At 34.8% G+C, this 280716-nt stretch overlaps 7 protein-coding genes across 9 annotated transcripts; 6 read left to right on the top strand and 1 right to left on the bottom strand.

Moving 5' to 3' along the window:
- Positions 1 to 24586: 24586 nt before the first annotated feature.
- On the top strand, positions 24587 to 33478 carry LOC128243621 (uncharacterized). Of its 2 annotated transcripts, none has more exons than XM_052961501.1 (3): positions 24587 to 24749; positions 28332 to 28445; positions 32640 to 33478. In XM_052961501.1, the coding sequence occupies exons 2-3, from the start codon at positions 28346 to 28348 to the stop codon at positions 32966 to 32968; spliced, it is 429 nt and encodes a 142-aa protein (XP_052817461.1). In that variant the 5' UTR covers positions 24587 to 24749; positions 28332 to 28345; the 3' UTR covers positions 32969 to 33478. The 2 variants fall into 2 exon arrangements, with proteins under 2 accessions (XP_052817461.1, XP_052817469.1); XM_052961509.1 differs by having other exon boundaries at positions 24748 to 24760.
- A 40282-nt stretch (positions 33479 to 73760) lies between these two features.
- Positions 73761 to 102815, top strand: LOC128219318 (uncharacterized). The gene is made up of 10 exons (XM_052927130.1): positions 73761 to 74089; positions 89147 to 89267; positions 92110 to 92435; positions 94440 to 94675; positions 95379 to 95594; positions 95810 to 95930; positions 97565 to 97861; positions 98374 to 98398; positions 99462 to 99486; positions 101478 to 102815. The coding sequence occupies exons 1-10, from the start codon at positions 74023 to 74025 to the stop codon at positions 101769 to 101771; spliced, it is 1728 nt and encodes a 575-aa protein (XP_052783090.1). The 5' UTR covers positions 73761 to 74022; the 3' UTR covers positions 101772 to 102815.
- Positions 102816 to 109463: 6648 nt separating this feature from the next.
- On the bottom strand, positions 109464 to 110623 carry LOC128245889 (turripeptide Ici9.1-like). Its single transcript, XM_052964112.1, has 3 exons — positions 110538 to 110623; positions 110300 to 110395; positions 109464 to 109622 (listed from the first exon to the last, which is right to left on the bottom strand). Exons 1-3 carry the CDS (start codon positions 110584 to 110586, stop codon positions 109510 to 109512), a joined length of 258 nt encoding a protein of 85 aa, XP_052820072.1. The 5' UTR covers positions 110587 to 110623; the 3' UTR covers positions 109464 to 109509.
- Positions 110624 to 138521: 27898 nt separating this feature from the next.
- Positions 138522 to 183294, top strand: LOC128218125 (netrin-1-like). Its single transcript, XM_052925679.1, has 6 exons — positions 138522 to 140413; positions 173209 to 173397; positions 176483 to 176638; positions 177093 to 177143; positions 179926 to 179997; positions 180266 to 183294. Exons 1-6 carry the CDS (start codon positions 139399 to 139401, stop codon positions 180607 to 180609), a joined length of 1827 nt encoding a protein of 608 aa, XP_052781639.1. The 5' UTR covers positions 138522 to 139398; the 3' UTR covers positions 180610 to 183294.
- A 2745-nt stretch (positions 183295 to 186039) lies between these two features.
- On the top strand, positions 186040 to 237685 carry LOC128205760 (uncharacterized). Its single transcript, XM_052907696.1, has 13 exons — positions 186040 to 186263; positions 192854 to 192929; positions 208949 to 209061; positions 209912 to 210036; positions 212467 to 212583; positions 218371 to 218422; positions 220903 to 220986; positions 221415 to 221491; positions 223281 to 223332; positions 232049 to 232132; positions 232559 to 232635; positions 237457 to 237616; positions 237661 to 237685. The coding sequence occupies exons 1-13, from the start codon at positions 186040 to 186042 to the stop codon at positions 237683 to 237685; spliced, it is 1266 nt and encodes a 421-aa protein (XP_052763656.1).
- A 35-nt stretch (positions 237686 to 237720) lies between these two features.
- LOC128203696 (uncharacterized) lies at positions 237721 to 240568 on the top strand. The gene is made up of 3 exons (XM_052905225.1): positions 237721 to 237821; positions 239970 to 240023; positions 240325 to 240568. Exons 1-3 carry the CDS (start codon positions 237729 to 237731, stop codon positions 240547 to 240549), a joined length of 372 nt encoding a protein of 123 aa, XP_052761185.1. The 5' UTR covers positions 237721 to 237728; the 3' UTR covers positions 240550 to 240568.
- A 3823-nt stretch (positions 240569 to 244391) lies between these two features.
- On the top strand, positions 244392 to 265414 carry LOC128222999 (transmembrane protein 104-like). 2 transcript variants are annotated; one of them, XM_052932236.1, is made up of 9 exons: positions 244392 to 244530; positions 247671 to 247792; positions 248847 to 248934; positions 252590 to 252617; positions 254952 to 255007; positions 255878 to 256008; positions 261555 to 261675; positions 263612 to 263705; positions 264095 to 265414. In XM_052932236.1, the coding sequence occupies exons 1-9, from the start codon at positions 244483 to 244485 to the stop codon at positions 264856 to 264858; spliced, it is 1452 nt and encodes a 483-aa protein (XP_052788196.1). In that variant the 5' UTR covers positions 244392 to 244482; the 3' UTR covers positions 264859 to 265414. The 2 variants fall into 2 exon arrangements, with proteins under 2 accessions (XP_052788196.1, XP_052788190.1); XM_052932230.1 differs by lacking the exon at positions 252590 to 252617 and adding an exon at positions 251381 to 251429.
- The last annotated feature ends 15302 nt before the right edge of the window (positions 265415 to 280716 follow it).

Here is a 280716-nt window from a genome sequence, read left to right as displayed (position 1 = left end):
TAAGGCAGGTTATTAAGAAATACTGTGGAATGTATTTCCCAACAATTTTGTTTTAAAAAGATGGTGTATACCTTTGTTACAGAAGGACAGTTTCATGAAATATGTTTTACGAGTACCAATATTATCAATTGATGACCGCTTCTTTATGAAGTAAACTTAACGAGTCCACAGCAATAAAAATTCAACAATTATTTTTCAATATGTGTGTTAATTGAAGGTCAACCTGATCTTTGTAATAAGAAGTTTTCTCAAGGCTGAGTGATAAATATAAAAAAACTATCAGTTAACACTAGCCTGGATGAAATTATCAAGTTACATGAAGTGAACAATTATCTATGCCCCAGCCAGCAGAAATAAAACCTTAACAAACATAGCTGTAAAAGTTAATTTTATTTTATTGCAACCATTGTCAAAAACTTTCTATAAACGTTAGCTGCGATATTATTAAAAGAGAAATCATAAATACTCTGAAATGCATCTTCAACATCAATTATATTGAAACAAAAGCAATAGCGGTGTTTTTTGGCTTTTCTAAAAGAGTGAATACAAAGTGGGTGTATAAAAAGTCGTAATGTTAGTATCTATTTTTATTTTCGCAATATACCAGGTATCTAAACAATTTTCGTATTCTTCATTGGTCTAATACAAATCTAAGAAACCATAACATTAACTCGTTTTATTTTTATTTTTTTACAATTAAATACCTTTTACGGCCATGATGACATTTGCATGCAACGCACAAAAACACAACAACACAAAACAAATTTTAAATGTGGATTTTCAAATGAATGTATTCCTCGAATGGTCAATATTGCGCCGTACAAAAGCGTTCGGTGATGCTATTGATTCGAGCATAAACGTATACTTAGAAATAATAATGAAATAGGTAAGTACTGATATTCTCACCCATTGAATTTGGTGATTTTTAAAATACAATATAAATGCGTTTTACAAGCTTGTAGAATAAATCATTTGCCGTTTTACAAAAGTTATTGCCAATATTGTTATTCAACGGTGTCATTCAATTTATGCTGGAAGTTGTTTGTGACCTAAAAATCCTTGATAAACGAGTTTTTTTGTATATAGTGTGTATGCACTATAAAGTTTGTGGAGTTTTGTGCTGTTCTTCCATGTTTCTTGTTTGTGATATTTTTTTGTTTTTGTGTTCTATGTCTTTGACTTTTACTTGGTGCTATTTAACCGGGTTTTTGTTTAAACTTTTGGCTTCTGAGCGTGTTTCTGTAGTTGTTCACATTAGTTGTGTATGTAATGTTTTCAGAGTGCATTAAACGTTTCAAGAAAAACCTAAGAGCGTTAAAGCCTAAGTGAGTAAGTTAAGCAAATCCGGATGCTTTGATTAGCATGGGAATATCCTGTGCAGATCGAGATCCGCTGTTTCCCATTTGGGATTTGCAGTTTTATTCCAGTAATGCATATGTCTGCAGAAAATAATGGATCACGCAAAAACACCATTTCAATCTGATTTAAAGAACTTAATAAATTGGATTGGAGTTGCGAATTTCAAAATAACAAATCCGTAGGCAACGATTTTAAATCAAGGAAATAAATTGATTAAATTGCTTTCATATGCAAATGTAGTTACAGAAAATATAAAATTGCAATACTACGGAGACCCATCATAAAGCATGAGTTAAGTCATTTATTAATAATAACGGCCGTAGCATTCGACCTTCACGGAATCGTTCCATGCACATAAATATCTACTGTCTCAGAAATTAGGTCGGATTCTTTAAATGCTGCTTTCAATCTTACAATTGTCTTTCTTTTTGGTTTTATTTAAAGCATTCATAATAATTCTTTCAGTGGTTATGATTTTTGCATTTAAGCAAACATGTGCGTAATTTAAATCTCGAATAACCACGCATAATCATATATTTTCTCTGGTGACATTGAGTAAGGTAACTTGAGTAGGAATGCGTTAATTTGGTCACTTATTTCCGTTGACGTCTCCATAAAGTTGGATACGAACACATTTTCAATAACCTTTTAATTCTTAAATACAACATGAACTGCATCAATTCCTTATACTAATACTGCAATATCATAGATTCAATTAAGTCAATATTATGTTGTCCTATGTCCCATGGTATTTTAGCAAGCAACAAGGATAAAAAATTAAAACGGAAAAAGGAAGACAAATATATCATATCGGTTAATTTTGATTTGACAGTTCAACCAGTAGGTCTGGTCAATAGAAACAAAACAATATCACTATACCTTACAGCAAGGAAAGAGCTACATCAATTTTAACATACTGGGCTAAAAATATTGATGAAAAACTCGAAAATATCACCGTACTTGACAATATTTTGCTTGAAAGATCCATCTGTAAGACAATCTGGGTTGGTTTTTTCGGTACAAAATAAGTAGTGACTCTTGAAAATTATGCTGCTTAATACGCCTAGTAGTAATTGTCAATATCGAAAGCATGTAAAACAATGATATCACTTATTTGATTTTGCGATGCCATAGGACCACTCTTGCAACCAGTTTACTGGATTGCAGCGACACAACTTTAGTAAAACTTGTATCGAAAGTATATGAAAAAATGATATCACTTATTTGATTTTGTGATGCCATAGGACCATTCTTTCAACACTTTACGTTTCTTGTAGTCATCGCGGTATTGCATAAGAAGAAGCAGCAAACATTTACATATTGCAATACAAAGACATGAAGCTTAACATGAAATATTAGGACAGAGTCATGATATGCACATATTATATCGTTTGCCACAATCTCCTTCAAGAGGCCTACAGTATAATTATTTATTATTCTCCGTCTGAATCATTTTTAACATCACTTTGCATCTAGAAATGAACCCGAGTTGGCAATGTTAAACATGTAAAGATAGAACTCGCAATCAATCCTTGATTCGATTCTAAGATCTCCTACACCTCCTTGATGTTTCTATAACGAATGTCGCTCACTATCATGACTGCGATTTAAACATTAAGTAAAGAAAAATAGTATTGCACATGTACATGCTCTCTTAGTTATGCTTATACATCTATATCTAAAGTTAACCTTTTGACATCAGAGACGTTTGGCCCAAATTATCATCTATATAGTATCATTTAAGTGTGCACCTTAAAGCTCGGGGCTGAGACAAATGCAGAAACATCTGCATTGTTGTTTATAACTTCTTTACTGTTTGCTCTCCGACAAAAGAGAAATTTGGTTATCACTAATGACTGTCTACTGCCAGACAAATTTTACTGATCGGTCGATGTTCAATCCCTTTGAGGTTTCACAAAGCCAAAAGTCTATAGTTTAGTTCAAAGTATTTCTTTATGAGGTATTAAATTTCCAATTTGCATTATGTTTTATATGTTCAGTCAGATTGTTGCATGAGTGTTGTGATAACACATCGAAAATAAAGAATGCTAAAATGAGTGTAAAATGTTAAAACATTGAAATGATGTAGATTATATTACCAGCTGTTTAATGTGATACTCTTATTCAAAATCAATACATACACATGTATAACAAACATCAATTTTGACTGATAAACCTTTAAGTGCTCACTAAATAATTCATTTATGGAAATAATTACTGATAACAAGATTGTAACTGGTATTTTATAGCAGAAAACACTAAAACATTAAAAGATTGGTGAATGCTAAAAGATTTACTGTGGTCTACTATAGTCTCAAAAGATAAAAATACTGTGCATTATGCTCATTTCTTTCAAATTAAACTCGGTATCCTTCATAAGAAACATTATTTTTGACATTTATTCATCCATTTAGAATATTAAAACAATATTATTAATTGTGATAAATTTGAATTGGCAGTTACAGTGCATCTTTAATAACAAGCAGCGAAAGTACTAGAAAAATTGTCAAGAGAACAGTATGTTGTAGTTGTTTATTGCATTATATACTGCTGACTCATTTATATATTCCTAAACACGTAAGTTTTATTTGTTTAATCTTTCTCTTTCAATATCAGTGGTTAGTTTATACTTTTTTAATCAACAAGCCGGATTTTTCAACAAGAGATTATGTTGGAAAAAAGGAATATTGCAACATTAGATTGTAAGTGAAGTGTATAAAATGTAAAAAGCGGTGTTTGATTTTGCATTTGCAGGGTTTAATTTTAATGATTAAGGTACGTTGTTATAAGGGCATTATGAATGAATACTTTGAATAGTGGACTAACAAATATCGTGTTTGAGACATTTCCGCCCATAGAAACTGGTCTTTTTCACGGTAATTATAATTTTTGAACAATCATGGACTTCCTTTAGCACTATCTGTAACGTTTAAGTATTTACTACTGCTCGCGGTAAAACAATACAACAAATACGGCCACAGAGATAGTCCATGATTTAATATATAGCTTACGTGTCATATTTGCTGTAAATTAAGCCGTATTACTGTATTAATAAACAACACAGGAACAGCGGAAAAGGCATGAAACCCAATAACATAAACATATTGTCATTTTCTCGCATGTTCAAAAGTTAATTCTTGAATCTTGCAAGTTAATCTTACACTGTTAAGAAAACTAATTTAACAAGTATTGATGATTTCTCGTACTTAATCAGTAATGCTGCAGTAAGCAAAAATTGATCTGTGGAATGCATTTTCATGAAAAAGCCTTATAAAAGTTCGTCCATAAGAAATAAAGTCCTGAGTTTGCTGTTTTCTATTTCTTTTAGGTTTAGATGATTGACCACGCTAAAATGTCATTTCAAAAGCAACTAGTTAATTCGATTGACAGTATTAAACATTTTAGCATGCAATTGTCCATCTAAAATAAAAAAAAAGAATCAAAATCGTTATTCAGTTAGCACTTGGTTTTATTCCCGATGGAAATGCACGTGTAAAGAAAATAAACAAACTTGATGAAAAGTTGCAATTGATAGAACACTGTCATCTAGCAAATAATAAATAATTAAAGCGTCACACAATTCGATCTTGATTAAAAGTAACATGTTATCAAGAAATTTAGATCATTTTAATTAATTTGCATGGCTAATTTTAAGCTATTTGTGTTTTACACATCAGATTCGTATTTTCAGTGAAAATAGCAAGCCTGAAAAATTCCGTCAGGCACCAAGGCCCAAGCCCTCATGCATGATCAGTCACGCAACAACGCAACACCTCATATTTATATTATTTTGAATTTTAAATCCGGTTTCCGCTCGTGCATTCGGGCTGGATTTTTAAAGATTATGACAGTAATATTAGTCAGTTGGCCACTAAACACAAGTGTCCATTAAATAAGCTTTACGCGTGATACAATTAAGTATGTGCTAAATCTCGTAAGGCAGTACGTTCTTGCAAAATTGGTATGTTTTTATTGCTAATTGACATATTGAACTATTTAACATATTACACAATAGTTTAGAGATCAGGGGTCGTTTCTTTATGAATAATACGGGCTATTTCGTACCTAGGGTGTATTCCCTGAGTACAAAATATATGCTAGGATTTTTTATTGAACAAGCCCAAAAGTTTCTAGCAATTTCCTTGATTTTAGGACACAAGCATTTTCTGATATTACTTTGTAGTCCAGAACTCTGCAGAAACACATAAATGCCTGTGTATACAAATACAGTAATTGTGTTATTACCTTCATTATACCGATTGATCTCGGACCAAAGACAAATTAAGTTTACAATTGTGTCGTCCGCCAGACAAGTAGTATATATCGGACATTTTGTACGTTTCAATTCACAACAGTAAAACAGTAACTATAACGTTTTCTTTGCCATTTCTTTATATAATATTCATTTGCATCATAATGCATTGCTTTTTTTGGCACCCATTATCACTTCATGTTGTCTGCCCTATAATCAAAACGATTATAATTTATGATGGATATTTTTTCAAGTACAAATGCCCCAGCTTTAGTCGTATTTCACATAATCACTTAGAAATAATGAACTATTCTGAAAACCAAAAATGAATAACTATACGGTGTGCTTTAGAAAATTTAAATAGCGTTAAAAATGTCCCCTTGTCAGCAAAATGTTTACAGATAACTACACGGTGAGCTGAAGGTATTTAAAGCTGCACTCTCACAGATTTACAATTTTTATGACTAGCATATTTTTGCGTTAATATCTGCAAACCAATGATATAAGATTGCTGACAAAAGATCAGATCGTAGATTTTCATATTTCCGTTCGAAAATTAATTTTTATGGCTTAAAACGTTACTAACGGTTTAAGAAAATGCATAAAACATCAATTTTTGAGCTCAAATGTAAAAATCTGCGATCATATTTTTTGTCAGCAGTCTTATATCACTGGTAAATGGATTTTCACCAGCTTTAAGGAGTGTTACAAATGTTCCTTTGTAAGCAGAATATTACAGAAAGGAACACTATAATTATGACCTCAACGTTTCAAAATACACATTGCTTTATCCAATAGATACATATTTGATTATCCAATAAACTTGAATTTATTTTAGAGATTAACACGTTTTTTTTTCAAAATTGTGTTGGTATTGGATACTCTTATAACAAAACTGTGTACAGACACTTCGTACTAGCAGGAATTAGTTATCTATGCCGATATTTGCGTGGACTGTCATTTTATAGAGAATATCAACAGCAAGAATGATCCTAAACGATATAATCTATACACGTACTAATGAAAGAAGATTCCACAGATCATTTCATGCTAACTGAAGCATTTCAGTTTCAGTCAAAGAAAACATCAACAATTGTAATATATTTCTTAACAAGGCAGACTTTGAGAAAACAGCCATAAATTGTCGGCGCTCTGTCAGACGACAGTAAATGTTACTTTTGCTTCATGATATTGGTGGTTTTGTCTCTGAAACGTGTAAACTTACACGCTTTTAAGGTTTCTGATACAGTTTATTGGACATGTCGAACACAATATCACTACATCCGTTAACATGATAATGAAGAATACAAGATAATAGCTATAGCGGTTTTATTATAGCTTTAGCTATGTTATTCCTTTCTCTTTACTGGTGTTGATATATCCTTGACAGATCTTTACTGTTAATAACATGGTTAGGCGATTCATTTCTTAAATGGACTCTTTAAAGGATTGCCAAATAGCCACTCTCGTAACATATAGTTCCTAGACTGAATGCAATATTAAAAAGTAGTAGACGTAAAACCATATTTTCAGAAGCTTGCACCATGCACGAATTTTGTATAATTATCAAAAACAGTCTTTGAATACCTCAACTTTGAACAGTGTAACTAGGGCAATTGGGATAAAACCATAGAGTATAAAAATGCTGTTTCATACATATAATACCAATTTGTATTTTTTTCATTTTCTTCTGTTGCGTATTGGATGTCCTATTTCTTTTTTTTGTTTTTAAGATAGGTGTTATAGATCAAATCATAACGACATATAATAAACAATCATTTGTCTCGTAGTAAAAGGTAATGAAATTGTTGTCACCGACCAGCTTACTCAAAATACGCTGCCCTGCTCTTCCCTGTATTTCTCATATAATCGCACTTGTTACTGTAGCTTTTACGTTTGTTTTGGTATTATTCAGCACACCCGTGAATTCTGTTTACACAAAGGCCTCATAAATTGCTGGCAATTGTCACACTAGTGATTTCTTTCGCTTCATTATATTGCAAGTGAAATAATTTATAGGCATTAAAAGCGGAAAAAGATGCTTTTTGTACTTTCAAGCTTCAATTTTAGTAGAAACAACGTCTTGAACAAACACAATCAAGAAAATGATAATCAATTTCAAGTTCTTCTTTAAGAACCTTGGTGTTTGAGTACATCGTAATTAATTTAAAAACAAATCATGCTTCATTGGGTTCATTACAGAACTGAGAGGGCTGTGGTAAAGTACACAACATTTACGTTATATGGCCTTGACGTTTCCAAAGACAAATTTCTATGATTTAAACAACCATTCAACAATGTTATATTTGGTTTTTAAATTCCTTTATATATTATGTTATGGTATTTCACCCATTTTCAAAACAACTGCATGCGATATGTTGTATTCAATGTATATTTCCAGCGAACGCAAGGCCAATGGGCAAGACTAGATATACTTACAGCAATACGATATAGTGCAATCTCTAATGCCTATGTGTCAAAAACAAGAGTAAAAATTGAGATCTGATTGAAAACGCTTAACAATTGTTAAGTAATGCAATTTAACAATATCGATAGCAAACCCGTTTAGAAAAAAAAATACAAATCAAAGCTATACAATCTAGATATAACATTATCATCAAAAGCAAGACGAACGATCCAATCTAAGTTAGGGTTTTCAATTAGGAATCGTGTCCGTCATAGAATTAATAATTAATTATTTTTTTATTAAAATTACTTCGACGTTAACATATTTATAACTTCAAATCATACATGTTTCATAACTCTGTTTCTTAAAATATTTTTGTATAAAATTGTGTATGACAATGCGTGTGGTTTATAAACTGCCCGATAACAAACTAAATTCCTAAATGATTTTATAAGAGTTTTTACTGGCCGTGCAAAAAAAGGTAAGCTCGAGATATAAATTGTAATTTTGAAATTCAAGATAGATTACAATCATTCAGATTTTAATTCGTTGGTACCAGATGTAACTGCAAGCGAATAAAATCTTGCACTTCGGTTAGACTGCTATTTAAACTTGTCCGTTTACATTGATGTGCTCTTATTTCCCTGTTAATGGTTGTAGAATATGGATGCGTTATTACTGAAATAAATTTGGTCAATAATTCAATATGGAACGGGGAATATGTTTGTGGAATCGTTACAACTTTTATGTCATCAAGGAGCATTATTATATTTAGGTTTAACACATTTTAAATGCTTAGATTTAACTATTTGTATTTAGACTGTTGATTAACAAAACGACTTATGTTTCAGCAATGCTTACCAACAGTAGAGCCTAGCCACTTGCAGTATTGTCACGAGGAGTTTTAACAGAGTTGTAGTTATATCTGCTTCCACGACTTTACAGTGTCGTTTTCTTATAACAATCGCGTGAGTAACACAGTTCAAAGACGACAATTCTAAGACTGAAATAAAGACATTTCGTGCATGGTTTCGGAATTGTAGTTTTACCTCTACTGCTTACTACGTTCTACAGCTTTATTCGGGTTGGGAAATATTTTTTTCCGAAAGTGGCTATTTTGTCATCTATGATAGAGTCTCTTAAAAATGAGTCACTTAAATATATAAGCCATAGTCGATAACTGTCAACGCTTATAATAGACCAGAATAAAAAAAAACTAGAACAAAACAACTATTGTCGTTAGCGGATGTAATGATATCGTATTCAGCATTGCCAATAAACTGTATAAGACACCGTAAAAGTGCGGAAGTTAACAAGCGCAAAGACAAACCGCAATATCATGAAACCACAGTTGCATTTACTGTCATCTTACTAAGCACTTGTATTTCAAACTCGGCTGAGTAAGGTAATCTATAAAATATATTGATGTTTTCTTGATACTTAAAAATGCAACTGTAGGCAAACATTGACCTATTTAATATTCTTTTGTAAGTAGGCAAATCTCGATGGTATTATTCGGGACTATTCTTGTTTTTGATAAATTCTCCAAAAAGACAGTAATCGCACATGCTACCGGCAAATTTAAATTGTTTTATCCTATGCAGAGCGCTATTTGTGTTATTTTTAATACAATATAAAAAAGCATATGTCTGGAAAACATGATAGAACACGCTGAAACATCATTTCAACCCAGTATAAAAATGTGTTTTGACATGATCAATACCATACAGTGTCTCGATTATTAAAAAGCCTCCCTGATGCAAATGTATGTGCAGTGTAGAAGATGAACAGCCCGTGTCATATAGCCAGCGAGAAGCCTATAATAAATCATACATGGACGTGAAATACATTATTTGTGCTAAGGTGACACGTTTATTTGCTGTCCGGGATCACAAACTGTGCATGGCTCGTTTTAACCATATATTCGCCTGTCATTATGACCTAAAGCATTCATATTAATTATTTGAAAGTTTGAGATGTTCAAACCTAGCGCAATAATAACTAACCAAATGCCGATTTTTTTTATTATTTTTTTTTTGCTCACTTGATAGTCACCAGGTAAACCAAGCTGGTCTATTAAAATGTGGAAACAACTGTTTAAGCAGTGCTAAATATTAAGAATGATAGTAGGCTAACCAAAACCTTATCCAATTTGATTGGTCAGTTATTCTCAAAACACTGGAAGAATCTATTAAACAAGCGTAACGTATAATATACACGGAATTTCGCTTCGGAAAATAAGACAAACTAACAATTATAGGGTCATTCTTGAAATAACTTTGCTGTTAAACGTTTTACTAAGTAAGAACACGTTATGGGTCAATTTTCGAAGATAAATGTTGAACATTATGCACAGATGTTTAATCGTTTGATATTTTTGTATGTCACTGGTCAACGTTCTTGTTCTATATAGTCTTGTCCACCATGTCAATATGTTCTAAAAACCCAATGGTGGGAAATGTATGGGGTGTTTATTTTCTTCTGAAATGTCGCCCCTCCAGGAATTACTCCAAATGCTTCACAAAAAATTACGCGATCAAAGTGGTCCTTTATACATATGAAATAGACTATAATGGTGGTATTATACTCGCTGTTTTTCATACTCCTTTAATCTTTGGATATCAATGAAAGTATAAATTTGCACATAGCCAACAAATTACGGATGAGTTTGGATATTTTTATATGATGTGATGATTTTAAAGATATTTACGCGTCCTTTGTTCAAAGGTGACATGCTTTATTTATTGATAGCAATTTGTATTTCTACTTTTGCAACTTTTATTGATAGATCTAATACGTGTTGACCGTAAGATTGTTTCTATAATAAATATAGTTTAAGTTTATTTCTAAATACCGTCATTAAACATATCAGAAAAAGGAGGCATGTTTGGTATCCAAGAGCATGCTCATGTTTTATCCAATCACGTGATCTTGTAACTCTCAAGACGTTGAACTATATTTCTCGCTATTTCTCCTTTAATCGCTCTCGTTCGGTATTGCACTTTTTTTTTTTAATCAGCAGACCGGTTTGGTCTGTTTGCACAAAGGACTCGTTAATATCTGGGAAAACCTCATATGAAAGTGATTCATTTCGCTTCATTTTATTTCAAGTGAAATTAATTCGGCACATAAATTGCGGATGCATGCTAATGTGTGCTTCCGTATTTCTGAGCTTCGAATTCAATAGAGAGAAAAACGAATTAAACAAACCTGTGCAAAATCTTATAAAATATGTATTTTTTATAAAACAAATGTGCTGTGCAAAAGAAAATAAAGCGACAAAACAAGATGAAGTGCATTTTAACTGAATGATTAAGATAAATGACTGGTTGGCGTGTTGTAATCTATATTCATCGAGTTTATTGCAGTTTCCTCAACAGCGGCACACCACACTATTTTATTGTTTACTCAAACATTCCATGATGTAAATTCCATGAACGTGTGAACACAACTGTATGCGGCACCATAAGTCAGTAAAGGACAACACAAGTATCCTGAGAAAATCATGATCAGTAAAGTAATTAACTAAGATGTGTGTTAAGATTCCATTTAAGTACTTTACTTTGCTATCACTTTGCATATATACTCCGATGGCAAGTGTTTGTTCTCAAAAGTTAAAGATAATTGTATATATAAGGGTGTATAGGTGGCACATGAGAGGACAGTAAAACTATGCAGTTTATAAAAACATTCGATTACACTTAATCTCAAGGTTTTACGGGCTTAGGGTTTTCTCTATACAAAGAAAATTGGTACTCAAAAAATGCTGATCATCTTATTTTCAAAGTCGTCTTAAATTTGTAGGAATAGCGGAAAGTTTGATATTTATTAAAGGATGTGGCCATGTTAGGTTTTTAAGGGTCATAACCTCTCTTATGAGCAAACATAATTGGTTGCTTTGTTTGTCAACATATCGAAAATGCTTTCTTTGTTTCATCTGTGATAAAACATACCATAAACAACGAAAGGTATTATACATATATGACAATCTTGTTGACCGGACTTACTGGATCATTAGTCATTCAAGCTCGATAATGGTTAAGACGCCATGGAGTTTAATGGTGAATTAAGTAAGTATTTGGTAAACACACAAATCATGTTATCACTGGCTTTACACCGTTAAAGATGCACATGCACTCCCAAGTAAGATTTATCACAATTAATAATATTTGTTTTAATATTCCCAAAAGAACGAATAAATGTCGAAAACAATGGTTTTTAATTTGAAAGAAATGTGCATAAAACAAGGTTGTTCTACCTTAGGAGACTATAGCAGATCACAGTAAATCCTTTAGCATTCATCATTTAATATTTTTGCGCTTTCTGCTATTAAATAGACGATTACAATCTTGTTATCAGTAGTTTTTCATTAATGCATTATTTAGAAAGTAGTTAAAGGTTTATCAGTCAAAACAGATGTTTGTTACACATGTGTATGCATTGTTTTTAAATAAGAGTGTCATTTTTAAGCCAAGCGATTTTGGTGTTGATATATTCGTTCTCTTATACTCAATTTTTTTCCGATAATTTATCATAGACTGCAAATGGTTTGTACTGTCTACGTAATGCTGTAATTTTTAGGGAAAGCTAACATGTTAAGAGTATCTTTTAACCTACGTATGGTAATGATATGACCGAATTTATAATATATTGTTTTAGCAGTGAGGAAAAGTGTTTTCATATATTACTTTTTGCAAAACATATTGATGCAAAGTTTTGCCTTTCAAAACTTCTAACTCTTATTATGTAAGGTATTATGTAACATGTTCAAACTTCAAGTCTTTATTATTTCGTGTTGTTGTTGTTGTTGTTTTTTTCAGATCAAAATGGTGACGACATTTTTCTATTTCCTATAGAAACTTAAGGATCCCAAGATCCATGTTAATCAATATTCCCTTAATGTTAGTCTAATTAAAATGTCAAACGGAACATCAGGTGTGTATTTATACCTATTTGTCAATTTTCCTACCAAGCATTATGGCTGTGTTTTTTTTTATTTTGATCTAAATGAGATACAGGGTTTTCAAACCATTATTTACCATGCTAAATGCCAGTGTGATGTAAAACGAAACATCAGGTGCAAGAAAAACTTATCAATGGTAAAACGTCTAAATGACTATCTACGACCTTCGGTTACTTTGTCATAATCAATGTTTGCAAATGATCTTGGGTCGATCTTTTTATCCGTACCAAAAGCACATGAGCTGTACTGATGTGCTAGCTCTGTTAGTTCACATATTTGTACATGATTATTTCTTTGAAATATGTAGACGCTAAAGACCACAACATATATTGTTTTCATACTACAATAGCATTTCTTTATAACTGTGTTCCTAAGGAAAAATTGATCACAAGAACACCTAACAAGAAACACAAGTAAAAACTTATATCACAAAAATTTAAGAGATATCAGCCGGTATTCATTCTGTGGGTCATTGTATGATAGCTGTTTGTGTATGCTTCTTTAATGATTCTGATTTTACAAAGCGTTCTTAATGATAAATAATACCAAAAAAAAAGTGTACGAACTGTTTTAATTTCCTCAACAAAAAATTGATTGGAATGGCCTGACCGATTATAGCTCGACTGATGATTTTAAAAAAAATGCAATCCTTAAAAAATACTTAGACCCAATATATCAAATATTGGGTCTAAGTATTTTTTCATCAGTCGAGCTATAATCGGTCAGGCCATTCCAATCAATTCTTTGTTGAGGAAATTAAAACAGTTCGTACACTTTTGCGGTTTATAGGGAACAAAAGCTGTATTTGAATGGTGTAAAAGTACTAAGAATAAATAAAAATGAATGCCACTTATTCTGCTGAACCTTCGTTGTGTGAAATAGATTTTTTAATGACAATCGTTTTTAGCGTGAATAAAATTCAATTTATACGTTTTTCTACCACAGCAGTTTTTATATTTTTAGAAAAACGCCCACCTTGACATCAACATTCGATTGCAAGATTATGCAGTCGATTGGTGTTGATCTCAATCGTTGACGATCGATGGTCGAAAATACTTGGTTTTCATTTCCCAAACATGGAAAAACATTTTCAGCTCCTTAGGGATCACTCGACTAGCCCTTACTTTCTTTTGTCTTTTTGTTTGGAGTAAACATAAATATTAAAACACTTTATTTATTTTCCAGTGACGCTGAAATTAAATATTCAAAAACTCAAGTAGAAAGCATGCGTTTTTGGTAACATTCGTAGGAACGTGGAACAAAACCCAGAGCCCGTGAACGAGAAGAAGACAGTAATTGTGCTATGCTTTTCACCGTTACTCCTCATTACTAAACCGTAAGATCGCAGACAAAAGAGACATTTAGTTTATAACATTCTTCAGCCAGACAAATTTTAGATAATATTATTTATTTTGCTTTGGGATTTTTTAAAGCTAGAAATTTACTGTTAATGACATTTATGAAATGCTACATTTGTACAAATTATATTCCTTTATGGGATATAATGTTTTCCTTTTAAATACCTGATAAGTAAGTATGTTTTAAAACTATGTACATATCTTTTCAGAAACTTAAATAGAACCATTAAAACTTTCAATAATCATAGCCCTTCTTTTTAATCACTAAATATACACACTAATGCTATTAAGTTCTGGATATATAGTCACGGTTTACACTGTGACCTTTTTTATTCCCAATATTTTGGATTAAATATTTTGTTTTTCTGAGAGAACATAATTATGCAAGGAATATGCAAAAGGATTGTAGTAAAGGATTGCACTGAAAGGAGATAAACGACTTAAAAAACCCTTTCCCAAATGTTTCCCCTTGTGATATATTTAATCTCTACAAATTTTTCCGTTAATCCCGCTGTAAATTTCCGTTTTTGTTTCTCTTCAATTAACAAACCCGTTAAGTCTGTTTGCACAAAGGAATCGTAAATTGCTTGATTTTTTTAACTTGAAAGTGATTTAGTTTGCTTCATTAGATTGCAAGTAAAATGGGTTATGCCCAAGGCATTACAATGAAGGTATTTTTGCATTTGCAGAGTTGCAACTATATTTAACCATTACGTGCTGGTCAAACAAATCAGGCAAAATGATCATAAACAATTTAATGGGACAAATAACGCGAGTAATATTTTCTGAAAGGAAGATCCTTCACATATACTTACTACACCGACATCCAAAACTCGCAAACGGCAGTCTCGAATGATATAGACTGTTTTTTGAATGACTTGGATTACAACGATTTCTATCTTCAGTCAGGCAAATAGATACTTTCATTTTTGATCGGGGGAGGGGGTTCAAAACCAGAAAGTTACGTTGTATGTAATTTATGATATGGTAGTCATTTGAAGAACTTTGATGACTTTTTAAGAATAGTATGATGTCTTTTCAAATTAATCAGTTATCTTTGTAGTGATACCAGGCTTCCATTTTATTGCATACACAAACCAGTTTTAAAGTATTTTATCGTCAATATTTTAGTTTAGAAATCAACATATAATTCTAAACTTGAAACGTTAAGGAAATTGTAGCACTCACTTTTAAATCAAAAAAGTAATAGTTTAAGGTCTAGTTCTGAAGTCACGCAAAACCATGTGACTTGTCTTTTCTCAATGAGCTGTTTTAATTATACTGTGTTTGTGAAAGAACGTAATTATGCAGATCAAATGCAAAATTAAGAGATGGAATGAATTAAAACAAACAACTCATAAAAGCTCTTTCCGGAATCATTTACTAAGGTGCTGAAGTTTCGTTGTAGTTCTGCCTTAATCCCACTGGTCGCTGTGCATTTCCGTTTACAATCAACAAACCCGCTAAGTGTGTTTGCACAAAGGACACGTACATTGCTTGGTATTTTAACTTGCATGTATTTATATGGCCTCATACGATTGCAAGTTAAATTAATTACACACGTGACACACATATGAAGGTATTTTTGTATCTGCATGGTTTCAATTCAATACAAACTACGCTGTGGACAAACGAGAATGCGCAAATGACCAGAAACAATTAAACGAATAGAATGCTGAATGCGCAAATGATATGATAAGAATCAATACATTATGGAAGAGAGATCCTTTGAAAGCATTTCAAACCGCGATTTCTCTTCGCAAGCTTTGGATGTTGGATGTCATAAGTAAATAAAAGGATCATGCGAGATAATAAGCTTATTTTAGCCATATATTCAATACTGTAAGCTCACATTATGTGCTAAAAGTCAAACCATTGGCGCATGATTTATACAGTAACGATAATGGTAGCCAGACATGTATTGCTGTTGGACAGCATACACTACTGGTACAATCGACACGACGATTTGACCCAACCTGTTCAGAATTATATCCTTATATGGATCTCTACCATTTTGGTATGGCTTTAAACTGCATAATAGTGTTAACATTTGATATCATAGGAATCGAAAATTACAGAATTAAACATGGCAATTAGATATTAGAAAACATTTATGGCTTTAAACAGGGTTATCCGCTGGAACAGATGTATTCCAGTAAAGCATAACTCTGGAAAGCATGGCGGACCACGCTAGTAATAATATGTCTACCAAATTTTAAAGTTAATTGAAGTCATATAATACATTAATGGACACACTTATACTTCGTTTCGCGATTCTTTCGTTAGAAAACAGTCTCACATAACCTCTTAATTCACTTAGTCATGTAAATGCTATCCTGATGCAAATGTACGTGAATAACATGAACAAAAAGTAACATAAATAGAAGAACAATAAGCCTGCGTCATTCAGCCAGCATTAATTACATTAGAATCAAAACATGGTAAAAAAATCCGATATTTATGCAAACGTCACAGAAATTGTTTTTTTGCATGGCTGGTTTTAACACTATATTCCCTTATCTCTTCATTTAAAGCATTCACATGAACCATTTCTTACGTTTTGATGTTGTGATTTAACAAAAAGATGAAAAGCTTAATCGCCGAAAAATAAATTGCAGTCGCTGGTATTTTCTAAAAGGTTGTGAAACATTTTCTGACTTAAATGCTGACGATAATTATCCAATATCATCGCCAAGCTGTAGGAACGGAACTTTCTTGCATTGACGATTAGACACAAAAACTGAAAGTGTCCGTTCAAAATGCGTGACTTTATATGAAACACATGGAATTGTGTTTAAGACGAACGAGACATTTATGTACTACGAAGAAACAGCTCTGTTCAAAAATATTTTGGCATTGAAGGAAACCTTGTGTGTCGTTTATAGTAAAGACCTTTTGTGCATAATACACAAACATAAACTCGTTCTTTTTATTTTATGTCATAAGTCAATTGAGTAGTTCACTATTGCCCTGTACATACACGTCATTGTGTTCTCGAAAGTCAATGGTAAAGACGGTTTTCAGTGTTGAACATTTCACATATAAAATGTATTTGTGCTTCTGAAATGTCACTCCTCCGGGAATTACTTCAAATGGTTTCACAACAGTTTACGCGACATCGGAATACATTTATACATTAAAAAAGAAAAATGAAGTAAATATGTGATTTATATCCTTGTTATTTCTTATTACTGAACCGTTGATATCAGAGAAAATCAAAGCGCGAGGCGCTGAAAGACTATCTGCGGGCAAATATGTGAGAGTTGCAAATTTTATTTGAACTATGGGAATGGGTGAATGGCACATAAATAAAAGTGAAAAATGTGCCGAGAGCACTTGTGCCCACACTCGGCGAGGAAACGAACATATCTATATCTTTATGGCGTCTTGTGTCATTTTGTTTTTGTAAATGTCACTTCAATCGCGTAATCCCCTAACCCCATGTATTTAGTGTAGTAAAAAAGAAAAGTTATCTTTGTTTTAATTTTGCAACGAAATGTTGCCTTCCAACGTAGCATATATGACGTAATTTATCACGTAGTATGCACACACTGTCTCAATCATCAACTATCTTTCTGTTTTTTTTCTTTATCGTTACGTCCCACTTGTCTTGATGTCATGATAATGTCATATGATCATCACGTCTTCAAAACATCATTGATGAAATACAGAAGGTCTTTAAAGATAAATTCATATCAATTAATTTGATGGGCCCAATTTCAGGGCTTAAATTTGAACGATCGTCACTTCCCCAGAACTGTTAAAATGTGGTTAGAGGAATTTGGTGGTCATCCCGGAAAACTTGACATGATTGAAAATGATTTGGGGCGTTTTAGGTTCATATTTTTTTCTCCAGCATTTGAAATAAACTTTCACTTCACAAGTTTATTCAAATCCTATTTTTTTGCATGGAATGCTACCAATACAGCACTGTTTTCCAGCGATTGGAAATAATTATTTAGTAAAACAAGATCAAACCGTTATGGTTGTGTTTGATAGGAAACAATGCGTACAATGTGTTACAACAGTACTGAATCAAAACTGTTTATTTGAGAGCTCAGCGTGTTTGTAAGTATCGTCGGCAGAGAAAATACAATGCCAGTAATAATACATTCTCTGATGACCATATCTAATATAACCTCGCGTTTTACCTTTAAGCAAAAGGCTGTTATGCATGGTGATATTCTCGTATAAATGCACATACGCATTCCAGTTGTGTGTGCTTGTTGTCGTTGTTTTTTAATAATGTGCAATATCAAAACTACAAAGACAAACAATCCTGTACCAATAATCCCCTTAAGAGCTGAAATATGTCCATATGAACTGATTTCCAATTCTGAATGACTTAATTGCTAGGCTCTACTCTGGCTTATAGAGCCATCTGCTTCTTCCAGAACATCCTTTTGGAGAATGAACTTGATACTAGACATAACGTATGGTTTCCTAACTTACATTCTAAAGAATTATAAAAGTATTGTTTCATTCAATAGATGGCTTGTATGAGTTGTGGCGTATAAATTAAGATTCTACTGAATAAAACACAACATGGATGGGTAAAATAGTCTTGTGATTAAATAGTACATTGCGACATAACTTCCATAGCTTTACCTACATACTGTTTGGAACTTGAAACAGGTGGCATAATACATGACCATTAATCTTCTTCATTGTTCCAATATATAGACTGTATTCAAGCGTACAAAAAACGTGTCATAAATTGCGATACTGGCGCTTAACAAACACTCCACTTAAATGCATAATTGATATGTATACGTAAAGCTAAATTGATGTAGTGCAATGCAATTGAATACAAAAATATATTGCTGTCAGCGGAGCTACTGTGACATTTCAATGATTTTTCACATTTTATATTAATTTCGATTTAAATAGTGTAGTATACAAGCATAGCAACGAACATAATGTTTGAAATTGTTTAGTTGTGGTACACCTAAGACTGTAAAGTCGCCCAGCTAGCTTTGTGTAAGATGGCCCCAAGGTAACGCAGGACGTTCTTAAATACCACTTTGGAAAATGCCTGTGTTTTTGTAATAATTTGTTTTAAAATGGTTTACATACAACTGCAATTACTTTTAAAGTAAATCCCATCACAGGTCATTTAACTGCAAACTACTTTATATCCAATGCAATTTTATTTAGTCCACATGCATAAAAATATATATATCTTCACGAAAATAATATATTTGGCTTAAAGCTATCAAATATATTTCTTGTATTATGAACCAATGAGTGTTAAAACTAATGCGTATCACTTTATTTTTAAATAATCATTGACTAAAACAAACAAGACCCTTTCAACGTACACATCATATGCATATGAATAACATGTTTACCACTTACTGTGAGGGTTAGCGTTAAGTAAATGAGAAACGACTCCTCACCTCTCTTCAGTTAAGCACGTTATGTTATCCGTGCGAGAATGGCAGAATACGACTTGATAATTGAAATACACAGTGAATGTTGAAGGTGACATACAGTAATATTTGCCCTAATTAGTACTCGCTAACAAGTGTGATAAGAGCTTCTCTTTTGTGTGTGCATACTTAACTATACATACTAGAATAGTAATACTAATAGTTATCATATTATTCGAGGGGAAATATACAGCTACTTTCAGTGTTAATTTTCTGGAATAATTATATGCTTGACGAGACGGACTTCCGGTTTGCAGACTGTAATAGGATATCTTCATGAACTGTATGCATTCGGTAATACATAGATTGCTGTAAATATACGGTAATTCTACCGAAAATTTGGATTCACGGGATTAATGATTTTATTTTTCCCAAAATGAAAAATCGCGGGAATCTTGCTGTTAATGATATGGTTTGTATCAGAACCCAGATACAACGCTGGATATTAAAACCTAACCATAATACTGTTTTAAGTATGAACAAGTTCACAACAAAAAAACCTTCTAACACCTGCTCGAAAAGTAGATGTCAACCATTAAACATAGTTTCAATCAAATTTCGCAAGTTTTTAGATCAGAAAAGCTATTTCACGAGCTAGTGGTTGTGTTGTATGGTTTGGTGATTTCTTGTGTGTTTTGATTTTGTGCTGAGTCAATATGGCCCCGTTCCAGCAAATACATTTAAACCTTTGTATCGGTTTTAAAAGTTTTAATTTAAGTTTTCTTTCTGTAAAATGAGTTAGCAAATAAATAAAAAACGATCTTTTTGAACATAGGATTCTATGATTGCAAATGTATGAACCGATATTCAAATTCATTTACAGTTCATATTAACATTATGACTCGCAAATCATTATTATTGATCCATTATATTTGATAAAATTAGTACAATAGGTAGTATATTTAATGCTAGTGTATGCAAATGCAGATTAGACACGTGTTTGGGTTACATTGTTATTTTAACTGTTAGTTTAAAAAGCATTTATTGTCAATAATGTCGCCTTTATGTAAGCTAATTCACTCAAGTATTCTCTGTAGGCTGCTTTGTATGTGCAATATATTTTATAATTTTATTCTTAGATATAAAATATTATTGTGCAGTTTCTCCTGAATTATAAAATTTACTGCTGTTTGCCAATAAACTATTTAAAAGAATAATTTTTAATTTAACACACTCAGTTTATCCTGAAATTTAAAAATGGCGAATGTGTTGTGTTTCAGTGATTTTTCTCTTGCTTAGTGTTTGTTTGGCCTTAAATAATTTGCCTTTAAACAAGGATCTTGGTACAAGGTTAGGCTACTGGGCTTGTCCTTGTAGTAACAACTGTTTGTTTTTAATCCCAATGTTGAAAGGTGTCTTTCTGTCAACAAAGCGGTTGTATGATAAGACCAAACCAGGGGTACGTACACTTCCTTATGCTCTTTTTAAAACAGACACCTGTACAACACGGTTTATTCCTAGATATGAAGATTGCATCCCAAGAGACTTCTTACCAATATCATTATTATTATTATTATTATTATTATTATTATTATTATTATTATTATTATTATTATTATTATTATCATTATTATTATTATTATTATTATTATTATTATTATTATTATTATTATTATTATTATTAATAATAATAATTATTATTATATCATAATTTAACTTATACAAAAGAAAAGAAACAGCGTGTACGTAGTATAAAAATGTATGTTCTGGTCCGCAGATAATAAAAAACTTATTGCACAGACTGTTAAAGAGTTGCAGGCAAACTGCAGGCTTATATAATGTTCTTAGTGCAACAAGATGAACACTTTTTGTATGAGCTATAATATATGTATACCATTATTGTAATAGTATGTTCACATTATCCACAAAAACAAGAGCTTGAAGGTCAATTTAAAATTTAAATTTAGTAAAATACATTTTCAAAACGATCCAGAATGAAAAGTTCAATGCAACAACGATTAACAGTCAAACCTTTTAGTGCTCGAACAAATACAAATGATTAAATGAGTAGTTCAGACAGTACACCAACTGCAACGACAATCTATGCTACGACTTGTAATAATTGTGATGTAGCTAATGCAAGGCACTGTTTGTTTCCCAACACCCAAACTGATTTTCCAGCAGAAAGATGAAGCTCGTACATGCTCGAAAATGTGATCTACAGACGGATCATGCGACACTTACAAATGACAGTAATTCAGTGGAGCGTAAAAAACATGCAGATGAAATCTTATTCATACAAAATTCAAATGCTGGCAAATCTAGTGGTAGTATGAGATAATTATATATCACAATACCAAATGAAAACCAAACGCTGCAAAACGAGTCAAGAATTATTCTTTATAATTCTATATCAGAGAAGAAACTCTTCAAATGTAAAATCATTATTATCCAATGCTTTTCCATAGCATTTGATTGGTCCCATCATTAGTCCGAATTGTGTGGGCTTCATTGTGGTGTTCGCTCTCATTCCCTGTAATTTGTCAGGCTTTTGAAACATTAGCGGATAATTGACAAACAAGCGCCTTTAATTGAAGTAACGTGGTTTCCAAATTAAGATTTACTAAACTTTTGAACACCTTTATAGCAAAGTCATCTCCTCCCTTCATCCCTCTTGCCGAATATTGTGTTGATTTAGTTGATTTAGTATTTACACGACTAAAGCAATGCACGTTAAAATGTTAAGACTAATAGTATGTTAAATTTTGTAAAATGGGATTTAAAATCCTTTAACTTTAGTTTTCTAGTGTATCATTGTTTTCACCAACGAGGAAACATATTGATTGAAAGGTTGATGAGGATGAAATTACTTGGTTCAACGTTAATCATGTAAACGTGAAATATTTGAAGATGTGTTTGGCTGCTGTGGTTTTTCCTGTAGAATTCATTGATATTTTATAGTTTCCGAAACATGTCACATATTTATATGACATATTTGCGTTTGTTGTGAACGCATTATGCATGGAGATTAACAATGAACATGGAACTTGCTATTTAATGCCTGCAAAGCCAAAAATGAGGTCTGCAGCTGCCGATATTATATTATTTGTTCGGTTTACGAGCAATTGAAATGACAGAGGAAGACCTGTTTACTTGCAAAATGAATAAAAAAAGCAACAAAAGCACATTCAGTGTCTGGTTGGCTTTATAGCCAAGGCGAAGCAAACTGAAAGAGATATATTTTCCACTAGACCACTTTTACCCGCGTCGCACAACACAAATTTGCTAGTTGCAACTTCATAAACATTATATAGACGTATAGGGTCCGCCTCTTACGAGACATATATAAAAGGCGATGTTTCCAACAGAACTGGTATGTTCTAGGTTGACTGCATTCAGGGCAAAATGCTATGGCTTCAGATAGTCTACAGACAAAAAGAATGTTGCAGGCAAACAGTTGGAAAGCATAACTACCTCTACCACAGGCAAACAGCTTTCAGTAAAGTCAAAGTGTAAGAGAAGCATGACTTTTTCAAATACATGGAAAAGAGCTTTTAAAGTGCATGAAGTGTAGGGAGAAGCATAGATAGCCCCACCACATGCTTCAAGAATGTTTTTAGTGACAGAGGAACATAACTATCTAAACCACATGGGAAAGTAACAACATACCAATATTGGGTTTCTAGCTCAACTATACTTCAAAATTGTTCAAAATTGTCCTGAAATACAACAGATAAAAATTCTTAATAACATACACAAATCACAAATTATGACATCCTGTTAAAACTATATAAATGAATATGTTTCACTAGGGTTTGAGACTTACAACAGTTATCATATGTAAAATCAAATTCAATGCAAAAACAGTTCCTAGCAGTACAGCAATTGACTTATAAATATTATGCTCTCTCTTTATGTCCATTGACCTCAAATCACGCACGGTCTAGAGAAAACCTCTCCTTTATAATTTCTCGCATACAGGTCATGTGTATCGGTTCACGTCAGCAGTCTTGAAAACAAATTCAAACCCCCATGGAATATCAATAACTCAAATTTACGCAACAAAATATTTTGATTTATTGTATAACTTAATTACAATTTAAATTAAGAAAAACATCAAAAAAGAGCGAAATGAAATCACCTGTTATTTTATATTTATAAACCATTTTTTTTAAATAACAATGTATTTATAATCAACCTTTTCAATGTACGGTGCGTCATAGGTCATGGAAGCAGAAAACAACACGCACAAGCGATCCTAGACAAGCTGATATATTGTCATTGATGAAAGGTATGATAGATAAAAAGATGACAGAGACGCAACAAGATATACAATACGCAATAAATCCAAAATAAATACTGTTAAACCGTTTGTTAATTAATGTTTGGGTTGCTTCTATGGAATGCTGGATTTTACTCTCAGTCAAAGTTCATCTAAAATATTTTCCAGCAGTTTTTAAACTGACTCTCCTGAAATGTATCTTCTTGACTCCAATTGTTCCAGGCCAATAGTCTCAAGTTCCTCAGAGCAGAAGAAATTCATAGGCAGCAGATACAACATCAATGGCTGGAGGCGCAAGCTTTATCTCCAACTGGTAATTATATGCGTTCGAACAAACCAGCACATCAGTTTTCTCAGATTGCTCCCGTATTTGGGCGAAGCCAGCAAGTGTCCCCGGTTTGCAAGAGGCTTAAAACAATCTGACAGGCTTGTATTGATCGCTGCTTAAGGCGAATGGGGAGAAGCGCTTGAAGACATACTAGATATTATGTTTTGTGTTGCAGAAGCTGTAATACTATCGATAGATGAGCATCGTTGGTGAAAGCGGAACCGACACTTAAACCGGTCCTCGGTCTGAGTTGTATTGGCTGGGATGGACTTGCAGGAATGTACAGGATTCCTTAGAAGACATGGAGAGCTCGGTTGAGAAGGAATTAATCATTTGCTCTTAAGAAACAATTGGATGATGACATTGCTACGTGTGGCAACGATAAAAAAGGACATGTGCAATTAAAAGGACTAATACAAGACCAAACGGTGAGATTGATGTTAGTAAAATATATTTATCTTTTTAATTTTTAATTTAAAAATAAAGACGACTTTTTTAGAAAAATCATTTTAAGACTTCAAATCTATGAACGTCAGGACAATATTTTTTAATTCATTCATACTACATTAAGTATGACGTTTGTATATGTTGGTGTATAATTCGTTTTGCTTGTGGTTGATACATATGCCTCGGTACTAACAGATTTTTTTTCAAAAATGCCATTTTTGTCGCATATTTTTCTTCTGCGCTTTAAAACCTGAAAAATAAATGATGTAATAAGTGTATCGTGTGGAATGACTTAACTGAATCTCAATTCAAAGCCCTTTTATTCCGTTTAATTAAATTTGTGCCTTTTCCGTTCAATCAAAGACCATGATGGTACATTTAAGGTAGGACAACCCTAATGGGCACCATTTCAAACTATGATCAGATTGATAATTTCTTAATGTGTATCATTTCCTGAATTCAAAAACAAAATTTAAAAGAAATTTACCGAATAATAACAATTTTATTCAAATTTGAAATACCCTACCCCCATTTCAGAATTGTCGATAAAACGACATCACCCTAGAGACAAGATCAATCTTTTTTTCATTTATTTTTTCAACATTTTGGTAATAATTTGGTATCAGAGTAACAAGAAATATATTTGCTTTCAGATATAGTACATTATTGATGACATCACCAACAAATATAATCATACTGTACTGAAATAGCCATATGGTATTTCAATTCTAACATACTGTTTTGGCCGCGTAAAATTGGAACATCGATGTTTAAAAGCAAAAATAACAAGTTCTAGAAATACTCATGACCTGTTCTTTATAAATAATTATCTTTAATCTTTTGGCAACATTCTGCAAAAAAAATCAAAATGTTTTACCGTCTCATTTAAAAAACAAAGTTTGTAATTCCCAACCCCATACTTCATCCATGCCTGCAAGTTATGAAATTTTCACAGAAGCTAATATGTATGTGTAAAAATGTATTTAATTACTTTTAAATGAAAATGCAAAATAAACTTTTGTACAAAAAATACTAACTAATAAAAAAAATAAGAAAAAAATATTAAACAATTATTTGTGCCTCTGGCTGGATTCGAATCCTATATTTTGAACTCCCTTGAATTCCCAAAAGATTTGTAGTCCTGTGCTTTTCAACATAAGCTAAAGCATTAAAATTGAAGAGTTTCAACTGGAGGTTTTCATTATGGGTGTGTTACCTTAAAAGACGCTGCGGTATAAAGCGATGCATCAAAGGCTTTTAAAGTACAGATCAACCAAGTGATTACCAGAAATAAAGAGACAGACATTAAATCAATTGTCGTCTGTAGACTTCCTATGATTTATCTTGTCTTTATGTTCTTATGTATGAGTCACATATCAAGTCTGAGAAAACACTTGTATAAGCTTCCTTCCCTATACTGTTGGTTTCGAAAACAGCGACTGGACTCGCTTTTTCTATGCGCTTGTTTGGCTTATTTCATTGCTCTGGCGTATTTCCATGATATATGTGAAAATTGAACTATTATTTCCTAAACATTGCCAATTTGGTTAACATTGGGATATTTATCTACACTACCTTATTGACTAAATTGTTTGTATATTATAGATATGTACAACTACAATTACAAAACTAATATAAAATGCCGTACACATTTTTCATTTTTTGAACCAGTTTTTTTATAAAATCGATGCCTATAAATCGATTGCAATCGAACCTTTACGCTTATGTCAAAACTACTTACCATTTATGCCCAAACAAGATGATATCAAATGCAATTATTTGAATTCCCTATTGAAAAAGACTTCACAAATTTCAGGGAAGCCAGCCATACATGTCTTTTTCGTCTAGTCAATGATTAATGGATTTCCATCCAAATCTAAATCCGTTATCGTATAAAAATTCCACTAAAGTCTGTTTAATTATTTAAACAATGGTTCTTATGAAGGATACCGAGTTTAATTTGAAAGAAAGGTGCAGAAAACACAGGGTTACATGTCAGAATAAATGTACTCTTCTGCCGGAGCAGGGAGCGGTCAGTAAATGAACACCAAATCAGTACAGATTGTATTAAACCTGTGGCTTTCTTTAAATCTCCGACAGAAGGAAATTGTTCTTATTGACATCACAAAAAAGTCAGTGCATAATTTGAATAACAAAATATTTATGAATATGTATGTTATGCAAAGCAAGTTTTTATGGAAATCGAGGACATTTAAAACCCGTAATAGAAGAAATAAGTCATTTAGCCCGGTATGAAGTCTCACTTTTTCCGGCGTTATATTTTTTCTATCATTACATTCTTTTTTTATTCATTTAGGAGATTACATCCAATCTGGACACCCAATGTCACGAAGTAAAAAGAAATCAATATTTAAGGGAGATGGAGTCTATTTTTTAAAGGGACTGTACACCAGATTGGCACCAAAAAAAGTTTTTTTCTGTAACAAATCTCAGGACATCTATCTAATAGAATGTGTTACGCTTTGATATTATAATTGTAAAAAAAAGTACCAAAATGTAAAAATAAAATATGTTCGAACTCGTGTCGCCAAATTTGCAGTCCAGCAACGTATCCACTGAGCCACGACGGCTTACTCTAATTGGGTGATATAATTAAGCTACACCTACCTCGGTAATATCACGTGATAACACCGACTAGCCAATCACGCATAAAGAATGAATTCTACCTGGTAGACATACCCAGTATTCTTTTTTAATGGAAAAATACGAAATAACTGCTAAACTTAAATAAATTGTAAACTATGTGGTACTTCAGTTAGTAAGTTTCAATGCATTGTACACATCGATGCCAAGTTTATGTCAGTTTTCGACAATTTTCTTTTTATTTCGCTATTTTATCATATCATACCATTTAAGGTAAATGTCATCCTTGCAATAATTTAACGTATGGATAACTAATAGGTAGTTCCTTATGATGCTGGTGCAGAAAAACACGTTCTGGGGATGTGTACTTTGCAAGACAAAATTTCCTACACCTTCAACAACCGTTTCGAGTTTCCTTGCCTTAGTTTTTTTTACATTCCCTTGTTTTAATTACTAAATACATTTCCAATATATTTCCTACATAAAAGGTGGAATATTTTAGGCATCTAATACTGATGGGAACGTCAAGAATAAAAATAAACGATTTTTCTTACATGGACATTTAATTATCTTTTAAGGTAGAAAAGAAATGAGGCATCCTCGGAACGTTCTAAATTCAAATTGAAAACAGTTAGCTCAAGGGCTGCTAGCGAATTGTTTTGTCATCTTACATTAAATATACTGAAGAAAATACTTGAACTACAAAAGTATTATTTAATCGCTGTTCTTGGCTTATTTAATCATTTTTGAGACGTATTTATTTCGTGTCTAAGACAAACTATTAAAAAGGGAAAAGGAAAAGCATACCCTCGTCCAGAACATATTGACAATGTATATACCTGGTAACACTAACACTATTATTCAGGGGCACTTTTGTTATGACCCCACACAATGAAAATCCCCTCAGCATTTAAAACATACATTTCATATTTTCTAAAACATTTGAAACTGTGTTTCAGGTATATACCTCAAAATGGTGCAGTTATTTTACTACGAGACACGAGGGAAATGTTGCAAGAAGTTTTTGAACCATGAAGGAGTCCCGACAAAGGTTCATTTGTTCCCATACGAAGGTTTTTATTTTAGTTTTACCTATACAATCAGAACGTATCAGAACCTGGTTTAGTTCATTTCTCTGTGTCTGTTTATCGTACTTCTATGTTTCGCTTACCATTTTCATATAAGTATCCTAACATCACGGATATTGTTCCAAAGTTAAAATATCGATTCGGAAAATTCTTTGGTTTAACATTATTTCAATAAGTTACTTAACTTACTTACGTCTTAAAATAGCATGATCCGACACATGCTATTGAATAAACTATTGCAAATGAAATTCCAAATAGTTCAATTATTTTGAAGGTACAGTATTGAAATAGTGTGTTTCTTTTTTTTGTTACACCCTTTGTTTTATTCCAATGTCTTAAATAAACGATGGAAACAACAACGAAATACATAAATATTTATTCAAATACACATACATAAGAGTTTTCATATATTTAAAGAAACATTTCTTAGTTTTGTTGTGGACTCACAGATAGTTATAACCGAAACGTATCGTTTGTTTTAAGTACATGTATGATAGCCCATTGTTTAGTTGTAAAATAACGTTACAACGATTTTGAACTCGCTACAGTCGATTGTTTGCTTTATTACACTGAACATTGACACTTATTTCAATAAACAGTGAACGACATTATGTGACGTTGTTTGTCCCTCGTCAAAATGTATGGAGCTTTATTGAAAAACAGTCAATATTTGTATGAAAAACTACAGAAACAAGCTCAGTAGCCGAAACAAAAATTAAAACCTTAGAGAGAAATTTAAGCCAAACCGGACGGCTTTGACTGTCATTGGGAGATCCGGTGCAGGTTATGATCTGCTGTTTTTTCATGAGAGCATAACTCAATGGACCAAGCAAATCATCGCATTATGTATTTATTATTATAATTGGAATACTATATTTCAAAATAATAAAACCGTAGGCAACGATTATATCTTTCTTATAAATGTAATATGCACTTAGCAATCGAATCGCTCTTGCGATACTAATGTACGTGCAGAAAACAAATAATATTCCAAAAATGAAGTTGCAGTACTAGGAAAATCATCCATCAAGCATGCGTTAAGTTCATTGTAAATAATTAATGGCCAAAACATTCGATCTTTATGGAGTCGTTGCACGCGAATATGCTGTCGTAGAAATTAGAATTGTGATAACTGACCTCGCAAGGCTTGGTTAAACGTCGCATGTGTCTTTTTTTCCAATTAAAAAATATGCCTATTCTAAATCTCGAATATGCACGCATGATACTGATGCTATACCATACGATATTAGGTAAAGTTACTGAATAAGGTTTAAAATGATTACTTGTTTCCTTTAACGACACGTTCCATGGTATTTTGTATCATATAATACTTGTTTGTAGTTTAATAAAGTGGTTTTTGAGCGATATCCTACCCAGAAATGTATAGCAGTTATGAGATTCTAGCGCTTAATGTAATAACAAGAAAAAAATATTGTATTTGCACAGAAAGTGTGTCTGATATTATTTTCAAAAAATGAACAAATGGTGTGATTGAGGCATTTACACATTTATTGAGTTATTTAAGATGTTCCATTTGTTATCAGGGAAATTTTTCCGATCATAGTTGTTCATATCTCTATTATCTTTCAATGTAACAAAGTTCAATTAATATGAACTCGAGATGTATTTAAGGATTCCAAAGGTCCGCTCTTTCAACAGTTTCGTTCGCTTTTAACAACACCCATTTAGAAACCACTCACATTATTTCATCATGTATAGCTAAGAACAATCACTCAAGCGGTTCAGGCCATTATATGACAATGAATTGTGATTGAATATTCATGTATCTTAAGTTAAACTCTACCTTGGAAATTATTTTAATTCCAATGCTTATCTACATTTGTTTTATTTACGCGTAATCAGCAGTCTTTTCGTGAGGGGCGTCCCACTGTAGCGCCGAAATGAAATATAAAAGGGTGTTGTTTAAAACATTAATAAAAATATCAATCGAAACCAAAAATAAGCATAAAGGAAAAAGATGATCAAATATTTCTTTGGCAATTAAAAGATAGTATTTAATTTTAAAGATCAAGAAATACTATATAGCAAATTCGTAAAATAACATGATCGACACTCGCGAATATTGTTTCATCTATTGTTTCATCTATGACACACGTGAAATGAAAAGAAAATACACTGAATTCAATTAATATCCTCAATATATCAAACATCAACTGCATCTGCAATACCACTTAAAGCAGCAGAGCGCGGCACTAATTGCCAAAAATAGTATCCACAATGACGGTCCAACATATTTATCGAAACCCATTGAAGTTCAATATGGTGGTATATTCAACGGTTAATTTAAGTAACCGACAGTTTTTAATGCCACTCTTAGTCATGCCAAAACAAACCAATGATATCATAAAAAAAACAAAAACAAATCAAGTATTCTCTAAACGCACCCGAATCATGATATTTTCTTTATAACCATACAAGAAGATGTTCTTATCATTCTTTCTTACACATCTGTTCCCTATATATAAATGTTTATAAATGGTCTAAAGTCTGGGAGTGTATACGTACTATTCAAAGACAAAATTGCATTTTTTTAAAACCTTCCAAGGGAGCTTTTTTCTATGGCTTGTTGATGGCAGAATATTCCGCATGTCGCTTTTTGCTAGCTGGAGCATAACTGATATGAACAAGAACACATAAATTCTTTCTAGGAATTACTGAACATTGAAGTGTTTAAGAAAAACAGCCATAAATAGTCTGCGCTTTGAATGATGATAGTTGACATTACTTAGGATTCATTTTAATTATTTGAGCAGTTGTCTGTAATCGTTTGACTTTTGATATTACTTACACGGTAAAACGGTATATTGTATATGTTATTGGAATATTTTCATACATTGCCAGGACCTCAAAAACATCTCGCATTAACAATATGAACAAAGGTCAACGACAAACCGCGCCAATAAGTACTGGTTGTTTCATACCGGTTTATGAGCTGATGTTGTTTTGTACTACTATATTGTTATTCATTGGAAATTGTTAAAAAGCTTCAAGCGTTATGAAAGGGCATGGCTGAAGATTGGTAAACTCGTTGAATAAAAGCTTACATCAAGTTATCAAAAAATGTCATTTCTACACATCTTGCATCAGATTATCCAAATACTGTCATTTCTTTACATCTTGAATGACGATAACTTGACTTGGTTCTACGCTACGTAAATGTCAAATATCCTATCCAAATTCAGTTCGAGACACCATTGATTGCTCGACTCACGTATGTTTAACTTTTGTTACTTAATGTAAATTTCTAGAAACTTTGCTTAATGTTAGATTTTTATTGTATGAATCTATAAGAATGCTTGTTCAGTTTTGATAATTGGTTACCCATTTATTATTGTTTGGTTGCCAAATTAGATTGCGTTTATCGTATTATCAAAACTACCATCTACGTGAGGGTTGTCTGTATATATGGTTAACAAAGCACAGATAGAACACGGTATACATTATAAGGCCAAACAACTTAACAGATAATGTGCTGGACAAGATATATTGAAGACCTTTAATACATATGTATATGAAAACTACAGAAAAAAATCTAGCTGTACAGTTTTCGAATGTTTAAACATATTTCAACAGTTTCAATAACACGTAATAGAAAAAAATCACAAACACAAACCAGAAACACTGCGATACGTTTATTTGACGGGCATATGTAACTCAAACATTGCAATAATAGCTCACAGTAACACTCACCAAGTCAAAAAAAACGTGTGTACGATGGGATTAAATCTTTACTATGACGTGTGCATCTTACGTTGAAACGGTGCTAATAATATCTATATGAGGTTTTCAAATATCACAATGTCACCCTTTTGAAAACTGATTCTGACCATGTGCCCTTTATATTTACCAAAAATCACATTACTGTCTGGTTTTGCATTGCATACATATAAACGACCTTAAAATTATATAGGCAGTTAAATATTGATTAAAGAAATCACGAGAAACGTTGCTTATAAAATTCTTATTCTCTTGTACCCAATGAGAGTTTCGTTTGGAGAGCGTTGATAGCAGTTAATATTAAAGTTATATTCTTAAATGATCACACCATGCTAAACTTTAAGGAACCAAAGCACTTGATCCTTTTAAGGAAAATCTGAAATATTTCAGTTTGAAAATACATTGTTTTATCGTGAGGTGGTGGGGTTTTGTCTTTTTCAGGATGGGCACAACCAGCAATGACGTCATATTGGCTGCTGAAAACTTATTGGTGGAGTAAATCACGTGTTAAAATCACAGAAGTAACTGGATCGCAAACGCATGAAGTAAAGGGGAAAATTCGGTGCATCAAAAATGGTTCTATTGTAATTTCCGGTAAAATCAAAGACAAAACAAACAGCGACTACAGAATGTATCTCACATCGAATGTTGATAGTGCTGATTTCCAACTTGGTTATTGTGTTACAGGAACACTTGAAAGGGGACGGAAGAAGTCAGAAAAGGGACTAAGTCTGACACATTATGCCATGATTAAACGAAGAGGGTACTAATATTGTAATTACAATACTGTGGGATCGTGTCGGTGGTGTTTGCTTTAATGCTTAATGGTATAATTGTTAAATTTGAATGTTCAATACCTTATTTGATAAAATTTAATGTTAAACGGAATATATATACATTGATGTTTAACATATTTTATTATGTTTATTATTTTGTTTATGTTTATACTGTTTGTTATCAGTAGTGTGCGTTGACACTGCCCTACATTGAGATTGCTTTCATTTAGCTGTGAATTATTGTTGGGTTTGTTTTCGATACATATACTTTATGTTTGTGTGACCATCTACGGATGACATAAATGGCTGAATATCTTTTTTTAAACATTGCTGTTTATACATTGGTTTATTTTGCTTTTACGGTTTGATTTGTAAATATATGTGGGTTAATAAGTGTTTTTCTATTTGCTGAAATGCGGTAAAATGCGATACAAAATATAGCAATGAAAATCAGACAAGGAAACAACTTTTTTTGTTATTGCCCTTTGAAGTTTATTTGTTGGATCAAAGTCTTTCATTGTACGTTCAAATATATTCATGAAAAATGTTTGTATCTAAAGAAATGTTCAAGAAAAGATGAATAAATACTTGCTTACAGTCTGTTTTATTTTGAATAAAATACAATAAATTGTTATTATACATTTTTATAAAACAAAAAAAGTATACTTAAGGTTATGACAGCTGATGAAATCTGAATTAAATTGCTTTCTTAAACAAACTGGCGAACTAACTTTCAATGGAATTGATCCATTTCAACCCCTAAAAGCCAAGCATAGCTTCTCTGCATTTTACTTCGAGTAAGACCCTTACAAATTGCTGTTATAAAATAACATATTTTCTAAACACCATTAGATATAAACCATCGACATAGCTATTACTTTATAAGTACTAGACAAGGAACAATGTTCAGTCCATTAATTAGTATCGGTCATTAATTGCGACCCGTGTTACACATATATTACTAGCAGAACATAATATGGTGATCACTAGCTTGGCATTGGTATCTTCAACGTTATCTATATAAATTAATTATTTTGTTTTAGCATTAGCATTTACCAAACGCAAACTAAATAATCGGATACTCACACACGATAGTTACATTTCAATGCACAAAATGTATTAGATTCGATCGATTTTAGATTTTCTTCGTTGAATATTAACAATGCATTAAAATATAACTATTATGTTTCGATAAACGCATCTGCAAATAAGGTTGACGTTTGAATGGGTAACTTCTGGTTTAAAAGCGGAGTCATTTCAGTATACAACTATACACATGATTAAAAAAACAAGGAGTTTAACTGATTCAAATATGTAATCCACATTGATAATTTAAAACCGGGGTTTCCGTGACAGTGCAGTATCTACTGTTTTTCGTTCAGAGGTTTAGAAAATTGATCATGCAAAAAGACCATTTCAACAATGAGTAAAAACTAAAATTGGATGAACGGTCTGTATCATGAAACACTGGAAATGTTGTTAGCGTGCAGGATCCTATCTTAAATCTATAGAAAATAGCCTAATATTCCTCATAATTAATTAAGTAGTTAAATTGATTTTCCAATGCAACTGCACGTGCAGAAAATGAACAAAACGATGTATGAAATTGCAACGGAAGAGAAACAGTCAAGCAACATGAGTGAAGTCCATTATACATAATTAAAGCGCCACAAACATCGAGTGTTTTGCAAACGTAACACATATATACGCAGAAATTACGATCGGGGTCATTAATTTTGCATGGATAGTTTCAAGCGGTAATGTGTCTTGCACAACGAATAGTCATTTTCGGGGAATATGGCCGTGCCCATTCAACCCTTTTAAGATGAGTCAGGTAGTAATGTGTTAAAAAAAATTATGATTATATATAGGTTATGAAAAATAAATTATGCATATGATAGAGAGCAATATAATTCTGTAACTGCAAATATAAATACAAAACTATAAAAAACATCTTAGGAAAGCGCCGTTTTAAAGGGACTATTGGACGCCCACTTAAATGGTATGCATCATTACGTGAGTATACTCTACACGCGTTTTGATGAAATGTTCAAAAATGCGTTTCCAACGTCAATTTTTTGCAGCAGTGGTATAATATTGTTTAAAATATGTCCTAGGAACAAAACATGATGAAACAGGACCTAAGTCATAAAACGATTTCAATGATTATAGGAAGCATGTATTTTCCGATTATCTTTTTGTAGCCAGGAACCTCGAACAATCCACACTAGATCTAACGGAGAAGGCAAATGCAGTCATTACCCTCACTGAAATTTATAATCACGGAATCGTTTGGTCTCCCCATAAAGAGAAATTAGGTTTACAGTTATGAGTGTGTGTTTTTTCTCTATAATTTTATGACATTCTTTGGCACAAAAATCATAATACAAAAACTAAAAATAATGCAAATATAGCACCAGCTATTTAGACTTAAATATTAAGATCTGAGTCTTTCTTTACTTGTTATCACGTGGTTTATTCTAAATGTGTAGACTGTTATGTCTTGATATTTCACTTTAATCCCTCTTGCTGTGCATTTTTATTGTTTTCTTTAATGAACAAAAGTTTAATCTGTATTCCCAAAGGATTCATATTATTCAGGAATTATGTTACATGAATTTTGTATTTTGCAGGATTTCAAGTCAATCTAATCAATCTAGTACAAACTACGTGCTTGACAATTCAAACACAAAGGAAAATACACAAGTCAAACAAATGCGTGCATAATATAAAACGATATGATAATCAGAGATGATTCTTAAACTAGTGACATTCACATCAAAACAATGTATGGCAAGTTATTTAACATATTAAAATAAAGTATGCAATATTGTCAACGATTTAGACATAGGTTCTCCTCGTATTGTATCGTTTTATGAATCAATTAAACTATATTGGTCAAATACCGGAAGTAAGAACATGACATTATGACTGCATCCTCTAGAAAGAGGATTTCGAAAATTGGTGTAAAAAAGGAAAGCAAAATCGGCCTGCGTCAATCAGCCTGACTCAAACCCATTAAAAATGTTAATGGTTATAACATTTTATCTTTATGCAAACGTGACACTTACATAAAAAATATGTTGTTGCAGGAATTAAGATCGGGATCATCAACTTTGCATTGTTGGTAACAACACTTACATTTCGAGGGGTTAACACGAAAAGGTTCGATGTGATATTGAACAAGGAGAAGTTAAACATATATCGCTTTCGCTCATAGATTTGTTTCGTCCTCATGATATTTGATCTTAAGGAAGCATATTCATTATTTCTCAGGTTTGTATGAATACACGATCTGCTTAATCGTCGATTATTCACGTCAGATTGTTTAGTTTATTGCGCTGAACGTAAGTAAATCGATTGCTTGTTTTGCCTATTTTTGTTGTTAAAATATTGTTAGACGTAAATTGCAGACGATGCCTACATGACCCTCCGTCGAGCGTCACATCTTGCTTTACACAAACAACACGTTAGCATGCATGTGATTCCATTTTATAGCATTGCCATCAAAGGATAATATATTGAACTAATAGCTTGTTTTTGGCATGTAAATGAAGACATATAGTTGCATTTTGCAGGGTATTAAAAACATTTTCACCAAGGTCGACATTTGTTAGCAGTATCGATTCGTTAACCCTTCAATATTTACTAGAACAGTCCATTGAAAAGCATGGCTTGTGATAAACACGGAATCTTGCTAACGTAGACTCTGCCATTTAAAATTCACGGGAGAACACTAGATTTGCTTTAAAAGAAATACGTTCAACTTCAACTTGGACAAAAACACAAAGTGTGGTCGATTTAGGCAAGACATATTGTTCAAATTTATAATCTCAAGTTATAAATTTACTACTCTGTAGTTATCTTTTGTCTTGTCCTTGAATTAGGTTGACCTAACCTTAGCGCCAAGAGTAAATGGTAAAGTACCTTTGCCGTGTTGCAATATGCGTAAATGGGGTGTTATGTGTGTATTCTTTCTCAAACGTTACTTTAAACATAGTTCACAATAGTGTACGGGACCAATGAACACATTAAATTATGGCATTTAACATACAAAATAGAACCAAATGCAGTAATTGAGTTATTATCTCCGCTGTAATTAATATTCAGTTCATCGTAGATATTCGAGAAAATAGGAAAATAATTTGCAATTATGATTATATTCAGCCAAAAATATTGCTGCCGTCGGCAACTTTTTTATGATTCATTTTGCTTTTCACAAAGCTAGGAAGCGACATTTAAGGTAAATGTAATTTCTCATAAACTTACGATACTCATTTGTAGTATACCAATTTGTATTTCATTTTTGGCATCTTCTTCTATTGCATCTTCGATGTCTTAATCTATTTTTCAAGCATTGTTTCGCGTATAACTATGCTATTTTTAAAAAATGCTTTTGTAGCAACCATTATCACGTGGTCTGCTGATATGATGACCTTCTTTTCACCATATATCTTCTTTAATGGCATTGCTTTTGGGGCGTTGTAATTTGGTTAATCAGCAAAGCCGCTTGGACTGTTCCAACAAAAGAATCGTTAATTTCTGAAACATTGCTAGTGCTGCATTATATTTCAAGTGAAATGAATTAGACGCAAACAATATTGATGAAGGAGTTTTTTGTATCTGCAGGCAAGACGTTTTATAGAAACAACGTATTGAACAAACACGTGCAAGGTGCAACTGATCATCAATCGTGTTTTTCTGCTTGAGCTACTGCTTAGAACGTTAAAACAAAACGTAACGAGACCATAGAAATAAGAACAGAGATTATCAACCTGATCTTTGTAAAAAGTAGTTCTTCTTAAGTCTGAGTGTTAAAGAGCAAATTTTATCGTTTAACACTAGCCTTAATGAAATTATCAAGTCATCATTAAAAACTTTTCCCAACAATGATCACATGAAGTGAACATTAACCTATGCCCAAACCAGCAGAAATAAATCGTTAACAAGCATAGTTGTATAAGTTAGTTACTTTATTTGTTTTAACCATTGTCAAAAACTTTAAGATTGCCTTGTATAATAGAATTTCTATAAACGTTACCTACATATTATTAAACGAGAAAACACAAATACTCTTAAATGCATTATCAACATCAATTGTATTGAAACAAAAGCAATAACTGTGTTTTTTTCCTGGCGTTTCTAATAGGGTGAATACAAAGTGGGTGAATAAAAAGTCGTAATGTTAGTAATTTCTTTTATTTTCGCTTAATATATCTAATAGTATATAAATACCTTTCTAAGAAACCATATCGTTAACTCGTTTTAATTTTGTGTTTACGATTTAATCCTTATAACGGCCATGATGACATTTGCTTACAACGCACTAAATAAAAAAGACAAAAACATTTTGGATTTGTGGATTTTCAGTTGAATGTATTCCTCACACGGTCATTATTACGCCGTACATAAGCGTTCGGTGAGGCAATTGACTTGACCATAAACGTATACTTAGTAATCATAATAAAATAGGTAAGTACTGGTGATTTTTTAAATACAATATAAGTGCGTTTTACAAGCTAATAGAAGATATCATTTTCCGTTTTTCAATAGTTATTGCCAATATTGTTTATCAACGGTGTCATTCAATTTATGCTTGAAGTTTTTTGTGACGCTTTATGTAATGCATTCAGAGTGCATTAAACGTTTAAAAAAACGTTAAAGCCTAAGTGAGTAAGCAAATCCGGATGCTTTCATTAGCATGGGAATATCCTGTGCATATCGAGATCCGCTGTTTCCCATTTGGGATTTGAAGTTTTATTCCAGTAATGCATATGTCTGCAAAACTTCATGGATCTCGCAAATTACCATATCAATCTGATTTCAAACAATTAGAAAGTTGGATTGAAATTCCGTATTTCAAAATAATAAATCCGCAACGATTATAAATCAAGAAAATAAGTTGATTGAATTGCTTTCATATGCAAATGTTGTTACAGAAAATATAAAATTGCAATACTATGGAAACCCATCATGAAGCATGCGTTAAGTCAATTTCAATAATAACGGCCGTAACATTCGATCTTTACGGAATCGTTCCATTCACATAAAAATCTACTGTCGCAGAAATTAAGTCGGGTTCTTTATGTGCTGCTTTCAATCTTACAATTGTCTTTCTTTTTGTTTTTCATTTAAAGCATTCATAATTATTCTTTCAGTTGTTATATTTTTTTGCATTTCAGCAAAACTGTGCCTTTTTAAATCTCGAGTACCCACGAATGATAACCTTTTTTCCCCGGCGACATTTAGTAAGGTAACATAACTAGCCATGCGTTAAATTGGTTGCTTATTCCGTTGACGTCTCCATAACGTTGGATACTAATACTACAATAGCATAGATTCAATTAAGTCAATATTGCTTATTTTTAACGACGAGGATAAAAAATAACGACGAGGATAAAACTTAAAACGGAAAAAAGGAAGACAAATATATCATATCTGTTTATTTTGATTTGGCAGTACAACCAGTAGGTCTGGTCAATAGAAACAAAACAATATCACTTTACCTTACATCAACAGGAGAACTACATTTATTGTAACATACTGGGCTAAATATATTGATGAAAAACTCGACAATATCAACGTTCTATACCATCTTTTGCTTGGAAGATCCATCTTAAAGATTACCTGGGTATTTTTGGTATAATATCCCTAGTGACTCTTGAAAATCATGCTGCTTAATATGCCTAATAGTAATGGTCAATATCGAAAGTATATCAAACAATGATGTCACTTATTTGATTTTGCGATGCCATAGGACCACTCTTGCAACCAGTTTACTGGATTGCAGTGACACAACTTTAGTAATATTAATATCGAAAGTATATGAAACATGTGTATCACTTGTTTGATTTTGTGATGCCATAGCACCACTCTGTCAAACCCTTACTTTTTCAGCAACACAACTTAAGTTAAATATTCTGCTGATATCATGTTTAGCAAATATCTCCAAATATGTAGATTACAGGGAAGACAATACCTTAATTGAATTCTTAAATTTGATTTTCAAAACTAAGACTGTTCCAAGTTGGTAATCCCGTAATTTTGAGAGACCAAATCGTATGAACAACATACACGTCCCGTTGGCAGTAAAACGTTTGGTTAATGAACACGCACGAACAACTTATTACGCATACCTTAACGTTTCTTGTAGTCAGCGGGGTTTTGCATTAGAAGAAACAAACATTTACATATTGCAATACAAGGATATGAAGCTTAACCAGAAATAATAGGACATAGTCATGATATGCACATATTCCAACGTTTGATAGAATTCGCAATCGATCCTGGATTTGGTTTTTATTCGCACAAATGTTTCTTAGATCTCCCACACCTCCTAGATGTTAATATAAAGAATGTCGCTCACTATCATGACACCGATTTAAAAAAAAGGTCATTTTAAGTAAAGAAAAAAATATTGCACATGTACATATGCTCTCTTAGTTTTATTTATACATTTCAATCTAAAGTTGACCTTTTGACATTAGAAATGTATCTATATAGTATTTGTTTCAAGTAGACCAGTGGTACCTATGCATAACAAGATATCATTTAAGTGTGCACCTTAAAGCTTGGGGCTGAGACGAATGCAGAAATGTCTGCATTGTTGTTTATGACTTCTTTACTGTTTGCTCTCCGACAGAAGAGAAATTTGGTTATCACTAATGTCTGTCTGCTGCCAGACAAATTTTAATTACCAGCCCATTTTCAATCCCTTTGAGGTTTCACAAAACCAAAAGTCTACTATTAAGTTCAAGTTATTTCTTTATTAGGTATACATGTTTCCAATTTGCATTCTGTTTTATATTTTCAATCAGACTGTTGCAAGTAAGTTGCGATCAAAGATAACGAATGTAAAAATGAATGCAAAATGTAAAAACATTGAAATGATCCAGAATATATTAATCACAAGCAGCGAAAGTATGTGAAAATTTGCTCAAGAAAACAATATGTTGTAGTTGATTATTGCATTATATACTTCTGACTCATTTATATATTCCTAAACACGTAAGTTGTATTTGTTTAATCTTTCACTTTCATTATCAGTGGTTATTTTACACTTTCGTTTTTTTATCAACAGACCGGCTTTTTCAATAACAGATTATGTTAGAAAAAGGAATATTGCAACATTAGATTGTAAGTGAAGTACAAACAATGTAGAAAGCGGTGTTTGTTTATGCATTTGCATGGTTTTAACTTAATGATTAAAGTACGTTGTTATGAGGGAATTATGACTGAATACTTTAAATAGTGGACTAACAAATATCGTGTTGTTAAGAACAAATTATCCGTATTTGAGACAGTTCGGCCCAGTAAAACTGGGACTATTTCACGGTTATTACAATTTCCGAACAATAATAACTTTTCCTTAGCACTATCTGTGACGTTTAAGTGTTAGGCTATCGCAAAGACTACTGCTCGCGGAAAACAATATGGTAAATGTAGACACAGAGAAAGTCCATCATTTAATATATAGCCTACATGTCATATTTGCTGTAGATTAATTTACATTGATCTTTTAAATATTCTCATATAAGTACTTTTGTTTTTCTTAAAGATGGTTATTATTTTCAGGTATTATTTGCGTATACAGTAAATGATTACGCATTTTGAAGAGCAATACTTTTCCTCAAAAAACATCGAGGATTACGGCAGCATTACTGATTAAGTATGAGAAATATAATCAATACTTAAACTTGTATCCTTAACAGTGCAAGATTAACAGTGCAAGATTCAAGATACAGAATTAACTTTTCACCACACGAAAAATGACAATATGTTTATGTTTTTTGGTGTCGTGCCATTTTCCGGTTTAACGGTTTTACAGTGATACGGCTTCAAATACAGTTTGTTGGAAATATTTAATATATTGTTGAGACGTCCTTTAGTATGCTTAATAACAATATCAGAGCTATATTATTAATTTAAAAAGTTTGAATATGTTTCCCTTTTCTTACACAAACACGATTATCAACGTCATAATATGCTTGCATATATTCCATGCCTGGATTATACTATTTAAATCAGTAAAATATTCAGTAAAGAGAACACCAAAAATTTAAATAATTGATAGCACCATCAAAGTTCGAAACACATGCAATATGAGTTTCATACAATAATTTATTTAAAAAAGCTAAATGGAAAAGTTACTGTCAGTGAAAGACAATGGGAGCGGGTTACATTGGGGTTAAAAAAGATCAAACTTGTGTTGAACACCATCAGAGGGAAAGACTGCCTTAACCAGTACAAAGCACCGACCACGTAAAACGCTATGGGCGTTAACTGGTTTAAAAGCTGCAACTTCAACATTTTATTTCGGAGTGGAAAATGGTTCATCCATAAGAAATAAAGTCCTGAGTTTGCTGGGGTTTTTTTAAGGTTTAGATGATTGACCCGGCTTTAATGTCATTTCAAAAGCAACTAGTTAATTCGGTTGACAGTCGGTATCTTAAACTTCTTAGCATGCAATTTCCATCTAAAATCTAAAATAAGAAAAGAATCAAAATTGTTATTTAGTCAGCACGTGGTTTCGTTCCCGATGGAAATGCACGGGAAAAAAATAAACAAACGCCATAAAAAGTTTCATTTGATGGAACACATTAATACAGCAAATACAAAATAATTAAAGCGCCACACAATTCGATCGTTATTTAAAGTAACATGTTATTAAGAAATTTAGATCAATTTTATTAACTTGCATGGCTGGTTTAAGCTATTTGTGTTTTACACAGCAAATTCGTATTTCCGGTGAATATGGCAAGTTTGAAAAATATCGTCTGACACCAGGGCCCCAGCCCTCATGCATGGTGGGTCACCCAAAAACCAACACGTCATATTTATATTCTTTTGAAGTTGTAATCCGGCTTCCGCTCGTGATTTCGGGCTAGATTTTTTGAAATCATGACAGTTATGCTAGTCAGTTGGCCACTAAACACAGGTGTCCATTAAATAAGCTTTACGTGTGATGCAAATATGTATGTGCTAAATCTCGTAAGTCAGTTCGTTTTTTGCACAACTGGTATGTATTTATTGCCAAATGACATATTCAACTATTTTAACACATTACACAATAGTTTAGAGATCAGGAGGTCGTTTCTTTATAAATAATATGGGCTATTTCGTACCTAGGATGTATTTCCTGAGTACAAAACATATGCTAGGATTTTTTATTGAACATGCCCAAAAGTTTCTAGCAATTTCCTTGATTTTATTTTGTAGTCTTGAACTCTGCAGAAACACATAAATGCCTGTGTATACAAATGCAGTAATTGTGTTTTAACCGTCATTGCACCGTTTGATTTCGGACCAAAGACAAATTGGGTTTAAAATTGTGTCGTCCGCCAAACACGTGGTATATATCAGACATTTTGCACGTTTCTTTTGAATTTACAACAGTAAAACAGCAACTGTAACGTTTTCTTTGCCTTTTCTTTATATAATGTTCATTTGCATTAGTATGCATTCCTTTTATTTCGCAACCTTTTATCACTTCATGTTGTCTGCCCTATAATCTAAACGATTATAATTTATGATGGATATTTTTTTTTCCTTCAAGTACAAATACGTGAAATAATACAAAAGCCCCAACCATCAGCGTAAGTCGTATATCACATACTCACTTAGAAATATTGAACTATTCTGAAAATCAGAAAATGAATTACTACACGCTGTGCACTAGATAATTTAAAGGATGTTATTAAAGTCCCCATTGTAAGCCAATTGTTAACAGAAAGGAACACTATATGATCTCAACGTTTTAAAATACACCTTGCTTTATCCAACAGATACATATTTGAATATCCAATAAACTTGAACCTACTTCAGAGATAAACACGTTTTATTTTGAAAATTAAGTTGCCATTGGATGATCTTATAACAAAACTGAGTACAGACACTCTTCTAACTAGCAGGAATTAGTTATACTTTGCCGATCGTTTGCGCGTACACTGCCTATTTAGAGAGAATATGAACAGCAAGAATGATCCTAAACGATATCATCTATACAGTAGTAGGAAGAGGATTGCACATATCACTTCATGCTAACTGGTGCATTTTAGTTTCAGTCCAAGAAAACATCAATATTTGTAATAGATTTCTTAACTTGGAGAAAACAGCAATAAATTGTCGGCGCTCGGAAAGACGACAGTAAATGCTACTTTTGCTGCATGCTATTGGCGGCTTTGTCTCTGAAACGTGTAAACTTACACGCTTTTAAGGTTTCTGATACAGTTTGTTAGACATGTTGAATACAATATCACTAAATCTGTTAGCATGATAATGAAGAATACAAGATAATAGCTAAAGCGTTTTTATTATAGCTTTAGTAATGTTATTTCTTTTTCTTTACTGGTGTTGATATATCCTTCACAGATCTTTACTGTTAATTACACAGTTGGGCGATTCATTCATTAAATTGAATCCCTCAAGGATTGCCAAACAGCCACTCCCGAAACATATATTTTATAGACTGAATGCAATATCAAAAAGTGGTAATCGTAAATGCATACTGCCAGAAGCTTGCACCATGCACGAATTTTGTATAATTATCAAAATCTGTCTTTGAGTTCGTCAACTTCGAACAATGTATCTAAGTCATTTGGGATAAGAAAACAACACCGAAAGGCTGTCCAATTGTATGCAGACATTGCATAAATAGGGATGTTCATCCACCTTCTTTCATAACAATTGACGAGGAAAAAGAGCGCATCAATGACATGGGTAAAGGTTAAATCACAATCTGACTTTATGCACGATCTTTCTTGTTCGCGGTAGGTTGTGCCCTAACGTATTGAACACAGAATTGAAATTTATCTGGATTTCCAAAGAAACCATTTTTAGCTCAGCCCATATAAATGTCAGTATGTTCAACAGGAGTTATTTCCATTCAAAATTATTTACAGTCGGCACCACTTTTTCATACGTCTACACAAATTTTGACGAAACATATTTTTTATGATTTATTAAAATCGCATGTGCGAAGGTGTGGTTTCTTACCTACGAAGCACAGATTCGTTTGTTCTTAGTTCGGCCGATGTACCCATCGGCTTTTCCGATTATTTAAATTAAAATAATGTCTTAAAAATAAATCTCCGACACAAGTTAGAATCTTTGAAAAAAATTGGCTAAAATTATTTTCATTGCTGTTTAAGACTTAGCGAAAACAGGCCTCCGATCGGAAGACGGAAAAGTCACATAAAGATGATCTCCTTCGAGTTAACTTCAGATCTTAATACCAGCGTGTTTATGGATACAATTTTAATCAGATCGGGCTTAATCATCGTGTTGATTGTGTCAGTAGTGCATGCTTTTTAACAACATTGAAATACCAGCAACCGTTTGAGTTCACTTAATGCCTCATGCCTCTGTGTTTTATTTTTTGTACAAAATGTGAACTTATAAAGAGTGTTATAAGCTTAGACTGCAAAATGAGCATTGAATTTTGTATATTATTCTCCTAACATAAAAAGCTATGAATGGTGCTTCTAGTTCCACCTTTCAGTGGCTGAATACCTTTACACTTGTAATTTTGTATAAAAAAGCATGATCGTATGTTACACATGGTTTCTATATATACATATTGGTGGCTAAAACGACCTGCATCTCCATTAATTCAATAATAGTAAACAGTGAAACACGAATGAAGAATTACAAGATCTAATGGGATATCATATTTGGAAAATCAATTTCTAAAATACGTTTAAGCGATGTTGAAAGGAATCAAGCATCGTCGAGTTTTTCTAGGCTATTTGTAGGCGGTACGATTGTATTCATACACTGTTATTCATATTACCGTTAAGTTTTGTTGGCAAATAATTATTTATATAAGATTGTATGTTATAATAAACGTTCAGATTTATACAATACAATATGTAAACCGTACATTTGACTGTATTCATGACAAGATGAAACTAGAGTTGCTACTACTCTATTACTCTTTATTGATTTATTATATGCAATAAGCAATTATTTCACCTCTATTTCATTCAAAGTGTTAATTAGTCAGGAATAAAAACAAATGGATATAAACATCTCCATAAATTTAGAATGTTATACTTAAAGGTTCTGAAAGCCGTTGCAATATTTATTAGCTCTTTTTTTAGTACACAAATGACGAAGTAAGTTTCTTCGAGAGGGAGTAGCCCTCCGCGTACCTATTCAATCATTGCGTCCTTTCTCCATGTTTTCCCTTTGCGTATCTGGCATAATTCTTTACCTAGATGATTAGAAGGTTATCACTTTATTTGAAATTAATCAAAATGAATGTGTTTAAAAAAGAGCTCTATCAGGGGCAAGCACTGTAGGAAATTTGTTTAATGGTAGCAATTCCATTGTAATATAAGGCCTTAGGAAAATTGAAAAAAGAAGTTTGCAAGAGTTCACATCATTTTAAAGCACTGTATTAATATGCTTTTTCATACATAGAATACCAATTTGTATTTTTTTCATTTTCTTCTGTTGTGTATTGGATGTTCTATTTCTCAACGCTTAAATGTATCTATAATGGGTTTTGTGTTGTTAAGATACGTGTTATATATTTATTCAAAACATAACGACATATAATCAACAGTCAACTTGTCGCATAGTTATTAAGTTAATGGTAATGAAACTGTTGTTACCGACCTGCTTACTCAAAATACGCCGCCCTGCCCTTTACTATATTTCTCATATAATCGCACTTGTTACTGTACTTTTTACGTTTGTTTTCGTATTATTCAGCACACCCGTGAAGTCTGTTAACACAAAGGTCTCATAAATTGCTGGTAATTGTCACATGAAAGTGATTTATTTCGCTTCATTATACTGCAAGTGGAATAATTTATAGGCATTAAAGGCGGAGAAAGATGCTTTTTGTACTTTCAAGCTTCAAATTTGGTAGAAACAACGTATTGAACAAACACATGAAAATGATAATAAATTTCCTTCTCATGCATTGGGTTCATTACGGAACAGAGAATGCGTGCTGTTAAGTACTTATCATTGACGTTATGTGGCCTTAACGTTTGCAAAGTCAAATCCATGATTAAACCAACCTTTCAACAATCTTAGATTTGATTTTAGAATTCCTTTAAATATTATGTAATGTCATTTAACCCATCATCAAAACAACTGTATCCGACATGTTATATTCAATGTATATTTCCAGCCAACACAAAGGCCAGTGGGTCAGACTAGATATACTTACAGCCATACGATGTATTGCGGTCTCTTATATCTGTGTGTCGAAACAAAACAGGAGTCAAAAATGAAACAAAAAGAAATCTGATTGAAAACGCTTAACAATTGTAAAGTAATGCAATTTAACTATATCGATAGCAAACACGTTTAGAAAGATAATTAAGTTATACAATCTAGGTATTACATTTTCATCAAAAGCAAGTTGAACAATCAACTCTAATTTAAGCATTTAAATTAGGAATTGTGTGCGTCTTAGAATGAAAAAAAAATAATCAAATTTTATATTAAAATTACTTCGACTTAAGCATATTTATACCTTCGACTAAAACATATTTCATAACTCTGTTTTTTAAAAATATTTTTGTATAAGATTGTGTATGACGATGCATATGGTTTATTAACTTCTCGATGACAAACTAAATCCCTAAGTGATTTGATAAAAGTTTTTACTGACCGTACAAAAACGGTAAACCCGAGACATAAATGGTAATTTTGGAAATAAAGATAAGTTACAATCATAGGTATTTTAATTCGTTGGTGCCAGATGTTACCGCAAGCGAATAAAAACGTGCACTTCTGTCAGATTGTTTTTTAAACTTGCCATTTTACATGGATGCGCTCTTATTTCCCTGTCAATTTTTATAGAAAATGGCTGCGTTATAACTGAAAGTAAATTGGTCGTTAATTCAAGATGGAAAGGAGCAATATGTTTTTCGTATTTTCGTATTTATGAGCTTCAAATTCAATAGAAGAAAAACGAATTGAACAAACCTGTGCAAAATCTTACAAAATATGGTTCTTAGGAAACAAAGTGAACAAGCAAATTCGTTTAATTGATATCCCCCGCCTGTTTGGGCTTAGTCAAGGAATGGAAATCAATTGCTGATGATGATGAATATATATATATATATGAGTCTGAGTTTGAGTTTGATTGCAACTGTTTGAAATAAAAAAAAATATTGTATATAATGTTACATTAAGAATTGACCAAGAAATCTAGTTTATGACTCCATGTTACCCAGTTCCAAACTAATCTAATATTTCATCAAGGCAAACATTCTGATCAAGTTTCATGAAGATTGGTCCAGATATATGCAAACAAATATAGCCTCTATAGTGTCCACAAGCTTTTTTTAAGATTTCACTCAGTGACCTCATTTTTGAACCCACATGACCTACTAGTTTCAAACTATTCCAAGATTTCATTAAGGCATTCTGATTAAGTTTCATGGAAATAAGAGCAGATGTATTGCCGCTAGAGTGTTCCCAAGATTTCTGTAAGATGAGCTAGTGACATAGTTTTGACCCATATGACCCAATTTTAAAACGCAGTCGACATTCTGACCATGTTTGAACTTAATCAGACCAAACACCACCATAAAAGCTTTCGGACAATATTTTTGAGAGATTTGACCTAGTGACCTAATTTCTTATCACATGTGACCCAGTTTAAAACAGCTCCAAGAGTTCATTAAGGAAAACATTCTGATCAAGTTTCATGAAAATAAGACCATACATATTGCCTCTTATGTGTTTTAAAGATTTTTCTAAAATTTGACCTAGTGACCTAATTTTTTACCCATATGCCCCACTTTTACAAGCGGTCCATATTTCATCAAGGGGCACATCATGACCAAGTTTGAACATAATCCGACAAATCATTTCCATTCCGGACAAAACATTTCTAAGATTTGACCTTGTGACCTAATTTTGATCATATGTGATCCAGTTTTAAATAAGTCTAAGATTTGACCATGTATAATGCCTCTAGTATGTTCCAAAGATTTTTCTAAGAGTTGACCTACTGACCTAGTTTTTGACCCCATGTGACCCACTTTTTTAAGTGGTCCATATTTCATCAAGGTTAACATCATGACCAATTAGGAACATAAGTTGACCAATAATTACCATGATATGATTCTGGACAAGATTTTTCTAAGATTTGACCTAGTGACCTACTTTTTGACCATTTGTGACCCAGTTTTAATTCCGACCAAAAGTTCATCAAGGAAAACATTCTGATTAAGTTTTATGAATATTTGACCTTGTATTTATAATGCCTCTAGTATGTTCCAAAGATTTTTCTAAGATTTGTCCTACTGACCTAGTTTTTGACCCCATGTGACCCACTTTTAAAAGTGGTCGAGATATGATCAAGGGGAACATTCTGACCAAGTTTGGTATCTTCGATTCAGCGGGGGATAAAAACTAGATCAAGGGCAGTTTGACTGAATGATTAAGATAGATTACTTGAAGGGCGTGTTGTAATGTTTATACATCGAGTATATTGCAATTTCACACTGTCTTGTGGTTTATTCAAACATTCCATTGTAAATTCAATTAAAGTGTGAACACATCTTTACGCGGCACCATAAGCCAGTAAAGGACAATCATAGTACCCTGAGGAAATCATGATAAATGCAATAACGTAATTTACCAAGTTGTGTATAAAGGTTTCATTCAAGTAATTTACTATGCTATCACTTTGTATATATAATCCGATTTGTTCTCAATAATTAAAGAGAATTGTAATTGTAAGGTTGTATGGTGGCACATGAGAGGACAGTAAACCTATGCAGTTTACAAAAAACATTCACTTAATCTTAAGGATTTACGGGTTAAGGGTTTTCTCATTACAAAGAAGATTGCTCATCAAAATATTAAATTACTAATATTGTTCAACTTATTTTTGAAGTCGACTTAATTTTTAGCAATTATGCACATTTTGTTATTTATATTAAAGGAGGGTGGCATGTTAGGTTTTTAAGGGTCATAACCTCTCATATGAGCGTACATACATTGTTTGAATGCAGACCGTTCGACGTAATGCTATAATATTAAGGGAATGCTTATCAGTTAAAAATACCTTTTAACCTAAATATGGTAACGATATGACCGTCTATATAATTTATTGCTTTACCAGTGACAAAAAGTATTTTCATAAATTACTTTTGTCAATTGCCAAAATTATCGATGCAAAGTATTGCCTTTACTTCTATATTCTCGAGTATTGTGTATTTTTGTTGACGCATTTACTTCACATAATTTCGTGTTGTTGTTTATTCAGATCAAGATATCGACGACATATTTCTGTGTCTTATAGAAACTTAAGGAGCCAAAGGTCCATTCCACTCAATGTCCCCTTAATGTCACCCAAAACATCAGGTGGGTATTTACATATATTAGCCAATTTTCCTTTCAAGCGTTCTTAGTGAGGGTCTTATATTTCGAGCTCAATGCGATACAGCGATTTTTAAAAGCAGGTCAGTTAAAATGTCAAACAACCACTATGTGCATAACTTCCCCTGTTAACCAATGTTTTCACAAAGTTAAATGATTGTACGTATTATACTATCGAATTTACACCTTTTTCGATATATTTTTGTTTTTGAAAATTTTGTACCACATCAAAGGCCAATGCAATGTCACTAGGTGGTCAACTTCCCAGATCATTTTTAAACATGTTTTAGGAGTATAGTTCTTTTACATTAGACGCGATACAATAGTTTAGACCACTTTCTAGAACATTAAATGCCTTGCAATAGTTACGCTGATTTTCTGACAGGCGTGGTTTTCATTGGCATTGACTGATGTAAGTATAAGAAACAAACCCAAAACGACCTGGATTCAGTATTCTTTACACAAATATGTAAAGTTAAGATGCCTGATGGTCCTTTCCTGTTAAGGTATCGTTTGACAGGTGTTATGTAAAACATAAATACGTCCTCAAGTCTGCAGTGAATTATTCAAATGCATAATTTAAGGGTTATGGAATGGGCAATTATAGCGAGAAATGTAGGTCACCGTTTTATGGTATTTACACCCAATTTACGATAAGTCGCATGCTACATGCCCAATAAAAATATTCATAATTACTTCTTGGCAAATAAAATTATAACATTTCAAAACAGCAAATGCAAATAAAATTTTTTTAAACAAATAAGATTCAAACTCAGTAAAAAATACCATGTTCTGTTGATTTTTTGCCGTCATGTAAGTTATTGCGCGTCATGACATAAGTAAACTACTACGCACGGTACGATGTACAAAATTATTTTTTCTAAAATTTAAAAACGTTGGAAAATTAAAGGTATGCAAGTTTACGTATCAATTGGAAAAACGTATACATGGAAAACTTTGACTTTCGGTCACGTTGTCGTTATCAGTGTTCGCACGTGATCTAGGGTTATTTTTCCATCCGTACCAAAACTCATGAACTATACTTATGCGGTTGCCCTTTTTGTTTACATAATTGGTCATGATTATTTCATTCAAATATAATAAAAAAGCCAAAACCTTAACATATTATTTGACATACTTCACTAACATTTCTTCATGACTGTGTTCCTTAGGATATATTGATCCACGAACACCCAAACAAGGAACACAAATAAGAACATTATAACATAACATTAAAAGAGAAAAAAAAACGGTTTTCATTTCATTAAAGCTTTATGCTTCTCAAATAATTCCAATTTTACAAAGCGTTCTTAATGATATAAATTCAAAATTACAAAAAAAAAACAATAAAATATTGGGACTAAGTATTTTAATGACTACAAATTGATTACAGTCATCAGGTATACTCGGTCAGGCCATTTCGATAAATTTCGTTAAGGTAATAACATGTGGAACAGTTTGCGGTTAAAACGGAATAACTAGCTGATGTTGATAAAACAACTTAAAACTATATAAAACTGAAAAAAAACTTGTTCTTCTGTACTTTTGTTGTTTACAATTTTTCAATGACAATGTGTTGTTGTTTTGTTTGCTGGAATACAAATTTAATTATATGTTATTTTTAACAAAGTTTTAGATAAAAGGCTACATAATAAAATCATGATTATGCTGTCGTTTGGTGTCAACCCTAACCGTAAACCTAATCGTACCCCATTTGGAGTAGTAAGAAGAAAGTAGTAGAAAGCTTGCGTTCATGAAGGATAAAAATGCAGTAATTGTGTTATGCTCTTCACCGTTACTCCTCATCACTAAACCGTAGGATCTGAGACAAAGGAGAAGTTTATTTTATAACGTTCTTCAGTCAGTCAAATTGCAGATAATGTTATTTATATTTCAAGGCTATGAAGCTTCTATCAACGCCATTCATGAAATGGTATTCAATTGTACAATCTCTATGCATTTATGGAGTGCAACGTTGTCCTTCCAAATAGCTGTTAGTAAGGTATATATTGAAACTATGTCAGTATCTTTTCAGAAATCAAAAAATAATACTTAAATAATTAAAACCATTAAAACATTGAACAATCATGGCATCTGCTTTATATTCACTAACATAATAAAAAATAATGCTATTTTATAAAGGTCTAGATTTAAAGTCAAGCATTACAATGTTACCATTATATTTCCAAAATCTTGGTTCAAATAAGAGAACATAATTATTTAAAGCATATGCAAAACATCCTAGCTAAGGATTGCACTGAAAGAAGATAAACAACTTAAAAAAGCACTTTCGCAAATCCTTTCCCAATGTGGTGAATTCAATTTCTCCAAAGTAATCCTACTGTGCATTTCCGTTTTTGTTTCACTTCAATCAACAAACCCGTTAAGTGTGTTTGCACAAATGACTCGTAAATTGCTTGATGTTGTTTATTTGAAAGTGATTTAGTTTGCTTCATTAGATTGCAAGTGAAATGAATTACACCCAGGACATTACGATGAAGGTATTTTTTTTTGTATTTGCAGGGTTTCAACTCAATTAAACAATTACGTGCTGGTCAAACAAATCATGCGAAATGATCATAAACAAAATAAAAACATGATGCTGCATGCAAAATAACGCGAGCAAATAATTTCTGAAAGGGAGATCCTTTACCTGCACTTACGACGTCCACAAACTTGCAAACAGCTATTGTTTTAATACACAAATAAGTTATTAAGTATTTCATTATTTTGTCTAGACATTTATATGTAACTCTATACTTAAAACGTTAAGAAAATTGTAGCACCTGCTTTTAAATCAAAGGGGAAAAAATGGTTTAAGGTCTAGTTCTATAGTCACGCATACCAATGTGACTTGTTTTTCTCAATGAGTTTGTTTAAACATACTGTGTTTGTGAAAGAACATAATTATGCAGATCAAATGCAAAACATAAGAGTTTAGAACTGGACAGAAAAAGACGAACAACTCATAAAAATAACCTTTCGAAAATCATTTCAAAGTGTGCTGAATTTCAATTCTTCGTTGTTCTGCCTTAATCCCACCGGTCGCTGTGCATTTCCGTGTTTCCCTTCAATCAACAGACCCGCTATGTCTGTTTGCACAAAGGACTCGTAAATTGCTTGATTTTTTTACTTTGAAAGTGTTTAAGTTGGCTTCTTAGTTTACAAGTGAAATGAATAACACAGAAATGATATTCAGATGAAGGCTTTTTTTTATATAAACAGGGTTTAATTTCAATACAAACTGCGTGTTGGACAAACAAATCATGTGCAAATAATCATGAAAAATAAACCAATAATGCGCAAATGATATCAAGAAAATCAATATATTATGGACGAATGATCCATCCTTATAATGCACACACGCCATACACATTCATAGCTTGCAAAGAGCAATCTCGGTTGGAATAAATTTGCTTTAAATTTTAAAGTAATGGCCATTGCAAAACTTTCACGCCACAAGAAACATATACATTGTACATATATTCAACGATCCCGAAATATCCGAAAATAAAGAAAACTACAAGAAGAAATTTTAGTAAAATAATCGACAGCATGTTCTAGAAATATGATTCCAATGGCGTTGCTCTCTAAGGTTTGTTTACAGACAGAATATACCAGAGTTCAATTCGCTTTAACAGAATCGTTGCCGATTCAGTCAAAGAAAACAACAACACCTCAACATTTCGTAAGATGACAGTTACTTTTATTGATTTCAAAGTATTTTCTATGTTGTCTCGGTCACGTTTTAACGTATGTGGTTTCTTAAACACTTTAATGAAATGTAACGACATCCACAAGCACTCTTTTATAAGAAGAATGTAATAGAATAGCTTTCACATGTCGGCAAAAATTCTTGATTTCGCTGATGAAACACATGCACATATTCCATTGTTTGTTATGTAATATTGTCAACTGAAGTAATAGGTCATTTGTTTTGCAAATGATATTCAGGGTCATGCAAGTATAATGTTAAATTCTGGTTTTAGCAGTTATAAACTGGTAATACTTGTTGGTTTACCTATGACAGATCTTAGCTCATTAATTGGTTTGATCCACTTCCAAGGATTGCCAAAAAGCAAGTCCTGGTAAAGAATGCTATTCTGGATCATTTCAATTATTGCGAATTGATTGTAGAAGCAGGAAAGCTACATTTCCGAAGGCTTGCAACTTGTACAATATGAATATACGTACCAATGCTTGCTTTTAAATACGTTGACTTTGACCTGTGTTACTAACGCGATTACGATAACCAAAGTATAAATGGCCCGCATGTGCATACAAACATAGCTTAATCAGTATGAGTACTTTCATGCGACTACACTACCAGTGGATGCGCTATCATGTTTGAAACAGGCTTCCGATAAATGTTGGCTAGCATTGTTAGATCATTGGTTTAGTCTGGCTATAATCATTTTCATAATACTGTTGTTCTACCATAGTTTTCAAATCTTTAGAAAATACAGTAACATAGCAATAACCGATTGCAGGATTATGTAGTTGATTACTGCTGACCTAAATCGTAAACGACAGATTGACGACAATAATGAAGAGGATATTTGATTTGGTTTGTTTCAGTGTAAATGAGCAACAAAACAAATATATTTCACGAAAGGCAAAGCAAGGCAAATGGAAGGTTTGCAGTGTTGCACTTTTCAATGTATGTGTGATTTTGAAGTGTCACTCCTCCGGGAATTACTTCAAAAATAGTTCACAATAATGTACGCGACTAAGGAACAGCTTAATACATTAAAAAAAGAAAAATGAAGATATTTGGTGATTATATCCTTACCACTGAACAGTTGATATCAGAAAAAATAGAATTTTGGATTGAAATAAGGACTGTCTTCCACCAAATAATTTGTAGATATCAGACACTGCTTTCTATACTTCATTTAGGATTGTAAAAGGCCAGAATCCTACTGTTAAAATGTTTTAAACAATATTTATTCTATATAAGTACATTTAGCAAATACATACATTACATACATAATAATTAAGGATTGAGGAGATAGCTTAGAGCTAAAATTTATACCTCTCTCTTTTATGGTATACGAAATTGTATTTCTTTTTTGGTATATCAATTTGCTGCAACTTGTGTGCCTTAACCAGTATGTTCAAACTTTGAATCGTTAAAAGAAATTTAAGTGTATTAATATAGGTTTTAAACGAAAGCAGTATACATGATACAAACATTAAAACATATCCGAAGTCGTGTAAGCAAATTGCATGTTAAAAAAGAACATCCTCTTTTTGCGACCATTTTCACGTGACGTGTTTATTCCCAATTCCCAATACAGTGATATTCATTTCCCGCTATTTCTCCTTTGATCCTACTCGTTATTATGCTTTTTGTTTAACTTCAATGTGCCAACCAACTAAGTCTGTTTCCACAAAGGACTCATCAATTTCTGGAAAAATTGCCACATGAAAGTTATTTATTTCGAAACAAGTGAAACAAATGAGGCGCATAAAATACGAATGGAGGTGTTTTTTGTAATTGTTGGCTTCAAATGTTGATAAAAAATATTCAAACCGTAAAGGAATAATCTGTATAAATAACCATATATCAGTGTACGTTAAAAGAGAAAACGAGACAACACAGCAAATACCAAGAAGACAAAGTAACACTAGCTTTCATCTTTCCAAGCGCCAACAATTTAGTGCTGTTTATCGTAAACCCTGCTGTGTTAAGAAATCTTTAACAAGTATCGAGGTTTTCTGGGACTTCATCAGTAATGCTCTATTGACCTTTGAATCTTCTCCCATAGACAAGTCTCCCCTCGATGGTTTTTCAGAAGACAAATTATTTTGCAGATTCCTATAAATCGACAGTTCAGGGAAAAGTATAGCCCACATCTAGTGAAATAAGGTCATTAAAAAGATCTGAAAATATAACCTGAATTTAAAATACTTCAATAAAGAGTCCTGTCATTTGTGCTTTGTTACCAAATATGGTTTTCATGAGGACTGGCAAACACTGATTATATTTAAACATTTAAAAAAACCAATTGCATTTGTTGAATATAAGTATCTATGAAATGAAGGCTAGTGGCTAGCGATGTGTGTCTCGTAATACTACTGTTCACTTAACTTTTGTTATAACTCTTTAAGTTAACAACCAACAACTGTTCTTTATTAACAATGTTCTTTCTATGTATAATAATATAGTTTTAACTACGACATAACATTCAATCCCATCCCATAAACTGACGCCAGTCCATAAAGGACCCCATGTCTCCCTCCTGGCCCTCTCTGTTTCGACATCGAAAATGATCCAACTTAAATAGTATGAATATGACAGTTTAACAACCCAACGCATACACGTTTACAGTGCATTTGTAAGTCGGCTGTCAACCACTTCCGCATTCATTGACAATCAAATGTGCCCGACAATAATTACTAAACATTTAGTTTGAAGTAATATACTAGACATATACTAGAACATAAGGAGGTAATATTAAAAAAATCAGGACATTTTCAATACACTTTCAAATACCTATCTAAATTGTGGTGTTTAGAATAAATGTTGCATGTGCATTAACTAACAATCATTATATCTTGTTTACGATCATTTGCAAAGGTGTGGGTTTGTTCTACGCGACATTTTAGTGTAATAGGAATCTTTGTATTTATGCATCTTATAATGATTAGTGTTCTAATGAAGCAAAATATCACTTTCCTTGTAGAAATGAAGAAGCAAGACATTAAAAAAACGTAGTACCTGTAGATTGAGAAAAGGATCAGTCAGTAGTAACTTGTGTGATGTATATGAGTATGTGTTTGTGTTTCTTTTTTATTTTGTTGTTGATGCATTAACTTGCATATCAATAAGTGCCATGCAGATAAACAACAACACTTTTCCAATATTTGCACGCTCCTAATTGCACATTTGCCATATTTGTACAGAACACACACTGTATCAATGATACATACCACGCGCTTTTAGCTTTTCTGTTATTTTGCAAAGCCAATGGCCATTTATCTGATGTTTTAAAGTGCAACAGGAAACAAAATCTCAGGTGCACAACTTCATCGCCACAGTAACATTTTCCTCAGGTTTCATGACTCTAGGAAACATATTTTTGGAGTTTTGATAAAGCTAAAGATAAATCTAGGTAGACCAGGTGTATATAGACAATTACAGAGGTTCAAATTCACAGATATTATATAGCGCAAGTCACCACAATGTATATAGACCATAACGGAGGTGCTAAAGCAGTGCTGCAACACCTCTGAAAATGAAGAGTATAGTGCAGGCTACCACAATGTATATAGACTATAACAGAGGAGTTGATATCAAGCTTAGAACTGTATACATTGCATAGAAAACAGAGGTGTTTAAGCAGTGCTGCAACACCTCTGAGAATGAATAGAATATAGTGCACACTATATACTGGTATAGAATATAACACCAGTGTGTGTACTGTCTCGGTATATTGCGCTTATCTATATAGTGGATAGAGTCGATGTACTGCGTCGACAACTCGAATCTAAATCTCAACTTGCAATTGGACCAAACATTCCAGATTTAATGAATTATTCTAGATTCCAATAATTCACTGTTCTAGGTAGGTATCATCATTTTTCTCAATCCTAACTAAGGTTATTGGGCGGATACCATTTTTATAATATAAGTTAGCGTTACCTAATCCCAACACCCTCAAAACCTACCCCAAAGTAGCTCTTAAATAAGCTACCTACATAGTAATTCAACAACTCTCATTGATCGCTGTCAATCAATGCTAACTTAAAGATGCACTCTTACTCCTAGATAAGATTTACCACAATTTAAAAAAAAAAGGTTTTTAATACCAAAAAGGATGGATACATGTCAAAACAATGTTTTTATGAAGGATATCGAGCTCAATTTGAAATAAAGGTGCAGGAAACATGGTTTTTCTACCAAATCAGTGGATTGTAGATCACATTAAATATTTCAGCACTCAAAAATCATTTAATATTATTGAGCGTTCAGCTATTAAATAGACGGTTACAATCGTGTTAAAGTAATCAATATTTTCCAGAAATGCATTATTTAGTAAGTAGTTAAAGGCTTATCACTCAAAATCAATGTTTGTTATACATGTGTTTGTATTGATTTAAATCATAGTGTCACTTGAAGTTTTTGTGGCGAAAATTAAATGTTTGAGTTCTATTGTTCGATCATAACAAAATTTATTGGGCGGAAACCATTTATATTTTTAGGAACCGTAACCTTGACCCAACACTCTCAAAAATATCCCAAGCTAGCTATTCAATAAGCTACCGACATACATGTACATTAGTTTATCACTATAAATCAATACCAACTTTAGCTGTTTGGCGAAAATCAAATGTTTGACAAAACGACATCCTAATTCATTGAAACATGGTAAATCAAACACGCTAGAATTTTGTTTCTATGAAGCAATAAAACTAATCACTCTATTCATGAGCATATTTTTCACTGGTAACTGGTAACACATGTATAATGATTTGTGCAGATATAATCAAATTAAAGTCATGGCTATGGACAAGAACACCAACGGACACCTTGGTTCTGAAAATGATTCGGCTTTTTCTCATTGAAAAATAAACGAGCCAACGGTTTGGGCTAATAAACAAAATAAGGGTTTTGCATATTATCCTTTACGGTTCTAATAATTAATACTATTATTTAACTAACCTTGGAAATTAATGCAAGGATCTAGCGACAATATCGACAGACCAGGGGTTGTAAACGGTCCATCTAAACAAAAAGGCATACATATAATGGAAGCGTGATATGGAAGGGGGGGGGGTCGTAAGTAAAGCATCGGCCAAACGACAATTTAAGTCCTGATTAAATTAAGGGTATAGGGGAAATGGGCCGATATTTATACATAATCTGGCTGAAGAGGCTCATCATTATTCACAGAAAGAGATCAAACGGAATGAAGTGTTTAGGAATTTCAGTTTGCAAGTATACAACAATTACTGCACAGGCTTTTTGTAGTTTGTTCTCGTCTACAAAATAATATATTAACTCTCATATTCTATTGCGAAAAGCGTTTAAAAGTAAACTCTGGCGGATGGGTCTGTCAGTAGTACAAGATACATCCCGCTTAAAAAACAATCCTCTGGCGGATGGGTCTGTCAGTAGTACAAGATAAAAACAATCCTCTGGCGGATGGGTCTGTCAGTAGTACAAGATACATCCCGCTTAAAAAAACAATCCTCTGGCGGATGGGTCTGTCAGTAGTACAAGATACATCCCGCTTAAAAAACAATCCTCTGGCGGATGGGTCTGTCAGTAGTACAAGATACATCCCGCTTAAAAAACAATCCTCATGTTTTAAACACAGTGAGCGCTGTCCACAAAAGGGTCTATCACATAGTTTGGTTAAGAAATAGGGACATACAGAAAGAAAAAAGACTTTCGCCATCGCCCTCATAACCATATCTCTTAATGTTCAGCAAAAGGCTCTTCAACTTGATGAAACTGATGAACAAGTGTGACATAATGTCCATCGTTTCTTTGATAATCAAATCAAGATGCAGACACAAATAACTCAAAACAAAACGGTGAGAAGGCTACGATACCGGTATAAAATCACAACAAGTATAGCCTAGTGCGGCTTATTTGAATCGTTTTGTTACAATCCTTTTATGGTATTGGATGATATTTGCTAGGTATTATCTTTCTCCCCGCATGCTTGCGGATGTCGTAACAATGTAATCAACAATTCCGATAAACTGTATAAGAAACTGTATAACCGTGTCAGTAACAAGACTTTATGACAGAGACAACGAGACAATACATCAATTAGCGTGAAGCCAAAGTAATATTTACTGTCATCATTTCAAGCGCAGACAATTTATTGCCTGCACTGTTAAGGAATCTGTTACAAGTAATGGTGTGCTCAGGAAGTTAATCAAGTATGCTCCAGTTAGCAAATATCTTATTTTATAAACACGCTTAAGAAAAATGTTCCACTCGATGATGTTTTTCAAGAAATATATTTGTCTTGCATGTATGTAATACATAGGCAGCACACGAACAAGCTATAGGACAATTCGGCGTATAATTGTTTCAGGCCAAAAAAATAGGATTGGTAGGTCGAAAAATATTTTTGCTCTTGTATTTCTTGTTTTGTTTAGGCAAATTGTTTCTTGAGATGTATTTGTCACCAAAAACAATAACTTTTAGAATAAGAATGAGCAAAACTGGTACTGTTGAAAGAAAAATCACTTCATTTTTTATTTTATGAAAAGAAAAAATCAAATAATTGATACAAAATATTTGTCAAGGCAATTAAAAGGTTAGGGTCGGGGCAAAACATTGGGTAGGGCGGGAAAACTTCAACAAACATTATATTTACGATTTATCAACACATTTCGGTGAAAGATATACGCATACTATAAAAAAATATCAAGAAGATAATGAGATCTAAGTTATCATAAACGAGGAACCTTCAAAACGTTATGTTGTGTATTAAATACAATACAAACCGCAAAATAAATGAGACATTGCCTCGGCGTAACCTGTGAAACACACCCCTCTGTAAAAAGAATCATTTACAAATTATGTAGTCCTATTAGCCGTTATCGAAGGCATCAGAGTGGTCTCCCCTTAATATTCATTTCATGCACTGACACATAACGCTGCATAAGACATTTCTAGGATGTCTCCGCCCTGAAGGCACGCTATTGAGACTTTACAAAACGGCAACGCCGCATTAAAGCCGGTTTTTTATTTGACGATGCAATTTCGCAAACCTAAGATTTGAGCTTATGACCTAGTTTTGTAACTAAGAAGACCCATATGTATACAGATAAGAGATATGTTCATACAAATAATGAGATATCATACTTTCTCATTTATGTATTTGCACACATACATTTCTAAAAAATAATCCAATTTGTAATTTAAATCTATAACAGGGAACATGTTTCCAAACATTTTTCTTTACCAATATAGTTATAGTTACCAATAGTTATTCACAAAAGGCTAAGATACAATGCAGACAAACTTTTGGAACAAGTGTTATAAGATTTGATAACACGATTTAATGTATGATATGGGGAACATATTTACTTGGATTTGACCTTATTACTGACCTAGGTTTTGACATGAGGTGATCCCATGTTCACAAATGTTCAAGGCAACATGTCGACATGTTTTCTGACAAAGTATCATAACAATTAGATAAAAAAAACTAGGATTTGATATACTGACCAAGTTTTTGACCTGAGGTGACCCATATTCACATCTGTTCCAGTCAACATGTAAAGAAGAATTCTGACAAACTTCCGTGACCATTTGTTTATAAATTTTGACTTGATAAAATGGGACAAAAACTTCCTAAAATGTGTCATAGTGACCTAGTTTTAAACATAAAGAAACCCATAACAACGTTCATGACAACATTCCGACAAATATACTGACAAACGTTCATTATAACTGAATACAAAGTACTGATTTATGACATGGAATCAAAACGTCCTTAGTTTCGACCTTGTTACCTAGTTTGTTTTTTTTTCACCTGAGAAGACCCATATTCACAAATGTCCAAGACAACATGTAGACAAGTATTCTGACATTTGTTCATAACAATTTTAAACAGACTAATGACTTTATGACATGGAATAAAAACTACCTGAGATTTTAAAGTGGTCTATGTTTTAACTCGAGGTGACCAATATTCACAAATGTTTAAGACAACATGTACAAAAGTATGTTGACATATTTTCGTAGTAATTTGATAAAAAGTATTAACTTAATAATACGGAATAAAAATAATGCTAAGATTTGATCTAGTGACAGCTTATGATATGAGGTTACCCATATTCAAAAATATCAAAATAACATGAAGACAAGTATTCTGAAATAGAAACTTAAGAATTTAAAAAAAACCCGGAGATTTCGCAATCTATTTACAGCCCGTCTCCCTCACGGAGGTATCGCAATCTATTTATAGCCCGTCTCCCCCACGGAGGTATCACAATCTATTTATAGCCCGTCTCCATCACGGAGGTATCACAATCTATTTATATTCCGTCTCCCTCACGGAGGTATCACAAGCTATTTATAGCCCGTCTCCATCACAGAGCTATCACAATCTATTTATAGCCCGTCTCTATCACGGAGGTATCTCAAGCTATTTATAGCCCGTCTCTATCACGGAGGTATCTCAAGCTATTTATAGCCCGTCTCCCTCACGGCGGAAACACGCTTTACATCCACATATGTGTTGACAGACCAGCTTTAAACATCTTATTCAAAATACTCATTTTAAAAATAAATTTAACTCATAATAGTCGTATTTTGATTTAATAAACAAATTTCATTTCTTATATAATAATTTAAAATAAATTTCTACTACATTTCTACATCAATGTTTAGCATTAATTCGGGTACCTACATAAGGTAATACAAAAAACAGTCATCCGGTGACAAACGTTAGAAAAAAAAACATGTAAACATCAACATTTTTCCATCAAGCTCGAATATTTCGCTAATCTAGCAAACATATGTACATGAATGTAATTTATATACTATAAAGATATCGGAACAATTGGAAAACATTCCTTTGTCATGTGCAAATGATCTCAAAAACTACTAATGATACAGATTGAAATTTTAGTTATTTCTAAATTTTATTCACTGAAGCCGTATTCAATACGCAACTTAGATTGAAATTAAATCTAAGATAAATAACAAATTGTTTTGATTGGCCTGTATATTTAGCTGACCAATAGGCTGAATTGAATCACTGAGGCATGTCAAGATAAGAATAAAATCAATATTGAATATTGGCCCTGAACTTTGATGTCTTAAACTTTAAGGTCGCGTTCTTACCTCGTTTTGATCTGAGAGACTCAAACATAAAATCCATACACATGTATCGAATAAATCACATTTATTGTACATGTACACTGTAAACGACTAGTGTGTTGTCTAGGCCAACTAAACCATTAAGTTTTTCGGGCATTGCAACATTTATATTCTCATTTAAGAAATAGAATCCGTTGTCCGTTTTTATCCAAATTAAGAAAATTATAGAAAGAATGTTGCAATAAATAGTTTTGAGGAAAATCACAAACATAGCAATTTTACTTTGTAAACTATGTAAAATTTGGTGAGAAAAATATTCTTCTGGCTATTCTCACATACTTCAAACATTCAATTTATTCAGTTTTGAAATTAGACAAAAATCTTACTACAAAAAAATCACCGCTACATCCCGTTTTATGCCTAGGAAACTAAGCATTAGATTTGCTTGTCCTAGGCCATGATTGAGCGTATGTGAAATTGAATAACACCTGTCAAATACATGTATTGATAACCTAAATTAACACTAAGCAGGGGCTCCAACGTGTTTTGTGTTTTTCGAATTTTAAGTGAGGTATTTGTGTGAGGCAGAATAAAATGGCGGTGTTGGAAGAAATTTCGGTGTTTTAGGAAGGTGTTTTCACCTGGTAAGTAAGTTATATCACTTTTCTCGCAATATAAATACGCCTACCCGGAGACCATACGTGTAAGGTTCTCTCGGTGCTTTTTAACCTATGTTTCTAGAGGCCTTAACAAAACAGTAATTGAATGTATAAGCTTAACCATTGATTGTTAACAAAGTGAAAATTGGAAATTGCGTGACTTAAAACTGTGTTTTCAGTCCAAGTTTACCATTCTTATACCTATACGGAGAGAGGCTGGAGCGAGCAACGGGACTTCAACGGCAGTACTATGGTTTCACCCCAACGGGGGGCACATCGGTAGAACAACGGCGGCGCTTCAGTCTGACACTTAAGTGACAGGCGAGGTACATTGGTAGGATGTGACAGGCCCTTTAGCGAATGGCTATTGTGCATGGTGATACTATTGTATAATACAGGTCTGATTCCAGTTTCGTGCGTCTGTTGCTGTTTATTTTTGTGCAATATGAAAACTACAAAGACAAATACCCCAGTACCAAGAATCCCCTTAAAGGCAAAGAAGAAATCTGTTTATGTGAACGGAATTCCGATTTTGAATGACTAAATTGCATTGCTTTACTCTGGCGTATAGAGTCACCTGTTTGTTCCTAAACATCTGTTTTCGAATGTACTAAGTTATAAATAATTACGTTTCGGTTTCCCGATTAACATTCTACTGAATTATAAAAGTATTGTTTCAGTCAATAGATGACTTAAAGATATGAGTTGTTAAACGCATTGAATGAAACAATGAATTAATGACGTACAAATAGAGCTTCTACTGAATACAACTCAGACAACATTCTTGAATACAATTGTTTTGCGTTTAAATAGGCATTGTGGCATAATTTCCATCGCTTAATTCATGACCATTAATTTTCTTTATTGTTCAAATATATAGACTACATTCAAGCAAACACAAAACGTGTCATGAATTGCGATACAGGCGCTGAATAAACAATTCACTAAAATGCATAATTGATATGTTTACGCAAAGCTAAATTGATGAAGTGCCATGCAAATGAATACAAAATTATATTACTGTCAACGGAATTCCGGTGATATTTCAATGCTATCTCAGATGTATACATAGAGCTAGTTAGTGTTATAAAACAAGAGGGCCCTGAAGGCCCTGTATCGCTCACCTGATCCAATTCAAGTGTGAAATATGTGTTTTCAGGGCGAGGGCAAATGTGGCAAGTGGAGGGGATAAGTGTTTTTCAGGGCGAGGGAAAGTGCAACGAGAGGGGACTTAATTAAAACAAATTTGACTAGTTTTCAATGCTGCATGTTAAATATTATAGTTGAGGGTATTACAGTTTTAGAGAATTTAAAATGTCAGTCTGGTGGTCTGAAACCTTAGAAAGGATGCGTACTTGTCTTTGTTTTTACGTTTTTATTTTCTGTTCTTGTTATGGTTGGAGTATAAACATGAAAATTGTTTCATTTAATTCAGAATGTATTTTAGAAGTTAGTGTGATTAAAACACTTGTTTTACATGAAAATGCACGAAACATTGAAAACTTATTATACATACTTTTGACTACATCATGGAAGGACTTTTTTATTAAATTACAGAGTATATTTTTAATAAATCTGCATAGTGTCAATATGTACATTTTTTGTAATATTGTTTAATTTCTTATAGAGGATTATCTGATTTTCATTATATGGCACAAAACGATTCAAGGGGATTTATGCGAGTGGAGGTTTTAATAGGTAGGGATGAAATGAGAAAAAAGTAATGTACGAGTAAAACAAACTTTATTTCAACAAGAAGTACCATCAATAAAAGTAAGTATAGTAGTAATAACATGTGAATGGTTATACTGTTAGAATTACAAAAAGAAACAACATTTGAGAAACACTTGTTTTCATTAAGTGATATTTCTAACAAAAGTGATGGTTTTAACTGAAAGAAATAGACATGTTGAAGGTTGTAGGGAAGAATAACATACGAAAGTTATTAGATGTTGACTCATATTTTGTCATAATACAATGCATTGTATTATTTAGTATTGCTTAGTTGTTTACATAAGGTAATACAAAAATTACATTTGGTATAGGAACCAAAGACAGTGTATTGAATGACTATGTACTGACAAGTAATTTAAAAGTTCAAAAGGATATTATATGGGAAAATAAACTTCTTCTAGACAAAAGGTTCAATTTGACAAGTTTATTAAATATAAACAATCAAAGTAAACATGCATTTGGCACAATAAAAATACTGTAACTAACATTCTTTTGCAAAATGTTAACTTTAAACTTGTACAAGAGTTGTCTGTAAGACAGCGTGCTTCTTTATTTGGCGATATGACAGTAAATGAATTTATGTTGTATTTGTCAAAACATTTATGAAAGGGGCATAATTTGGTCAAAAATACAAACGAGTTGTGGTTTTGGTTATCACACATGCAGATGATGATGATGAAGATATTTCTAAGCTTTAAGTCATTATCATATATTGTACTAAAGTTATATTCAGAAAGTTAAGATTACTAAACAATTTCTCTTAGGCAAAAGGTTTAAATTAACACATTTATTTCTATAAACATGAACAATCAAAGTAAACATGCATCTGGCACTATAAAATTATTATTACTAACATTCTTTTGTAAGATGTGAACTTTAAAATTTGTACAAGAGCTGCAGGAATTAAAAAATATATTACTTAGATCATTCCTAGTGACAAAGTTTGTTTTTTTATATCACGGATGATTTTTTTAGTATCACGGATGACCCAGTTGCAAACCTTATCTTGCTGTAATAAGTAAATTTTGACCAGGTTTCATGTAGATAAAGTAGAAAATATGGTCTCAACAGTGTTTTAACTATGATGTCTATGATTTGACCTCGTGACCTAGTTTTTGAACTCAGGTTACCCAGTTTTAAACTTGACATAGCGTTCATAAACACAAACATTCTGACATAGTTTCATGGTGATCAAAGAGAGAATCTAATCTCTACAGTGTTTACAAAGTTTTTTCTATGATTTTTGACCTCTGATTTCCCAGTTTCAAACTCTACCAACATTCTGATCAAGTTTCATGAACATACAATCATAAATGTGACCTCTAGAGTGCTAACAAGCTTTTCCTATGATTTGACCCTAATGACCTAGTTTTTGATCATACATGACCCAGATTTAAATTTGTCTTAAAGATTATTCATATAAACATTCTGACCAACTTTCATGAAGATACAGTCATAAATGTGACCTCTAGAGTGTTAACAAGCCTTCCTTCAATTTGACCTGGTGACCTAGTTTTGTAACCCCACATGACCCAATATCGAACTCTTGCAAGAGTTTATTGAGGGTAGCATTCTGACCAAGTTTCATTAAGATTGTGCCCAAATTATGTCCTCTAGAGTGTTAACAGTCAAATTGTTGACGACGGACGACGACGGACACAGGGCGACACAATAGCTCACCTTGAGCACTTCGTGCTCAGGTGAGCTAAAAAGCATTGCACCGACTATAATGTTATGAAATTGTTTAGTTGCGGTTCACATAAGACTGTAAAGGTCGCCCGTATATCTTGGTGCTAGAGGGTTCGCAGCTTTATATGTATAAAGGGCGTACCAAAGGACCACATTGGACAATGCAACATTTATGTCATGATTTTTAAACAATGGTTTATATTCAATTGCAATAACATTTAAATTATATCCCATTAAGTGTCATTTTACTGAAAACTGTTTGATATACAATGATGTTTTATTTGTTCTATAAAGAATAAATAATGTTTTATGTTTATATATATACATCTGAATAGTGTTACATATATATGAATACATATATATTGCAATTAAAGCAATATTCAATATGATTATTGTATTATGATTGTTAATACTAGTTTGTATAACTTGATACTTGGATGATCATTATCATAAACAAACAAGACCGTAACAAAGAACACTTAATGTGCATGTATATTACTAACATCATGCATGCCAATAAATGTACGGTCAACCGGCATGTATCATTGATCTGTTCATCAATAAATGTACGGAAAAGATACATGTATATATGATTTGTTCGTCATTCTATAAAGAATAAATTTGATATGATTTGTTCAACAATAAAGAGACGTGTACATTTGTCCATCAATAAATGTACGGGTTAGCGTCATGTATATATGATTTGTTCAACAATAACTGTACGGGTTAGCGTCATGTATATATGATTTGTTCACCAATAAATATACGGGTTAGCGTCATGTATATATGATTTGTTCGTCAATACATATACGGGTTAGCGTCATGTATATATGATTTGTTCGTCAATACATATACGGGTTAGCGTCATGTATATATGATTTGTTCGTCAATAAATGTACGGGTTAGCGTCGTGTATATATGATTTGTTCGTCAATAAATGTACGGGTTAGCGTCACGTATATATGATTTGTTCGTCAATAAATATACGGGTAAGCGTCGTGTATATATGATTAGTTCGTCAATAAATGTACGGGTTAGCGTCGTGTATATATGATTTGTTCGTCAATAAATGTACGGGTTAGCGTCGTGTATATATGATTTGTTCGTCAATAAATGTACGGGTTAGCGTCATGTATATATGATTTGTTCGTCAATAAATGTACGGGTTAGCGTCATGTATATATGATTTGTTCGTCAATAAATGTACGGGTTAGCGTCATGTATATATGATTTGTTCGTCAATAAATGTACGGGTTAGCGTCGTGTATATATGATTGGTTCAACAATAAATGTACGGGTTAGCGTCGTGTATATATGATTTGTTCAACAATAAATGTACGGGTTAGCGTCACGTATATATGATTTGTTCGTCAATAAATTTACGGGTTAGCGTCGTGTATATATGATTTGTTCATCAATAAATATACGGGTTAGCGTCATGTATAGATGATTTGTTCGTCAATAAATGTACGGGTTAGCGTCGTGTATATATGATTTGTTCGACAATAAAGGTACGGGTTAGCGTCGTGTATATATGATTTGTTCAACAAAAAATGTACGGGTTAGCGTCATGTATATATGATTTGTTCATCAATAAATATACGGATTAGCGTCATGTATATATGATTTGTTCAACAATAACTATACGGGTTAGCGTCATGTATATATGATTTGTTCAACAATAACTATACGGGTTAGCGTCATGTATATATGATTTGTTCATCAATAAATATACGGGTTAGCGTCATGTATATATGATTTGTTCAACAATAACTATACGGGTTAGCGTCATGTATATATGATTTGTTCAACAATAACTGTACGGGTTAGCGTCATGTATATATGATTTGTTCAACAATAAATATACGGGTTCGCGTCGTGTATATATGATTTGTTCATCAATAAATTTGCGGGTTAGCGTCGTGTATATATGATTTGTTCATCAATAAATTTGCGGGTTAGCGTCATGTATATATGATTTTTCCATCAATAAATATACGGGTAGGCGTCATATGTATATGATTTGTTCAACAATAAATATACGGGTTAGCGTCATGTATATATGATTTGTTCAACAATAAATATACGGGTTAGCGTCGTGTATATATGATTTGTTCATCAATAAATTTGCGGGTTAGCGTCATGTATATATGATTTGTTCATCAATAAATTGGCGAGTTACCGTCATGTATATATGATTTGCTATGCCCCCCTTCGAAGAAGAGGGGTATATTGCTTTGCACAGGCATGTCGGTATGTCGGTCGGTCGGTCGGTCGGTCCGTCGGTAGACCAAAGCTTGTCCGAGTGATAACTCAACAATTCCTGGACGTATGGTCATCAAACTTGACATGAAGGTTGGGCCTGACCAGTAGATGACCCCTATTGATTTTATGGCTCATCGGATCAAAGGTCAAGGTCACAGTGACCTTTAATGGTAAAATAATTCTAAAGCTTGTCCGAGTGATAACTCAACAATGCCTAGACCTATGGTCATCAAACTTGATATGGAAGTTGGGCCTGACCATTAGATGACCCCTGTTGTTTTTGGGAGTCATCGGGCCAAAGGTCAAGGAAACAGTGACCTTGAATGGTAAAAGGATGTCTGAGTGATAATTCGACAATGCCTGCACCCTTGGCCCTCATTCTTGACTTGACGTTGGGCCTGACCAGTAGCTGACCCCTATTGTTTTTGGGGCTTATCGGGTCAAAGATCAAGGTCATAGTGACATTGAATGGTAAAAGGTTGTCCGAGTGATAACTCAACAATGCCTGCACCCATGGCCCTCATAATTGACTTGGAGGTTGGGCCTGACCAGTAGATGAACCCTATTGTTTTGGGGGGTCATCGGGTCAAAGGTAAAGGTCACAGTGACCTTGAATGGTAAATGGTTGTCCATGTGATAACTCGACAATGCCTACAACCATGGCCCTCAAACTTGACTTGGAGGTTGGGCCTGACCAGTAGATGACCCCTATTGTTTTTGGGGGTCATCGGGCCAAAGGTCAAGGTCACAGTGACCTTGAATGGTAAAAGGTTGTCCGTGTCATTACTCGACAATGCCTGCACCTATGGCCCTCAAACTTGACTTGGAGGTTGAGCTTGACCAGTAGATGACCCCTATTGTTTTTAGGGGTCATCGAGCCAAAGGTCAAGGTCACAGTGACCTTGAATGGTAAAAGGTTGTCTGAGTGATAACGCGACAATGTCTGCACCCACGGCCATCAAACTTGAATTGGAGGTTGGGCCTGACCAGTAGATGGCCCATATTGATTTTAGGGGTCATTGGGCCAAAGGTCAAGGTAACAGTGACATTGAACGATAAAAGGTTGCCCGAGTGATAACTCAACAATGCCTGCGCCCATGGCCCTCAAAGTTGACTTGGGGGTTGGGCTTGACCAGTTGATGACCCCTATTGATTTAAGGGGTCAGAGGTCAAGGTCACAGTGACCTTGAAAGCAAACTCGACAATTCCTGGACCTATGGTCATCAAACTCGACATGAAGGTTGGGCCTGACCAGTAGATGACCCCTCTTGACATTCGGGGTCATCAGGCCAAGGTCAATGTCACAGTAACCTTTAACGCAAAAAAAGTTAACAAATCTTCTCCCAGTGATATCTCAACAATACCTGAATCTATGATCATCAAACTTGACATGTAAGTTGGGCCTGACCAGGAGATGTCCCTTATTAATTTTAGGAGTCATTGGGTCAAAGGTCAAGTTCACAGTGACCATGAGTGCGAAAATGTTTCAAGTGATAATTGGACAATGCCTGCACCCATGGCCCTCAAACTTGACTTGGAGTTGTGTCTGACCTGTAGATGACCCCTTATGATTTAAGGGGTCATTGGATCAAAGGTCAAGGTTACAGTGACCTTGAACAAAAAATGCTTGTCTGTGTGATAACTTTTCAATGCCTGCACCCATGGCCCTCAAACTTAACATTTAGATTTTTGGTGACCAGCTGATGACTACTATGGATTTTGAGGTCATAGAGTCAAAGGTCATGGTCATAACACACTCTATCCTCAAACTTTGAATGGTCATAATCTTAAAACTGCCTCAACGGCATACAATGTTAGCGACAAATCAGCTGTCATTTCGGTCCATGAATATTTCATTCAATTGTCCTTATAATCCTGACAACATGGCGCTCAGGGGGGGGGGGGCATAATGTTTGACAAACATCTCTTGTTCATCAATAAATTTGCGGGTTAGCGTCATGTATATATGATTTGTTCAACAATAAATGTACGGGTTAGCGTCATGTATATACGATTTGTTCATCAATAAGAGTATGGGTTATCGGCATGTATATATGATTTGTTCATCAATAAGAGTATGGGTTATCGGCATGTATATATGATTTGTTCGTCAATAAATGTACAGTTTAACGTCATGTATATATGTTATTTTCATCAATAAATGTACGATGTATTGATCAATAAATACACGGGTGGCCGTTTCGTCATTTGCGGAACGTTTTGATGATCGATGACCAATTGTTTAGTACATTTGAACTGGTCTTGTTGATTTAAAACACAATTTTTGAATAAAGAAAACGACCTGCATTGTATTGTTCTCGTAACGGATCCACTTGATGTTCGTGCTTCATATTGAGTAAGATACTTTTACACAATAAATAAAACCGATAAACCTCGGACAAGTACGCATAAATTATTGAATTTCCAAGTACAGTAATCCGTCACTTGTACAGAAAGAATTTGTGGAAATAATAACGTTTTGCACCCAACGTTTTTTTCTTGGCGGGGGAAGAAGGGAGGGACATTCATAATCACCTCTACGTCAGTGTGGTTTGTCAGAGTTGCTGTGGGGCATGGAATACAAGAACAAGTCCTTGTCTATGTGAGGCTGTCTGTCATATTGTATAGTACTCGCTGTCCACAGTGGTTTGTAACATATTTGCCATCAGACAGTTTATGTTCGTTGAACTGACTACTAATGCCGTATTTCCAAGACTTCAGGGATTTGTTTCAGTTGACATTTGACGTCTACTATACTATCATTATTAACTTCTATGGCATGATGAAGTGTGTGCAGAATTAGATTTGCTCTGAATTATGTGTCTGAAAGGTTCGGGTGCTGCCAGTGAACTTGCAGAGTGCAGATAATTATAGAATTCGTGCAGACACAATGCAATTACATTCCGAACTAATGTACATTAGTTTCATTTGTTTCACGTACTAAAGTTATTTGTACTCAACAAAGCTCAAGTAAAACGTATCTAAATATGAGTATCAGTGTGACAGTTCATCAACCTTTTGGTTATTATTTGCCATAATGTACTTTCATTTATGATGATGATGTAAAGGATGATATTTAGTTGGTGGTCGTGGTGATGTCGTGGTGCTGTCCGTGTTGCTGATGTTGCTGATGATGATGATGAGGATGATGATGATGATGCTGATGATGATGATGATGATGATGATGATGATGATGATGATGATGATGATGAAGATGATGATGATGATGATGATGATGATGATGATGATGATGATGATGATGACGATGACGATGACGATGCTGATGCTGATTGATGATGATGATGATGATGATGATGATTTTTTTTTTTGGGGGGGGGGCATATAACACTTTCTATAGCTCGAAAAATAACTTCATTTGCCTCAATGTACACAAACCATTGACAAAATATACTCCAGAATGCAGGAAATCGCTTCTTGCAAAAAAATTGCGGGGGTGGGGGCATGCCCCCGGAGCCCCATAGACCCTTCTGCCTCGATGTTTTTTTAAGTCTGGCTACGGCACTGTATAATAATTTGATTTGGAGGTCTCTTACCTCTAATGCGTCGTCAAATATTTTAACTATCACCCATACATTAAAAGGGAGATAACTATATTTGAAGATTACTATTGTAGTGTTTCAGTTATCGTTCGTTGCGTTGTAAAGGAAACAAGATGTGTGATATAATACTGTAAATTATTATACAATACGCATACAATTGATTAAGTAATACTTTAAATTTCCAGCCACTTAAGTTAACCTATGGTTAATACATTTAATTCAATACACCCAATTTAATAACTACGATTGTGAACGAAGTTAAAAATACACCCAAGCAGATGCAAACCAGATATTCATACAAGATACAAAATAAAGAACAATTAAGTGTATCACACCATGACTTTAGTGTTTTATTCGCAAAGTTCGCCCTAAGCAACAGACATACTGACATGTAGACCATTAGACCTTGTAATTTCTCAAGATAATACCTAAAACACGCATAGATCCACCCGATTATGTCCAAATATTTTAGTACCGCTGATCCCTTTTAATTCCCTTAAGGCCAAAATAGTATGCGTTTTTCGCGCAATGTAAAATCTTTGTATTTATACCATCTGAAAATACGAATGAGAACTATGGGAATATTTCTTACCTGTATTGAATTTACATTTTAATTTCTGTGGCGTGGATAATTATATATGTTTACACTTCAAGTCGGTTATATGTACCTATTTTAAACTGCATTCATTAAAAGTCTTTAAAGACATTTGGCTACCGTAGTTAAAGTATAAAGAAGAAAGATCGCTCGATAATTTTAAATACAACAAATGGGTATACCGTATTATATTGTATTGGACGGACATGTATAAATAGGCTAACTTTATTAATAATGCAAAACCATATTGTGAATGGACACTATTTCGTTCATTCTAGTACCAATAAACGCAACGATGTGCATAATAAGCAACTTGAGTAACAACTATTCAAAAACGACAAATATGGATACTAGTTAAAACATATTTAATAATATTTCGATTACGGATTAAAATGAACAGAGAGACCTCAACCATGTTCTTTTCAAAGGTTTTCGTCTTCGCTTTGATAAGCATCACAGGTGAGTGAATTTGAAAAACGTTTTGTGAAATTATGTTTAATGGTTAATCATCACAGCCACCCTTACATCGGCGCCTTTCATCATTATACACTTCCATGAGTATGTACATTTATTTCCCTCAACCTTCGGGCAGATAGGTTGACTATCACTTATAGTACGAACATAATGTAATGTATATAAACGTCTTACTTAAAAAACTACTTTAAAATGTAATTCACAATGTTTTGACTTGCAAAATGTCAGAGTAGAAACTTAAAATATAAGCTCTGCTGTCGCTTTAATCCGTTTTAATATATACAGCGTTCTTGTTTTTGATATTAATGTATACATGCGTTCAATAAAGTATGTTTAAACTAAAGGTCAGTGTACGCTCATATAATAGCCTATATCAATTAAGACATTTATTCTTATGCAGTCTGTGCATAATTTCATTCAATTAATTATTTGTTCCATTGAAAGTGAAAAGAAAAACTTGATAATTCCTTATTAAAAACGTTTAATTTGTTATGGTGTACTTACAAAACTAATGGTTTGATGCGACCAATTCATTTTTGTAAGAACATTTTAACAAGCATAATCAATTTTAGTGGTCCACATTTATAAATGGTCCACATTCTTATGTGTAAAATACATACTAAATGTGCCAGCCACTGTTAATAAATATGGCTTCACCTTATTTAAATAAATAATATCTGGCTGCTTATTTACTGAAATGAATGTACTAGTATTCGACAATGGATAAAATTATTTTTTACCACCAGTCCACTTTTCTGCTAAGTAAATTCAATAGTTTATTTTTAAATTTTAAAATGCCATACATGGAACGGATTTTATACATGTTCATTTCCGTAATTGAAATTTATATCCCTACTGATATGTCTAATCTGCAGTGTATATTTAAACTTTGTTAAAACTGTTGGAATTCCAATAACCTTACAATGGTTTGACGGGTTTGATTAATTCCAATGTCAACAAATATTAACTGTTCTTGTACCGTGTATAGATTTGTTTTCAGACATAATCAAACAAAAATATTAAATGAAAATAGAATTAAACAACAACAATTTTTTTTTTAATTTTTATTCTATTATTTTTGTAAAGGGTGACGACTCTATTTGACTTCCATTTCACCTGTAGCGTGATAGATATATGGTTTCTCTTATTAGGCACACGTGTTGAATTGATGATGCAATAGCGGTATAATGCATTTTAGTCTGGAAAATTTCGGTGAAATTAGCGGGTAGTTGGTTTGTCGAGTAACATGTATTAGGTAATTCGGGTTTGAAATTGCATTTATTTTCGGTAAAACTGTACATTTTCTTAAAGATTGACACTGACTCTACAAGGAAAGTCCCAAAATGTAGAGTTTGGTTAAGATTTGACAAAGTTATGACATCTTGAATAGGGTCATGTCTGCAAATATATGGAAATTCAGGGTCAAGTTGTCACCCTTTACAAAGATAATAAAATAATAATTAACAAAAACATATTTTTTTGCCAGTTATCATAAGTAACAGTTATCACATCATATTCTTACTAAAAAATGTTTAAAAAAACGGGCGGGGTCGTGGTGTGTCAAAACAAAGCAACCTGCCCCTGTGATCGAAAGTGTACGCATATGTCATGTCACATAACCGAACGTGTACGCATATGTCATGTCACATGATCGAACGTGTACGTGTATGTCTTGTCACATGACCGAAAGTGTACGTTTATGTAATATCACATGATCGAACGTGTACGCATGTCATGTCACATGATCGAACGTGTACGTGTATGTCATGTCACATGATCGAACGTGTACGCATATGTCATGTCACATGACCGAACGTGTACGTGTATGTCATGTCACATGACGAAAAGTGTACGCATATGTCATGTCACATGATCGAACATGTACGTGTATGTCATGTCACATGACCGAACGTGTACGTGAATGTCATGTCACATGATCGAACGTGTACTTGTATGTCATGTCACATGACCGAACGTGTACGCATATATCATGTCACATGACCGAACGTGTACGTGTATGTCATGTCACGTGACCGAAAATATCCTCATATGACATGTCACATGACTGAAAATATACGCATATGCCATATCACGTGACCGAAAGTGTACGTGTATAAAATGTCACATGACCGAAAATGTACTCATATGACATGTCACATGACCGAAAATATACTCATATGACATGTCACATGACCGAAAATGTACGCATATGTCTTATCACATGACCGAAAGTGTACGTGTATAGCATGTCACATGACCGAAAATGTACTCATATGACATGTCACATGACCGAAAATGTACGCATATGCAATGTCACATGACCAAATATGTACGTATATGGCATGTCACATGACCGAAAGTGTACGCATATGGCATGTCACATGATCGAAAGTGAGTGTTTGCACATGACATGTCACATGACCTAAAGTGTACGTAAAGTGTACGCATATTACATGTCACATGAACGAATGTGTAGTCATATGTCATGACACATGACCGAAAATGTGGTGATTTTAGCAAGTGACAACACCCAAAAAATATTTTTAAGGCTTAAGATGTCAACTCATTGCCATTGTTAAAAGCTAGACTACGCGACTATTTCGAAATGGTTTCAAAAAACGGTTCACATAATAGTATGTCTACGTGAGCAGTGATTTGTTCGTTGAAAATAATTTTTACTACGACGAATAATTTGAAAAAAATAGAATGATAAAATTTAACTTCAATTAGATAAAACAGATGAAAAATAGAAAATGGAAGAAATACTGGTATTCTATGAGGAATTAAGATATGTGATAGAAAAGGGAAATATTTTTAATTTCTTATGTTGTGGTATAACGTTTGAAATGCTTGGGAAATATATCGTAACCCATTGTTAATATGCTTTAAAGAATTATGTCAACCAAAAGAACCTCGAAACGAAATAAAATTAGATATATACACGAAGCTTTGAAGAAACACTGCACATATGCACACACACACTCACCCACGCCCGCACCTACGCACGAACACACGCACGCACGCACACACGTTCGAACCCAACCAAACAAATACACACACTCTCACACAATCACTGTTCGTTACATATGCCATATTCTTGTTGTTCAAGGTCGAGGGCATATCTAATGCCGACTTTGCCATAAAAACTCGCTGTAACAACCATTCCGAAGTCATGGTAGCTACGCTGTTATGGACTAATTCACATCGATCAAGTCAATGAATGTTGTAGATGTTGACAAAAGATCCAAGTAGTCATCGATTTCGCTATTGATTTCATTTATTGGTGCTATTACTGCAGAGCTAAATTGATCTTCATGAACTGAGACATGTTCTGTTTATCTGTTTGATCTTGTTTAAAGGGACACAATAAAGGTTGATGTCAAACGTTTTATTTTTTCTTATTTTAATGCATTATTAGGTTTAACTCATTTGGCTTTAAGGATCAAAACAGAATTAAGCACCTAAAGATAGTTGCGATAGTTGAGCGCTTTTTAACTTCGGGCATCTGTTTCCACGTAGCTATTAATTGATGAAACAAAATATAAAGACTAAAATAGTTTTTATATGTACACAAATCATATATCATTTTTGTTTTGTTCATTTTAATCAAATGCGTTAAACATAATACAGAAGAAGAAGAAAAAAAAAAAAAAAAAAAAAATAACTGTTTTGCGACAACTTCTATTGTTCCCCTACACACAAAAAACGTTCAATTACTTTTTCAATTCTGGATCCCGTTCACTTTAGATTTTAAGACTTAAGATCTAAATTTTCCTCGTGTTTGCCGTTAAATGCATTTCAATAAAATTAACCGTAAGGACATATATCACATACAGTCTGCCCTTAAGTTTACACAGGACTGTTATTCAATATTGGATTTAAGAACGATGTAGCTAATCGGATTACTTGTTATTAATAACTGACCAATAGAGTGAATGAATCACTTAAATTGAATACAACTCCTTGTCCCCGTTCCAATAAATATCTTAGTCGTAACACTGCTCCGAGTGCCTGGGGACACCCGTCAAGTTACGGGCAGATTCTATACGATACTTGTCCTTACGATATGTATATTGTACCACAGTTGACGCCACGAAATGGGGTCACACGTTGAAATTAACGATCTTAAAGGCCTAGTTCAATCCTTCTATAAGTGCCCCCCCCCCCCAAAAAAAAAAAAAAAATAATAATAATAATAATACTAATAACAATAATAAAAAAATTAAAAAAAATAATAAATAAATAAATAAAAAGATTTATCACATGCTTACCCTTGTTTTCCGTGTAATATACCCATTACGAATATTTTTATCTTACACATGTGTAAGATAACTTATCAGACATTTCTATTGGCTAGACTAATCACACGCGACCTAGATATCCCTCCGCATTGTTTGTAAAAAATGGTTTAAACGCCAACAAATACTAACCTCAATAATGAAGCGGAAGGACTTCCGGAAGACAAATGGCTTACGAATCATAGTGCCAGAAAGCATCTTGTTCGAAAACTTTCTGATAACAATGTTCCGCCAACCAGATAATGCAGACTACTAGTCACAGAAATATCCAGTCAGTCAACAAATACAGCCACATTAGTGACAAACAACACGAGAACATTTCAAACATCTCCATCTTAACAGGCAATATGCGACCAATGCCATAAAATTTGCTTGCCAGTTTAATCAGCTGTCGGTTACCAAAACACAAATATGAATTCCGCAGCACAGGTTTCTCATCACACGTACGTCCCAAGACGGTAAGAACAGCTTGTTCTCTGGAAACATTCTTGATGGAACTTTTTCAACATCAACATCCTTGCAGTGCAGAGTAAGGCTTCGTCGTAATCATCTGCATGTTGTTAAAATCCATGTCCACTAAGAAAACGCTTTAAAGTCATCATAGAAAGCGACAGCGAATAACTTTTAAATCCGTGCACACAGTAAAACTTGACAGACGATGTAGGTCACATAAACCGCGTAAAAGCATGTACTCTCAGTGTGACGTCATCAAGTTGTGTACTTATTGTGTTTTAATGGTTAAAATTGTTCGTTATTCATGTTGTTCGATATTTTACTACACATGTTTATACTTGTGACTTGTTCAGCGCTTTATCAGAATAAAAACTTGATAACTGCTAGCTGTTTTTGTCATTTTCATTTGGAACTATTTATATGGCGCATTGTTGACATTCCACTCAGTGTACTTTGGCTGTCAAACAATGGGTTTAGAAAGTGGAATGTGGAACTAAATTGGTAATAAAAACACCGTTTTAAGCATGTGATAAAAAAGATCTGACACTCGTTGTCATTTTATACAAGATTTTTATTAAACTCGTCCATGAAAGTTGTTAGTAAGCTCGCCAGAGGCTCGCTTACTAACAAATTTCATGAACTCGTTTAATAAAATCTTGTATTAAATGACAACTCGTGTCATATCCTATATGTGTATTGTACACAATGTCTGTGTATTGATCTTAATCTTATTGCCTAATTGTCTTATCAGTTCTCCGATCTTAATATCCTTTTGTGAGGTTTGGGGGTTTTATTATAGAAATGGACCTTAAATGTCCCTGAGCCAATAAACAAATAAACAGGAAATTGGCCCCTACTGTGACATCAGTGCAATTAGCAGGAGATGCACAGCAGGGGATTGTCATGCCAAACATTCCTTTAAGCCTTACAATCTTTACTGAAACGGGGCCCGGAGTTTAAACGATATATAAATATAGATTCAGATTCTTAGAACAAAGAGCGTAAGAAAGATATTATTTGAATTTGTAAATTAAAATTTAATTCAATTTGTGATAATACCATAATATCAAACCAAAAATGCTTGATCGAACGATTGTTTGTCATACACTCGTTGAAATGATCTGGCGAAGGTGATGTTTCGATGATCGATTGTAATCCAGAATTGATTGGTTGTGCCTGAAATCGGTCATCGATTCAACCGACGAGTGTTTTATCTTTCCTCTCGTTATTTGCGTTCGGTTAGTTTCCGCCAATTTCCCCATTTGATTTCATGATTACATTCGAAAGTGTCCACTTGTTAACTTAAACATTATGGTCAAAAGCAACAAATAACATAAGCATAGTTAAGGATTACGAGTTCTTAAACAATATTAAAAATACAATTAAAATAGGGTCAAAAACCGATTGTACTATCGATAATCGGTTACTTGATTGGAACCGATTATCGATAGTCAATCTTGAACCGATTACCACCACCAAATATGATCCCATTGAGCATGGTATAGTTTTGGTGATGTATATAAACTTGAAAAATTTACTAGTTTACTTATATATAAAATATAAGATTGCTTTTGCTAGGTTTCACATTTCAAACCATAAACATGAAACTATACTCCAGAAGATGAGAGACTTTGTATATATATTGTCTGAATCAAAATTTGACAGTCATTGATTTTGAATATCATGCATTCTTTCAATGTCCTAAATTCGATATTATTCGTAGACAATATCCTTTTAATTGATATTCATCTGGTAATAGTTTAAATGATTTCTATTCCTTATTGTCTACGGAAAATGATAATACAATATTGACGTTAACATCTATGTATACCATCTGTTAGACATGATAAATATGTAAATCTTATATTGCAACTACAATACCATGTTTTTGTACATTTTGTGTATTATTGGCCATTGTTTACTTGAATAAAACGAATTGAATTAAATTAGATTGAATATACAAATCTTAAATGATATCCAAACAGAAGGGCCCGACTCCATTGACAACATTGAAAGGATGTCTTCTGGAATGTGTAAAAAATACGTCGAAAATACAAGGGAGATAGCTTTGTTCACTGAATTAGCAATGAGTTGTTTTCATGCTTCAGTTGGGTCTATTATGGCACGATTTGCATATTTTACAAGTAAATCACTTCTTCTGCCATTTATTCAATCTCATACATGTTATATTGATCATGGGAATGTTTTAATAAATGAATATAGCTCATCTCAAATTATCGTATATGAAGTAACAAGTGCTTACACATAACTGCAAAGCCCGTGCATTAAAATAGCTTCAATATTGTTTTCCTTATAGTTACGCAAAAAATCAAAATCATAAACTTGATAATCGTAAACTTGAAACGAATGGAATAAATCCTAAACTTTGTAAAGCTGTGACCAATTGAATAAAATTAATTTTCATAACTATGGCCATAAAACCAATCTCAATTTCATCACCTGCTAAAAGCTATTTAAAATCGTATATTTCACCAAAAAAATCAAATTCATGGTACACTAATTTACAAAAGCTCGTATCGTCTAGCGCATCTGAAGCGTAGCTGGATGCTGATTATGGAAGATATTTCTAGCTAGGTTCACAGTAACTGTGTAAGGCTACATAATTGGGTGTATAATTTTGAGGATAACCATTTTGAGGAGAATATTGGAGACTCCCTCGCTGAATATCGGACGTTTTTAAGGTCAACTGATTATCAAGTGAGTGATAATTGATTTTGTAGATAGAACCAACCTGTATTACAATAACGTTGGAATTACAATTAAGAATGATGTATTATAGTTAAAGTTGCTGTGCCTGATACAAATGCGAAAAAACAACATTTTACCGTATCGGACTAATTTAAAATGGGAATTATTGTTACATTTCGTCGTTGAATATGTGATTATTTTGTATACAGTTGTTCAGCAATTTTGTTTAGACGTTTGCGGTTATTATATGCAACCAGGTGCTCAGCCATGGTTAGTTCATAGTGTTTTCCAGGCGTTATATTTTGTTTTGATTGTTTTTGGTGTGTAAGAGTTTTTTTATTATAATATAGAACAGAACACAAGAGTTTTCATTATTATATATATAAAAGAACATAAGTGTTTTCATTATAAAATAGAACAAAACAGAAGAGTTTTCATTATTATATATAAAAGAACATAAGTGTTTTCATTATAATATAGAACAGAACAGAAGAGTTTTCAGTATTATATAGAGCAGAACATAAGAGTTTTCATTATTATATAAAAAAGAACAGAAGAGTTTTCAATATTATATAGAACAAAACATTCGTGTTTTCATTATTATATAGAACAGAACATAAGTGTTTCAGTATTATATAGAACATAACACAAAAAATATTAAGTAGGGTCGGTCTGGATTTTTTCAAAATATACTTGTCAAAATCATTTTCTTGCAAATAAAACTATGTTTAGCAAATGTTACTATATATTGCTGACGCTATGGAGCTTTATTCTCTGCCAAAATTAATGACAGTTATGTTTAAACAAAATTGTGTTTGTGACAGGAGAACCGTCTTTTTTTCCAAAAAAATACTTGGGTAGGCGACTTTTATCAGGTAGGGTCGGGTTACCCGAAACAAACAGTTTGTAGTTCAGCCTTACATCAAAGCGCCGATTTGCTACTATAAAATGTAAACGCGTGTTCATTTTAAGCCGCTTTAGGGTATAATAAATAATTAACAAAACCCTCCCAACGTTTTTCCTTTTGTTGTTATATTATTGTTTCTTATTGATGTAGGCTGTCTATACGTATGAAGTATTTATACAAAGAATAAACAGATTGGGGAAAATGTAGGTTAAAGAAAGCCTATTTAGCGAGTCTTAAACAGTGTATTGCTTTCCAATATAATATTGACCCCCATGTCTGCAAAGCATTTCGGCATTTATTCGCAATTTGACGACACCAAAGTGTTATCAATTGGCATTTACGTGGTATTATAACCTGCGGATTTAAAGTACTACTTGGAAATTTGAATTTAACCAAAAGCTTATGTCAGTACGTTTATTACTGTCATTGAACAAAATGTCAGTTTAAAATTACATAGTTAATCGCAAAAGAAATATAATATATATATATTGTGTGTCTGTGCGAATCTGGGTGTGAAATTGTGTTTCTTGTACGGATAAGAGCACTTCTTTGAATGTAAGTTTAATAGCCCATCTTCATCTATTCATAACTGATTTATTATCAGCCGTTTCACTTTTTCATAATTCATTACAAAGATTAAATAGTTTGCAAAAATGTTTAGTAACACAAATAATAGTGAAAGGTTATCATAGTTTCGCTTACATCGTTTAAAACTGAAAATTATGTAAAATTTTCAATGTTACATAATGCACCAAAAAAAGAAATATAATCCCATCATCTGTATATACGATATACGTTTCCATACTATATAATCCCATCATCTGTATATACGATATATCGCATATCGTATAAACAGATGATGACTGTGATCATATATTAATGAAGCGTATATCGTATTTACAGACGATGTGATCATGTAGTATGGGAGCGTTTATCGTATAGACTGATGATGTGATCATGTAGTATTGAAACGTATATCGAATATACAGAGGATGTGATCATGTAGTACGGAAGCGTAAATCGTTTAGACTGGTGATGTGAGCATGTAGTATGGGAGCGTATATCGCATAGACTGAGGATGTGATCATATAGTATGGAAACTTATATCGAATATACAGAGGATGTGATCATATAGTATGGAAGCGTATATCATATATACAGAAGATGTGATCATTTTGTCATGTCAAAATGTTTCATTTCGATCTGCGAGTAATAACACGAGATGTTGCAATTATTATGGACTTATCCAGTTAACAGGTCGACACACTTATTACGACAAGTTGTGAATCTCTTGAGTAGACATTACAAGCGTCGACAAGCTTACACGTTAACATAACTTGTTGGTACGATAATATCTTCCATGTAGTTTATGAAATGAAAAAAAAGATGAACATGTGTTCACTTGTTTAGAAGTTGACATAAAATGAGTCTACAGTACTACATGAGCACTTTTTCAGTAAATACGACATGCACTTCCATGGAACAAGTCGACACTACTATATGATCCGATTATCAGTATATTCGATATGTGCTTCCATAGAACTAGTCGACAAGTCTTTATGAGCACATTATCAGTAAATACGACATGCACTTCCATGGAACAAGTCGACACTACTATATGATCCGATTATCAGTATATTCGATATGTGCTTCCATAGAACAAGTCAACAAAACTATAATATATAATATTGACATAGCCTAAATTGTTACATTAATTAAGATGTAACCCTACCCGACTCTCTATATATCTAAAATTGTCCGGATGCAAAATTGACGGTGTTATTCAAAAAGTACCGATCGAAACGCGGTCAAAGTTTAGGACAAGCAGCCCTTTTCAGAAGACCATAATCGAGTTTAGTCGTAAATTGAAGTTTTATTGTTGATGTTTTTTTGTGTGAATTGAATTTAGCTGGTATTTAAAGTGTACACACAGTTGAGAAAATCTTATGCACTATACCTTGGTTGGACCTAAAACCGGTTCTAAAAAGAACAGTTTTAGGAGGGTACTCGCTGGACACACTTTTTTGTGCGCACAAGGTGTTCCTAGGTATGCGTGCCGACAGGAGGAAAAAGAAGATATTATTGTTAGTCTTTATGCCAAGATTTAAATCCATACGGAATGCCCTGGTCTTTTTTAAAATGAAAACACTACATAAACTGTTGTAAATACATAATTATGAAAATAGATAATTTCGAGCTTAGTAGCCAGAATTGCCCCCCCCCCCCCATTTTTAACTTGCTGTTTTGGTGGAATTTCGCCGGTTTCGAATTGAGCTCTTAGATATTTGTGATACTTCAAACATTGTTGCCGCAAATGTATCTTTTATTAATTTTTAAGTGAAATTGGCTGTTTAAAGCTGAACGCTGTATGTTAATTATCAGAATTACACAGTTCAATTTATACACCTAAGTGATACTACTTCAATTTGGGGTCTTTAAAACCCTTAGTGATTTAAGTCAGACACTTATTTTTTGGTAAATTGAAATTTATTCTCAACATCAGCAGACCGTGAATCTCATACATTATGGTTTTCTTTCTTCTCCGGAGCATGAAAGCAGAATACTTCATAAATATAATCTTAATTTGACCCTGCATTGTCATACAAGCGAGCCATCCCTTTGAACATTGTCTACCAGCTACCCAGCTGCGGTTGATTATGACCAAATAGTATGTAGGAGAGAGGCAATGAATGGATATATATTGGATTTAAAATTCATTTTCCACCCAAGGTCATAGCCATCAGAACATTAAGGGCGTAAACTCGTGAATCAGACGAAATTAATATACCATTAAATCGTTATGAGAGCAACGATACAGTTGATGCACACGTGGAACAGATTTACCATTACATTAGTAATGTACATAATATGTATCAGAAATATAAACTTCAGTCCAAACTCGCTTTGTCGAACTCGGTTGTCTCAATATTAGGTAATGTCGAACTTTTTTCGATGTTTTCGTTTTAGTTATGCACTTTTTGTATTCCGGTTATATCGAATGTTCGTTATCTCGAATTATTTATATGGGACCCAACGACTTCGACCTATCGAGTTTTGACTGTATTCTCCTTCAACAGGGATGTCAAAGAATTGTCCGTCGATCTTGTGCGATGAACATTTTCAATATTCTTGCTGGTTAGAGTGCATCGTCGGCAATTCAGTTACTTATTTCCGTTATACTTCGTAAATACCGTGAGACAATTGACTGACAATAAATCTTTTTAATGAATGCGCATGAGTCAGGGGAGACAACTCTTCTTCCAATGAATTTGCATGTAACAATTAAATATTATTCCATATACACGTACATATTCTTCAACAACCCTATAGTGCCAGTAGCCTACATGGCCGAGTGGCCTTGACAGGGTTAAATATTATTGTACACTAAATGCCGACCCGGTTAAATTCCGGCTTTCGCCATAATATTGTCCCGCGGTAAACATGTGGAACCTTGCGGAACCAATGAAACTATCTTATTAGCTGTTCACTATTACAGATTTTAATAGCCAAATAGCCCACGGTACACGACGAATCATAGCATAGTAGTGTATCGAGGATATTCGACGTTAGCAACAGTGATTATATAAGAAAAACTGCTTATATGTTTATATGAAAATAATTTTATATGTGTGTATATATATATATATATATACATGTACACGTTATCGTTTAATTTCTATTTGTTTTCCAATGAAGCGATTTACTACACGATTGACGTGAAAATCTAGGCGATTTTGTTGGTATTATTGTATTGCAAAACTCTTTAGCCAACATATGAGACTTTGGTTACTGAAGATTGAATTTTGTTTTTACATAAAGAACACGTTAAAACACTTTGATCTATTAAAACATATGTTTATCTTAGTCGTAAATGAATGTGAAAATGTTCGAAGCCAGTTACAATACGCGACTGTTACAGATGCAAAGGGCGATACGAGGACTTGACCATCGTTAGCCTACAGCCTGATATTATCACAACCGGATTTGAGAAAGACCAGGTCAAATTTGACCAATTTGTCTTCGTCCGATAAGCTTGTTAGCAGATCCTCCGCTGTGCAATATTGTCCACTGGAAAGCATTAAAATTTGTGTATATTTCGTTTAAATTTCGATTAATACAATGTAGGCCATATAACACGGTTGCTTTCACTTAAATGTACATTTGTATAATCTAAGTGACCCTAATAATATTATTATGGACGTAAACAATGGTAAAGGTGGTGTTGGAAATAATATCATATTTTATTGTTATTTTTTAAGCATTAAAATAGCTCATAATAGTGTGATTGTTCAGAATTGTATAATCTAAGTGACCCTTATAATATTTTTAATGGACGTAAACAATGGTAAAAGTGGTGTTGGAAATAATATCATATTGTATTGTTATTATTAAGCATTCAAATAGCTCATAATGGTTTGATTGTTCAGAACTTTGTTAAAGTTAACAACGTTGTTAACCTCATCGTTGTTAACCTCATCGTTGTTAACCTCATCGTTGTTAACCTCATCGTTGTTAACCTCATCGTTGTTAACCTCATCGTTGTTAACTCTCTATTCGTGATTGCTCAGAAAAGTATTGGATGCATTTGTGGTATGCAGTATTTCTAACAAGATTTGAAACAACTGTTTCATCTGAACTTGTCTATATTTAAATATATGGGCACGTCAGAAAACAAGTTTACGTTTAAAGCTGCACTCTCACAGATTCAACGTGTTGACAACTCTTTTTTTTTTGTCTTGGAAAGAGCAAATTTTTGCGTAAATATCAGCAAACCAATGATATAAGATTGTTGACAAAAAATCAGATCTTAGATTTTCATATTTCTGTTCAAAAATTAATGTTTATGGCTTAAACCGTTAATAACGGTTCAAGAAAAATGCATAAATCATCAATTTTTGAACTTCAATATAAAAATCTGTGATCTAAATTTTATCAGGAGTCTTGTATCACTGGTTTTCATTGATTTTCGCAAAAATTGGCTCGTTCAAAGAAAAAAAAAACATAAAAAAAAGTTGTCAAAACGTTCAATCGGTGAGAATGCAGCTTTAAAAGTAAGCAATGATGTCGTTGATCACGTTGTTTACTTAAACTAAGTTCTGAACAATCGACCCAATATAAGTCATCAAATAGGCAGGACTTCTGTGGGTGGGTTGAATGATGAATTCAATGACTTAAACAGAAGTCATTGTTACACAAACTGGCTATATGTACAAATATGTTTATGTATATGTTAAGGCAAATCAGATAAGCGACTATATGGTGAACACTGAACACATTACCGTCTGACTTAGACTGGGTGTTATTGCTCTCTTGCTGTTATTTGTTTGTTATCATGTTAATTTATCTATGCTGTTGTGCATGCTATCATGATTGTTTTGATAATCATAAGCTGTATATGCTTGTATCTAAATAAATGTTCTGTTCTGATATATTAAGTTCTTTTTAAACAGACAGAATCCTTCAAAGAAATGAACAATTATTAAGAATTGAATTATTTGCCACAAATATCAGGAAAATGCTTAAGTCAAATCTCAATATCAATTTCATCTCATTTAACCGCATAATATCAAAAGTGATTTTAAATCATATTTGCTTTCACACTCATAAAAACACAATATATCATAGAAAATCTTGATAAAAATCGTTGGTCAAGATTCCTAACAAAAAAATTTCTACAGCAGAAAATTTAATTGAGTACATCTCATTGCTTTTTAACAAACACTCATGTATATTTTTGCTATACGATTATTTTTTTTTATTTTTTTTTTGACAGTGTAAATACATACACGCTTTTGAATAGTTCTAATTTTTACGACGTAAAAGAGTTTAATTTGAGATTAAGATTTCACTTAAGTTATTTTGGGACCATGGCTGGTATTCAATATTGATCTTAATTGGATCTAAGAACGATGTAGCTAATCGGATTACTTGTTATTAATAACTGACCATGTTATGCTTCGTAACATAAAGTCACATAGAGCTTATCCTTGTCCATGTAATCCTTCGTAACATAAAGTCACATAGAGCTTATCCTTGTCCATGTAATGCTTCGTAACATAAGATCACGTAGAGCTTATCCTTGTCCATGTAATGCTTCGTAACATAAGGTCACGTAGAGCTCGTCCTTGTCCATGTAATGCTTCGTAACATAAAGTCATATAGAGCTCGTCCTTGTCCCTGTAATGCTTCGTAACATTAAGTCACATAGAGGTCGTCCTTGTCCATGTTATGCTTTGTAACATAAAGTCACATAGAGCTTATCCTTTTCCATGTAATGCTTCGTAACATAAGATCAAGTAGAGCTTATCCTTGTCCATGTAATATTTCGTAACATAAAGTCATATAGAGCTCGTCCTTGTCCCTGTAATGCTTCGTAACATTAAGTCACATAGAGGTCGTCCTTGTCCCTGTAATGCTTCGTAACATAAGGTCACGTAGAGCTCGTCCTTGTCCATGTAATGCTTCGTAACATAAGGTCACGTAGGGCTTATCCTTGTCCATGTAATGCTTCGTAACATAAAGTCACATAGAGCAGTCACATAGAGCTTATCCTTGTCCGTGTAATGTTTCGAAAGGTTACGCCGCATAGAGCTGCTTATGCGGATGTCTTGTCAATTACATATTTTCCTCAATAATCGAACATATTAATACTAAATACAATCTTTTTGTTTCCAGACTTTGTGTTAGCAGAAGGTGACCGGCCACCCGTTTCCTTGGATGCGATAATCGCCCTTTCCTGTGTGTGTTCATTTCTAGGGGTCGTTTTGATTCTCTCCGCCACCTGCTATTACGTCAGGTAAATGTTCCCCATAATATACGGGATATTTAATATATATATTAACGTATCAGTACCAGCACAAACCATAAATGGATTATTTATGAACGCATTATGTGGGTCTAATTTCATTTAATACTGTCTCAAATACAGCAAAATGAGGACGTATCTCGAACGAAAAGCAGGAAAATAAAAAGAAAAAAACGAGTATTTTACATACATTTCCAGAGCTTTATTGAAGCTCTTAATAAATTATATGACCATAAATGTAATCCACGTGTACACGATGAAGCGAAATAAGGAAACAATTAATAAAGCGTATAGTTAATTTGAGATGGGAATACGTAAAGTGAGTCTGGGTAAGTTTAAACGAGGTTATTTGAGTCCGCAACGAATAATAAGCGTAGTTTTTTAACAAATATTTATCTAAGCTTTCTTCTCTTCAAAACGGTATTGGTATAAGTCATTTCCGTTATCCATGGTTTCAGACTCAATATAGTGCGCATGATGCACCAGTAAATTGTAACCACGCCCCCCTCCCTCCCAGGTCCGGGCTTATACCGGGGATAGTGGGGGAAGTAGGCCGTGTTTTTACCTTCCACATGGCTCTGCAATGCCGAGTGCGATGGGGGTTTTCCGTGCCGAAAAAAGCGGGGAATGGGCCTTACCTAGTATGTCCAGGGGGGTGCGAGGCGTTTTGCGGGGATTTTACCAGCACTGTGTCCCATTTGGCGAGGATTTTACCCGGGATTGGACGGACCGAAATTCAAAGTCCCAGCTTTTACCCCGGACCTGGGGGAGGCGTGGTTACAATTGACTGGTGCATAAACCTATGCAGATTCACTTTACTTGTACCACTTGCAAATGGTCCCAGGCACACCCACTATCAGTAGCTCCACACCTTAAACTAAAATATTGCTATTGTTCAATCCAGTTTAAACTAGTAAATACTGGTAAGATCGTTACATCCCGTTTGGTAAGGCATCCATTCGAAGAAATCTGATAATTTACTAGACATTAAAGGAACACAACGTAAATAGACCATATTGTCCGAACGAGCACACGCATTCGGAACACCTCGGCCATTTTTATAAAAAACAGCCTCGGATGTTTATGGACGGTTCACAATGTCAGAAATCGATACACTTTAACTACGCTGCAAGTACATCGCGTAGTAATTTCAATTTAGCAGTTTAACTGAATGACTAATAGCAATCAATATATAGGCTCATTCCTCGTGTTTTTTTCGCGAAGACAAAACCAACCGCATTCAACCGGAACTTCGGGGCCACCTGGAAGGAAAAAAACACGACCCATTTTCCCGGCTATCCCCGGTATACCTCCGGACATGGGGGCCGTGGTTACAATTGACTGGTGCATTATTTGTATAAAGCAATTTTAATCAAACACCAACATTTTTGAGTTGGCCTTTTACGGGGTGTGTAGGAGACTGGGCGAACATAATTGCATCGTAAATTGCGAATCACATTTTAAATGGAATTTGTTCCGCAATGGTTAACTTATAGTGCGTCTATTGATGTAATACTCATATATTATAATGTTTTTAATGTATTTGTCTGCGTCATGCCGCGTCATGCATACATACTCGTTTTTTGATATGATGTAAAACTATGATAATAATAATCATTAATAATTCTTTGTCTCAAAAGGGTGGTTTTACTAGGAGACAATATTTTAGGAATTTTAGGACTTTGGGCTAACTATTAAGCGCACCATGTAAGTAATTTGTAGCTGTTTGTTTTAACAATTTATGAATTTTATCTCAATTTTATGTATTTTTAACGAGAAATTGCTGCTTATTGTTGCTCAGAATTTTGTTGAAGTTAACAATGCTGTTAACGTCATCATTGTTAACTTTCAAATTGTTAAATTAATATAAATGCTCTTGAACTTCAAAAGATACACTTCTGATCTACTATGTTTCCAACAAGATGTGGGACAGGCATTTCAGCTGAACTTGTTCATATTTAAATATGTGAGCACATCATCGAATAGTTCACGTTTATCAGTTAACAACGATGTCATTAATCACGTTGTGAACTTTAACAAATTTCCAAACAATCGACTCAATGGGTATGCATTTTAGCTTAGTTTTAAGTTAGTGTTTTTAACGTGAAATTTACGCTACTTACCATTGTCCGAAAGTGCTAAATTCTATAATGGGGGGGGGGGGGGGTGATAGCACAAATAGCTGTTTCGGTGGAGGGGGGTTATACATGAAAACATAAATTGCTTTTTTTTATCGAATCTAAGTTTATCCTGCAAAAACAAACGGTACAAATACAATGTGTATACTCTTTTAAATTCCATAAACTATGTTACTGAAAAGCTGAGCCACCGGCCATAATGCTATTATACATAATTCGAAAACTTAATGATCGTTAGCTAGAGTTGTAACATCGAGAATTTCAAAGGATTAGGATGTGTAACAATTGAACCACGGGAATTACGTCCACAATCCCGTAAGCTTTTTTTAAAGTACACGATAATAAGTGTGATTGACCTAGCCTGGTGTGTGTTTCAATACAATGTTAAATACAATGTTATGAGGATTTAGTTCAAACATGTTTAGTTTTGAACAAAAATCACCACACAGACGAACCTGCATTTAATGTTGATTTGTCTTTCGTGAAGAACACACCAATAGGCAAATACATGAATGTTTATGTAAAATATTTGGATAAATAGGATATATTTGGTCATAAAAAGTGTAAAAAACAACTCTTAATCTTATTTTAACGTGCAACATATTTTGTTTAGAGTTTTCATAATAATGGATACTGTTTACAATTCTCACAAGAATGGGACTGTTAAAAAAGTGTGAGCGTTTCTTTGATTTCAGACGTCAGCGACGTAAAGACAACAAGCGGCGTCAAGAGAAACTAGCGCAGGTCAAAATTATTTTGAAGGAGCACCAGCATAGGAAATCTGCCGAAAAGCCAACCTTGCCGATCATTCCGCAAACATATCCACTACAACATCATTCTAACCATTCAACAACGAAGAAAAGCGAGGTATCCCAATTCGTTACCAGGGAAACGCCCGTGAGCGCGCGCTCTGGCGAAACCGAGGTCCAGGAAGCGTCAGCAGTGATAAGCGACAGTGACGACAACGTAGACGAAGTTTTTCTCAACAACATGGTGGCCGAAAAAGCACAGAAATATAATGGTTTGTATCAATAGAATTGATTGGTTAACGGTAGTCGCCATAAGTTGAGAACTTGTTATACCGTTCATTTGTTATTGTTCATGAATGTTGGAAAAAGTGTGAGGTTTTTATTTGTTATCTTGGAATGAGCCAAGTTATGAGTATATCTGCAAATCAGTGATATAAGCCTGCTGACAAGAGATCAGATCGCAGATTTTCATATTTCCGTTCGAAAATTATTGTTTTATGGCTAAAAGCGTTACTAACGGTTTAAGAAAACTGCTTAAAACAACATTTTTTAACTTCAATGTGAAAATCTGCAATCCGATTTTGTCAGCAGTCTTATATCACTGGTTTCCTTGCACTTCCGCATAAATTGCTTAAAACAAAAATAAAACAGTTGTCAAAACGTTCAATCTGTGAGAGTGCAGCTTTTACTCCTTCCAACACACAGTTAATATTTGAATGCTATACTACTGGGCTTCAGTATGTGTATACCACGTGATAAAGTACGTCATGTATGCTACGTCGGAAGGCAATATTTTGCTTAAAATAAAGACTTAAATCAAAGATAACTTTTTGCTTACTTCACCAGTTTAAATGAAACAAATGCCAGTCTATGCGGCTTAAAGAGCCCCACCTTTGTTTTATAACAGGAGTTTGATAAGGTGATTAGTTTCATCAAACACTTCGACAAACCTGTTTCCCAAACAATGTTTTGACAGTGCTCCGTCAGACGGTCGTATCGTGAAAAGGTTTGTCGAAGTGTTATAAGAAACTAAACTCTCAATCAAAATTTGGTAAAAGACCGAAGGCGGGACTCCGTAAGCTGCATAGACTGCGCTATGTGTCATTTAAAATGGTAAAGAAAATGAAAAGTTATCATTGTTTTAAGTCTTCAGTCGAAGCAAAATATTGCCTTCCAACGTAGCATTTATGACGCAATTTATCACGTGGTATACACACACTGGGCTTGTCCTTGTAGTTTTTCCTTGTATTATTGATATAAACATCAAGAACACCCGAAACTTGAGGGTTGTTTACAAAAGCATACATAAAATTAATAACACTAATACTATAACTCATAAATGAGTATTATGTACGCCATTCATTTGGAAACATGCACTGAGAGTTTGTAACAAAAATAGTTTCGTTGGTACAATCTGAAAAGCTTCACTGTCAAAAATTGAAAGTTGTGACCCTTTTTTGTTTTGTGTCTCCCCAGAATCAGCTCATTTGGCAAAAGTGCCTCCAATTCAGTCATATAAGATAACTTATAATAGAACAGATCTCAATTGTTTGGTAAACTGTCAAAAATTTATTTTCCTTAAAGCGTTAGTAACGCTTTTAGCCATAAAACATCAATTTTCAAACGTAAATATGAAAACTGGGATCTTCTCTTTTGTCAGCAGTCTTATATCAAAGATTTCAAGATATTTATGCCAAAAATGCTCATTCCAAGACAAAATATAAAACTATTGTCAAAACAATCAATCTGTGAGAGTGCAGCTTTAAAAATGTTGAAATATGTTCAACCGGTTGCGTACTCATCAAGGCGTTGCCAAATTATTATCAAAACAATAAATGACTAAACTTGTAAGAATGTAGTTTCCTATCAATATGCTAATTAAATGTGAAATCATATGTTCATCTGTATCGAACGAGGTGTATTTCTTCTCCGTAGTATGTTCATGTGTTCAGCATCCGTGCATTTCACGGTTGATTGGTTTACAAAAAATGCTAAGGAGCAACATACTTGTTTTGATACTTAATTTAACTTGATTAACCCGATTTAGAAAGATAATATTTTTAGTTGCTTTTAAAAGAGAAATATTTTAAAGGGAAAATGTTTCGATATTAAACAGTAATTAAAAACGAATATCAGTTGGTAAAATAATGATATATCAAAGCGCTCGAACACATTGATAGGTCGTTCTGTATATTTGTATTTAGAGCAATAGTTTTAAAAATCACAAATTATTGTCAATACCATACTGTACAAAATGTTTGCTTAATCCGTTTCAGAGTGGCGGATGACACAGTCCACAACAAATCTGGTTCCCGAAAGCTCATACCATACGGGATCCGGACGTTTCGTCACAAAGACACAGCGTCCAACTACGACGATGCGATCAGTGTCACCCGCGCGCTTGTCTCCAGGTTACGAAAGGGGGCGTTCCCGGGCACGGACTTTCGTGTATGCAGATGGTCACCATGGCCATCAGAACTCGCATAATTCTCAATTCCAATATCTTGTAAAGGTGAGGCTTTTTAAAAGTTTATTTGAACCCCGTTGGCTCGAACTTCTAGGGACCGCCAAAAATACCTCGAGTCTTTGGGAGTTCGAGCCAAGCGGGAATGCTAACATTCAGTACAAAGAAGTCGGTCTTTTACATCCAGTTCGAGCCAACGGGAATTCGAGCCAAGCGAGTTCGAGCCAACGGGGTTCGACGGTATGCAATGATCGCTTGCCATTGTCACAGGACGTTTGCACTTTCATTATCTTGTAAACCTAAAGAGTGTTCGATACTATAACGATAGACCTTACTATTGCGCAGGATGAGTATAAAGAGCAATGCTTCAACAGCAACTCCATAACAGCATTTAACGTTACGTTAAACTGATATTTTGTTTGTTATACTGATGAATTTTGAATTAATCCACGGGAATATCTCAAATGTTCCATGTAAAATACTTTTCCTTGACTTGCCGAGTGTTGTAATGGTTTTAATTATAACTGTATTCTCACATCAACAATTTTCATTTCAGCATTTTTAACAATGATGCATGCTTTCAATCAAGCCGCCCTTTGAACAAACCGCTGCTATTTCTATCAGTGTTTATTAAGATAACAGCTGTGTTACAACAGTTTTTGGTGCACTACTTTTTTGGAACTATTTATCATTTATTTATGAGCGTATGAAGATGTGATTGATAATGTTTGCACTAAACACTCTTTTACAGCGATCCAGGTCTGCCCCCAATGTTAACCGCCATCCTCTTCCAACCGCAGTGAACGGAAGTGGAAACGACAAGCGCCTGTATTTTACAAAATCTCACTTCATGGCTATCCGGACTCCTTTCTCCAAGAAATACCTACTTCCGCCAACATTGACGTCTTACGCGGAGCGTCCGGCCGCAAAACGCGTCGTGGTGACGCACCCACCGCCACAAAAACAGGTTTGAAGCCATTACATAGATTGATTTGGACCAAATATTGATACAACTGTATAATACTATTGGTGATCAAAATGTTGATGATATTGTTGTTGTCGCTGATATTGATGAAAGTGGCATTGTTGTTTTTGCTGTGATTTGTGTCGATGACGTAGATGATATTGTAAAATGTTTAAACAATGAACAACAGGCTTTTTCAATTAATTTGTGATACTTAGGTGATCCACATTGAAAGGCCTGCCCCGCCCGCTCCTCGACAACCGGATGTGATCCCGGGGAACGTTTACCACGTGCAATACTCTGCCGCGCCTAACCAGACCGCGCATAGAATTGAATCAGGTAAAATAGTACTAAATGTTATAGTTAATTACACGTTATACATGATAAGGGCCGACTGTTCAAAACTTTGTGAAGATTAACAACGTGATTAACAATATCGTTGTTATCTTTTGAACGTAAAATATTTAATGAGTTTCTCCTATAACAAATCACAAGTGGCATGACGCAGACAAATACATTAGAATTGCAGCAGTGTATCCATTTAACTTCCAGGCCCCAATTTCTCGAAACTTCTTAAGCTTAACCGGCTTAAGATGCTTATTTCAACTTGCCAAAATACATACTTTTATTGAATTTTAATAAACGAAACATGTTTTTTGGTAATTATCATAAAGATTGTTCCTATCTTAAGTATATTCGATAACTCTTTACGAATTAAATATTACACAAATTATTGAAAAACAAAAAAGTGAGTTTAGCTTTATCCTATTATAATAGATTTAAGAACTTTCGAGAAATTCGGGCCAGAGCAGTAATGTTTTGAGAGCTAAATACGATGACGTTTAAAAGACGTTCTATAATTACGTTTTAAAGGCGCTTGACACCAGATGGTACAATTGCAATAAACAAAACGGAAATTTGTCAAAACAGATATAAAATTGACATCGTTGTGTACAACACATTGAATATTACCTACGGGTGTATCATATCGCCTACAACACATTCATCTTCAGCAGTTTTGCACATTTTTCCAAATCGAAACTTACTGAGATTGTCTACCACGTAAATTCCAGTAAGTTTAAAAATAGCGTCGGTATATTTATCTGTAAACATAAACAAATATGATTTAAACTGGGAAACACAGATGAGACATCAACATGAGTGGTGCGTTTAATATTTTAATGATGTATTATCAGCCTCTGACTATTTCAAATTAACAATTCTAGGCTTGATTGGTGGAAAGAATGTATTTGCCGATTTTAGAACCATCTGGTGTCTAGCCCCTTTAAGGAATGAAGGCACTAGGCATATTTAAAGTTTTATCTAAGGTGAAGTAGATGCTGTCTCATCGGTGGCTTCGAAAAGTCCGTTTGAACACATCAAAGATAAAAGTAAGCATCCATACATGTACTGTTTGCGGGCTCGTATTCCTGCTAGCATCCATACATGTACTGTTTGCGCGCTCGTACATGTACAGTTTGCGGGCTCGTATTCTTGCTAGCATCCATACATGTACAGTTTGCGGGCTCGTATTCCTGCTAGCATCCATACATGTACTGTTTGCGGGCTCATATTCCTGCTAGCATCCATACATGTACTGTTTGCGGGCTCATATTCCTGCTAGCATCCATACATGTACTGTTTGCGGGCTCATATTCCTGCTAGCATCCATACATGTACTGTTTGCGGGCTCATATTCCTGCTAGCATCCATACATGTACTGTTTGCGGGCTCATATTCCTGCTACAGTAGTAAATTCCTTCGTATTGCATGATTGTGTTTTAAGAAGTTCAATAACAATATAGTTGAGTGTAGGAAATTTAAAGTACTTAAGGTTGAATTTCAAATTAAATAGAAGACTGTCGTCGAAAGTAACGAGTTTGTGTTTCTAACAAATAGGTAAATAAAATGGTTTTGAATTATGAACTTATTTCAAAAAGATATTCTTACATGTCTTGAAATAAATATTCCAGATTCATCATTCCAAAGCTATGACCGCCAGTACGTCAAACACAGCTCGGCGCCACGAACGTACACTTCCGGAGAATCCCGAGTGTACACGATCAGCGGCGACGGAGGAGATTACTACACTAACGGAGACAGACAAGGGTACACGAGTGGATCCCGAGTTTACACGAGTGGTGCCGATTCGAGGGTTTACACAAGCAGCGAGAATTCGCCGAGAATTATGTACACAAGCCAACAATCGCCAACCTATGCCACTTCAAAGACATATGACTATGGAAACGTTACAGTTATCCGCAGTGATGGTTTGTATTTTTTTTAATTTTGTAATGTTGTAAGTATGTACCATCACACAATCCCATAACCATTTTTGTTTTGTGTTGGTACAGACTAACAATCTTTGAATTTATTAGTGGTCTTCATTATATTGTGTAAACTACCCACTATGTGGGCCAGCCACTGTTTAAACTTACCGCTTCACTTAATTGATATCAATAACGACTGGCTGCTGATTCACTGAAATACTTTAGTTTTGAAAAACTTGGAAAATATAGTTTTCTCACTAGACAAGATATAATTTAGACCACTCATAAAAGTAAATGTAATCAAATAACTTAGTGATGTCGCTCTTGCCTCTTTGTGATTTGGGTTTGGCATTTTAGCACAAATTTGTAACTTCTGCTTATAAATAAAACATTACTTGCATGTGCATGTACGGATGACAGCACATTCGTAGTATGACTTAAATTAGTATACATTATGAAATTTGGAATTAAAGCTATGCATCTTTTGTAACTAGTCTAATTAATGGTTTCAGGAAAACCTATGCAAGACTCCGAATGGTACGTATTTAAATAAAACATCAGTTAAAATAGTTTTATCAATTATTTTTTTGGATTTATTATTATGCAAATATATAAACCACAAATATGGTACATGGTATTTGTTGCATGCTTACTGTAATGCGATTATTGCGAATGTCCTTTCGGAATTTTCTAGTTCTATTTGTAGAGCGGAATTTTAAATACAGTCGAACCCCGTTGGCTTGAACTTCTAGGGACCGGCAAAAATACCTCGAGCCTCGGAAATTTCGAGCCAAGCGGGAATTCTCACCTTCAGTTGACAGAAATGCGTCATACGCATCCAGTTCGAGCAAAACGAGTTCGAGCCAACGGGGTTCGACTGGTCTTCATTTTATGCATACACTAGTACCAAATACATCATTTCGATCTTAACTTGTTGTATTGGTGGAATTCGGCAGATTTGTACTTGTGTGATATTCCATACATGTATGTCTCCTATGTAGTATCTGTTTTGATCTTTTTAAAGTTCATTGCCAACGTAATACTATGTTGAATTTGGCGGGGGGGGGGGGGCTCTGTATGTTTTGACAAAAAGACTAAAATATAGCCAAATGGTAAAAATTTCAAACACAATAAATAAGTTAATAAAAACAGTTATGGATTCTGAGGTGGTATACACCCTTTCAATTTATCGAATCATTGGCCCAGAAGAGTTGCGTCATTTACCGGAAGTGACGTACTTTGAGGATAAAACATTTCGCGATGTTGATATGATTGGATCTAAGATCGATGTAGCTAATCGGATTACTTGTTATTAATAATTTACCAAAAAAGTGAATGAAGTCAAAGATGTATGACCATAAGATTGACCTGAGTTTAATATTGAATACCACCCCTGGGCTTGAATACTGCGTTTGGAATGTGCATAACGCGTTGTACCCTTTTCAATTAATGGTAATTGGTGCATGAAATTTAATTTTCATTCTGCATGTTTATGTAACTAGAGCTTTTTGATTGAAAAATTAACATTTATATTAAATGTATGCATTATTCAAATTTTAGATACATATTAAATCTTATATCCACTTGTATTTATTTTCAGGGACGGAGATGACCTACAAGTAAACGTAAGTATTACAGAAATTCAAATAGTAAACAAAACATAATAAGTTCACCAAATTGATTTTTCACAGTATGGAAATGATGCATCGTGCAAAAGTTAGTAGATATGGCAAGTAGTGTAGAGCCACACGATTTAGATGCCTTTTGTTTTCTTCCCGACTCAAAGACAAGTAGGAGCTAATAAATTGTATACTGAATTTGGGTTTTGTTGTTCAGATCTTTGTTAAAATTTTCGTTGTTAACTTTGAAATCTTTACTGCTCTGGAAGTTTAATAGATACACTTCAAGTCTTGTGATCGGCAGCATTTCTAATATTTGAGACAACTATTACAACATAACCTGTTTAATTTAAACATATGAGCAAATCATGAAATATTTCACATCCAAACGTTAACAACGATATCGTAAATACCATTGTTAACTTTAACAAATACCATTGTTAACTTTAACAAATACCATTGTTAACTTTAACAAATACCATTGTTAACTTTAACAATGATCTGAAAAATCGGCTCAATGTGTTTAAATTGCTTGTATTTGAACCTTTAAGTAAGTAGTGAATACGCCGCATTCACCGTGATAGTTCTTAAACAATATTCTTAACTGGCGCACTACACTCGTTGCTTAAATGGTTTTACTGTGATAAGCAAAATTTCACTCACCGTTCAAATACTGTTCAGTCAAGATCTTCTTAACATTGTCGAACTCTTTGGCACTTCTTTTTGTTTGTTGTAGCTGACATGTAAACGTTTAACACTGCATACACAAGGCATAAACAAGTGCCATTTGAGCGGTCCCAGTCTGTCTTAGTAATTGCATTCTTCTGACATCGCTTATATAAAGATTGTTCATCACCAATAGATTTTCGTGTATTCGATTTCAGATATTATTTTTGCAAATTTATATCGTCTAGTTTGTTTTTTTAAAATCCACATATTCTTGATCCTTAGCTAATGTAATCCTTCTGTCACTCGAGGAAACGCATCTATCGCATGATTTCCACGTGCAGAATTAAATTATCTTTATTGAAATCGTGTGCGTAGCTTTAAAATGAGATATTTAGTCACGGAAACTTAGTACATGGTACAGGGCCGGTCTTCATAAAAACGTCTTTAGTCGTTTCCTAATTCAGTCATTATCCTAAACTTTTCATAATCAATTGAAATATTTTAATAGAAATGTTTTGCATAAAAGATTGAACATAGTGTTCGGTATTTTGAGATTAAGAATGTTTGGCATTAACAAAAAAGTATACCATATAACTAGTTAGGTATTTAAATAAGGAAAATGACGTACATTAATTGGGTATGCTCCCTTGTTTTAACTTATGAAAATGGGCTGTATGTTATGCTGGTCAGCATGCTTCGTCTGGGTTGTTTGTTTATACAGTCGAACCCCGTTGGCTCGAACTAACAGGGACCGACGAAAATACCTCGAGCCTCGGGGAGTTGGAGCTAAGCGGGAATGTTTACCTTCAGTATAAAGAAGTCGGTACTTTTCATCCACTTTGAGTCAACGAGAAATCGAGCTAAGCGAGTTCGAGCCAACGGGGTTCGACTGTACTATTTTAGTTGAGTTATTCGACTGGGCAACTATAAATCAGTGTCGTTATGCACTAGTCAATTGTAGCCACGGCCCCCAGGTCCGGGTAATAGCGGGGACTTTGACTTTCGGTCCAGCCAAGCCCGGGTAAAATCCCCGTCCTTCGGTGGCGAACTGCTGGTAAAATCCCCGCCATATGCCCTCTCGCGCCCCAGGGACCCTGCTACACCCATTCCCCGCTATTTTGGCGCGAAGACGAAACCACCACATTCACCCGGCACTGCGAAGTCACCTGGAAGGTAAAAACACGGCCCATTTCCCCGGCTTTCCCCGATATTTCCCCGGACATGGGTGTGGGGCATGGTTACAATTGACTGGTGCATTAAGACAAAATTATTGAAGAAATTGGTAAGCTTATATGCAATAATGCAGTGCAATGCGTGATTTTTTTCAGAGGATAACGTTAGGAGAAGACAAATATTCGTACCCGTATCGTAGCAGCTACACTGAACATGCGCGCGCAATAAGCGGAACTCGACCGGATAAAAGAGACGACGACTATACTATCGTCGATTTCGTCGAACCGACAACACAGAACTCGTCGACACCTCGATTTCCCGGACAGGACCCCACAGCACTCACGGATCTTGATAAACTTCTAGATTCGCCCGCGGCTAGCTCAAGCTCTTCCCAGGCGGGAGGCTCAAGTTCTAGCCCGAGTTCGAGTTCGGATAAGTCAAAGAAATAGTCTAATAAGCGCGCAATGTGCACTGCAAGTTAAAGTTAAAACAATGTTGACACTATCAAAGACTTAAATTATAACTCTGTTCATGATTGGAAATCAGGTTTAACCCAAAGTCTGTACTTTCAGTTTTGATTTCATATTTATTTCAATAATAAGTCAGTCACACAAAATTTGCCATTATTTTTTTTTATATAATATCAAGTTCAATTAAAATCCAAAATAACACTAAATTTGCCTTTTTTGTAAAAAATAAGAAATTAACAGTGAACACGCTTCAATTTTTTTTCATCAAACGTGTGAACAAAGGCTTTCGACACTAACAATATAGTTTTCTGCTACGCTTTCTTTGTAAATAAGCGAAGTGTACCATATTTAATGAGACAATAATCGGGTCTTGTATTGTTTCGTAATTATTATTTGTTTCAAATTGTTCTTGTTTTTCTCTCCAAATATCAGCTGTTACTATATATGGGGTAATTGCGTGTTCAGTATATATCTTTGCAATTATTAACAATTATACTCTTTGGTGTTTTTTCATCTTTGTGATATGTTATATTTGTCTTTCGGTTAAAGTTTCCCCTTACAATCGTAGTAACATCGCCATCAGTGCCTTCGACGAAGCAGGAGATGAACAATTAAAAACATGATTTTAGCCTTTACGTAGAATGTCGGCCACGCTTGGTTTTCGGATAGTTTGGTTTCGGACAAGTGTTAAAATTGGAGTGTTTAAGGCAGTTTAAGGATTGTAAGGTCTGCATTTGCATCGGCGGAAGATTATCAAGATACATTTGTGGTGCTACTTTAATTCAGGAATATTTCGTGAAATATATTCTGATTCTGATGCATCTGTTTGACACATGTACTTATTTTGTGGCGAATAAACGATCGTCTTCGAGATATGACATGCACCATATTGCAAAAAAGATATAAAGCAATTTTCGTTAAACTATCTATGTTTTTCATGTTTATATTATGAACTGATGGTGTATATTTATGTTAACATATAAATCATATGTATAATTGCTTGTGAACCAATATTATATGTGTTGAAATAATAAAACACAAAATGTAAAAAACAACTTTGTAATAGTGCATGTAATAGACACATCCAAGAGCCTGTGCATTCATTTGATGCCAATGATCATGCACATCACTAGCGGTTCCAGGAGGGGGGGGGTGCCGGCGTAAGCCCCCCTCTTAAATCTTCCAAGTTACCTTCGTATTAACATAGGAGCAAAAGTAATAAAACACGCCCAAAATGCACAATTTCGAACTCACTGGTAACACTTTTTTTACAACCAAATTTGGGTATGAGGGATAACAAAATACGAAAATGGTGTTTTATGTATAAACAGTCGAAACTCGCCGTGTCCAAATCTGTTATCAAGATGGTTATGTCGAACTTTTTTCGTTCTTTTTTTCGGTTTGTTATACACTTTTTGTATTCCGGTAATATAGAATATTAGTTATCTCGAAGTGTTTTCCGAGGTCCCACTCACTTAGACAAAGTGAGTTCTATAAATAAAACAGAATTTTAAAACAATATGTATCAAAAATGAAACATTGTTGAAATTTGTAAAGGTGTGACGGGAGGAAAGACATAGTAGAATAAGAGCAGTCACAGGCTGTCATATCCCACGTCGAACTAAGAACAGTATCAACTTCGCCACGACGTAACGTTCACTGGTGATACATCTGACAAAAGTAGACAACCGTTTTGTAATGTAATACTTGTAGACTTGTTGTTATTTTTGGGAAAATGTACATTAGTAAAATCAGTCTATTTGGTTACTTCCTTATATAAATAGCTATGGTAAATGTTAACCGTAAGATCAAGGGCTTTGAATGATAGTGTTGAATCTACTGCAAAACAGACCGCGCGTTTTCGAACTGGCTGGCTGGCTAATGTTGTTCGCAAATCCGTAATAATCATTTTATCATGTTGAGGCTGAATTATTTACGCTGATTTAAGGATATTCTACATAAAAATGAATTGTGTGTCTCAAAGTTTATTACGGACAGTTATACCGAACATCTATACAATTTAAATCTCCTATTAAATGCATCCTTACATGTCCGCGGGACAAATGTACATTCAATAACCACGAACCTGTTGCTTCATATACATGCATTTCCATTTTTATAAAATTAGATGCAAGTAACATCATGGGCTACTCTGAACGACATCAAAGACGAATACGCAAGGCGATTGATGCTGAGGAACGGAGAATCAAAGCAAGGTATTTTTTCAACTTGAGATGTATATCTTTATTATTTACATGTATTTTTCACTTTGGTACAGGTACAAGTATTTTTACAGTAATATATTGGATTTATATAATGTCCCTAGTAATCTGTGACAATTATATATATTTCATAACCCATCATATTTTAAATTTGTTTTATACTCTTATGAATTTCTTAATGTTTTGTTGTGATAATCTTCGTTTAAATATACATGCATATTGTAATGTATGTATATATTCCTATGTCGCACTGCACTACATTTCAAGGACCGCAATGGAAACATGATAATTACTCTTTTTTTCAATATTGTTATGAATGTATTTATGTTATGCATGTCCATAATTTGCAAAGGAAACGGTAATAAACGTAAACATGCATGATAACAACGTTTTTTTGTTCGCAACGTCAGTTTCCGACGTGACGCTTACGCGTATCACCAGTGAACGTTACGTCCGTACAACAAAGTATTATAATTGAGCAATTACCGAAAACGGCCCCAAGAGTTATGATCAATTGTGCACTTCACTTCTACTAAATGAGATCTATCAGTATATGAAAATTGAAGTTGACAAAAATAAGTATGACAAATAACAAAAGGCAATAATTAAAAAGAATGCACCCGTAGTAAAAGTAACTGTGCACTGCACGTCTCTCATTGAGATACATGCGTATGTACAGATTGAAGTTAATACCTTCAGTTATGCTCCGGATGAAAATTAAATATGCAAATAAACAAAGGGCAGAAAGTAAAATGATACTGCAGCTAGGGTTATGGTTCATGTGCACTGCACTTCTCCTAAAGGAGTTATTCATCTGTTTGTAAAGTTTAAAGCCAATACCTCAAATACTTTCAATTGCTGCTCCTCACAAGATTTCGCGTTGGAGAAAAGTATAAAAAGTAGAGGGCAAAAACTCTAAAAATACTATACACAAAGTATTTTTCGCATTTAAAAATTATCAAAAAGCAAAAACTCAAAATATAATTCAGCTCCATGGTTGCACTACTCCTAAATGAGATATATCTGTATGCGAAGTTTGAAGTCAATACCTCACGGTTGTTCAAGCTTTGCCCCGGACAGAAAGAGTACAGACAAACCCCGTTTGCTCGAACTCACATGGACCGGCGAAAATACCTCAAGCCTCAGAAAGTTCGAGCCAAGCGGGAACTTTTACCTTCAGTATGAAGAAATCGGTATTTTACACCTTGTTCGAGCCAATGAAGATTTCGAGCCAAGCGAATTCGAGCCAACGGGTTTCGACTGTATGAAAATTCAGAGGGCAATAACTTTAAACATACTGCAGCCTGAGTTATATTTGCATTGCACTTTTTCTCAATGCGTTTTATCTGTATATCGAGTTTAAAAGTCAAAACCTTTAATAATGTTCAATGTATGGCCTAAAAATGGTTTGGTTAGGGCTGCATCCTCAAAAATAGGTAGGGTAGTTTTATTTTTTCTTATTTTTTTTTATATAAGAATGTATTTTTTCATCATTGGAGAATGGTGTTGACGTAATCTTCTTTATAAAGCGTTCAAGGTTTTTAAACTACATATTAAAACAAACTTATCCATTTATTTATTTTTCATTTTTTTCCAGACCTAAAGCCAATCATTGACAATTTAGATCCATTGCCAACTTTCGAGAAATCCAGTGTAGCTAAAGTGCCTTTAGTGTTGTATAGGGAAAATATGGTTAAACAGTTCTCACGAATTAGTCTTTCAACAGATCAACTAACTACTTACATATAAGTTAGTATAACTCTTGCCCTTTAAGATCTTGTTTTTATTTTAATGTTATTATTTATACATTTTAGTCCTTTTTAAGGGTTTTGTTGATCACCCAAAGCTACATTGAAATAAAAAGGAGCTGAAATTTTGTTATTTAAAGTTATTTATGGTCATCCGATTTCTTAGCACCATCTGATTGCAATGCAGAATATTTTTCATTTTCAAATGCACTTCGAAAAAACAATTTATATATTTTTTTAACAAGCTGACTATAAAAACGGTAGGGTCGGCGCCTATTTCGTAGGAAGGGTCGGGTAACCCGTACCAAATGTATATTTTTAGGCCTATGCTTAAAACACGAATGCCCATAGGAGAGAAGTAAAAAAGTATGTATACAAATTAACATAAGGCAATAACTCGAAAAGTTCCATACACAAAAGTATGTTCCTTTTGTCCTTTTCCTCAACACATTCAATATGTGTGTGAAGTTTAAGGTCAATATCTCAAAAACGTATGGAGTAATGGAGAAAAGCAGACCGGACGGACTTACGGACGGACGCGACAAGGTGATTCCGATTTAGCCAAAAACACAACATGGTAAGGTTATGACGAGCAATTATGGGGAAACAAATACTTCCGAAGATTTGAAGACTCGTACTATTTAAATTTGATCTTAGTCAAGGTTAAGTACCAGTCAATTGTTACCACGCCCCACTCCCACCCCTATGTCCGGGGAATAGCGGGGACTTTGACTTTTGGTCCAGCGAATCCCAGGTAAAGTCCCCGCCCTGCGGTGATAAACTGCTGGTAAAATCCCCACCTAATCCCCCCTAGGTAAGGTTCATTCCCCGTTTTTTTTTCGGGCGAAAACAAAACCATCGCATTCACTCAGCACTGCGGGACCAGCTGGAAGGTAAAAACCAGGCCCATTTCCCCCGCTATCCCCCGCATTATCATCGAAATCGATATTTTCAAGCACATCAGACGGTTTTTAAGGATTTTCTGTAAAGGGAATGTACTATTGTTTTACGGTTTTGATTTTCGAGTAGTACATCCCCCTTATATCCAGTAAAGTTAAAAGAAAGTTGGTTAGATCATTGGAGTATAAATGGAAATTAAGATTGTTATGTTCCTAGACGATCGGTGGGGCAAAACAAATCATTAGCAACTACTTTGACATATTCTCTATGTGTACAAAATAGTTTAATCAAGGCTGAGTTTATCATAAACAGTGAACATTATGTTTTGACTCTAGTACAACTTTGTAATGCACCAGTCAATTGTAACCACAGCCCCCCCCCCCCACCCCCACCCCCAGGTCCGGAAAATAGCGGGGACTTTGACTTTCGGTCCAGCCAATACCGGGCAAATCCCCGCCCTGCGACGAAAAACTGCTGGAAAAATCCCCGCCCAATACCCTGCACCCCAGGGATATCTAGGTAAGGCCCTTTCTCCGCTATTTTCGGAGTGTAAACAAAACCACCGCATTCACTCGGCACTGCGGGGCATCTGAAAGGTAAAACAACGGCCCATTTCACCCGCTATCCCCGTTATACCACAGGACCTAGCCGGAAGGCGTGGTTATAATTGACTGATGCATAAATGGATAGGCCTTCTTTGGAATAGTTCGTCATTATGTATAAGTATTAAAGATAGATGACTTAGTAAACTAGTTTTGGTTTTATATCGGTTTTATAAACTGTGGATTTGTTGAAACAGTTTCTAACAAAATGAAAATCAGTTACACTGTTTATAGTTAATTCTTTTATTCTGGCTATATAGTTTTCTGCTACGCTTTCTTTGAAATTGTGTAAGTTTGTGTTTGGTACTACATTTCATGGTTTGTATTGTTCGTGATTATTTTCTGTTTCAGATTCTTTTTTCTCTCTCCATATATTAGCTATTACTATATGGAATCAGGATATGACTGTTCAGTATATGTATTTGCAATAAATAACAGCTATCATATTTAGTTTTTGTGCACATATCTGTGTTTTACTGATTTAACATTTCAAAATATGATTTGGACGTTTTCTTTGAATGTCAACGACGCATAGTTTCGGACATTTTGAATTCGGATAAGTGTTTTCAAAAGTGCACATAAAGTAAAGACACATTTGAAAGCAGACGTATCATTTAGAAGCATATTGACATCATTGATAGGTTAAACATTGTCCCTACCACCACTCCTCAACCATCACCCCCATCCATCAAACAACTATAGAAGTTAAACTTTTAACTTAGTGGTGAATTGCATTTTCCAAGTTAAATCTTACGAAAACCATAATTGCACGCCGAGAGTATGAAACTGAATTAGAATATGAGTATCTTCCATGGCCGCGAGTGTAAGGTTATAAGTATATTCCATGGCCACGAGTGTAAGATTATAAGTATCTTCCATGGCCGCGAGTGTAAGGTTATAAGTATATTCCATGGCCACGAGTGTAAGATTATAAGTATCTTCCATGGCCGCGAGTGTAAGGTTATAAGTATATTCCATGGCCGCGAGTGTAAGATTATAAGTATCTTCCATGGCCGCGAGTGTAAGATTATAAGTATCTTCCATGGCCGCGAGTGTAAGGTTATAAGTATATTCCATGGCCAAGAGTGCATAATTAAAAGTATCTTCCATGACCGAGGGTGTAAGATAGGGTGATACCAACCCGAGTGTATGGTGTAGAGGTTTACCGAGTGTCCGCAGAACACCATGCGCGAGGGTTGGGATGAACCTATCTTACACGAACGACTATCGTAGATACTTTTTCTCCCACTTCAGTTAAACAAAATTAAGTAAAAATATGTTTTTTTCGTTGGAACTCTTTTGTGCTTAGTGAAAATAAATGCGTATAGATATGTGATATTGCGTGGTTGTCATGGATATGCGCGTAGTGATTCCGTCTTACGTAAATAGTAAAATCGTTCTTTAAATAGTTCTGATGAAAGTGCAACATTATTTCTTGAATGCAGCGTAAAAAACATTTTTATGCTGCCATTTGAAGCGAGAAATAATTAATTTGAATTTTAAATATTGCCACAAGATAAGACTTCCATAATGCTACAGACGACGATCTTCAACAAGGGAGGTAATTGTGTGAAGACAGTAAAAAAAAGAAGTTACATACGGGTACTTGTTTAATCTTTGCCCGTTGGCAAAATTTTCAGCATGGCCAAATTTTTGGCTCCACTAGTCTGAGGTGGGAGAAAATGGTGTATTAAAGATGCACAATTACTCCCAAATAAGATTTAACACATTTAATACAATTGTTTTAATATATCAAAAAGGATGAACAAATGACGAAAAACAATGCCTCTTATGAAGAATAACGAGTTTAATTTAAATGAAATGTGCAGAAAACAAGGTATATCTATCTACCTTGTGAGACCATAGTAAATCGCAGTAAATCTTTTAGCATTCACCAATCATTTAAATATTTTTGCGTTTACAGCTTTTAAATACACAGTTATAATATTGTTAAAAGTAATTATTTTTTTCCATAAATGCCTTTCGTAGTAAGTAGTTGAGGGTGTAACACTCAAAATTTATGTTTGTTTTACATGTGTATGTATTGATTTTGAAGGAGAGTGTCACTTTAATGTACACGAATAGATTGGATGAAAAGTTAGAACGAAAAATAAAAAAAATAGAATGTGTTCAAAGTCAATTTTGGAGTTGAAATGTGTGACTTTGAGGTTTAATATTAATACGGCTCAAGAAAATCAATAACAACGCAGTTTTTTTAATGAAACAGTACTGTTTGAATACAAAGTTAGTTAGCAACTAAATCGGAAGAGGTTGTGTCACCTTCGCATGGTCCAATATGCGCAAGTGTAAGAGAGTAAAGGTTCATACATTCAGCGCGTTGAAAGTAACACTGGTTATCTGGAAATTGCAAGCAAACCAAATTTAGACTGATATAGCGTTCACTCTAGAGAGGTTCAAAACGAAAAATAATTATAATAAAATACATTATTGTATTGGATCAGAGCGAGAAATACCTGACCGTTAAATGTCAAAGAAGTAAATGTCCTGATTAAACGGTACTAAATAGTACAGATTACATTGCTCGCGATAAGGTTATATTCAAACAGAATCTAGGGAGCTACTGGTACCATGTGAACTTGTCAAGACGTATTTGGTGTTGGCCGCATTCTATACAGGCACATTTAGATATGGACACAATTATACACAGTAACAGCCTAGATTTGTGTTTCATTCTAATGATGATTTGTTAAAGCTGCACTCTCACAGATTGAACGTATTGACAATTTCTTTATTTTTGTCTTGGAACGAGCCAATTTTTGAAAATGCATGGAAACAAGTGATTGTTGTTTGCATTTTTCTTAAAGCTTTATTTACGCTTTTCGCCATTAATCATTAATTTACGAACGTATATATGAAAAACTGCGATCTTATTTTTTGCCATTAGTCTTATATATCGCTGCTTATATATTGTATATTTACGAAAAAATTGACCTATTCCAAGACAAAAATTGAAAAAGTTGTAAAAACGGTAAATCTGTGAGAGTGCAGCTTTAAGAATTCCAATATTGATTTACCATATGTTTTGCCGTCAGAACCACACCTGGGGTCATAGATCTTAGGACAAACAAGCGGACAGAAGTCTTGGCGCTTAATAGGTGCAGTGTGAACCACTGAAAATGCAGATATACATGTGTAAAATTTTTATAGATTTGTGAAATATGTATGATGACCATCATCGTTTCTGTTCTGAAAAAATACCGAATACAACGCGTGTTTGAATAATATACTTTATACTTAATTAACATGACGAACCTGATGTCAGTAAAACCATCAAAATAACTCCAACGACGGCGGAAAACATGTTGTCTGCACTCTTCTGTGATAATACGAATGTTAAAATTCTGTCTGTAAATATAATCATAGTATGTTGAAATGTTGAACTATCTTATCAGTGTGCTAATTTGCGGTTCTTTTATGAAAATTTGAACTCCTATATTCTGTTCCGATTTCAGGATTTGGAATACATATCTCTATGACCATTTTCCAAATTTATCATTTTGTAAAAAACAATTAAAAATTAAAAATAAACAGGCAGAGTATAGCAATACACACAAAACTAAGAATGCAAGCTCAAATTTACTTCTTATTTACATCTGACTAGTGTCTAGTACAGTTGCCAAACAATATAGCGATAGCCTCAACAAACACTCAACGATAAGCAAACAACGCTCAAACACTGTAACGTGCGAGGCCAAAGACGCAACATATCCCTTCAGGGAAAGGCATACTCAACCTCGATTGTTTGGGTTGGTCAAGGTCTGCCCGTGCCCATTGGCTGCATTATGGCTTGGCCCCGCCGTGACGCAATCACGACTTAAATTGTGTTTAAATGCCATATAGGGCATGAGATGGAAGTGACAGTAATTCGCAGTCAAATCCAGACATTGGAAGACTGGAAAAGCCAGAGTGAGATACAAGAGATCCGGGGGCGACACCATAGCCCTTTGCGAAGAGATCTTTTGGTTCTTTAACGTGCTCGGTGTAAAGCACCGATACACGGGATACAACTTTCCTGGGTTGAATCAGTACTGAGTACACCACTTTTCCAAGCACTACCCTTTAAATGCCGAGCGCCAGGCAAGTGAGCTACTTGTACTAACTTTTAACATATTTCGGTATGACGCGGCCCAAGATCGAACCCGCGACCTCCCGCTCCGTAATCGGTCACCTTAACCACTAGGTCACGGAGACTCAACCTCAAAGGGATCGACTGGTCTTATAAACATATATTCTCCATCCACACGGATACCTGGTTATGCCATTCTGCATATAATTAAGTACATCAACGTACTACGAACGCACTTCCACTTATTGAGCGTACCATTTAATCTACAGACTATGCAAAAAGACTACAAAACACAGAAGGGGTAATGCACCTACCACTGATCCGTTGTCTAGGTCGCCGCGTTCTCAAGTAATTGCACAGAGAAAGTGTACGGATATTTTCATCTTTATCCTTGACCTCAAACACAATACAGGGCATCTGCTGGTCAATTGTTACCTTCTACTGACGTTTCGTTGTGTTATTTCAAACTGTTCTCAAGTAATTGTGAGAACTAAATTATCATAAAAAAGTGCCGACTGTGACCTTGACCTACTTACCTAAAAGCAATAGGGCTAACCTTGTGGAAAAGGGTACCCTTCCACTAAAGTGTAATGGTTCTAGGTCAAATGTAATTGAGTTGTTGACCGTGACCGTGACCTTGACATTTAACCAACTATCCACAAAGACAATTCAGTTCATTTATCGACGATGGAAACTTATCAATGGAGTTGCAAGTTCCTATGTCAAACCTTTCTCGAGTATTGTTTGGACAACGTTTACATTATACTATTCATCGTGACCTTGACCTGTAATCTACTGACCGTAACAAAATGGTCATCTACTGCTCAAGGACAACCTCTACTGAGTACATTGGTGTATTAGAATATAACTATTTGGCTAACTTTGGAGTATTGTGTAATCGTTTGAGGTTTTTAATGTCCGTTAAGATATTGTCCTCCATATTTTGAGGACAATTCTGTGACAGTGTCTAAAGGTAAGAATGGGAGGTGTTACCTATTATTAGAAACGCCATGGAGAGTATTTTGGCTCCCCTTATGACGAGAAACCATATATCGGTGTGTTGTCGCAGCTTTGGTGTCATAGTCAATGCCGTCGAAACATCGTGATAAACAGTTAACTGCAATTTCTAAGTAATGAATCAACTATATATAGTACCGCTCAATCGATTGTTATGAAACTTGGTGTGTTAACTGACTACACAAACAGTGCGATCATTCTGGCTCAAATTCAATTCAGCAAAACAGAGACCTAATTTGAACAAATTCATTTACTTACAAACTTTACGAGCCGTAAGTGCAATTATTCTGGCTAAATTACTTCTAGAGTTTGTCGTTTGACTACGTCATGAGAGTAAGAGGACCCAGAAGGCTTTAAAATGTTCTGTTGTTGTATTTGAAGTCTTAGGCAAGATCAATTCAGGAAAACAGAAAACTCATTTGAACAAATTCAATTCTACGACTCCTTTGTGCATACCAACGATGTACCACAAGTGTCCCTGTAATGGTGGCCAGTTTGGTATGTGTTTGTGACTCACCAATAACAAATGAGCAACATAATGATACAATGACTTATTTTTCAAGATTAACTCTGTTGCTGACAAGACAGACGGAGCAGACACAGTGTGTGTATACCACGTGATAAATTACGTCATATATGCTACGTCGGAACGCAACATTTTGCTTAAAATAAAGATTTAAAACAAAGATAACTTTTCTTTTACTACACCATTTTACATAAAACAAAGGGAAGTCTATGTCGCTTAAGAAGCCCCGCATTCGTTTTATTACCGGAGTTTGATAAGGTAATTAGTTTTATCAAACACTTCGACAAACCTGTTTCCAAAATAAGGTTTTGACAGTGTTCCATCAGAAGGCCGTATTAAGAAAAAGATTGTCGAACTGTTTTATGAAACTTAACTCTCAATCAAACTCTGATAAAAGACAGAAGACGGTGCTCCATAAGCGGCGTAGACTGTGTGCGCTGTGTTTCATTAAAGTGGTGAAGAAATAGTACCATCTTTGTTTAAGGTCTTCATTTGAAGCAATATACTAGTATTACCTTCCGATGTAGAATTTATGACGCAATTTATCACGTGGTATACACACACTGGATACAATGACTTATTTTTCAACTCAAGAAGAACTGTTGCTGACAAGACAGACTGAGCAGACAGGGATAGAGGGTTACGCTTTCTTGCATACCGGACGTGTGTTTCCGGTCATGTGACCAGTGTTTGAAAAACCATCTTACACCCCCATGTAAGATGAGTCACGCGCAACGACGCGCCACTTCTTATTTCATATTATATTGTATGATTTATGAAAAATATATTATGCCATTTCAATAAAGCGCAATCAAATATATATGTTTGCAATTAAAATTGAAAACAAATAATCGTAAAAAAACGCTATTTTAGTTATTTAAAATTACTGCGCTCTATGACGTCAGTAAACAACGTCGCACGCGCTTTTTGGTGTAATTTTACAAAAGTTCGTTCTCAACGTTATTTTTTACACAAATTGATAAATTTATGTATGCAAGAAAAAATATCAATCATGTTTTTTCCGGTCCGGATCGAATAATCCGACCCTCGGACACGCTGCGTTGCCGGTAACTCGGCAAGCCTCGTTACCGGTTACGTACGTGCCCTCGGGTCGGATTTTTCGATCCGTACCGGAAACACATGATAGATGCTTATAGTCTTATATACTGGCTCTGGAATATTGTAAGGCACACTACTGGCTGATAGCTTAAGACAGTTTCAAGAGCTGTTGTATGGTGCATATAAACCACCACTGTGGGATAACAATCGCTTAAATATATATGATGAACCCCTCCCTTCCAAATACGCTTAATTGCTTGTCGACTGGTATCCCTGGTCCGGTAGGTATTCATACAACATCTTAAGTCATTTCCTAATTCAGGTCACTTTCCTAACCTATGTATCTCTCTTATTTTATGATATTATAACATAATAATATCAAAAATACATACTTACACCTTAAAACACTTATACTTTTTGTGTTATTTGACTACGAAAAAAACAACAGGAAATTGTCTTAAATTAAGAAATGCCATAAGAAGTTAAATGAATACCGCCCCTGGCCTTATCTATATTTCAAACAACTTTGAATGCCCATGCAAGATGTTATTTGAGCACTTTTTTATTTAAAAGGAGTGGATTGGATTGATATGATATGAAACAATGCAATTTTTGGTTTATGCAAGGGACTCGACTCAGCGTTCATCATAGTATTTCAAAATCGATTTATCTCCCTTTATCGGTGTTATCCATATTAGTTTTATCATGATTGCGCAAAGGCAAATATATATATATATATATATATATATATATATATATATATATATATATGTTGTAAAAAATGAAGCAAACCGCACATATTGTGGTGGTGGACACTTGCACATTAATATTTACAGAAAAGAAAAGTAAACAAAAGGCCACAATGCTGAAGAATCATAAATAGGAAAGAGAAAATGTTGTGTTTGTTGGCAAAAAATGAATGCGAAGAATAATTACATTACATATACTCGGTTCATCTAAATCAAACAAAACATAGCAGTTTTCTAGCTAGGTACAGAGATGAAATGGCAAGAAAGGGACGTCATCGACTACTTACATAGGACAAAACTGCCACGAGAACCTGGTCTAATTGTAACTCGCTTGACTGTCGATCAAGGGGACACAGGTTCGATTCCCCACCGCTCCACTAAAAACATACTAATCGTTTTCCGGGAGGACACTGGTGCAAGTTAAAAAAACAGGGTAGCTTTAACCAGGTGTACATTCTGTTTGTGCACTATGTTAAAAACCTAATATGACTAACAATCTTATCGGCAAGGCCCGAGTGCGAGTATAAATAAACTTACACACCCAATCACAACAATCTGGGTATAATCACGCGAACCGCATTCAAACAAACAAGAGCCATTTACCATCAAGGTGTTTTTCGCATGGTAACTCCATACCATTAAGTTTGGCTTAAGACCGGGGCGAGGGGGGTGAGGGGGTCAATATTAATGGTAAATTAAGATGACCTGCGTGTCATAGTTTCATTTGTTTGCTACATATTTGGTGAATTGAACTTATGCCAGCTTTTAAAGTTGAACACAAAGGGTGTTATAAAACAAATCAATATATTACACGTTGTGAAGTTTATATAGATTTAAGACTATTGAAGCTACGACTAAAACCTTTTAATGAAACGGTGCACACAGGTTCAAATGAACCCAAACAAGTAGAAAATGGTATTACAGTCAAACTCCGTTCGCTCGAACTCCCAGGGACCGGTGAAAATACTTCGAGCCTCAGAAAATTCGAGCCAAGCGGGAAATTATATCTAAAGTATAAAGAAATCGGTATTTCACATCTTGTTCGAGCCGATGAGGATTTCGAGCCAAGCGAATTCGAACCAACGGGTTTCAACTGTATTGTAAAGTTTAAATATCATCGTATACTACCTACATGTACCATGGACCTTTTAAACACGTCAAACTATTGACGCCGCTATTTTCTATCATGTTTCCCGATTACGTCAAATCTACTATAACTGATTGTCTCGGTTCATATTTATCCATCAAGCACGTTCACCAAACATTCACTGACATTCAAAGCCAATTTACAATATATAACGATGACCTGTTCTCTTTCTTTTAACACTCAATTCGTCAACAGCAATCAATTTACAGTTTTCTGATTTTGATAAATGACAATAATGTTACCGAACTCTTTAATAAATTTGATGAAGAATTAACAATATTTGGCAATAAGGCTTATTGATGATTTTGCCATTCCATTAAACTGGGTGTGTTGGTAGGAAAGCTAGAAATGTGCTTTGTTTGTTTCTCGTCCAAGACAGAAGAACAATTGTGCTTGCCCGTGGTTTCTGGTGACATAATAATTCGTTTGTCTGTGAGGAGTTGTAGATAAGTCATGGTTTTGAAGTTACATTCACAGATAATGTTAAAGTGATAAAAGGTTAATGTCTTGGTCAATTTTTAAATCGATGATTTGACAGTTTTTGTAGTATCATGTGCTTCCGGAAAATAGTCCCTGCGAAATCTATATGAAGTTGTTATTTAAATGTTCTGGTTGTTATCACAGTAGTTCGATGGTAGTTTCGGCTTCCATAACTTTAATATAGATATTTATTTTTTATGTTTACTACACATTAAAAAGGTAATAATTATATAACGTGGTCGCACAAGTATCTAGAACACGTCCCAAAAGGTAATATATAACGTGGTCGCTGAAGTATCTAGAACACGTCCCAAAAGGTAATATATAACGTGATCGCTGAAGTATGTAGAACACGTCCCAAAAGGTAATATATAACGTGATCGCTGAAGTATGTAGAACACGTCCCAAAAGGTAATATATAACGTGATCGCTGAAGTATGTAGAACACGTCCCAAAAGGTAATATATAACGTGATCGCTGAAGTATGTAGAACACGTCCCAAAAGGTAATATATAACGTGATCGCACAAGTATGTAGAACACGTCCCAAAAGGTAATATATAGCGTGATCGCTGAAGTATGTAGAACACGTCCTAAAAGGTAATATATAATGTGATCGCTGAAGTATGTAGAACACGTCCTAAAAGGTAATATATAACGTGGTCGCTGAAGTATGTAGAACACGTCCTAAAAGGTAATATATAACGTGGTCGCTGAAGTATGTAGAACACGTCCTAAAAGGTAATATATAACGTGATCGCTGAAGTATGTAGAACACGTCCTAAAAGGTAATATATAACGTGGTCGCTGAAGTATGTAGAACACGTCCTAAAAGGTAATATATAACGTGGTCGCTGAAGTATGTAGAACACGTCCTAAAAGGTAATATATAACGTGATCGCTGGAGTATGTAGAACACGTCCTAAAAGTTAATATATAACGTGGTCGCTGAAGTATGTAGAACACGTCCTAAAAGGTAATATATAACGTGATCGCAGAAGTTCTTTAAATCGTGCGATGGGAATGAACTCCTTCTTTGGTGCCATATGACATGTACACAATTTAGTGACAATTAACTTAAAATATTTCTTAGGACTAATCAGAGGGGTCACACTATCTCTCCTTAAATAACTGTAAATTACTACAGTTTAGCAATATCAGTTTAACAATATCAGAAAATCTCGAAACGCCTGAATATCTGAAATAAAACTACATAAAATTGATCGAAGGTTTTGAGTACGAAAAACATGCCATAAAATGTATCCAAACGAAAAGTTGCAACAAAAAAATGCAGTATGCATGCACATTGCCCTCCAATCGTTCAATAGTAACTAGAGCTCTCACCTGAACATGCGTCTAGTTGAAAAAAAAATTGTTCAAGCTTCCGAATGCACTCCTAAACAACCCAAACACAAGCGATCCGGTTCACTGACCTACATTGCAGTTATTCGAAGGGAATGTACTCCTGAACAACCCAAACACAAGCGATCCGGTTCACTGACCTACATTGCAGTTATTCGAAGGGAATGTACTCGTGAACAACCCAAACACAAGCGATCCGGTTCACTGACCTACATTGCAGTTATTCGAAGGGAATGTACTCCTGAACAACCCAAACACAAGCGATCCAGTTCACTGACCTACATTGCAGTTATTCGAAGGGAATGTACTCCTGAACAACCCAAACACAAGCGATCCGGTTCACTGACCTACATTGCAGTTATTCGAAGGGAATGTACTCCTGAACAACCCAAACACAAGCGATCCGGTTCACTGACCTACATTGCAGTTATTCGAAGGGAATGTACTCCTGAACAACCCAAACACAAGCGATCCGGTTCACTGACCTACATTGCAGTTATTCGAAGGGAATGTACTCCTAAATAACCCAAACACAAGCGATCCGGTTCACTGACCTACATTGCAGTTATTCGAAGGGAATGTACTCCTGAACAACCCAAACACAAGCGATCCGGTTCACTGACCTACATTGCAGTTATTCGAAGGGAATGTACTCGTGAACAACCAAAACACAAGCGATCCGGTTCACTGACCTACATTGCAGTTATTCGAAGGGAATGTACCTGTGAACAACCAAAACACAAGCGATCCGGTTCACTGACCTACATTGCAGTTATTCGAAGGGAATGTACTCCTAAATAACCCAAACACAAGCGATCCGGTTCACTGACCTACATTGCAGTTATTCGAAGGGAATGTACTCCTGAACAACCCAAACACAAGCGATCCAGTTCACTGACCTACATTGCAGTTATTCGAAGGGAATGTACTCCTGAACAACCCAAACACAAGCGATCCGGTTCACTGACCTACATTGCAGTTATTCGAAGGGAATGTACTCCTAAATAACCCAAACACAAGCGATCCGGTTCACTGACCTACATTGCAGTTATTCGAAGGGAATGTACTCCTGAACAACCCAAACACAAGCGATCCGGTTCACTGACCTACATTGCAGTTATTCGAAGGGAATGTACTCCTGAACAACCAAAACACAAGCGATCCGGTTCACTGACCTACATTGCAGTTATTCGAAGGGAATGTACCTGTGAACAACCAAAACACAAGCGATCCGGTTCACTGACCTACATTGCAGTTATTCGAAGGGAATGTACTCCTAAATAACCCAAACACAAGCGATCCGGTTCACTGACCTACATTGCAGTTATTCGAAGGGAATGTACTCCTGAACAACCCAAACACAAGCGATCCGGTTCACTGACCTACATTGCAGTTATTCGAAGGGAATGTACTTCTGAACAACCAAAACACAAGCGATCCGGTTCACTGACCTACATTGCAGTTATTCGAAGGGAATGTACTCCTAAATAACCCAAACACAAGCGATCCGGTTCACTGACCTACATTGCAGTTATTCGAAGGGAATGTACTCGTGAACAACCAAAACACAAGCGATCCGGTTCACTGACCTACATTGCAGTTATTCGAAGGGAATGTACTCCTAAATAACCCAAACACAAGCGATCCGGTTCACTGACCTACATTGCAGTTATTCGAAGGGAATGTACTCATGAACAACCCAAACACAAGCGATCCGGTTCACTGACCTACATTGCAGTTATTCGAAGGGAATGTACTCCTGTGAACAACCCAAACACAAGCGATCCGGTTCACTGACCTACATTGCAGTTATTCGAAGGGAATGTACTCCTGAACAACCCAAACACAAGCGATCCGGTTCACTGACCTACATTGCAGTTATTCGAAGGGAATGTACTCCTGAACAACCCAAACACAAGCGATCCGGTTCACTGACCTACATTGCAGTTATTCGAAGGGAATGTACTCCTGAACAACCCAAACACAAGCGATCCGGTTCACTGACCTACATTGCAGTTATTCGAAGGGAATATACTTCTGAACCAGTATTCAATTATCTGTGGGGCTCAGAAGGGATTTTATGTGTTGGATGAAATGGAATGGTTAAGCTAGACTTACCTTTGAAAAAGGGAAGGCAAAGGTTGATCATAATTTCATCCAACACAAAAATCCCTCTGAGCTCACACGCCCGCCCAAGTTACGCAAACCCCAAATGTGAATTTATTTTGAAATATTGCAATTTTAGCAAGCAAAATAGGGAAACTCTAAAATATGACCACCTTGGTGTGCTGATAAGCTGCGTCGGTTATGGTTTTATTCTTATCCTTGGACATGCCTCAGTGATTCCATTCAGCCTAATTGCCAGCTAAATATAATATACAGGACAATCGACACTTTTATTATACGATACCGCGTGATATATTATAACGTCATATGATACACTGTTTCCGGTCTATAAACAGACAGGTCAATATGGTGTTTATGAAATTATTTCAGTCCAACTATTATGACGTCATGTGATTAACTGTTTCCGTTTTATAAATAGACAGGTAAATATGCGACGTCAAAAAAATCGGTCACATGAACCCCCCCCCCCCCCCCCCCCCCAACAACCTACCAAGATCCGGATGTTGATACAGAAAAAAAGAGTACTTGTGTTCAAGTATCAATATTTTAAGTTGAACGAAAGAGAAGAAACAGGTGCTCTTTTTTTAACATAATTTGACACTGTATTGCCAAAAATGGAAACATCATTGCCTGTGGAACTGTGTAAATTGTTTGTTTTAAGCCTTCTTCCGTCTTGACCTCAGGGTCATGTATTTCTACTCAATTTTGTGAGACACCGCATTGGTCAACCCTATGTTTTCTTGTGATTAAATTTTGTGTTTGGGGTTGTTCTCCAGCAGCCAGTTTCTCGTTTTTCAATTGGGACTGTTTTAAAGTGAAAAGCCAGGTTACTGTCTATATGAAACAAATAGTAAAAAAAATGTCGTCTTGGGCCTGTTTCCCTGCGTACTAATTCCAAAAGTAAGTCCCGTAACCATACTTCCACAAAGTATGTTATAGCTCTATTAAATCTGATGCCATCTTTCGATATCCCGATTAACAACATTTATGTTTAAAACAAGTTGTTTCAACGACGTTTATAAACATTTATAATAAAATTATTCCATTTAATGTATTATTTTTCAATCTGAGCTTGGTACGATAAACATGGTATGAACAGAACGGGACAGAGGCGACTGTTTTTAAGATTTCTACAATAGTACATCTTCTAAATGCGTATATGAATAAAACATACTGTCACGTGTCTTAACATATATTATTCATAATTCACATAAGTAAAAGGCATATTCCAAAGCTTTAAATACTGATATAAACATAATTATGAATCTTTGATCAAAGGCAGTCAAGTGAATCAATAAAGCCGTGTTACATTAAGTCATATTATTAATGAACATTGAGTAATAGATGAATTGCTTGCAGCAAAATTAATACTAATGCTTCTTCGTTAAATTACAAATATTTATTATTTCGTTCTTATCAGGTGAACTCAGTAATTTGGAAACTTAATGAGAGATGAGTTAACATCGAAAAATCGTTAAATATAGGTGTTCGTAGTTGATAAAAAAACGTCGACAAAACATATACATTCGAAACCCGTTGGCTCGAAATCGCTTGGCTCGAATTCCTCGGTGGCTCGAACTAGATGGAAAGGACCGATTTCTTTATACTGAAATTAAAAATTTCCGCATGGCTCGAATTTTCCGAGGCTCAATGTATTTTCGCCGGTCCTTGGGAGTTCGAGCGAACGGGGTTCGACTGTAAAGTGATATTCATCCTCTACAAACGTATCATTACAACATAAACAATAAGCAATCATAAACTCTTTAGAACTAAATTTAAATATCGCTCATATTCAAAATTGGTTTTAAAAACTCCAAACATATTCAAACAGAAATATTACCAATATGGCAATATGCCCATACCATTCCTGTTCAAGTATATCTTCTATTTTACACATGAGCCAATGTCCATGTACTGTTATTTGGTCTAAATGCTTGTCTGATACATTTTTCATCTGAGTTTCAGATGTTCAATAGTAAAGTGGTATATGTTCTTATTGTACTTAGGATATAACAAACAAATCCAGCCACTTTAATCGCGTAACAGTCCTCAATAAGTGCCACCCTTAATCGTAAAGAATTGCATCTTTACAGCATGCCGTTACAATTTGCTTCCTCGCCTGCTGAAATCTGTCTGTTGAAGCATATTTGTAAATTCGTAATGACTAAGAATGGGCTAAATCGTTCTGCTTGCTTCGTCCTTCTTAGTCATAAAGATTGTCCAAACTATAACTATAATGCACCAGTCAATTGTAACCAGGTCCGGGGATACACCGGGGATAGCCGGGGAAATGGGCCGTGTTTATATTATGCCTTCCAGGTGGCCGCGCAGTGCCCGGTGAATGCAGTGGTTTTGTCTTCGCGCCATATACAGCGGGAAAGGGCCTTACCTAGTGTCCCTGGGGTGCGGGGGAATTTGGTGGTTATTTTACCAGCAGTTCGTCAACCGGGGGGGGGGGGGGGTAAAAAGAGATCGAAGTCAAATTGAGTCGTAAATTGAAATTATCTTAGTGCCGTACAATGTAGTTTCATTATTTTGTGTAAATACAACTCTAGCTAGCATTGCACATGACCACAAAGTTGGGGAAATATTTGTTTCCGAAGTATTGCCATTCGTGACATTTATACAGATTTAAGTTTATATAAGTAACGACTAAAGCATTTCGTTGAAACGGCCCCCAGACGCTTTAAAACATATTACTCTCAAATCTTGGTAAGTTGTCATTTACTGAAATTACTGAACAGTAACGAGTGCATACATTCTGAGTGTTTCGTCATTGTAAAGATCGGCAAAACAGTAAGATTCCGCCTTTCTCTTGGCACGAGGAATTACTAAGCATCCCAAACGTCAGACGGATGAAAGCAGTGTCAGACTTAAGTTCCATTAGCGTCTGGACCAATTAGTACGTGTGTAATCACGGCGAGACACAGCAAAAAGTATGGTGTACTGAATGAGTCAAACAGCAGAATTTAAGAAATCCATTTGTTTGTAAGAGACATGGGTGGTATTCAATATACAACTTAAGTTAATCTCATTATCATACATTATTTCTTGCATTCATTATATTGGTCTGTTATTAATAACAAATAATCCGATTAGCTACATCGTTCTTAGATCCAGTTAAGACCAACATTGAATACCAGCAATGGCAATGAATTCGTTTCACGGTGTTCTGCAAGTGAGACTACATTTCAACTAAGAGATGACTGTCTTTTGATGGCATTTCCAGAAGATAAATGATCTATTGTGGTCTAGGTCATGCCGAAAACTTACTTAAAAAATAAAGCTGATACTTACATACAGCATTTGGAGCTCCTCGTCCATTTTTATCGAAAACAACCTCGGGCGTATGCCGGTACATCAATAGCCTACGTGAAGTAGTTTGTAAAATTTTGATTATATCATAAATTTAATATAGTGTTTAGCTTGTGTTAATCTAAGTTTAAATTGATTGCCAATGAAGAGTATTAATGCTAACATAATTAAGATTCAAGAAAGTTAGTCATTAAGTTTAACTGCTAAATTAAATTATTACCCGATCTACTTGCAGCGAACTTAAAAAGACCCGATTTCTGACATTGTAAACCGTCCATATACATGCGAGGTTGTTTTCGATAAAAATGGCCGAGAACTTCCGAATGTTCCATACAGTAACATGCGTAGACGCATATTACAGCAACCGATTTGTGGATATCGCAAAAGCATATTTCATAAATTGGTTAAAAGATCAGATTTGTGGAATTTGTAGTCCAAGATGTACTTTTAAAGCTGTATTCTCACAGATTTACCGATAAGACGACTTTGTTTGTCTTGGAATGAGCCAAGTATGCGTAAATATCTCCCAACCAGTGATCTAGAACTGCTGACAAAACATCAGATCGAAGATTTTCATATTTCGGTTCAAAAATTAATGGTTTATGGCTAAAAGCGTTACTAACGGTTCAAGAAAAAAAGCATAAAACATCAGTTTTGGGAACTTAAATATACAAATCTGGGATCTGATTTTTGTCAGCAGTATATCCCTGGTTTTCATGCATTTTCCCGTAAACAAATAATAAATAAAAAGTTGTCTAAACGCTCAATCTGTGAGAGTGCAGCTTTAACATGGAAGCCACGATTACCTTAAACTAGCTTGTGTATTTCCCAGAATTCATTTTTAACCAAACGTTGTGTCGTAGAAAAGCATGTGCAGACCCTGTTCTTAACATGATAATGGATTTGTATTATCTGCAACTAAGATTGAGTTATACTCTCGTAATTATATAAATTACGATGTGTCCGCATGTCATAAAATGTTTGGGTCCAAATTGTGAGATGTTTTGTGCGCTTGTGGTCATGAGTAATAGCTTGCAAAATGTCACGCTGTGTTTCGTTCACAATGAGTTTCACATGCAGGTTTTTCTTTTCTGTGGAATAATTGGCATTAATGCACAAGTCAATTGTAACTACGGCCCTCCAGGTCCGGTAAATAGCGGGGACTTTGATTTCCGACCCACCCAATCCCTGCGGGAACAATCCCAGCAAAATGCCCGCGCACCCCGGGGACATCCTAGGTTAGGCCCATTCCCCGGTATTTTCGGCGCGAGGACAAAACCACCGCATTCACTCGGCACTGCGGGCCACCTGAAGGTAAAAACACGGCCCATTCCCCCCGCTATCCGCAGGTATATCCCCGGACAGTGGAGGGTCGGGGGGGGGGGGGGGGGTTAAAATTGACCGGTACATAAGCTTATGGAAATTAAATGCCGCTCAAAGCTCGAGTCAGTCCTTTGGCCATTTGTTAATTTTTGTCAATGGAATTTTTAATTTAGTATGCGTTTGCCTACATGTACAGAAACAACAACAACAACAACAACAACACAAACAACAACAGCAACAACAACAACACTAAAACAACACTAACATCAACATCAACAACAACAACCATCACCACCACCACTTACAACAACAACAACATCAACAACAACTACCACCACCAACACCACTAACAACAACAATACATTAACGTATACCTCCATGTACGTTTATCTGTCGAAAAAGCAATAAGTGACGATTCAAAACGCCTACTTTACTTCATGCCGTCAATACACGCGCGCCGTTTTAAAACAATATCTTAACATTTTTCTAATTGTTTTTTTTTAAGCTGAAATATTCCACCACGCCCCGCAGGCTATGGATAAGATGTCGGTCCGTAGCCAGTGGCAGTAAGTTTATACTCATTCGATTTAGCTCGATCATGAAGACAGCTAAATGATTACAATAATGAAATAATATCGTACTAGTATAAGTGTCCTAATGGGAAGAAGTGGGAAAGTTATCCTTGTGGGGATCGAACTTGCAACCCTTTGCTTAAGAAGTGGACATATGTTGTTGTTGACAGTGGTGCATCTACTAATAATACTGTCAAAACACAGTCGCTTTCAATTCTGGACTCCTATTTCCACATACGTAAACTTTAGTCCAAGTTTCTGAGACCCGTCTTTACATATATTGCTCCCAGGGAGACTACGCCAAATCCTTAGCGAAACTCAACAGTGTCGGCTAGTGCAGTGGTTACCCCCCCCCCCCCCTTACTTCTCACCAAGGCGACCCGGCGAGTTTGATGCCCGACCTGGGCGCATGTGAGCTTGGTTGGTGGTCACCAGGCCGGACTAATGGGTTCTTTCTGGATACTCCGGTTTCCCTTACAATACACTCTCGCGCAACATCGTGCCACCGCTAGTGATACTTAATATGAATTTCTTCACAATTCTTTTAAAAAAAATAATATTTTTTAAACTAACAACAGTGTCGTAACCGAAATAAAGCTACGCTTGCACTAGCGGTTCATGGGGGTGGGTGGGGGTGGCACCCGGCGCGCGCCCCATAAAATCGTCCAAGTTTACTTTTCATTTCTATAAAGGAGAAAAAAGTAATAATGTACGCCAAAAATGCACAAACTCGGACTAGAAATTGTTTAAATCCCCCCTTGTGCTAATACTTTAAACCTAATAAATTTCGGATCTGAGGGAGGGATGAAATACGCCCTTAATTTATCTTCTAAAATGATGAACTTTTATAACTGTTACTAGCATTCTTTAATTCAAAGTTTTCAAACGTTTCCACTAGTTATCAAAATCCACCATATTGTTTATATAAGTTTTCAAAGGGCAGCAACCCATGTCTGCTTAATATCAAAACATCAAAAGGCCATAAAACAAGTCACGCATTCGGAACTCCTCGGAAATTTCCCATCGAAAATGACCTCGGATGTATATGGACGGTTTACAATGTCAGAAATCTTTACAGGTTAACTACGCAGTTAAACTGTATGACTTTACTCTTGGGAACCATAATATTTATGCTATCATATACTTCACTGGCAATCAATTTAAACAAAGTAATGCAAATTACACGTTAAAACACTACAGTAAAGTAGTACAATTATTTTAAGTTGAACGAACTACTTCTACTGATGTACCGGCAACATCCGAGGTTGTTTTCGATGGAAAATGGTAGAGGAGTTCCAAATGAAGTCACGGAAGCCACAATTATGAAAAATTAGGTTGTGCGATAACCAGAACTCATTATGAACCAAACGTTGTGCCATAGAAAAGCAAAAGCAGACTCCACTACTTAACATGATAATGGATTCGTAATGTCTGCAAGTAAGATGGATTTGTACCTTTGTAATTATATAAATTACGACATATCAGCTCCTCTTAAAATGTCTGGGTCTATTTGGTGTGATGTGTTTTGCATTACAAGTTCACGAGTAGTTGTAGAACGGAATGCTGGTGTATACCAAACAGTAGAGACCCAAACCATCCCACCCCACCTCGGACAAAATGTTGTCATCAATGTCAGCATTCTTGAAAACATTATCATAAGTTACGGGGTATGTAGGTGACCCGATATGAGGTATACGGGGCAAAGGAAGCCACGACTAACCCCGTAACTTACGAGGTATATATCACGTCGACAACCTGTTTACATGTTTAAATGTTTTATTTATTCATCGGAACATTCATCGGAATCGGAAAATAGACACCATTTTGAACGTTACAAATTTGATGACCCAATATGGAAAAATATGAGGTCACCATGTGACCAGTCCTGGACCAATGGCATTGCGTCATTTATGTTAGAGGCGTGATATGACAAGACAAGTTGTATTATGTGCCTGTTAACATATTCAGAATTAGAGCCATATTGTTTCTAATTGTATTGTTATTTTTATTGACTCTCCATAAATACATTTATGAATTTGTGACAAGAAGTTGACCAAATTGATTGCACTGGCAATTTACTATTTATAAAATACATTGTCAAACAATTGTAATGTAAGAACTCAAATATATTTACAACAACAACAACAACAACAACAACATGTCTGTATGCATTTAACTCGGTCGCCTTTGTAATACAGACTTCGTTGGCTCAAACTCACAGGGATCTGTGAATATACCTCGAACCTCGAAAACAATCGAGCCGAGCGGGAATGCTTACCTTAAAGAAATCGGTACTTTACATCAGGTCGAGCCAACGAGGAATTCGAGCCAGGCGAGTTTGCGCCATTGGGATTCGACTGTATTTATCATATGATATTTCCTCAATCATCCATGTTTGTATTGGAATGAGTGAAATAAAGGAAACTTGATTTGACTTCACTTGAATAGCAAATACGGACGAAATCTCCATGCTTTTAATGCCAACTTTTGTTAATGTATGAGAGTATATAGGTAAAGAATCATGATTAAAGTTAAATGTGGACTTGGCCGTCAACTCCGTGAAATGACTGATGGTTCTTGTCGATATCCCCATTATGGATTGTTTACATTATTTGTTATTACCGAAAGTCTCTGTAACGGCCGTAACATTAGCGGAAAGATTTTGAATCAATAATTAAATTTTTACTTATATAGCTCATCATCATCATCATCATCATAATCATCATCATCATCATCATCATCATCATCATCATCATCATCATCATCATCATCATCATCATCATCATCATCATCATCATCATCACAATCATCATCATCATCATCATCATCATCATCATCATCATCATCATCATCATCATCATCATCATCATCATCATCATCATCATCATCATCATCATCATCATTATCATCAACAACAACAACAACAACAACACCATCATCATCAGCAGCAGCAGCAACAACAACAACAGCAACAGTAGTAGCAGGTGCGATATTTATCAACAATCGTGACTTCATTGTTATCCACAAGTTTTAAATTTTCAGAACTCCTGCTTCATTCTTGTCAGAACACCAACATTGTAATCACCCCCTTACGCCCAATGGAGACATAAAACGTCAACGGAATAACGATTTGAACTAGGGAGGTCATGCGCTTCACTGGTCAGCCTCCGATGCACGATGATGCGGTATCAATGTCTTGTGCAGACATTTTAATATCTCTTAAAACAGCCTCCCATGCATTTCGCTGTAACGTGTTTATTGCGCATCTGAACCACGGCACTGCGATTTTTGTTCTTAATTTCCTTTCTGAAACATAATTATACTGTACAGAAAGAAAGAGAACCTCCATGCAGATCGTAATTTTGTCAAAACCACCGTAATTACAGTACAAAAGACCCTGTAAGTATGGGTTTTATATTAAAATTTGATACCCCCAACCAGGTTGAAAGCAGGTTTCAAGCATCATCTTCGGGTCAGATTGGATGAAAGAAGCGCAGACCCGGAGATAGTTGAGATAATTGAGCCAGTTTGTATCATAAATGTTTGTCCAATATGAAATATACTCGACGAACTCCATTTTGATTCGAACAAAAAAGAAGAAAAAAATAAAAGGTATATTTGGAGACAAATAATTACAAACTTAGAATGAAACGACCCTCTATGATAAAGCTAAAGAATGTATTGAGACAGAAATTAAACGCGTACTAAATAACGTATATATTCTTATAAAATTTAAGAGAGCGCCTGCATTGTTTATGAATACAGTTATGATCTTGAATTGCCAATGTATAGACCAGGTGCGATGTTCATAAACCATCTTAAGTTCTTATCCCAACTGAAGTCACTTTCTTAAGTTATATATCCCACTTATCATGTGATAAAGTATCTTCATTATATCTTAAATACTCTATTATCATTGAATTGATTCAAAATACTTACTTTCATGTTAAAATCACTTATACTATTCTGTTAATTTGACTATGAAAAGAAACGGAATTTGACTTGAGTTAAGAAATGACTTAAGATATTTTATGAATACTGACCAAGACAAGGGGTCCTGCATCAAAACTGTCCCTCTATACCACAAATATCTTGCAACCAAATGAAGGGGATACATATAAAGAATTTCTGCACATGATATATATTCAAAACATTTTGTACATATATATATATATATATATATATATATATATATATTTATATATATATATATATATATATATATATATATATATATATATATATATATATATATATAGTAGCCTGGTTCACCTCGAGTAAATGATATGGGAGATAACTGCGCTGGACTTAATAACAAGGGACACAGGGGGGCAAAAATCTTCAAATTACATCCCATGCAAACGGTAAAATTCATTATTTTGTGTTCCAGCGGTGTTTGTTTCATATGAATCTTTAACTTTAAACTCCGCAGAAAATATTTTTATACCCATTTTGAAAGTCATATGATACATATTAAACGCCAACGGAAATATATGTTTTTTCACATTATTTTCAATCAGATGCCTGATTGCCAATACATCGAACTGTTTATTAAAGTTTTGATGTAGAATGGCCGGCAAGTCTATTCAACCTATGTACTATCAATATTCTTAGACAAAATATTATTTTCAAATTAGATTCCCGATTTCCAAAACATCGAATTGTCTTTTAAAATGTTGGTGTAAAATGGCCGGCATGTCTATTCAGTCTATGTAAAATCAATATTCATAGAAAAGTCTTAATATGTTAGAACTTCTTACTGATGAAGAAAATCTGTGTACGACCTCTAACTTACGACGATAGTTTGCTCTAGGGTTAAAGGTGATCGCCTCTCATCCGCGAGGTTCAGGGTTCAATCTCCTCCAGTGGAAATAACATTTCAATTATACAAAGTACAGTCAAACCCCGTTGGCTCGAACTCCCAGGGACCAGCGATAATACCTCGAGCCTCGGTAAATTCGAGCCAAGCGAGAATGGTTATCTTCATTTTATTGGCATCGGTTCTTTAAATCCAGCTCGAGCCAACGGAGGGTTCGAGCCAAGCGAGTTCGAGCCAACGAGGTTCGACTGGTATCATAGATTTGTGCATCATGTGCATCTTCTCATGACCTGTTATAAATGACACAGTACTGGTTTCTGTTCAGAAAACGGACCGGGAGATGATTTATATCAGCTTGCAGCTGTCAGCAAAATCGAGCTTAAATAAATTATTAAAAACCTACCTACGACGTATACTATTTGTTGAACTAAGCATCCGTTTCACTATGATCTGGTTTGAGTGGTGTCATTGAACAACTCAATGTGGTAGCAGGTGCGGTTTCAGGAATTGGCCTTAGAGGGGGCGCTCTTTCGAAGCACAATTAGAAAAGTACCCCCCTTCCTGATAAGTACGAACAAAACATTATTATTTAAGTTGAAATGGGTTTATAAGTGATTGAGGGTGTTTTCAATGAAACATTAAGTCATTAAATGTGAAAAAGTTAATTCATGTGCATTAGTTTGTGTGTGTTTTCTCAGATATTGACATAAATAAAATTTAAACAATTTTAGAGGAGGCGCGCGTCGAATACGCCCCGTCTATGTCTAAGTCTACGCTACTGGCTAGTTCGCTATCATCTGTCAACTCACGAAATAAGTAGCAGTTTTTGAATAGTGCGTATTTAATCAGGCATAAGTCGACACCTGGGTTGAACATAAACTGCGGATTAGAAGATTTTAAAAACCACATAATCCGATGTCATTAGCGTATGGGCGAATAATTTGCAATAGCCAAATTTTATTAAAAAACATGTTTTTCGAATGAGTCTCTTTTCAAAGGAGATAAAGATATAATAAATTGATTGTGGATGTCTGTGCACGCGTAAAAATGTATGAGATGTAATGCCTTTGAAAAAATAAAGCGATCTTTATTCATGCGCATAACGAAATTTTAATCAAATTTGGATGTATAAAAATCTATCTAAAGAGTTTTCACTTGCACCGCAGTATCATTTGAACAGCGAATATTTAAAGTAAAATTGTAATCATGACCTTGTTTACATCCACGATGACTTAAGCCTTTCAATGCATGCTAATAACACTAGGGGATCGGTGGGAGCACCTCGCCACCCTTAAAATCGTCCAAGTTGACTTTTTGTTTAAAAATAGAAGACATAAACTACACCAAAATGCATCATTTCTGACAGGAGGTTGTGAACATTTTCTTGGGCGAGTACCACCAACCCCACTACCAACAATTTAGACAAAATAGTTTTCCGTTCGGAGGCAGGGGCACAAGTCAAAAGGTAACGCCTCTAAGTTACCCCCCCCCCCCCCCCTCTAACGTCAAATCCTTGAACCGCCCCTGAATACTTTTGAGTAGAAGCAAGACTTCTCGAGCATGCAAATAGACGAAACATTCACCATACACTACTCACAAACGTTCTTAAAATTTCTTCAATCTTTTATTTTTTTAACCTGAACATTTTAAGATATGTTGAAAAAGGTAAACAGATAATTTTATAAATATAAAAAAAATGGGAATTTAACAATCAAATTAGACTTTATATTTCTATGCTTAAGACAGTTTCGAGAAATTGGGTCTGTGTACATGTATGTATACATATACTTAAATCTCTGGAACATGAAGGTTGTCATAGTTTGATTGGTATTCACCAAGTGGACAAGTAGTTGATCAGATGCAATGATTTCGAACAGTTTCAAATCTGAGTTCAGTCTCTTGTGGCAAAACTGCAAATTTTCATTTCATGGTAACTTTCTTTCTATATGTGAATTTTAAGGATGAAATTTCCTGTTCGAAATTATACAATTATTCACAAATATTTTTGTTAAACGAATGAAATAAAAGTGATTCTATGTAATTTAATTAATGTGCCTTTTTTAGTCTTTGAGACTGTTTGTAATAATGCCCACATGTAAAATAGAAAGAGGCCATATTCTCAAGAGACATCGGAACAACACATTAGTTAGAAACTGATTAGGATTAAACCTATAAGATTTCGGTAATAAATTATTCAAATGCTGGGAAAGGTAATCGAACAAAAAAAGTGTCTAAAAGCGAATGTTGTTGCATAAACATATGAGAATATACGTACCCTCCATCGTCGCTCATGTAAGATCATCCTAGCCCGAGCGTAGGTAGTTTTTCGGAAACAAGATCTACCAAGTTTCCGCAGAACGTTGTGCACGAGGGTTTGGATGAACCTTTCTTACACAAGGGGCCATGGTAGATGCTTTTCTCCCACTTCAGTTAAAAATATATAGTAAAAATGTATTCATATTTTTTTTACTTACGTGTACTGTTAATGTTTGCCCTCGGGCAAGATAAGGATTACCTGCATGGCCAGATATATGAATCTACTGATGTTGGGTGGGAGAAAGGTTCATCCCGACCCGAGCGTGGGGTGATTTGCGGAAACGTCGTTCTCCTCATAACACAATACCATGCACACTCTTGCGCAACACTGTGCCAACGAATTAACTTAGGCCAAAAAAAAATTGTTTGTTTAGGGTAACCTTCCCAAAATGTCTAGGTAGGGTAGGTAGGGATTTTTTTTTCAAAATCTGTCGTAAGTTCAGAGTGTTTTCTTGCACATGGCAGTCTTTCCTACATTACTGTCATTGCCTGACTTTGTTTTATCATATAAATAATAATTCTGATTAAAATCTGCATTTATCCGCCCTTCGTAACTCTCTATTCGCTAACGAATATTTTTTTTGCTCAGAAACGGATAAAAAATAGTTAGGGTCGGCGCATTTTTATAGGTAGGGTCGGGTTACCCGAACGGACATATTTTTTTTAGGTCTTAGTATTAGTTAATATCACTTTCTTCACAATCGTTGTACAACATATAAAGTTTAACCTTACGAAACAAATGTTTCCCTAAGCCTTACTCAACATCTTTGATTCGTCACTAACACCCACTGGAAGATAATCCACAAAATATTTAAGGCTTTGTATTTAATATTGTATACAATTACAGAAAATCTCCACTTGTCCACGTACAATCTGTATCTGAAGGGTCCTTGAAAAAAATCCGCTCACACCTTTTTGGAGGCTTTAGTCATCTCGACAAGTAATACTACATAGAAACTGAGTAAGACTTTGACCTTGTGAAAACCCAGGGACAACATTCGTGGTTTCTGTGTATACATTGGCATTAGTGTTTGCTTTGCGAGGTTCAATTATGTCTTTTAGGTGAATTTTGTTTTCTCAATTGTAAACCACAAAGTAGCTAAACAATTTCTCGAAAACTCTTAAAGTGTTCGAATGGAATGTTAACAGTTATTTAAGAATACGGCCCCACTTAAGCTTAAAAGGGTTAAGTATCTTATTTTATTAAGCCAAATTTCTCCCACCTCAGATAAGTAGATCCAATAATTTAACCATGCTAGATATTCTTATCTTGCCCACGGGGCGAAGATAAAATGCCCGTATGGAACTCCTTTTTGACGTTCGTCACATTATAATTACCTCCCTTGTTAAAGACTGTCGTCTGTAGCATCATGGACACCTTGTCTTGTGGCAATATTTAGAACGCTAATTAATTATTTCTCGCTTCAAATGTCACTATAAAACAGTTTTCATGCACATTTCAAGAAATAACGCGCCACTTTCCTCCGAACTATTTAAAGATTGAATTGACTGTTAACATAACCCGAATCACTGCGTGCATATCCATGACAACCGCGTGCTATCGCATATACATACGCAATTATTTTCACTAAGCACAAAAGAGTTCCAGCAAAAAATACATTTTTACTTAATTTTGTTTAACTGAGGTGGGAGAAAAAGCATCTACCATAGCCGCTCGTGTAAGATAGTTTCATCCCGACCCTCGCGCAGGGTGTTGTGCGGAAACTCGGTAAACCTCGTTTCCGCAAAACACCCTACGCTCGGGTCGGAATGAACCTATCTTGCACTCTCGGCCATGGAAGATACTTATAATCTTACTGAAACTTGATTTAACAAACCCAAATTACAGATATTTTACAAAATCTCAGAATTCTTTGAAATGAGAACATTATACTCGTACACACTATACCAAAACAAAATTAGGCAGCTAACGGCTCGAAATCTCTCCAAAGATTCGTAATGAAACTTCAACATAATGTTCACTGCACGACAAATAGCAAAATCTGTGCATTGCTTGTTTGATAGAAAGATTGTTTGATTGATTGATTGATTTGACCGACCGACCGACGGACCGACCGACGCCGACTGACGGATTGACTGACTGATTATTGATTGATTCTTTGATTTGAATGATTGGTTGGTTGGTTGGTTGATTAATTAATTGATTGATTGATTGATCGATTTATCGATCGAATAATATATCAACTATTCGATCAATAATTACACAACCTTGTCAATAAGATCTTGCAAATTCGTTTTGGGGTGGCAAAGTTGTGTAAGTACTCGAAAGGTAAAGTAACATTTTAGCACCTAATAATGGAAATAGTACAAAGTCAACAAATAAACAAAATAAACAAAACTTTCGCTGCATTGTCTATTTGTCGGCATCAATCTGGCCTAAATTGATGTTTACTCGAATTCTTAAAACGGGAAAAGGTGACGCAACACTAATTCTTGCATAAATAAACATTTACTTTTCTCTAGGGGTAGGGAAATATGTTTGCTGCCGACAGCTATATAAACAGTTGGGTAAGAAATGTCTAGACCTGTTTGGAACCCTGTCCAAGAATTCTTGCTTTTATATTGTTCACTTGTTTAGCGTTATAGGATGAAAGAAAAAATAATCAAGGCGTTTCCACTTCCGAAGTTCATCATGTAAAATTGGTCTGCGGCGTTGTTTTTTAAGTACATGTAGCATAAGAACTTAATAAATGTCTGTTAAGTGTGTTATTTGACATTTTGAGAATTGTCAGCAACATTATGTTGATGACAATGACGATGATAATGATTATGATGAAGATGGTGGTGGAGATGGTGTTGAATTAACTTAATAGATAGTTAATGATGATGATGATGATGATGATGATGATGATGATGATGATGATGATGGTGATGATGATGATGATGACGGTGGTGGTGGTGGTGGTGGTGGTGGTGGTGGTGGGGGTGGTGGTGGAGGTGGGGGTGGTGGTGGTGGTGATGATGATAATGATGATGATTTTGATGATGATGATGATGATGATGATGATGATGATGATGATGATGATGATGATGATGATGATGATGATGATGATGATGATTCCAACTACAACGGCGATGATGAAGTAGACAGTAACGTTGATGAAGTAGACGGTGACGAAGATGATGATGATGATGATGACGACGACGACGATGACGTTGACAATTACGACGATGATGATGATGATGGTGATGACGACGACGACGACGACGACGACAACGACGTTGACGATGAAGAAGATGGTGATGATGATGATGATGATGATGATGATGATGATGATGATGATGATGATGATGATGATGATGATGATGATGATTACGATGACGATGATGAGTATTGTGATGGTGATGGTGATGAAATAACTTGATAGGAAGTAAAATATGAATGAGTATATAAACTGAACGCCAAAAGAATTCTAAAATGAAGAATTCAATCCATATTTTGGGAGATAAAATCATTTTCACTATTTTGCTTTTCGGATTTAGACGGATTTACAAAGCAATAAATAGATAACATTTGATAAGATCGACAGCAGTAACATTCAGTTGGAAACTACAAGTATGTGAGAAAGTGGCAAATATCAAAGCTACGGCACGATCCAGTATCTAAACGTTGTCCTTATGTAAATTAATTCAGGGGTGGCGAATAGAATGGCTGCCGTCTTGTGGGTATGTCTATATTAGTAAAACATGTTTACCGGTAGGTAAGATTTACTATGTGTGACCAAATGCTATGAAATTTTGTAGAAATGTTCATTTCTCAAAATATAGATATTAGAAAAACATACGTAGGTAAGATTTATCATGTGCGACCAAATGGTATGAAATTTTGTAGAAATGTTCACTTCTATCAATGAAAGTAGAAAACGAGAGATGTATGTTTTATGGCTGTAGATATAAGAAAACAATTATAATTATTAATAAGGATAAATATTTACAATATCGTTATACTCTCATCACGCTGTTTTGGTGTTTAGTATGATATCGTTAACTTAAAATGGTAAAATTCTTACTCATATGACTTAATATTTGGATGACTATTGATTATCAAATAGTACATATATGTTTAACTGCTTGTGTACGCATGTGCATATTGCTTAATAGTTTTTAAATAAAACTCTGAACTTTATATCATATAATTGAATTAGTAAGTAAATATTTTTAATGTTATGTCTTAATTTGAATTAGTAAGTAACTACTTTTAATGTAATGTCTTGTATACCGCGTATTAACAGTTTGTATATCAATATAATTATGATACATGGAATTAATCAGTTTGTTTGATACAGCATAATTACACGATTACAATATAATGGTAACATTTGTATATCAATAAAACGCCACAAAGATGTTCGATCGTGTTTTAACAAGTTATAGTACGTGTTTTCATGTACTTGGGCAATACAATTACAATTTATTTATTTTTTCTAGTAATTTTAAGACAGTGACAGTGGGAAGGAACACATCTCCGCTTATCAAATCCTCAACATTTTATTACCTGAATCATAACGAAAAACTTGCCCCTCTTTCCATTAAAGATCTGACCAAATTGTGTGGCCTGCTATGCCAAAGATGTACCTTCTTTGTCCTATATTGAAGATTTTAAGGATAAATTTAAGAAACGGCTTGTCAAAAGTAGGCAAGTTAATAAAACATCGTTTTTAAAGCTGCACTCTCACTGATTGAACGTTTTGACAACTTCTTTTTGTCTTGGAACGAGTCAATTAATACGAAAATGCATGGAGAACAGTCATATAAGACTGCTGACAAGAATTAGATCGTAGAGTTTTATATCTAAGTTGAACAATTGATGTTTTATGCATTTTTCTGAAACCGTCAGGAACGCTTTTAGCCATAAACCATTAATGTTCGAAGTATGACAATCTGCGATCTGATCTTTTGTCAGCAGTCTTTTATCATTGGTTTGCAGATATTTTCGCAAAACTTGCTCATTCATAGACAAAGAAATGAAAAAAAGTTGTAAAAACGGTAAATCTGTGAGAGTGCAGCTTCAGATACGATATGTCTTTAGATAGAAATTAAACATTCATATTACAACGCTGTTGATATTAATAGAAATGATAGTTTTATGTGTTATGTTAACATACCCTCTAATACCGAGTTTTCATTAAAATAAAACCATTAAAGTATGTACATTGATTAAATACACGATCATTTATTCTCATATTAAGAAAGAGTGAAAACATAGCTTTCTTAAAGTGAAGGCAGCCAAAACCATTTAATTGTGTACATTTATTAAATACACGATCATTTATACTCATATTAAGAAAGAGTGGAAAAAACAGCTTTCTTAAAGTAAAGGTGGCCAAAACCATTAAATTATGTACATTTATTAAATATGTGATAATATATACTCATATTCAGAAAGTGTAATAAAAAACTATTTCTAAAAGTGAGGGTAGGCATACTTTGGTTCACGATGACTTCTTTGTCGTATAGTGACGGTTTTAAGGATAGCCACAAAAAAATAATAGTCCAAAATAACGTGTTTAAACAAGATATAATAATAAAACGCTATGAATATCTATAGAACTGATAGTTTTTATGCGTTATTATTATTATTATTATTATTCAAAATAAAATGTCTTCTTTCAACATCTTGTAATACTGATTTTTGTATTAAAATTAAACCATACATTTATTTTAAATACGCGATTATATATACTCATATAAAGAAGAGTGAAGCCATACTATGGTTCATGATAGCTAGACATAATGTACCCGAACACATAAAAGCTCCAATTAAAACCGACTGCGTGAAGAAATGCACCTTACCACCGTTTACTCACATTAATGACATTCAATTTAATTCATGTACGGTAGCTCAGCGTTTTAAATGTTCAGTAATACAAAGTAAGTCCCTCTCATAAAAGAATCTTAAGATTTTTACACGGATAGATGTACACTATTAATGAATCCTTTGTGGCGCGCGGTTATAATAAAATGGGAATAGTAATTTTAAACCCCTTTTGTGAACAAAAAATGTAATCGAGTATAGTGTTTAGTGGTATCTTTCATTAATTTATTTAATTTAATTATGATAAATACAAACAAACTTTTGACATTTTTTCATGATGGGGGATAATGTGCTGTATTTGAGTGACACGCGCGTGGAGTGAATGCCGATTAATCCGCGGATTTTGTTATTCCGGCACCGTAAACGAGACATACTGATGAAGGCACTAGACATAATTTCCATTCTTTTGACAATACACTCAAATGCCAATCAAACTGAATGCCAAAACGCTAATATTGGCAAAGTAAGATATCATTGTTTTCGTGTGTGCTTTATGGATTTTGCAGACTTAGCTCTAGCGGTAATCTTTATGTTTCCATGATTGCTCCTTTTGACACCCTTCAAGTTTAGTTTCTTATGATGTGTAAACAGTAGGCGCGAGAATCGGTGTTTTATAGTCCCAGGCGTGATTTTGCCTCTCGCAAGAGCGATGTGTGTCAACGTCGATTCTGATTGGTGGATTAAAGTCACATTGTATCGCTACGCGCTGTCAAAGTCACCACACAAGGTATTCATGCGATGGCAGTATCGTATTTTAATGGGAATTTGAGCTTTGATACACATTAAATAGTTCTTATCCGTGTTACGAATCTTTTTCGTTCAAAACTGTGGATTTTAATTGAAATTGTTGCATTTTATGAAACAGCACTTTTTTGTGAACGGACGATTTTTTTAATAAAAACGGATAGTTTATTAGTGCGTTTTTGCGGATTTAATTGGATATATGGAAATTCATAGCACCGAATTTTCAAAGGAATGGTATTGAAACAGATATATTAATTAAAATCTAAACAGAAATACGGATATTAATAGATGAAAGAAGTCTACAATGATTGTAGGCATAAGTCAAATAACATATGGCTGATTTTATCAGCACAAAGAAGATAATTAAACCTGTAATGTTTTACAGAACTTAAAGCCTTCGAGATAAAACAATTATTGCCCATCATAATACATAATTTGAAGGATTTATTAAGGTGTCGGGAATCTGTTATTGTCCATGAATCGGGTTGTCTAGTTAAAACATATTAATTTTTAAAATATATGTGTTTTAAATCGGTCTTTGAGTGCGGAATATAAGCGGTTATTTCTGGGTATTGTTACACGATACATAAATCATTTATTATTCCTTCTCACCGATGTAATATTTAATACCGGAACGGAAACATAAATTACACAAGATGACAACTTTGTGCAAAATGCATTCCTTTGGATTATTGATAATACTTTTCGGATTTGTCGCCGGAAATGATTCGTTTATGGATCGCTTTTCGGAGCCCATAATTCAGGAAGACCCATGTTACGACGAGGTGGACGATCCAAAAAGATGCATCCCTGACTTTATTAACGCCGCTTTTGGAATGGAGGTTGAGGCTTCAAGCACATGCGGTTCGCCGCCCAGCCGTTATTGCACGTCAAATACGGACAAAGAAGGCAGTATCATACGTAACTGTTTCATCTGTGACGCCAACCACCCAAAGCGTCAACACTCGGCGTCATATTTGACGGATTTAAATAACCCCAACAATCTCACGTGCTGGATGTCCGAGCCCTTTGTCCAGTTTCCGCATAACGTAACGTTAAAATTATCATTACGTAAAAAGTTTGAACTAACGTACGTTAGTTTACAATTTTGTTCCGCCCGGCCCGATTCAATGGCAATTTATAAAAGTATGGACTATGGGAAATCGTGGGTCCCTTTTCAGTACTATTCCAGTAACTGTAAAAAGATGTACGAAAAGGCTCCAAGCACAACGGTTACGAAACACAACGAGCAGGAAGCGTTATGTACGGAAGATTTCAGCAACATCGATCCCTTAACTGGCGCCCGTGTCGGCTTCAGCACGCTCGTCGGCCGGCCGTCGGCGTACGACTTCGACAACAGTCCCGTTCTACAGGACTGGGTAACCGCCACCGACATAATGATCGTTTTTAACAAGTTAAACACGTACGGCGACGAGCGTCATGAAACAGAGATCGCCCGGGAAAGCTATTACTACGCTCTCTCGGACTTCGCCGTCGGCGGGCGCTGTAAATGTAACGGCCACGCTTCCCAGTGTGTTACGGATCAGAGCGGGAATCTCGTATGCGACTGTAAACATAACACCGCCGGAAGGGACTGCGAGAAATGTAAGCCGTTCCACTTTGACCGCCCCTGGGCCCGGGCAACCCAAAGGCACCCGAATGAGTGTGTGGGTGAGTACAGATTTTGTCATTAATGTAAGAGCCAGACAAAACATGAATAATTATACAAATGTTTTAAAGGAACTTGTTCACGTTTCTTAAGTTGGTAAAGATATCTCTAACGTTGTTGAAATTGAGTTATTTTATGTCTTTTTAAAGAATAAAAGACGACACAGCAAGTGACTGGTACTCATTTGAACACATATTTGTAAATCCAAGCCTAAAATTTATTTATTTTATGAAAGAAAAATAGAGCATTTTTGTCACATGTTTTAATATTAATTTAATATCAACACTTCAGCTCTTATTTAAACCTTTTACCCTGTTTGATCATTGGAACAAGCATTTTGTTCACATTTAACAAGAAATAAAGCCAGTCGATGTGTGACCCTATGGAACGTAAACGATTCCCTTTAAAGAGTACCAACATCTTTGCTCCATGTTTTCCAGTGAAAAAAATATATCATATGTAAATCTTTCCTGTCAATGTATGATATCAAAAAGGAAACAAAGTTGTCCATATCTGTCAAACAGCAATGTCTATTGACGTTTTTTCTGTTTTCAAAGAAACTGAAAATGCAAATAGGGCGTGAAAATAACAATTGAAAAAAAACAAAATAAGTTTAAGTTTCAGGTAGTCTTCTATTCTTTGTATGTTTTTTTTTGTGTTTCATAACATGACAAAACGGATGCATCATAGTTTTGTTTTTTGAAGATGATTTCGATAAAAAAATATCCATATCATCAGGTGTAATTGACAATAGTACCATCCTTCTCAATTCTCCATAAAAGTACGTGTCATGTATTTTTGTGTATGCAGTAATGATAGGTACGTGTAAGATCATACCTTATTTATTCTATGGTATGTGTCATCGAGTTGGTAGGGGTTTTCCGTCTTTTTTTTTTCAAAATTCGAGATTAAACGAAAAAAACTGAATTTCTAGAGATTGAGAATATAAATGATGATGGTGATGATGATGATGATGATGATGATGATGATGATGATGATGATGATGATGATGATGATGATGATGACGATGTTTATGTTTATGTTGATGTTGATGTTAATTATGATGATGATGATGGTGATGATGATGAGTCAATAAAGAATATTAGTGCTCAGGTTCATGCTTCCGCCAATAGGTTGGCCAGACAGAGTCACCATTAATCATTTAGAAGAACTCTGACAACTAAAATCAATTAAGCAGATTACAAAACCGCCTTAGTTGAACAACAACCAATCTTCCATCTAGTCATTTGTAATTGGTTTTAAGTGATCTTTATAGAAGCTAACATATGCACGCTGGATAGTATAGAGGCATTTGTGTGGTAATTCGCGCTGAACACTAAGAAAGTTAGCATTTACCTTTGGTCTTCTAAACGCTTAGTCGGCGCTCTATTTTTTATGTACAAGGAGAACTTTAATATCTGGTTGTCAAAACCTTCATATGTACGAGATTGACATGTTTTCTTCCAAATTTGTTTTGAATTGGTTAAGTCTGCTGTTATGGGTATTTGTGTATACATTTGTTGTAGAGAGAATTAGACTTGTTTATTCTGTTGCACATTGTTCGTTTGTTTATTTGTTTTTTTCCTGATGGGGAGTTTACTTTTGAAATTGAAACCAGACGCTAAGCACAACGCTGGAACATAAAAATCAGTTATGTATGGCATGAAACATAAATAACGGAGTTTTATTGGGTTAAAAATGCTTGTATAATTCATCAATAATAATAATAATAATAATAATAATAATAATAATGATAATGATAACAGAAAAAGACGAAATGTTGCAGAATAAAGGCACATATTAATCCATGAATTTATGATAATTGAACTCTTATTAAAAATACTAGTTTATTCACATTATACATCAGTCAGAATGTTTGTATTTGTCGATAGGAAATGTTACATCGATGCTTTAGCGTTGTTTCATAGTTTATTAAATTCTCGTCCATGCACATACATCCACTATATATACACATGTACATACATTAATCAGTTCATACAAGCACATGGCCAATCGTAAGGAATTCTCATAGACGAAAACAACTATCACACTACATATCTTATACTTATTAAATATACAAATAAAAAAGTAATGTGTGTTCGCGTCCCCTAACAGGATAATATAATGACTGTGTTTAAATTAGTAAATAACACTTATATCTTTAAAACCATAAATAAATCATTACATGGTGCACTTAAATATGTTATGTATAACCTATAACATCTGGATTTAATGGTGTAACTTAAAACAGACGGACAAGTCGTAATGGATATATGGGAAACATTAAGAAGAGAAATATGTAATTCGTATATAATGTAATAAAAAATAAATATAATTTTCAATTTTCATAACACGTTTTATTACTTATATTCTCAACGATGTGTAATTCATGAAAATGAAAACTTGCAGAGTTGTAATTATCTAAAGATATTAGAATTCAGATTTCCACTTTAAAGTTTCAGAAAAGAAATGCTATGGGTGTTATAAATCTCATAGACGAGTTCCCACATCAACTTGTAATATTTCCATCAACCATCTTTCAGAGATTTCCCCGTGCATTAGGCCTATCTAGTGTAGCGATTCCATATGTTATTTCTGCTGTAAAACAATCAATTTTATACTCTAAACACCTTTGCTTTCAGACAGACATTTTAGTTATTGCATCAACAGTTTTTGTAATACCAAACACCTGTTTACAGCAGACCATTGTTCTGTGGGAAAGAAAATCTTTTTTTTAAAAGTTGGATAACGGAAAATGACCATTGTAACGCATGCACTTACGGTACCGATAGATTGAAGCATTTAGTAAGTCGTCCTAAGTTTAAGAGATACCCATACAATCAAGATACTATACTATTTAGATCAACGATTAATTGTCTCTCAACTCTAAATAGTTAAAGTTGTCCGCTAATCGCTTCATCTTCTCAAATGCGACTTTGATAGTGTTAGAGGCATTGTTTAGTATGCATTTCGTCTCAAATGCCTCGAGATTAAATCATTAGGTACAATATGCATGTTTAAATACTATCTGCGATTCATTTAATCCTTTTAACACTTTTGAGAGCCAAACGTTTTGTGGCCTTACTTTTTTGGACAAGTTTTTTCCTTCCACATTATGTCATGATCTATGACACATACACCCAGCTGTTGAAATGACTTCTTTACATTTTGGTAAGGTCTGAAATACGAGGATTAGTTCTTGTTTTAGGATTAGCAGGGTGTTGATATTTATTTTCGAGTATTTAATATTTGCTGTTGGATTTTTTAAGACGTACCCATCAAGGAATTTTCAGATCACAATCCCCCGTGCGCTACCTAACAAGTCTGGCACGATTTCGAGAATTATACAGTACCAGCTGTACTGATTAATCAGTGTGTGTATATACCACGTGATAAATTACGTCATATGTTTATGACCCAATTTATCACGTGGTATACACACACTGGTAATGGTTAACTTAAAATATCTCAACTATCATTCAAAACCCTTATCGTCAAGTATGGGTGTATATCCCGCCTCCAACATGAATGACGCAACGCCATTGGTCCCGGACTGGTTACGTGATGACCCCATATTTTTCCATGTTGGGTCACTAATCTTTATATCGTACTAAAATGGCGTCCATTTTTCGATTCCGATGAATATTTGAAACATTTCCCATAAATTGACTAATGTAAACGGGTGGTCGACGCGATATTTACGTTACGGTGTGAGTAGGTGATCCGATATTGGATATAGGAGCACATGGAATCATATTGGGGTTCGAGCGAAGGGTTCGAGCTTCGCTCTTACCCGATATGGTTTCCTTCGTCCAGTGTATTCCATATCTGGACACCAACTATCCCCGTATTTAAACTTCTCATACAAGCCAATGTAATACTATATATATTTTTATATATATTAAGTCATCTTTAATGAAAATGCTTTTATTTATTTATATACATTTGTGTGTATATTATATACAACATGCAGTATCACACGTGTGTACAATGTGTGATATGGTTTCCTTTATTATTATGTATACGTTAACTCCCATATCGGAACGGTTAAAAAGTAAAATGGGCGTAGCCGTTCAATAACTACTGTGCGGATACATTACAACGCTTATCACTTACACCTTCGCTATTTATTGAACGTTGTCCTTGACATCATGTCACAAAAATGTTCGGATTCGGTACCCCTAAAGCGCTCGTGTATAATCTCAATATACGGGTTGTGAATGTCGTACCTACTACATTTTATATGCTTTCACAGGGCTGTATTCATTAAGACAAATGTACTTTATCTAAAATCAAACTGCATGTCTACCAATATAGATAAAACTGCATTCATGGTCATAACAAAAGCGTTTATAGAGACACAACATTATTAGAATATTTATTAATTAATGCACGACATGTTTTAATCATTTTAATCATTGCAAAGTCATGGCGAACATGTAAATACCAATGAACTTTGTACCGAAAACCACCTTAACAATCAGATTACATGTATGAATATACAGGTATTTTATACGACATGCATTATTTGTCTTCAAGAGAATAACACGTCAGTGCATTGTCGACTTAAGTGTTTTAACAAAATGCTTAGCATACTTAATAATATTTTATTTTTTATATTATGCGGTTTTCTTCAAACACGTTTAATAGTAGATCTGTTGAAGGGAGCGTTTTTGTATGACAGAGAAGTAAACTCATTATGGCATATTTGTGGAGAATGGAGGCAGAGCAGAATTCTGTAGAAAAGACTCATTTTAAGACAAAACATATTTTAAGTAAAACATCTTCAGAAGCTTTATTGAATTAAGCCAAAGAATAATTTTGCTTCCTGTAGTCAGATACAATGGCTTAGCACCTAGAATTATGTAGACAAACGCTCTTAAGTATGAATAGAAAACATGAGAACCTTACTTTCTTTGGACGCTTTTGAGGAGTTTAAACTCAACTTCATATTTTAGTGAAAGGCGTCGGATTAAATGCAAAATTGAAAAAGAATACAATTATAAGTGTTAACTCAATTCATGTTTGAAAGAGTTTAAAAAGTGCAGATTGTCGAAAATGAGTTCACAACTTCCATGCTTTTAAAATGCAAGGCAGTTTGGTATAATATAGTATTTAGTATTATCTTTTAAGTATATATCTTGAGCAAATATGTAAGCGTTTTTGTTTCTTTTCATTCTAAACAATACACATAATGGATGGCTGCAATACCAGCACCCCAACAATGTAAACAATATCAACAGCAACAACACCAAAAACAACAACAACAACAGCTACATCACCAACAACAACACCAACAACGACATCAGCACCAACACCAAAAACAGCATCGGCAACAACAACACTCAAACAACACCAACAAAAACAACATTAACAACGACACCAACTAAAACAACACCACAAAAACAGCATCAGCAACAACAACAACAACAGCAACAACACGAATATTGTCTGCTGCTTTCACAATTTAATCGTTGTTACACGATCCACTGGTGTCAAAAGTCAAATCATAAATAGTGCACGGGTTTCTTGCGTTTTTGACCTTACATGAAAAGGGAGACTTTGTATAAATTCCGTTTGAACTTGGGTATTCAAATTTAATTTTCATCGCGCCTAATTTATTGTGTTAAATTAAGTACAAAATATGATCAGTTCGTAGATAAACAATTTTAACTACCGTACAACGCCGAGGTGTGAGAATACGCATTTATGGCTTATACGATCTCCTTCGATAATAAACAGGCTAGCCACAAATGGCATTTTCACGAAGCCCTTATATTATTCTAACACTGGTCATAAATACAAAATACGATAAAGGCAAGTGGCCGTTAAATTTTCAATTGATCTTTGCACGTTGTCATTTATTTTTGTACCTTTTATTGTGGTTTTCACTGATACCACAAAAATATCTCAAAAATCTACAAAGACTGGACTTTTGAATAGTACTCAATCATGCAAATCGTTGAAATTCAATATATATATATACTTGTATAACAAACATAATTTTAAGTGATACACTTTTATCAACTTATTAAATAATGCATTTATGGAAAATATTTAGTACTGATAACAAGATTTTTACCGTGTATTTAATAGCTGAAAGCGCAAACATATTAAATCATTGGTGAGTGCTAAAAGATCTACTGTGATCTACTATAGGCCCATGAGGTAAAATACCATGTTTTCTGCACCTTTCTTTTAAATTAAACTTGGTATTTTTCATAAGAACCATTGTTTTCGACATTTATTCTTCCCCTTACGGTAAATCAAAACAGTTGTATTGATTGTGGTAAATACTTTTTGGGAGTAAGAGTGCATCTTTACCCAGGGAAACATATGTTTACTGTATTGATGAATAGACTTAATTCTGAAAGCGGACTTTTTCTCGGTGGCAGTTTAACAAGAACTTGACTCAAATGCTTGTACTCATCAAAATCAAAAAAAAATGTTAATACCCCTCTTCTTAAGTCCAAAAACATTGGTGTGAAAACCTTCAAAGACAGTTCTTGGCTGTTCCTAGTACTGTGAAGCACCGCTCTGTTTATAGATCTCCTTTCAATAGAAGAGAATTACAACACCATAACTTACAAACAAAACAATTATGCAACGTTGTTATTATAAAAATAAAAATAGTTACGGATTATACAAACACCTTCTAATATTTCCACGGAATCAAAACCGGCGCATTAAATAAGCTATGTGGGATTTATGTAAAGCATTATCGTAAAATATATTAGCTCTTCATTGATCTAAACACATGGATTGTAATAAACTAAAGGCTTCACATAAAGTGTAAGATAATAAAGTATCTCTCCGTTACCTTTATTCTCAGGTTTCATTAATTTTTCAAAGAATCCGATGAATTTATTAATGAATTTCATACATACATAAACAATAATGCTCCATTAAACCTGCACACGTGGATCACAAATCGCACGTGCTTGTTTCAATTAATCTTCCTCATTTTACATGAAAAGAATGTTGCACGAGGAACTGCCAAGTACATTCCAAATTTAATAGTTGACTGTAACCTTTATAAGGGACACTGCACTTAATTTTACATATGTCCATGTCGATATGTCTGAACGAAATGCAATAAAATATTTTTTTAGAATAAACACTGAAATTGAGTGTTTCGGCCCTTTTGGGGGCAGAAATTCGGCTCCATTCCCCTCCTGAAAAAGTATACAGCTTTCCCTTCTAAGGGTAGCATTGACCTCTTAACATTTAGCAATTGTAGCAATATTGTGCCATTCTTGAATTGTTGAATAAAAGGTTTGAACATAAGTCGAACATTATATGAATCATGTTAGTTTTATTCCCCTTTTTGCCAAACAAGACGTTGATTTGCGCCTATCAAATGGCTCCACCGCCATTCCGCCATACGTAAAAAAAAACACTGCTTGTAGTTATCGTGGTGGCTTAGTACCTACAACCAGTCTAATTCAAGTACTGTAACCTGTAGCCAGTCTCAAAATATGGAATCTTGCAAATGACGTCAGTGCTAGTCACGTGACTTCCTTTTCCGAGAAGGTAATTGTTCAAAATGTTCAACGCTTTTCATATAATATTACCGGGCAGCAAACTTAACTTACCGGCAGTAACATACATTAGAGGCCACTTCCGACCCCTTAAAGCTGCACTCTCACAGATTTATCGTTTTGACAACTTTTTTTTTATTTTTTTGTCTCGGTATGAACCAATTGTTGCGTAGATATCAGCAAACCAGTGATGTAAGACTGCTTACAAAAGATCAGATCACAGATTTTCATATTTCCGTTTGAAAAATTATGTTTTATGGCTAAAAGCGTAACTAACGGTTTAAGAAAAATGCATAAAACATCCTTTTTTGAATTTAAATATAAACATCTGCGATCAGACTTTTTGTCAGCAGTCTTATATTACTGGTTTCCATGCATTTTCGCATAAATTGGCTCGTTCCAAGACACACAAAAAATGTCAAAACGTTCAATCTGTGAGCTTTAAGAAGATTTGACATTATAAGATATGACCTGACTTTTGATCAGGGTATGCTGCTTCATGGAAACCGTCGTCATGGCGTAGAATCAGCAAAAAACAAGAATTCCTGGGAAGGAATGTTGACATATCGATTTTCAATTTCACATATATTCTTTTTTTCCTGTTTTATGATTGTAAAACAGTGAAAAACAACTTTTTTGATGAAAGCAAAAATTTAAGATGGTAATTATTTTATTTAGTGCGAAAAATGCCATGTTTAACATTCTATAAACATGAGTGATGCCCTTGGTATCTTATTTTAAAGTGTTTATGCAGGGCAATGAATCGTTTTTTTATCTTGATTTTAATCAAGATAAAGACAGCCTACTATTTTACCAAATGTCAGTTTGAAATAAGCGTACGTAATGGATGACGTCCTACATTGCTCGATATGGTCTCGCCAGTATAGAAGTAATTAGTCTAACATCAACTTAATTTATAAACATCTTTCAAAATATTCAACCAACATTAATCGAATTTCTTTTACGCGTATTTTTAGGAACGTGCATATCATTAATGTAGTCAATGAAATGATGTTTTCAAATGAGTTAGGTAATATTAGTAAGCATTATGAAAGTCTCTTATAGATTTGTATGTGTGGAGGATAAGAAATTGATATTATAGATAAATGGTGTCTTCTTGGTATTATAGGGTTAGGAGTACCCTCGGTAAATTACAACATATCTTTACCATCTGAAAACATTTGTGCGCGAGTAGAATATCATTCTGTTTTGCACCTACATGCTGGGACGTGGATATGATACTGTATTTAGTCTACATTATGATATTTCACTTTCCATTCTTTCCATATAACATTCATGTTTAAACATCGAATAATCTGTCTGTTTTATATTGGTATTATCTGGTTCCCTGCGTAGTGATATTCTGATAATGTTAGGAAAAGGAACTTCAGACTATAGCGATTGTAAGGGGAAAGAATTCCTCCTCTCTCATTATGGGGTTGAGGTCTGCATTGAGTTATCCAACGCCCACAATGTGGAATTCTGATTCTTATACGGATTAAAACACATTATCAGTCAATTTTTATAAAACTTGGATAAGTTGTCCTCATACTACCTCTTGGCCAGTTTGAAAATTTAAGTGATCTCATTGGTCACTAGTAATCATTGGATTTTTATTGACCAATCAATACTTGGCTCACTTTGGCCAATCAGTAGCAACCAAAAGCAAAAACTGGCTGCATCTGTACAATTATCATGGAGTGTGTTTAAAAGAGGCAAATAACTTTTAATCGGATCTACACATGATGCAAAGTCCATGCCAATTGATGGGGATTTGTTTTGTTTTCTGAAGGAGACGTCTAAGTCAAAACCTCAAAATGTGTTGTTGTTTAATTTTGGTGACAGTAATCAGATTAATCAGTAATATTCTTCACAAATGTGCGTTTCACTATAGCAACATTCACTACATTGATCAATTATGGTCCTCTGTGGTACTCTAAAAGAGCAGATTCTCTTCTCAGATGCATGTCATACATGTGCTCACAGCTGTATTTTGATGGTCGAATTTGTAATCATTAAGTTTCATTGAAATATGATCATCTGAATAAAAGCTTGTAAACTAGGTCATACGAAGCTATTCAAGACACAGAGACACACACTAAATCGAAGAAACGATCCCCAGCTATTTTTTCAACTAGAACAATCAGTGGCTTTATTACGGACACTTAATGACTTTCACATTGACATCGCTAATCTACGTAATCTAATGTCAGAATCGAGCTTTGAATTGTGAAGTATAATCGAACCCCACTGACTCGAACTCGCTTGGTTTGAATTCCTCGTTGGCTCGAACTGGAGGTAAGCATTTCCGCTTGGCTCGATTTTTTTAAGGCTCGATGTATTTTCACCTGTCCATGGGAGTTCGAGCCAACGAGGTGCGACTGTACATTAGAAACACTCTATCTTTTTACCACTGGGTCAGAACAAAAATGGTCACTGTCATATACTCAAATACATTGTTTTGTTATATAACATACATAACCATCAGACCTTGAACACAATCCACAACGTCTTAAACAGACCCTAAATCACCAAGTCGGAACCCAGGCTGTATAACACCTGTTCAGGTATTTCATTGATCTAAACGACACTCCAGGAGTTAAGTGTACATATATATGACCCACTAGGACTGCTGGGTTTTACAAAACTTTTGATCAGCAGTAAATTTTCTGGTAGCTACTTTCAAACGCCAGGCTTTCACATTTTATGACGGCCTCTTGACCTGTTCTCTTCGCTGTAAGGGCTTTAAAAGACAAGTTGGTTATCGATGTTTGTAATGGAACTGGAAATTAAAAACACAGATTTGAATAAGATTTTTCCTTAAAGACCCAATATCCAAATGGCAGAAAATTGGAAATGGTATGGTTTGATCATAGTGTACGAAAATCTCCCCTAGGGTGGCACAGGGGTGTTATTTGTGCCACACAGTATACCAGTGCAGATTGACAAAATATGGCAATAATGTGGTTATTTTTAAACCCGTCCATAACGAGTTTACCTGAAATGACTTCCGGTGTAACAAACAAATTATGCACCTTTATAGACTCAGGGCTGTCAATACCCCCGCCCCCCTTCTCCTCCCCCAGTGGAATCTAGTGCAGCATGATCTTCAATTGAACATATGCAACACTATCAGTTCCTCTTTTCTGCCATTTTGCCATTGGGTCTTAGCGCCGTAACATGCTGTAATGACCTTTACCTATCTGGTATTTAATTCTGCTATCTAAATATGCTGATATAGAAATGGGCATTTGTCTTATTTCAAGCTGATAATAAAGTTAAACAAATGCTCCATTGCGCACTTTATTCCATACTTCTCCTAACCTCTCACAGTTGGATCATGCTGTCTTTCACAAGCAGTTTAAATGAAAAAAGATCGTATAGTGTAAATTCCAAGTGATTCATTTTGTCATTTAGTACGTGCAGTAACATCCTGTGTAATTCATTCAATTGCTTGTGGTAAAACTTTGTCAACCTCCTTATCGCTTCTATCAAAAAAATCATCAGTAATCGCACTAAATTCTTCAGTGACTTTATCTAAGTTATCTTCATATCTTTTAACGCGTCGCAATCGCGTGTAATTGGACGATATCTGTTTAAACAAAACATGAATTGTTTTTGCATAAACATTTAAATGACATGACCAATTGAACAATAATTAAAGGAATGATTTTCGATAAAATCAGCTATTAAAGGATTTCTGAATCTAATTGTTTGTTATTTCCTTCCATTTTTCATTTACATTTATTCAGTTCTGTTCTGTTCTGTTAAGAAACTTTAACCATGCGTCATAAGTCTCATTACAGTCAAAACTCGATATGTCGAAGACGTTGGGACCTAGGGAAATACTTCGAGATAACAAACGTTCGATATAACCGAAATACAAAAAGTGTTTAACTAAAAAGAAAAACAATCGAATTAAGTTCGACATAACCAGAATATCGAGATAACAGAGTTTGGCATAACGAGTTTGGACTTTAATTAGTATTTTGTTTCTATACCGAGAATGAAAAAAAGTTCTTTAAAATATGAGAAAAGCCGTTTATTGAAGGACTGGTATTGAATTGAAGTCAATCATTCGACGCCTACTACTAGTATAGTATATCCATATACTAAGTAATAATCAGCGTATAATAATTATACATATTTCACAGATCTTGCCTATAGCGTTATAATTAAAAATATAAATACTACTTGCATGGTAATGATAGCTGCATAAAGAATTCAAAATAAGACCGCAATTTGTTTTCAGTTTATCGGAGTAATTTATTACCCTTGGACAATGATTTTAAGCGTTAGTAATTCTCAACAATAATCTTTGCTTTTATCTCGCAAAAATTCCGATCGAAGGTTCGGAATGCTATGAAAATCCCAGTATTAGCTGTACAGATAAAATAGTTAATCATGATAAAATACAAGTCTTTGAGTCTTGTGGTGCAAGTTCATTATAACCCGTAAACACTTTGATATTTCTTTCATCAAAGGAGAGATATTCAGGTTGAAACTTTTGACACTTTAAATCTTGCCGGCGTATATTTGATGGACGTGTGCATTATGTGGTTACGTAAAAAGGTGTCCGTTTTGAAATATTTATCTGTCTTTAGTGAGTTATTAATTATTTGGACAAGGCAGTTGTGATTTGCGTTTAGCCTAAAGGCGGAAGGGGTTAGGGTGAAAAGTAACACTTTAAGTGACGTTCGGATATCGTACAGATTTTGAAGCTTCCGGCGAAGTTGTCAAGTTGAGAAAATAGCTTACTGACACTTTTACTCCATTGAAATTTGTCAAAATTGACATTCGTTTTTATTATGACAAAGCGTTTTTAATGCTAAGTACAAATTAAGAAACCATCATAATTAAATAATAACAACAACAAGGAGGTTGACCAGGAAAAGAGTTTGAAAGCAAATAAACGCGAGTGCTTAGCTTTTATCAAGAAATTGTGTGCCAACATTGATGCGTTTGTCTGAAAGCACGAGCTCACCAGGATAAATCAACAACGAGTGCTCTTGTTAATAAAAGTCGTAAAGAATAAATACTAGAGGATGAAGCAAAGACGTTTGTGTTGAATCTTGTTAAATTTATGTCGGAATATCCAGGGATCACCGGAGTTTTCCGCACCGAACCTCGGATATCAGGCTAACCAAAATCCCTCCCTCGCAGTGGGGCAATCACTCGGATTATCTCGGATTTCTTGGATATATACAGAATTCACATTGTTCAAAGGTGCTACGTACAAATTGTGTGGATGTCTCATTCATGTTTAAGACTTGGATTTTGATGATTAAGACTACGAGATCATGATAGCATGGTTAAGCGTGACCTATGATGAAAAATATTGCTTTAACTCGCTGGAAGTCTATCCGTTTTAATTCCGTGATTAACATCATTATAAGACGCGATTTAGTCATTTTCTATTAATTTGATACATTCGGATTGCGTTTAATTACATGGTTTTCCACTGAATAATTTTAATGTTGAACAGAGGATATTTGGGTTTAAAAATGTGCATTTTTAAGTGTTGAGGCGGATTTTATCTAAAATATGATATAAAATATGTTTAAAGTACAAGTAGGATATTAAGAAAAAATACTATAGAAACGAGGATATTGTGTCATTTGAATATATTTATATAATTTGATTGATATTATATTCAGACAATATTTGGGTCACAAGATATATCTAAGAGTATTTATAAAGCAAAACCTATAGTCAAAATCACATAAAAACACACAAAACAGTGTTATCTTTACCGAAATTGTGTACATTAATTTTCTCGTGCACACGCTCGAGATAGTCAGAAGAGGAAAGCGAAGGTTAGAAAAATAATTCTGTCTGAAAGTGAATTCAGAAATAATTACCTTGTGTCTGTCTTCAATGAAGAATTGAAATAATTAACATGTGTGAAACAACGCTGGCAAGTCGGCTGAAAACCAATGTATCACCAACAAGTGCTACGAAATCTGTGATTTCACACAGAATGATGGTTTCAAGGATTATTTGGGTGTTGTTTCTGCTACTTTGGGACTCGGCGAAAGCCCAGAATATGTTAGACCTCGGTATGTTTGCAAACCCACCGCTAGACCCGTGCGTAGACAATAACACTTTAGCCACCAAATGCGTTCCAGACTTTCAAAATATAGCATTTGGAAAGGAAGTGATTGCCTCCAGTACTTGTGGAAACCCACCTTCACGGCATTGTAAGCCTAGACAGAGCGAAAATGAATTACAAAACTGTTTTATATGCGACTCCCGACGACAATATCCTCCTACTTATCTCACAGATTTAAACAATCAGTATAATGAAACGTGTTGGGTGTCTGAGGCCAGCAAAGATCACCCTTCAAATGTATCGCTTACATTATCCCTTGGCAAAAAATTCCAAGTAACATACGTTAGTTTACAATTCTGCTCCAGAATACCCGAGTCTATGGTTATTTACAAGAGTAAAGATTTTGGGAAAACGTGGATCCCTTTTCAGTACTATACCAGTGATTGTTTAGCGAAGTTTAACGTTGATCCGACGGCGGTAGTGACGAAATATAATGAACATGAAGCGCTTTGCTCTCAGAATTACAGCAAAGGTGGTCACAAATACGGCACGAGGGTAGCATTCAGTACACTTAAAGACCGACCCTCATCTTACCATTTGAAGAAAGTCATGTTTTACAAGACTGGGTGACTACCACCGATATTAAGATAGTTTTTCTCAAAATGGGTTCCCCTCCGAAAGGATTAGGTCATTTGTCCACGACGGAAACAGCCGAAGACGAATCGTTCTACGGTGTGTCCGATTTCGCAATCGGGGGTCGTTGCAAATGTAATGGACATGCGTCCAAATGTATACCAAATTCTGAAGGGAAACTCATGTGTGAATGTAAGCATAATACAGAAGGAGCTGATTGTGAAAAGTGTAAGCCATTCCATTTGGACCGACCATGGGGCGGGCCACGGACACAGATGCACATGAGTGTGTTGGTAAGTTTATAAATAAACTAGTTAAAGTCGAAATTAAATTTTAAGGATTGCGAGCCATGCCCTTTCCTTAAAAAGTCCATGCATTCGAGTACATGTACATGTAAGTTTTATACAATATAATATATAGTCCACAATTATGTATTTAATCAGATGAATGGGTTGATGTAAACGGAGACTAAAGCAGTAGACAATTTATGATTTCAAAAACCAAGCTTGTTGAAGTGTTATTAGAATGGATTTACCAACTCTTAGAGACAAAAGTGTCTGCGACTCTCCATGTCCGATTTCTTTGGTAAAAGCATACTCATACACTTAAGTAAATACTGAGGGGCCAAACCAGTATGGGAAGTCTTAAAAATCAAGAGGTCAAACAATTCATTGTTCTTTTCTGACAAACCATACACTGTATACAATGTTGATAGCACCAAATATTCCACGAATACTTGTGTAATCCTTATTACGCCATAACAAGAATTACCTATTACTCAAAGCATCCTTTCTTAAGGCGTTGTTTTGCAAATAAATACTGATGATACTAAGCTAATCACAAAATAGCTGAGGAAGAATGCATTACTTAAATTTTATAACATCACTTTCTTTCGTTTACTGATATATATCCGTGCATTCTAGATTATTTTGGACAAAACCCCAAGTTTATACCCTGAACATCTGCTTTATGACGTCATAAATTATTTTAAACTGTTTAACCAAACCATAGGGGGTTGTTCCTAAAACAAAGATTGTCTTAACAAGATATCTGCAGTTTTATTGCGCGTTAACTTAGATTTAAACAGCATAACGTGACATGAGGGTGTTGAAATCACACGAGTCTTATCTTTATTTTCAAAAATTATTATAAACCGCACATCTTTCAAGCAACTCTGAAACAAATCAAGATATTTTTCTACGATACCAATATTTATGGGCGGATGTTTTCAAGAATAATCCCTTAAGTTTCGCAATAACGCAGTGCGAAAAAATACTGGTTTTCATTCAAGGTACTCTTGATTGACATATTGAAACTTAGTCTATGATATATATCGCCGTGGCAAATGATACTAGCACGCGCGCGTTAAGACAAAATGTATTTTCACAGCGTGACTTAAGACAGCTAATCTAAAGAGGATTGTTTCACTGCGCCTATTAAACATTCTTCTTGGACTAGAACAGGACCACCGCCGAATAGTTTGTACGATAAAACGAATGCTAGATATTGTTCGGGTATAGGAGAACGTGACTAAACAGAACAGAACAGAACTGAACTGAACAGAAGTTGATTTCGACTTATGCAACAAAACATCATCTTACAAATATATACAATGTACATGCATTGAATTGAATTGAAAGTGAATTAAACTGAACTGAAATCATCGTAACAATATAGTCCATATCAATTGAGTTGAAATTGAATTTCATTGAATTGAAGTCATCGTAACAATAAATTGATTTGAAATTGAACTGAATTGAAGTCATCGTAACAATAAATTGATTTGAAATTGAATTGAATTGAAGTCATCGTAACAATAAATTCAATAGCAATAAAAGAATGTTCATCGATGGCAACATTGTGAATTATAATTAAAATAAAATAAAAGTTTTGATTGAATATTCATGCTAATAATATAATAATGGTGTAGTGGTAGTAACACTCATAACATTGATCCGTTCTCATTTCTATCGCATTTTTACTTCATCCATCGACATAAATTTATTGCATCTTACATTTAAGTAGTTTGATGAAATTATAAAGGAAAGTGTAATAATTATATAAAATATCAATAAAGTGCATATCTTAAAACACCCATTTAATATAATCAACGATTACATCTGCATCGTTTTGCATTGATATCAAGTACAACACTACATGGGCTTATCAGCTGATTATTTCCTGTGACAACGAGGGGGGAAATCTTGACAATATCAAGGTACAGGTGTAAGCCCGCCCTTGAAATTTCCGGAAGTACAACGCAACATGGGCTTATCAGCTGATTATTTCCTGTAACAACGAGGAAAAAAATATTGACAATATCAAGGTACAGGTGTTAGCCCGTCATTGAAATTTCCGGAACAAAAACACTAAAATGTGACTTACAATTTTGGGTGTATCGTGCGATATCGCTGTTGTTAAACGCTAAAACGCGTTGAAATAGATATTTTTATCAATGAGAATTGTTTAAATGTCTGTACTAGATAATTCTTGCATTCACGCTGATGTTTAGAAAAGATCCTGTCATGATTACATCATCGCAAATGATAAATCTGCATCCAGATTGCACTGGATTTCAAAATTCAAATTTAGTAACTGAAATCAACGCACTCGCTAATCGGAAGAATAACAATTCCATGGAATCGTGCGTTTGGAAAGGAATTTCGGTTTCTACTAAAAATATTTAAAAAATTCTGAATATTGGTTTCTTATCTATATTGTTTCGGGATAAAACAGTTATTATCATAATTGTACAAACTTTATCACATATTTATCTTCATAAATTGAATATGCTGCTCAATGCAGATCTGAGACGGTATTTATAATACATCTTAAGTCAATTCCTCACTAAGGTTCTTCTCTTAAATTCTGTATCTCACCAATCTTATGACCTAATAACTTGATATGATATGAAATATTATATTTTCATTAAATTGATTGAGTATACAAATTACTATGTAAAACAAAACACTTACATACGTTTCATTAAATTTGACTATGAAAATTTCAGGATTTGGACTTAGGTTAAGAAATTACTTAGCAATTTTAAAAATACCGATTTGGTCAGCTGCACGTATGCCAGGATAATATGTTTATATTTACTTGCATTCCCCAAATAATTATTTCAGTTTCTATTGAAAATCTCATTCGTTTCGAGACATGTCAGATAAGAATATTGTTTCTATTTTGTTGTATTTCTTTGATAAAAAAATAACGGACGTGTCAAAAAGGCCAATGGTCAGATTCATCAGTATTCTTTACCCCTGGTTCAAACTCAGTTCTATTTAGCTATCCCAGTTTGAACTTAATTATAATCTTCCAAATAACATGCGTTCTCAGGCTTGGAATGTCCACTTTCAATTGTCAACTGAGTCCGCTGAGGACAAGTTCTTAAAGGGTCGTCGTCTCCAACAAAGTTTGCGGTTTAAGGTGACTGGCGTTCAGCCCTTTTCGCCTTTTTCTCATTACCGCCTCTTGTTTTGGACCCTCTTCAAGAGAAATTGCTATTTGCTCAAGCCTTAATTTGACTGTGTCGCTAGATCTTAAGTGACTTGACATGCTCAGAAAGGACAAAAGAAACTGGCGTCGGAAAATTGCTCAATCCTTCCAGTTTGAACTATGTCTGCAACGTGATAGTCTAACTCATTAAGTGAAAATGCAACAATTTAAAGTCTTTGTCCGCTTTCATTTGTGGGAGGGTTGGATTATAATTGGTTAAATCTAAAAAAGGCACAGGTGAGTTTGCGCTAAATATGCATATTGATATTACTACCATTTTCGGCATTTAAAGATTGTTGCTGGCGTTTTAGGTATTTAAGATATGAGTAAGACCTTTGGGTTGACCAGGGATGGCAACAAAACTTTGTAAAAATAGAATAAACCAGTCCAAAGTAGAAGTATCCCCATCACACTATATACTAATAGGCATTTTTGTATAGATCAGATAGTAGGCAACAATTTTGATTTTAAAGTTCTGTGGCCAAAAAGAGAAAATCAGCTGAAAGAGGAAAACTGGCATTCCTGTTGAGTCGATAACTCCTTTCATAGTTTTTAACAAAGACGTTCCAAACCGCTGTCCGCCGTAGGTGCATTAATTTGTCATATATAAAACCACCCGCACACATCGCTGTGTACGGGCGGTAAGTCATGTCTTCCCTGGGTGGGTACTGTGTCAAGAAACCCATCACCGCAGCATCCATCCCGCTCAATTAGTTAAATTTCGCTGCAAACCATAAGCACATGGTGCGGCCCATTGTGGCGAAAAATCAAATCTATCCACATACAGAAATAATTAGCACTTCTTATCCTGTCGCAAGTGGAAACCTTACAATTTAGAGAATTGGATTTCAGCTCCTTCCATTGTGGGTGTATTATGTTCTCTGTTATTAAGATACTTCAAAGGCGGGGAACGTATAGATAATGTCATCTGGACGTTGGTTGGGATGGTTTAAGTTGACAATTAGCCTATGTCACCTCTACTGACGGTTTTGGATACTATTAGTATTAGGCTGTAATTTACATTAAGTATTTTGAAATATTTAATCTGGGTGTTTTATATCAGATTCAGTTCATGGCATTTTTGCGGTTAATGACATTATTGACTGTAGTAAATACATATATAATCTGGCCATATTTAATGAGCAAATAAAAGTGAAACCAATCAATTGTATGACTATAGGGAATGTCCGATTATTATATGATGAGAATGTTTGTTTTTTATCGCATTGTGGTCTTTAACATAGCCACGATGGACATAAAAACTTATTTTTTGCAGACTAGGTATAATATAACAATATTTAAAAGTTCATGTTTATTTTTGATCTTTTAAACCAATAAGGCCGACCGATGATGCTCTACGGTGATCATATGCTTCAAAACTCGATATGGCAAAGTCGCTGAGACCTAAGGAAGTATATATATAACCGAAATTCAAAAAAAAAGGTTCCACCTAAACGAAAACAATAGAACAAAAGTTCGACAAAATCAGAACATCGAGATACTAGTAACATAATTCGACATAGCGAGTTTGGACTGTATTGGCTGAGACATAAGCGTAAACACTAAATAAGACAAATCGATAAAGACAACTCGACTCAAAACAAAGACTCAAATAACAGAAAAGGGTATGTAAAAACAGGCAAACAAGGTTTCGATTGATTAGGATTGCAAATCAAGTGATTTAGGCGAAAAAGATGACGTCATGTCCATGGAATGGCTACATTAGAGCCAAAGTCTAGATTCGAAACGGAATTGATTGATATATTGAACTTTTTGGATTAGCTTTTTACCATTGACCGAAGCTCTCGTTTGCTCAAGGCTTGTTTGATGATAAGAAGAAACACCCTTACTTGTCTACGGCTTTAAAATTGTAATATTTAGCGGTCCGACTAACCCTTTATTACTGATAACAGTGTTCAAAAGTGTGAAGTAATCATAATATAGGGCTATATGATCGAATCTTAGATTGGAATTAGTCGAATAAGAGGGCTGGTTCATTGATAAAATCGAACAGATAGCGCACGTTCTCAGTGTACATTTTGAATTGGGCTTACAGCGTTTGGCGAAAATGGTGTCCAATATAGAAATGATTATTTAAATGCATAGTTATAAGTACACGTATAGACATACTTGTTTTGTCTAATACTTTTGAAAATACAACTATGAGTTTAATGAATCTCTATTAGTACTTATATCGCATGAAAAAAACAAATCCATTCGCATGCATCTGTAAAAAACGTGGCTACAGAAGAAAGATTAGAAAAAGCATTTATGCTTACTTCATGTATGCTTACATGTTATATGCTTACTTAATTTATGCTTAATTCATTTATGCTTACTTTTTAATTCTGTAAATGTTTTCTTTAATTGCTAGTATAACTAATATATCTACTTGATATCTCTTACTTACAAATTTGACTATCATAAATGCTTTGTGATTATCTCTCTTCTTGCTGTTACGTGTGAATTTGGACTTATTATATCATTATTTTATAAAATTATATTATCAAAATAAATACTGGTTAAACTAAAACGTGGCCCGACCGAAGAACATTCAAGATGTGAACTTAAACATTTATTACCTAATATACAATGTTCAAGTCGCACCCATGTACTGTATCAATAGAAATTTGCATATTTACACGATTGACATGTACAGAAGCATTGTATTGAAGACTGCAAGATACGAACAAGCAATTCACATTGTCACAACTTAAAGCATGTATTATTTGTTCATTCACAAAAAACATGTTTCATTTGAGATAAAACTCGTGAGAGTGTTAAAATGGTAAATCGTCCCCAAGTTCAAGGTCTTGTCTTACAGATAAGCATTGTATCAATATGGTACATATAATACATTTGAATATAGCTCATCTGAATTCTACATTGTACGAATCTTGAAAGCCTGTTAAGTCTTAGAAACGAGACATTGTATAAGCATTAAGCTTTCTTCCCAATTCCATCAATACTTTTGGACCAAAATTATGCATTCTCCATGTTCTTTAGCTTGCGTTTTCACTTCTACACGTTTGATTATGCTTAATGTTTGCATCATTTATCTTGTTTTGTTTATCTCATTAATACCTGTTTAAACCAAACCCTGTTAATATGAACATCATTAGATTGAACTTAATTGTTTTACAACGTACCCGGAAAAAAAACCCACTTGTCCGACTTGGTGACCACACACCAAACTCACATGAGCGATATTAAAGATTTAAATTAAGATTTCGATAATTCAAAGTTTCTTTGATTTGTGCATCATGGTTTGTGCTTACATAGAACCATGTGTTTCGTCAGGTACTTTATTACAAAACCTTGTTGAATTTTCAACCATTTTATCAATCTCCATTTTTTTCCAACATTTCGTTCCTGGTGATTTTAGAGTACAATATAATCTCGTATGGAAGATAACGACATTCAGATTTTCTGAAATTAAGTGCAGACATTCATAGGAAATCACAGCTACCTATAATTTGGTTGATGTTATTTCTGATGATTGTTTGGTTAACAAAGAGAGTCATTCAATAAGTTTTATCTCAGGCAGATTTCGGAATTCTGTTATGACGGGGTTGGTGCAATTTTAGTGTATTAGAGCTAAAAGGTTTTGAAATGATGTTGAAAATAGAAGCAGGTAGAAGGTTTTTGTCTTCATCTACAGAATATTCTAGTAATGAACCAGTTCTAGGAAAGAAAACTCAGAAACGTGAGCATTTTATAGAATCGCTAATCAATGTTTGTAACAAATGCGTTCTTATTATTACAACTAATTTTCACATGACAAAATGCTCGTAATCGAGGCTCGTTTGACATCTTCCACCTGTGTCACTCTCCCTTGTGTCACACCCCTGTGTCATCCTCCTCCTGTGTCATATACTCTCCCCCGTATGATCCTCCACCCTGTGTCATCCTCCACTGTGTCATCATCCACTGTGTCATCATCCCCTCTATGTCACCTCCTGTGTCATCATCCCCCTCTTCCATCCTCCTCCTGTGTCATCCACTCTCCTCCTGTGTCATCCTCCCACTCGTGTCACCCCCGAATCATCCTCCACCCTGTGTCATCACCCAAATGTGTCTTCCCCAGCATTTTGTCATCACTCCGTGTCTTCCTACACCCCCCTATGTCCCCCCATGTGGCTTTCTCTCTACCACTGTGCCATCCTCCCTCCCCCTGTGTCACCCCCACCTCCCCGTGTCACCCTGTGTCTTTCTCACAACCACTCTGCCATCCTCCCTCCCACCTGTGTCATCCTCCCGCCACCTGTGTCACCCAGCTTTTTTTTTTCGTGATTCAGTCATTCCTGGACGTATGTGTTTAGTACTTCATGGATATTACAATATTATAAAACCTCCGTGCTTGGAATGATCCCATTTTGTTCCATGGAACATCCTTGAAGGCCATTTTCGTCCCACGTACAACTTCGTCTTGATCAGGATGCGCACAGGTGCACGATAACATGAAAGATATCGCTTAATAGGCTAGTGAATTAAATTTCTCGTGCAGCACGATGCGTATCGTGGCTGAAAACATTGTCTGTAGGTGAATATGAGTGTCATGCTGCGAGTTCTATTAAAGAATTGTGATAATTACGAGTTTGAACGCTGTTGCGTATCAATGAAGTAGATACGGGTAGTTGAGGAGTGTTGATTTTGTTCGACGTAAAACTGGAAAAAAGGGAAAACGTGTTTTGTTGCCCACGATTATTCAATATTTTTGGGTGATTTTATGATATTAAAATTTGAAATGATTTATAATTCAAATTTCCGTTTTACATTAACTGAATGATTCGTATCAAAAAGGCGTTTATTTATTCAATCGCACGTGGCACTAATATTCCATATCGCAGCCGTGGTGAAAACCACGAAAAATTGAAAGAAATTGCATTTTGAACGGCAATAACTCAAATTGGTTAAATAATGATGACAGTATCAGATAACAAGACTTATTTTCTGTAAAGATGGATGGGCGGCTGGGGTTACTATTTCTGTAATATCTGAAAAATCTTGGTTAAGGAATGCACCACAAGATCGAAATCTTCTGTCCAAGGTGCTAGATCAATTTAGGGAGCTGCTCATTTTGCAATCATCTGTGTCTCATCTGAGAAAAATCAGTAAATACCGCTCCGTAGAGTGGAAAATTAACAATTTGCCGATAAATGACATACTAATTGAATGATAAAATGCTATAATATCTTGAATTGAAAACGTAAATATAATCAAGCGAGAGGCAATTACCCGTCCAAAGAAGTGTCGCGGTTATTTCGTTTTCCTCACTTGCGATACAATGTAACTTCGTTACCGCAGGAGGTCCCTCTACTGTTCGTAATTCAGCCGAAATGACTCAGTCAATTGAATTACTGGATCTTATAAGATGGGTGACCAGCTGACCAAAGTATTTGTCCATTACGGACTAAAGCAAAGACCAAGAAAGAAAGCATATTCGGTTCTTGTTTCATGCCAAACTCCGAATGAAAGGCTATGGTGAAATATAAATTATCCTCAATGGCCTTGATAAGCTCAAATATGTTTATAGTGTTTATACTTATGCCTCTCAGTCAATAAGATCACCCGGACTGATTCACATTTATGTATTAAGATGTGCTTTGACAGTCAAACATCAATGAAGCAGATTTCAGTCTGCAAAGTTTTAATCAGTAACGAGAACAACAATTTCCCATGTATGCCTTATGTATTGGGTTGAGGAATACATTTTTTTGTAGTTCGATTATATCGAATATTCGTTATTTCGAAGTTTTATAAAGGTCCCAACGATTTCGACTTATCGAGTTTTAATGTAAAAACAAGAGCGTTGTATATAATTTATGACCAAACTAATAGCATCGATAGGCAAAACAGGCAAACAAGAACCGGGGCGTTTTGTATTGGCCTATCCTCACATTATTCGGACGGAAATTGATTTGTTATAGTCTCTACTGTACGCGAAAATGACAATTTCCTATCCCTATAGTTAAATATTTATTATAGATTTCACACTAGGTTGATAAAATGTTGACCAATAAAGTGTAATAATAAAATCTAAAGTGTGAAATTTATTGTTGTTTCAACAAACTGTTGTGAAATGTATAGTGATCATATAGAGATATTTACACGTACAGGAATTACGACACTTAAATATAAACATCTGGCGAAAGAACTCTATAACCCGAAATATAATGATTTTGCATATTTGACTTCTTGAAGAACGGGTCCCGTTACAAATCAATTACGTATATATTGTCCCACATTGACACCTTGCAGAATTTGATACAGTCAAATACCGCTATGTCGAAGTCGATGGGACCTCGCGAAATACTTCGAGATAACGAACATTCGGTATAACCGAAATATAAATCGGATAAAACTCAACCAAACATATTTAAAACGAATGTTGACATAAAATAGCATCGAGATATGTTGGACATAGGTAGTTTCGAGTGTATTTTTACACAGGGTGTAAGACTTATGGGGAATAAAAATACAACACTATTTTTGTCTTAATGTTTACCGGGTGTCTTGGGAGTTTGAATAAAAATACAACACTATTTTTATTTGACATTCAGATGTGTTGTCGTTTATATATGTACATGCCATCTGAAAAAAGTAAGATTTTATTAGTCCCAGATAAGAGTCATTACTGCAGTAATATCCAATCCACATCGGTCTTTAATAATACACATTCCTGTTTTAAAACTGGCGTTTTTTTTATTACAAATGTATTATTGTTTGGAAAAAAAGGAGAATTACTTTGGTAAAACTGGAGGTCTAGGATTGGAGAATTTGAAAGAACAAGCATCTGATGTGAGTGAGTGCATTTGACGAATCATTCGGTCCTTCACAATACCCATTATCATTTTCTGAATCACTTTCAGACCGCTTGGAATGCTTACAGTTTTAGGAGTTAAATGTATCAACTTTCAGCTTTTCATATATACCCGGGTGCCTTGGGAGTTTGCATTGAAGCCCATTCTATAAATCACGGGATCCTGGTTTCTTCGAGTGTTTTGGAGTGTTTCAGTAAACACGCTTTAACACTATCCAACTCTTGTGATGTTTACCTTGTAAACAAATACACTGTTTAAAATGCATTCAGTCCAAAGAGTGAAAGGAAAACAGTTTTAAGTTACATTTGAAATACCACAAGTTAAACCCATTTCGTTCTTACTCTTCAATTCGCTTTCACAATTCTCTGTAGCTCGTTCATTAGTCGAGAATGGCAGTTGGGGTGGTTTTAATTCCGTACCCGCAACGCGCAAGTGTGTTTAAATAACTATTCCTACTTAAAGTGCTTCGTAATTACTTTTGAAAAATAACAGTCGCTACTTCTGCCATACATGGAGTTTTGTTTGTCTGTCGTGTGCTGTTCAATGGTTATTTCATTCAATTATATTTAATGTAAAACACCAAAAATGAGTTCGAGTTCTACACTTCAATGGCCGGTGAACTTTCTAGTACTAGAAATATGCACTCGTTAAATAAAGCGGTCGTCGGAGTTGTATTGCTAACTTACAATAGACATGAATGATATGTATTTTCCAAATGTTTAGGTCATATAAAAAACGACCTGAAATAAACCAAAGGAATTAAAATAATGTCAGATTTATACCTTTGTCATTATTACAACTAAGATATTTTTCAATAATGTCCGTGTGGCATGATACCTTTACATAAACAATTAATATCTTTTACACTAAAAACGTTTAACTTGATATTTGAACTGTTCATAGACGATTTGGGGAATCTTTTTCAAGTGGCGTGATTTTACATCTGGACGTTATTTAAGACGATTGAAAAGACTATCAATATACCCCTTATAAATGATAGTTTTGCTCATTTGTGAACGATTACTCAGACTTTCAATATACCCCTTATAAATGATAGTTTTGCTCATTTGTGAACGATTGCTCAGACTTTCAATATACCCCTCATTAATGATAGTTTTGCTCATTTGTGAACGATTGCTAAAACTATCAATATACCCCTTATAAATGATAGTTTTGCTCATTTGCGAATATAAGACATTATAAAATTTATTTTTGTTTTATAATTTAATAACATCCACTTATATTCATTATAATATAAATACAACGTTTTCCTTGCGCAATGTTATAGAAAAAATATTCAAATAATTTAACTCCAAAAAGCGCAGACATACCCCCAACGTTGACTTAAAGTTATCTTTTTAATTGTAATTGCAACAAAGCCCGTCATAATTATGACAAATTAGGTGTTATCAGAGGTACCTTGTAACCTAGTCAGTTCGTTAATGCAGATTGTGTTCCCACAAACAGCGCGTCAAGACACTAATAGCGTTCATTATTGTCATTTTTGACAGACAGTAACAAAATGACAAAATAAATAAGCTGTCAAATAAATTTGTTTACCTACTTGCAACATATTTTGCAATTCCCACGCGTAGTGTTTTTATCAACTGTAGCTTTATCCGATATTCAAGTGTATTTAAATGTGACATATTTCAAAAACAATAATAACTGACAGCACGCGACCCCTATCATGACATTGACGTCAGATTCAAAGAATGAGCGTTCCTTTGATAAAAGATTAACCCAATTTACTGAACTGATCTGTTCGTTGATCGATTGAATGACTGACTGATTGATTGATTGATTGATTGATTGATTGATTGATTATATGATTGATTGATAATTTGAATGACTGACTGATTGATTGATTGATTGATTGATTGATTGATTGATTGATTGATTAATTGATTGACCGACCGACCGACCGACCGATCGACCGATCGACCGACTGACTGATTGGATAACTGACTGACTGATTGATCAATGTTTTGTTTATCTAGTGCTGATTCGTGTCGTAATTAAAATAATTGCGTATGAGTCTCGAAAAAATATTGTCAATGACATTGATGACGTAATAACGGTGATAAAACCAGTCCTGTTCCATTTTATTAATCTACTTATTTGTCTTATATACTATACAACAAAACTAATGCCATCGAAACCAGCGCAATAATGTAAAAACAAGACGACGTAGCAGTTCCTGACTCACATTAAGCCAGCAGGTGGGATGTAACGTATCCCAGACAAAAGCATTCCCATCTGTTAATTGATGGGACTCGTTACCGTTGCCCACTGTGACGCACTCAGCACCTCCAGTTATGCCTTCGTCATTGCCACCCGGCTTGTGTTACCCGAAGCTGGGTTAAGTCTTGTGTCAATATTAAATAATGATTATAGTTTATTGTTCTGTGCTATGTAGGTTAATTAATTATTAAGATTGTTGGCTGTTTAGACGGTTTCGGGTTAAGGTTAGGCTTTGCTTGCTTTGTCTCTATATATAACATTCTTGGATGAAATGCTTAATATGTTAAACAGATTAAGTATTGTATTGTAATAAATTTTCAGAATTTCTGTATACACTTTGAAGTTTCTTGCAACTTATTTTCGTTAAATACTAGTTTTTGGTATTAAACTAAAACCTTAAAGCTCATTTAATTTAGCTGTTTATGCTCCTTTGAAACTGTATTAATTAATTTTGTTATTATATTATGGGATAATGTCTACAGCAAATGTACACATTGTGTTCTTGTGATAGTATGTATGTTTATATAATCATAGTATAGGCTTCAATCTAAACAAATTAAATATTTGATTATCTTTAAGCAATAATCTCCACCAAGACAAAAGGGTACCCATGCTGGTCTTCGAGAGCACAGTATGGTATTACAAAAAAAGAACGAGGTCTAGCACCAATCCATAACTTTTTAGCCGAAACCCTATTTGTACCGAAAAGTAATTATCCTTTTAGCTGTCGATCCGTGCATATGATATTCACCATACATTTTTGATAATGGTTAGAACATTTATCTGTAACTGCTTGGGTAGCTAAGTCATAATTCAGAGTTGGATCACATTCTTATTGTACTAGTAGGCCCCGTTGTAAATGTCAAGTCTTGTTAACTGGTTCCGAATATAATGCATAATAATAAAGGTATACGTCGACCCATGCGATGTTTCTAGAACAAGGCGTCGAATGTTCGTGTATGACTCATGCGATTGTCATAATTGTATATGCCAATTATGAGGCTGGGTGGATCCAAACCGGTTTAAAACCTTAGTGAATAACTGAATTCCTCTTCATTCGCTGACCACTGCAATATGGTACCACCACCCCCAACAAAAAAATAAAATTAAAAAAAAATAATTAGGGAAGGACTCGTCGAGATTTACAAGTTATCTCTGTGCTGTCGTTAGTTATTCTCGTTTGTCTGTCCGTCCGGCTGTGGGCTGTCGACAATTGCGCATAATCTTTTTTATAATATGTTGGAATTTTTTTAAAAAAATGGCTTAAATTAATGTCTCGGTTGATTCCATTGCAAGAATTGTAGCATAATCGATCTTGATTGTATTAATTTGAAACATAATTAATTACTTGATTATTATTTAACATCCTTGCACGTATTTTTTTTCTTTTTGGCTTGGCAATGAAGTTTATATCGAATTTTTCAGATATATACTTTATTTTGCCTATTATATATTTTGAATTGTACTACGGTCGTGAGTTTAACACCTACCATAAACAATACTACAAGTATACCATAATTTACAAAAAATGACTTATCGGTGTCTTTAGTTTCGTTTGATCTCCCGCCTATATAAGCTTAATGTTATTCTTGATGTACTTGTGAGAAAATTATTAATGATACAATATTTAATATTGCATGTCACTGGTAATAGAAACCGACCGTGAAATAATTACATGTTAGTCATTTTTTCGTTATTGCATACTATGATTATTCAAGAAGTATCAAATTTATGACATAATAATTATGATTCACAACGTGCCTTCACATTACCGTCTTCAATTATTTAGTAATTGCTAGTTTTTTTTCTAAATTTGAGGTTGCTTTATTAAATAAGATTTTTTTTATTAAACAGACGGAATTTATGATATGATATGTTTTAGGCGGGATTCCATTCATTGTAGAAGTTATCTGATATCAATTAAATTGACAGAGGTGTCAAAAAACGTGTTAAAATTAGTTTATATAATAGCAGAAAAACACCTTTTGCAACTTAAGAAAATTAAAATAACAAAAGAATGTATTTTGTGTCAGAAACATTGATAATATGATTATGATAAATTTCTCTTTTTTTGGAAATGACCCTCTTTTCAAAATCAAACATACACATGTATAACTAATATATTATATTTTATGTGCTTAACCTTTTACTACTTACTAAATAATGTATTTATGGAAATTATTAATTACTGATAACAAGATTGTAACCGTGTATTAAATAGCTGAAAACGTACAAATATAGTAAATGATTGGTGAGTGCTAAATGATTTACTGTGATCTTCTATTGTCTCATACGGTAGAAACATTGTGTTTTCTGCACCTTTCTTCCTAATTAAACTGGGAATCCTTCATAAAAACCATTGTTTTCGACATTTGTTTTTCCTTTTTTGTATATTGAACCAATTGTATCAATTGTGGTAAATCTTATTTGGAAGTAAGAGTGCAATTTTAAGTGAAGGTAAATGTGATTACAACTTTTCTAAACATATCAACAAAAATGGTGGTTAAGAAAATTTAAATAACTTTTCATTTTCCACATTGTGTGGTTTGCATTCTGCATCTATTTAACTATTAAAGAAACGTCAAGTCGTTTGTATTGCACTCCAAACAGCAGCTCAACAGCACATCCATTCATACGATCATTTACAAAAACCAAGTAACTTCAGACTAAGATATGTACGACGTGGTACAGAAAGTCATCAAATTTGAATCAGAAAATTTCATAAAAGTCGTATTAGTTTGCTTATTCATGTTCGCTGAAAAGGCTCGTTTTAAAACGGTATGTGTCTATGAAAGGCACAAACAAAACCTCTATGGATAGGCATTACAACTCAGCGGCTATGAAATTGCTCTAGCGATTTCGCACCGTAGGACCCTATTGTGCGACAACACGATAGTTTTCACGCGGACCGGGATACCAACTCGATGCTGTCATGTTTGGTGTACTTGCAACACTAGTGTATCTCACCCTAGAATAATGCTTCAGATAGGCCATTTTGCCATGCGCCGCTCATTTTTACAGCATCCGCGCAGGAGCAATGGCCCCGTGAAATTCGTGAAAGCAAAACATTCATTTCACAGCAGGGTGATATGTGACTGTCAATGCTTATTTAGATTTATGATTAAGAATAAATTATTGCAATATCCTCATTTCGTGTTTCACCATAATATGCAGTTTTTATTTTCATAAAATTAAATTTTGACTACCTGTTTTCGGCATCGTCACCATACGTATGTCAAACCGCACGAGTATTACAATACCTTCGAATTTGTCTTGGTCATGTCGCTACCAGTTTAAGTAGTCCGATCCATGAATAATCTATTTTTGTGTAAGCTGCACCAACTTAAGTGTTAAATGTCGATGCCTGGTTTCCCCATATATGATTTGGTTTGAACATTAAGATGTTGCTGGCTTACTCTGTCGTAGATATTGGTCTCCTCTGTTGTTACTCGACTAGCCTACCAGGCCTCACAAATATAGCCTTTCCCATCTGTGTTGCACTTATAATGTAATTTAAGTGAACAGTTGCAATGAACAGTTTCAAACCGAACCTGCTGCTTTTATTTGTTTGTGTTTTTGTGTTCTTCCAAATGATCTACCTTCCAGAATGAACTCCTGTACGCCACTTAAAGGGTGGGACTTAGTAACAGTTACTCCCTGTATTTGTTAGCGTTCAAGTTTGGCGATATTTAGAAAAAAGAGCGAATCTGCAGCTAAGGTAGCCCTTTCATTTTTCTGTAAATCGTCAAAATTGGACTCAAACTCATTTGGTGTTTTTGTTGCATTCGTCAAAATCGATGTACGTAAAATTAATTAAAATATCGTTTGAAAGTCCTCGATTATGTCGTTTTAACATACCAACATTTAAACACCAAGGCTCATTTGCCGGTGCTACTGTCAGTTCATTACTGTTTCTTTTAAATGCGCTATTGAAATGATTAATGCTTCTGATCAAAGAAAAATATATAGATTTTTAACAAAGATATCAATTTGATAGAAGATATTCATAGCTGATAAGTCAACAGTCACTACAATAACTAAAATATTAAATAGTCTACATTCTTTCTGAAGTTATGGTATAAAAATGTCTGTCTTTGTAAAGAAGTACCTTTTATTGCAAAACTATTGCAAACCAAATCATCATTTTTATTAATTCGAACTCAGATGTCCCCTATTAAAAAGGAAGCTACATTCCCGAGGAGATAACTTGGTTGGTGTTTAAATTGTAACTAACTCCTAGTAGGTTTTAATTACCCATGAAGCATTAAATAAATTCAAGATCATACTCATATTCCGTATCATAAATAGTCCTTTGATATTCTATACCGAAACCAAATGTTACCCAAAACTTGCTCATAGCCTCTTAAACAAAGTCAGAATTCCTATTAATCATTTACCATCCATTCATTTCGCACTGATGATTGGCCTAACACGAACATAATGTGTGTGTCGGGTTACCCTACCCAACCTTACCCAACCTAATAAAAGCCGCAGACCATAGATCTGTTGTTTAAATAAAATAAAAAAATAACAACAGAAAACGGTCCTCACGCCATAAACATAATTTGGATTAAACATAAATTTTCAGTATATTTTGACAAATAATAATACACCATAAAACACCAATATATAAATGAAATTTGCCAAAAAAGAATGCAAGAAAATGATATTGACAAAGTCTGTTTGGAAAATAATCTCCACCAACCCTACCTTATAATTTTAGGGATGTTACCCTAAACAAACAATTATTTTTTAGGCCTTATACTCGTACAATACCAAAATTTTATTTCGGAAACTCGCACATTAAGGATAAGATATTGTATAAAACACATTAAAATGAATTAAGCAAGTCGTCCACAATGAGGCTTTAGAAATAAACACCAGAACATTTACAAGACTAATGGATTTCGTATTCCAAAATTCGACCACCCAATATTTTGGACTAGCATTACTCATGACGGTTTTTGCTAACGACGTAACGCATTTGTTATTATCTACGTGAGGCGGATATTCTTTAAACGCTTAAATAATCGTATCGATATAGCATAAATATATAAAATATAAATACATCAAAATGATATATTCAAAGCAGTTTTTTAACGAATTAGATGGAAGGAAAACAGAACCGAACTGCACCGACTTAACCGAATTCAGTTAGGGTTTCATGCCAAAATAATTGCGTAAGAATAAACAATCCCACACATATTAGATGCACATATATTCTAGTTTATCGAAAAATAATATTCTGAGATTGTACTGCCTTACAGCTCTATTTCATTTTGTCTTGATTTCAATTTTCGAAATCTTTAATGTGGTAAAATTTGATATCATAACAGGAGGTATCTGAACTTTAAAACATATCCGCACAATATCGTATTTTTTTGTATATGCCTATAAAATGGTGACCATGACAATACATAAAATAGTATAAGACTGAATATCTATCGATCAGTCCAAAAAATAACTTCATTGTTTCAACTAACATCTCTAAAAAAGATAGGTTGGCCTAACTTTGTTTTCTATATTTTTTTGAGAACATGGATTCTGTACCAAACCAAACCGACCTTATATATCAGGGTATATCACTATTGGTCGGTCCGGTTATGATGTCTTTATACAGATGATGTGTCTTTAATCAAAGTAATATTTTATATCAAATAGCTATTGTTATTAAAAATACTTTATTGAATGTTGAAATATACGTAAATGTTTAGTACAGCCTCCAAATTGAGTTACACATAGTATGTTGTGTTATAATGACATGAATACTTGGGTGTGACTAATTATAACATCATATACTATTTACAATTATATTTTACATGTTTTATATACGCGTTGACATGATATATGAAAACAATGTGTATATATATATGTAGACCATGTACATGTCTGTGCTGTTCTGTTCTGTGCTGTTATATTATGTTCTATTATGTTGTATTCTGTTCTGTTATGTTCTCTGTTTTGGTGGAAAATGGCTGGTTTCTAAAACTCTCATATCTTTTCAGCATGTAACTGCAACCTCCACGCCAAACACTGTCGGTTCAACATGGAGCTGTACGAGCTGTCAGGGTACGTTTCCGGCGGGGTCTGCCGGAAGTGCCGTCACAACACGGAGGGCCGCTTCTGTAACCATTGTCGGGAGGGATTCTACAGGGATCCGCGAAGGGACATTACCCACAGAAAGGCGTGCAGAGGTATGGATAGTTTATTATGTATATGTATTTACAATTCGAGGTACTGGGATACAAAAGGACACAAAACCCAAATTTTTATTTTAATAACTTAGAAATATTTTGTTGTTAGAATTATTACGAAAGAACATACCGCGAGAAACGCTGTAGTTAGAATTGACGATTTGCATAGGCAATGAATGATGTCCTAAGGTACATTAACATCGCTTTTTAAATAGCAATATATTTACGTCCTGCAATACTTGAATAAATTAAGTCATAACTGCGCCTAGTTGTAAATATTTACTCAAAAGGTAATATCAAATTAACATAAGAAAAACATGAGGGAATAAAAAAAATCCATATGCAGAAGAATTTGTCAATCCAGATGTTTACAAGACATACGAGGTCATAAAATATGGAAAAGAATGGATGCTAGGCTAGAATTTCGACATTTTCTTTTAAAGTATGGTATTTTATTAAAGTAAAGCTGTTACCTAAGATGCTAGCTTTGGTACTACACATGGGAGTACTCTTTAAATATAGGCCGGCGAATCTTTAATACGCGATATTTATGACAGCTTTCAGGACAAAACTGACGTGTTTTAGCTCAGTTTTGCTCAAAAATTGAGATTTAGTTTCACTGGGGTCGAAATTTACTTGACACTGGTTGTCAAAACTGGTGTCGATATATCAAGCTACCCGAAATTAAGCTTTGTCAATTATCGTCAAGTTACTGTATGAAACATTTTTCAGATTATAGCGATCCGCTTCAAAATACAATGTTTGTATATCATTAGGATTTACAAATATTAAACAGAATAACATTAACCTAATTTCAAAATACTGCAGACGTACATTTATACGTTTTATATTATATTTCTATTTGTGTATTTATTAAATATCTTAAGTCATTTCCTATTAAACTAAAATTATTTCTTAACGTAAAGTGACACTCTTATTCAAAATCAATACATTAACACGTATATCAAACATACATTTTCAGTGATAAACCTTTAACTACTTACTAAATAATGCATTTATGGAAAATATTTGTACATTGTAACTCATAACAAGATTGTAACCATGTATTTAATAGCTGAACCCGCAAAAATATTAAATAATTGGTGAGTGCTAAAAGATTTACTGTGATCTACTATCGTCGCATAAGATAGAAATACGTCTTTTCTGCACCTTTTTCAAATTAAACTCGGTATCCTTTATAAGAACCATTGTGTTCGACATTTATTCATCCTTTTTGGTATATTAAAACAACTGTAGTAATTGTGGTAGATCTTTTTGGGAGTGAGAGTGCATCTTCAAGCTTCATGGACATTACATGTATCTAAAATTAGCACTTTCATCTTAAAATATAAAAGAAACACGTATTCAATGTTTATTAATTTGATAATAATCATTAACAAATTGACAAAAAAAAGGATTTGACTTAAGATTTTGTTTTAATGTCGACCTAGATATACTTTATTACTTGTATTTGGCAACCTTAGGCTAATATAGCTCTTTGTTTTACACCATATAAAACAAATCAAAAGAAAGATTTTGTGCTAATCCTGGCCTCAATGAAAACATTCACACAAGATGGGCGTTCTATTCGCCGTGTTTACGATCCGAACAGAAAGGATCCAACTGCTTTCCAAAATCGTTCAGAGATATTTTGAGAAGTTCAAAAAGTATAAACAAACATTCCAATCAATGGATTTATTATTGAGAAAAGGAGCAGATGTTTCTCCAAGACAAACAGTATAGCTAAATTTATTTTTATTAAACAGTATGTATTCATTACATTTTTGGTTAAGATTTTTGGGAGCCAACGTATTATCATTTTTTGGAATTTATAATATAATTTAAATGTCCCAAACTCAGGTAAACCAGGGGCAAGTTCAGAATTTGACGTTATATGGGGCGTAACTTAGGGACTGCGACCTTCCCTCAGAACCGAAACTTATTTTGTTTGAAATGTTGGCAGGGGGGTTGGAAGAAAAAATTAACAATTTTTAGTCAGAAACGATGCATTTCTGGCGTATAATATCACTTTTTCTCCAAATCTGAAAATAAAATAAAATTGAACGATTTGAGGGGGAGGGGGGGGCGCCGGGTACACCCCCGGATCCGCTAGTGTAAACTACTAATAAGATTATCTTACGAACACGGCTCACTTGGTAGACATAACCAAACATTTAAACAGAAGTACCGGCGCAAAGTCTTTAAAATACATATACGTCACAAAATGATGCTTAAACAGAAAAGCCAGACGCAATAAAAACGAATTAAGAGTAAAACAGTTACTCATCGTAGTACATATTGATTGTTACTTATTATTCCACAGAGAACCGTAAAGCGAATACAGGCATACGCTGGGCATAATAAGCCACGAAGTTGGTTTCCTTAACATACCGCCAGTCGCTTCGAGCTTCCAAAACACACCTTATCTCTCGAAAGGTTCATAAATTAATTATAAGAGAAACATAAACAACCATTTGCTCAGATGTAGAGTGTTTTAGTGTTTGTCTGTAGCAGATGGTGAAGAAAATACAGGAAATAAAATATTTCAGGAAGTTTTGTTCGCGTGTGCTTGTAACATTAGAACACTGTTTTATTCAAACTGTATGCCCTCAATAAGACAGTCGTACGTCCAAATACAATTAGAAGGATTTGCAAATGTACTGTGATGAACCCTCGATATATTTTTTATATCCATACAGTAAATGTCCGCCATTAAAACTCGTGTTGATGTTTAGAATCGGAAACCAGACAGTAGTGACCTTGTCTGCCTTCAATGCAACCATAAAAGATAACTCAAAATATAATAGATCTCAATTGTTTGGAAAACCGCCGAAAATTATATTTTACCTAAATAATAAGTAACGCTTTAAGAAAACATGAATTTTCAAACATAAATATTAAAAACTACGATCTGATCTTTGATCAGCAATTCTTATTTCACCGGTTTTTCAGACATTTTCGAAAAAGTTTTGGCTGATTCCAAGACAAAAAAAAGTTGTCAAAATGGTCAATCTGTGAGAGCGCTTCTTCAAGATGGAATTATAACCTTGACTAGAATATAAAATATTCTCTATCACTATTTCAGCCTGCAACTGTCATATGATCGGCGCACTCGGGAAGACGTGTAACGCTACCACGGGCCAGTGCCAGTGTAAGGATGGGGTTATTGGGCTCACTTGCAACATGTGTGCGCCCGGGTACCAGCAGAGCAGATCACCTATAGCTCCATGCATTGCTATCAGTACGTTTTACGTTTTATCGATGTAATGTATCCATACCATCAATAGCTCAATGCACAGTCATTTTTACGTTTTACTATTATCGACGCAGTTCGATGGATGTCAGTGCTTTTTGCTGTCCGAACATGTAATATTTCGTTTTCTTTTGTCACGAAAACGATTGGTCGATTAATAACTTATCATCAGATATACTATCACAACGGGTAAAACTATTTTTTAATGTAAATGAGCATATGATTGATAAACACAATATATAAGCATGCATTTCAAATAGACCAAAAATTTTATAATGCGAAAGAAACATATCTTGGTCTGGCACCATGACAAGAGGAAATGGAAAAGCGCAAGATCGTTAATCATAATACATAATCGCTGGTTACAAATTTTCTTTAACTTAAGGAAATATTCACGATCGTTTCCAACCATTTCTTAAAATAATATTGTTTGTATTTTCAGAAACACCTGGAAAGCCAAGACCACCGCCACCTTCACAAAACCAAAACACAGGTACAATACATACTTTTTATTCTATGTCTTCAATATTACATTAAATTCAGTGGCGGTATTCAATATTCATTATTCAACTTAACTTAAGGTCACACATCATTGACTTCATTCACTCTATTGGTCAGTTATTAATAACAAGTAATCCGATAAGCTACATCGTTCTTATATCCAATTAAGACCAATATCGAACACCAGCCCAGGGCTTGCGACAAGACTGTTTTGACCGGCATCTTAAATGGACAACAGTGTCTCACTTCTCATAGTCAATTTCAATTATGTATTGTCTTTTTCAGAAGAATTAATAACAAACAAATTTTAAATTTTCATTAGACCATTACTGTAACTCTGTCTTCAATATTGAAAATCCGCCTGTTCAGGAATGTCTGTTTGATATCGAAGAACAGATAAAACAAAATAAACAAAAACACCTCATTTATATAATTGTCTGAATGCCTCTGTCTAACTTCATTCATATTTTACCTGCCATGTTCAAGGAATTTGACCCACAAAGATAGTTATTCTTATAGCTCACTCAACCTGAATGTTAACTTTTGGTATCATTTTAAAGGTGTTTGCTTAAGGATTGCTTAAAACGTAAAAAAAATACCTTACATAAATTATACATAAAGTTATTACTATTTGTATATTTGTAATCATCTTCAATGATTTAGACTTTCGTACTCTGCACACTTGGGTTGATACCTCAATTCAACATTTATCATGCACTTGGGTTAAATACCTCAATACAACATTTACCATGTACTTGGGTTGAATACCTCAATACAACATTTACCATGTACTTGGGTTGAATACCTCAATACAACATTTACCATGCACTTGGGTTAAATACCTCAATACAACATGTACCATGTACTTGGGTTAAATACCTCAATACAACATTTACCATGTACTTGGGTTAAATACCTCAATACAACATTTACCATGCACTTGGGTTGAATACCTCAATACAACATGTACCATGCACTTGGGTTAAATACCTCAATACAACATTTACCATGTACTTGGGTTAAATACCTCAATACAACATTCACCATGCACTTGGGTTGAATACCTCAATACAACATTTACCATGCACTTGGGTTAAATACCTAAATACAACATTTACCATGTACTTGGGTTAAAAACCTTAATACAAGATGTACCATGCACTTGGGTTGAATACCTCAATACAACATTTACCATGTACTTGGGTTAAAAACCTTAATACAACATGTACCATGCACTTGGGTTAAATACCTCAATACAACATTTACCATGCACTTGGGTTGAATACCTCAATACAACATGTACCATGCACTTGGGTTAAATACCTCAATACAACATTTACCATGTACTTGGGTTAAATACCTCAATACAACATTCACCATGCACTTGGGTTGAATACCTCAATACAACATTTACCATGCACTTGGGTTAAATACCTAAATACAACATTTACCATGTACTTGGGTTAAAAACCTTAATACAAGATGTACCATGCACTTGGGTTGAATACCTCAATACAACATTTACCATGTACTTGGGTTAAAAACCTTAATACAACATGTACCATGCACTTGGGTTAAATACCTCAATACAACATTTACCATGCACTTGGGTTGAATACCTCAATACAACATTTACCATGCACTTGGGTTGAATACCTCAATACAACATTTACCATGCACTTGGGTTGAATACCTCAATACAACATTTACCATGTACTTGGGTTAAAAACCTTAATACAACATGTACCATGCACTTGGGTTGAATACCTCAATACAACATGTACCATGCACTTGGGTTAAATACCTCAATACAACATTTACCATGCACTTGGGTTGAATACCTCAATACAACATTTACCATGCACTTGGGTTAAATACCTCAATACAACATTCACCATGCACTTGAGTTGAATACCTCAATACAACATTTACCCTGCACTTGGGTTAAATACCTCAATACAACATTTACCATGTACTTGGGTTAAAAACCTTAATACAACATTTACCATGTACTTGGGTTAAATACCTCAATACAACATTTACCATGTACTTGGGTTAAATACCTCAATACAACATTTACCATGTACTTGGGTTAAAAACCTTAATACAACATTTACCATGTACTTGGGTTAAATACCTCAATACAACATTTACCATGCACTTAAGTTGAATTCCTCAATACAACATTTACCCTGCACTTGGGTTAAATACCTCAATACAACATTTACCATGTACTTGGGTTAGATACCTCAATACAACATGTGTCATGCAATTGGGTTAGATACCTCAATACAACATGTGTTTGTCATGCAATTGGGTTAGATACCTCAATACAACATTTGTCATGCAATTGGGTTAGATACCTCAATACAACATTTGTCATGCAATTGGGTTAGATACCTTAATACAGCATTAGTCATGCAATTGGGTTAGATACCTCAATACAACATTTGTCATGCAATTGGGTTATATACCTCAATACAACATGTGTCATGCAATTGGGTTAGATACCTCAATACAACATTTGTCATGCAATTGGGTTAGATACCTCAATACAACATTTACCATGCACTTGGGTTAAATGCCTTAATACATCATGTACCATGCACTTGGGCAGGATACCTCAAGACACCATTTACCATGCACTTATCTCAAAATGCATTTTATCGAAACACTCTTGTCTAATAAAAGATATCAACGTGATGTTTAACACGCATTTTGCGATAGTTATCACAAATTGGAACTTATCGAAATGTTTTGTTTTATCTTTGCAGACGGAAAATGCAAATCGAAGTGCAATAAATCCCGGCGTTTGAAGTTCAGCAAATTCTGCCGAAGAGACTATGGTAGTACCATGTTATCACTATCGAAATCCTGTTTGTAAAATTGGGATATTCTAAATATTGTAAATCAAAATGTTCAATCGAAAATAATTTTTGTAAAATTCTAAATATTTCAAATACTTTTAAACGTTTTGTGCAATTATTGAAACATTAAAATATTTGTATAGTTTGCTAAAACTTGGCATGACATTTTTGCTGACGTTACATATTTATTTGTTACATCATCATCTTCACAAGTTTATAATCGTCCTTTAATATTTGAAATTTACAGCAATAAAAGCAGAGATAGTTGCAAAGCAGGACGTCGGCGAATTCGTTAAGTTTACGATCAACGTTTTGACGTCATATAAGAAAATCACGGACCGCAAAATGAACAAGCGAGGCGAAACACTCTTATGGGTCCCGAAGCAGGATCTGCGGTGCCGATGTCCAAGGATGAAGCTTCGAGAAACGTATATGATTGTCGGAAAGGTGAAGCCAAACGAAACAAGACCGGGTTTTATTGCAGACAGACGGAGTATTGTTCGAACTTGGAGGAACAAATGGCAGAAAAGATTACGACAATATCAGAAACAAGAGATGAAAGGAAGTTGTTACCAAAAATACACAGACTGATTATCGTTATTATGGTGATATGTAGCAAAAAATATGTAGAACTATACGCTGTTTTGATAAATACCTCATGTTCGTGATACTTGTTCATTGGTTGAAATACCGACGAACGACGCAACTGCCCGGATTGGACAATTTGAAAGGAAAAACTGATTCGATTGGACAATTTGAAAAAAAAAACCTGATTCGATTGGACAATTTGAAAAAGCTGCTACGTTGAGGTGAACTCAACCGTGACGATAAGGTCACGCGGAATTCATGCATTAATGAATGGAAAAGTGCCCATAACTCGGGTTTTGTCGCGTTGTTCTCTTTCGCCAAAGAAGTAAATACTCATCGCAGAGTCATTCTATTCATGACAAGGGCTTTGAGGATCGTTGTGACTTTGAAAGAAAGTGTTGCTGTAATGAATTCCATTGCGAAATAGACGCTTCTGATTACAGACACATTGTGAAATGTGTACTATTATTAATATTTGTAACACTTCAGTATGTTGACCGAGGAGTTTATTGAGCAGTGGTAAATATTGTGGATATTAGTGCTTTTTCACACTTATTTCTTAAAGAAATTCATCAACGCTAAAATACAAAATATGCCTCAGCTGAAATAGATTTCTGAATATTTTTAACTGCTACTCTGTGAGTTCCGCACTTCATATCCTTTAAGGGATTAAACCTTTATTGTATTTTGATTACTTACGTTACATGTTAAAACATAACAAAAATGCCTGATTCATTTTGTTGCATTTTCAGCAAGGGTATGATGAAAATGCGTCAATAATAATTTATGTAAAAGTTCAACAGTGTGTGTATACCACGTGATGAATTACGTCATTTATATAAATGCTACATCGGAAGGCAATATTTTACTTCGAATGAAGACTTAAAACAAAGATGACTTTACTATTTCTGTACCATTTTAAGCGAAACATAGCACAGTATACGCTGCTTACATAGCCCCGTATTCGGTCTTTTAAAAGTGTTTGATTTGGAGTTTACGAATATTACTTTACTACGTATCATTTATGACGTAATTTATCACGTGGTTCACACATACTGTTCAATGACCTCAAAGAAACATACATGACTGACTTGCGTTTGATGTTTAGATTTGTGCACAAAGCAAAGCTTTTAAAAGCAACAAGAATATGCACATATATTTTATTTGTGGTTTTCATTTGAACGATAGCTTTTGACTTTATGTTGGGTAATAAATATACTTATTAAGAAAGTACGGTAAATGACAAAAGCTTCGATTTTTTATTTATGTTTTGCTTCGCATTTGTTCACAAAATTGTAAATTGTGTTGTTGTTAACCAGGGTATTCAATTTTAAACGCCACCCTGGCTAAACTGATAGTTGTACTATATAATACGTTAAGGTATTATTCGAAAACGCTTTAATAAAAAAAAAATCTACGAATTAAAAAAACCAAGAACGGTACATGATTAGGAAATTTATAAGCCTCTGACCTGTTTATATTATTACCAAATAATAGAATATTTCTTTGTAATAAATTTGATATAAATTCCCTATGATGAAAATAAAACAATGGTATAAATCACTTAGTACACTGTTTTAGTACAGGGTCCGCATTTATAAAGCACCTTAAGTCATTTTCTTACTTTAGTCGATTTCTTAAAATATTCAAAGTCAAATTAAAAGAAAAGAAGATACATGTTTAGCATTTTAATGTGTTTTTCTCCATATGGTCAATGAAAATAGTGTATTTCAGAAATTATTAAGTTTTTTGTTTTATCATCTGAAAAAGGAGATACTCAAATTAGAAAATGACTTAAGATGGTTTATGAATGCCTTGGGTATTTTTATAAAAAAATACAGACTTTAACGTCAAAAAAACTCTTAAATTTTGCTTGTAATTTGACTTAAATTGTTTTTAAATTGACTTAAGTTAAGAAATAATTTAAGATGTTTTATGAAAATCGGCCCAAATATATTCATAATACATGACTTGTTGTAAAGCCGACAGTGTTGTACGTTTTAGTTATGTTGTTATTATTATTATCATCATCATGTTATTTTACGTGTCATTTTGTCATTACGTTATGATGTAATTATTACTTTCATAATATCATTTTTTCATTACGTTAGTCACATTTTTTTCCAGTAAACGTTAGGTTTCTCGTTATTGAGAAATGTTGGTCTTAAGAAATGTTGTACAAGCCTAAGCTGGCTTGTATGGGAAAACCCCGAATACATTTATATAAGTAGTTTTTTGGTTGAAGTATTTTAACCGAAATTCGGGAAAGCTCCACAAATAATTTTGACCAATTTACTGTGTAGAAATTGTTATATTTGTAGGTCGAAATTATAAAAGCATCAATTTTAAACAAAATCTGAGTAAAAATGTCTGAGTAAAAAAAAACGTTTTCATACATAATCGTTAAAAGTTGACAATTCTAATAGTTTTACCTTTTTGGGGCTATTTCCTTCGGACCGGTCAGTCAAAGCCTTTCCAAAACTACCTGACATCAAATGAATATGTATCTGTTACCCTTCGTTATTTAAAATGCAATGTTAAATCTAAGTTCTCTTTATGTAAACCACAATATAGTTAGTGCCAGTGTTACCACACTGTGATTTGCTTTTTTATCCATTAAATTATGTGTTTTCCTTGTAAGTTATCATGACACCGTGTCAGTAAATCTATTAAAATCTAGAAGTAAAACGTCTAGTTTGTTTACTTTTCGTGTGGTACCTTTCGTATGTTGCGAAGATCTTAAAAGGTCTTCCATATTCCTACGCCTACACTCGCATGTTGAGAAAACCCAACAAAGTATCCCATATTTTAACGCCTTAACTCGTATGTTGCGGAAATCCAACAAAGTGTCCCATATTTTAACGCATTAACTCGTATGTTGCGGAAATCCAACAAAGTATCCCATATTTTAACGCATTAACTCGAATGTTGCGGAAATCCAACAAAGTATCCCATATTTTAACGCCTTAACTCGTATGTTGCGGAAATCCAACAAAGTATCCCATATTTTAACGCATTAACTCGTATGTTGCGGAAATCCAACAAAGTATCCCATATTTTAACGCATTAACTCGTATGTTGCGGAAATCCAACAAAGTATCCCATATTTTAACGCATTAACTCGTATGTTACGGAAATCCAACAAAGTATCCCATATTTTAACGCCTTAACTCGTATGTTACGGAAATCCAACAAAGTATCCCATATTTTAACGCCTTAACTCGTATGTTGCGGAAATCCAACAAAGTATCCCATATTTTAACGCATTAACTCGTATGTTACGGAAATCCAACAAAGTATCCCATATTTTAACGCATTAACTCGTATGTTACGGAAATCCAACAAAGTATCCCATATTTTAACGCATTAACTCGTATGTTACGGAAATCCAACAAAGTATCCCATATTTTAACGCCTTAACTCGTATGTTGCGGAAATCCAACAAAGTATCCCATATTTTAACGCATTAACTCGAATGTTGCGGAAATCCAACAAAGTATCCCATATTTTAACGCATTAACTCGTATGTTGCGGAAATCCAACAAAGTATCCCATATTTTAACGCATTAACTCGTATGTTGCGGAAATCCAACAAAGTATCCCGTATGTTGCGGAAATCCACCAAAGTATCCCATATTTTAACGCCTTAACTCGTATGTTGCGGAAATCCAACAAATTATCTCATATTTTAACGCCTTAACTCGTATATTGCGAAGATACAACACAGTAACCCATATTTTAACGCCTTAACTCGTATATTGCGAAGATACAACAAAGTATCCCATATTTTAACGCCTTAACTCGTATATTGCGAAGATACAACAAAGTATCCCATATTTTAACGCCTTAACTCGTATATTGCGAAGATACAACAAAGTATCCCATATTTTAACGCCTTAACTCGTATATTGCGAAGATACAACAAAGCATCCCATATTTTAACGCCTTAACTCGTATATTGCGAAGATACAACAAACTATCCCATATTTTAACGCATTAACTCGTATATTGCGAAGATACAACAAAGTATTCCATATTTAACGCCTTAACTCGTATATTGCGAAGATAAAACAAAGTATCCCATATTGTAACCCCTTAACTCGTATATTGCGAAGATACAACAAAGTATCCCATATTTAACGCCTTAACTCTTATGTTGCGAAGATACAACAAAGTATTCCATATTTTAACGCCTTAACTCGTATATTGCGAAGATAAAACAAAGTATCCAATATTTTAACGCCTTAACTCGTACAAAGTCTTCCATATTCCGACTCCTTCACTCGTATGTTTCGAAGATTCTACACAGTCTTCCATAGTCTAACGCCTTAACTCGTATGTTGCAATGATCCTACAAAGTCTTCCGTTTTTAACGACTTTACTCGTATGTTGCAAAGGTCCAACAAAGTATGACATATTCTTACGCCTTAACTCGCATGTTGCGAAGATCTTACAAAGTCGTATGTTTCGAAGACATCCTACAAAGTCTTCCATATTTTCTCGCCTTTACTCGTATGTTTCGAAGATCCTACAAAGTCTTCCATATGTTTCCGCCTTTACTCGTATGTTGCGATGATCCTACAAAGTTTTCCATAGTCTTACGCCTATACTCGTGTGTTGTGGAGACTACAAAGTCTTCTATATTCTTCCGCCTTTACTCGTATATTGCAATGATCCTACAAAGTCTTCCATATTCTGCCGTCTTTACTCGTATATTGCGACGATCCTACAAAGTCTTCCATATTCTTCCGTCTTTACTCGTATATTGCGACGATCCTACTCGTTTGCTTCGATGATCCTACAAAGTATTCCATACTCTTATGCCTTTAATCGTTTTTTTTTGCGAGGAGCCTTTATCGGCATAGCTTATAACTCAGACAACAATAGAACAAAACCTGAGATAATGCAATAAACCAACGGAAATGTGCAAGTTTTGCTTCAAAAATCTGAATTAGAAGGGAGTCGATTCTAGTACCGTTTATCCCTTTTCGGTTATTCTACGCTAGATTTCTTTTATATGGCGCTCACATTCATTGATAGAATTCGCGGGAACGGTCGTCTAATATCTTCTTTACTAAGATCATGTACATCGATCAAGGTCAAACGAACGCCAAAGGAGAGACACTCAACCAATGGGCGCTACTGGGACTAGCAAGGTAGCTCAATCTTCTTTACTGAGTGCATGCACATCAATCAAGGTCAATCGAACACCAAAGAAAAGACACTCCAACCAATGGACGCTACTGGGACAAGCCCGGTGGCTCAATCTTCTTAACTGAGATCATGCACATCAATCAAGGCAAAACAAACGCCGAAGAAGAGACACTTAACCTATGGGCGCTACAGGGACCAGCCCGGTAGCTCAATCTTCTTAACTGAGACCATGCACATCGATCAAGGCCAAACAAACGCCGAAGAAAAGACACTTAACCAATGGGCGCTACAGGGACTAGCCAGGTAGCTCAATCTTCTTTACTGAGACCATGCACGTCGATCAAGGCCAAACAAACGCCAAAGGAGAGACACTTAACCAATGGGCGCTACAGGGACCAGCCCGGTAGCTCAATCTTCTTAACTGAGACCATGCACGTCGATCAAGGCCAAACGAACGCCGAAGAAGAGACACTCAACCAATGGACGCTACTGGGACTAGCCAGGTAGCTCAATCTTCTTTACTGAGACCATGCACATCAATCAAGGCCAAACGAACGCCGAAGAAGAGACACTCAACCAATGGACGCTACTGGGACAAGACAGGTAGCTCAATCTTTTTTACTGAGACCATGCACATCAATCAAGGCCAAACGAACGCCGAAGAAGAGACACTCAACCAATGGACGCTACTGGGACAAGACAGGTAGCTCAATCTTCTTTACTGAGACCATGCACATCAATCAAGGCCAAACGAACGCCGAAGAAGACACACTCAACCAATGGACGCTATTGGGACAAGCCATGTAGCTCAATCTTCTTTACGGAGACCATGCACATCTATTAAGGCCAATCGAACGCCAAAGAAAAGACACTCCAACCAATGGGCGCTCTATGGACCAGCCCGGTAGCCTTATCTTCATAAAAATAAAACAGGAGCGACAACCCTATGACAACCGACATAACACATCTATTACAATATCGTTTTTGGGTAAAATCACTAAAACGGTCAGTTAAAATTAAATAAAGACTCACAAGCCTGCGTACAAAAAGACACAGGGGCAGTGATTACGAACAGTCTCAAGTCTGAGTTCAGACCAAAACTCATGATGGCAAAACTTCATTTCATTGTAATTTTCCTTCTATCAGAACATTGATGGTAAGATTTGTTGAAATATAACACTATTTGAACGTTTTACCAGTATTTACATATTTTTTGTAAAGGAAATGGCATGAATATGTTTTTTTTGTTCCTTTACATGCTTTTTTGAGTCTGAGTCTAGAATTGGACTTGGGACTGTTCGTAAGCATGGTCCAAAGGCCCACCAGTTTTTCGAAAGTTCATAAGCGTTATTAGCTTATTATAAGTATCTTATTTCACTAAGACAATTTTCTTACTTAATATTGATTTCAGTAAATAAAAAATAGCTTATGATGATTATACTCAAGTTATTTTCCCTTTAAAGCCGAAAATGTTAAAAGAATGTTAATATTACACATTCTATACCCAAACAAAAAAGTGAGGTAACCTTAATCCTGTTATTAGAGACTTAAGCGTATCGAAAAAGTGTGACCAGCGGCATATGCGCTAGTTTAAAGACAAAAGCGCGCGATTAAAGAACCATTTAACACAAGATATTTTGATGACGTTGAAGCATTCACTTTTGTCTAATCATAGTTATTGATCAACGAGTGCCAGGTGGGAAATGCTTTTACTTTTTATCCCGAGTATAAGGCCATTATCAGTGGCCCCCGTGGGCGAGATGTACTTTCAAAGCATTTTCGCTAATCTATATTAATTCAAATAAGATTGTGAATACAGCTTTTCGCTGATATGAAGCACTTTCGAGAATGTTTTCTTGCTGAAAACAAATACAGTAAAACCGCGATCGCTCGAGGACGCCGGGGCCCCGAGCTAAAACCTTGAGTGATCCGATTTTTCGAACGATCCAAGTTTCCATTTACGTTCGTCATAAGCTATCTTAAAGAGTAAGTTTGAAGTCGTCATACCGATTGTTTATCCATGATACCTTAGGATGAGAACAGTACAATTTGATTTGTATACTTATTAAAGTTGCTAAACAGTAAAATTTACAGAAAGATACTTTTTTTAATAGATATTTTTCAATTCATTTCAGCTCTAAATAAAACTGTTAAAATATTTCTGAAATATAGAATGCTTAATAAAAAAGGTGTGGGCAGATATCTTCATATTTACTATAATGTTGGTTAACTGAGGTGGGTGAAAAAGCATCTTTCATGGCGGCTCGTGTAAGATAGGTTCATCCCAACCCTCGCGCAGGGTATTCTCGTTTCCACAAAACACCCTTTTGGATGAATTTATCTTACACTCTCGGTCATGGGAGTAACATTTAATAACTGATCTTGGCTTCAGAAAAAAAAAAACGTAAGCTAGATTGAGACTAACATATTTCACTAAAGAATCGGTTTCTCCAACATGCTTGTCTTAATAAGATAAAGGTATTATACATTCATATAATTGAAATTCATATATTAAACAGATATATGCCGTCTGACAAATAAGATAAAGGTATTATACATTCATATAATTGAAATTCATATATTAAACAGATATATGCCGTCTGACAAGTGAACTTAAAGGCGATACTTAGCAAAGAGAAGTACACACTTGCGGATTTAGAGGGGGTGCACCCCGCGCGCGCTCCCCCTAAAATCGTCAACATTAACTTTAAGGTCAATATCGGAGAAAGAAATTATACAAATACGCTCAAAATTCACCATTTCCGACTACAAATAGTTATTATTTTTTGATGGAGTAACGAGTAACCCCAAATCCCAATGCAAACAATTTATGCCATAAATACTTTCGGTTCTGATAGCGGGGGACATGTTGCGCCATTAACTAACGACCCCTCTAACGCCAATTCCTGGAGCTGCCCCTGGTACACGTTTGCACAATTGAACGCTCCAAGCAATCAATCAATGTGCCTCATTGGCGTTATGATCTACGATGCAAAAACAACAACATTCGTCAAAGAGGAGAGACTTGCAGACGTTGATTGGCACTTGATTTATGCACCCTCGCTTTCTTCGCCAATTATAAGCTAAGGTCTGTGTGTTGTTTTGACACTACCGGATGTTAGCAAGAGCGGGGCACGTTTCTCTCGTGCCACGGAGCATGTCGTTGTCAGCAGCGAAATAGACGAGTATCTGCTTTAATCGTTTTCGCAGAGGCTTTGCCACGCTTCTTTCTTGTACGAACGGAAGAAAGATGTTGTTTCTATTGAAGGTATGCTAGTAATTAATTTCGTCTTTGAATTCAGATGCCATCGAATTGTTCTAGTGCGAGGTACGTCTGGTTTTATGCAGCGAAAATAGTGTTCAGTATTGAGCAATCACATTCACAATGCACAATGCTGACTACACGTGTACCATAAACATCAACTCCTCAATAAATCTAGCTATCAACAGCTACATATTAAAGTGACACTCTTATTCAAAATCGATACATACACGTATATAACAAACATAAATTTTGAGTGATAAACGTTTAACTACTTACTAAATAATGCATTTATAGTAAATATTTATTACTGATAACAAGACTGTAACTTTGTTTTTAATATATGAAGACGCCAAAATATTAAATGATTGGCGAGTGCTAAAAGATTTACTGTGGTCTACTATCAACCCATAAGTTAGAAATACCGCGTCTTCTGCACCTTTTTCCAAATTAAACTTGGTATCCTTTATAAGAACCATTGTTTTCAACATGTATTAATTCTTTTTTAAAAACAATTGTATTAATTGTGGTAAAACTTATTTTGGTGTAAGAGTGCGTCTTTAAATATAAAGTATTACGCATCGTATTTGATGTGACAAATGCGCGTTAGAAAATAACAAGTAATTGCAATACTTTTTTTTCTTAAATAAACAGACATTAATATGTCAGTTTGACCACTTGATATATTTCTTTGAGAATAACGCATAACTGTGTCTGTCAAGGATCTATACATGTCCGAGATTTGTTCATCTACTGATAAACGAAAATAACACGATATAACATTATGGAAGATATACACGAAGTAGTTTTCTTTCTATAATGGTATTTATATGTATAACTTCTCTTAAGTCATGCTACTACAGTTACCTCTCCCTAAGCAATACTCTGATTATATTAAAGACACCACTTGGGTTACCTTCTCTGATGTTGTATATCCTAGTATGTATTTGAAACAACTTCTATACAAACAAGCGCATAATACATGGTTTTCTGAAGGAGATATCGTTTACGTTAAGTTATTGTTTTTTCTTCGTAGTGATATTGACATACTAATGAATACAAAAAAAAAATGATTATTTATACACGGTTAAGTCCTAAACGATTTCAACCCTTTATGTGGACAGTCGAGCAATATTAGACTTTATCGGTAGACACCGAAGACGCACAATGCTTGCAAGCGTTTCGGAGAGAAGCATCGCTTTAAAGATGTTTGGTCTCAGATCATAAGATGCGGAAAAAAATCTTGAATGTATTCTCCTGTCATTTATGTTCGATGCTTGGATGGTGTCCAAAGAAACAACGACCCATAATTCCTTTTCTCGACTGAAATATTCCACATTATTGTACCATGACGAGACGAGACGAACAATGAGTCGCGTGATTAGTGCTGCCACAATGGTCAAGGTTTGTTGTTCCAACAGAAAAATACGATTGTCACCAAGGCACGTAGCTAGTGTCGCCACAACAGGGGTTTATGTTGCTTCAACAGAGTGGTACGATGGTCACCAAGTCACGTGACTAATGAGGGCACAATGGTAGGGGTGCATATTGCTCCAACAGAACGAAGCGATGGTCACAGTCACCTGACTAGTGACGCCACAATGGTAGGGATTGCTTTAACAGAATGATACGATTGTCATCAAGTCACGTGACCAAGGCTGCCACACTGGTAGGGATGTATTCTGTTCAAACAGAACGATACGATTATCACCAAGTCACGTGACTAGTGCCGTCACAATGGGAGGGGGCGCACGTTGCCTTAACAGAATGATACAATTGTCACCAAGTCAGGTGACTACTGACTAGTGGCGCCACAATGGTAGGGGATCACGTTACTCCAGCAGAATGATACAATTGTCACGTGACTAGTGCCGCCACAATGACAGAGGTTCTTGTTGCCCCGACAGAATGATGCGATGATCACCATGGCAAGAGACTAGTGCTGCCACAATTAGAGAGGTTCTTGTTGCTCCAACAAAAATGTATGATGTGCGAATCGATTCTTCGGGTATCGAAAATACCTAACTGTTGAGAACCAGGAGTCTTCTAATCACTTGTCACTGTGTGATTTAATTTTGAATCCTAGATCTGAGGTTGCTCGTCTCTTAGCTTTTCTTCGCACTATCCGTTGGATTTTTACGAAGAAAAATACACTAAAAACACACGTTAAACGGCAACTAATATCGCTTTTCATTAGAAGTTTACATACGATGTGTCTTGTCAACGGTAATTTAATACAACTCGTCTTTACAAATTGCTTGAAACAGGACGATGCAATGATGGTAAGAAAATGAAAGGGAGGAAAACGCTGTATGTGACTTGTCAAAGTACAACTAGAGTTACCTATCGTTAAAACGTACTTTTTCTCACACGTTTACTTTAAAGTAAGCTACTTTATCATATGTTGGAAAAAGGGCCGTCCGGCATAACCTTTTCCGCTTCTGTTACAATAACCGAAACACAAATATATGAATTGCCGATGACGAATGACCCCGTATTATGTCTGTATCATTTAAGGGGTTTTGTATTCAGAAAATGCAAGTGAAGACAACCTTATGAAAATAATATAACACATTGTTACCCCCCGCCGAATCGAAGGTTTCGGGAGGGGGATATTGTTTTGGCGTTGTCCGTCTGTGCGTCATTCCGTTCGGAACCATAAATTGGTAGGCATTGATCAGAAAATGTTCAAACTTGGTCAGAATATTCCCCTTGATCACATATCGACCATTTCACATATGATCGAAAATTAGGTCACTAGATCAAATCTTACTATGGAAATGATTGGTCAGATTATGTTTAAGCTTTGTCAGGATGTACCCATTAATGAAATATGGACAATATTTAAAACGAAATTAAAAATGTTACTCTATATAAAAACTTTTATTTCAAATATTTCCAAACAAACTCAAACTTTTATCCAACGTTAATAACGGTCCATTTCTCTGCAGCCATATTACATGTTAATATAGGGAATATTCCACCTACTTTTCATTTCCAATCCATGAACTTTGCCTAATCAGGCGGGGGATATCAATTCAACAAATTTGCTTGTTAAACATTTAAAGACTGCAATATTATCATTTCAATAATTTAAAGACTGAAATTTTATCATTTCAAATACGTTAAATTTCAGTTGAAATGAAGACCTAGTTTCATATTAAGCCAAGATGTCATCGATGCAAATTTGATCAAGTTTCATGAAGATTTGAGTGAATATATATCGACTGGTCACAACTTTTCTTTAAGATTTGACCAAATGATCTAGTTTTTTGCCTAATGTGACCCATTCGAAAAGACTACCAAGATTAAATCAAAACACTATATTGTATATATATTTGTCCAAATGGGCTATGGCCTTCTGGATATTCTGAAAAATAAATCTTGAATCTTGAATAACCAAGAGGAACATTCTGAACGTAGTGACCAAGTGTCTGACCTCATGTGACCAAGCTTTAATCATTTATTTTATCAAGGAAAACATTTCGATTAGACAAAGTGACTTAGTTTTTGACACATGATCTACTTTCATATAAATCCTTGAGGATTCTGATTAAGATTCATGAAGTTTGTTCCAAATATTTTCCTAGAATGTGACCTAGTGATTAACCCTTGTGACCCATATTTACACGTGTTCGAGATTTTTTCAACGGGGACAATTTGACCAAGTTTGAACAATATCTGACCAATCCGTACTAAGATATAGTTCCCGAGTGGAATAATGTGACTGACGGACTGACAATGCCAAAACAATATCCCCCTCCTGAAACCTTCGTTTCAGTTGGGGATAATTACTCAAGTTATTGAACATATGCCATCTTTCTTTTTTAGTACTAGCGACCATGACCTTGATCAGACAACCCCAAAAGCAATCCACAGCTACCTGTACACCAAGTTTCATCCACAGGTACTTGACACACACTTTGTTTAATGTAAGACTTCGCAGATCGATAGGAAAAGAGTTTGTTTATGAAACGTACGTGGAGTTTCTAGCCGTTTTTTGTTTATTTCGTAGGAATCGACCAGAAATCGTGTTTGTATACATGAATAGAATGGACGTAGAAAACGACATGGATTGAATATAATGGCATTTTGTGAAACTTTTCCTCATTTCTTTGCTATTTGAGAGATTTTAATGAAATAAAAAGCGTTAATGCTTGGATTGATGCTTTCAAATGGCGACCACAAAGAGATAACCGTGATCTGTTCGTTTCTTGCAGCAGTGTACTTGTTTGTTCAGCATGATGTTTTTGTTCCATTGGGGGCCTTATATCTAAAAATACATATATAGGCCGATTTTGTAAAATATTTGATTATGTGACTAGCGCCTGTGGTTTCATCAAACCGTCTATGAATGGTAACTGAAGTTATTAAGAGGAAACCAGTTATAATCATAATTCTACTTTGAAAAACCTGGCTAAAACATTATGCGCTCAGCCAGCCTGCATGAGTATGTATGTATTCAATAGCCTTTCATTTGGAATGGTCCACCCATCACCATATCTCCTAGCCTTTCGGTGGGAGACTGTTTCATTTTATTCAACATTTCAATACAAAATACATTGTATAAACAAACAACACTGTTTGTGGTTAATGATAAAAGCAGGTGGACGACATTCAAATCCAAGGAAACAGTCTGAAAATAAATAAAAAATAAATAAAATGTGATAGGTGTTCATATAAACTATTCTGTGATATGTCATACGTGATCTTATCAATTATTTGTAACATTTCAAACAGGATAACATTTCTGATCTGTTTTATAAAAAAAGATCAAAACTTTTAAAAGCAGTTTTCAGAAAATCCGACGACATGGTTCCTTTATGCAATCACACTTTACAATTGCTTTTTGTTTCAAATACAAAATCCAAATTTCTCCCCCATGCTTGTCCGAATGTATTCCGTGACATTTGACATTGGGAGAAATAGAGCGGTTTGCTAGTGTTGTGTCAATGAGGTGAACGATGAACGCAAGTGTTGTGAAAATATGTGAAGGCCTCTAACAGAAACACAGCAGATATGACAGTTTAACAGACAAACAATGAACACAGCTGTTTTAATTCATGATGTACTGAATGACCCTATTCTCTTCGTAGTCATATTTTCTTGGTAGTCATATTGTTACGGGAGTCAGCAGAGTGAATCAAGTATACAAACAACAAAAATAAATGAATCTGAAAATTTTGTATCCATTGCAATGTATCCAGCATTTTGCATGTTTATTTGCTGTAGTACACAGTGGAAAAATATATAGCTCAAACTTTTGACCTTGAACTTTGACCTTGACCTTGAAGTAGCATACCTGAAATATGAGTTCTGTATTTTGCCTGAACATGTTGAATATTAATTTTCACCAAAGCTTCGAGAAAACCCTTTAAGTGGTGTAAGAGATACTTAAGGGATTTAAAAGCATATACAGAATCTTCACCTTGAACCTTTGACCTTGATCTCTGACTTGGAAATTGGGTCGGAATGCTTGGAATGTGGTTTCTGCACACATTCCTCATTCATCACCAAGTTTCATGAACTTTCTCCATTGATCTGGTAATATAACCTTGGACTATGGATATACATGTACTGCAATCGGTGTACCTTATAAGGAAGGGATCCAAGCCCAGGACCTAGTATTGTGACATTAACTTTGATCCATAGATTATTACCATTATGCAATGGGTGTAGGTCATGTGATAGTAATCCGAGCACCAAAACTAGTATTGTGACCATGCCCTTGGTCCATGGATTATTGATATAATGCAATAGGTTTTGGTTTTAAGGAAAGAGTCGAAGCCCATGGACCTGGTATCCAGCAATAGGTGTAGGTCATATAGAGGAGTTCAAACCCTGAAACTAGAATTGTGGCCTTGACATAGGGCCATGAATTATTGATATTCAGTAATGGATGTAGGACATATGGAGGAGACAAGAACCATGGGCCTAGTATTTGGAGTTTGGACCTTGACCCTAAGTTGGCTCAGGTTTAAAGTTGGTCCTGATTTGAATCAGAAGGTTGTATTTGTCATGATGACAAACAAGTTATCAAACCAGAGAAACTAGTTAGTTATGTGTCCCAGGACAAAGGAAACACATTGGTGTAACAAAATGAATATGCATTTAGTGTTGAAGGTGTAAGCGCATAAATTTATACTTTTTGAGATTCATGTGACACCAAAAAATCAGACCATTTGTAACTAGTTAAAAGCTATAACTTTTGTTTAATTATGTTGAATATATTTAACAAATCGCAAACTTCTGAACAATATTGTATGAAGTTTCATTATTCTAGGTGTAATACAATTGGTGCTACATTGTATGAAGTTTCATTATTCTAGGTGTAATGCAATTGGTGCTACATGCAACACAAGGGCCATAACTATTATCAGACCATGTAAAATGTGATAGAAAATATAGAGGCAAATATCAGCAATTCAATTGGTTTTAACTCTGAAAAAGATTTGCACAAAACAGGTGATGGTTCTTGATGCTTATAATATTCCAATTTCTTCTTGCTGATGCAAGGTTCTATAGAGTTGGATTAAAAGCCAGGCTAAAATATGATTACAATACTAAAGAAATCTAAGGGCCGATCTGACCTCAACTTGCTGACGATACATGTATGATTTCAATTACATGATGCTGAGGAATAACCCAGCTAAGTGAAGCAAGACTAATGAACAAAGCAGCAACTTAAGCTTCACAAATTATCTTCATGGAGCTTTATAAACATTTAACAAAATACTATTTGATACTCTCCCAAGTCCAGAGTCCATAGAGCTGCTAAGCAAACAAAACAATGTCACTGGCTGGTTTTTGGAAGCCACTCAATGGCCACACACCTTGAGATGCAACCAGTCTCACCTGTAAAGAGAAATAAAGAAATAATACAATATGCAACAAGAAATGTTTGTCAAACATTATGCCCCCCCCCCCATTAAAATATTCAGGGACGGAAATGACAGCTGATCTGTCATTGACATTGGATACCTTTAATGAGGCAGTTTTAAGATTTTGACCATTCAAAGTGTGAGAATAGTAGGTACAGTTTTTAATCATGTTCAGATTATGACTGATATTTGCAGATAAACATGTTTTCTCTTAGCAGCAGGGATTAAGGAAATATGACGTAATTTTAACGACCAATATGAGTTGCTACCTTAACCTTTGGTCTCAATTTCATAGGGGTCATATTCAACGCAGGGCTAATCTTCATGTCAAATTTGATGACCATATAAGTCCAGGAATAAGCAGGTTTGTGTTTAAGGTCATTGTGACCTTGACCTTTGACCCAAAGTCCCCTTAAATCGTTATAATCAAACATTTTCACATCAAGTTATTAATGAACAAGAATTAACATATCGATATTTATTGCCCTTGAAAACACTTAAAAGCCAACCATTACAAACTTACTTTAAGCAAAAAAGCCATAAGAATACTTTTTAATACACTAACATGATTTAGGCACCTACCAATGTTCTATTAAGTAATCACTCTGTCTGTTCATTCGTTTACACTATAGCTATGTTTGTGCAATGACTCAAGTTTGCTAAATGGCAATTATGTTATATTGATAAAAATAGATTATCATACCTTTAACAGATGAATTTGAGATAAACACTGATCTTAGAAGGCAAAATAATGCTGAAAAGGTTAAAAGGTGGAGAGAAAAGCAACAGCTTGAAACAGAAAAGGATGAAGAAATAAAGAAATAAGATAGAGAAAGAAAGACAACAACTAGGGATAAGCTATGACAGGAAGCAGAAAAGAGCAATACTTACGTGAAAAACTACAGAAACAAGCTCAGTAGCCAAAAGTTTAAACATAAGCCCCGTTTAATGGCACAAGGTAAACGCCAAAGATATAGAACACAATGACAGAAAATCACAAACAAGAAACATGGAACAACAGCACAAAACTCCACAAACAGCACAGTGGATATATACTATATAAAAAAAACTAGGTACATGTATGTTTGTCAAGGTACCGCCTTAAAACGCTCAATAAAATGTAAATTTACTGGGGGTTTAAACTGCACACACCTCACTCTTATCCCAACAATCCTGAATTAAGAAAAAAACGTAAAAGGTAAATCTCATCTCATTAAGTATGCATTAACATGAGGAAACTTAATAATGTGGACAAGATTCATGTTCACTGTGCGTTAATAATCAATAGAGATCAATGAGTTTTAGTTAATACATTAAATGAAAAAGCACTAGCCCAATCAGGCTACCTTCAAGGAATTTCTACTGGCCCGAGAACAAAATCACTACACCCAAGCTTCTGGCCAGTGGGTTACGACGAGGACTGTTTATATGCATTATTTTAATTGTTTTTGAGTTATGGCCAAGGTGAGAGCTTTAACACAACAACGCCAACAGAGCAACCATGAAACAGACGCTATGACTATACCTTGATTTTTTTTTGAAAAACAGACTTCTTGTCTGGAGCAAATGGCACAAGAGCTGGACAAGTGCCTGTATGAGGTTAACGGAGGATGAGTGAAGTTTGCATTTGTAAAAAAACATCCATCCTTTTATTCACTAGTTCTGGCTTCCATAACTTTAATGTTGATATTTATTTTTTTGATGTTCACAACACATTAAACACATCCAAAAAGGTAATATATAACGTGTTCGCTGAAGTTCTTTAGCTAGTTATTCACCAGTCATTTGTAACCACGGCCCCCAGTCCTTCGGCACTGTGGGGCATCCTTCAAGGTAAAAACTTGGGGGGGGGGTCGGCGGGCGTTGTTACAATTGACTTGTGCATTACATGTAGCTCCAAAGCAAACTTTTTTATTCTGATTTTCTCAATTTATTTAGAGAATGTAAGGAGCATTTAAAGCGAAATAGAGTCAACCAAGGCTGTACTACATGCACACAGACACTCGTGGGTGGGGAAGTAAAGAGGGCGACAGAAATAAATACCATAACACTTTGTTCGGTGGTGTTTGGAGCTCAAGTAACGACGCCTTTGTAAAGCTTAACTTGGAACCGCCCCTTGGATAGACACACCGACGCACGGAATCCAGAAAACCTACCGTAATGTGGGATAATGAGGGGAGTTATCGGCACATTAATTTCGGACGAAACAGACTATTTGTAACAACGGGAGGTAAATATTGTATTTTTGCATATTAATTTAGAGGTCAACTTATACTAAATCCCCAAATGTTTCTGCAAGCTTCTACGCAGTCGTCTCCCCTTATAAGTATTAAATGACCTGACAACAACTGAACAACATGTTTCAAAAGTTGGGGGATCTGTTGGGGGATCTAGATTAGTTTAAACTAATTAACACTCATGTAGAAATTAAGTTTAAACCTTATGAGGACAGCTATATTTGATAATTTTAAATATTTCTCTGTTATGAGGCGCGTGTCCAAGCACATCAATTTAATTGAAACATATGATATGTCGTCACTTCGAGAATCTCTCCCTACTGCAGAGATTGGAAACGTTTTTTTTTCAAATTTGACGTGTTTTGGTTATTTAAAAGTGTTTGGGCAGTTTTCTACCAATACGGCATAACGGAATACCCACTGAAAGTTAAGAGTGGTGCACCAGATGTGTTCCTATATTTATATGGTTAAGACTCGAACCAATAACCAATCGGTCAATAGGTGGACATCTACCTATACCATTGGACAACTCTACACAACAATTATCGATTATTATCAGTTATCTGTGAAAATATATACACATTTAAACACGTGTCATGCTCGTTGAGTATAACTTTATAACCCGGGGAATAGATGGTATTAAAAACATGTGATTTGCGTGCCATGTACAATTATACTGCTCTTGCAATAAATTCTTCTTAGCTCTTTATTTTAATATCAAATCGATTACCGGGCTTTAATTTATTTTCTGTTTTGATTTGGTAAACCGTATGTATATATATATACTAATTGGCATTAAATTGACATTGGGATAAACAGTGGCCAAATAATTTAAAGACACGGAGTCAAAGTTGAGCAGCCACTTAATAACGAAGAGAAAAAGAATGCACAAAACAACACAGGCATACTCAATTTTTACAGTATTTTGGGCAGAAACATTAAACCCTTGCATTTTTAAAAATATGTTTTAATTAGTAATGTTCATTATCCTAATTTTTAGTCTAACACTTCAGATTTTCAGCTATGGCCAGAGGCCGTGGCATTTCCTTTTGTCCGTTATTTAAAAGACGAAGTGATCCATTACTTTTGTTAATTATCTCATGTTCTTTTCAACATTCACTCTGAAAAATAACCCCCACCCAACCCAAGTTATGGCATTTCTTGATAAAAGAATAATGTTATAACCTTGATTTTACCTGACTTTGAATTTATACAACTTTGATATATCAATAAAAATTGTATGTCACTAGTGGATCCAGTGAGCGCGCCCAAGTTTACTTTTTATGTCAATATTGGAGAAATACAGCATTTAGGACTAAAAAAACTTCTTAAGAGAGTATCCCCGCCTGCAAACATCTTAAACTGTCAAACTTTGGTTATGAGGGAGGGGCGCAAGTCAAAAGTTTTTTCCCTTAGTAACACCGCCCCTCTAAAGTCAATTCCTGGATCAGCCGTTGTATGTATATTCGGGTTGCTTGTTATCTGATCCAACTAGACCACGATTTTGAAAGAACAAGTCTAAGAAATTCAAATAATTGAGAAAAAACTGAAGGCTGTATCACTAAAGCGTCACAGACTCCACATCAAGTGTTGCTACGGCTCTATGACCTTACTAGAAACAGACAAATTTTCCTTACTTAAGCAAAATGAATATTTCAATTAAGAGGTTCTTCTTAAACATGAAGAAATTTTCAAGATGAATTGGTTGTTTGTGCTAAATACAGGCGTGTAGATATTGCGTTACGGACGATACAACTTTCGTTGAATACACAACTTAATATTTTTCTTTCTTTTTTTTAAGGTAAAATAAATCAAAACATATTTCTAATCGTAATGGGCCTCCTAAAGTTATTAAAACAAAAAAAGTAAATTTGTTTAACGAGCCTATGATTTTACTTGATTTTCATGTAAAAAATTAACATTTAATTGGTCATTTTGAACTTTTTTTCCAATTTTTAGATATATATACTTTTGTATTAAGCATTGTCATTTTTTTGTGCAAATGGCATAGCTTCGAAACTACTCTCGTTTAGGGCACTGTCCAAGCAGATGGAAAATAATTGATTGATTTATGAATCAGTGTACCACTGGTTTATTCATAACATCACCCGAGCCATTTAAACTGATTTTGCATTTCGAAGTATACATACACCTGTGAGTTGTGATATATTTGACTTAAAAAATATGCCTAATCTGAGTCGCCATCAATTTGAAGAAAATGAAGAATAAACTAAAACGCTAAGGGAAACAACCGCTGCGTAGAGGATTTTGGTAAAGGGAGGTTACTGCATTGGAGATTCGACTGGTTTAAAAATCCAAAGTTTTTGCCTGGAATCATGAACTACCAGTCCAAAGCGCTATGGATACGGTCGACGTTTCCGGAATGGTTGACTTCTAACTTAAGCTGAAGTTCCATATACGATTGTTTCGATAAATACTTCAGGTATCAGGTAAGACAACAAACGTTTACGTTATTTGCTTAAACGGCATGGTGGGAGAGGATAGGAATTTTATTTTTTTATTTGACGTCATGAAATGTTTCGATAGGCGCGAAGTTTGAAATTCAACTTCAATGAAATCAATGTCATTAGTAAAGCTGCACTCTCACAGATATAAAACTACCGACCCGTCTCTCTGACTTGTGTGTTATCAAAAATCCTAGAACACATCATCTGCCACCAAATGTTAGAACATCTAGACAAGCATGTCCTTACTTCCCTCAACCACGGCTTTAGATCTGGCTACTCCTGTGAAAGGCAATTCATTGTAACAACTACTTAACTACTTTGTTAAGAATAAACAAGTTGACATCGGGATACTGGTCTTTAGTAAAGCATTCAATACCGTGACACACAAAAAGCTCCTCAGCAAGCTTGAAGCATACCGTATAAGCAGTCATTAAAATTAGACTTTCTGATGAACAAGCCCAAATTCTTATACTTTTGCTTGGCATCAAATTTTAGAACAAGCCCTGCTGTATATAATTTAGAATTTGAGCAATTCCGAAAAATATTTTACCAGTGCAGGGCTTGTGGGCTAAAAGTGTTAATTTCAACCACTGCATAAGAGGCTCCACTTTATCCTGGATCACCCACTTCCTTACAAAAAGACAGATGTGCATTGTGGTTGAAGGAGAGCAATCAAAACAGGTACAAGTCGAATCCAGGGTCCCACAGGGCACAGTTCTAGGGCCGCTGCTTTTCCTCTGCCACATCAATGACCTCCCAGATAGAGTCAAATCCCATGTAAGACTACCCATAGCTGACCACCACATGAAGTTCAACGCCAAAAAATGCTACATATTACAGTGTGTGTATACCACGTGATAAATTACGTCATATATGCTACGTCGGAAGGCAACATTTTGCTTAATAAAATGAAGACTTAAATCGAAGATAACATTTATTTTACTACACCATTTTAAAATAAACAAACGGTAGTCTATAATGCTTAAAGAGCCCCGCCTTCGTTTTATTACCGAAGTTTGATAAGGTGATTAGTTTCATCAAACACTTCGACAAACCTGTCTCCAAAACAATGTTTTGACACTGCTCCGTCAGATGACCGTATTGTGAAAAGGTTTGTTGAAGTGTTTTAAAAAACTAAACTCTCAGTCAAACTCTGGTATAAGACCGAAGGTGGGGCCCCGTAAGCGGCATAGACTGCGCTAATTTTCATTTAAAATGGTGAAGAAATAGTGAAGTTATCTTTGTTTAAAGTCTTCATTTTAAGCAAAATATTGCCTTCCGATGTAGCATTTATGACGTTATTTATCACGTGATCTACACACACTGTATTAAGCATCCTGACCAAGTCCAACTTCTTTTATAACATCAACAACCACATCCTACAACAAGTCTCAAGCAACCCCTACCTGCACCTTCACATACACTCATTTAGTAAGACCAACTATTCGTTTCCCCTGCCTTAGCAACCAAAAACAATGAATAAACCGTCTGCCTGATTTCCGCTGGGTATGGATTTTTTTCAGATCCACTTCTGAGAAAACATTTGTTAATCTTTACAATGTTTTCAAATTTCATGAAGCTAGCTTACAGCAAAAATGCAGTCCAAATATATGTCATAACCTGATGATTTTAGATAGTCATAAATGTTAATAATGAAATATGTAATAATGTTGCAATTTTGAGGGTCATCACCCATATCATTTGAGAGTCCTTTAATTCAATTCAATTTTATCCTTTAAGATCATTTTAAATTTTATATGTATTACAGTATAAGTATAGGATGATTATGCCTTTTGTGAGACCCCATTTTCTATGAATAACCGGACATTAAATACATGTGCACCAGCTGTAAAAAAAGGCTTCCTTTCTGAATGCAAAATACTGTTTTATAACCATTTCATAGTGCTTCAGTATCATTTAGATCATATTAACTCATAGAAGTTCTAAGTAGCTCTAAATATAAGCTTTTAATAGTTCTAAGTAATTTTTAGTAGCTTGCTCTAAATCTATTTATTAGTAGCTCTAAGTAGTTCTTTGTAGCTCTTAGTAGCTTATAGTTGCTCTAAATAACTCTACATAGTTGTTAGTAGCTTCTATTACATACATGTATTAGTAGTTTTTATTAGCTCACCTGTCACTTTGTGACAAGGTGAGCTTTTGTGATCGCCTTTTGTCCGGCGTCCGTAGTGCGTCGTGCGTCGTCCGTCAACAATTTACTTAAAAGACATCCCCTCCTTAACCGCTGGGCCAATATTGATGTGCCCCAGCACATATGGACAGTGTCGTTAATGCTAATTAAATGGACTTACCTTTAAAATGACTGTATTCGTATTGATTAATGAATATTTTCTTTGGGAGTATCCGTGATTTCGCAGATTGTGATGCTGTACCCCAATTATTACAAATGCACTGGCTTGAAAACTGCCTAGTAGCATATTAAATTCATGGCGTACATGTCATGTTCATTATTTTTGTAGCAATCATCACAATTTTCATATTTGGCATCCATATATTAATTGTCTCTGGTTAACAATTGCATGATACTGTACTGTATACTGCAGTCACAATCTGTGCAACTAAATGTTCACTGCAAGTTCTCACATTTAAAAAGTCGTAAATTATATGCGTTTGTAAGAGAATTTCAAGATGATTGTTGATTGCGTAACGTAAAAATGCACAAGTCTTATATTTCTGCTAAATGATTTCACGTTTTGTTCAGGTTTTAACTCACAAACCTGGTAAATGTAAATCCATCAAACATTGTTTTTGTCCCTAGCAAGTTTGGTTTGCATGGCTAATTTCTTTCCAAGGGATATAACTTTTGTTGTTAAACTCTACGATAAACATAGCACTGTATTGTAATTTTAAGGTTTCTGTATAGCTTTTCTAAAAGTCGTTTGATTGCTGAGAAAATGCGATTCATCTTTATGCGATCGATCGCAAATTCTTCGATCGATCAGCTGTTGTCGATGCACATTTTTGGTGTCGATCTAGAAGTCGATCGTAAGTCGATCGCGAGTCGATGCCGTCGTCTGCTCTGGAGTATTTAAAGAGCGGATTTTTTCATCAGAGGGGAGTAGGAATTTGGTCTTTTTCGGGGCAGGGGGGGTTACGCAAAAATTGTACAGAAAGTATAGAAAACAAATTAATTTAAGCACATTTAAGCACATTTTGATCAAACTTAAGTATGAGAGATTAAAAATAAATAACGTAACGATTAAATCAGCATTTATTTACGCAGTTTGCTGAAATTTCATAGATGTTAGGAATTTTCACGAATACACAGAACCTTGTACTTGTTATTTTACGTTGGCAGAAGATTATTGTGCCATTTCTTATGTTAAGAAGAAATTCCTGACAATAAACGTTAGAACTTTATATGGATTTGGTACCATTTCTCATCCCCGGGACTATGTAATCATTAAATGGTGCCGAGTATAAGCTATTTGGGCCAAATAGCTGAGTATGGTGAAACTTGGAAAACGATAGCCATCCTGAGTAATTATAATATAGCTATCAAGCGTCGGAGAGCGCGGCAGAGTCGTCGGGAAGCGCCGCTGACGGACGGGCATCGCACGAGGGGCGAGCCCACAACAATATTAATAAAACTTCATAGGGATGTTCCTTGGGTGGTCTTCTATCAAAGTTGTTCAAAGAATTCAATTCCATGCAGAACTCTGGTTGCCATGGCAACCAAAAGGAAAAATCTTCTTCTCCCAAACCACAAGGCTTAGGCCGTTGATATATGGTAGGTAGGATCACCAAATGGTCCTCTACCAAGATTGTTCAAATTATGGCCCTTGGGTCAAAATTGGCCCCGCCCCGGGGGGTCATGGGTTTTTTCTATATGTTTATAGTGAAAACTTAAAAAATCTTCTCCTCTGAACTTACTTGGCCTAGAGCTTAGATATTTGGCATGATTCATCGTCTAGTGGACCTCTACAAAGTTTGTTCAAATTATGGCCCTGGGGTCAAAATTGGCCCCGCCCCGGGGGGTCATGGGTATTCTCTATATGTTTATAGTGAAAACTTAAAAAATCTTCTCCTCTGAACTTACTTGGCCTAGAGCTTAGATATTTGGCATGATTCATCGTCTAGTGGACCTGTACAAAGATTGTTCAAATTATGGCCCTGGGGTCAAAATTGGCCCCGCCCCGGGGGGTCATGGGTATTCTTTAATGTTTATAGTTAAAACTTCAAAAATCTTCTCCTCTGAACTTACTTGGACTAGAGCTTATATATTTGGCATGATTCATCGTCTAGTGGACCTTTACAAAGATTGTTCAAATTATGGCCTTGGGGTCAAAATTGGCCCGCCCCAGGGGGTCATGGGTTTTCTCTATATGTTTATAGTGAAAACTTCAAAAATCTTCTTCTTTGAACTTACTTGGACTAGAGCTTAGATATTTGGCATGATTCATCGTCTAGTGGACCTCTACAAAGATTGTTCAAATTATGGCCTTGGGGTCTAAATTGGCCCCGCCCCGGGGGGTCATGGGTATACTTGATATGTTTAGGCCAAAAAAAAAAATAGGTCTGTTTCCGGTCGCCCGACCGACCCTCTTATTTCCGCGCCGACCCTATACTTTTTATTGGTGTAAAAGTTAACTGCGCGCATATTTAGTACTTTTCGGTACTTTCTTTCCGTTAATTTTCTTATCTTTGGTCTCATTTCGAATTCGGTAATTTGATAAGCAGTCTATTAAAATGGCGGCACCCATGTCGAGTTCGTCAGTCAATAATCGTACAGTTATATATTAATCCTGCATAGCAATGTCCATGCTCTCCACGAGATCCTCGTGGGTATAACTGTAAGTTATGTGACGTCACACAGTGTGACTCTTTGATCTGAAGCCGATAGAATGTGTTTAATCAGTTCAATGCATGTATAAAATGGTGTTTTAATTAACTTGATGAAGGATTTACACTTATAGGCGTAATAAATAAGTTTATGACCATTGATTACTACGGATAAATTAATAAGTGGTAAAATGCAAACATGAAGAAAAAAGGCAGGTTAAACAAACATGTAAATAAAATGTAAAAATGGTAATTTTCTATGTTTTCGGACAGCGAAAAAAATAATTAATTTAAGGTGTCCGAACTCTTAGGTGAATTACGGTATCACTTTCAAATAGTTAGTGTCTTAAATTTAGTACTAAACATATTGAGATTTAAATAAGAAATTAAGTTTCATACTCTTAATTCAGTTGAGAATGGAAACGCTTTGTCAACACGGGTCAGGTGTACTTCGGAGATCATTGAAGTGACAAAAACAGCTTCTGACAATGTTTGGAATTTTAATATTCTATCAAATATAAGAATAGCATTATAGCACAAATGTGAAATTGGTAAATATGAAAAATTGACAAATCTGAGGCACTCTTTTTCGACATCTGTCATACAGACAAACATGTTCAACAATACATGCATTGATATTCTAGAAAATGTATATCTATACATTATAATTAATACACATTATACAGTTCTTAATAAATGAATGGACTTGTATTTACATTTTATGCTTTAGTACCTTTTAAAATTGTCTCATACGCAGTTAATATGGTTGTTTTTGAATAAAAGTCAGCCGCCTTCTATTCTAGATCACTTCCCCCCCCCCAAAAAAAAAAAAAAATAAATAAAAAAAAAATGCCTACCTACCTACCCTCGTTTTTTTGGGAAGGAGACCGGAAACGAACCTATTTTTTTTTTGGCCTTATAGTTAAAACTTCAAAAATCTTCTCCTCTTAACTTACTTGGACTAGAGCTTAGATATTTGGCATGATTCATCGTCTAGTGGACCTGTACAAAGATTGTTCAAATTATGGCCCTGGGGTCAAAATTGGCCCCGCCCCGGGGGGTCATGGGTATTCTCTATATGTTTATAGTTAAAACTTCAAAAATCTTCTCCTCTGAACTTACTTGGACTAGAGCTTAGATATTTGGCATGATTCATCGTCTAGTGGACCTTTACAAAGATTGTTCAAATTATGGCCTTGGGGTCAAAATTGGCCCGCCCCAGGGGGTCATGGGTTTTCTCTATATGTTTATAGTGAAAACTTCAAAAATCTTCTTCTTTGAACAAATTATGGCCTTGGGGTCTAAATTGGCCCCGCCCCGGGGGGTCATGGGTATACTTGATATGTTTATAGTTAAAACTTCAAAAATCTTCTCCTCTTAACTTACTTGGACTAGAGCTTAGATATTTGGCATGATTCATCGTCTAGTGGACCTTTACAAAGATTGTTCAAATTATGGCCTTGGGATTAAAATGGGCCCCGCCCCGGGGGGTCATGGGTTTTCTCTATATGTTTATAGTGAAAACTTCAAAAATCTTCTCCTTTGAACTTACTTGGACTAGAGCTTAGATATTTGGCATGATTCATCGTCTAGTGGACCTCTACAAAGATTGTTCAAATTATGGCCTTGGGGTCTAAATTGGCCCCGCCCCGGGGGGTCATGGGTATACTTGATATGTTTATAGTTAAAACTTCAAAAATCTTCTCCTCTTAACTTACTTGGACTAGAGCTTAGATATTTGGCATGATTCATCGTCTAGTGGACCTTTACAAAGATTGTTCAAATTATGGCCTTGGGGTCAAAATTGGCCCCGCCCTGGGGGGTCATGGGTTTTCTCTATATGTTTATAGTGAAAACTTTAAAAAATCTTCTCCTTTGAACTTACTTGGACTAGAGCTTAGATATTTGGCATGATTCATCGTCTAGTGGACTTCTACAAAGATTGTTCAAATTATGGCCTTGGGGTCAAAATTGGCCCCGCCCCGGGGGGTCATGGGTATTCTCTATATGTTTATAGTTAAAACTTCAAAAATCTTCTCCTCTGAACTTACTTGGACTAGAGCTTAGATATTTGGCATGATTCATCGTCTATGGACCTTTACAAAGATTGTTCAAATTATGGCCTTTGGGTCAAAATTGGCCCCGCCCCGGGGGGTTAGGGTATTCTCTATATGTTTATAGTTAAAACTTCAAAAATCTTCTCCTTTGAACTTACTTGGACTAGAGCTTAGATATTTGGCATGATTCATCGTCTAGTGGACCTCTACAAAGATTGTTCAAATTATGGCCTTGGGGTCAAAATTGGCCCCGCCCCCTTGGGGGGTCATGGGTTTTCTCTATATGTTTATAGTTAAAACTTCAAAAATCATCTCCTCTGAACTTACATGGCTTAGAGCTTAGATATTTGGCATGATTCATCGTCTAGTGGACCTCTACAAAATTTGTTCAAATTATGGCCTTGGGGTCAAAATTGGCCACACCCCGGGGCTGATGGGTTTTCTCTATATGTGTTATAGTGAAAACTTAAAAAATCTTCTCCGAACTCACAAAGACAAGTAACGTCTTAACTTAAACTGGATAACATATTTAGTACACATACCAATTTTCAATATGGGCCACATACAACAATTAATTACAAATATACATATATAGATACACACGTAAAATCAAGTAGTGACAAGAGCTTAGATATTTGGCATGATATATCATCTAGTTGACTTGTACCAATATTGTTCAATCTTTGGCCCTGGGGTCAAAAAATGGCCCCACCCGGGTGGTCATGGGTTTCCTTATATATGTATATGATGAAAACTTAAAAAATCTTCTTCTCCGAAACCAAAAGGCGAAGGCCTTAGATATTTGGTATGAAGCATTGCTTATTGGACCACTATTAAGATTGTTCAAACTTTAGCCCTGGGGTCAAAATTGGCCACGCCCCGTGTTCATAGGCTTAGGTTTTCAATATTTGTATATAATAGAAGCATAAAAAAATTCTCTCCGAATTCACAAGGACTAGAGCTATTTGGCATAATACATCATTAAGTGGACCTCTACCTTTATTGTCCAAACTTTGGCATTGGGGTAAAAATGACCCAGACTTCTAAAAAACCTTAACTACTTTGAACCATCCAGATTTCTTATCAAACCAATGTGCAATATATGACAGGTGAGCGATTCAGGGCCATTTGGCCCTCTTGTTAGCTGTTAATAGTTCTTATTAGCTATACGCATTTCTTAGTAGCTTTTTGTTAGTTTTTGTAGTTCTTGTTAGCTGTTAGTAGTTCTTAGTTTAAGTTAAGTTTTAATTAGCTTCTTGTAATTCTAGGTAACAGTCTCAGTGGTTTTTAGCAGGAACTTATCTTTAATCAATTTTTTATTAGAATTTTAAGTTTTATAGTCAATATATTTTACACAAATTTTGTCTCATATGCTCCTTTAAGTCTTTCAAAAGTTTTGCTAAATATTAACAGTTGAGTTACAACAACTATTCTATGCAAGACAGAGTATGTAACTTAATAATATCTGCTGCATCTGTTACAGGTGATCATGACGGAGGTGAAAGACATGATGCGGGTTGAGTTTTCCATGCACTACAAGCTCACCGGGCGGGAGAAACATGTCGCTCTAGCTGGAGATATCTCACAACTGGGGAGGTAAGCGCATTATCCTTCTTCACATTAATTCCAAACAAAATGGTTGATTCTGAGTTATACAGAATTGTAGCTAAAGGTAAATTTATGTTTTCCTTTACCCAAACTTTAGATCTGCTTGAATGTAGTTCCTGAGCAAGATCCTAGTAAGTTTCCTGAGCACATCAAGATACATTTGTATAAAGTAATGTGTATACAAACCCGTGTTAGTGTTTTCAGCCAATCAGGGGCACTAGATTTTTAAGATGTTTACTTTTTAATTTGTGAAGAATTAGTACTTATTGCTGAAGTCGACTTCTGTGACAAGTGATTCAGTCAACTATGCTATAACTGTGCATGCACATATAACCACGCCTACATTTTGCATATGCAAAGGTGTAATTTCAGTGTCAACGCTGATTTAAATGACGTTACAATATTTTGCAGTGATTGACAGCTCTTTTTTACAGGTTCACAGCTTATCATAAAGCTAATGAAATCTTTGCGGGGCTAACACTAAGACTGTTAGAATAAATTAAGTCCATATAATTTCTTTATGAATAAGAAACCATGATTGCTTTGCTGTGCTCTGCTCCCTTAGGTTACTTATTCATGAAGAAATAACAAAATAAACTCTAACCTATACATCCTTATTTTGTGTACAAATTACTTTAATACAAATGTTAATAATTCTGTTGATGCACATGCTCAAGAAAAATGTGTCCAGAAATAAAACAAATTATTACAGGAATCTGGATGCAGACAATCAAATTCTCCAGGCCAAGCACAGATCAAAATGAACAACTGTTTTCTTTCAGTATGCTGTTGCCTAAAATGTTGTGGTAAAATTTTTATGCTATATATATCTGTTTAGCTGGCAGTCAGACAAGGCTCTGGTGGCGAAGCATGGAGGCATTGATGGCATGAATCGCCACAGCATATGTATTGAGGTTCCAAGAAGATCTCACATAAACTTCAAATGGCTTATCTTGGATCAGAGTAAGTTAAATATATAAATGGGAGTGATACTTTTAATGAAAATGATTTTCAAATGTTGATGATAGTGTCAGTTACCTTTTTAGGGAAATATATTAATCAAGTTTCCGTTATAAGTTGTTGTTTTTATACCCCCACAAACGAAGTTTGAGGGGGTATATAGGAGTGAGCTTGTCGGTCGGTCGGTCGGTCGGTCGGTCGGTCGGTCGGTCTGTCTGTCGGTCGGTTGGTCGGTCTGTTGGTTTTCATGGTTTCCGGACGATAACTCATGAAAGGCTAGACAGATTTGAACAATTTTTGGTACACAGGTGTAACATCAAAGATACAGGTCAAGTTCGATATTGGGGCTGGTGGGGCCAAAGTCAAGGTCACTGTTACTAAAAATAGAAAAAACGGTTTCCGGACGATAACTCATGAAAGGCTAGACAGATTTGAACAATTTTTGGTACACAGGTGTAACATCAGAAGATACAGGTCAAGTTCGATATTGGGGCTGGTGGGGTCAAGGTCACTGTTACTAAAAATAGAAAAACGGTTTCCGGACGATAACTCATGAAAGGCTAGACAGATTTGAACAATTTTTGGTACACAGGTGTAACATCAGAAGATACAGGTCAAGTTCGATATTGGGGCTGGTGGGGTCAAGGTCACTGTTACTAAAAATAGAAAAACGGTTTCCGGACGATAACTCATGAAAGGCTAGACAGATTTGAACAATTTTTGGTACACAGGTGTAACATCAGAAGATACAGGTCAAGTTCGATATTGGGGCTGGTGGGGTCAAGGTCACTGTTACTAAAAATAGAAAAACGGTTTCCGGACGATAACTCATGAAAGGCTAGACAGATTTGAACAATTTTTGGTACACAGGTGTAACATCAGAAGATACAGTTTAATACACAGGTGTAACATAAGAAGATATAGGTCAAGTTCAATATTGGGGCTGGTAGGGCCAAGGTCAAGGTCACTGTTACTAAAAATAGGAAACAGTTTCCGGACGATAACTCATGAAAGGCTTGACAGATTTGAACAATTTTTGGTACACAGGTGTAACATCAAAAGATACAGGTCAAGTTCGATATTGGGGCTGGTGGGGCCAAAGTCAAGGTCACTGTTACTAAAAATAGAAAAATTGTTTCCGGACAATAAATCATGAAAGGCTTGACAGATTTGAACAATTTTTGGTACACAGGTGTAACATCAGAAGATATAGGTCAAGTTCGATATTGGGGCTGGTGGGGCCAAAGTCAAGGTCACTGTTACTAAAAATAGAAAAACGGTTTCCGGACGATAACTCATGAAAGGCTAGACAGATTTGAACAATTTTTGGTACACAGGTGTAACATCAGAAGATACAGGTCAAGTTCGATATTGGGGCTGGTGGGGCCAAGGTCAAGGTCACTGTTACTAAAAATAGAAAAACGGTTTCCGGACGATAACTCATGAAAGGCTAGTTTTTCTTGTCAGCAGTGTAAATTCTAAATTACTCAACAGATTTAAATAAAACAATACATGCATGATAAAAGAAGATGCAGTGTGCAGTAACCTTGGAGTTATGGCCTCTTTTCAAAGGAATGGTTTGCCATTCCTGTGTCCAGGCGGCATTTGGGGGTATTCGTCACTCCTGTGACAGCTCTAGTTTTAATTGGCCAGGCAGGGCCTTAGATTTGTAGCAATAGCCACAAAATGCCTAAAATCGTGAATTATTAGTTTAAACATTATATATTTTACAACGATTGTGAAGAAAGATGTGATAACTTATACTCTCATCGGCATGTTGTTGCGAAAGAGTGTGTTCTTATGAATATGTTGTTGGGGGAAACCATAGTAACCCGGAGAAAACCCACTTGTCCTGCCTGGTGACCACTGAACCAAACTCACATGCGCCATTACCAAGCTAGTGAATTTACCGGTACAATAATATATTTCAAACAAGGAAATAAAGCAAAGGCACTTTAAGATACAAAATTTGTAAATTGAGAGATTATGAATGCATATTTAAACATAACTACTAGTTGACTTCATAAGAACTTTTTTTGTGAGTTTTGAGACCAATTTTTGTGAAATCATAAGTCTTCTATTTTGTATTGTAAATTTGGCCGGATTTCAGCCCCACATTTTAATTAAGAAGCACTTGAACGAGTGCATCTAATAGTGTTCTATATACTGGTTTCACAAGAAGTAGAAGAAAAAACATTTTCAATAAGATATATATGTATTCCATATTGTAGATCTATAGTAGATTTTTTTGAAATCACATTGTGTGTTGTTTTCAAATTCGTATCTAATATTATGTGTCTTATTCAGTGTCTTCAAGTATAAATATTGTTAAGTTAGATGCATGTGAGTATAAAATCAGTAAAAAAATAATATATTCAAAGTGCCAATGCTATTCTGTCTGTTCTATACTTTTTTTTACTTCTCCATCCTCAGATATGCAACCCATACGCTGGGAGGAGTGCGAGAATAAGCACCTGCACATATTCTACGAGGTCGGAGAGTCGTTGTCTGTCTACAACCCCTGGGATCGCCCTCCAGAAATTATTGGTGGTAAGCCTTTTAGTTGTTGCTGTACAGTCATTTTTTCTTTTGTCACATGTAGGTCCTGACACCAGCAGAATTAATACAGATTTATACTTTGCAGCTTTGGAAATTCAAGCTTGACCCATGATGATTAATTTCATACTCTGCATATATACAGTTGGCATATATACATATACAGTTGGCATATATACATATACAGTTGGCATATATACATATACAGTTGGCATATATACATATACAGTTGGCATATTATACATATACAGTTGGCATATATACATATACAGTTGGCATATATACATATACAGTTGGCATATATACATATACAGTTGGCATATATACATATACAGTTGGCATATATACATATACAGTTGGCATATATACATATACAGTTGGCATATATACATATACAGTTGGACCCCTTTGGCTCGACCTCCCAAGGACTGGCAAAAATACCCAGAGCCTCAGAAAGTTCCATCCAAGCAGGAATGCTTACATGAACCTTCAATGTATAGAAATCGGTCCATTACATCCATTTCGAGCCATCGAGGAATTCAAGCCAAGGGCGTTTGAGCCAACAAAGCTCGACAGTATATATATTGAAATGAATTGAAGCATGTTTGCAGGTTTAACTATGAAAATGGATTTCATGATCAAAGGCTGATGAACTTCCATTTTGATCAAAGATGTTGAGAACAAATCATCTGATTTGATGATATATTCACATGCAAAAATGTACATGAAACATAAAAAATGTATCCATACATTTAATATAAGGCAGTCTTCAAACAGTGTCAACACTAAGTTATAATAACAGTATATAGATGATATAGAATCGAACTCCCGCTGGCTCAAACTCTCAGGGATTGGGCCGAAATACCTAGAGGTTCGTCAAATTCAAGCCAAGTAGTAATGCTAACATTAAGTAAAAACAATCGGTCCTTTAAATCAAGTTCGAGCAAACGAGGAAATCGAGCCAAGGCAGTTTGAACCAATGGGGGTCGACTATATTTATACTAACTGTTGATACTGTTGGAAGACTGGTCTTATGCCATTGGTTCAATGCTTACAGAAACTGAATATTACTTTAATGTACATTACCGTTTCAATAATTGATTATTAATCGTCAGGATTAAGTATTTTGCAGTAAACGAAGTGTATTGGTATGCCTGCTGACAGTGTTTGAAGATGTGTCAGCACTGAATCCCTACATGGGCTTGCGGTGACAAACTGCATAGTATATGTTTATCTATTTTCTGGAATTGTTTGATAACATTATTGAATAACTCATTGAGGAATTCAATGTTTCATGTTGTTTAGTATATATTTCAGAAAGTTAGCTTTTAAGCTCGAATGAGGTAAGTTAAAAAGCTTGATGTATGGTTGTTGTTTTGTTCAGTGTTGGTGTTGTAGCATTGTACAGGCCCCAATTTCTCGAAACTTCTTAAGCTTAACAGGGTTAAGTTACTTATTACAATTAGACAAAATACATACTTAAATTGATTTTTGATAAATGAAAAATGGTTTATTGAGATAATCGTAACGATAATTCTTATCTTAAGTATTAAAAAATTTAAAGGAGTATATAAAACGCAAAATATTGAAAGACAAAAATAGTGGGTTTAGCTTAATCCTGTTATAAGAGACTTAAGAAGTTTCGAGAAATTGGGGCCTGAGTATTTTAAATTTAAATCTTTATACAGAAGTTTATTTTAACTCCGTTCTACAATGATGACCATAACTTTCTTACATAAAGCTTAATGAAAAAAGCCTACCTACTGTACCTGGTTTTAAAAGGATGTAACCCTAACCAAACCCCCTTTTTTTGGCCTAATTTGAGTTGCATATGATTGATTTGCGCAATATCTTCTTTTTGACATCTGGACTTGAAAAATGTCTGTCACTTGGAGGGACGGACGCCATTACAAATTTAGTTGGACCATTAGGCCTAAAAAAATTAATTGTTTGGTTAGGGTAACATCCTTTTCAAAAATAGGTAGGATAGGTAGGTTTTTTTTTTATTTATTTATTTTTTATAAGACTTTATATTAGAATGTAATTTTCATCATTGGAGAATGGTGTTAAAGTTTACATTTTCATCATTGGAGAATGGTGTTAAAGTTATCTTCTGTATATATGCATTTAAGGTTTTAAACTACATATTGAAAAGCAATTTTTAAAAAAAAAAAAAAAAAAAAATTTTTTTTTTCAAATCGACTATAAAAACGGTAGGGTCGGCGCTTATTCTGTAGGTAGGGTCGGGTTACCCGAACCAAATGTATTTTTTTGTAGGCCCAAGCTTTACAAGCCACAAAATGTAACTTCTCAATCAAGCCAGTGATTTCTCAGTTAAAAATAAAATAAAGTTGACAACTTTGTTTTACATGGGCTTATGTATGTTTTTTTAAGATCTACTTTCATATAGAAATGCTGAAGAAGAACACTTTCTGTAAAGTCTGAGTGTGGCTGAGGACATGCAAACCCGCTTTTAAATAATGTACATTAAGATCAGCCATTTTCAAACGGCAAAGAGGAGCTGGCAATTTGTAGTTTAATTTGGGATTCAAACAATGAATTTAAAAAATGCAAATTAATATTTATATAAACTTGAATATTTACTCATTTTTCAGTTATGTATCATGTTGCAAGACTTTTTTGTCAAGTATAGAAACATGTAGTTCTTTTAAAACATTATACAGCAAATTAACTCGCAATGTCCATCTCTGTTATCTCAATGTTTTTTTCGATTTTTTCGGTTAAATTATACACTTTATATATTTCGATTATATCGAATGTTTTTTATCTTTTAGAGGACCCAACAACATTGACATAGCTAGATTTGACTGTAACTTATTACTAATGCTACTTATATAAAGTTCGCAAGTGTTGGAATTTCAAATCTTATTAAAAATCTGATTTAATTTAAAGAGACTGTACACCAGATATAGCACCAAAAAATGTGTTTTTTCTGTAACGAATCTCAGGACAATTATTTAATAAATTGTTTTATTCTTTGATATCATAATTGTAAAAAAATACCAAAATGTAAAAAAAAATCGGGTTCAAACTGGTGTCGCCAAAATTGCAGTCCAGTGTTGTATCCACTGTGCTATGAAGGCTTACCCTAAACAGTAGGAATATTTAAGCTATATACCTAACTTGGTAATATCACATGATAACATTGACTAGCCAATCACGCAAATGGAATGAATTCTACTAGGTAGACATACCTAGTAATCTTTTTTAATGGAAAAATACGAAAAAACAGCGAAAAAATAAATTAATTGTAAACTATTTGGTACTTCAGTTAGTAAGTTTCAATGCATTGTACACATCGATACCAAGTTTATGTCAGTTTTCGACAATTTTTTCGCTATTTCATCATACGGAGTACAGCCCCTTTAATATGAAATATTTATGTAATTGTTAATTTAATAAAGAGCCAAGACTGAATTAATTTCATATTGAGCTTCTTTGATGTATTTATTAATTTTTTAATGAGCAGGCCCCAATATTACAAAAATACTCAAGTCAAATCTCAATCTCATATCATTTTACTACATAATAAACAACAAAACATGTTTAAAAAAGGGGGAATTCTCTCATTCAATGTAATTATTTTAAAAACCTTGGTCAAGTTTCCAGAAAAAATATTCCACAGCAAAAAATGTACTTTAAGATTTTGAGGAAAAACTAAAGTAAATATTTTGCTCTGGAACAAGTTTTCTTTGAAATTTTGACAAACTTTTTTATCAACACATTCTATGAGAAAAAACAATTTTAAAAAATCGCGCGTAATAGTATTAATCTTATTATGCCCCCCTTGCACATGTCGGTCGGTCGGTCGGTCGATCTATCGATTGGTTGGTAGTTCGGTCGGTCGGCCCGTCCGTCGGTAGACCAAAGCTTGTCCGAGTGATAACTCAACAATTCCTGGACGTATGGTCTATTGATTTTAGGGGTCAAAGGTCAAGGTCACAGTGACCTTTAATGGTAAAAGAATTTTAAAGCTTGTCCGAGTGATAACTCAACAATGCCTAGACCTTTGGTCATCGAACTTGATATTGAAGTTGGGCCTGACCAGAAGATGACCCCTTGAATGGTAAAAACTTGTCTGAGTGATAACTCAACAATGCCTGCACCCATGGCTCTCCAACTTTACTTGGATGTTGGGCCTGACCAGTAGATGACCCCTATTGATTTTAGGGGTCATTGGGCCAAAGGTCAAGATCACAGTGACCTTGAATGATTAAAGGTTGGCGGAGTGATAACTCAACAATGCCTGCACCAATGGCCCTCCCACTTGACTTGGATGTTGGGCCTGACCAGTAGATGACCCCTATTTATTTAGGGGTCAAAGGTCAAGGTCACAGTGACCTTGAAAGCAAACTCAACAATTCCTGGACCTATAGTCATCAAACTTGACGTAAAGGTTGGGCCTGACCAGAAGATGACCCATATTGACTTTGGGGGTCAGGGGGCCAAAGGTCAAGGTCACAGTAACCATTAATGTAAAAAAGTTAACAAATCTTCTCCCAGTGATATCTCAACAATGCCTGAACCTATGAGCATCATACTTGACATGGAAGTTCGGCCTGACCAGTAGATGACCCTTATTGATTTTAGGAGTCATCTGGTCAAAGGTCAAGGTCACAGTGACTTTGAATGCGAAAATGTTGTAAGAGTGATAATCCGACAATGCCTGCACCCATGGCCTTCAAACTTGACTTGGGGTTGCGTCTGACCTGTAGATGACCCGTTATGATTTTAGGGGTCATCTGATCAAAGGTCAAAGTCACTGACCTTGATAGCAAAAAAGCTTGTCTGTGTGATAACTTGACAATGCCCAAACCCATGGCCCTCAAACATGAAATTAAGGTTTTTGGTGACCAGCTGATGTCTCCTATGGATTTTGAGGTCATAGAGTCAAATGTCATGGTCAAAACACACTCTATCCTCACACTTTGAATGGTCATAATCTTAAAACTGCCTCAACAGCATCCAGTGTCAGTGACAAATCAGCTGTCATTTCGGTCCATGCATATTGCATTCAATTAACCACCATATAATCCTGACAACATGGCCCTCATAAAATATGTCGAGCTTGAGGTTTGACTTGAGTATTTTTGTGATATTTGGGACCATGCTCCATATTCACTCACCTCTTGAGCCAGAGTTTGTAACTCATGCAATACTCAAGACTACAAGTCTTCATTTTATTCTTCAATCTTTATTATAAGAGTAATAATGGTAAAATTGGCCAAATTATGATGTTGCAAAAACAATGTTCAACAATTTCTTACTCATTTTATGTCATTAACAAGATACTGAAGAGATGCTGCTCAAAAACCGTCCCCAATTTCTTGCAATTGCCCTTGCAGACCTGTAGCACTTGTCAATTCATCGAAATGATCGGGATATGGTCGTTAGACATTTGTAAATGTTCTTAACCACTCCTTACCAATATTAGCAACATGCTCCTAAAACTTGCAAGGAAAGCATATATATATTATATCTTCACTTTTTTCACAACATACTCGTATGTATTTGTGAGCCATTATATTTATCACAATGTATTTGGAGTGGTCGCAAGGCATTTGTAGCCATTCATTATGTCTCGTCCTTACGAATTATGTGAATATCTTTTGAATGGTTGTGAATATCTTACAGTCAATGTGAGGCTTACACATTTTTAAAGAATTTTTAGACAATATCTTGCAAAAGCCTTTTACGTAAGACTTTAGAATAGCAGCGATTGTTTTGAAAATAATTCTTGTTTGTCTTAAATATCCACAGTGCACTATGGCCCGGAAGCCAGTTCCTCCATTCCTGAGGCTGTAAGACTAAGGTTGGTGTTTTTCTTAGTTTTCTGTAAAACATTAGTTTAAGATATCTGACCCACCAAAGAGTAAATAATAAGGTCTCAGGTGCCCCTTTGTTTTTCGTGGTATCATTAAATTTTGAAAGTGTTAAATGAGTAGAAAAAAATATATTTACATAAAATAGTATAACAATACAAGCTTTTTGACCTAGAAAGATTGCGAAAAGGTTTCTTAGTTAAATGTTAAAACATTAGTTTAAGGTATCAGGCGCAGAAAAGAGTAAATAATAAGGCCTCAGGTGCCCCTTTGTTTTTCGTGGTTATCATTTCATTTTTGGGGTTGAATGTGCAGAAAGAGTAAAATAATACAACATTTAGCTATTTAACCTCGAAAGATTGTGAATTGGAAATTTCACATTCAATTTCCATCGAAATAAACAGGAATTTACAAACTGCAATAACTTTATGCATAATCTAATTTTTATCTTTAACTGATACGCAAGTAGTTAGAAAGGAATCATATTTCTTGCATACCGGTCATGTGACCAGTGCTGGAAAAACCCATCTTAAATACCCCATGTAAGATGAGTCACGAGCAACAACGCGCCACTTTTTATTTCATTTATTGTATGGTTTATGAAAGATATATTATGCCATTTCAATAAAGCGCAATCAAATATATATGCTAGCAAGACTTTTAATTAAAATTGAAATTAAATAATTGTAAAAAACACTATTTTAGTTATTTATAATTACTGCGCTCTATGACGTCAGTAAACAACGTCGCACCCGCTTTTTGGTGTAATTGTACAAATGTTTGTTTTCTACGTCATTTTTTTCTCAAATTGATAAATTTAGATATATGCAAGAAAAATATCAATCATGTTTTTCCGGTTTGGATTGAAAAATCCGACCCGCAGGCATGCTGCGTGGCCGGTAACTTGGCAAGCCTCGTTACCAGCTTGTGCACATGCCCTCGGGTTGGATTTTTCAATCCGTACCCGAAACACATGATAGATACTTATAATACGTCTAAGCTTCCAATTGGTACTAAACTTATATGGTCATTAGGCTTTAATACTTTAAATTATGGTTTAAAATGGAGGTATATATATATATATATGCACCACTTAGTTATTTTGTGGGTCAGATTCCTTAATGTATTTATGTTTTATGGTAATTATTAAATACAGAACTGGTGCCACAAAGGTTCATATTGATATGATTGTCATGTTACATTCCAAAACACATACACAAATGTTTCATATTTTCTGAGTTTTCACTATTTCTGATTTTCTGATAATCTTCATATATTATAAGTTTAAGAAAAAGATTTCAGAATGTATAAGATTTACTGTTTGTTTTCAGCACCATCAGTGCCATGCATTGTGACTTTACATGTTATAGGCATTTTTGTCTCTGGCAACATCTGTGCCATGCATTGTGACTTAACATGTTATAGGCATTTTTGTCTCTGGCAACATCTGTGCCATGCAATGTGACTTAACATGTTATAGGCATTTTTGTCTCTGGCACCATCTGTGCCATGCATTGTTACTTAACATGTTGTAGGCATTTTTGTCTCTGGCACCATCTGTGCCATGCAATGTTACTTAACATGTTATAGACATTTTTGTCTCTGGCACCATCTGTGCCATGCATTGTTACTTAACATGTTATAGACATTTTTGTCTCTGGCACCATCTGTGCCATGCATTGTTACTTAACATGTTATAGACATTTTTGTCTCTGGCACCATCTGTGCCATGCAATGTTACTTAACATGTTATAGACATTTTTGTCTCTGGCACCATCTGTGCCATGCATTGTTACTTAACATGTTATAGGCATTTTTGTCTCTGGCACCATCTGCGCCATGCATTGTTACTTAACATGTTATAGACATTTTTGTCTCTGGCAACATCTGCGCCATGCATTGTGACTTAACATGTTATAGACATTTTTGTCTCTGGCACCATCTGTGCCATGCATTGTTACTTAACATGTTATAGGCATTTTTGTCTCTGGCACCATCTGTGCCATGCATTGTTACTTAACATGTTATAGGCATTTTTGTCTCTGGTAACATCTGTGCCATGCAATGTGACTTAACATGTTATAGACATTTTTGTCTCTGGCACCATCTGTGCCATGCATTGTTACTTAACATGTTATAGGCATTTTTGTCTCTGGCACCATCTGTGCCATGCAATGTTACTTAACATGTTATAGACATTTTTGTCTCTGGCACCATCTGTGCCATGCAATGTTACTTAACATGTTATAGACATTTTTGTCTCTGGCACCATCTGTGCCATGCAATGTTACTTAACATGTTATAGACATTTTTGTCTCTGGCACCATCTGCGCCATGCATTGTGACTTAACATGTTATAGACATTTTTGTCTCTGGCACCATCTGTGCCATGCATTGTTACTTAACATGTTATAGACATTTTTGTCTCTGGTGCCATCTGTGCTATGAACTGTGTCTTGACTTGTTTTAGGCAAAAGGAGAGTGCGGAGAAAGTCATAAAGGAGGCCAAGGCCCACTGGAAGAAACAGATGGATCTCTGGGACGCAACACAGAGGTTGGATGAAGTTTTAGTTACCTACAAGATACTATTATATTTAACCCTCATGTCATTTTCAATAGATCTTCATGAAATGTATGTGTGTTCTTATGTTTTGAGTAAAAAACAGTAAAATGTACATGTATAGAACATAAGAAATAGATAGCTTGTAAACCAAATTAGTGTTCCCTTACTGCCTTACTATTTTTACAAAAATAAATACTGGTGTAGGTTTAGAAGCGCAAGTCAGTGTTCCTAATAAGAACCGCAGCTGCCAGCCAAAATGGATAGTTCAAATGGCAATAGGGCTGGTTCAAATTTGGAAAAATTTGTGAATTTTAAGTACAAAAAATAGTAGCTGGTCAGTAACTACTATTTGAGACGGTTCAACCGAAACTTATTCAAAACCTTGAGCCAAGTTCTAGGAATGCTTTTTTTTATTTCAGCACTGGCTCCATGGCCCAGCTGCAGGACAGCCCCAAGGATGACATTGCCTCCACAACACAGGACAATGACACTTCAGGTAATAAATTATGTGTATCTTCTTTAACCCAAACAAATCAGATTTTCATATAATGGAATGACTACAAGTTACTTACATGTTCATACCTGTATTTGCCGTGATTATTTCTCCCCTTCGACTGAAAGGGAGATAAACTGTAAACGTCTGGGCCTGACCAGAAGATGACCCTTTGAATGGTAAAAGGTTGTCTGAGTGATAACTCGACAATGCCTGCACCCATGGCTCTCAAACTTTACTTGGAGGTTGGGCCTGACCAGTAGATGACCCCTATTCATTTTAGGGGTCAAAGGTCAAGGTCACAGTGACCTTGAAAGCAAACTCAACAATTCCTGGACCTATGGTCATCAAACTTGACGTAAAGGTTTGGCCTGACCAGTAGATGACCCCTATTGACTTTGGGGGTCAGCGGGCCAAAGGTCAAGGTGAAGGTCACAGTAACCTTTAATGTAAAAAAGTTAACAAATCTTCTCCCATTGATATCTCAACAATGCCTGAACCTAATGATCATCATACTGGACATGGAAGTTCGGCCTGACCAGTAGATGACCCTTATTGATTTTAGGAGTCATCTGGTCAAAGGTCAAGATCACAGTGACCTTGAATGCGAAAATGTTGTAAGAGTGATAATCCGACAATGTCTGCACCCATGGCCCTCAAACTTGAGTTGGGGTTGCATCTGACCTGTAGATGACCCGTTATGATTTTAGGGGTCATCTGGTCAAAGATCAAGGTCACTTTGACCTTGATAGCAAAAAAGCTTTTCTGTGTGATAACTTGACAATGCCCGAACCCATGGCCCTCAAACATGACATTAAGGTTTTTGGTGACCAGCTGATGACTCCTATGGATTTTGAGGTCATAGAGTCAAATATCATGGTCAAAACACACTCTATCCTCACACTTTGAATGGTCATAATCTTAAAACAGCCTCAACAGCATCCAATGTCAGTGACAAATCAGCTGTCATTTCGGTCCATGCATATTTCATTCAATTATCCACCATATAATCCTGACAACATGGCCCTGGGGGTGGGGGGGGGGCATAATGTTTGACAAACATCTCTTGTTGTGATCTTATGTTGTAAAATATGTCGAGCTTGAGGTTTGACTTGAGTATTTTTGTGATATTTGGGACCATGCTCCATATTCACTCACCTCTTGAGCCAGAGTTTGTAACTCATGCAATACTCAAGACTACAAGTCTTCATTTTATTCTTCAATCTTTATTATAAGAGTAATAATGGTAAAATTGGCCAAATTATGATGTTGCAAAAACAATGTTCAACAATTTCTTACTCATGTTATGTCATAAACAAGTTAATCTAGAGATGCTGCTCAAAAACCATCCCCAATTTCTTGCAATTGCACTTGCCAATTCATCGAAATGATTGGGATATGGTCGTTAGACATTCTTAAATGTTCTTAACCAATTCTTACCATTTGTTTATTGTTCCAAATATTAGCAACATGCTCCTAAAACTTGCAAGGAAAGCATATATATATTATATCTTCACTTTTTTCACAACATACTCGTATGTATTTGTGAGCCATTATATTTATCACAATGTATTTGGAGTGGTCGCAAGGCATTTGTAGCCATTCATTATGTCTCGTCCTTACGAATTATGTGAATATTTTTTGAATGGTTGTGAATATCTTACAATCAATGCTAGGCTTAGGCATTTTAAAAACAAATTTGGACAATATATTGCAAAAGTCTTTTAAGTAAGACTTTAGACTAGCAGCAATTGTTTTGAAAATAATTCTTGTTTGTCTTAAATATCCACAGTGCACTATGGCCCGGAAGCCAGTTCCTCCATTGCTGAGGCTGTAAGACTAAGGTTGGTGTTTTTCTTAGTTTTCTGTTAAAACATTAGATTAAGGTATCTGACCCACCAAAGGGTAAATAATAAGGCTTTAGGTGCCCCTTTGTTTTTCGTGGTATCATTAAATTTTGAAAGTGTTTAATGAAAAATATATCTACATAAAATAGTATAATAATACAAGCTTTTTGACCTAGAAAGATTGCGTAAAAGTTTCTTAGTTAAATGTTAAAACATTAGTTTAAGGTATCAGGCGCACAAAAGAGTTAATAATAAGGCCTCAGGTGCCCCTTTGTTTTTCGTGGTTATCATTTCATTTTTGGGGTTAAATGTGCAGAAAGAGTAAAATAATACAAAATTAAGCTATTTAACCTCGAAAGATTGTGAATTGGTAATTTCACATCCAATTTCCATCGAAATAAACAGGAAATTTACAAACTGCAATAACTTTATGCATAATCTAATTTTTATCTTTAACTGATACGCAAGTAATTAAAAAGGAATCATATTTCTTGCATACCGGTCATGTGACCAGTGCTGGAAAAACCCATCTTAAATACCCCATGTAAGATGAGTCACGCGCAACAACGCGCCACTTCTTATTTCATTTATTGTATGGTTTATGAAAAATATATTATGCCATTTCAATAAAGGGCAATCAAATATATGCTAGCAAGACTTTTAATTAAAATTGAAATTAAATAATTGTAAAAAACGCTATTTTAGTTATTTATAATTACTGCGCTCTATGACGTCAGTAAACAACGTCGCACACGTTTTTTGGTGTAATTGTACAAATGTTCGTTTTCTACGTCATTTTTTCCACAAATTGATAAATTTAGATATATGCAAGAAAAATATCAATCATGTTTTTCCGGTTTGGATAAAAAAATCCGACCCTCGAGCATGCTGTGTGGCCGGTAACTTGGCAAGCCTCGTCACCAGCTTACGCACGTGCCCTCGGGTTGGATTTTTCAATCCGTACCCGAAACACATGATAGATACTTATAATACGTCTAAGCTTCCAATTGGTACTAAACTTATATGGTCATTAGGCTTTAATACTTTAAATTATGGTTTAAAATGGAGGTATATATATATATGCACCACTTAGTTATTTTGTGGGTCAGATTCCTTAATGTATTTATGTTTTATGGTAATTATTAAATACAGAACTGGTGCCACAAAGGTTCATATTGATATGATTGTCATGTTACATTCCAAAACACATACACAAATGTTTCATATTTTCTGAGTTTTCACTATTTCTGATTTTCTACTAATCTTCATATATTATAATTATTTTTATATCAATTTAAAAAGGATAAAATATTCTTTTCATTGGTGGAATTATTTAGTAGTTATTTACAATAAAAAGTGCATAAATTCGGAATAAAGTGTGCATTGTGCGTATAAATTCATATACATGGATGTTATATTCTGTTAACTAAATGTACCTGGATTATAATAGTGACAGGTGGTGAACAATAGAAGGATTACAGTGTATTGTTTGACCGTCGCTTCTCACCGGTAGATAGCAGAGGTATACAAAGGAACTGCAGTGATGTTGTTATAAGCATCAGTTGACTTTGCTAGAGTGAGCGATTACATGTTTGACCATCATTTGTACATATATGTACATGAACAGTATTTCCTACCCGATCTATGGTAAACAATTTGGGCCAAAATGGGTATTGATGTATCACTGTATAGAATCCGCATTGGTTGTTTCCCACCCAGGAAAAAGCGTACCACAGTCAAAAGTAAATCCAGATATGACAGATATTGCAAAGGAACTGATATCCATTTATTGACTTTTGTATGTGGTATATTCACAATAGTGACACTTCTGTCTATGTATGGCGTCTGTCATGGAGTATGCTTGCTCGAATCATACCAGCATAACATTGTAGCATATTGCGACCCCTGTGCTACCCAAGGCGACTACTACAACGTTCATACCCATACTTCTTCAACGTCTAGCAGCAACAACTTGCATTATCACAATGTTGCTGTTCAGCTATTGTGGTTGTGCGGCGACGTCGAGACCAACCCTGGACCAGTTACCGACGAAGGCGAGGCGCGTATTCTTGAGGCTATTAATGGTGTCATGGCTGAGCTGCTTACAGTTAAGACAGAGATCAACAGTGTGAAGACCCATATCCAAGGAGTTGAAGATAAATGTGATCATGCATTAAATGAAATTAAAACGCTGAAAGTAGATTATGGTTGTATGAAAAATGATCTTTCCGAGATAAAGCACGACATTGATGAAATGAAACAGCATTCTGAAAATTTACAGTTAGATATTGATCAAGTGAATGAGAATACTGAGAGAAATACAGATGCTATGAATGAAGTTCAACAGAGTATCGAAATGCTTGAACGAGATGCGATCAAATCTAATATGAGGATTTTTAATTTGCCCTTGTCTGAATCAGCGTCTATTAAAGAGGTTAAATCTTCTATTATAGAAAATGTTCTAAATGCTGCTAGTCCCAATGATATTTGGATCGCTGATGATTTAAAATATGTCAAATGTATTGGCGATGTGAAAGATGGTAGACAGCTGTTAACCGTAGTTACATTTAGTTATGATGATGATAAGTATAGGATTTACAAAGGCAGAGATGAATTACGTAAGCATGATGTACGCGTTGGTGATGATTTAACAGTAAAACAACGCCATCAGTTGAAAACTCTCAAGTCTAAAGGCAAGGTTGGATATTTCTTTCGTGGTGAATTGAGAACTATGGATAGTAAAACGGACCATGCTGGCAAAACAGAACGTGCAGTTAAACAAGCATGAAGAATGCTAGATCAACCGGCCCAATCAACGACTGGAGATTATGCCTCGGACAATACTAATGTTGAAATGGGCGAAGCTGAAAGTATAACGGACACACATATGCCACCTATTATATAGGACGGCGGCCAAGGCCAGGGCAATAGTTATTCGGATTTGAAAATAATATCCTGGAACATTGATGGTCTTAAAAGCAAGTGTTATGATGAAGATTTTATCAGTTACTTTAAAAACTTCGATATAGTATGTTTTATTGAAACGTGGATAGAAAGCGAATCTGAAATTCCAGTATTTGGAAGTGGTTTTAAATCATATTTTTGTCCAGCAATACGAAATAGTACACGTGGCCGCGCAATGGCAGGTATAATTATATATTACAGAAATGAATATCAACGTTATATCTCGAGAATATATGAAGAATGTGACTTTGCCATATTTCTTAAAGTTGACAAGACATCTGTAAGGCTGCTTGAAGATCTTATCATTTGCTTTGCATATATACCACCTATTAATTCTCCATTTTATGAAGGTAAAGATAACTCTGGTGTTGACCTACTAGAGAGCACGTTACGTGAATATGATATTCAGACTAGTGAAAGCTTCTTACTTATGGGAGATCTTAATGCGCGTACTGGAGATCGAATGGACTATTTTACTTTTGATAGGAATATACCAGAATTGCAAACAGTAGAGGATTTATTAGACGATTCACATATGTCCCCACGTGTATCAAATGATAAACATGTTAATAACTTTGGTGTAAAGCTTATTGACTTTTGTAAAGTGAATACACTCAGAATAGCAAATGGTAGACTATTTAAGGATCAGAATGTCGGAGATTTTACATTCGTTAACCATAATGGTTGCAGTGTTATAGACTATTTGCTGTATACGGATAATATAGTTAAATCTATAAATGACTTCGGGATTGAAACTCGTTCTGAATCCAGTCATTTACCTATTCGAGTACATCTTAAATGTTATACATGTAACTCAGATCATCATACAACCGCCACTTCAAATATAAAACAGAAATATGTATTCAATCAGAAGAATTGTAATGCGTTTGAAGAGAAACTGTCATATTTATTTACTGATGAACTTTATAATGAAATTGACTCTTTGCTTGAAAGCCAGTTAACTGATATAGATACGCTAGTGTCTACTGTAACTGATTTGATAAAGGAATGCAGTCAGACTTGTTTAAAGACATTTAAAAGTACACAACAGAAAAGTAGTAATTGGTTTAATAATACATGTAAAACATTAAAGTATAAGAAGCAGCGGGCACTGAGAATGTTTCGTCGTGATAGAACAAATGTCAACTTATCAGCCTATTTAATAGCGAAAAACGAGTATAGGGAATATTGTAAAACTGAAAAGGACAATTTTAATAGTAATGTACTGATAAATCTTGAAAGTAGCTGCTCTGATGGTCAGACATTTTGGCAAAAATTTAAACGTCTTGTTAATAAACAATCCAGAAGAGAAAATATATCTATCGATCAATGGAAAGATCATTTTGAAGGTCTCTTTCAGAGTTTGACTCTCGAAGATAGTGAATTACCATATCCAGATGATGTATATACAGGTGAATTAACGGATGCACTTTTTAATGACTCTATCACGGACGATGAAATTATAGCCGTTATTAAAGATATGAAAAAGGGTAAAAGTGGAGGTAGCGATGAATTAGTACCAGAATGTTTTATATATAGCCTGAATTACTTACTGCCTGTTTTGCGAAAATTATTCAATCGAATATTTTCTACTGGAACATACCCAAGTCAATGGCGTGAGACAATTATTATTCCATTATACAAAAAAGGTGATCCTGATGTAACTGACAATTATCGAGGCATCTCATTGTTGAATGTTATGGGCAAAATATACACTGGCATTATAAATAGGCGCCTTACATTTTTCATTAATATATTTAATAGGCTAAGTGAAAATCAATCAGGTTTCAGAGAAGGATACCGGACTGTCGACAATGCATTTATATTGCATTCTCTTGTTAATAAACAATTATCTACACTTGGTAAAAAGTTATACGTGGCCTATGTGGACTTCCAAAAAGCATTTGATGTTGTAAACAGAGTCAAGTTATTTAATGTCATGTCGACCAACGGTATACATGGAAAACTTTATTCCTCATTTCGAGCTATGTATTTGTCAGTGAAGGGGAGGGTTCGCGCAAATCATGGAACATTGTCTGAAAGTTTTAACTGCCCTCTTGGTTTGAGGCAAGGATGTATAGCGTCACCTGTTTTATTCATTCTCTTCATAAATGAATTTATCAAGCTTATTGAACCTCCGGCATTTAATGGTATACAGCTATTTCCAGACACTACCCAGATAAACTCTGTGTTCTTTGCAGATGACTTGGCTTTGCTTGCTGACACTCCGTGTGGTCTACAACGCCTTTTAAATGCACTAAGTGAATTTTGTTATCAGTTTGGTTTAAATGTCAATATTAAGAAAACTAAAATTATGGTTTTTAAGAATGGAGGTACCTTGTCTAAATTTGAGAAGTGGAACTATAGAGGGAAGTTATTAGATGTTGTAAATGATTTTACATATGTCGGGGTACTACTTACAAGACAATTATCTTTAAATAGGATGGCGTCAGATCAAGCTTTAAAATCAAAACGAGTGTTGCTAACTGTTTTATCTAGACTATATGACTATGGACAAATGAATAAATCTACATTTTTCAAAATATTTGATACTAAAGTTGTCCCAATCTTGTTATATGGTGCAGAAATTTGGGGTGCAGAAAGGATGGTACCAACAGAACAAGTACAACTATATGCCTGCAAACGTTATATGTGCATACCAAAACATACGATGAACTTTCCGGTGCTTGGTGATTGCGGACGTTTTCCCATGTTTATTATCGCTATAAAGCGTGTTTTGAAATATTGGATGAGAATAATTAAACTTCCTAATTATAGATTTGTTAGGAAAGCATATGATTTATTATATTTGCAAGACCAAATTGGCAACAGAAATTGGGTAACCAATGTAAGGAACATTTTATGTCAAAATGGTTATAACTATGTGTGGTTAGAGCAAAATGTGAACAATGAAAAACTGTTTATATCACGTATTATACAAACATTGAAAGACCAGTACTTGCAGGAATGGCGTTCTGCAGTTATTGACAGTCCTAAGTTAACTTATTACTCTTTGTTCAAAGATAATTTGTGTCATGAAAATTATTTAGACATTGTAAAAATAAGAAAAATTAGAAATGCGATGGCATGTTTCCGTTGTTCTTCTCATGACTTAGAAATCGAAAGGGGTAGATATATAAGCACCCCAAGGGACAGACGCATATGCAAACTCTGCAATATAGAACCAGAAACTGAGTACCATTTTATGTTTAAGTGCCAACACTACAATGATTTAAGGTTGAAATACCTGCCTAGTAAATATTATACTGATCCCACTGTTAACAAATTTACTGTACTGATGTCTTCAAGAAATGAACAAATTGTATTAAATGTATCTATGTTCATATTTTATGCTATGAAATATAGGAAGTTGTATTTAACAGATAATAATTAAATGCATAATGTTATATATGTGCCTTTATGTATACTTTTGTTGTGTATTAGAAAAAATGTTTTCTTAACAGTTGGAAATATACATGGTATATCACGAGCATTACAGTAGTAGTACTCTATATGTTGAAGCATTTTAGTCATGTATTTAGTTTCCCTCATTTCATGTATTATTAATGGCATTATTTTAGATTCATAATTGTGACCATAGTTTGAAAATTACCATACTATTTTAGTATCTAGTACTATCTACCATCAGATTGTCTTGAATTTAATACCTAATATTATAATATTTCGACTCAGAGATCCACATAGTAATGCTACAAAGGTCATAAATATGATTTGATGCAATATAATACACTTTTTATGTTGAAGTAAGCCAAATGTTTTATATATTAATATATATATATATATATGTCTTAAATATATATTGTTTCCTATTGACAATCTATTTTTTCGTTTCGAATAGGCTGTCGGGTAAAGGATATAATTCCATGCAGTAATTGTGTCTTACCGTTAAGGTTATGTTGTCATAGTTGGTGTCTTATCAGGTTATATACTTTTTATGACATGTGTTCTAGTAAAATAACAATAAGACAAGATAAGTCTTGTTTTCAACAATACCATTTACAAATTTTCATATTTATAATCATGGAAAATCAATATGTGTATATGTCTGTAAATTTACTTAAACAACATTAAACAACCTAATTACAATTGTTATTATATTTGCGTTACAATGTCATGCATTAGTGTCCGTTCTTTAATGTAAAAATCTTTTGTTTTTGTTTTAACAATTCCTCTTCACCATATCTATATAATTGCATTAAATTGAATGTTGTTTTATATTGTTGAATGTATATTGTATGTATATCCAGACAAACAATTTGAGCATATTATACTAGTATTAAAATACAAACACCTTAGTTGTACAATTAAAATCTCTTAAGTATTGGTAAATGTATTATAATTATATTCCTGGCATCTAAATACGTAATTAACAGATATATAATAATTAATTATTGATAAGACTTGGTTGATTCACATAGTCAATTCTAATAACTTTTATTTGACAGTTCTAACATTATTTGTTTATTTTTGAACCATGTTTATTATCAACTATTATTTGCTTGCATGTAATATTTGTGTTAAGCTGTATCTTAGAAGTTTGAATATTAACATTGTCATAACCCTTTTCCACTCATTGTGTACATATATGTATCTGTATAATATGTTGTCTTGGGCCGGAGGCCTTTATCAATTAAATAAATTGAATTGATATAAGTTTAAGAAAAAGATTTCAGAATGTATAAGATTTACTGTTTGTCTCCAGCACCATCAGTGCCATGCATTGTGACTTTACATGTTATAGGCATTTTGTCTCTGCTGCCATCTGTGTCATGCATTGTGACTGCATGTTATAAGCATTTTTGTCTATGGCACCATCAGTGCCATGCACTGCGACTTAAAGTGTTATAGGCATTTTTGTCTCCAGCACCATCAGTGCCATGCATTGTGACTTTACATGATATAGGCATTTTGTCTCTGCTCCATCTGTGCCATGCATTGTGACTTAACCAGTGTTATAGGCATTTTTTGTCTCTGGCAACATCGGCGCCATGCATTGTGACTTAACATGTTATAGGCATTTTTGTCTCAAACAGCATCTGCGCCATGCATAGTGACTTAACATGTTATAGGCATTTTGTCTCTGCTCCATCTGTGCCATGCATTGTAATTTAACAAGTGTTATAGGCATTTTTGTCTCTGACACCATCTGCGCCATGGATTGTGACTTAATATGTTATAGGCATTTTTGTCTCTGGCAACATCTGCGCCATGCATTGTGACTTAACATGTTATAGGCATTTTTGTCTCAGGGACAATCTGCACTGTGCATTGTTACTTAACATGTTATAGGCATTTTTGTGTCAGGGACAATCTGCGCCGTGCATTGTTACTTAACATGTTATAGACATTTTTGTCTCAGGGACAATCTGCGCCGTGCATTGATACTTAACATGTTATAGACATTTTTGTCTCAGGGACAATCTGCGCCCTGCATTGTTACTTAACATGTTATAGGCATTTTTGTCTCAGGGACAATCTGCGCCGTGCATTGATACTTAACATGTTATAGGCATTTTTGTCTCAGGGACAATCTGCGCCGTGCATTGTTACTTAACATGTTATAGACATTTTTGTCTCTGGTGCCATCTGTGCCGTGCGTTGTGTCTTAACAATATTATAGGCATTTTTGTCTCTGGCGCTATCTGTGCCATGCATAGTGTCTTAACATTATAGGCATTTTTGTTTCTGGCGCCATCTGTGCTATGAATTGTGTCTTGACTTGTTTTAGGCAAAAGGAGAGTGCGGAGAAAGTCATAAAGGAGGCCAAGGCCCACTGGAAGAAACAGATGGATCTCTGGGACGCAACACAGAGGTTGGATGAAGTTTTAGTTATCTACAAGATACTATTATATTTAATCCTCATGTCATTTTCAATAGATCTTCATGAAATGTATGTGTGTTCTTATGTTTTGAGTAAAAAACAGTAAAATGTACATGTATAGAACATAAGAAATAGATAGCTTGTAAACCAAATTAGTGTTCCCTTACTGCCTTACTATTTTTACAAAAATAAATACTGGTGTAGGTTTAGAAGCGCAAGTCAGTGTTCCCAATAAGAACCAGCTGCCAGCCAAAATGGATAGTTCAAATGGCAATAGGGCTGGTTCAAATTTGGAAAAATTAGTGAATTTTAAGTACAAAAAATAGTAGCTGGTCAGTAACTACTATTTGAGACGGTTCAACCGAAACTTATTGAAAACCTTGAGCCAAGTTCTAGGAATGCTTTTTTTTATTTCAGCACTGGCTCCATGGCCCAGCTGCAGGACAGCCCCAAGGATGACATTGCCTCCACAACACAGGACAATGACACTTCAGGTAATAAATTATGTGTATCTTCTTTAACCCAAACAAATCAGATTTTCATATAGTGTAATGACTACAAGTTACTTACATGTTCATACCTGTATTTGCCATGATTATTTCTCCCCTTCGACTGAAAGGGAGATAAACTGTAACCGTCGTTATCATTTCTCCCCTTCGTCTGAAAGGGAGACAAACTGTAATTGTCATTATCATTTCTCCCCTTCGACTGAAAGGTAGATAAACTGTAACCGTTGTTATCATTTCTCCCCTTCGACTGAAAGGGAGACAAACTGTAATTGTCATTATCATTTCTCCCCTTCGACTGAAAGGGAGACAAACTGTAATTGTCATTATCATTTCTCCCCCCCTGACTGAAAGGGTGACAAACTGTTATAGTCATCATATTATATCTCCCTTTCAACTGAAAGGGAGACAAACTAATCGTCATTATTTCTCCCCTTCCTCTGAAAGGGAGACAAACTGTAATCGTCATTATTTCTCCCCTTCCTCTGAAAGGGAGACAAACTGTAATCGTCATTTTATCTCCCCTTCCTCTGAAAGGGAGACAAACTGTAATTGTCATTATCATTTCTCCCCCCTGACTGAAAGGGTGACAAACTGTTATAGTCATCATATTATATCTCCCATTAAACTGAAAGGGAGAAAAACTGTAATTGTCATTATTTCTCCCCTTCCTCTGAAAGGGAGACAAACTGTAATCGTCATTATTTCTCCCCTTCCTCTGAAAGGGAGACAAACTGTAATCGTCATTTTATCTCCCCTTCCTCTGAAAGGGAGACAAACTGTAATTGTCATTATCATTTCTCCCCCCTGACTGAAAGGGTGACAAACTGTTATAGTCATCATATTATATCTCCCTTTCAACTGAAAGGGAGACAAACTAATCGTCATTATTTCTCCCCTTCCTCTGAAAGGGAGACAAACTGTAATCGTCATTATTTCTCCCCTTCCACTGAAAGGGAGACAAACTGTAATCGTCATCATTTCTCCCCTTCCACTGAAAGGGAGACAAACTGTAATCGTCATTATTTCTCCCCTTCCACTGAAAGGGAGACAAACTGTAATCGTCATTATCATTTCTCCCCTTCCACTGAAAGGGAGACAAACTGTAATCGTCATTATTTCTCCCCTTCCTCTGAAAGGGAGACAAACTGTAATTGTCATTATCATTTCTCCCCTTCCACTGAAAGGGAGACAAACTGTAATCGTCATTATTTCTCCCCTTCCTCTGAAAGGGAGACAAAATGTAATCGTCATTATCATTTCTCCCCTTCCACTGAAAGGGAGACAAACTGTAATCGTCATTATTTCTCCCCTTCCCCTGAAAGGGAGACAAACTGTAATCGTCATTATTTCTCCCCTTCCTCTGAAAGGGAGACAAAATGTAATCGTCATTATCATTTCTCCCCTTCCACTGAAAGGGAGACAAACTGTAATCGTCATTATTTCTCCCCTTCCTCTGAAAGGGAGACAAAATGTAATCGTCATTATCATTTCTCCCCTTCTACTGAAAGGGAGACAAGCTGTAATTGTCATTATTGCAAGATTTACAACTTAGGCATTTCAAAATTGTGCTAAAAGCTTTACTATAGTTGTATTGGCAAAAACGTGCTCATCTTTTGCAAAAGTTTTGCTTTTAATAGAAAAGGGCAGTTTTGAAAAAAACCCAGCTTATGCGAAAAAACTATTTTTGGAAAAAAATGCAGCTTTTGGTGGTATTTGGCCAAACATAGAGCGCAAAGAGTTATCAGTAACGCACAGAACCTTGTTTTTTCATTAAAGAGTGCAGCTCTTTTTTTTTCAAGAAAAGCACATGTTTAGAGAACTTTTTGCAATAATGCACCAGTCAATTGTTACCACATCCCCCCACCTCAGGTCCGGGGAATAAACCGGGGATAGCAGGGGAAATGGGCTGTGTTTTTACCTTCATTGTGGCCAGGCAGTGACTGGTAAATGCGGCAGCTTTTGTCTTTTGCGGGGATTTTACCAGCAGTTTGTTTCAGCAGGGTAGGAATTTTGCCAGGGCTTGGCGTGACCATAAGGTCAAAGTCCCCGCTATTCCCTAGACCTAGGGGTGTGTGTGTGTGTGTGGGGGGGGGGGGGGGGTTACAATTGACTGCTGCATAATAGACTGCTTGTGCTATACTGGTCTAAAAAAGTGTAGTTTTTTGCGAAGAGCTGAGTTTTTTTTACTATATAAGTGTGGAAACCTCGTTTTTTACATAAAAAGCACAGCTTTTGCGAAGAACTGAGATTTTTACTAGAAAAGCACAGCTTTAGCAAACAAACTTCGTTTTTTTTTCAGTAAAAAGTACTGATGAGATGATACAGTCCTCACCTGATACGATAAGTATCGATGAAACAACATGCCGATTCGATATTTACCAATACAGTACAAAATCTTGATGAACCAGAATAGTAATAGCCATTTCACTTGTAAAACTTATAACTATTGAAATATTTTCTAACATTATTGTGACATTCTTGTGATAAGATTTTCACAAGAAACAAATAAATGAAATGTGTTTGATAAAGGAAGATCTGACAGTTAATAGATCTTTATTTCTTTGACTATTTCTAAACTTGTATTACATCAGCTACAATTTCTCTGAGATATTTGTTACCATAAAACATTTAGAATAAACAAAGATGTTTATCTGATCTGTTTCTTGTTTGTCTCATGGCGTTGTTTCCCCGGGTCCAATCACTGTTGATTCCACTCCTGTCATCGTTGTAACCCCTTCAATCGTGGCTGTTTACATTATGTTGCCTTTATTTCAGACCCGTCAATATAACCACTAAAATCACCATTATTTACTACCCTGTTGTTGTTGTTGTTGATGTAACTCATATTATTGTTAACGCTCTTCTTGTTGTCGTCGTTTTTATTTCCTGTCTGTGGTCCTTTAAACTGCTCGCTACCACATTTATAAAACTGGTTTCGACGTTAACATCCTCTATCTGCGAAGAACTTCGACATTACTAGAAAGTACTAATCATTTTAATTATCTATTTATTTCGTGTCTATGTTTTTCACTTTGTTGTTAATTTGTCGTCGGCATGTCTACTCGGATAACATCACTGATGACTATGACTCCCCATGCTTCATTCAAAACATACTTTTGGTAATTCGAAACAATTTTTTTTTATGTCGTTCTACTTGAAATTTGTACCGAGTAACGTGACGGTACACCCTTTTGCTTCAAAAATTTGGTTAAGTCACACTTATTGATGTGACGGGTCAAGCCATAATGCAGCCGTGATAGGGCAGGGGCAGACCATTACAAATTCAACAAAAATAACAGGAAAGTAAGCTATGAAGCCTCTTCTTGACGTCTTTGGACCAACTTATTTTGTGATACACTGAGCTTGTATATCGATGCTTATTGGCAATGGCAGGTATCGATACAGTCTTGATAATCTCTGTATCGTCTCATCCCTATTAAAAAGGACAGCTTTTGTGAATATCTACACCTTTTCCTGGAAAAGCTCAGCTTTAGCAAAGATTTACTTAGCTTTCCCTTTTTAGGGGAATTTTCAATATCACTATAAAAAAGCAGCTCCTAAATTATAAAAGTTGTGCTTGCAGAAAAGGCAAAAAACTCCTTTAAAAAAAGCTCGAACTATTTTAAACAAAAAGACATTTAATCAAAATGTATCCCAGGTATAACAATGCTGCTATCATTATTATAATACTTCCTTGTGTTGCCGTTTTATTAAAGTCAGTGATTTCTAACAGCTATGTTATTTAAAACAGTGTAAACTCACTAAAACATGGAAGATCATTAACGGCTGTTTAGGTGTTATTAACAGGGAATTTCTCAATTCTAGTACCTTATTGATTTACCATTACTGGTAGGCCATCTGGCAGATGGCAGTTTTATTACACCTAGGAAAAAAACACTTATAAGTTATAATGCCTAAAGTGTAAATGTTCTTATTCATGGAAAGGGTAATATTAATTGTACAAAAATTGTATGTATGATAATATCTTGATATTTCATTCAATCTAAAATATTTAGGATAAAAACAAAACAATAAAGTCATTAATTAACATCACTAGTGAGTTTTAAAACTACACTAACTTCATTTCACTGTCATTTTTTAGCTCTTAACTTACCGAATACCAGAAGAGCTTACATGTATGTAATGGCGCTGTGCCTGTCATCCATGTCTCTGTAACAATTGCTTGTGAATGTAATAATGGTCTTCAGCTTTGATTATATTTCAATCAAACTTATACAGTAGCTAGATAGCCATGAGAGCTCGATTCCTGTTGTTAACCAGCCAGATCTGCTTATGCATCCTTGTAAATGTCAAAATTAGCCAAGTGAAAATTATGTTATAAGGGAGACAACCTGTACTGAGAAAGTGCAATTGTTCTTTGTATTACTTCCCTCGCCCTTGTTAAAGCGGTAAGACAGGTTATAGAGTACTATAATTGAGCTTGTGAACACAATAGAGCCTTCATTCATTTCATGATGTTTACTTACATTTTATATACAATAGTTAGAACTATTGACTAAATCACAGTTCTTAATAAAAACCAGCCAGATCAGCTCATGCATGACTGGATTATCGCCCATGAAATTGTCAAAAAATACTATTATACGGCCGGCTTCATGAAACTTAGACAGTAGTCAATATTGATGAGACCTCGGTTTCTTTTGAAAACCAGAACGATCCAACAAGGCTGGATTATGGCCCTTGATATTGGAAATAGTTCTAAAAAAAATCATTTCTGTGTATTTTTTTCCCTCCTTTATTTGAGTTTGGACTAAAGGGGCAATCTACAGCCTATTATGTTTTCAGAGAGACAGTACACGCCTTCATACTTGGCAACCGCTACAGTAAACTTGCTGAACACAGGAGCTGGGTCATTCTCATCCAGCCTTGGATGGCTAAAGGAGAACGCCACCAACATCAAGAACATGACCACTACAGCAAACATGCTCCAGACAGGATCAGCATGGTTAAATGACAAGGCCACCAACATCAAGGACATGACCACTACAGCAAACATGCTCCAGACAGGATCTAGGTCATTAGCATGGTTAAATGACAAGGCCACCAACATCAAGAACATGACCACTACAGCAAACATGCTCCAGACAGGATCTAGGTCATTAGCATGGTTAAATGACAAGGCCACCAACATCAAGGACACCCTTATTGCTGTGAGTAAAAGGAGAATTTTTCTCTTTACAATCTTAACATATTCCATCCATAACAACGGGAAATTCCTGATCTCAAATTAAGTCATTATTTTAACTTAATTTTCTTCCCAGGGACCTCATATTTGAAAGTAGTATGATGATCAAATTGGATTCAATCTCTACACGGATGCATTGTTTATTTATACTGGAGGTAAAATGAAATTGCTCGAAACAGTGTTAAGTTTTAAAGGGGCTGTACTCCGTATGATGAAATAGCGAAAAAATAAAATTGTCCAAAACTGACATAAACTTGGTATCGATGTATACATTGCATTGAAACTTACTAACTGAAGTACAACATAATTTACAATTTATTTATTTTCCTTATGCGTGATTGGCTAGTTGATGTTATCACGTGATATTACCAAGTTAGGTATATAGCTGGAATATTCCAAATGTTTAGGGTAGCACAATGGATACAACACTGGACTGCAATTTTGGCGACACTGGTTCAAACCCGGTCACTGACTCGATTTTACATTTTGGTATTTTGTTTACAATTTATGATATCAAAGAGTAAAACATTTTATTAAATAATTGTCCTGAGATTCGTTACAGATAAAAACTTATTTTGGTGCCAATCTGGTATACAGTCCCTTTAAATACGCATTTTTTCCCAATTTAAAACAAAGTTCAAATGATTACAAATTGAAATGATAACAATTTTCTTCAAATATTAAATGAATGTTGAATAAAAGGTTGCATTGTTGTTATTTAGCTGTTTATTATATTTAAAATTCTTAATTTTTATTTTATGCTTGCCAGTGATTCATAGACATTAATCAGTGAAATAAAATAGATTTTTCACTGTATTGAAATTTTAGCTCCTCTCTGTTCCAAATCAAACATTAGCGGGCACAGGACTGGGACACAATTTTGAACGACATCATTTCCAAAATGATAAGTGTGCATACAAATTGGCACGTTTTCTAATGACATTTAACTCCAATTTTAGGCATATAAGAAAAAAAAAATGTTTCAGAGTATAAGATAGCAATATATTTCACCTTGTGAACACTAATAGTGAATATTTCACTCATGGCTATAGATGCCTCGTGACTGACGTAAAATATAAATTTTGGTGCTTACTCGGTGAAATATATCATGATCTTACACTGAAACAAACAATTATCCTCTATATATTTTCAGATCAGTTTAGCACACTATTTGAAACAGTAGTAAAATTTATGACTTAATAATAATTGATTTTTACATTTATCAAAAATGCATTGTCCCATATATTTTTGTGGAGGTTTACACACAGTGAATATTGCAAGCTTAAGGTATATCAAATAAATATTTTGCTCCCCTAAAAGCACCAGCAAAGGCATAATGCTCTGCAACCTTAAAGTGTGTGTGTGGGGAGGGGGGTGGGGGGGTTGCTCTAGTGGCCCCTGGCCCCAGCTTAATATATCAACAATATATAAGCCTTTACAGATGATGGTGGCTCATGTACGGTACATAATTTTGTCATTCAGGCTGATATTTGGAAATGAGTTTTTTTGCATTAGCGACCTCCACAAGTGCTCCACTGAACATTGTCAGCTTTGCTATGTATAAACCTTTCTGATAATAGTTTTTATGCATGGTTGAATTCCGAAACTATTGGGCATAAGCAACCATGACAAGACATCATCTTGTCTGGTTTGGTTAAGCTTTAAGGTTAAGGTCACATAAAGTCTTGTGGCAAATAAGGCTTAAACTGCACTCTCACAGATATACCATTTTTACAACTTTTTTTATTTCTTATCTTGGAAAGAGCAAATTTTGGCGTAAATATCTGCAAACCAATGTCGAGTGACTGATATAAGATTGCTGACAAAAATCAGATCGTAGATTTTCATATTTCCGTTCGAAAAGAGTTTTAAAATGGACTAACGGTTTAAGAAAAATGCATTAAACATCAATTTTTGACCTTAAATGTGTGAGAGTGCAGCTTTAATTTCCCTAATGTTGTGGTTAAAAATATATAATATTTTTTATACGATCCTTTGTCAAAGTGGCGTGCTGGGGCAGTCATGACCTATGTGATAGCTCTAGTTACATCAATTTTCACAAATCTATGCTTTGACTGACATCAGGCCACCTATTGGTATCATTATTTTTCAGGCAAATGGACGAAACATGACTCGGCTTATGTCAACTGAATTAACATCTGAAAGGGTAATTCAAACATTTTACTTAAAACATATATTGCCAATTTTGGCCAACAGATTATATGTTTAAATTAACTGTTGCAAATTGAATTTGAATAAATTGTTTTACTTAATTATTTATAGTTCTGGAAAAACATGTAATCCATAGGAGTATGTATATAATAATTGATGTAAAGAAATAAAGCCAACTTTGAATAAAAAAATTCTGAGCATTGTTATGTTTAAATAAAGTAATGACATTACATACATAGCATGACTGTCTTTAATGTGAACTTTTTTTAGGTCATTCAACTCGGTTCTGTTTGCAGATGAAGACAGCAGCGGTTGTTGCCGCCTCAATTGCCGTGCCCACCCTTGTGGCAGCCACAAGTCTGTATGTGAGCTCCATCGATGCCCGTGAATGCCTGCATGATGATGAAATGGGCTTCATGACCCAGATACGCATGACCTTGGGCTTTTATGTGCCCCCACCATGCCCAGAGCCCACTTGGCTGGAGGCTGCATCCGCCTTCATCCAGGGGCTTTTCTTGTAGTTATATGGAAGAATTTCAAAATGAGGAGAAAGATTTAAAAAAGTAGATAGTTATAAAACACAAAATAATGAAATACACAAAATCTTTTAAAACAAATCTTGAAGAAGAATGAAAAAAGGAGGCAAGTGAAAAATAAATGGAAAGCTATACTTTCATGAAAACATAAAGAATAGAATGAAAAAATGTTGAAAATGAAGGAAATCTGAAAGAAAAAATAGGTGTGAGAGTGTATGTGTATACTTTTGATGTATATCTAAAAAAAAACTAAAAAAAAACTATAAAATCTGCCAAAATACCAAAAAAAAAAACCATATTGTGTCTTTGTATGTATAATTTTTATTGCATGTACCGGATATATTTTTGTTTTGTGTGTACATTTTTATTGTCTGTATGTATAATTTGTTTGTATGTATATTATGTATATTTTGCTATGTCATTGTATTGTTTAACTTTGTATAAATTGTATATATGCATACTTTGTGTTCAAGTTTTATGATTTGCCATAAGAAAACAGTTTTTAAGGCGATGAATGCACTTTGCTGTCTGTTCATAACTTCAATGTCTGATGATGACTGGATGATATATTTTTGTGTCGCCTGAAAAGATGACATATAGGGGTTACTTTTGTCGGTGGCGGCTGTGGCGTCGGCGGCGGCGGCGTCCGAGTCCCATTTTCACTTGTCCGGGGTATATTTCCTAAACTATTAGTGGTGTCAACTTAAAATTTTAAAATTTCATATGTAGATATATCTAATTGAGGGCAAGTGCAGTGCACAAGAACTGTTACTCTTGCTTCCATATTTTTAAAGTTATTGCTCTTTGTTATTTTTCATGCTTAAAGTTTTGTCCGGGGCATATCTTGTAGAATATAAGAGTTATCAACTTGAAACTTCATATGTAGATAGATCTCATGGAGGGCAAATGCAGTGCATAATAACAGTAACTCTTGCTTTCTTAGTTTTAAAGTTATTGCCCTTTGTTAATTTTCATGCTTAAATGGATTGGTTCCCTAAAATATAGCACAAGGTCAATTAAAACAAAATATAAATTGATCTGGGGAGCTACACAGTTTAAATTATTAGGTTTAACTTTTGATGTAGATCTTAGCAAAATGATAGAATTAAATTTTACTAGCAAACTAGAAAAGGTGAAGATATGTATCAGTTATTGGAAAAGAAGGAAGTTAACTCCAATTGGAAAGATCACTGTTGTAAAATCATTGTTATTACCCATTTTTACACATCTTTTTATGTCATTGCCAAACCCTAGTACACATGTGTTCAATAAAATCATAAACATGTTCTATGATTTCATTTGGGATGGACCCCATAAGATAAAAAACTCTGTTTTAGTAAAAGAGTACAGTAATGGAGGTCTAGAAATGATAGATGTTGTAGCATATTGTAATAGCTTAAAACAATTTTCATGCTTAAAGTTTTGTCCGGGGCATATCTTGAAGAATATAAGAGTTATCAACTTGAAACTTCATATGTAGATAGATCTCATCGAGGGCAAGTGCAGTGCACAATAACAGTAACTCTAGCTTTCTTAGTTTTAAAGTTATTGCCCTTTGTTAATTTTCATGCTTAAAGTTTTGTCGGGGCCTATCTTGAAAAATATAAGAGGTATCAACTTGAAACTTCATAGCTAAATAGATCTCATTAAGGGCAAGTGCAGTGCACAAGAACCGTTACTCTTGCTGCCATATTTTTAGAGTTATTGCCCTTTGTTAATTTACTTGCTTAGGTTTTGTCCGTGGCATATCTCGTAAACTATAGGAGGTATCAACCTGAAACTTATTCCGTAGGTATATCTGATTGAGGGAAAGTGCAGTGCACAAGAACCGTTACTCTTGCTGCCATATTTTTAAAGTTATTGCCCTTTGTTAGTTTTGTCCGGGGCATATCTTGAACAATATAAGAGGTATCAACTTGAATCTTCATAGCTAGATAGATCTCATTGAGGGCAAGTGCAGTGCACAAGAACCGTTACTCTTGCTGCCATATTTTTAGAGTTATTGCCCTTTGTTAATTTTCTTGCTTAGGTTTTGTCCGTGGCATATCTCGTAAACTATCAAATGCCACCTACACTTGAAACTTAAATGGCAACATCATTGTCTATAAATAAATAAAATGCCAATCTAACAGCTATAATGTCGACAGTAAATAATTCGTCAGGCGACACATCCGACTCGCGGAGTTCTAGTTTATTCTCCAGAGTTGAAATAAGACTTTATACTGAGACAGAGTGTGATAAAGAAAAAGGCAGTCAAACTCAGAAGTATTGTCGCACATGTAACAGACTGCACAAATTGCTATGTGCGAGTGCTGGAGTTCGAACCAACGACCTCTTGCTCTGCAGGTGTACACTCTACCTTGTCACTATAAAAGCTAGATCTAAAGCGAGACAGTATAAGTGCCACTATATAATTGTATCCAATACCAGGTTACACACATATAAAAGAGTTTCTCAGATATTAACTGCAATGCGAATTTTAATGAAACAGCATTAGAGGTAGGAGGCAGGCAAACTCCACACAGTGTTACTTCTCTTAGTGTGCAGTAATCTCTGCCATTATGTAAATCATGTGACTTACAATGTATATAGATACATAAAATATCATCAGTAAATATTAAAAACAATCAAGAAAAGAAGGTAGAAAAAAATATAGCTGACATCTAGCTAAACTCGCTCATGATGGCTGAGATCTATTCTGTTTTTCAGGGTAGATCACTGTCTATGCGATTATGAGGCAACTTGGCAATAAATGAGCACATAACTCTAAATAATAATGGAGTTATTCCTCTTGTCATGGGATGGATATACACATGATCAGAAAACTAATGGTATTTTAATCAAGAGTGTCATTTATTCCATACAGGTTTTATTATGAAAACAAGCCTTTAGAAGGTAACTTAATTTAGATAATATGAATACAAGTATTCTGGCCTTCAAGGCCTAGTTTAAGGAATGTTTGGCATGTCAATCCCCTGCTGTTCATCTCCTGCTAATTGCACTGATGTAACAGTAGGGGCCAATATCCTGTTTATTTGTATAATGGCTCAGGGCTATTTAGGGTCCATTTCTATAATAAAACCTCCAAAACTGCACAGCAGGATATTAAGATCGGAGATCTGATAAAACAATTAGGCAATTAGATTAAGATCAATACACAGAGGTTGTTTACAATACAAGTTTGTTTTTTTGTTGTTGTTGTTTGTTTTTTTTTTTTTTGGGGGGGGGGGGGCACTTATAGAAGGATTAAACCAGGCCTTTAAGCATTTAACGTTTCTTTTTACATTGTCTAATTTGCACCTAAATTTAAGGAATAGTTTTTTCAGTTAAGACAATGAATTTGATATGAAAATTCCAAAAATATTTTTTTAATCTTCTGCATAACAAGAATATTCTCTTTGGGAATGATTCAAAATTTCTGACAATTGGGAGGCCAGGAAAAGGGCCTTGACAATGTTGGTCATTGAGTTGGGTTGCAATCCAGGATGATGACTGTGAACAAGATTAGCCATGTTTTTTAACAGTACCTGAGCCATGGGCAGAGCACTTTGAGGTTTTGATATGGGTATAACATGTTAACCAAGTTTGATATAAGAAAAATGGTAGAGAATTTGCATCACTTGAAAGAGGTTAATTTGCAGAAAAACAAACAAGCTGCATCTTTGGTCTTCAGAGATATCATTTATGTCTGATTTCAGTAATAACTCCGAAGAAGTATTTATATTATTGCTTGTGTAGAACTAGTAAAATAGATTTATTAAAGGGGATTAATCTAGTTCAAGTATCCATGTAAACTGTTGTCTGCTTCTTTGATGTAAGCGGCCCAGCGATCATGTGATACCAGGAACGAAATGTAAACAGAAGACAGCTGTAATTTTTATCAAACCTTAATTTATCCATTAATATTTCATCGACGAAATGGTGAACCCAGGAATAAGCGAGACAGGGGAGCAGTATTCGAAAACGGTGGGTTCAAGTTCATGATATATTGTTTTATATGTTCTATTTGACTGGCGAAATACAGTTAGTACAGTATCCAGTACAGTAGCCAGAAGTCGTACCAAGTTCAAGTGTTCGCATGATATTGACAAAACCTGTATCAAATCACCAAACATTGATTAAAAACCTGCCTACCCTTCAAATTAATTTTGGAAATGTTACCTTAAACAATTGTTTTGTTAGTTCATACAAAAGTTATGTTCTGTACATCTACAAGTACATAAACATGGTAGCCACAATAATGCGCGTTTAGGGAACGTTTTTTAACATTTGGATATTTATTGTGTAGTCGCCAACACAAAAATTATCAAAGACTCTGAAGCGGCTGTTTATATGGACTAATAAAGATGGGAGCAGGACTTTTCAACCCCAAGACTTTTCAACCCTTCTCAAAACGAAGACTTTTCAACCCTTAGACTTTTCAACCCCTATTTTAAAGACTTTTCAACCCCTACCTGTTTCGACTTTTAAACCCCTAAATCAAAGACTTTTCAACCCTTAGTTGAAATATTTTGATAGCCACATTGAAGACTTTTCAACCCCTATATCAAAGACTTTTCAACCCCTATTATTTTGTCAGCCAAGTGTTGTCTTTTTCATTGTTTTTGCAACAAACTTATCCAATTGTTATTGAAATACAATTAAAGATTTGTTTGGCTTATTTGTTACACTTTTCTCCAAAGTATTTAATGAAATTTACAAAGGCTTTGCCTTGATTTACTAAGCACTTGATGGTTAGTGTTTTTCAAAATAATATTCCGAACATTAACAATGGTACAGTAAAGTAAGATTTTGATGCCTGGTTACCCCGAACATGCAATTGTTGTATTATTCTGAAGGATATTACATATATCAGCGAATTCACATATATTATGTACAAAGTTATTACCATAATTTTGTTCTTTAAAAAACAAATTTGAATAATTGCAAAAGAAAATGAATGCAAAGAAGAATTTACCAAACATTCTCCTTTTTGTGCCCGTAGAATGCCAATAATAACCTGAACTTGAACATTTATAAAACTTTCATTGCTTTTAAAAAAGGTCAACACTGGAAACTTTTTTTGTAGTTCCATATTGCTATTTCAGTACAGTTTGATTATAGTTCTTGATAATGTATTATCTAAAAATTCAGGGGTTGCAGGTATAATTAAATAAAATATATTTTTTGTTTGGTTTTAAATCCTGAAAATCATACACAAAATGTATCAAGCTGCCCATAGTTTGGAATGATGGCCATGATATTAGAACCTTAATTAACTGTCACTTTCAAGTTACTATAACCTCAATTAAAGGTGTTATGAAGCCCCTTAATCCCTTAGGAATTTATGACCATGTCACCCATTAATGAATGTGCGACCTTCATTCCATTCTTTAATTGCATAATTTATATGAAAGGCAATACAATGCTTATAGCATTTTTTTTACATATATATACCACTTTATAATAGAATGTCCCTACTTTTTTTAAACTGAGAAATAAAAAACTTTAATAAAATCTTACGTTTCACTTATGTAATTTGAAAGCATTTGGAACTCAATCTATTATACATTTTTAAAATCTTTGAACTCAATTGTATATTTTTGTATTTCTTTAACATTGTCTGCTAAATCTAGATATTTTGAAATATTTTGAAGAATTTTATTTAAAGTTCAACTCATTTTATTGTCTTTTTTATTGATGACAAAATGTTTTTAAAAAAGTGTTTTAAAAAACCCAAAAGAAAAACAAACGCTGTTTCAATTAATTTATGGAGCTGATTATGCACATAATATATTGTGTGAGGATTTCCTCAGGGAGATAGGGAAGATTTATGGCTAAGTGACTAAATAGCTAAGTGGACAGTCAAGCATTTTTTTTATTTATTTCAATGTAAATATTTAATGAATTATTGTATTATCATGTGTTTTAAGTAATGTATATTTTGTATGTATTACATATTTTTTGTCTGTTATATTTTTAGTCTTAATATATTCTTGATTTTTAAAAGAAATTTCAAAATAAATTGTTTACTGTTGTAGTTATTTTCTTAAAAAGGTGAGAAATTAAGGGGTTGAAAAGTCTTCGTTTATTAGGGGTTAAACAGTCTTTGTTTAATGTGGGGTTGAGAAGTCTTAGCACTTTTAGGGGTTAAAATGACAAAGGGGTTGAAAAGTCTTTGATTTCACAAATGACAAAGGGGTTGAAAAGTCTTGGGGTTGAAAAGTCTGACAGCCCATACAGATATTCATTTTGTTCCGTAAACGCCACAAGTCGACTGATCCATACCAATGTAAAATATATTCTTCAACAGTTACTGTTACTCCACAATACTTAACACTTCACTGTTAAATAAAAAGACAAAAGTTACACTTTAATTATTTTAGCCAATACCTTTTACTTACAAAACTTACATATGTAAGTGTTTAATGAGACACAAATAATTAGTTTAATTTAGATTGACTTCTGTCAATAAAGCATTGCCATATTGAAACCATCTAGCAGGTTCCCGTTATCTTTTCGCTCAATATACTTAGCGCTGGGATCTGTCATTCTTGGCTAGGAAAACAACAAGTGGGATATGGACGCATAGGGTCCCCAAATAAAAAATTGTCAAAGACTCTGAAGCGGCTGACTATATGGACTAATAAAAATATGTATGATCAATTTACTGTTCATCATTTTAAACGCAATTCAACTAATTACAAGACCCATAGATAGCATTTTTGTAACACTGAATTTGGCACAATTAATTTATTGTATGTAAACAAAATACCTGCATCTTCTAATCTTCATGTCGGCACACAAATTCTGATTTTCGCTGATTCTTGTTTGTTAATATGGGTGTAAATGTTTTCACTATGCTTCTAAAGAAATATAAAAGAAATGACTTCCTTAACTCTTTTTCGACTGTTTCAGTTGCATCATCCTGATAGATACAGGGCCACTGGCCATATTATTAGGCTGTGCACCAGCAGAATATGTTACTGCTGATAATTCAATGAATAGATGATTTGAATATTTGGCAACATGCACACATACATGTACACATGAAGCGAGTGCTTTTACAATCCAATGCTATCTTCTTTTTGATGAATTTGTATATAGAATAATTTCTATGCTTTCAGGTTGGGTTGATATTCATATTCAATCTGATAGTGGGTACTGGAGCCCTGACCATGCCCCGGGCCTTCGCTGCAGCTGGCTGGCTTTTATCTCTTATAACCATTATAGTTCTCTCATTCATGAGGTTAGATTTAGGCTTATTTAATTATGTGTTAAACATATTTGTAGATTCTTTTCATATAATACAATTGTATGAGATTCACCTTATGTCTTTTCTGATGTCTAAATATGAAATAAATGTTTCAATTTGATCTTTATGCACTAGTCAATTGTAACCATGGCCCCAACAGGTCTAGGGGTATACTGGGGATAGCGGTGGAAATGATGGCCCCGCAGTGCCGGATAAATGCGGTTGTTTTGTCTACACACTAAAAATAGGGGGGAATGGTCCTTATCTAGGGTCTCTGGAGTGCGGGGGCATTTTATGGGGATTTTACCAGCAGTTCATTCCCTCAGTGCAGGGATTTTACCATGGGTTTGGCTGGTCCGAAAGTCAAAGTCCCTGCTATTCCCCGGACCTGGGGGGGGGGCTGTAGATACAATTGACTGGTGCATTATAATGGTGCTTCATAGAAATTTGCAAACATGGCAAGGCTAGCTAATAAATCCTTTTTGATTAGCTTCTTGATTAGCTACAATACACATGCTAACTTCTTTATTTGTATGAGTTTATTAGGAACTGTGCTCATAATTATGATGACCATGTGAAGAAGATAAGTCAAGATATTGTCATACCTATGGTGTTGTAGTTCGGACATCATGTAAAAACCTTAACTTAAATATTTTATGAACATTCTCAAGTACGCAACACATATTGCCAAGGAATAACACACATCTATAAGCAAAGACTATAACACAGGCTTTAATGATTGAGTAATGCCTCTTATTTGACTGGGAAAAAATGCACACGTATTTGCGTTCACTTCACTTCAAGGCACACTAAATTAAAATGTTTAATAATTCAAACCAAGTGTTGAATGTATCCTTAGTGTTTATTTATGCCTTACAGCCATCAAAGTGTATTTTAACTAGTTGTGCTGTTAACATTGTAAAATATTGGTCAACATTTGTTTCAGTTAGCAATTAAACACATGAGACTAGCCGACAGTAACATTAAACAAAAAAATTTATACTTAGAATTTAAAATTCTATTAATTGACAAATCTTGATTTTTCCAGTTATATGACTGTCACTTTTGTGACTGAGGCGATGAGTATAGCCAATGCAATCAACAAAAAGAAAGACGGTACGATAAACCGTTCTGCAGTGAGTATTGAACAGTTGTGTTTCTTTATTTATTAAAACTGTGATATAAGAATTCAAAAAAAGAAAACATACCAGTATGAAGTAATTGTCTAATGCTATTTTGAGTTGTCTGTGATTGTAATCTTTAATAGGCAAATTTATTCTTTATAAATAAACTTCGATCCTAGTTTTTGTTGTTATATATATGCGTGACACAATCAGCGAAAACAAGTCCACAGGTGAAAAAACTTAATGTAAGAAATCACTTCTTCTTTGCAATAGGCTGAAATTTAAACATGGCTGTGGCTTTATTAGCTCACCTGTCACTTTGTGACAAGGTGAGCTTTTGTGATCGCCTTTTGTCCGTCGTGCGTTGTGCGTCGTGCGTCGTCCGTCAACAATTTACTTAAAAGACATCTCCTCCTTAACCGCTGGGCCAATATTAATAAAACTTCATAGGGATGGTCCTTGGGTGGTCTTCTATCAAAGTTGTTCAAAGAATTCAATTCCATGCAGAACTCTGGTTGCCATGGCAACCAAAAGGAAAAACTTTAAAAATCTTCTTCCCCCAAACCACAAGGCTTAGGCCGTTGATATATGGTAGGTAGGATCACCAAATGGTCCTCTACCAAGATTGTTCAAATTATGGCCCTTGGGTCAAAATTGGCCCCGCCCCGGGGGTCATGGGTTTTCTCTATATGTTTATACTGAAAACTTAAAAAATCTTCTCCTCTGAACTTACTTGGCCTAGAGCTTAGATATTTGGCATGATTCATCGTCTAGTGGACCTCTACAAAGTTTGTTCAAATTATGGCCCTGGGGTCAAAATTGGCCCCGCCCCGGGGGGTCATGGGTTTTCTCTATATGTTTATAGTGAAAACTTAAAAAATCTTCTCCTCTGAACTTACTTGGCCTAGAGCTTAGATATTTGGCATGATTCATCGTCTAGTGGACCTCTACAAAGATTGTTCAAATTATGTCCCTGGGGTCAAAATTGGCCCCGCCCCGGGGGGTCATGGGTTTTCTTTTTATGTTTATAGTGAAAACCTTAAAAAAATCTTCTCCTCTGAACTTACTTGGCCTAGAGCTTAGATATTTGGCATGATTCATCGTCTAGTGGACCTCTACAAAGATTGTTCAAATTATGGCCTTGGGGTCAAAATTGGCCCCGCCCCGAGGGGTCATGGGTTTTCTCTATATGTTTATAGTGAAAACTTAAAAAATCTTCTCCTCTGAACTTACTTGGCCTAGAGCTTAGATATTTGGCATGATTCATCGTCTAGTGGACCTCTACAAAGTTTGTTCAAATTATGGCCCTGGGGTCAAAATTGGCCCCGCCCGTGGGGTCATGGGTATACTTGATATGTTTATAGTTAAAACTTCAAAAATCTTCTCCTCTTAACTTACTTGGACTAGAGCTTAGATATTTGGCATGATTCATCGTCTAGTGGACCTTTACAAAGATTGTTCAAATTATGGCCTTGGGGTTTAAATTGGCCCCGCCCCGGGGGGGTCATGGGTATTCTCTATATGTTTATACTGAAAACTTAAAAAATCTTGTCCTCTGAACTTACTTGGACTAGAGCTTAGATATTTGGCATGATTCGTCGTCTAGTGGACCTCTACAAAGATTGTTCAAATTATGGCCCTGGGGTCAAAATTGGCCCCGCCCCTGGGGGGTCATGGGTTTTCTCTATATGTTGATAGTAAAAAAAAATCAAAAATCTCCTCTGAACTTAGGTTGCTTAGAGCTTAGATATTTGGCATGATTCATCGTCTAGTGGACCTTTACAAAGATTGTTCAAATTATGGCCTTGGGGTCAAAATTGGCCCCGCCCCGTGGGGTCATGGGTATTCTCTATATGTTTATAGTTAAAACTTCAAAAAACTTCTCCTCTGAACTTACTTGGACTAGAGCTAAGATATTTGGCATGATTCATCGTCTAGTGGACCTCTACAAAGATTGTTCAAATTATGGTCTTGGGGTCAAAATTGGCCCCGCCCCCTTGGGGGGTCATGAGTTTTCTCTATATGTTTATAGTGAAAACTTAAAAAATCATCTCCTCTGAACTTACGTTGCTTAGAGCTTAGATATTTGGCATGATTCATCGTCTAGTGGACCTTTACAAAGTTTGTTCAAATTATGGCCCTGGGGTCAAAATTGGCCACACCCCGGGGCTGATGGGTTTTCTCTTTATGTGTTCATAGGCTTAGGTTTTCAATATTTGTATATAAAGGAAGAATGTGCAATATATTATGACAGGTGAGCGATTCAGGGCCATTTGGCCCTCTTGTTTTTTTCTGTCAATTAACAGAAAAAGTAAGCAAAAATAAAACCAATGTCATGCTTAAAATATCTGCATGTTGAAAAAAAACTTGTATTCGTCATGTCATTTTTGCCACTGGCCTGGTTTTCATATATTGCGTCACATACATACAAAATATGTTACTCATTGTTATAAATTAGAGCATAAATGATGATGAAGATGAAGAAAGAAGACCTCTGCTGAACAGTGGTATGTCTTTGAGGTACAAGTACCAAATCACATGTGCATGCCATTGATTAGGTTTCACGTTATGGTTGCCATGGAAACATGTGTTTTGTGTTTTGTTCCCATTACCAAAAGACTGGTTGCATGTACAATCGGGATGTTGTTGTTGTTGTTGCCTAACCAAAGTATTAGAGCTTTATATTTTAGTAATAAGTCTTTTTCCCGTAAAAATAACATTAAATTACCGTTGTCATGGAAACACCTCCCTGGTACAATACCTTGGGCTATCTGCATGTTTATTGTTTCCATGGAGACCATTCTAATAACGTGTTGTTTGCATGGCTTCAGTGCATGTTATGTGTGTGGAACATGGCTACTCGTAATGTTTTGAAAAAGAAGATGTTTTAGTTTGTGAGTTATCATTTAAATGATACATGCAGTGCTCCAGCCAGGATTTGAAAATGGCAGGGTGCTAGGTCAGAAAGGGCCTTCATGGGGTAATTGCAAGGGTCAATTTTTAGTTCATATTGTGTATGTGTTGCAACTTCTTTCAATACTATTAGTTTGTTATTAATACCTTAGCTATTATCTTTTCCTAAGTGTCAATATGATGTATATTTATTTTTTTAGACTTTTTTCTGAAAATTGACTTGACAATATGTCCAACAAATATCCCAAAATAGTTCATAATCATCAAAGTCAGCTCTGTCAATCTAAAGGGCACATCGGGGTAAAAAGGAAGCAGGGTGCCAGAAAAGGGCTGCTGGGTGCTCCCCCTTGCTATTTAGGCCTAGCTGGAGCACTGTGAAAAGTAACCATGTCCCACATTTGTTTCAACTGCAACACTTACAAACCAAAACCCTGATCCTCAGCATCACTGCACATGAGCATGTTGCTTCAAAAGACTGTTCGGAACTCAAATACTTTTTTCCAATAATACTTTTAGTTTTTGAAAAAATCAACATTGATCAAGAAGTTTAAAAAAGTTGGAAGTATTTAAAAAGGGTTTAAAACATGCATTTGTCAAAGTAAAACAGCAGAATATATATTCAAAGAATAGTTTGTCTGTACAGAAAATTTGAGTGCAGAAATTCTTGAAAATCATATTATTTTTGAGTTCCGAATAACAACTATTAGAATGTATAAAATGGCTTCCTAATCTTATTCCGCTGCTTTGTTAACAGAAGGCAAGCGAGGAGACACCACTAATAGGTAATGTATGCTGATCTTTGCAGTTAGGATGGGTACTTGTAACTATAGTATTAGATCTGCAGTATTAGTTTGCCGTGTCTTTCATAAAAGGAAATGTATACTACACCACTCAAAATTGGCTAAGGATCACCTAGGCTAGAGCTACTGCACTGTACTAACATGTTCTCATAAGAACCTTGACTGTTGTAAAAATGTAACTGGTGATACTGATACATTTTGTTTGAGTGAACAACGTTGTTTATCATCGTTGTTAACTTTCAAATCTATTGTTCTGTAAGTTTAAATGGACCCACTCATGGTTTGGCACCAATATTTTTTCTCCGGTAATGCATCTGAAAACGCTTTTGAGGTGTGAGTAAATATTTTGTGGGAAGCGAACCTATGCCCATGCAGTCAAGGAAAAATTAGACAACTGAATACAAAACCACACGCCCACAAGGGCTCATACACAAAGACAAGCCTTTTGTTGAAAAATGTTGCTAAAGGTTTTCAAAATCATAGATTTCAAAGACATTATTTGAGCATATATCAACATTTTTGAAGGGTTAAGGCGTCAGTATCTTACTTTTCACTCCCCTAATGATTTGCCAATTTATTTTTCGTAATACTAAAAAAGTGCATTTACAAAAATATAAGCAAGTCCCCTTAATGGATGTACTTGTAATCTGCAGTGTTCCTAACAAGATTTGAGACAACTGTTTAGCTGAACTTGTTTTATTTATAGTGACACTCTTATTCAAAATCAATATATACACATGTATAACAAACATAAATTTTAAGTGATAAATATTTAACTACTCATAAACTACTTATAAAGCTTTTATGGAAATAATTAATTACTGATAACAAGATTGTAACCATGTATTAAATAGCTGTAAACCCCAAAATATTAAATGATTGGTGAGTGCTAAAAGATTTACAGTGAAAAACTTATAATCGTCTCATAAGGTAGAAATACCGTGTTTTCTGCACATTTCTTTCAGATTTTCAGAAATCTTCATAAGAACCATTGTTTTTGACATACATTCATCCTTTCTGGTATATCTAAACAATTGTATAAATGGTGGTAAATCTTATTTGGGAGTAATTATTATAGTGTATCTTTAAATATATTAGCATCAAACTTTTCATGTTAGTTCAAAAGTAAACAATGTCGTTTATTATCTTGTTAACTTTAATAAAGTTCTGAACAATCAACTCAATGATCAAATTGAGAATCATTAAAATGAATTGTAAACATCACATACATTTCAGAAGTTATTATTATTAATTGAATATGCTAACATTTAAGACTAACATGATCAACTGCTTTTGTTAAAAGATTTTGTTAAGGCTGGAATGCTAATAAGGTGCATGCAATTCATCACTGTGTGCAACAATTTGCATTTCTATGAGTTTTAAATCTCATTTCTTGCATTAAGACGGAAAATTTGAATATTTTAAGATTTTTAGGACCACTATGATATGAAATTTATTTGATTACACCTTTTATTAATTAGTACATGTTATGCAGATATAATACTATGTTTTTTGGATATTCTACTAGTAGGCTAGTAGGAATTGCATTACCCACCCCCCTTTCAAAACCCCCTTACCTTCCCAATACATACCTCTAAATCTATACGTTATCTTTAGTTTTATGTTTTAAGTTCATTTGCAATGAAATAAAGCTCTATGAGATGCATCATATTGCAACCATCTGTATACATTTGTACATATAATATCTATTTCGTCGTCAAACAATAATGACAAAATATGTATAGCAAACAATTTCCCAACAAGGATTTTGCTGTATTATATATGAATGCATTGAAGATTCCACTGTAAAATTAGAAAAATTCTAATTTAAGTTTTGCTCATCAAGGAATAATTCAGTCTATGAATATAAATATTTTATATATAGCATTCAAATACTTTACAGCTCATTTTGTGATAATTGCAAAACCTTGTTAAATGCATGGTATATTGTGGTTATGATTTAGTGTTCAGCCTAATGCCTCTGCCAATGGGATAACTTGACAAAGTCATCGCACAGATTATCATTATATCATTCAGATGTCTTTAAATTCTTCAGATGTGCACTTAAAATCAAAAGTCCTTTAAGTTGATAACATCCACCAAATTTCTGTTAAGTAATTAATTGGCTTGATCGGGTGTCTTATAGCAGCTCACACATTTGCGATGACTAGTATAGAGGCATTTGGCGCTCAACACTATGAAAGTAAACATTTATTTTTTGTCTTCTAAACAATTTAGAAGACAAAAAATAAACACTTAATATAATAGTATTATTACTAAGTCTTAGATTTGAACTTATATATTTGTTTTTTCAAGGAGAAGATCATAATGGTGCCTTGAGTCCATTTGAAATAACAGAAAGGACAGAATTGGTAAGTGGGAATATGTCATTTTGTTAATATTAAATTCAAAATGTTCCTGTTATTTAATAATTATCCTTTGTGGTGTATTATGCAAAACATTGCATCCAAGTTGATAAAAATTATCTTTGTACTGGTGTATGGGAATAATATCTTGGATGAATTTGTTAATCAGCCATATTGATTGAGACACTCACTCGCTCTTAAATTATAGAACTTGCCTAAAAAAATATTGTCTGATCCATAACTTAAAAGCCTTTGTCCAATGATCATCAAATTTTGTCAATCTTGGTCAGGTTTGAAAACAAGCCATATGTTGTCTCAGTCAACCAAAGTTATGACCCTTGAAATGTCAAAAACTGTATTTACAGTGTCTGCTCTCTAAAGATAAAAGTTCAATCATTTATCCCCAAAATAGGTGAATTGAAGTAGGACGGGTGTTTTTTTTGGTGCTCTTGTTTTGATTTTTTGACAGGCACATATTACATCATTAATGCATTCATTTTGACTAAAAAAGTGGTATATAATGATACGGGATGTCCTACGACAGCTATTGTTCTGTCCCCCATCAAAGAAGAGGGAGTATATAGCTTTGCAGATGTAGGTCCGTCCATCCGCCTCTCTGTCCGTCGGTAGATCAAAGCTTGTCAGAGTGATAACTCAACAATTCCTGGACCTATGGTCATCAGACCTGACATGGAGGTTAATTGGGCCTAGCCAGTAGATGACCTCTATTGATTTTAGGGGTCAAAGGTCAAGGTCACAGTGAACTTTAATGTGAAAAGGTTGTCAAAGCTTGTTGGATTGATAACCCAACATTGCCTGGACCTATGGTCATCAAACTTTACTATTATAATGTACCGTATAAATGTCTGGTTTTAGGGTCAGATGGCTCTAATGTTTTTCAACAAGATTGGGATCACCTTCTTCAACATTTGCATGATTGTCTATCTGTATGGCGATCTCTCAATATATGCTGCGGCTGTTCCTAAATCTATCCGGGATATCGCTTGGTAGGTATATCGCTTGGTAGGTATTGCTTTCTTCACCTTAAAAAAATGTCTACATTGTGTGATCTTACTGTTTTGTACTTGTGCTCCTAAGTGGTGAACTATAGAAAATGGCAAATCTATTCTTGTCTGCTTTTTAGCTTGACTATTCGAAGAATAAGGAGGGCTATACTACCCGCCCCAGTGTCGGCGTCCGGTTAAAGTTGGGATTTTCACTTATAGGTCCAATACCTTTTCATTCAATTGACTTAATACTTCACACAATTGTTCAGGACCATCACACAATAAGGTTACATAACTCCGTATTATCCTTAATACAAGTTATGGCCCCTGATTGACTTAGGAACTTCGGTTAAAGTTTAAGGGCAGGTTCAAGTTTTAGGGCAAGTTGGGATTTTCTCTTATAATTCTAATACCCTTCATTCAGTTCACTTAATACTTCACATGGTTGTTTGGGGCCACCACATAATGAGGTTAGATAACTCCATATTATCCTTTATACAAATTATGGCCCCTGATTGACTTTGGAACTTAGGTTTAAGTTTTAGGGCAGGTTGGGATATTTATTAATAACTTCTATACCCTTCATTCAATTGACTTAATACTTCACACAGTTGTTCAGGACCATAACGCAATGAGATAACATAACTCCAAGTTTAAACAAATTGTTAACATTGTACATTCATGGGGAGACATATTGTTTTTGCCCTGTCCGTCCGTTGGTCTGTCAGTCAGTCTGTACATCACACTTGTTTCCGCTCAATAAATATAGAATGCTTAGACCCAGGAACGTCATACATGGTATGCTAGTTGGTCATGACTTGTAGATGACCTCTGTTGATTTTGAGATCACTAGGTCAAAGGTCAAGGTCGCCGTGACCTTTAGGTGAAGAAATGGTTTCCACTCAATAACTAAAGATCCTTTGGGTCCAGGGACTTCATACTTGGTATGCTAGTTGTTCATGACTAGTAGATGGCCCCTATCGATTTTGAGATCAAAAGGACAAAGGTCAAGGTTACCTTCAGGCAAAAGTAGTAGGTCAAAGATCAAGGTCACTGTGACCTTGAGGTGAAGAAACAGTTTCTGTTCAATTACTTAAGAACACTTGCACCCAGGAACTTCAAACTTGGTATGCTTAAGTTAATCATGACTAGTAGATGAACTCGATTGATTTTGAGATCACTAGGTCGCCGTGACCTTGAGGTGAAGAAACGGTTACCGCTCAGTAACTAAAGAACGCTTGCACCAAGGAACTTCATACTTGGCATGCAAGTTGGTCATGACTAGTAGATGAACCCTATTGATTTGCGATCAAAGGGTCAAAGGTCAAGGTTACCTTCAGGTAAAAAAACAATATGTTGGCGGTGACCTTAAGCTTAAAAATGGTTCCTGCTTAATAACTAAAGAATGCTTGCACCCAGGAACCTCATACTTGGTGTGCTAGTTGGTCATGACTGGTAGATGACCCCTATTGATTTTGAGATCACTAGGTTAAAGGTCAAGGTCGCTGCAACCTTGAGGTGAAGAAACAGTTTCCACTCAATAACTAATGAACACTTGCACCCAGGATCTTATGCAGTAGATGTTCACTATTTAATACGTATGAATAAACAAAACTTCACTGAAGGTTTGTCTCCTGTTCAAAATTACAAATTTTATGTCCATTTAATTTTTCTCAGCTACGACCACACTCTATATTTTTTAAATTTTCTTCTTATATCTTTTGACAGGCACATTTTTATATTCTTAACCAGGTTTTCACAAAGGGAAAACAAGTTATAAGAATGACTTGCGTCATTGTTTGGGTGGGCTGGTGGGAGGGCAGCGTCAAAGTCATCTCATGTGTTGAATAATTTTAGCTAGGTTTGACATAAAAATTATAGTGACCAAACTTGGTATATTGGAAGAGCTTATGGAGACCTTTCATGGGATTGTGTTTTAGCCCCTGGGATCAAGGTCAAGGTCAAAGTTACTATTAATAGGAAAATGGTTGGTATTGAATAACTTAAATAAGGGTTGACACTGACATTTTGTGAGCAAACTAGGTATATATAAGGAGTTTATAGAGACCTTTCAGGAGATTATGTTTTTGGCCCCCGAGAGTTGCGGTATGGTCACTGTTTACTTTTTAATTTGATTTTTTTCTTATTGCTTTTGACAGGCAAATACATCATTATTACAATCACTTCTAAGTCAAAGCAGCGTAGTCGAGTGCAATGTCTTACGACAGCTCTTGTTGTCTATGTTCGATGTTCTGCAGTGTGTTTTTTCGGCCAAAATTCAGCCCCATTCCCCCTTCAGAAAAGGTATATATTTTCCCCTATCTAGGTTAAAAAAAAAATTGAAGCCCACTGACCTCTTAACATTTAGCAAATGCAAGTTGTTCATTTTATATTAATCATGTTAGTAATTTTCCCCTTTTTGCCAATACCCAAGAGCCTGCTACCATTCCCTTAAAAGTGTAAAAACAGAGGTTTATTTCAAAGAAAAAAGTCAAGGTATTGTCATAGCCTTGGAATTTTTCGTTGGCATCGTCAGCGTGCTCAATCTTTAACCTCAAAAACTGTTTCGGATGTGGTATACATGATGCCAAAGACAATTCACACATATACAGCAAGGTCAATAACTTTTAACAGTTGTTGAGTTTTACCCCTTTTTCGACCAAAAAAAGCAGACGAGTAATGGCACTAACTAAGCAATGCTCTTTGTTTTTAAGTTGTAAAGTAGAATTTTTTTCTGGGGAAGGCCTTGAAAATATTGACCAGAAATCTTTGTTTCTGAATTTGTCAAACTTAATGTCAAGAAATGCTTTGAAATGTGTTCCATAAAGCTTAATTCCAGGTCGTGAGCTTCCCTGGGGCCTCCCCCCCCTGAAAGCACCACCCAAGGTGTTACCCTGCAGCCACTGGGGCCTCTAGGGGCCCCCTGGCCCCCTTGCTAATAAGTTCACTCTCTTATGGGTTTATAATTTTAACAGTGTACATGTATCTTTTTACCCCATCAATATGGAATTTAGACAATGATCAAAACAAAATTTCATAGAAAGATTGAAACTACAAAAAATTTTCTTTGATTTTTTCCTGAATTGACCTCTTTTTGAGATCCTACCTGTAAACAGTGTGGTAATTCATGGTGCTGTTTTAAACAATTTTTTCCTTCAATAAGTATGTTTACCGGTATTTGAGTTTATCAAGGTCTGCCCACGCCCATTGCCTGCATTATGGCTTGACCCCAACGTGACACCTTCACGACTTAAATTGTGTTTAAATGCCATAAGTGACATGAGATAGAAGTGACAGCAATTCGCAGTCAAATCCAGACATTTTTTAAGAAACAGAGTGAGATACAAGAGATCCAGGTGCGATAACCTAGCTCTTTGCAAAGAGACCTCTTGGTTCTTAAACGTGCTCGGTGTAAATCACCTATACATGGGATACAACAGACTTTTCTGGGTTGAACCAGTACTGATTACACCATTTTTCCAAGCACTACCCTTAAATGCCGAGCCCCAGTCAAGGGAGCCACTTATACCAACTTTTAACGTCATTTTTGTATGATGCGGCCCGGGATCAAACCCATGACCTCCTGCTCCGTAGGCGGACGCCTTAATCTCTAGGCCACGGTGATTGTCTTCAATAAGTAAAAGATGGCTAAAGCTATATGTATTTTGACTATTTTCTGTCACATGTAAACTAATCAATAACATAGTAACATAGGAGGGACTAGCTTACAGTATTGCACAACCAATTTTTTTCAAAGAAAGCAGTCAAGGATTTGTCAAAGCCTTGTGTCATCAATCTGTTAAAAAATGTTACCTTGACAGTTTATGATATATAAAACTTATCACATTTCACTTCAGAATTTTCCATTTCGTTCAATGTTTTCAAGGTTCTGCAGAAAGAGCATTTCAGGAGAAAAATCGAAACAGGTTTCAAACTGGCAAGAGCCATAACTGTAACATTTTGTTCTCCACTGAATAAACTTTTGACTTAGGTAAGCTTCATGTCTTGAAGTTGATGCTGGCTCCGATTTGTCTTTAAATAATTTTGTAATTACTAATAATATTGGGGACAAGTGCGGTTCAGTACTCAGAAAGAAGTTTAAACCCTAGCGACCTCTTGTTTAAGTTTGCTGACCATTCTGACCATTCTGTTTGGTTAACCAAAAACTTATAAATTAGTGGTTATTTGATACATATGTGATATGGTTAGTTTGAAACTTATTTATTTTTACAGCGATAGTGGAACAAGTTATTGTAACTTATTTTAATCATTGTGGTTGGCACAATGTTGCGCAAAAGTGTGGTCTTGTGTTGTGGGGGAAAGCCGGAGTACTGGAGAAAACCCAATTGTTTGACTTGGTGACCACAAATTAAACTTACATGCACCCAGGCCTTGAATCGAACCCAGGTCCCCGTGTTGTTTTGTACGTTATTTATCTCTCCTTTAGTGTCACCATCCTTGCCATGTCCATGACTTTAAAACTGAGAATATATTAATAATATAAAACGACCCTTGTAAGTTAACAGTTTAACTGATAATATGCCCAAGTGGACCACATAATAAATAAATGAATGATGACACAACATCCATGCGTGATTCTGCAGCACATTAACTTCATCAGCGAACAGCAGAGAACGATATGGTAAAGACACAAACTTGATTAATACTATGAAACTGCTGAAGTTTATGTAATACCTATTGTGTCGCCTGAAAAGACGACATATAGGGGTTACTTTTGTCGGCGGTGGCGTCGGCGGCGGTGGCGTCCGCGTCCCATTTTCGCCAGTCCGGGGTATATCTCCTAAACTATTAGTGGTATCAACTTGAAATTTCATATGTAGATAGATCTAATTGAGGGCAAGTGCAGTGCTTAAGAACTGTTACTCTTGCTTCCATATTTTTAGAGTTATTGCCCTTTGTTAATTTACTTGCTTAGGTTTTGTCCGTGGCATATCTGGTAAACTATAGGAGGTATCAACCTGAAACTTATTCCGTAGGTATATCTGATTGAGGAAAAGTGCAGTGCACAAAAACCGTAACTCTTGCATCTATATGTTTAGAGTTATTGCCCTTTGTTAATTGTCATGCTTAAAGTTTTGTCCGGGGCATATCTTGAAGAATATAAGAGGTATCAACTTGAAACTTCATAGCTAGATAGATCTCATTGAGGGCAAGTGCAGTGCACAAGAACCGTAACTCTTGCTGCCATATTTTTAGAGTTATTGCCCTTTGTTAATTTTCATGCTTAGGTTTTGTCCATGGCATATCTCGTAAACTATAGGAGGTATCAACCTGAAACTTATTCCGTAGGTATATCTGATTGAGGGAAAGTGCAGTGCACAAAACCTTAACTCTTGCATCTATATGTTTAGAGTTATTGCCATTTGTTAATTTTCAAGCTTAAATTTTGTCCGGGGCATTTCTCGAAAACTATAAAGAGTTATCAACTTGAAACTTTATAGATAGATAGATCTTATTGAAGGGGATCGCAGTGTGCAAAAACTGTATCTCTTATTTAGCTTTTAAATCCATATTTGTTTCTGCAGCACATACAAGCCACTGGTGAACGGCAGCGAGGGATGTGGTAACGACACGATCCTTGGTGATGATGTACTTTGTTGGGGAAGCTCCAATTTGACGAGGATGGACATGTACAGGATAAGTGTGGTAAGCATTTCAGCTTGTCTTGGCTTTTAACGAAAAATGTAGAGGTATTGTGATAGCCTTGTTGGCATTTATTATGTTATTGGCATCTTGAAAAATACCTTAAATGCCTAGTTTAAGGAATGTTTGGCATGATAATCACCTGCTGTGCATCTCCTGCTAATTGCACTGGTGTCACGGTTGGGGCCAATTTCCTGTGTATTCGTTTATTGGCTCAGGGCCTTTTAGGGTCCATTTCTATAATAAAACTTCCATAACTGCACAGCAGGATACTCGGATCGGAGATCTTATAAGAGGGATCAAGGCAAAGAGATTTATATCAATGCACAGAGGTTGTGTACTGTACAAAGATTTGGGGGGAGGTTCGCTTATAGAAGGCTTAAACTAGGCCTTTAACATTGGCCATAACGAAAACACAATGAAACTTGGTACAAATGATACAAGAGAAAATATGTGTAGCAAAACCCATAACTGTGGCTTTACTTATTGTCAACTCAGGTTTTGTCCTCTTGTTGTACAAAAAGAAAAAGATGAGCATAGGCCCACATGGGCCTCTTTTTGTAGAATTTACTTGTTAGAAAGTCATTTTCAAGAAGCTGTGTTCATTGATTAATAATAGTATATCCACAACTCTACCTTGAACCATTCCTGTGTCCAGGCAACTCAATGGGGTATTCATTTCCGACTGTGATAGCTCTAGTATTCGAAAGAAATGATATACACAAATGACAAAAAATAATTTAATTTCAAATTGATTGAATGACAAGTAAATACTATTGACTCTATAGTTTTTAGCTCTACTGGCCAAAGGCCAGAAGAGCTTATGCGATGGTAATGTGTATGTAGTATGTGCATCCGTGCGTCCGTGCGTCTGTAAACAATTGCTTGTGAACACGATACAGTCTTCAGTTTTGATTGTATCTCGATGAAACTTGTACAGTATCTAGATATCCATTAGAGCTGGGTTCCTTTCGAAAACCAGCCAGATCCGCCCATGCATGCCTAGATTATGGCCCTTGATAGTATATAAAATGCTATTGTGTAAACAATTGGTTGTGAACACGATACAGTCTTCAGTTTTGATTGTATCTCAATGAAACTTGTACAGTATCTAGATATCCATTAGAGCTCGGTTCCTTTCGAAAACCAGCCAGATCCGAAATGCTTTCTATTTTTAGCCAGGTCTGCATGAGCGAATTCTATTTTTAGCCAAGTTTACATGTACATGTAAATTCAAGTCTAGAGTTAAGGGAGACAATTTGCAAGTCTAGGATTTTGAGAGACAATTTGCTTTTTGCTTCTGCAGTTGTTTTTGTGCATTACTCTGCCTTGTTCTTGTTGAAAGCCCAAAGGCCATTTTTTAGCTTTAAGTTCTGTAGTTTGCGCATTCATCTTAACAAAATTGGTTATGAATGTTTAAGTTATGCACCTGGTATCATTACTGGCCACACCCAGGGTTCACAGGTTTGGTAAACATAAATCTGGAAAGGTTTGAAAATCTTTTTGTGTGTTCATGCATCCATCTCAGCACAATTGAATATGAATGGTTGTTCAAATTGATCAATGTTGTCCTAGGATGCCCTTGACTTTGACCTTTTGACCAACTTTTTTTAACTTTTAAAACTACTAAAATTTTTACTATGAGTACAGTTTTGAAAGCATTTTTTTTTTTGTCAGATGACTTTTACTTGGCACATATTAAAATAGTTCATGCAACTAATCTACTTACAATACTTTCTGGGCTCAGATGTTGAACGTGCTACGTTTTCAGGTAACCCAAACACAAAACATAAACTATATGTCTGTTGCCTTTTACCCATACATACATGCTCTGGATTGATATGACCACAAAAGCCATGCCAGTAGAGCATAGGCCCTTTTGGGCCTCTTGTTAGTTGATGATATTATTTATCAAAATACCATTGGTCTTGTTTTTCAGGCTGGATTTTTTCTACTGTTGGGAGGTTTCACGTTCTTCAATGTGCAGAAAACAAAGTATCTACAGCTGGTAACGTCTTTGTCCAGATGGATTGGTGGGTTATGTTTGGTGTTGCTTTAATAAAATCGACTTGAAATTGTACATACAGTAAATCTATGCTGTGCAAAAAAATGCAATTGGCAGTTTTAGGCTTTTTTGACAGCTAGATTTCAAAATATTTAATCTTCATAAGCTTATGGAAATGGCTGCAGACATTTTATGTAAATGTTAAATTACCTACCTCAGTTAAATGAGTTATATTTAGAGTCTTTAAGATAAAATTACTAAATTATTTTTGTCAAGTAGTTACAGAAAACAATGTATAATGAAAACAACATATAATTCCCATGCTTACAATATTGTTGGAAGAAATAATTTACTTTATGAATGTATTTGAGCACCAAGTCAACAAATTATATTTCATGATATTCTCATTTATTTAAGCGTTTGGAATGATGATCGTACTAGCTGTGATTCGCATCGGTAAGAAGAAAGGTCAGGGTCACCCCTCCGTGGCGGATATCTCAGGAGTTCCCAACCTGTTTGGTGTTTGCGTTTATTCCTTCATGTGTCATCACTCTTTACCATCGCTCATAACTCCAATCAAGAACAAATCCAGGCTTTATGCATTGTTAGCCAGTGATTATTTTCTTATACTTATTTTCTACCTCTTAGTTTCGTTAACTGGTATCTTTGCCTTTAATAGCATCGAGGACATTTATACATTGAACTTTTTCAAACCTGATAGCTGTGATGAATCTAACTCCATAACAAATGTGAAATTCATTGAATACTTTCTAGCCCTATTTCCAGTGTTTACGCTTAGTACAAACTTTCCGATCATTTCCATTACACTACGAAACAATTTGAAAGCGTTGGGATATAAAGAGAACAGACCATACCCTTTCTGGCTTGATAGGATATGCTTTCCGCTTCTCGCGTTAGTTCCACCAATGGGAATAGCCCTAGCCACCAATGAGGTTGAGTTTCTTGTCGGTATTACTGGTTCCTACGCTGGTGCTGCGATCCAGTATGTTATTCCAACTCTGCTTGTGTTCTATGCTAGGAAACAGGTCTCCGAATGTTCTCCACAAAGCCAAATCCACGCGTCCCCTTTCAAGAGTTTCAGATGGATCGTGTTTGTCTGTATATGGGCAGCACTGTGCATTATTTTTGTCACTGTGAACCATATAATTACTCGAAAGTAATGTAAAAAGTACATTGTAAAAATGCGCAAAAACATGATCTCTTGTGTGTTTTTATTTGTTTTATGTTTTATATTCATCATTCCACAAATACTTTTTATGACTATTAAAATTTGGTTTCTTATTTGCTTTAAAATTATATTTTGTTTTTATAGTTTACTTTTTCAGTTTTTAGTTTTACAGGAGTTTAATAAGCATTTGTTTTTTATGTAAATTCACTTTTTTGACAATTTTGGTTTGTATTATAAAATGTTTCTTTGTGTAATAACTTTGTGCCAAAGCAGTATTTGCAAATCAAGCAAATACTCCAGTGAGTAATTTAATATTTCTTTGTTGTTTTGTGGTCAGATTTTTTTTATCTATGGCATGTTAAATTGTTTTAAAGATAAAACTGTAAAACATCCATTTAATAAGGATAATTCATTGTTTATGAACATAAAAAAGAAGTTGCAATATTTTGTTATTCCTTGATTTTTTTCGTTAATAAAATGATATTATTTATACCCCCAAAACAAAATGTATTTGTAATATTTTGTTATTCCTTGAATAAATTATTTTCTTATAATTATGATATTTTTATGACAGCGTGTGTATCACAATACTGTCTGTCTGTTATAGCGAAGTACTCGCCCTGTTTTGGACTTGTCACTCTTGATATTTGGCCAAGACTCTTGACCGTCTGGTGTACTTTTCGTGACCAACAACCATTTACTCCTAGAGTTTGGTGCCCTTGAATATGATTTTTTTACTCTTTGGCCATATTGGGATCTAGTTGGCCATATTGGGATCTAGTTGAGCGAACTACTCACACAGAGGTATCTCTCTATTTGGTACATATTACTACCATGTTTGTGTCTGGCTATATTTCGTTACCCACGGCTATTTCGTCTGACAGATATGTGCCTTTGAATATAAGTTTTTGCCCTTCGGGCAATATTGGGATTTTGTGGAGCGAACTAATCCCACAGAGGTATCATTCCTTTTGGTACATATTACCACCATGATTGTGTCTGGCTATATATCATTACTCAGCGCCATGGCCATTTCATCTTGGAGTTATGTGCCCTTGGACTCTTTGGGCTATATTGGAGTTTGTAGAGCGAACTTATCCCACAGTTTAAGAGATATACTCAAAAAGTTGGTACACACTACCAACACGATGGGTACCTCTTCAATAACAGGATTTTAGCACAACTTAGCCATAGGTTGAGGGTGAGCTATTAGGATCGATGAATATCCGTCGTCTGGTAACTGTCGTCCGTCCATACTTAGTTTGTTTACACTCAAGTAGTCACATTTTGCCTCAATTGTCACGAAACTTGGTCAGGAAATTTGTCCCAGTAATTACTCGGACGAGTTTGAATATGGGTCATCTGGGATGAAAAACTAGTTCACATGACCCAAAAATAGAAAAATCTTAACACTCGGCTACTTTTTCAGTCAAAATATCCAGGAAATTTGTCAGAAAGGTAATTGCGTTGATTTCTAGCTCAACTTTGAATATGGGTCATCTGTGGTCAAAAAATTAGGTCACAGAGCCCAAATACGGAAACACATTGTTAACACTCTAGAGGTAACATTTTCAGCCAAAGTATCCTGGAAATTTGTCAGAAATGTTTTTTCGTTGATTTCTAGCTCTAATTCGAATATGGGTCATCTGGGGTCAAAACTAGGTCACAGAGCGCAAATATGGAAATACCTTGTTAAAACTCTTGAGGTAACATTGCAGCCCAAATATCCTGGAAATGTGTCAGAAAAGGTGTATCAACGATTTTTAGCTCAATTTCGAATAAGGGTCATCTGGGGTCAAAAACTAGGGCACAGAGCCCAAATATGGAAATACCTTGTTAACACCATCGAGGTAACATTTTCAGCCCAAATATCCTGGAAATTTGTCAGAAAGGTTGTTTCAATGATTTCTAGCTCAAGATCGAATATGGGTCATATGGGGTCAAAAACTAGGTCACAGAGCCCAAATATAGAAAAACCTTGTTAACACTCTAGAGGTAACATTTTCAGCCCAAATATCCTGGAAATTTGTCAAAAAGTTTTTTTGATGATTTCTAGCTCAAGTTCGAATATGAGTCATCTGGGGTCAAAAACTAGGTCACAGAGCCTAAATATGGAAATTTCTTGTTTACACTCTAGAGGTAACACTTTTCAGCCGAAATGTTCAGGAAATTTGTCAGAAAGGTTGTTGCGTTGGTTTCTAGCTCAAGTTCAAATATGGGTCATCTAGGGTCAAAAACTAGGTCACAGAGCCCAAATATGGAAATACCTTGTTAACACTCTCGAGATAACATTTTCAGCCCATATATCCTGGAAATTTGTTTGAAAGGTTGTTTCAATGATTTCTAGCTCAAGTTTGAATATGAGTCATCTGGGGTCAAAAACTTGGTCACAGAGCCCAAATGTGGAAATACCTTGTTAACACTCTAGATGTAACATTTTCAGCCCAAATATCCTGGAAATTTATCAGAAAGGTTGTTTTGTTGATTTGTGGCTCAAGTTCGAATATGGGTCATCTGGGGTCAAAACTAGGTCACAGAGCGCAAATATGGAAATACCTTGTTAAAACTCTTGAGGTAACATTGCAGCCCAAATATCCTGGAAATGTGTCAGAAAAGGTGTATCAACGATTTTTAGCTCAATTTCGAATAAGGGTCATCTGGGGTCAAAAACTAGGGCACAGAGCCCAAATATGGAAATACCTTGTTAACACCATCGAGGTAACATTTTCAGCCCAAATATCCTGGAAATTTGTCAGAAAGGTTGTTTCAATGATTTCTAGCTCAAGATCGAATATGGGTCATATGGGGTCAAAAACTAGGTCACAGAGCCCAAATATAGAAAAACCTTGTTAACACTCTAGAGGTAACATTTTCAGCCCAAATATCCTGGAAATTTGTCAAAAAGTTTTTTTGATGATTTCTAGCTCAAGTTCGAATATGAGTCATCTGGGGTCAAAAACTAGGTCACAGAGCCTAAATATGGAAATTTCTTGTTTACACTCTAGAGGTAACACTTTTCAGCCGAAATGTTCAGGAAATTTGTCAGAAAGGTTGTTGCGTTGGTTTCTAGCTCAAGTTCAAATATGGGTCATCTAGGGTCAAAAACTAGGTCACAGAGCCCAAATATGGAAATACCTTGTTAACACTCTCGAGATAACATTTTCAGCCCATATATCCTGGAAATTTGTTTGAAAGGTTGTTTCAATGATTTCTAGCTCAAGTTTGAATATGAGTCATCTGGGGTCAAAAACTTGGTCACAGAGCCCAAATGTGGAAATACCTTGTTAACACTCTAGATGTAACATTTTCAGCCCAAATATCCTGGAAATTTATCAGAAAGGTTGTTTTGTTGATTTGTGGCTCAAGTTCGAATATGGGTCATCTGGGGTCAAAAACTTGGTCACAGAGCCCAAATGTGGAAATACCTTGTTAACACTCTCGAGGTAACATTTTTAACCCAAATATCCTGGAAATTTGTCTGAAAGTTTTTTTCGTTGATTTCTAGCTCAAGTTCGAATATGAGTCATCTGGGGACAACAACTAGGTCACAGAGCCCAAATAAAGAAAAACATTGTTAACACTCTAGAGGTAACATTTTCAGCCCAAAAATCCTGGAAATTTGTCAGAAATGTTGATTTGTTGATTTCTAGCTCATGATTAAATATGGGTCATCTGGGGTCAAAAACTAGGTCACAGAGACCAAATATGGAAAGACCTTGTTAACACTTTAGACGTAACATTTTCAGCCCAAATATCCTGGAAATATGTCAGAAGGTTGTTTTTGATGATTTCTAGCTCAAGTTCGAATATGGGTCATCTGGGGTCAAAAATTAGGTCACAGAGCCTAAATATGGAAATACCTTGTTTACACTCTAGAGGTAACATTTTTCAACCGAAATGTTCAGGAAATTTGTCAGAAAGGTTGTTGCGTTGGTTTCTAGCTCAAGTTCGAATATGGGTCATCTAGGGTCAAACACTAGGTCACAGAGCCCAAATATGGAAATACTTTGTTAACACTCTCGAGATAACATTTTCAGCCCATATATCCTGGAAATTTGTTTGAAAGGTTGTTTCAATGATTTCTAGCTCAAGTTCGAATATGAGTCATCTGTGGTCAAAAACTTGGTCACAGAGCCCAAATATCGTGGATATTTGTCAGAAAGGTTGTTTTGATAATGTTTTAAGTCAAGTTCGAATATGGGTCATCTGGTTTTTATTGCTATTTATTGTTTTAAAATCATTGAAGGTTCAAACTTCATGAGCTTATTCACAGTAAATTATTTGACGAGTTATATAAAATCCAGAGTTAGTCCTTTGTACCTTTTTAAACAAATTGATATTTGTCATGTGTTTAAAAAAACTGGACATATAATAGTTCCACCTAAGGGCAGACGGGCACCATCCAGTATGTAGTCCGATTAATTACTTTTTAACCCTTTGTTCAATCATGGCCAAATTTCGTCTGAATGTGTATGAACGTGCTTGATAATTAGCAAAATTGCCCGAGAGTTATTGCGCTCTAATCATAGAAATTACCTAAAATCACTCTTGACCTATCAATAACTTTTTAAGCATTTGCCCAATTATCACAAATTTGGTGAATGGGCATACTACATCAGAGAAGCAAAATCCCTGTAATTGCCCTTTAATTATCAACAAGTCTACAGCACAAAGTTTTACTGAGGTCATCGATATAGGGCCGTTTTTGCCCTCTTGTCATCATTAGTGTTCCATTTAGCAGAAAAATAATCGTTAACAGAGTTTTGCGATTTCTTGGTTAATATTTTGAATATTTCAAAACTGCTTGAGTAGATATTTCAAATTGAGGTCGAATAACAATTAAGCTCGTAGTTTTACCATTATAATGATATAACATATGAAAATGATCTTATACTGACAACACCTACATGTCCCTTTAATTTTGTCAAAATAAACGCACAACTTCACGAACGAAAGACGAACATCTCACTTTAATCGTAGCATCGTCTTTGCAGCAGGTGCATGTCGGGAAGACATGTTTACCTTATCTATTTGTCGAAGAAGTTCATTAAAATGTTGTCATAATAGCCTTAGTCAGTTTGTGTATACCACGTGATCAATTACGTCATAATTTTACGTGGGAATATTGCTTCGAATGTACACTTTAAACAAAGTTAACTTTAGTATTTCTTCAACATTCTTAATGAAACATAGCACAGTCTACGCCGCTGACGGACCGTATGGACACCTAACTCGGTGTAAATTAAGAACATGTGAAAGGATCGCTTGAAATTGCTTTTGGTTCCGTTCCATTAAAGGTCAAGGTCACCGTTTATTATAATTGAAATTCGGTTTCCGGCAATTAATTTCAGATTTGTTCATCATATGGACTCCAAAACTTGGTTTATGGTTAGAACATGTGGTGAGCCGACTTGGTGTTGCTCTTGGATCCGTTTAATCACGTCGATTGTGAAGAAAGGAAACAGCTGAATCTCTCTCGATTCCGTTTCTTTTTTGAAAACTATTGCTTGAATCTTTTTCGTCAGGACATTTGATATTCTGCCATACACCATACCTAGGGTCTCGCACAAAGACAAATTTGTTTTGGATATCCCGACCGACCCTATTTTTTCCACCTGAACCATTTATTGTATAATCATTGTACCTTTTTCAGACGTAAACATTTTCACCTTTGGAAATACCTTTTTTCGGTAGTATTCCAGCCGTGTCGAGAAGACGTTTAAATGTTATCTTTTCTTCTGCGCTCTACTTGACAATCATCTAGATCATATGGCGCCAAATTTAAGTGTGGCAAGGCTATTTAACAACTTACCCCCAAAAGCCAGACCTATTCCTTTGGGTAGTGGAACTTAAAACCTGTTCGGCATTTTTAGCTCGACTATTCAAAGAATATGGAGAGCTATACTACTCAACCAAGCGTCGGCGTTGGCGTCGGCGTTGGCGTCACACCTTTGTTAAGGTTTTGCATGCAAGCACACATAGGTTAAAATCTCAGCAACTACTTGAGGTATTGCATTGATACTTTATACAATGGTACTCAACCATCCAACCTACTTATTTAACCAAGTAAGATAATCCTTAGTTGCATTTAATGCAAATGCTAAGCCTTTATTATTCGACTTAGAAATTCTGGTTAAGGTTTTGCGTGCAAGCACACATAGGTTAATATCTCAGCAACTGCTTGAGGTATTGCATTGAGACTTGATACAATGGTACTCAACCATCCAACCTACTTAATTAATCAAGTTAGATAACTCTCAGTTGCATTTAATGCAAATAATAGGCCTTTATTATTCGACTTAGAAATTCTGGTTAAGGTTTTGCTTGTAAGCACACATAGGTTAGTATCTCAGCAACTACTTGAGGTATTGCATTGAGACTTGATACAACGGTAGATACCAAGTTAGATAACTCTAGTTTGCATTTAATTAAAAAAATGGCCCCTTTTTATTCGACATAGAAATTCTGGTTAAGGTTTTGCTTGTAACCACTTTTAAGTCAATACCTCAGCGAATACATCATGTAAGGCATTGAAACTTTACACACCGGCTCCCAACAATTTAACCTTCTTCTTTAATCAGGTAAGATAACTATATCTCTCATATTATGTAATTTTTGCCCCTTTATTATGAGATTTAGAAATTCTGGTTAAGGTCTTGCATGTTAGCACACATAGGATAATATCTCAGCAACTACTTGATATATTGTATTGAGACTTTATACAATGGTAATAACCAAGTTAGATAACTGTATTTTGCAAATAATGGCCCTTTATTAGTAGACGTAAAAGTTCTGGTTAAAATTGTCCATGTAACCACATTTATGTTAATATCTCAGCACATCATGTATTGCATAATCTGATCTAACAGTGATTCATGCATGTTTTGCCAAAACTTTTCAATCCTTACACTGAAAAGCGGCGGAATAGTCGAGCGCTCTGTCTCTGTGACAGCTCTTGTTCTTCTCGTGGGAGATCACCGCGTAGAAGATGTCGTTAATCACGTTCTAAACTTTCACAAAGTTCTGACCAAGCGGCCCAATAATTACCAATTGAATAGCATGGTTGCCTTCAAGATAAAGGCAAACCATCGGAACATCTAAACTTACAATGTGTAACTGTAACTTGGTTTCAAATGTTAACCTTTACTTCATACACACAATGCACTATCAACAATGATACTTGATAATTGTCCAAATGTCCAAAATGTTATACTAATGAATAGAAAAGATATGATATCGTTTTTAAGTATAAACTAGATACTACATACATATTTCATAGTAAGAGCAGTTTCTGACTACACTTTCCAATGCGAGATTGATGTGGTTTGAACTTCTACTTTTATTTCCATAGCATATAAATAAAAACATACTGAAATACAAGCAATGAGCAATAGTGCAAACAATCATGCAAAACTAAGAGGTGCCAAGATGATGAAAATAAGTATTGATCGCATTCTTTAAATAAAATTAATACAAAAACCGTCATAAAAAACAAAGAAATCTACAATTAAACTATATCTCCAGAATACAACAGATAGAAGCATTATTTTGCAGATCAAACTTCAAAATGAAAACTCAGTATGATGGTAACTTTTTGCTCTAGGTGTAACTCGCTTTGCAGTAACGGCCACTACTACTGTCGATTTCTTGAAAAAAAAACGTAGGCGCGCAATATGAATGTGTTTCATGTATCTTTCAATGCCACTGTACAAAATACACGCTACAAAATACAAGAGTCTTTACTTAAAGTCAAGTATATGTAAACAACAAACAGTAGCTCAATCAGCTATGTTCCGACATGAATAACAAACATACATAACATATCAAACAGAATAAAGATCTGGTGACCTGGACATAAAAGCATATAATTTGAGAAAGGTACAATATTGGTACAATTATTTACAAAATTACATTAATAGTGTACATTTATCGTTATGATGCTTCTCGCTATCAACCTGAAACAGATAAAGTACAATGCAAACAATGCATACATTATTGGGACATCTTCTCAGTTTGCTAATTAATCTCACCTATACTTTGGTAAGAGAAATGTTCACTTAGTACTGTTTGTAATATTTTGAGGCTGAGCGTCTTTTATCTGGTGCCAATGAATATTAAGTCAAACATAAATTGAGTATAGGAGAATAATAATAGTGTGTGTCATTGCATGACTGTTCGTAACAAAAAGTAATTTAGATACAAGGCCTCCAACCCAAACCATAAATGATTACACTGCAAACATTGATATAATTATTCATAAAATGTCCAATAACCAATGAAAAAAAATAATGTAATAATGCTACGAATTGAGCTTATATAGGTATAATATGAAACAAAACACGGTTCATGAAAACATGATATAACATATATATTTGATAATCAAAATGGGCATATCAAAGTTCACAATTCATTTCTATATATATCATGGGAACATTTCCTTACATTGACGTAATGGAAGTAGCGAAGCCAACGGAAATATTATTTATTAAGTAGTTTTCATGGGTAAGAATGCAATATAGATGAAGATATAGAAGGTTAACTCGATGTAAGGTCGAAAGTAGCCACCTAACTATTATTTAATCAGTGAAATGGCCATTACTCATCAATACTAATTTAATTACTGACAGTTGATGCCTGATTTTCTTATGTTAACTGTAAACATTAATGAAAGTCTGCCCTGGCCTATTGGCTGAATAATGGCTTGGCTTCGCCGTTTCACCATCGCCGCTTAATTTGTGTTTAAAGTAATCTTGAATCTTTTAATCAGTGATATCCAAGGCCCATTCTTAACCAGGTAATAGCATGTTTAAAGCAAAATGAATGAGATAAAAAGAAGTCCGGGTTGGTTATTCCAGCTCTTTGCGAAAATACATTGCCTCTTTAAAGCGTTCGGTTGAAAGCACCGATACACATGGTACAACGTTTCTGTGTCAAAACGAGTATTAGGAATATCATTTTCCTTCTGCTACCATTTAATACAGACCACACTATATCACTTAAGCATCTTTCGGCATGAACGCTCAACAACTAGGTTGTCTGGAAGATGTTCTCATGTGAATACATTCTAATAAATTTCGTATATTAATGTATACATACACAAACGTCTGTCTACTACCAGAATAAGTCTCGATAAACTATTGACTGTATTTGACCTAGCGATGGTTCTCAATTTCGAAGACAAGTATGTGTTTCGAATTGTTCATGCCGACAAATAATCTACCTGATGAATATGCAATGCAATTTGGGTCAACAAATTCAGAATTCAGAGGTAGTTGTATCTCAGTTGCGCTTTCGGATTCAATGTCAACTTGTACCATCTTGGCTTCTCTTGAAGAGGAATTGCTGGTTCGTGAGCACACAACGATACACTCTCTGTCTTGCGAAATTGGATAAATGGTGACACCATTTGGATACGGAATTTTGACGTTCGACAAAATCTCTCCATTGGCTGTCGTGGACAGAATCCTTCCTTCTGACCCAGCGGCATCAACAATGTGAATAATTGACTCATTTCTGCTAACCGCGATATACCTTATATCATGAAAGTCAGGATTTGAGAAAGAAGACACTTCTGTCTTGCTATTTATGTCATACACTATGACAGAACCTGGTTGACCTTCTTTCGAGCAACAAACAATAATTTTCCCGTCGCCAAATTTAGCTATACCTCTGCATTTGTTGTCCGTGCGAATTTCATAGCCCTTTTGTTCACAAATACTAGCTCCACTAGCTGCCCGAGGCCTAACTTGTATTGTGTAAAATCTTATTTCGCTCTTGGTCGGAAACGTTACGGCCACATGCGATTGGACATCAATTTCTACTTCGGTAACATCCCATGGATCGCCGATAGTACTAAACTTGTACGATAACATTTTTTTTGAATTGGTTATAACGGCGTGCAGGCAAGAGCCAAATGCGTCTGCAGCAACAAGCATGCCATTCACAAAACACATTCCAGAAATGTAGCTGCCCTCAGTTGCGCCCAGACTGATTTTATTTGGAAATTGCAATTCGATTGCTGGCGAACGTGTAAGCAAATTTATGTTTGGTTTGTCGAATCTGAAAAACAATTTCTAAAGATTTCTCATGTTGTTTATATTATTGTAGATAGGAGTCATAAAGAGTGAAACTTTCTTTCAAAGTGAAATTTCAATAATATATTACACATATTGACATATTACTTTCAAGTATTACTATACCGAAGTCAGCCAAACTATAATAAGTCGACCTCAACTTGTATTCATAAAGATATGTTGAGGCTTGTGTGGTCTGTCTGTATTGTTTAACGTTGTATACGTCTCGTTTAGGTTATGTTGAGCGTTAACCGTGTGCCTTTAGACGGGGTATTGTTTTAAATGTTGGTTACTGGGCGTGTCTCTGAAAGCTTTGATTGTATTATTGTAATAAGGTAAAGACAATTTTGTGAAGCACCATTGTTTGGTCTTTTAATCGCCCGGCAATTCGATGTAATAAATCGTTTTAAACTCCGTAAATAATGGGCTGTACCAACGATTGCTCTCTAGCGTGGCTAGTATTCTGGAAGGGCCTGAACGAAGGGATAATTTCTTTTGGAACATTTCATAATTGTTTAAAAAATGTATTATAACTATAGCTTAACCATACTTTTTGTTCTTTATCGAAATAGCTTTAGGAACAGGTAGGCACAGTTTTGCACATACTTTCTATGCTGTGATATTAGCTTAATCTATCCACAAGAGGAAGTATTCATTAGATTAAATGAAATTTATTTTAAATACTTCGAAATGAATCAACTGACCTTTCATTCGCCCAGTCGTCATTGCTCGATGCTTCTGGAAAAGGGAAAAATGCCCAATCAAAAAAGTTTATCCTACACTCGAAAAAATGATTTGATATAAGCCTAACGACTATGAGGAGTTTTATTCAATGTTACACATCATTCTTATTGTTATACTACTACTAAAGGTTATAATGCATACCTCCGAAGTTGTATTGATCATAATTGATATTTGGTTCCGTTTTAATGGTTGCTTCCTTCGTATCCTTTAACTGGACAATCATACTATTGTTGAACAGTATGTGACCTCCTTTGTGCATCGCATTGAATTCTTGAAAGGTCTCAGCTTTACAAGTAACTATCACATGCAGTTTCGTTTTCATTGCATGTAAGGTATCAAACATCGCCGAATCATTCTTTGCTACTTGCGAATAACGCACAACGACAAGTTTTACGACATTCATGTCGATATGTTTTATGTCTGATGTATGCGTAATTACCAACGTTTTGTTATAAAAAGCTGATTGCAAAGCAACTTCTCTTACTACTGACATTATCGTTTGATCTTTATATCCGATCAAAGCAAGTTTTTTTTCCGTATCTAAACGTGACTTTGCTTCCTGTACAAAGCTGTCATTGATCTCGAAGCCGTTAGTACTTGCAAGAAGGCAGTCTGACTGATCTAAAATATAAAACCTTTGGTTTTGATATATGTGACCAAATCTGCGAAAATGGGTCATAATGAGGGAAATGTCATTTTCAGCTTTTTGCATTTTCCAAAGGTGCTATGTTTAGAAATATTACGCAAAAGTTTAAGTGGATATCCTTTATGAAAACTGATTTAAGACAAATTTCGTAATACCACTATTTGTTGTAAAATTGGGAAAAATTGAAGGAAAGGGAAATTCAAGTAAATACAATTATCTTGATTGAAAGATTCTGCATCCATTAAAAATTAATACAATGGATTTATTTATATGGAAACATAATCGTTACATCAATAACATCAACTTAGGAAAATAAAACACCAGATGTATATTTTATAGAAATGAATGCCATGGCTACAATTTATTGATTTGAAATTTATAAAAAAAAACGGCAAAAGACATCTTAAATGCACATTTGTCTTTTATAGGTTTTGAATGCACACACTATTTCAGTACGACATTGGAATTCAAGCCTGCTTTGTACCAAAATGGAACGTTTACAGCAATTCCGTTCATAAACCCTTAGGCCACGTTTTAATCAAGTTGAAGCTGTTAAATAGTTGTGTAGCTTATGCTGTATTAACCAAAACATAAATATATATTTTTACACCTGCAATTGATGAAACGAGGTAACTTGTTATGTTCAATCAATTTGTTTTAAAATCAATAATAAGACAAGTTATATTTTGTTACTATAGAAACTAACAAAAATTTATATTAATTCCTTTTTTTGTTGTTTATTTCATGTAAAATGTCTTCTTTTAGAGTTGTTAAATTGTAAAGTGAATCCAGTGATCCAGAATATTATTGTAAAACCAAATGTTAACAACTTGTGTGTTTTATGCTGTTAAAACCCCATTTGTAATACGTTTTCAGATGACAATATATAAATATCATATGGCAGCATGTGTGACATTGATATTGTCAACCCGAGAGCAGAATGTCACCCGAGGCGTTAATATTTATTTTATTATACTGAACAAAATTAAGTTCATAAAAAGTTTTTAATTCATTTAATTAAACAAGTTTAACAAGGTAAACAAAATATAACATAATAAAATAATTGTATGTAGAACAAAATTCCACCGTTAATTATGCTAAAATTCCTTCAAAAACTGACAGTTCCTGTCGTCTGATGTTTTTGTGTACACATTGAATAGTGACTTCACTGCTGTATGTGTATAAGGGAGGCAATCACGTCATGATTTAGCTAAAATATTGAGGCAGTTATTTGCCCTTATATGACATTCAAAATGTCACTGCGGTCACATGACCTGACAGTGAATTTTCGCTTTGTCACGTGTCAAAAAGGTTGAAAATGTTTTTGACAGTCAAAATATCTCTTTTTCGGGTAAAAGGATTTTACCATTGTAGACAAAAGTGAGGTATAATAACACTATTTGTACGTACTTACGTATCATATTTGCCAATGCCTTTTCCATGCTTCCGTCATGCTCTCGACCTGAAAAAGTCGGGTTTATTCTTTATTTTTTAAGCCAGTCAAATTTTAGATTTATATAAAGTTTGATAATATATAAGGTGCCCTCAGTGAGCTTTTTATAAACCATGAGTATATAGAAGAAAGTATGCCACAAAGAGACATAAAACAATAGCATGTTAAGTTCTTAGCGCCGAAATAAATTTGATGATATTTTTGAAGATTAACATTTTAAATGGAACAATCTGACGAGCCGCGCCATTGTCATTAAACAAACACTTATATCTTTTATACGATCAAAAATCAAAAGATCGTTGGCAAACCCAGTACATTAATCCGTTTACGTTCAAATTGGCAAGATGTGCAAATTGACTGACAATCTTCATGAGTAATAATAGAGGTATGAGGGTAAAACTCGTCTTCCACTGTAATTGCATGCCACAATTGTAGAAGATTGACCATGGCGTCCTACGGGGGTTTTACTAAATGTTTAAAAGAACACACGACTTAATTTCATTGGCATAGATTTCGAAAAGGTAATGTAATGCAACTGCCTCTTTAATTTGTTCATGACTACAAGATTTTCTAGCGAAATCTCCCATCTCGCATATGGTTGAACTAGGGGGATCCGACGAAGATGATTCCTTCGAGATGGTATTATTATAAAAACTAATTTACCGGATATGTTGATTGGGAAATCTTCAGAAGTAGATCTAAACAATGGAACCACGTGTTGAAATGGCTCAAAATCTTCGCCTAGTTCCTTTGCAGCGGCATCTAGCATACTTTTTGCAATGACAATAATCACATGGAGACCAATTTTTTCTTGGGTGCAATTAGCTTTTTCATACATATCCTGTATTGTTTGAAACACGCTGTCGGTCTGATCCTTTTTCAGACTGTAGCTTCCAAATGGATTTTTCCAGAGAACAACTTGAACTTCGTCTTTCTTGATACCGTTCCAGCATATTGTGCTTGAAATCTCCAAGCTCTTTTCTCGATTGTAGACATCCTTAATCAAGGTTAGACAAACCTTAAGACAATACCCTTTATCATCACCTGTGACAATGATGAACCTATTGTCTTCAAGACATCTTTTTACCAATTCCAGGTGCTCTTCAACTGGTTGAAACTCTTCATTCAACTCTTTAAGAATCGTAAATTCCAAATTATCTGAAACAAAACAAACTAAAAAAAATAGACATCCTTGAACCATGGCAAATCAATCATATAATCTGTAATTGTAAAGTAGTCAGTGAAAATGAGTCGTTTGAAGACGTTTTCATTTGGCCAATTTTGAACCTAATAGACAGTCGCACGTATATTGAAATGAATTTGAAATTCATTGTAAATGCGATTATTCTAAATATCAAAATAAATTATTGCTGTTTTTCAAACTTTTCAAATTTGTTGTGCTTTTTTTTCGATAACCAGATATCCTCAACATGTCTTATTTTTCGCTGACACATTCACTCTAGCTTTTGGATAATAGTTTTTCCTTGATCCAGAAGGATGAATGACATAAATATCATTAATCTAAAGGGGTTTGATATCGATATGTTATGCTCTTCAATTTCATATAGTTGTTACATGAATGCAAAAGAGCCATATAGAAAATATACTGTCCTTTTGTAAAATTTGTATGCTTTTTGAGAGCATGTCAGTCTATTTCCAAAAGGATAAAACTTCATGTACGTTTAGATTTGATTTAGTTATCAAATGTCACGAAATCGACAATGCAGTATGTGATTTGAAAGGTGTATATTGTCTAAGTTCCACGTTTTGCGCGCGGCTAAGCGCCTCTTGAATAAAAGTGTTTTAAGGAAATATCATTATAAATATGAATAATGATGTGTATCACATAATATTTTACTTCATAATGTGAGCATACCTTTGAGCTTTTGTTGCACATGATCATCTGTTTTAATGCGTTTTAGTGTTTTCCCTGGAACAAATATGAACAATGAACGAGACAAATAACAGAAAATTGCATTGAGACATTCTAGATCACAAATGGGCATAAATTATATAAGAATATTTTCACCGAATGTTTTGTCTGATAAGCTATATTTGAGTGGAGATTGTTTAAAAGAAATACATGCACTTCTTATAATATTAAATAGATACACAACCCGAGTTCTTGAATATACGAGCGTTTCGAGCGGGTGGATAATTTCAATCAGGTGGATAATAAATGATTTAATTGTTCTGTACCACATTGCCAAGGACACTATTCAGTAATACGCGTGCGGTATAAGTGAATAGTGCTTTAATTTATTTGCCAAATATTAACTATATCGGTATCAGAACGATTTTATTGAATGGTTAGGCCCCGCCTACTCGTTACCGTATCGATATGGGAGTTAATGTACAGACGAAACCAAACAACTGTCTAAAATGGTACATTAATAATAATTATATTATCTTGTGAGTGAAATAAAACTGTTGAGATTATGTCCTGTATACCTGATATATCTGTGTCCGTCTTCAAGACGTCCTTAAGAATTTGATTGGTCTCGAGAACTTGAGCTAGCAGCTGCTCCTGGGTAAAGAATGTATCCACTATTCTTTTTATGATCTCATCAGGGGTATCTGGGCTATCTAATACGCTTGCTATCTTGGTGGTTACTTCTGTTTGAAAGTCTATATCGGATAATGTTTGTAGAATGTCCTTTATTGCATCTTGTAGTTGATCAATGATCTCTTCATGGCATAGATTTTCTATCTTTGGTGTATGGAAAACATTGTTTCTTAAGGTCCTAATTCTCTCTACGGCGTCATCAGCATGTGAAAAGAGACAACGAATCAAACATGTTAATGTTGAAACATCCCAGTTTTCATTGGAAATTTTTGTTGTTTGAAATACCTTGCAAAATTCAAATGGTGTTAATTTACCCTTCAATTGATTTTTCTTCTTTTGCATATATGTATCTAAGTCTATTGAAGTAT

This window comes from Mya arenaria, chromosome 2 (genome assembly GCF_026914265.1).
Source record: "Mya arenaria isolate MELC-2E11 chromosome 2, ASM2691426v1".
Classification (NCBI taxonomy): domain Eukaryota; kingdom Metazoa; phylum Mollusca; class Bivalvia; order Myida; family Myidae; genus Mya; species Mya arenaria.
This window is presented reverse-complemented; position numbering and strand designations above follow the sequence as displayed.

Coding starts and splice junctions, on each gene's coding strand:
- LOC128243621 (XM_052961501.1), top strand. CDS start 28,346: ATGGTGCAGTTATTTTACTACGAGACACGAGGGAAATGTTGCAAGAAG. Junction 28,446..32,639: donor TCATTTGTTCCCATACGAAG/GTTTTTATTTTA, acceptor TGTCTTTTTCAG/GATGGGCACAACCAGCAATG.
- LOC128219318 (XM_052927130.1), top strand. CDS start 74,023: ATGAACAGAGAGACCTCAACCATGTTCTTTTCAAAGGTTTTCGTCTTC. Junction 92,436..94,439: donor AAAAGCACAGAAATATAATG/GTTTGTATCAAT, acceptor AATCCGTTTCAG/AGTGGCGGATGACACAGTCC. Junction 98,399..99,461: donor CCTATGCAAGACTCCGAATG/GTACGTATTTAA, acceptor ATTTATTTTCAG/GGACGGAGATGACCTACAAG.
- LOC128245889 (XM_052964112.1), bottom strand. CDS start 110,586: ATGTTTTCCGCCGTCGTTGGAGTTATTTTGATGGTTTTACTGACATCA. Junction 110,396..110,537: donor GATGGTTTTACTGACATCAG/GTTCGTCATGTT, acceptor CTGCATTTTCAG/TGGTTCACACTGCACCTATT. Junction 109,623..110,299: donor TTCTGACGGCAAAACATATG/GTAAATCAATAT, acceptor TGCAATTTCCAG/ATAACCAGTGTTACTTTCAA.
- LOC128218125 (XM_052925679.1), top strand. CDS start 139,399: ATGACAACTTTGTGCAAAATGCATTCCTTTGGATTATTGATAATACTT. Junction 173,398..176,482: donor CCACAGAAAGGCGTGCAGAG/GTATGGATAGTT, acceptor TCACTATTTCAG/CCTGCAACTGTCATATGATC. Junction 179,998..180,265: donor ATTCTGCCGAAGAGACTATG/GTAGTACCATGT, acceptor TGAAATTTACAG/CAATAAAAGCAGAGATAGTT.
- LOC128205760 (XM_052907696.1), top strand. CDS start 186,040: ATGGGCGCTACAGGGACTAGCCAGGTAGCTCAATCTTCTTTACTGAGA. Junction 192,930..208,948: donor ACACCAAGTTTCATCCACAG/GTACTTGACACA, acceptor CATCTGTTACAG/GTGATCATGACGGAGGTGAA. Junction 218,423..220,902: donor CCTGAGGCTGTAAGACTAAG/GTTGGTGTTTTT, acceptor GACTTGTTTTAG/GCAAAAGGAGAGTGCGGAGA.
- LOC128203696 (XM_052905225.1), top strand. CDS start 237,729: ATGACCACTACAGCAAACATGCTCCAGACAGGATCTAGGTCATTAGCA. Junction 237,822..239,969: donor TCAAGGACACCCTTATTGCT/GTGAGTAAAAGG, acceptor ATTATTTTTCAG/GCAAATGGACGAAACATGAC. Junction 240,024..240,324: donor CTGAATTAACATCTGAAAGG/GTAATTCAAACA, acceptor TTCTGTTTGCAG/ATGAAGACAGCAGCGGTTGT.
- LOC128222999 (XM_052932230.1), top strand. CDS start 244,483: ATGGTGAACCCAGGAATAAGCGAGACAGGGGAGCAGTATTCGAAAACG. Junction 244,531..247,670: donor GGGAGCAGTATTCGAAAACG/GTGGGTTCAAGT, acceptor CTATGCTTTCAG/GTTGGGTTGATATTCATATT. Junction 247,793..248,846: donor ATAGTTCTCTCATTCATGAG/GTTAGATTTAGG, acceptor TGATTTTTCCAG/TTATATGACTGTCACTTTTG.